General features: G+C 37.6%; 3 protein-coding genes, 2 non-coding genes and 1 pseudogene across 20 annotated transcripts; 3 read left to right on the top strand and 3 right to left on the bottom strand.

The window, feature by feature from the left end:
• Positions 1-4486: 4486 nt before the first annotated feature.
• On the top strand, positions 4487-27244 carry C2H1orf146 (chromosome 2 C1orf146 homolog). The gene is made up of 6 exons (XM_043460663.1): positions 4487-4590; positions 13815-13921; positions 23345-23438; positions 25158-25326; positions 25730-25808; positions 27048-27244. Exons 2-6 carry the CDS (start codon positions 13853-13855, stop codon positions 27180-27182), a joined length of 546 nt encoding a protein of 181 aa, XP_043316598.1. The 5' UTR covers positions 4487-4590; positions 13815-13852; the 3' UTR covers positions 27183-27244.
• Positions 27245-27852: 608 nt separating this feature from the next.
• Positions 27853-72438, bottom strand: GLMN (glomulin, FKBP associated protein). Its single transcript, XM_043460662.1, has 19 exons — positions 72311-72438; positions 71413-71475; positions 70873-70998; positions 66272-66388; positions 61824-61932; positions 60198-60438; positions 58559-58661; positions 50549-50736; positions 50091-50144; positions 48662-48692; positions 48467-48556; positions 46398-46439; positions 46225-46298; positions 44907-44991; positions 41621-41727; positions 40963-41026; positions 29304-29415; positions 28210-28292; positions 27853-28102 (listed from the first exon to the last, which is right to left on the bottom strand). Exons 2-19 carry the CDS (start codon positions 71449-71451, stop codon positions 27992-27994), a joined length of 1776 nt encoding a protein of 591 aa, XP_043316597.1. The 5' UTR covers positions 71452-71475; positions 72311-72438; the 3' UTR covers positions 27853-27991.
• Positions 72431-180866, top strand: RPAP2 (RNA polymerase II associated protein 2). Of its 16 annotated transcripts, none has more exons than XR_006268081.1 (13): positions 72433-72594; positions 73333-73378; positions 78424-78538; positions 83687-83785; positions 83990-84055; positions 86239-86327; positions 100314-100349; positions 102219-103149; positions 108774-108856; positions 111659-111739; positions 115513-115519; positions 122267-122335; positions 153378-153508. XR_006268081.1 is itself a non-coding variant. In XM_043460652.1 (13 exons), exons 1-12 carry the CDS (start codon positions 72522-72524, stop codon positions 153517-153519), a joined length of 1830 nt encoding a protein of 609 aa, XP_043316587.1. In that variant the 5' UTR covers positions 72435-72521; the 3' UTR covers positions 153520-153527; positions 178103-180857. The 16 variants fall into 16 exon arrangements, 14 of the variants coding, with proteins under 14 accessions (XP_043316581.1, XP_043316595.1, XP_043316592.1 ...); XR_006268082.1 differs by lacking the exon at positions 153378-153508 and adding an exon at positions 149692-150125; XM_043460652.1 differs by lacking the exon at positions 115513-115519 and adding an exon at positions 178103-180857 and having other exon boundaries at positions 72435-72594; positions 153378-153527.
• On the bottom strand, positions 112714-112820 carry LOC122437408. The gene has a single exon (XR_006268237.1). It is a non-coding gene; the product is annotated as a U6 spliceosomal RNA (small nuclear RNA).
• On the bottom strand, positions 152904-153010 carry LOC122437423. Its single transcript, XR_006268251.1, has one exon. It is a non-coding gene; the product is annotated as a U6 spliceosomal RNA (small nuclear RNA).
• LOC122436696 lies at positions 164290-165855 on the top strand (annotated as a pseudogene).
• Positions 180867-209072: the final 28206 nt, after the last annotated feature.

Raw genomic sequence — 209072 nt, 5'->3', positions numbered from 1 at the left:
ATAAAGAACCCACCTGCATTGCAGGAGACAAGGCCTTGATCCCTGGGTTGAGAAGATCCCCTGGAGAAGGGAATAGCTACCCAACACCAGTATTCTTGCCTGAAGAATTCCATGGACAGAGGAGCCTGGCAGGCTACAGTCCATGGGGTGCTAAAGAGTCAGACATGACTGACCAACTAACACTTTCAAAGTTAGCTAGAGGAAAGAAAATATTATTAAGAAAATCATAAAAGAAAATACATTTACAGTACAGTACTGTACAGTATTTATTGGTACCATAAGTTTACATCATTTATTTACAAGATGAATCATGTCAGTACCTGTATCAATACCGTCTTTTTTTTGTTGTCATTTCAGTGCCTGGGCTCTCTCTAGCTGCCCTGAAGCATGTGGGATCTTGCTTCCCCTATGAAAGGGAGTCACATCTGACTCTTCATGACATCATGGACGCCTCAGTCCTTGCCAGGCTCCTCTGTCCATGGTGATTCTTCAGGCAAGAATCCTGGAGTGGGATCCATGCCCTCCTCCAGGGGATCTTCCCAACCCAGGGAATGAACTCAGGTCTCCCTCGTTGCAGATGGATTCTTTACTATCTGAGCCACCAGGGAAGCACATTAGTTCCCCTATCAGGGATCAAACCCACATTCCCTCCATTGCAAGGCAGATTCTTAACCACTGGACCACCAGGAAAGTCCCAATATTGTCTTATATGATACAAAACACTGTAGATGTTATATGTGTTACTAACATTAGACATCAAAATTGAAAAGATAATGTGAAAATAAATTAATTTTTATTTACAGGTATAACAATTGATGCATTGATAACAAAGCAGCAATATGATTGCTCTATGGTAGCCTAATGTTTTTGACACAATTACTTCATGGTCGGCCATGGTTCCATGGTGTAATGATGAGCACTCTGGCATCTGAATCCAGCAATCCGAGTTCAAGTCTCAGTGGGACCTTTTCCTTTAGTCCACACTGATCGATTCTGGGGCTTCCCAGGTGGCTCAGTGGTAGAGAATCTGCCTGCCAATGTAGGAGCCACAGGAGACATGGGTTTGATCCCTGGGTCGGGAAAATTCCCTAGAGGAGGAAATGGCAACCCGCTCTAGTATTCTTGCCTGGGAAGTCCCATGGATAGAGGAGCCTAGCGGGCTACAGTCCATGGGGTCAGAAAAGAGTCGGGAACACTGAGCGACTGAGCATGCACTTCGTGGTAGCCTGGCCTATACACTAATGAATGAATCATTATAAACATTTTATGGCATTCTTATTACAGTCATCATAATACAATACTGGAAACACTGTTACTTACACACACACACACACACACACACACACACACACACACACACACACACACACACTTACCTGTGATGATAGGCGATACTGCAGTTTCTCCAACCACGAGAAAGAGGCATACTATATGGTAATGTAATTCTTTAAAAGCAAAGTTATGGAACAGTAAGAAAACTAACACTATTAATTTTACATTAACTATCACTCTTCTTGGATTTCCTTGGTGGTACAGTGGATAAGAAGCCGCCTGCCAATGCAGGGGACACGGGTTTGATCTTTGGTCTGGGAAGATTCCACATGCCTCGGGCAACTAAAGTCCGTGTGGCTCAACTGATGAGCCCATGTATTGCAACTATTGAAGCCCATATGCCTAGAGTCTGTGGTCTGCCACAAGAGAAGCCACACAACGAGAAGCCTGGGCACTGCAACAAAGAGTAACCCTTGCTTTTTGTAACTAGAGAAAACCTGCGTGCAGCAACAAAGACCCAGCACAACCAAAAATAAATAAAATATCACTTATGTCTGTGTAAACACAGACTAGTATTTACATATATTTTATGCATTCATGACATGTCTAAATTTTTTCTGTATTTCTAGCTTAATGATTTGTGAGTTTCTTCAAATTGTCACAATTCTCCCCAAAATTTTCCAATATTTTTATCAAAAAAAATTCATGTATAAATGGACCCATGCAATTCAAGAGTCAACTGTTTGGTGAGAGAAGAAACAGATGCAAGAATTGCACTTGGGGTGCTTCCAAGGGTTTGGATATTGAGGGAAAAACAACCAAGGATGTTGCAAAGTGGCCTGTGAGGTTAAAGGAAAACCTTGAGAACTTGGTGTGGGAAAGCCAAGGAAGAACATGTTTCCAAGAGAAGGAAGTGATCAACTGCAACAAATTAAAGCTGATTGACTAAGTAAAATAGTATTGAAAACTGCTGAATTTAGCAAGGATCTTGACAAGAGCAATTTCTGTGGCATGGAGGAAATTTTAAAAGCCTAACCAGCATGTTTAAGAAAGAATGGGAGAAGAGAGGTTAAGAACAGAAATTATAATCCTTTTGAGTTTTACTGTAAGGACAGCAGAGAAATAGGATGGTTAGTTGGAGCTGGAAATTGGATCAAGAGATTTGAAGATGGGCAAAATAACAGCATATTTATTTGCTATTGAGAATGGTCCAGTGTAGAGAAGAAAATTGTTATTGTGCAAGATACAAGATAGAATTACTGGAACTGTGTTCTTGAGTAAACAAGAGATGGGGTTTAGTGTCCACCTGGAGAACTGATCTTAAATAACAGCATGAACAGTTCATTTCATATAATTGGAGGGTAAGCAAAATTTGTGGGCACAGATGATGAAAGATGAATACATGTGTTTATGTGCCTCAGTGGAAGTTCATTTCTGGACAATCTTATTTATCTCATTTAATTAGTAAACAAGATCTACAGCTGAAAGTAAGGATGAAGAAGAGATCTGTAGAGAGGAAAAGGTATGAAACAGTTATCTACAAGAGTGGGAGAATGAATGGACTGGGCAAACAATACAATTGCCTGATATCATTAAGGGAACATTTAAACAATAATGAAAACAGCAGGTAGAGCTATTAAGTACTCATGTTTTAAGCACTTTTCTAAAAGACTGACATACATCAACCTATAAACTGGCAGAATTATTATCCTAATGTTAAGATATGAAAACTGAGAAGTCTCATGGCTCAGGAAACGCTGGAGGCATGATACGGAGCCAAGTTGTTTGACTCCACAGACTAGGCTCATTCTTTTATGAAATCAAATATTTGTTGATTGATCGAATGAAGGAAAAAAGGATAAATTAAAGACAGGGAGACTAATCAATGCTATCTCCATGGTATGTGACTATCTAAGTCATTTTTGCTACACATGCGACGTAAATGTTGTGTTCCAAATCTTCTAACTGGGTCCATATGGGCAGGAGAGGTAGAGGTAGGGATGTGGTCTATACATTTGAAAGACTTAGGCATGAACCCCAGCTCTTTTATCACTAGCTATATTTTCAAGGCCAGTAACTATTTCTCTAAGCTCCAGTTTTTTTAAATAACACATGTTTTACAGCCTTTATGGGGAAGATTAATATAATCATTTACGTAAGGCACCTGGTATAGTACCTGGTACAGAGCAGATTTTCAATATCATTAGTTTTCTTTTCCCTCCATATTCTGGTGTACGGCCCAAAAACTTCAGTACCCTCCCCAGCACAGACCCTTCTTTGCACTTGTCAGTTTCCCTATCACAATTGGAGTCTCTGCTCTCAACCCAGCTAAGACTCCTTGTAGCATCACAGTTAAAGAGGGAACTGCCATTCTGCACTCCGCCTGCTGAAACCCTCTTCTGTTTAATCTTGAATGTCTCCTCTACTCCTCTGCTATTAGCCTGCTCTGAAACGTGAGGACCTTCCAAGGAGAGGTCCTCCAAACCCTCCTGCCCACACCAGCTGCTGACTCAATTCCTTGAGTTCGCAAACCCAGGTGGTGTGGCTCCAGCAAGGTCTTGACTCCTCTGGTATGTCTTGTCATGTCTTAACTGTCCAAAAGAGGCAGCAAAAGTGTGCATCTAATTTTAATAACATTTATAGGAAACTCCACATTATACAAAATGGCTACTTTAGGGTATAATTAATCGTATCACAAGAGTTCCGCAGAGGATTTTTTCCTGGAGCACTTTCTCGCCATCTTTTATAAAGGAAGACATATAAATCATTTAGTACTCTAGCCATTAGGCTCTAGGCAAGTGGTGGTTTTCCTTTTTCCTTATTTTTGAATTTTTACAATTGTGAGCACCAGTGCCTAATAATTTGCTGAGCTTCATTTAGGTTTGAAACAACAGTCCCAAGAGGAAGTACACAGGTCTCTATACGTAACATTTACAGCTATTAATGAAACCGTATTTTTTCATAATTTGAATAAACTGGAGGTCACTTTGATTTTACGTTCACAGTAGTACTATACGAATTGAGCCTAAATTTAATAAATTGTGAAAAATCAGTTCCAGGCAGCTAAATCTAACGTGAAAAATCCCTTGCATTTTCTTACACACTTTCTGGTAGGAGCCAATTTTGCGCTCTGAACAGGGAGACACGTGGGGCGTGGTTGTTCGTCTGCGGCTGCGCAGAAGCCCTGAAAGCGGAGCGTGTGGAGGCGGCTGAGCGCAGAGAGCGCGCCTGGTCCTCCTGTGCCGCCAACAGGGCTTCTTCTGGAAAGTTCCTGAAGCTTCGGAGCAGCGGAGCTGTCACCGACAACGTGCACATTAGGTGTGTTTGCAAGTTTGGGAATGAGGCTGCTGATAACCTGGTTCTTCTGCCAGTGTGGTTTTTCCTCAGTCTTGAAAAACCTTGAGGTAAAGGTCAGCGAACAGATCTTTACCTCAGAGATTTGGCGGGTGAGAAAGGATCCTCCGCAGCCTTTTCTTCATTTGGGAGCTGTGTGGAAACGGGTTTTCTCGGGTTGTTCATATACGATTGGGGAACAGCTTTATTTTCCAAAGCTCTGACTTCCACCCCGTGATTTATATTCTCCTTCGGTGTAATTTCTAATTTCTTCACACCTCCCACTCCTGGGAGGTTGGGGAAGGGGAGGGGATGGGGTGGCGAAGATTCTTCTAGAAAGTAGGAAATCGAGGAGGCCGTGAAGATTTGTAGGCCAGTCCCTGTGACTTGACTCATGAGGAGACTGAGCGGTAAAGCCAGTTACAGTAAAGAGGTTATTGTGCAACGCTGAATTTATTTAAATTTGAAAACTTGGGAAAGACAAAACCATAACGACAAAAGCCCAGAATATTAGGGCTTTGGACCTGGCAGAAGAGGCCATTGGGTGCAACCTTTGATTTTCAGGTGAGGAAACAGGCCACCTGGATCAGAAACAAAGGATTTTTTGAAAATTGGTGGCAAAGCAGTAACCAAAATTTCAGGTTCTTGTTGGTTCCTCTGGCCCCCAAATCCCAGAGGGATCTGAGAATAACATAAGTAGACCTCAGTGAAGATACATTCAGTTCCTTGTGTTAACAGAAATAAACACTGAGTGGAAGAACGCTTATTAATTAATAGTGACAAGCCTGCTTGCCTGATTCCTCAGTGTTGCTTATTACATGTGAAAAATATTCTATACATATCCAGCAAAAACCTGCAGGAACACTAAAGGCCCCTTAAAACTTATCTACCCCATTAATCCCTAATTATTTTCCAAAATGTCTGTATCAGTTTACATTCTAACTACCTATGTGTAAGAATCCTTGTTGCTTTATATCCTTCAGTTTTTTTTTAACTTTTAATTTTTGTCACTCTTATTGCAGCTCTTCTCAGCAGTTCTATGGATAACTAAACCTGTAAAACATGATTTAAGAGATTATTTTCTCATGACTAGTACCATTCTAGATGTATAGAAGAAAAGCAAAATCATGATATATCGTGGATATCTTAGGGAGGGCTAGGCAAACTGTGGCCCTTGAGCCGAATCTGGCCCTCCACATTTGGAGCCAAGAATAGTTGTGGATCAAGTGATTGAGAAAAAAAAAATCAAAGAAAAGTAATACTTGTGACACATGAACGTTATATGAAATTCCTCTTAGTGTACTTAAAGTTTCAAGAAATACAGTCACATTCATTTGTTTCCTTATTACCTGTAGCTGCTTTCATGCTGCAGTGGCAGAGTTGAGTTGTTGCAACTGAAATTAAATGGCTCACAAAGCCTGAAATATTTACTCTCCAGCCTTATACAAAAAAGTTTCCTCACCTTTGTCTAATGGCATTAGAGTTTCATATCCCAGAACCCTAATTAAGAAGGCTCTCATGGGTCCAAAATGATACCTCCTTGTCATCTTAATCTGCATGTAATTTAACTTTTTGAGTGTGTTATAAGTGAGCTTTTAAAAAGTAGGTAGAATTTTGGCAGGCAGAAATCAGGGTGGTTGTTTTAGATAGAAGAAAATAGTATGGTATGGTAGTGAGGTGAGAAAGTATAGAGTTTCTCTGTTATAGAGGGAGGATTGACTATATAACTTACAGGCCCAGTGTGAAATGAAAACATAGAACCTCTTTGTTAAAAATTCACATTCTCAAGAAAGCAATAGGAGAATAATAGCAATAAACCAAGTATAGATAAATAAATAAATATACCATGAAATACAACTATACCATAATATAATATAAATATACCATATAAATATAAATAAATAAATCAACCAATCCTTTTAAGTGTGGGGCCCTATGAGACTACACAGATTGCATGTCAGTGAAGATGCCCCTGTTAGTGGGAAGTAATTCTGGAAAGGAAACATGGGGCCAGATTTTGGGAAGAGGAGTTTGAATGCTAGGCTAACAAATTTGGATTTAATTTCTTAAACCTTAGGAAACCATTGAAGTTTTCTGGACAGAAGAGTGATCTAGCTATAATTCAAGTTTTAGGAAAATTACTTGAGAAGAGTTTGTAGAATAGATTTGAAAGGAGGGTTAGGAGGTAGGAGGTAATTACAGTAGTTCAGGCATGAGGTAATAAACATGGTACTAATTGAAAAAGGAAAAGAGCTAGATCTAGATTTGGACTCATTCACTTTTTTTTTTTTCATTTATTATGGAAAGAATACTTAATATAGATCTACCCTCTTAATAAAACTGTTAAGTATATATTATAGTGTTGTGTACTCCTAGGTGGCACAATAGTAAAGAATCCGCCTGCCAATGCAGGAGACACAAGGGATGTCGGTTCAGTCCTTGGGTTGAGAAGATCCTCTGGAGTAGGAAATGGCAACCCACTCCAGTATTCTTGCCTGGAAAATTCCATGGACAGAAAAGCCTGGCAGGCTATGGTCCATGGGGTCGCAAAGAGTTGGACATGACTGACTGAGCACAAACACAGTGTTGTACAGATCTCTAGAGCTTATTCATCCATAGAAGAAAATTACCTGAGTGTAATAAAAGCCATAAGTGATGAGCTCACAGCTAGTAACATGCTCAAAGGTGAAAAAGTGAAAATTTTTCCTGTTAAGACCAGGAACAAGGCAGATATGTCCACCTTCACCATTTCCATTCTGCATAGTACTAGAAGTCCTGGCCAGATCAGTTAGGCAAGAAAAAAACTGTTAGAAATAATACATCAATTCAGTAAAGTTGCAGAGTACAAAATCCACATATAAAAATCAGTTGCATTTCTGTATACAAACAACAAACTACATGAAAAGGAAATTAGGAAAATAATCCCATTTATAAAAGCACAAAAAGAGTAAAATATTTAGGAATACACTTTACTAAGGAGGTGAAAGACTTGTATACTGAAAACTACAGAATATCAATGAAAGAAATGGAAGAAACAAGTAAATGGAATGATATCTTGCACCTGTGGATTGGAAGACTTAATAACTGTTAACATGTCCAGTCTACCAATAGTAAACCCATTCATACTCATTCTGTAGGTATATATGCCCTTTGACACCATCATCTCTCAGCCTGAATTTCCTAACATGTAAAATTATATAGTCTTTTCCTTTTCACATTTGTTGTTGAAGAACCAACCAAAACTGAAGTTCAGTGCTCAGTTTCTTGTATTCTCTTTTGAGCATTCCTCACGTTATAAAATATATATATTTAAATATGTGTATATACACATTCCATATCTAACTGATCTTTTGTTTTGTGATGGTTATGTCTCTATTCTGAGCAGCCTTTAATTTTATTATCAAGTTTGAATCACTTCCGCTTCCTCTCTCTCTTTTTTTCTCTCCAAACTGCCTGTTCTAGAAGGAAAAGCCTGGTTTGTGGATGCCAACTAAATCAAGTAACAAAGTGTTTATAAACTATCTACTGTGGTCTAGAATGGAGGAAGAACAAAAAATGAAATATCATTAGAAAAGGCTTCATGGAAATGCTGAGGCATAATCTAAACTACAGCATAACCATAAAATTTGAACCTTCTAAGGAGTGGAAATAACAGACATGAAATTCTGTTACTTATAAGACATGAGCCAGCTTTCCTTTAAGCACCCAAACTTTCTATTTAAAAAAATAAAAATTACATGTTTAGAAATAACAGTCTAATGTACATTGTGCTTTTTGTTTACCAGTATTTAGCATTTATTGAAGCTTACTATTTATTAATGCAGTACACATTTCAATAATAATTATCACTTATTATGTGCTCTGCTGTTTTACATGATTTATGTATAACACATTGATCTTCTTAATAGCCCTGTGGGGCAGGAAATATTATCCTCATTTTAAAGATGAGCAGACTGCGGCATTAAGAAGTTAAGTGATTTTCCCAAGGTCAGATCATTTACCAGTGATAGGTAGCAGAGCCAAGGATCCAAATCAGGCAGCCTCGCTCCAGAGGCCACACTTTTAACCAATATACTATCTTGCTACTTTATGATCTGATTTAATCCTCACAGGGATGTTGTAAAAGAGGGCGTATTCTCTGCATTTTAAATTGGAGACAGCTGAGGTTTAGACAAGTTAAGTAACTTGCCCACGTGCATGTCAGCTGGTAGGTGACAGAACCAGGATTTGAACCTAGGGTCTTCCCTGGTGGCTCAGTCTGCCTGCAATGCAGGAGACCCAGGTTCAATCCCTGGGTCGGGAAGATCCTATGGAGAAGGAAATGGCAACCCACTCCAGTATTCTTGCTTGGAGAATTCCATAGACAGAGAAGCCTGGTGGGCTACAGTCCATGGGGTCAGAAAGAGTTGGACACGACTCAGTGACTAACACTTTACTTTCACTCCAACCCCAGAATTGGTGCTCTTGACCATTATGTTATACTGCCCTGACGATGACTAAGACAGTCTTTTTAAGTAATTTTTAAAAAATAATTACTTATTTTTGGTTGTGCCGAGTCTTCGTTGCTGCCTGGGCTTTTCTCTAGTTTCAGCGAACAGGAACTGCTCTTCGTTGCACTGTATTGCGATGCATGGGCTTTTCATTGTGGTAACTTCTCTTGTCGCCTAGGCTCTAGGGCACATGGGCTTCAGTAGGTGCAGCTCCCAGACTCCAGAGCACAGGCTCAATAGTTGTGCTGCATGGGCTTAGTTGCTCCACAGCATGTAGGATCTTCTGAGATCAATGATCAAATCCTTGTCTCCTACCTTGGCAGGTGGATTCTTTACCTCTGAGTCACTAGGGAAGCCCTATCATAGTCTTTATAAAAATAAGCCTAAAACTGCATATTTTAGCCTTTAAAAAATCTAGATGCTCTTGATTCCATTTACTTTGTGTTTTGATTTTATGTTTGAGAATTCCCAGTATCTGTAGCTCCCAAAGCCATACTGGGTAGGTCTCCGTGCCAGGTAAACGTTGTGCTCTCTGAGTTTGCCTCAATTTCCAGTCCAGAAAGGTATACCTCTTTGGGGCCTTCTTTCCTCCTCTAAGAGCTCACCTTAGTCCTATCTTCTTACCCCCATGTACATAGAATTTATTATCGATATATCCTCTTCATGGTAATTTCTGTGTTTTAAGAACATGAAAAAAAAGCTGCTTCTAACAGAAATTTAGGAGATTCCTGTTTTGATAATTAGATATCTTCAGTTTCATACTATTGTAAAAGATCTTACCACTTGAAAAAAGATGCTGTAGAAGCAAAGATTGTTTCCTAGCCATATAAGCAGTACAGGTTATTTTGTCCAGACGTTCAGTGTGTTTTTCCTTTTGGAAAATAATCGGCATGTGGTAACTTTGGGGACCTTTTTCAATGACTGTCAAGGTGCTTCAAAAGGGTTATTTTTCACTTTTCAACGGAAGATTAGCTTTGCTTGCTTTGCTTGATTTCAGCTGCCTGGCATTAATTTTGGTTTTCATAGCAGCAAGAGTAAGCAACCGGTAATGAAGTAGATAGAATTACTGTAGATTTCAGAGTCCCACCACTGGAAACATTTTGAATAGCTCCAGTGTTGAACACCTGTGCTGCTTTTTTTGACACACATAATTTGCTAATTGAAAAATGATACACTCATTATTATATGTAGCTATATTGTGGTATAATTGATGTGTAATTAATTGTAGTGTATATGATTTTTTGATACATTTGTACACCTTTGAAATCATCACTACCAATCAGTATAATGAACGTAGCCATCATTCCCCAAAGTTTCCTCCTATTCTTTCTAATTCTTCCTTCTGTCATTACTCCTCCATCATTACCATTGTGTTTTCTGTCACTGTGAGTTAGTTTGCATTTTCCAGAGCTTTATACAAAGGGAATCACATAGTAATCCTTTATATATATATTTTGGCTTCTTTCACTCAGCATAATAATTTTTTGGATCCAGGTTGTTGTGTGAATCGGTAGTTTGTTCGTTTACATTGCTGGTGATACTAAAGTATAGGTATATCACAATATCCATTCTTCTGCTGAGGGATATTTGAGTTGTTTCTAGTTTTGGGGTATTATGAATAAAGCCTTTGTGTTTATCTCATTGTATAGACGCAGGCTTTCTTTTGCCTTTGTAACAATACCTAGGAATGAAATGACTAGATTATATGGTAGGTGTATGATTAACTTTTAAAGAAATTGCCAAGATATTTTCAAACTGATAGTACCACATATTTTATGAATCGCAGTGTATGAAAGAGTTCCAGTTTCTCCACATCCTTATCAACACTTGATATTGTTTTTGTTGTTTAGTCACTTAAGTCATGTCTGACTCTTTTGTGACCCCATGGACTGTAGTTTGCCAGGCTCCTCTGTCCTTGAGATTTTCTGGGCAAGAATACTGGAGAGCATTACCATTTCCTTCTTCAGGGGATCTTCCTGATCCAGGGATCAAACCCAAGTCTCCTGCTTGGTGGGTGGATTCTTTACCACTGAGTCACCTGGGAAGCCCTGCCAATTAAATATAAGTGAAAGTGAAGTTGCTCAGTCATTTCCACCTCTTCGTGACCCCATGAACTGTAGCCTGCCAGGCTCCTCTGTCCATGGGATTTTCCAGGCAAGAGTACTGGAGTGGGTTGCCATTTCCTCCTCCAGGAGATCTTCCCCAACCCAGGGATCGAACCCGGGTCTCCCTCATTGTAGGCAGACGCTTTACTGTCTGAACCACCAGGAAGTCTTTTTTAATATAGGGATTAATTATAGGGATAGGGTAAAGATTTCTTGGATATGCAGGGGGTCAAAGTATATCTCTATATCTATTGATAAATGTATGTGTCATGCATTCTTTTTTCCAAAAAACAACTAAAGAATGCTTCTGCAAAATGAACAAATAAATCAAGGGAAAGATAGCTCTAACATAAGAGAGAGGAGAAAGGAATTCCCAGGATGACAGCTAATGAATCAGCCCCAGATCTCCAGTTTATATTGAAGAGGGAAGGCTAGAGTTGAGTGAGAAGAGATCTGTAGGGGAGAAAAATGTAACTGAGGGAGTATTTATGTTGGAGCATTTTAAAAAAGTACTGAAAGTCCTGTAAAAGTGATTTATTATTTTGTTTTGGCTTGGTTAAAGGAGTTGACAGAAGTATATAATGATGGTAATAATACAATATGTCATATTTATGGTTTCCTATGTATTATGCCATTTGATTTTCTTAACTATTCTGAGAAAATAGAAAGCCCAGTGTTATTCTTCTTGTTTGTCATTATATTCCCATGAAAATATGCTCAAAGACATTGAATGATCACAGTAATAGATAACAAGACTAGATCCCTGGTCTAACTCCTGGCTACCAAAAAGTCTGAATGTATGTCTTATATTATTCTCCTAAACTAATTTAATCCATCTCTGCACCTCAGATTTCTTAACACATAAGAAAGGCACATGGCAAAAATCTCCCTCTTCATGGCAGTCAACCAGTAACCCCCTGACTTGTTCCCAGTTTGCTATGACCTTTATTTTGCTTCTTATATCTGGACTTACTGTTTGAACTTGCTAAAAGTGCTGGGCACTGTGCTCAGCATTGGGAATACAAAGATGAATAAAACATGGTCCCACTCCTTGAGGAGCTTCCAGTGAGAAGTCTTCTCATGGAGAATACAGCTATATAAACAAATATAACTATATTAATGATTGATATAATAAAGATATGTTTGGAGTACTATAGTTCTACGAAAGAGGAAGGTCCTAATTGCCTGTAGAGAATAGGAAAAGCACAAACTGTGTATTATTAAAATTACATAGGAATTGTCAAGGAGAGGAAGGGAGTTTTAGTTAAAAATATGTAAAGGGATGAGATGTGAAAAACATTTTGTTCAGGACTACAAGGTCTTCAGATTAGCTAGAGTACTGATAATATGTTGAGGAATGGCAGGACATGAGGCTGAATAGGTAAGAATTTGTATAACTTCAGTTTAGACTTTGTTCTGTAAGCCATGGTGAATTATTGAAGGATTTTAATTGGGGAGGAATATAATATTTATGAGTTGAATAGTTAAGAAAATCAAATGGCATAATACATAGGAAAACATAAATATGACATATTGTATTATTACCATCATTATATACTTCTGTCAACTCCTTTAACCAAGCCAAAACAAAATAATAAATCACTTTTACAGGACTTTCGGTACTTTCTCAAATGATTCCGTGTATTGCAAAGTCAGTTGTAATTGGAAAAATTTGAGACCAGATCAAATGCCCAATTTAAATCACCAGTGATAATACAGTGAAGTGAAGTTGCTCAGTCATGTCCACCTCTTTGCGACCCCGTGGACTGTAGCCCACCAGGCTCCTCCATCCATGGAATTTTCTAGGCAAGAGTACTGGAGTGGGTTGCCGTTTCCTTCTCCAGGGGATCTTCCTGGGTTCGAGCCCTGGGTCTCCTGCACTGTGGGCAGACACTTGACCGTCTGAGCCACCAGTCTTAGTAGTGATAATTGAAGGGTGGCAGAAATGCCACCCCAGAATATGCCTATTTGGCATAAGGATTATTTTGAGCTGATTATTTTTTAAAAAACAGACACAGAAGAAGCTCTGAAAACAGAGTAGAAGTTACCCTTTTGTGAAGGATATTTACATTTATGAAGGAAATCTTTTGTAGGTGTCTTCGTCTCTGTTTCTGGGAAAGAAGGATGATTCTAAATCACAGGAAACTCCTATCAGTGGAAATGGCACCAACTTAAATCTGCATAACAAAACTTACCCTTGGTACTGTGCCTTTCCTAATTGTTGTTCAGTTGATAATTCGTGTCTTGACTCGGTGAATCCATGGGTTGCAGCCCACCAGGCTCCTCTGTCCATGGAATTCTCCAAGCAGGAATACTGAAATGGGTAGCCATTCCCTTCTCCAGGGGATCTTCCCGACCCTGAGATCAAACCATGGTCTGCACCTGAAGGCAGATTCTTTACTGACTGAGCTATAGGGTCGCAAAGAGTCGGACACAACTGAAGTGACTTTAACAAAAACAATGTATAACAAGACAGATACTCTTTTAGTGTCAAATTTTGACTGTCAAATATTCTTTAGAATGTCTCCATTACCCTAATTTTATTTCTTTCTGAAACTTACTCATTCATCAAGCAAACATTTCTATGTGTTATTTTTGCTGTTATTTTTCTCAGATTGTTGGCACTACTAGAAGCTGATTTGATCCAAAGAGATGGCTGAAAGTGATGGAAAACAAAAAATAAAATGGACAACCACCATTATTATTAGCTCATCTCTTAAGGTAAAAGAGGCATTTGGGCCATTGATCTTGAATTAAAAATTAAGCAATAGAACAGTATTTTAAAATACCTTTAGCTTGATTATCCAAAGTTGTGTGAATCAGCAAGTATATAATCTAAAATGTATTTTAAAGATAAATTAGGAAGATCACTGCATCCATTTTCCTACTTCTCTAAATACCTGAAAGTTGGACATTTTCTTAAGTTTTTTTTTTTTTTTCTCGCTAAGCCTGTTCTAAGAGATGTTAAATGATTCCAGAAACAACGATTCATATGCACATACATTACTTAAGGTTCTTTGGAGAAGTGAACAACAGGAACTGACCTGTCTAGACTTAGTAGCATTGAGAGGAGGCTGTCTCCCTACAGCTTGAAGGGGGAAGGAATGGGAAGTTGACTGCCTGAGGGCAATTGATCAGTGCTTTAACTCTACAACTAGCAGGATTATCTAACCCTTTCCCTGATGTTTATCTTATGGATACCACCTAATGTCTAGAATGAGGGGGCTAGAGATGATTCTTCATGATAAAGAAGAGAGAGGTTAGAATAAGACTTTGCATACGATTTTTTAAAATCTACCCTGTTCTTTCATTGTTGCCTCAAGCTGCCCTCTGCTCTGTTGGCTTTAGCCATCTAGCTCCATACCTGTTTTAAGACAGCCTTAAGTTTCATTGGAATTCTTCATGCTTCTTTTTGTTAGATTTCTGCAATCCGTATTTTCCTCCTGTATTTCTCTTGTTTCTTTAGCTTTGCCAGAGTGATTTTAAGAGAGGAAGCCAGCAACCAATACTAATTTGCCAAGAAAACTGCTTTTTATTTATTTATTATGTTTTATCTATCTTATTTTATTTGTCTCACCTTTTCTGGGTTTTTTTTTTTTTTTTTTTTTTGCCTCTTTTTGTATTGATTGTTAATATTGTCTCATTTTTTTTTTTTCCTCAACTAGCTTTGGAAGTTATATGCTCTATTTCTGTTTTTTTAATAGTTACCCTAGAAAATTTGACATACATACTTAGCCCCACAAAGTCCAAAGTAAATAATAATTTTTTATTGTTGTTTTTGTTGTTCAGTCGCTCAGTTGTGTCTGACTCTCACAGCCTCATGGACTGTAGCATGCCAGGCTCCTCTGTTCTCTACTACCTCCCAAATTTTGCTTAAACTCTTGTCCATAGAGTGGGTGATGCTGTCTAACCATTTCATGCTCTGTTGCCCCTTCTCTTTCTGCCCTCAGTCTTTCCCAGCATCAGAGTCTTTTCCAATATGTTGGCTGTTTGCATCAGGTAGCCAAAGTATTGAAGCTTTAGCTTTAGCAACAGTCCTTCCAATGAATATACAGGGTTGATTTCCTTTAGGATTGACTAGTTTGATTTCATTGCAGTCCAAGGGACTCTCAAGAGCCTTCTCTAGTACCATAATTCAAAAGCATTAATACTTCAGTGCTCATCCTTCTTTATGTCCAACTCACATCCATACATGGCTACTGGAGAAACCATAGCTTTGACTAGATGGACCTTTGTTGGCAAAGTGATATTTTTGCTTTTTAATATGCTGTCTAGGCTTGTCAAAGCTTTCCTTCCAAGAAGCAAGTGTCTTTTAATTTCATGGCTATAGTCACTGCAGTGATTTTGGAGCCTAAGAAAATAAACTCTGTCTCTGCTTCCATTTTTTTTCCCTTCTGTTTGCCATGAAGTGATGGGACTGGATGCCATGATCTTGTTTTTTTAATGTTGAGTTTCAGGCCAGCTTTTTCAGTCTCATCAAGAGGCTCCTTAGTTCCTCTTCACTTTCTGCCATCAGAGTGGTATCATCTCCATATTTGAGGTTGTTGATATTTCTCCTGGCAATCTTGATTCCATCTTGTGCTTCACTCAGCCTGGCATTTTGCATGATGTACTGTGCATGTAGGTTAAATAGGATGACATTATATAGCCTTGTCATACTCCTTTCCCAATTAGGAACCAGTCCATTGTTCCTTGTCTGGTTTTAACTGTTGCTTCTTGACCCGCATACAGGTTTCTCGGGAGACAGATAAAGTGGTCTGGTACTCCCATCTCTAGTAATTTTCCACACTTGGTTGTGATCCAGACAGTCAGTCTGTATCATAGTCAGTGAAGCAGGAGTAGATGTTTTTCTGGAACTCCCTTGCTTTTGCCATGATTCAACGAACGTTGACAATTTGATCTCTGGTTCCTCTGCCTCTTTGAAATTCATCTTGTACTCTGACAGTTCTTGGATCACCTACTGCTGAAGCGTAGCTTGAAAGATTTTGAGCATTACCTTGCTAGCATGTGAAATAAGCACACTTGTACAGTAGTTTGAACATTCTTTGGCATTACCCTTCTTTGGGATTGGAATGAAAACTGATGACTTCCAGTCCTGTGGCCACTGATGAGTTTTCTAAATTTACTGACATATTGAGTGCAGCACTTTAACAGCATCATCTTTTAGGATTTTAAATAGTGCAGCTGGAATTCCATCACTTCCACTAGCTTTGTTTGTAGTAATGCTTTTTAAGGCCCATTTGACTTCACACAACTGGTGAAGAATCTGTCCGCAATGTGGGAGACCTGAGTTGGGAAGATCCCCTGGAGAAGGGAAAGGCTACCCACTCCAGTATTCTGGCTTGGAGAATTCCATGGACTGTATAGTCCATGGGGTTGCAAAGAGTCGGACACAAGTGAGCGACTTTCACTTTCACTGGCTTCACGCTCCAGGATGTCTGGCTTTAGGTGAGTCACCACACCATCGTGATTATCTGGGTTATTAAGACCTTTTTTGTATAGTTCAGTATGTTCTTGCCACCTCTTCTTAATCTCTTCTGCTGTTAGGTCCTTACCATTTCTGTCCTATATTGTGCCCATCTTTGCATGAAATGTTCTCTTGATATCCAGTTTTCTTGAAGAGATCTTTATTTAACCTTTTCCAATCTATTATTTTTCTCTCTTTCTTTGCATTGTTCATTTAAGAAGGCCTTCTTATTTCTCCTTGGTATTCTCTGGAACACCGCATTCTTTTGGGAATATTTTTCCCTTTCTCCCTTGCTTTTCACTTCTTTATTCAGCTATTTGTAAAGCCTCCTCAGACAACCACTTTGCCTTCTTACATTTCTTTTTCTTTGGAATGGTTTTGGTCACTGCTTCCTGTACAATGTTACGAACCTCTTTCCATAGTTCTTGAGGCACTGTCTACCAGATCTAAATCTTTGAACCTATTCATCACTTCCACTGTATAATCATAGGCATTTGATTCAGGTCATACGTGCATGGCGTCATGCTTTTCCCTACTTTCTTCAATTTAAGCCTAAATTTTGCAATAAGGAGTTTAAGATCTGAACCACAATCAGCTCCAAGTCTTGTTTTTTGCTGACTATATAGAGCTTCTCCATCGTTGGCTACAAAAAACAATCAGTTTGATTTTGGTGTTGACCATCTGGTGATGTCCATGTATAGACTCATCTCTTGGGTTGCTGGAAAAGGCTGTTTGCTACTTATCTTCCTCTTACATGACAAATATTAGAAAACTAATTCCAATCTTGAATGTGGAGTAGCTCCTTTCAGCCCTCCTGCACCTGTGCAGCAGCCGCTCCATGGCGGTGGGGTAGTTCCTCTAGGGTGGGGCCCCTGACCTCCAGGGTGGGGTAGTTCCTCTCGACCGCTGCCCCTGACCTCGGGCATGTGGTAGCTCTTCTTGGCCACCACCCCTTACCTCGGATGTGCTAAACTGAAGAAAGTAGGGAAAACCACTAGACCATTCAGGTATGACCGAAATCAAATCCCTTATGACTCTACAGTGGAAGTGAGAAATAGATTTAAGGGACTAGATCTGATAGACAGAGAGCCTGATGAACTATGGACAGAGGTTTGTGTCATTGTACAGGAGACAGGGATCTAGACCATCCCCATGGAAAAGAAATGCAAAAAGGCAAAATGGTTGTCTGAGGAGGCCTAACAAATAGCTGTGAAAGGAAGAGAAGTGAAAAGCAAAGAAGAAAAGGAAAGATATTCCCATTTGAATGCAGAGTTCCAAAGAATAGCCAGGAGAGATAAGAAAGCCTTCCTCAGCGATCAATGCAAAGAAATAGAGGAAAACAACAGAATGGAAAGACTAGAGATCTCTTCAAGAAAATTAGAGATACCAAGGGAACATTTCATGTAAAAATGGGCTCAATAAAGGACAGAAATGGTATGGACCTAACAGAAGCAGAGGATATTAAGAAGAGGTGGCAAGAATACACAGAAGAACTGTAAGAGAAGCTCTTCATGACCCAGATAATCACAATGGTGTGATCAGTCACCTAGAGGCAGACATCCTGGAATGTGAAGTCAAGTGGGCCTTAGAAAGCATCACTACGAACAAAGCTAGTGGATGTGATGGAATTCCAGTTGAGCTATTTCAAATCCTGAAAGATGATGCTGTGAAAGTGCTGCACTCAATATACCAACAAATTTGGAAAACTCAGCAGTGGCCACAGGACTAGAAAAGGTCAGTTTTCATTCCAGTCCCTAAGAAAAGCAATGCCAAAGAATGCTCAAACTACTGCACAATTGCAGTCATCTCACACGCTAGTAAGGTAATGCTCAAAATTCTCCAAGTCAGGCTTCAGCAATACGTGAACTGAGAACTTCCAGATGTTCAAGCTGGATTTAGAAAAGGCAGAGGAACCAGAGATCAAATTGCCAATATCCGCTGGATCATCGAAAAAGCAAGAGAGTTCCAGAAAAACATCTATTTCTGCTTTATTGACTACGTGAAAGCCTTCGACTGTGTGGATCACAATAAACTGTGGAAAATTTTGAAGGAGATGGGAATACCAGACCACCTGACCTGCCTCTTCAGAAACCTGTATGCAGGTCAAGAAGCAACAGTTAGAACTGGACATGGAACAACAGACTGGTTCCAAATAGGAAAAGGAGTATGTCAAGCCTGCATATTGTCACCCTGCTTACTTAACTTCTGTGCAGAGTACATCATGAGAAACGCTGGGCTGGAAGAAGCACAAGCTGGAATCAAGATTGCCGGGAGAAATATCAATAACTTCAGATATGCAGTTGACACCACCCTTATGGCAAAAAGTGAAGAGGAACTAAAAAGCCTCTTGATGAAAGTGAAAGAGGAGAGTGAAAAAGTTGGCTTAAAGCTCAACATTCAGAAAACTAATCATGGCATCTGGTCCCATCACCTCATGGGAAATAGATGGGGAGACAGTGGAAACAGTGTCAGACTTTATTTTTTTGGGCTCCAAAATCACTGCAGATGGTGACTGCAGCCATGAAATTAAAAGACACTTACTCCTTGGAAGGAAAGTTATGACCAACCTAGATAGCATATTAAAAAACAGACATTACTTTGCCAACAAAGGTCTGTCTGGTCAAGGCTATGGTTTTTACAGTGGTCATGTATGGATGTGAGAGTTGGACTGTGAAGAAAGCTGAGTGCCGAAAAATTGATGCTTTTGAACTATGGTGTTGGAGAAGACTCTTGAGAGTCCCTTGGACTGCAGGGAGATCCAACCAGTCCATCCTAAAGGAGATCAGTCCTGGGTGTTCATTGGAAGGACTGATGCTGAAGCTGAAGCTCCAATACTTTGGCCACCTCATGAAAGAGTTGACTTGTTGGAAAAGACCCTGATGCTGGGAGGGATTGGGGGCAGGAGGTGAAGGGGATGACAGAAGATGAGATGGCTGGATGGCATCACCGACTCGATGGGCATGAGTTTGAGTAAACTCCGGGAGTTGGTGATGGACAGGGAGGCCTGGCGTGCTGCGATTCATGGGGTCGCAAAGAGTCGGACACGACTGAGCGACTGAACTGAACTGAATTCCAATCACCCTCTTCTGTATTTGTTATCATATAGTTTAATTTCCTCAATTTTTTAACTCCACAAAGCATTATTATTACTTTCTAAAGTTAGTATTTGTTTAGATTTACTCATGTCTTTGTTACTTTTTTTGCTCTTCTTTTGGCTCAAACCTTCTGTTTTGGATCATTTTCCTTTTTATCTGAAGAATATAATTTAGAAATTAGTTCAATGAGGACCATCTCAGTCCTCCTCTCAAAATACAGTTGACCCTTGAACAAAGTGGGGGTTATAGGTGCTGATCCCTTCACAGTTGAAAATTCACCTTTAACTTTACATTTGGCCCATTGTATCAGCAACTCTGTGTGTGAGGATACAGTGAACCTCAGATTGTGTAATATATGTATTTATTGAAAAAAATTCACATATAAATGGACCTACACAGTTCAAATCCTTGTTGTACAAGAATCAACTATATTTTTGTTTCCCCCTTGATCTTGAAAGATGTTTTAAAAATCAATATAACTGAGGTGAGACTTATATACAATAAAATACACACATTTAAAGTGTAAGCTTAATGAATTTTGACAAATGTGTATACCTGTGTAACCATCACCCCAGTCAAAACATATAGAATGTTTTCATCGCTCCAGAAAATTGCTTCATGCCCTTTTACAATCAGACCTTTTCCAGTTCCCTGCCTCAAGCAACCATTGATCTGATTTATCTCAGATTTATAGTTAGTTTTGCCTGTTGTAGTTGTTCTGTTGCTCAGTCATGTCCAACTCTTTGCAACCCCATCAACTGCAGCATTCCAGGCTCCCTGTCCTTCACTATCTCCCGTAGTTTGCTCAGATTCATGTCCACTGAGTGGGTGATGCTGTCTAACCATCTCATCCTGTGCTGCCCCCTTCTTCTTTTACCTTCAGTCTTTCCCAGTGAAAGTCGCTCAGTCATATCCAACTCTTCGTAACCCCATGGACTGTATAGTCCAGGGAATTCTCCAGGCCAGAGTACTGGAGTAGGTTCCTTTCTCCAGGGGATCTTCCCAACCCAGGGATCGAACCCAGGTCTCCCTCACTACAAGCGGATTCTTTACCAGCTGAGCCACAAGGGAAGCCCAGTCGTTCCCAGCATCAGGGTCTTTTCTAGTGAGTCACCTCTTCGCATCAGGTGGCAAAAGTATTAGAGCTTGTTCCTCCATCAGTCCTTCCAGTGAATATTCAGGGTTGATTTCCTTTAGCATTGACTGGTTTGATCTGTTACATCCTTTTATATAATTTCTAATTCTTTGCCAAAATTCTCCATCTTGGCCTTTTCTCTCCTTGAATATGGTAAACAGCTATTTTAAGGTACATATGTAACTTTACTGTATGTATGTCCTGTTACTGTTTCTATTACCTGTTGTTTCTCATAGTTCTCTTTTCATGTAATTTTGTCTCTCTATATGTCTGATTATTTTTGATTGATTGTTGGAATTTGTATTTGAAAAAAAGTGTTTGTAGAAATTATTTGAAGCCTACAATAGTGTTACATTCCTCTAGAGAAACCTTAATTCTGAGAGAAAATTAAACCTTTAACTCTCTAAGCAGGGTTTCCAGATAAAATATAGGACACTCAGTGAAACTTAAAAGTTTCAGGTAAATAATGAATTTAGTTTAAGTTCATCCCAAATATTGCATGGGACATACTTATATTAATACTAAAATATGTTTATCTGAAATTGAAATTTAATTGGATGTTCTATATTTTTATTTGCTGATCTGGCAACCCAGCTTCTATTGTATGTAATAAAGGAGCTTATATCCTGTTCATTTCAATGATACTTGTTATGTTTGAATTGAGAAGATATTCAGATAATTTTCTTTGTTCTGTAGCTGAAATGAGGAGACCTAATTGAGAAAGGTTGCTCTAGGGAGTGCTTCTGCAAGGTGCCTGGGAGCACTAGTAATACAGTATCCCTTTAATCCAATTTTAGGGATTGCAATGGTTTGAAGCTAGGCTGCAGCCCCCATGAGAGCTGTTCCACTCTTGTCAAAAGCTCTCTCCAGCCTCCCATCTGTCTCTTCCTGAACTGACAGACGCCCTCAGGGGAGAAAATGCCCTAAATGCCTCTCTCTCATCTTTGAATTTCTGTATAGGTCTTGATCTTGTAATTTTTCACTATCCTGCTAGCTCTCTGATGCATTCAAGCAGATTTTTGAAAGTTTTCCAGCTTTCCTAGATGCCTTCAGCAGGAGAGTTGGCCTTATCTGCCATCACTGGAAGCAATGTATAATTTGAAAACAGCAGAAAACTCATGGGAAGAGTCTTAATTGAACTCTAAGTCAGGATCTGTTTGAGTAGCATAAAATACTCTATCTTTAGGAAGGAATCAAATATTTGGTACCTAATTCCAACCTGTATGCTTAAAATATACACAGGCAAATATAGAATAATAATGAGGCAAAATATAAAATGTGAGGGGTTTCTGTCTACTTGGAGACTAACAAGCCTGAGTTTCAACCCGTCAATAGATACTATGAACCACTTATATTTTAATGCTTTGCTCAGTCACTTCAGTGGTGTCCAACTCTTCGCAACCCCATGGACTGTATCCCACCAGGCTCCTCTGTCCATGGGATTTTCCCGGCAAGAGTACTGGAGTGGGTTGCCATGCCCCTCATCCAGGGGATCTTCCTCCTGTGTCTTCTGCATTGCAGGCAGATAATGAGTGCTGAGCCACTGGGGAAGTGCTTTAGGTAAAATCTAATTGTTAATAGCTTCTTTTATAGCTGTACCATATATAGCTTAAAGATTTGATCATTGAGACACTAAATGAGGTCTCTCTATGGAGAAAAAAACTTTAAAAAAAAAAAGTAAAAATATTTAGTTCTCCTGGAATACACTGTGGTTTTGGAAATGAGTTGTTATTACAGCTATTACTTAAGGAAGAAATTAAGGACAATATGAAAGAATTAAACTATAAGAGCAAACACAAACTTCTTTTTAAAAAATAACTTAAAGATGGATTCTGACATGCATTAATAAATAAATAGAAGGTGACGTTTTTCTTAGATGTGGTGTGTTAGATGATTGACAGAACTGTGAAGTGTCATTCAGAAAACTACACAGACACAATCAATTCTCCAGTTCGTCTGTTTACAGTTCCTTTTAGTAAACTTTTCAAATGTCTTAAGCACTTAGGTGAGTTAGAAAACATGTATGAAGACAATAGGACTTCTGGTTTAAATACTAAGCATCTAATTTCTAGGCCTCAAATATTTCTAATTTCCTATTTATCCACATAATTATGGGTATGTGAAGAATCCATCTTCAAGTTGCTTTTTAAAAAAGAAGCTTGTGTTTGCTCTTATAGTTTAATTCTTTAATATTGTCCTTAGTTTCTTCCCTAAGTAACATAACTAGTACACAACTCATTTCCAAACCCTTAGTGTATTTTAGGAGAACTAATTTTTTTTTTTCAAGTTTTTTTCCTCCATAGAGAGAGCACATTTAGTGTCTCAGTGATCAAATCTTTAAGTGTACAGTTATAAACAAAGCTATTAAACTTCATGTTTTTTCATTAGCTTTAATTAACTATTAAAAAGATGTCTTAAGTCTGTATTTATGAAATTTTTTTTTAAAGAGTTATGAAGTTGCAGCTGCCCTAGAAAATCGAAGCCACAAGGTTCGGTATTCAGATTCAGTGGAAAATGGATCAATTATATTTTCTCTTTCAGGTACAGTATATTTGCTGACTTCCTTGATTTAAATTTGTTAATAAATACGTGCATGTAAATTCTAATTATTCGGTAGTTCAGTAATGGAGTAATAAGCTTAAGGTGTTATTTTTGGGGAAAGGTGAATGTGTAATAAAACTTTGTTACTCCTACAAAAGCAGTACATATGGCCAGTTGCAAAATACATTCCTTGTTAGATTATAATTGTTGAACTAAAGTTAAATCACTGGAGTCTAGTAGAGAACGGTACAAACTACTTGCTTTGAAACTAACATGAAAGTACAACAAAGCCACCCTCCCTAACAATCAACATTTAAAATGTTACTCATATTAACAAAGAGGCTAGCATCATATTGATCAAAATCCATATACAAAAACAATACAGGATGTAAAGCAATCATCCTTCAATTAAAAAATTAGGTGGGAAAAAAATACAGGAGAATGTTTTTCATGATTTTGTACAAGAGTTTACTGAACATAATATAAACAAATACTAACTAAAAGAAGCAAATGGGGACAAATGTTCCTGAAATCATAAAACTATACAACTGTGAGTCATAGGCAAAGGAATTAGATTAGGATGTGAGAAAACTGGGGACATGGGAAGGGGGCAGCTCTACTTGTGCTTGGAAAATGATAGAAGTGATAAAAAGATGTGGAGGTAAAGGATTTTATTAGAATGGTTATGTATAGACCTGTACTCTAACAGAGATTTTGGAAGACAAGCACTTTCAAAAGCTCCTGGAAATAGACATCCAAGCTGAAAATGGTCCAACCTCAAATTCATCCTTCCTGGTTGGATAGAGAGCCCTCTAGAGAGAAGTAAAATATTTTTGGTAAATACCTACTCTATTGTATGCTTTGGTCACTTTATATATACATTCTCTTATTTAAGCCTTTTAACAAACCTATCAAAGAACTATTAATCCAACCTTACAGATGAGGTAATTTAGATTCAGAAAGGTTATATAAATTTTAGCGTTAAGTCCATTCAATTAGTATAATCACATAGTTATTTACTTCCTGAGATTGTGTCTTCCACTCATCTTTTAAAGAGCTAATCAGATTAAGCTTCTTTTCTGGACCATTCTTTTTTTTGGAGGTGGGGGAAGACTGCCACATGGCGTGCAGGATCTTAGTTCCCTGACCAGGGATCGAACCTGTGCCCTCTGCAGTGGAAGCACTGAGTCCTAACCAATGGACTACCAGGGAAGCCTTCTGGAGCATTCTTATACACTTGATACTGTTTCAGAGACCCTAGATATCTGCTCCTGAGTGTATTAACTTATATAATGGTTTATGTTATGATACAAAAGATTCTCTAAGAAATAATTAAAAGCTTGCTTAAAACTACTTTTCTTTAGTTGATTTCCAGCTTTTAAAAAGTATAACATGAAAAATTAACATGTAACTAAAATTAGGCCTTACTTTCATTGTGGATAGTGCCTTAAAGGAAAAAAAGGGCTACTGACCCAGAAAGGTTTTTCCCTTAAATATTTAGATTGTCATCCTTTTATTACAGAGCACTTCAAAGAACTACCTAATTATTTTTCTGTGTAAGACTTTTGTTATAGTGATTTCCATCTGTTATGGGTTTAGGGCCTGGACACCTACAGATATGTTTAATTTATAGTTATTTTTGTTGATTTTACTAAGTTTATAAAAAATTTTTATTACTATGACAAAAGTGACATTTTATATTACATTCACCTTTCCTAGGAGTTGCATTTTTATTGATGGATGCTAGAGAATGCTTTATGTCTGCTGAAGAAACATTTCTAGCCAAAATTGAGAAGTTTATTAACATTCATCAAAATAGTTTTTTGGTTCTGTCTGCTGCCCTGCATGGACCTGAAGAATGGAAACTGATGTTCAGGATTCAGCAGAGGTATGGACAGTAACACTACAGACCTGTTTTCCTTATTTTATGTACTTCAGTTCTGAACTGTTTCAGGCAAGTGAATTATGTTTTGCCAAAAGATAAACTTCATAATGTTAACCTTTCATTTTTAATACAATGCAAGCCAAAGAGCTATACTATGAATGAGAGTGACGTTTCAGAATGCATGCTGATTTATGGATTTCTTCAGCAAGACTAAATCAGAAGTGAACACTTTTTGGTCAATTAAGTTCTGGTTTTAAAGCCATATTAAATCCTCTGTGGAATAAGGCAGGCATGAATGAATCAACAAATGACAAACAATAAAGGATTTTTGTCTCTTCTTTCCACTTAGGATAACAAATGTAAGTCATATGATCTATTTAACTTAAACGATTTTCCCCCCCCCCAGATTCCTGGGTAGTAACTTACGGATACTTCCAGTACACAACACAGTAAATGCTATTAATCTTATGTGCACCATAGCTAAGGTAAGTCACCTGAGGAAAATCACATACATACATACACACTGATACACTTTGAGATTCTGTACTTCACAATGCATTCCCTATTCAATGGAACTGACAAATATTGTTTCCCTTAGAGAAGCTGCTATTTCCAAACACATGCAACTCTTTCCCAAGCCTGAACTTGGCCTCTGAAGTCTTCTCAATTCCAGCAGCAACTATCAGAATCACTCATTTAGGTCAAAAGAGCATTTGATCATATATACATTGTGTTGGCCCTATTGGTTACTTAAATCTTCTTTCAAATTCTCAAGTATAAATATTGGTAGTCATGAACTGTCAGAGTGCAGACATGGTGTTTTATAACTTGACTAGTTTCCACTTTTCTTTTCATGCTTGTTCTCCATAAAGTGTGCTCCCAACTCCTATAGGCAGAGTTAGGTGTTCCTCACTCTTTTACTTGGAACAGATCCCTGTTGAAGCAATTTTTTTTTTTTAGATTTTATTTTTTTCATTTATTTTTATTAGTTGGAGGCTAATTACTTTACAATATTGTAGTGGTTTTTGCCATACACTGACATGAATCAGCCATGGATTTACATGTGTTCCCCATCCCAATCCCTCCTCCCGCCTCCCTCCTTATCCCATCCATTTATGTCTTCCCAGTGCACCAGCCCTGAGCACTTGTCTCATGCATCCAACCTGGGTTGGTGGTCTGTTTCACCCTTGATAGTATACTTGTTTCAATGCTGTTCTCTCAGAACATCCCACCCTCGCCTTCTCCCACAGAGTCCAAAAGTCTATTCTGTACATCTGTGTCTCTTTTTCTGTTTTGCATATAGGGTTATCGTTACCATCTTTTAAAAATCCATATATATGCGTTAATATACTGTATTGGTCTTTATCTTTCTGGTTTACTTCACTTGTATAATAGGCTCCAGTTTCATCCATCTCATTAGAACTGATTCAAATGAATTCTTTTTAACGGCTGAGTAATATTCCATTGTGTATATGTACCATAGCTTCCTTATCCATTCGTCTGCTGATGGGCATCTAGGTTGTGAAGCAATTCTTAATAGTACTCTACTTTTCTGGTTTGCATGTTTGAAATTCCATAAAGACAAAGATCAGGTATTTTTCTGTTACTCTAATTCATACATAGTACTGATTAATACCTGTTGAATAAGTTAGGTATTTTATGATGTGACCCTGTAAAAATACCTTATTTCTTAAATAATGTTTCATGTTTATATCTTCTTCCAGATCACCTCCAAATCATACATAGATAGCATCTGCTACAGAATGATAACAACTAAAGCTTACATCATTGAGCGAAGTCCTGTGTGGAAAACACTTCAAAAGATAAAACTGAGTAGTGATACATTTAACCCAAATTAGATTACCAACTATAAATGTTCTTGGGAAGGATATTAAAATAAAATACATATAATTAAAAATGATTTTACTTTCAGAGTTCTGTTAATTCCTTTAATAATGTTCAAAAAATATTGGTACATGTATATAAAACTTAGAAGCTTTTTAATGATACAAATTAAGTTGGAAGAACAAATGTTTAATTGCAAATAAGTATACAGCATTTTCTAATTAGGCCCTTGGGTTAAAGAAAGTCATATATACCTTTTTATAATACAAGCCAGCCACTATTTCTAAAATTAATCTTCACAGATACTTTCACTGTAACTATTGCTGGAAAGCTGGTGATAGAGGACTCTGTCCTCTAAGACTCCTGAGGCGGGGGAAAAAAGGGAAATCAGGAGTAGTACACAGACTCAGAATTTTTCTCTAAGCTCTTACAGTGCTATGATAGCCAGTTTAACAGTAAGAGTTCTAAAATAGCATCTAACTGGAACATAAAGTGTATCAGAATTTTTAGAAACTCACAACTGTATGAATAAAGGTAATTCCAGTACATTTTATGAAATCATAATATAAAATTATTGATTCGTATTAGATTTTTCAACAGTAGTATTTAAAATACACATGGGCATTATTTACCATATAGATACCTTTTTAAAAGGAAACAATGCTACTGATCCATAATGTGTCATTGCTGAAACAGATAAGAGAAGCTACATTTATTTTCTATCAGTGTGTTTTACAGAAAAACTTCTATAAATGTATTAAATAAACCATAATGAAAAATATAGTGTATAACTAGTTTTTATTTAGGAGATGGAGCTTTCACTTTATCCCATATTTTCCTCAGAGGTAGACTTTGTTTTTGTTTCAATGAGTTCTTCTACTCGAGCCAGAACACTTTCAATCAAATCAAATGTGAAAAGAGCTGAATGTAGGACCTATAATGCCAAGAAAAATTAGTTACTAAGGCTGTGTTTAAAACAAAGCAAAGCAAAAAAGAGAAAAGAGTTCAGTTGGATGTAGCTTAGGAAAATTTCATATCTACCTTAAGCTGCATTTCAGGAGGCATATTTGGGATCTCCTCTCTACCTACATTTAGTGAACAATGATCTTTAGACTTCTGGACTTCTGTAAGAGAAGGAAAAAAACCGTGTCACACTTAACCATTAAAAATTCTCAGGTTTCAATAAATTTATAATTTGTTTACTAACTTAAAAAAAAAAGCCAGTTATTTGTGTAAATTAAGTCTTATGGTTTTAATAGCTAGTTGTGTTGTTGTTGTTTAGTTGCCAAGTCATGTCTGACTCTTGGACTGTAGCCTGCTTGCTAGGTCCTTTGTGGGATTTCCCAGGCAAGAATACTGGAGTGGGTTGCTATTTCCTTCTCCAGGGGATCTTTCTGACCTGGGATTGAACTCATGTCTCCTGCATTGATGCAGGCAGATTCTTTACCACTGAGCCACCAGGGAAGATTTAATAGCTCAGGGTATGCTAAAAACTGGCTGTGAACAAATAAAAATATCAAAATTCTGTAACATGTGAATTAATGTTTCTTCAGGTGAATAGCATTATTTTGGCATGTACAAGATGAATGAAACTTTTGTCAACATAAAATCAGAATTATAACCTGTTACACTAAGACAAAATTTTTATTAATAGTGATGTCTATAGAAATATCACCATAGTTATATGGAAAAGATTACAAGATTATTAGAATAGAACTGCTGACTTTAAAAAGTAATTCTGGACCTAAGATTCTTTTTTTGTAATTTGTACAAATTTAGTAGAGGTTGAGATTTTGTAAAGATATCATGGGGGATGGACCCTGCAATACTAAAAGAAGTACAGTGATATCCAAACAAATATTTGTGATACAATTAGATTCTAATCAGAACTTGAGGTTTTAAACCAGACTATGCTCCAGTTTGGTTTAAATATTTAACCCAATTTCAGTATTAATTGGAATATATATTCACAAAGAATCATTTTAATTATAAATAAAATGACTCAGTTGCATGGTTCCTTGTTGGCTATAAGTTAGACAAGTACAAGATAAAGTTCTTTATTTGGAATAAATAAGTTTGAGTTTAAAAAATCTAATTTTTAGGCTTAACTGGAAATGAAATTTCACATTACCAACCTTGGCTATTCTTAATTTCTGCTTCATAATGTGCTTTTGACATATTGAGTCCTGTATGGAGGGGCTTTAAGAAATTATTCTCAATCTTTTCAAGTTCTGTCCACAAACCGGTCTGTTTGGAAGAATTAATGAAACAATTAAGTTATTTCATTCAAGATTTATTGTCTACTAGTATTAAACAAGAGCTGAGTGTTGGAGAAACAGAAATGAGTAAGACATGATCCTTGCCTTTCAAAGTAGAGTTGACTGTTTATTAATACATTCATTACTACATCTAGTTATTGTATGTAAATACCAATCAAAACAAAAACACACTGGTTTAGCATATTCATTATTGTGCCATTTGGACAGCTTCTGGTTTTGAGATCTGTAACTTACAAGTTTTATCCATGAGAAAATTATCTGAAAATAATCCACATAGTCTGAGACATTTCTCTTTCCTTATAAACCATCTCCACAATGACTCTATGTTGTAAGTCCCTTCAACTCCTTATCTTTCAAATGATATCCTTGTCACAGATCTAGTGCCTTCTCTATTGATGGAAACTTCTAACACAAAGCTGACTTAAGACTTTCTTGGTGATCATTAAAGATGGAGATTTTACCTGCCTGGGACAGTTTAGGATTATTTTGTCATTTGTATTAGAGATTTTTGTTCTAAGAGCACTTCTTCCTATAGTACTAAAAGGGAATCATGAAGTCTTAGTTTTTTTTTTAAAAGAAGAAAAAGAAAATTCATTGGTATTGCTCAGTTTCCAGTTACTTATTACAAAGGAAAGTACCTTAGGCAAAAAATGAAAACTTAGGAATCCAATTATCCTTAACTAGAACTGGATGATATGGAAACCTATTTTGTAATTGAGCTTATTTTGATCCAAGTACTATATAACATTTAACATATATAGCCCTCAAAAATAAAATCTACACGTATCTGTGTTGAATAATTTATAATCTCACTGTCACATATATCCCTTTAATTTAAATCTGTCCTTTCTCATTATTCCTATATTATGAGGAAAAGTGGAGTTCTTGAGGAACTATCAAGAATCCACAATCTCAAAAATATGCATACTTTTCCACCCACCATCTATGAACTTAACCTGGGGAAGAATTAAAGATGTATGTTGTAATGATTTCACTGCAGATACATTTATAAAAATGTTTAAATAGTGAAAAATTGGAAATAATGACAGTTTTTCACATCAGGAGTGGGGTAACTTCCATATCCACACAATGGAACACTACACTGCTGTTAAAATAGTACTCTTCAGTACATATTGGTGAGTGGTAAAAAAGCGATAAAAAGGCTGCAGTATGACTCCTATAATATGATCTTTTAAAAAAAAGTATGTACAGATTTGCTGGTATAAAGCCTAAAACGGCATTCACTATAATATCAAAAATAAGTGGTGAGATTTTATTATTTTCTTTTTGCTTATTTATCCTGATTTTTAAACAATGAACCTGTTTCAATTGTATACTTTAAAAAACATTTTTAAACATCCATTAAAATCATAAGGTTTTTGTCCTTACATGAAAAACGTGGGTTATGCATTAGTACAGCAGAAACTTCAACGAGTGTAGTCACACAGGATATCAAGCATGTTACGCTACCATATGCACCCACTGCTTGCATTTCTCTTACGTTCCTCCCTCTCTCTCCAGCCTTTTCTTTTACCTTCTCTATCCCCACACCCACTTTTTAAAACCTTCTTTCCCTTTTCCTCTAAGCTTAAAAGTAGAACCCATTGCTGCTAACCAATAACACAGATGGCTTTCAAGGATGCAGGTACTAATGACCCTCTACAGATTAAAACACATTCAAACATAAAGAGTACAAAGAAAACACCTTTATACTCACACTAAGCTTTGTCAAATGCAAACATCTTGCCCTATCTACTTAAAAAGACAAATTAGATATGATTGAAGCCCTCTTTATTCAAGAGTAAGCCATTAACTATGCAAAATTTTCTAAAACTTGAGATTTAAGCAGTTAATATATTTATACATCCCAATTTTGCATGTTTAAAAATATATAAATGCTATCAAAGCATCCTACTTTAACTCCCTTTTGTTCAATCCTATGTTTCTGAGGGTTATTTATGTTATAGCACTAATCCTTTCACTTTAACTGATATACAGGCATCCCACTACACGACTTATCCTATTACTAGTTTTCTTAAATATTTCAAGCAATGCTCACTGAAACTGCTGCATATCTTTTCCTGTTCACATGGGATAAGTTTTTCTAGGGTAGCATTTTTCAAAATATTTTTACCATGGCCACAACTCAACACACATTTATATAGTTGAAACAAACGTTTCACAAAATGTTCTATTTATACTATCAAATATAATTCTATCAACATTTAAATATAATACAGGAAAACCCCAAAATAATTCCAAAATAAACATTAAGAACAATGGTGTGCTTGGAGTCACTGACATCTAGTCTGGTATTGAGCCTGGTCCTTTTCTTTCTACGTATTTTTTAAGGTCTGGTGTGTTGAGGTATCATTTACATACAGTGACTCTTCTTAGCTGTACAGTTCTGAGTTTTGACAAAGACATACAGCAGTCTAACCACCTCCACTATACAGACAGTTTCATGACCCCAGAAGTTCCCTTGTGTCCCTCTGTAGTCTGTTTTCTTCCCCTACCCCAAAGAGCTACTAGTATTTGGTCTACATCCTGTTCCTGGCAAAGAGCTCCTAAAACTCTTGAATTTCCTAAGTGAAGAGTGGTCAAAGTGTATTTTGTTATTCATAACAAGCTCTTTCAGCCAGGAATATAACTGTTGGAAAGCCCCTAATAAGAATGGGGGCTGGTTGTCAGAGGAACTGTGTGATTGGAGGCTTTTAACTGTCAACTGCTCTCACCACAAACTCCTGGTAGGTGAGAGGGGCTTGAGATTGAGCTGTCACCAGTGATTTAATCAACCATGCTTATGTAATGAAGCCTCCAAAAAACTCAAAAGAATGGGGTTCAGAGAGCTTCCTGGTTAATGAACAGGTAGAGGTGCTGGGAGAGTAGTTTCAAGGGAGGGCATGAAAACTTAGTGCTCCTTCCCTCACACCTTGCCTTATGCATCTCTTTTATCTGGCTGTTTTAAGTTACATCCTTTTACAATAAACCAGTGATCTAGTAAGTAAAATGTTCTGAGTTCTCTGAACAACTTTAGCAAATTAATTGAACCTGAGGAGGGGGTTGTGAGAACCTGTTTTAGCCAGTCTGTCAGAAGTCAGATCAGTATCTGGACTTGTAATTGGCATCTGAAGAGGGAAGGGAGCTAATGTTGTGGGACTGAGCCCTGAGCCTCTGTAATCTGATGCTATCTCCAGGTAGAATGTCAGAAGGGGACTGAATTGTAAGACATCTACTTGGTGTCAAAAAATTCCTTGATATAGGAAAATCTCTACACATTTGGTAACCAAAACTACAAAAAACGAGGTTAACATTGAGAGTAGAGCAGAAAAACAGGAATGTTGTTGCTCTAAGGTAGAAAGACAAAATTATCAAATGGAGAAGTGAAGGATCTAGAACAGCCAAAAATTTTTTTAAAGAACAAAGTTGGCATACTCACACGTAAGACTTACTATAAAGCTACAGTAATCAAAGTAAAAGAAGAGAGTTCAAGGGGACAGAATAGAATCCAGAAGTATACCTATATTTATATGATCTTTTGATCTTTGACGAAGGTGACAAGACAGTTTGATTATAGCCTTTTCAACAAACACTACTGGAGTCAAAACAAACTACCTTAACCCATACTTCACCATATAAAAGATTTACTTGAAGTCAATCATAAGTATAAACATAAAAATCTAAATAATAAAACTTCTATTAGAAAATCTGTGATCTCAGGTTAAAACAAAGATTTGTTAGAATCCAAAGAAACAAATGATTTGAAAGAATAGAATTGATATGCTGGACTTCCTCAAAATTTAACATTTCTGTTCTTTAAAAAATTCTATTAAGATAATGAAAATATAAGCCACACACTGAAAGAAAATATAAAAACCATACCTAATAAAAGACCTATGTCCAGAATATAGGAAAGTTTCCTTTAAAAAGTGTTGGTCTGAGTTGAAAAAATTTTCTTTCACTCTTAATTAGTAATAGAAGTTATCTGAAATCTTATTATCAAAATGATAAATTTAATGTCTTAATATTCATTCTTTGGTGTAAATGAAGAACTAAGCTTCCCTAATTAATTCTCTGAAGCCAACAGGTTTAACCTAACTACTGAGTCAGGATTTTAAAAAGGAAATGAATCTTTTATCAAATATTTTTCTTGAATGTTTTAAATTTCTCCTTTAGGAAGTAATGACTAAAAGTTTACAACAGAGAAATGAGATGTAACAATGTATCTAATTTTATATTCAGATTGAATTCATTAACAATATTCTATTCAATAATGTCTGAAATATACATCAGTTAGAACAACTTAAGGTTTCCTTCTATAACAGTAATGTCTTCTACAACTGACAGATAAGTTTAATATATGAAAAATATACTCATGTTTTCTTGTGGTTTCAATTTTTATGTCTTAGGCGTGTCAGAAAATTAGATACATATGCCAATTTTGCCAGTCAAAATTATCTTTGAAAATAACTGTCAAATAAGATTGCTTTTCAACTGGAAAACATGTACATTATCCTTGAGTTCTTATGTCCTACTTCAAACTTTCCAAAGGTACAATAAATGAACTCTGATATGATACATTGGTCATGCTTAGATCCAATCACTGAAAAAGTTTCAAGAGTTTGGTTTATCAGTGAACTGCTAAAATTAACAATTTTCACCGCTTTTACAATATAGTTATATCCAGAGGGATTTACTTGAATACTAAAATTTTCCAATTGACTTAAAAACAACTTGCTAGTGCTTCTGACAATATAAGAAGAGAATTGTTCACAGTTCTGCTCTGTCACTTATCATCGCTGTAAACTTTCTACTTTAAGTTTTAGTGACCCATGGTGTGTTTCCAGTTCAGTAAATATAGCTAATCTTTAGATGTATATACAGGTTAAGGTGAAACAATACAATCTCATATTGTTTTGCAAATACCAGATATCAATTTAAGTGCTACACAATTTATGTTTCATCAAGAAGCATCAGAACCTTTGCATCCATGTTTTGCAATATAGATTTTCTAAAACATCATGTTACCATTAAAACATACTTTTAAATAAATCAGTAGACACAATCCAACACTGTATATGCTGGAAAAATAAACAGCGATTTTTCTCATTTGCTAAAGAATATGTAATTATATATGCTGATAATGAGACTAGAACAATGTTAGTAACTTCATCTTTCAAACCATTACAGGGCCTCATTCACAAGTTCAGAATGTTGTTTCTAGATGTCTCTAATTTGGAAGGTTTTTAGCTTTCACTTGCAAAAAAAAGTATATTTTAGACCATCATTTTCATTGGGTATTTACTTTTGATGAAACCATCTTAAATAATCTTAGCTTTAAAGTTATATTCATTTTCTTCCTTTTTAGAATGTGGCTCAGATTAAGGCTAAGTCTACTAATTGTAGGGTTAGTATTTTTCTGAATATTGGCGCTATTTACAGTTTCAGATCAACAGTTGAAAGTGAATGTTTCTATATTTTTCACTTATTTTTCTTATTGTCATAAATTTGGAAAAAAAGTTTTCTCCCTCAGAGTTCATTCTGAAAATACACAGATTAAAATAATTTGTGAACTTTCACAATTTTACTGATAGGAGGTACAGTTTGCTTCCCACTTAACCACATACTATGTTACTATAAAATTAAACTGTACAGTATCATAGCCTTTCTGCTAACTGACCATTAAATACATCATAAGAGATATTGAGAAGCAACATACATCTTATTCCTAGCCAATCTGTCATATCCCTTCCATTTTCAAACCTTGTTCTTTGCAAGTGACCACAAAATTTGCTGCAATATCCATAACTCTTACTAAGAATCTGTGCAAACAACCTCAATTATATTCCATTTCATTTTGTAAAACTTGCCAGTCTAAATTACTAAATTGATTTAAGGACTCAATAAGATGCCTTAAGACAGAAGGTGCTGAGTTAAGCGTATTTATTCAATTTCACTGGATAATGCCAAATTGCCCAAAAATGATTATCCACTTTGTTTCATCACTGTTCTGTATCCTAACCTATGCTATCCACCTTTTTAACATTTGCCACTATGATGGCTGTGAAACAGTATCTCACTGCAGTTTTATGTTATACTTCCATAAACACGACTGATATTGGGAATACTGTCTTGTGGTTATTAGTCATTTGGGTTTCCTCTTCTGTAAGCTGCCTTACAATATCTGTATCCCTTACTTATTTTTCTGATTTGTGGTCTTGATTCTTGCTTTATAGTTATCTGATTTTTTGATACTAACTATTGGGTGGAGGAAGTATTTTGGTTTTTTTTTCTCTCTCTTTTTGTGGCTTTTTCAGTTTGTATGCATTTTCTTTCCTTGAACAGGTTTTAATTTCAATGTTACTAGTTTTATCAATCTATTCTTTTGTGGTTAGTGCTTCTTTACTTAAGAAACCTTTCTCTACCCTTGGGTTACACAGTATTTTAAAAATTTCTAAATTCCTTTTCAATGTTAAGTCTTTATTTGGAATTTTGTATATTATGTGACATAGGCATATAATTCCCCCCTTCCCATATGTATGACAAATTACCCATCATCATCATCTATTGAACAGTCCCATTCTTCCCCCTTTTTTCCCCCTCATATTACACATATTTTTACATGTTTTCCTAAGTATCTCATATTTTTTGTTGTAATTACAATAAAAATATTTTCTGGTGGACTAACATTTTTATCATGATTATATATTGAATATATTAAATGCTTTTTCTCTATAACTACTGGTATAATCAAGTACTTCCTCTACTTTAACCTATGAAATTATGTTACCTTACATTACCAGAATAAATCAACTGAGTTTGATGACTTAGAACAAATTTTTTTTTTGCTAGATCTGGTTTGGTAATATTAATATCTATATATCTGCTTCCCTGAGTAGCTAAGCTGGTAAAGAATCTGCCTGCAATGCAGGAGACTCCAGTTTGATTCCTGAGTCATGAAGATCTGCTGGAGAAGGGATGTACCCACTCCAGTATTCTTGGGCTTCCCCGGTGGCTCAGCTTGTTAAGAATCTGCCTGCAATGTGGGACAGCCTGTAATTTCAGTGACGCACACTATCCTAGACTGTTTGGGTATTAAGGTCATACCTTACTAAACATAACATTCAGACACAACTACACTTTTTCTAGTCTTTTGAATGTTTTGTATGAGACTTGAGTATATGTTTTTTGAAATTATGGTAAAAATTATCTGCCCTGTGATTTCTCTCAGTAGATTGCTGCAGTTTTGTTAGATTATATTTTCTAATAAATTCCATTTTATTGAAGTTGCAAAATTTATTGGAATATTTTCATGTAACTTTCCTTTTGTTCTTCAATCTGTGCTGTATTTATACTTCCTTTTTAATTAACATATTGTGTCTTCACCCATTTTTAATATCAATCTAAACAAGTACATATTAGGAATTTCTAAAAATTGAATTATGTAAACTATCCAGGTGATTATTTATTAGACCCATATGCTGAGAAACAATGATCTAGAATGATGCTGTCCAATGCCAAGGAGGAACTGAATTTTTAATTTAAAAAATTTAAAAATTAATTTAAAACTTTATAGTCATGTGTGGCTAATGTCTACTGGACAGTGTAACTCTAGGAGGTCTAATAGAGACCTCCTAAAATAAAAGACTTCAATAAAAGACTTTAGTTTCTCTTAATGGCAATAATTTAATACACAGTCCATAATCTAAAATTTACAATAAGGTAATAAAATGTGCCAAAATTAGGCTAAAGAAAATTTGTGCACATTCAGTTCTGCATAATTTCACAAATTTTTCATGTGATGAATAACAGTAGTATTTTTTTAGAAACACATAGGAGTGAAGAAGCTGTGGAAACAAGAATATTTTCTCTTTTACATTAAGATGGTGTGCGTGTGTACTGAGTCGCTCAGCTGCGTCTGACTCCTTGCGACCCCATGGACTGTAACCCACTAGCTTCTCTGTCTATGGAATTTTCCAGGCAAGACTACTTGAGTGGGTTCCCATGCTCTCCTCCAGGGGAACTTCCCGACTCAGGGCTTGAATCTGCGTCTCCTGCATTGCAGGGGGATTCTTTAAGATTATTAGATTTATTTTTAAAAAAAAATGAAGAAAATCATCTTTTCCTTCAATGTCTAGAAAAAAGTAACAAGATTTTTACAAATAGTTCTAAGGGTAAAAATTTGAAATGTTTACAAGTGCTTACTTTAAAATTTTATACCCAAGTAACACACTGGTAGAGTAGTTCTGAGACCATTTCAGTTTTAGAGCTTAACTATACATTTCAAATTTCACTGTAGCTTGCTGCACAAAATAGAAAGGCAGTTTTATACCACAGTGAAATTTATTGTGAGGACAGGGACCTTGCAAAGGACATAGTCAATCATGATATTGAAGAAATAAAAGGAAGGAAATGAATAAGACCCAGTTTTTCCCTTCTAATTTGTGTATCATGTCTTATTTATGAAACAATATTGTAGAACTTTATCACTCGTAATATTAAGGAAGGTTATAACCTTAAGTCATTTGGCTCTGCAAATAACACACAAGGTATGTTTTAATATTGGAGAAAGAAATTTAAATGAGAACCTAAAATGTGGATTATATAGAACTATATGTATGTGGACCTGGACCTATGCCAGGTATTTATTGTTCTATCCTAAATGAAAAGTATATATGTGTACATTACATAATTCAATTTTTTAAAGTTCCTGATACACACTTATGGCCTTTACAGTCTTATATTCTTTCTCTTGATCCTGCTTTCTACATATTACAATCACAGATTATTTAGAAAAAAAAAATAGGTAAGCAGGGATAGGTAAGGAAATGAATAGATAGAAGGTGAGGGATAAATTATTATAGGCTGTGTATTAGAATAAATTACTGTAATTAAACAATTAACACTTATATAAAGATACCTACTAAATAATAGGGAACACTAGTCTAAAAATTAAGTTGGTTTTACCAGTAGAGAGAGATGGAGGTTTAAGATCCAAGAAGTTATGTGAAACTGAAGTGTGGGGAAAGTGCTTTTAAATTATTATGCAAAGAGATGAAGAGATGAAATAGTAAGGTGAGGAAGGGAATGATTTATGAAGAAAATCAGATGACAGTAACCCAAACTAGCAGGAAAAGAAATGGATCATTATTCAATTATGAATCACCTTGTTTTATATTTTAATGATCCTGTTCTTAGTTTTCCTGCACACTTTTTTTTATTGCTTTTCAGCTTTTCATCTGACTAGTTACCACTACAGCATATTTAACTTAAAGACAGGTACTGGTAGGAGTCCTTTTGAATAAAACTACTCACAATTCAGCATCATTAGCATATCATTTTGCTTCTCCTTTAATCAAATATTTCTAAAAACTCAGAAGCTATTATTTTTTTGTTAACCACAGCAGATATGCCTCTCATTTATATTCATGACCTGCTTTGACTGCACTTGGGAGAAATGCTTCCATGATGAATAAGCTGCCTCAAAGATGTTAGGTTACCATCTTGGATTGATTTTTTGTTTTGTTTTGTTTGCCAGTTTCCTTGGTATGATAATTCTTTTTTTTTTTGGTATGATAATTCTTATGGTAACTTGTATGGCAATTCTATGGAATAGTTGACTCTTAAGAAAAAATTTTAAAACTTACATAAGAAGGCAGTCTTACAAGCTGGTTATATCCTTTTCTTTACTATATAACATTCGAGCCAAATAAATGTGAGGTATTATCCGTGGATGTCAGAGTAGACACTGCACGATGCTGAAACTGCTCTGCTGTCCCTCTCTCTGCTGCCCCTGCGGTACACTGTGCTCCGTACCAACTAATAATAAGCCTATCACTCCTAATCAAGAGGATGCTTTTTCCCCCTGTCGGACAAATCAGATCATTTCTAGATATGGCCTCTTCCTGACGAGAGTAAAAACTCATACCATACTTTAAGGACACAATCCTGAAGCCTCAAGGCTTCCACTGCTCCTGAATTTACTACCAAAAAAAAAAAAAAAAGAGGAAGTTCTAGTCACTGCATTTGGTCATGGCTATTTCTGCTTCTTGCTAATTATATGTCCTTGTGCAAGTTATAGATCCTTCCTGTGCTAACATTATCTATGAAAAATAAAAACTAAAGAGCACTAATAGCATAGTGAAGAATATATGATAGCACCTGGACAGGATAGAGTTGTCAGGGGCTAGGGATGGGTGTGAAATGATGACATCAGAATTAACTGGGAGGGAAAACGAGAGCTGCTTGTGATGTTAGTAATGTCCTATATTTGATAAGGATTTGGATAACAGATCTAAGCATTTGTTAAAACTCAGTTAATGTACAATTAAAATTTGGGCATTAAAAAAATTTGGGCATTAGATTTTATGTGAACTTTAACTCAAAGAAAAACTATACACAAATATTTAACTCTTTTGAATGAAATATGTGAAGTGTTTATGGGAAAGTATGATGATGTTTGTAGTTTACCCTGAACTGCATCAAAAAAGAGAAGAGACTGAAGGATGCGTCGAGGATAGAGAGATGGATAAATAATAGCAGAGTAAAACGTTAACAGTAGAATCTCTGTAGTGCATAAAACAGTGATCACTGTGAAATTCTTTCAACTTGGCTTTATGTTTGAAAAAATGTTAGGAAAAAAAGCATCCTTGTTTATAGAGTATCCATAGTCAGTGATAGCACATAACCATTTTTGGCTGAAGAGCAATGAATGGGAAGTCAAATCACTGAATCTAATAGATTCAGTCAAAAATCTACTGCTGCTTTTTCCATAAATGTTTGATCCCAAATCATGATTTACTTAAAAAAAAAAAAAAAAAAAGGCTCTGGCATTCTTATATAAAACTCAATTACTTTCATTTATTACTTTCTAAAAAGCTTAATCATGCATGTAATTCAGGTAGTCACAGTTGATAAGATGACACATATACAGAAAGCAACTATTAGAAAAAGTAGAAAGAGAAGATAAAAAGCAAATATAATTTTACTGTATGACAAATCTCTCTCAAATAGTTTTCTACTTATTAAATACCTCTTATGGTGCACTATTTTTAAAAATTTCAACTTCCTACACATTATTCAAAAGGTGTTGTTAACAGATTTAGTGCTGAAAATGCTTCAGTTTGTCAAGTCCGATGAGGGGGATATCAGATTATTTTATATAGCTCAGACATAAATCATGAGCTATATAGGTGAAGGTTAATGAACAAGATAAGCAAACATATGTTGAGTGTTGAAAGGTTAGTTAACTTAGGAGCTGCAACTTACCTACCTAACAGAGCTGAGTGATGCTCACAGCGAGAGCACAGAGGCACAAGAGGAAAGGAAAGGGCAGCTGGATGTGGGGTGGTAAGGACTCCTGGGAATTAACTTCAAGTTTAAAGAATAACTGTTGGCACTTACTGCAACGGGGTAAAATATTACTCACTGGCTTAAGTAGGTATTGATAAGAAAATAACAAACCATTCCTTATGCATTTGAATAATACAGTTACTTTTACAAAAAATTCACTTACTTGATTGTCTTTTTCATTATCTTTGATAACCAAATATCTCAATAAGTTCAACGAAGCCATTATCCTGTTAATAAAAAAAACTATATGATTTGTTACTTACAGTACAATTTTACATAATCAACAATTTCAGTGAATAAAGGTTAAGTTAAAACCTTGGGTATACTTCTGCAATTATGTCTGGGCATCCGAAACTTTTCCTTTAAAATATTTTACCACATATCTTCCTCCCTTAACATAATTTACTACTCTCATTCTCCAAGTTCACAAAATTTAATTGTGAAAATTACTATTCTTTTTCCCCGAGGGAAACTTGTTATCTTTAATGTTTGAGAGTACCATCTTTTGCTTCTTGAATTTTAAGATTCCTTTTATACACAAGTATTTCTCAACATTCATTCTAGTAATACTAAAAGTAAAATTACATGTTGTATATGAAAAAAAAAAGATGTACGACTTGGAAAACAAAACAATAAAATCCAAACATATAAGCAACTAAACAACAAAAATTACTTAAACATGTAAATATGTAATTTTATGAACTAACAATTAACTATAAAATCACAGGAAAATATGTTTTATTTTAGTTTAGGTTCCCAAAGCAGGGGTTTCACATTTTATTCTGAATTTACTATGTGAACCTTAGTAATGGTCACCTCACCTATCTGAGTTTTGCAGTAGATCTGTTTCAGCACCCTCTGGGAGAAAGAGTACCAAATCTAGAAGGGAAATCAGCTGTGGTCCTGTAAACCATTTGTTATGTGTTTTCTGAGAAGCAAAAGAAAACATGAAAAAGGCTTTAAATAACAGGTTGATAAATATATGTGTTTTCCTAGTACCTTGATACTACAAAAATAATCCATTACACATTTTAAATACATATTTTTTACTTTGATTTCCATTCTCTCATTCACTATTTCCAGGCACTTGGAAACAAACCCTGCTAGTTTGACAGCACTGGTATGCTCTTTCTCTGTTCTCTATATGGAATTACTGAGTATTTACAAACAGACTTCAGTTTCCATTAATATTTCACAAGTATGCAGCAAAACAAAAAGAACTCATATTATTAGAACCAATACAATTTAAATCTATAGTTAACAAATTTCAAAATCCAAGTTTTTAAAAAAGAGGAGAAATGGGGGGAAAATACGCAAGCATACCTCATTTCACTGCACTTCACTTTACTGCATTTTTTTACATATTGAAGGCTTATGGCAACTTTGTGTCAAGTAAGTCTATCAGCACCATGTTTCCAACAGCATTTATTCACTTCACATCTGTGTCACATTTTGATAATTCTCCAAAATTTCAAACTCATTATTATATATTTGTCAAGGTGATCTGTGATTAGTGATCTTTGATGTTATTATCATTAACTGTTTTGGGCCACCATGAACCATGCTCACAGAAGACAGTGAACTTAAAAAGTGTGTGTGTTTTGACTGCTCCAATGTCTGTCCATTCCTCTCTCTCTCTCCCTCTCCTTTGTCTTCCCTATTTCCTGAGACATGACAATACTGAAATTAGGCCAATTAATAACCCTACGATGTATTCAAGTAAAAGGAAGAGTCATATAAGTCTCATTTTAAATCGAAAGCTAGAAATGATTAAGCTTAGTGAGGAAGCATGTTGAAGGCCAAGCTAGGCCTCTTGTGCCAAAAACAATTAGCCAAATTAGCCTAAATGCAAAGGAAAAGTTCTTGAAGGAAATTTAAGAGCTACTTAACTGAACACACGAATGATAAGAAAGTGAAACAGCCTTATTGCTGATATAGAGACAGTTTTAGTGGTCTGGATAGAAGATCAAACCAACCACAACATTCTCTTAAGCTAAAATGTAATATAGAGCAAGGTCCTAACTTGTCCATTTTATGAAGGCTAAGAGAGGTGAGAAAGCTGCAGAAGGCAAGTTTGAAGCTAGTAGATGTTGGCTTATAAGCTTGAAGGAAAGCAACCAATTCCAGACCTAACAGTGCAAGGTGAACCAGCAAGTGCAGATGTAGAAGCTGCAGTAAGTGATTCAGAAAATCTAGGAAGGTAATTTTGGGTTTCTCTTGTGGCTCAGATGGTTAAAAAAATCTGCCTGCAATGCAGGAGACCTGGGTTCAATCCTTGGGTTGGGAAGATCCCCTAGAGGAGGGCATGGCAACCCATTCCAGTATTCTTGCCTGGAGAATCCCCATGGACAGAGGAGTCTGGCGGGCTACTGTCCATGGGGTTGCAAACAGTTGGACACAAATCAGTGACCATGCACAGCACAAGAAGGTAATTAATGAACGTAGCTACACTAACCAAAGGATTTTCAATGTAGATGAAAACAGACTTATACTGCAACAAGATGCCACCTAGGCTTTCACAGCAAGAGGAGAAAATGCCTGACTTCAAAGCTTCGAAAGACAGACTGACTCTCAAGAGTTAAAAAAGCTGGTGGCTTGAGGTTGAAACTAATGCTTATTTTTACTGTTCCAAAAATCATAGGGCCTGTAAGAATCATACCAAATCTACTCTGCCTATGCTGTATAAATGGAACAATAAAACCTTGACAGCATATTTGTTTACAACATGGTTTACTGAACATTTTAACCCTACTCTTGAGATCTACTGCTCAGAAGAAAGATTATTTTCAAAATATTACTACAGCTCACTGACAATGTACTTTGTCACTTAAAAGATCTAATGGAGATATAAAATGAGATTGTCTTCATGCCTGCGAACACAATCCATTCTGCAGCCCATGGAAAAAGGAGTAATTTCAACTTTAAAGTCTTACTCTTTAAGAAATATATTTCATAAAGCTATTGCTTCAGAGACAGTGATTCTTCTGATGTATCTGGGCAGAGCAAACTGAAAACCTTCTGGAATCATTCATGATTCATGAGAAAAGGTTAAAATATCAATATTCAGAGGAATTTGGAAGAAACTGATTCCAACCCTCACAAATGACTTAGAAGAGTTCAAGACTTCAGTGGAGGGACTTCCCTGGTGGTCCAGTGGTTAAGAATCCACCTTCCAATGCAGAGGACGTAGGTTCAATCCCTATTCAGAGAACTAAGATCCCACATGCAACAGGGCAACTAAGCCCACATGCCACAACGAAGACCCAGCACAGCCAAATTTTTTTTTAAAAAAGGAATTAACAATAACTGTGGTGGAAACAGCAAGAGAACTAAAATTAGAAGTGGAGCCTGAAGATGTAAATGAACTGCTGCAATTTCAATGATAAAATCTGAACAGATGAGGAGCTGTTTCTCCTGGGTTGGCAAAGAAAATTGTGTCTTGAAACTGAATGGACTCCTGATGAAGATGCTACTCAGACTGTTGACAATGACAATGATAACAAAGGATTTAGAATATTACATAAACTTAGTTGATAAAGCAGTGGCAGAGTTTGAGAGGATGGACTTCAATAATCAAAGAACTTCTATTGTGGGTAAAATGCTGTGAAACAGCTTTGCATGCTGCAGAGAAATCATCTGTGAAAGAAACAGTCAATCGATCTGGCAAACTTTACTGCTGTCTTACTTTAAGAAATAGCCATAGCACCTTGATCAGTAGCCATTAACATCGACCTTCCACTAGGAAAAAGATTACAACTACATGAAGGTTCAGATGATGGTTATCATTTATTTTAAAATTAAGGTATGTACATCTTTTTTTAGACATAATGCTACTGCACTTAACAGATAAAAATGTAGTCTAATTAACTTTGATATGCACTAGGAAACCAAAAATGTTGTGTGACTTGCTTTACTGAGATTTCTGCTTTATCATGGTGATCTGGAGCCAGACCCATACTATCTCTGAGGTGTGCCTGTACCCTAATATTAGAGATAGAAAAGGTCCATAGAGCAAGATTCCACATTAATGTATTTCCACAAATGAATAAATAAGTCCTACAAAATAAAAGAACAAATTGATAATTGACACCTTAGTTATGCTCTTACCTTTAATGACATGTCAATTTGATTTTTGATATTTTGAATAATAAAGGCCTCCACACCTGAGTGATTACTTGTATTCAGTAAGCACCTTTAAAGCAAAATTACAATACATTTGAAATTATACTGGACTGAATTATAATTAAATGATGATGAAAGTTTTACAAATTCATATGGGCCATGTGTTATTTGCAGAAATGGGAAAAAACCAGTGCCAACAATGACAAAGTCACCTGTTATGGCTACTGCCCTCATTAACTGGCAAATTCTATTTTAACTGGGTTTTTCCAAAAAGAAATTTCGATTAAACCAAATTTGAATCTTTTTATGCATGTAGTTGAAATGATCTAACATGGCAAGAACAGTCACTAGTATAATAGCTTAAAAACTCCCCAAATTATTCCCTGTTTGACTAGTCTGGTTAGATTAACTTAATTGCAAAGAAAGGAAACTCAATCTGATCAGCCTAAGAAAAGGGAGTTTTCTGGGTAGGAATACAGGTAGATCAGAATAGGAAAGCTGGTATAAGACCTAAGCATCAAATGGAGATTTCATAAACCTACTCTGATTCTTCTCAAATAGAAATGAATAAAAAAGGAATCAAGAGTGCTAATACTGGGCAGTCCCAAAGAACACTTCTTACTTAGCATGTTAATGCTGCCCCAATTTGGTTTTAACTCATTTTTATTACCCAGGTATCAACAAACTAAGGTCTGCAGGCCAAATCCAGCCTACTGCCTGTTTTGTTTTATTGGACTACACTGACCCTTACTACAAACACAAAGTTGAGCAGTTGCAACAGAGGCTGTGTGGCCCATAAAGACTATATTTACTTATGGCCCTTTAAGAAAATTTGCTGATTTTCAAATCAGAGCTTTGCTGATTGCTCTGAATTGCTAGAATCTTTTGCTCCTCAAATAGTACTATTAATAAGCTCCACTATTAAAGTGAATAGGCTGTCAAAGGTTATAACTCCATTAATTTTAAGAGCCATTAATTTCAACTGTGAATAATGGATATTATTGACATATATAAAGTTCTAGCAGAAGCCTTACCAATCTCAGTTTAATCTTTTAAGTCTATTTTAACTTTAGAGTATTTCAATTAATTGAAATGAAGTGTATATATGTTTATTTATTATGTAATATTCACATAATGTTTATATATGTATCCATAATTTTTGATTAATTCATCTCTACCTATTACAGAGAAGAGAGTGGAATTACGTGCAAAACATACCAAAATACAATAATCTTGAATAATTAATGGCATTAATTTGGCTTTTAATCAACCACACATTTCTCAATTAACCTTTGATACATACCTAAATAATGTATATTTGCCTTGTGGATCCAATTTGTTAATATACAGCTGAAGCACAGCTAAACCTTTTTTCCTCTAAAATGGAACAAATAATATTGTTACATAAATTAAAGATTAAATTATTAAAACTTTTCACTGCAACTCATTATTATTTAGTCCCAGATATTTACATACCAATGTCTCAATGGGGCAGAGGGTCATTACTTTGACTAAGCCCTGGAAATAAAAAAACAAATTTATTTCAAATACTAGATTATATTGACTACAAAGAAACAACTATATTACTAATGTATACTAAAAATTCAGAGAAATGAGGATAAGAGATTTAAAGCTGAAGTAATTTTTGCCTTAAGCCTTTCATTCTACTGTTATGCCCACAGGAAGCTAAGTACAATCCATTTTGTAACTGATATTGAGTGGGTGTTACCAAGTGTATAGTTAGAAGCACATAGTAATTTTCAATTATGTCTAGGGTGGCAAAAGAAATGAAATCAAACATGTAGAAATATAATCCATTAATTTAAAATAATCATAGATTTAGTATATACTAACAGAAGCCAAAAAAACATTTACTTTTGCTTTATTGACTATGCCAAAGCCTCTGACTGCAGATCACAACAAACTGTGTAAAATTCTTAAAGAGATGGGAATACCAGACTACTTGACCTGCCTCCTGAGAAACCTGTATGCAGGTCAGGAAGCAACAGTTAGAACTGGACATGGAACAACAGACTGGTTCCAAATAGGAAAAGGAGTACGTCAAGTCTGTATACTGTCACCCTGCTTATTTAACTTAAATGCAGAGTACATTATGCGAAATGCCGGGCTGGATGAAGCACAAGCTGGAATCAAGACTGCCGGGGAAATATCAATAAGCTCAGATACACAGATGACACCACCCTTATGGCAGAAAAGTGAAGAAGAACTAAAGAGCCTCTTGATGAAAATAAAAGAGGAGAGTGAAAAGGTTGGCTTAAAACTCAATATTCAGAAAACTTAAGATCATGGCATCCAGTGCCAACATTTCATGGCAAATAGATGGGGAAACAGTGGAAACAGTGACAGACTATTTTTTTTTTTTTTTGGCTCCAAACTCACTGCAGATAGTGACTGCAGCCATGAAATTAAAAGATGCTTGCTCCCTGGAAGAAAATCTATGACCAACCTAGACAGCATATTAAAAAGCAGAGACATTACTTTGCCAACAAAGGTCTGTCTAGTCGAAGCTGTGGTTTTTCCAGTAGTCATGTATGGATGTGAGAATTGGACTGTAAAGAAAGTTGAGCACCGAAGAATTGATGCTTTTGAACTGCAGTGTTGGAGAAGACTCTTGAGAGTTCCTTGGACTGCAAGGAGATCCAACCAGTCCATCCTAAAGGAAATCAGTCCTGAATATTCATTGAAAGGAGTGATGCTGAAGGTGAAACTCCCATACTTTGGCCATCTGATGGGAAGAACAGACTCACTGGAAAAGACCCTGATGCTGGGAAAGATTGAAGGGAGGAGGAGAACGGGACGACAGAGGATGAGATAGTTGGATGGCATCACCGACACAATGGTCATGAGTTTGAGTAGGCTCCAGGAGTAGGCGATGGACAGGGAAGTCTGGCGTGCTACAGTCCATGGGGTTGCAGAGTGGGACACGACTGAGCAACTGAACTGAAACTGATTTTTCTATTTAAGTAGTGGAAAAACAATTTGCTACATTGACATCTAAGACCTATTTGGCTATGATAACAAATAATTAACAAACAGGGGTAAAACAAGTCACAGGAGAGAAAAACAAAACGTTTTTGTAGTAATGAATTATATATGCCTTGATGGAGTCCTTCTGAGGTCCTCAGGACCTGAGTTATGATAAAAGTAAAGGAGCTTCATTTTGCAAGGTTCCTACAGAACCAAAGTGTTAAAGAAGAAAGCTGTATTTCCACTGGATGCTATACTGTCAAATATAGTAGCCACTAGCCACATATAGCTAGTTAAGGTTAAATTAAATAGAATTTAGAATTCAGTTCTTTATGTCACACCAGCCACGTTTCAAGTGTTCAATATGGCTAGTGGCTTTCATACTGTACAGCACAGAGAATAGGATACTTTTACCATCACAGAAAGTTCTACTGGACAGCGAGGTACCAGAGTTTTCAAAGGATATGGAGAAAAAAGCAGGAAAGGAGTCTGAGAAGAACTTTACTTTAGACTAGAAAAGCGGCATTTTTCAAGATCAGAATACATATTTTACTTACCTGAGGTACAGTAAGGAAACTCTTGATTTCTAAGTACTGGTGAAGTAGACTGCTATCCTCTATTCTCAGTAAACCATTCTCCAACAGATCCTACAGATTGAAATATATGCAGAGACACAAATATGATAATGTCAACAGCTGTATTTGTTAACATGACTGTGTATTTAAATTACAATGGTTGCAAACAAATCTTACCAATCCTTTGGAGAAAACAGACTCTTCTGTTCTGGAAGACAGTATTAAAATTTATCAACATGGTTTTCTAAATTGCTTTAGAATTATTCTTCACTTTAGGAAAAATAAAGCAAAAATTGAATTTTAAATACTTTAAAAAAAAGGAGAAATTCTGTTGAAGAACTTAGTCAAAATTCTTAATCCACCTTTGATCTGTCTTTTGATTTGGCTACTGATATCCAAATTTACCATAATCAGTCCACTCAGGGCTTATTTCCTGGTACCAGATCAGTAGAATTTCAACACCAAGTGCTAAGAAACAAATTATGCCTGATATAATGCCATGTATTCTAATTGAGTAATTGGTTAAATCTTTTGAATTCTTTATATATATATCTATATAAAGTAATGCTTTCCATTTATTTATTTTTTAAAGGTTTACAATCATTATTAATTAAATATTTAAGATCCCTGGCAAAACCTATGATCTTAGGCTCCAGGTTCTTGTTCTAACCATAGAAGGAATTAAAAGTGTTCTGTTTTTTGCCTCAATGAATAAACAGTTTGGAAATTTTAAGACTATAGAACTGAATATTAAAATCAATACACATTCTCATTTTATGTAGATAACAGAAACTATGTAAAATCATTAACACATACACAATACAGTAAATTTACAGAGCAACTACTTGTGCCAGGAGACCCTTGGAAATTCCTGCCTTGTAGGCTGAGGCTTTGGACATTTGCCATGTGACAAATTTTCCTTCACCTGGGAAGAGGTGGGATTAATAAACTGTCACTAGTATTCCTAGAGGATAGCACTGAAAGGCCCTGACTGATCTCAAGAGAGAGTTTCAACATGTTATAGAAAAAGAAAACAAAGCATAGAGTTGTGCAAGATTCTTAAATATCTATCTGGGAAAACTGCATACCTGTTACTTGGTAATTTTTTTTAAAAGAGAAAGTTTTTCTTCTTATTGGTGCCTCAAATGAGAGAAGTTATTGAATGATATCACTGTCAATAATCTAAGTTTAAAAAGGTAGAGTCAAGACTTCCCTTCTTTTGATGCAGTTCACAGATTGTATCCATGAAGCAAAACCATGGATTACTTTCTTTCTTGACCACCTCTCCTTAGATTGGAAGAGGCTGCAATGGGATAGAGGTATTTTAATTTACCACCTTCTGAAATAAGCAAAGAAACCCTAGAAGCAGATTACTGGAAATCTCCTTAAAAGACAATATTTTAATATTATCTTTAGTTTAAAGTAAGAAATTTTGTTGTAAACATCCCTTTGGTTCATTTCTGTCTCTTGTGAATACTTGCGTCACTATTTTATAAAATAATTAATTAACTAGGGTCTGGCAAAGACTAAGTAGTTTCCCTTGATCTTGACAAGGACTATTTTAACACTATTATTTAATTCTGAGATGTCACTTAAATAATCTTACCTTTGTAAAAGGACGTCAATATGCCCCATATTAAATTGCAAAAGATATGATGGGCTAAAATAGAAAAAATGTATATATAAACACACACACGTTACACACGCACTTTTAGAAGCACATATCCACTCAGGATCACATTAATAATCCAGTAAAAAGATGATGGCAATTTAGACCACCCTATTGGCAACTGGCCCAGCAGCTTCAAAACTAAGCTCAGTTTAACACTTTCTGACTCTTGTCCCAATCATTCCTTATGTCTATTTCAACACCTCCCCCACAACCCTTTTCACTACTGATGATTACTGGCTTTAAAAAGATTATAGGCAGTAATACTTAGAATAAAAATAGGTTTTGTTTAAACTTCACTGAAAATGTACTAATACATTAATAAATATATGTTGGACATTAGATAAATGAGTTTGATGCTATTCCTTTTAGAATACATAAACACTAACTCCTACCTTAAGACCATTGGAAGCTGATCAATACTGATGCCCTGCACAAATACTAGATATGCCAGAGAAGCCATAGAGTCTGATAACTGTTTGTCTTCTTCTTCCTCAAATTCAAGGTAATTCCAAATCTTCTTTTTCCTTCCATGATTAAAAATCATTTTGGGAAAAGGGTATCCAATTGCTGACAAAAATCCCTGTGAAATGGATAAAAAAGGAAGCTACAGCAGACACACTACTGTGCCCTCTCCCACCCCATATTCACGTCCTATATGATCCCCTCCTCTTGAGCGTAGGTAGGACCTGTGAGACTTGTTTCTACCCAGCAGACTATGGCAAGATGCCACCCCATGATCAGATTTTGTTCTACAGCAAAAGTGAAGCGACTTTTGCAGATATAATTAGAGCCCCAAATCAGCTGATCTGAGTTAAGAAGGGAGACTATCCTCTGTGGGCCTGACTTAAGAGGAAGAATGTTTTTAAAGAGGATCCAGGCCCTCTTTAAGAGTCAGAAACTCAACTCTGCTGGCTTTAAAGAACTAAGCCGCCAAGTTATGAGGGGGCCTATTTAGAGGGCTATCTGGCAGGGAACTACAGGCAGCTTCTAGAAACTCAAAGTGGTCCCTAGCCAGCAAGAAAATGGAGTGTGTGTGTGCTCAGTAGCTCAGTCATGTCTGACTCTTTGCAACTCCATAAACTGGCTCCTCTGTCCTTGGAATTTTCTAGGCAAGAAAACTGGAGTAGGTTGCCAAATGGAGACCTCAATCCTGTAACTTCAAGAAGATGAATTTCTGCCAACAATCTGAAGGAAGTGAGTAGGAAGATGAGACAGTTCTGGAGATAGATGGTGGTGATGGTTATGCAACAATGTGAATGTACTTAATGCCACTGAACTATACAGTTAATGGTTAAAATGGTAAATTTTATGTATGTGTATACTACTCAGTCATGTCCGACTTTTAGCACCCCATGGACTGTAGCCCGCCAGGCTCCTCTGTCCATGGAATTCTCCAGGCAAGAATACTGGAGTAGGCAACCATTCCCTTCTCCAGAGGAATCTTCCTGACCCAAGGATTGAACCCTGGTCTCCTGCATTGCAGGCAAATTCTTTACCGTCTTAGCCATCATGGAGTATTTTATCATAACTTAAAAAATGCTTCAGAAATACCTGAGAACCTAAACTTGTGAGACATACAAGTATCATGAAATGCCAGTAGACTAATCAAATGAAGAATACTCTAGTAACAATGCTCTACCGACCACTGTCTGCTGGATATGGACTGGCCGGTAGGCTCTTGTGTGGTAAGAGAAAGAGAAGCATCCCGACACATGTTAACTGACTACAGTTTCACGTTAGTTTTAAGAGGGGAAGGAAAGAGAAAAAGAGAGAGACTTAGGAAACACAAGACTGCTCCTGTGCCTTTATTTTATTTCCAGCGTGCCAGAAAGCATCTGCTCTTCAGCATCCAATGAAATTACCCTGAGTTTTGGCTCTACCACTTATTAGCTGTGAAATACTGGGTTAGTGCCTCACCTCTCCAAAGCCTTAGTTTCCTTATAAAGAAAATGACATAACACCTATGTCAATATTTATTGAGAAAGTTCCACCAAAAAAGTTCAAGAAAGTTAAAGGCCACAAGAAACTACGAAAATAGAAGTCAAAAGGGAATGACAGAAACAGCTAAATCAGAATGTTCCACTGATGTTCCACTGTACTGTTCCACTGTAATACTGATGTTCCACTGTACTGTTCCACTGTAACACTGATGTTCCACATAATCACTAATTTATTCAATAAATACTTGAGTGTCAGGCACTGGGCCTGATATTGTAGAGAATTAGAAAGTCAAATAAGACTTCTCCAGTCTTCAGGGAGTTAAAATCTGCCTATCCCAGATGGCTCCATTAGTCATTTCAAAACATAAAAATGAACCACGGAAACTCATCCTCAGTCACAAGAGACTGCCATTCAGCTACCAGATGCTAAATACATATTGATTTTCGAAGCTACACATTCTTGTTATAGCTATAAAACAAAAATTGACTATACTCAGATTCCAAATGTCCTCTTAATAATGAAGTTTCATTCTTTATCCAGCCAATACTAGATGTTGTTTATTTCCCCGCAGAGTAAGGTTAGTCTTTTAAAAAATCGTTGTATGTAACCAGATTCTACTGGTTAGAATATCTACTGTAGATATTCGGGGTCCACCTGTGTCCCAATTAGAGCCTTCACTGTCTATCCACGTATCACTCAGCTGACTTGCTCACACCCAACATACCTGACCCTCTACAATTTCTCATGGCAGTCTTTGCCCTCTCATGAAATGTTCCTATGCTGCAGCCCTTGGGGCATTCAAGCAGTACTCTACCAAAACAGCTTGTGCCAGAGGGATGGCTGAGATGTGCCACATTTACCTATCCTTCACCAGCACCTTCTCGCTTCATTTCGTGCCCCAATTTCATCTCTATTTCTTACCTGCTTTGTGCTTCTTCACTGCTGGCTCTACTTGTAATGCTCCTTCCACTGAGATCTTAGAACCTCTTCCTAACACCCTCAACCTCTTCATAGGATGTTTGTTGTATCTCAGTGCTCTAATTAAACCTGACTAGTTTCTGGTGGGAGCTGCTCACACTCACATCTCTTACATCACACAGCCAGTAAAGCAGCAGCAGGAAGGGGTGGTATGGGTAGAGGCTTAGTATTATCTTAGTTCTTCCTGCACTCTCAGGCAAAAGCACATTTCCCTTTGAAGCAGATGTCATACTGCCCTTTATCTGTCCTCATCTCTGTCATATGCTGACTTTCTGGTCACTTCCCCATGTTCACTGAAGGCTGGTATCTGCTCACATGCCTTTTCTCTATTCAGCTCCTGCTATGATCCTGGAGTTATGCAGATAACTCCTATAGCAGGTCAGCCTCATGGTGTTTCTGACCACCAAATTCTAATGACCTTAATTTCTAATCCATTTTGGCACCAAATTCCATCCTGGATCTCTATCAACATTTGGAGCTATTCCATATTATATACCTAAACTCCAGCATCTCATTTTCTGACCACAATTTCTTATCTTATCTCTCCTACCAACCTACTTATCTACCTCTGACTTCTCTAGTATTATTATGCCTTCATTTTTAACCTACCCATCTGTCCCTCCTTAATCCGCTTCTTTCCCTAACCAACCAATGCACTATTATTTGAACTATCCGCACCCTATATTTCCTTTAGCTACGTGTACCCAATAAAATGCCAGCCTTGGAAAGACAGCTACAATTCACTTTTCTACTTCAACACCCAGACAGCTGATTCTACTGGAGAAAAACCACACAAATACTTATTTCTACAGCTGTGGTCTCCAACAACAGACCTAAGTGCTCAGCACTACTGACTAATGCTTTCTTGGTCTTCTACCTCTCTTTTCTTTCCACTCAATATTCCAAACCTTTATCAGTTTTCTGAAGGCCCCTGTTCAATCCTCATTTCTACCTCCTCATTCTTAAGAGATATGAGACCAGTGGGTCTGATTCCCTTGATTATAACACTCCATTTCTGCTACAAATTTTTCTACATGCATATCCGTCCTACATGTTCTTCCTCTCGAGGTGTCCTCGATCCTTGCCCAGCAGTCTGCTCTCCTCCTGCCACATTACTTCAGTTATTCCATAACACTTTTCTTTTTCCCTCTGATGGTTTCCGCCCCTTTAGCCTATAAATATACTCAAGCGTCCCTATCTCTCCCAATTACCTTTATGTCTTCTCTACTGCCTTCTTCCTTACTCATCCAAACTCTTCTAAAGTATAGCTTATATTAGTTATCTCCTTTGTCTCATTTTTCATGCACTCCTTTATCTATTCAACTGGTTTTTGTCTCCCACACTCCACTCAAATTGCTCTTGCTAAGATTATCAATGCCATCTACTTCCTAAATCCAGTGGACGCTTTGCAACTCCAACTCTACAGACTACCTCTGCTGCGTTTAACAGTAGCAATCATTTTTTTCTTCCTGAACTCTACCGCCTCAGTTTCTGTGATATTTTCATCACCGCTTTGACTCTCCTTTCTTGGTCTCTCTGATGGGCTCATTTATGAGCTGGTACCCTACAGGGTAAAGCTGAAAGCTGAGCGTTGAAGAATTGATGATTCTGAACTGTGAAGCTGGAGAAGACTCTTGAGAGTCCCTTGGACTGCAAGGAAATCAAACCAGTCAATCCTAAAGGAAATCAGTCCTGAATATTCATTGGAAGGACTGGTGCTGAAGCTGAAACTCCAACACTCTGGTCAGCTGATATGAAGAACTGACTCATTGGAAAAGACCCTGATGCTGGGAAAGATTGAAGGCAGGAGGAGAAGGGGACGACAGAGGATGAGATGGTTAGATGGCATCACTGACTCTATGGACATACATTTGAGGAAGCTCCAGGGGTTGGTGATGGACAGGGAAGCCTGGCGTGCTGCAGTCCATGGGGTTGCAAAATGTTGGACATGACTGAACGACTGAATTTAACTGAACCCTACAAGGTTCAGCCCTGAACTCTCTCTTTTCTCACACCGATCCACCTCTTTAGGTGATCTCATCACTCTTATTCAAAATTTGCTCCTTAAAAACCTGCTCTCTGGGTATTAGATATACATACATATATATTTTAGAGATAATTGCTCATCTGGTTAGGTGTCATAATGGCATTGTGGTTGTTTTTGAAAAAGTCCTTACCAATTAGAGAAGCATACATAAAGACTCAGATGAAATGATATATCTAGGACTTGCTATAAAATACAACAGCAAAAAGCAGGGGAGGGACACATTGGGAGACTGAGCCTGACATATACACACTGCTATATATAAAATAGATAACTACTAAGAACCTTTATATAGCATAGGAACTCTACTCAATACTCTGTAATGACCTACAATGGAAAAAAAATCTAAAAAATAGTGCATATGTGAATAAGTGATTCATTTTGCTGTATTGTAAAAACTAACACAAAACTGTAAATCAACTATACTCCAATAAAAATTTAACAAAATTAAAAAAAAAATAAACTAACTTTACATTGCTTATCAATTAAAAAAAAAGGGGGGAGGGAGGCTAGATAAACCAAGATTGGCAAAAACATTAATTGTTAAAGTGAGGCAAGGGGTACATGAGACTATGTTACATTGGTCCCTCTACCTTTATGAATGTCTTTAAATTTCCACAATGAAAAAAAATTTAAAGCACAGAACCCCCTACTCCTTGCTTGTGTATTCTCTATCTCAATTATTGGAACCTTTACCTGTCCTGTTATTAACCAAAAAACCTTGTCCATAACTCAACTTTTTACTATTCTTCTAAATCCAGCCTATAACCAAACTTTGCAATTTTATCTACTTATAAAGTTCTCAAATCTGCCTTCTCTTCTTTCCATTCTCTTATCATTCTCTCTTAACTCTCATCATTCTCACTTAACTCCCAAAAGATACCTAACCGATCTCCCTACTTCCATTCTTATTGCAGTTAAGTTCATCCTCCATTAACGTGGTGAACTCAAAACAGTTTGATTACATCACTCCCAGCTTTAAGTTTCCAACTTTCATAGCCACCTTCTTAAAATGCAGTACATATATCACAAATGGTGAAGTCTGTACTGCTTCTAGAGGTTTATACTGTACTCTAACTTGCAACAATGAAGATGCCCCAGGTTCTTATATACTCCTGAGAAAACCCATTCCCTCTCTCTCTTCATCACTCATAACCTCTTCACTACTATTTAACTACATATCTGTTTATATCAGTTACCAATCATCTCTTCTCTAAAGTTCTCGCATCTCCTCTCCTAATTCCCCCATCCCTTCTCAAATTTCAAATTCTGAATACAGAGGGCAGACTATAAGGTATACATGAATTCTGACTAAGCAGAGGTGTGGTGCCCCTACCCCCTGAACATGTTCAAGAGTCAACTATGTGATAGGACCTTTAAAAAAAAATTAATTAATACATATATATATAAATAAAACTATTAAAGGAGAAAAACATCTGGAAGGTGTTGTGAGATAACAGAAAATATATATGGGTCTCTGCTACTGGTTATTGGCACAGTGTTCCTGTTGTTGTTCAGTCGCTAAGTCGTGTCCAAACTCTTTGCAACCCCACAGGCTGCAGCATGTCAAGATGCCCTCTCCTTCACTATGTCCCAGAGTTTGCTCAAATTCATGTCCATTGAGTCAGTGATGATTAACCATTGCATCCTCTCCCACCCTTTTCTTCTTTTGCCTTCAATCTTTCCCAGCATCAGGGTCTTTTCCAATGAGTCAGCTCTTCACATCAGGTGGCCAAAGTATTGGAGTTTCAGCTTCAGCATCAGTCCTTCCAGTGAATATTGAGGGTTTATTTCCTTTAGGATTGACTAGTTTGATCCCCTTGCTGTGGAAAGGACTCACTCTCAAGAGTCTTCTCCAGCACCACAATTCAAAAGCATCAATTCGGTGCTCAGCCTTCTTTATGGTCCAGTTCTCACATCCATACATGACTACTGGAAAAACCACAGCTTTGACTGTACAGACCTTTGTTGGCAAAGTGATGTCTTCGCTTTTTAATATGCTGTCTAGGTTTGTCATAGCTTTCCTTCCAAGGAGCAAGCGTCTTTTAATTTCATGGCTGCAGTCATTGTTAGCAGTGATTCTGGAGCCCAAGAAAATAAAATCTGTCACTGCTTCTACTTTTCCCCCTTCTATAGTGATGGGACTGGATGCCATGATCTCAGTTCTTTGAATGTTGAGTTTTAAACCAACTTTTTCACTCTCCTCTTTCACCCTCAAGAGGCTCTTTATTTTCTCTTTACTTTCTGCCATTACAGTAGTAGTATCTGCATATCTGGGGTTGTTGATACTTCTCCCAGCAGTCCTGATTCCAGGTTGTGATTCATCCAGCCCAGCATTTTGCATGATGTTTCAGGGTTCCTGAAACCCTTATGATTTTCTAAGTGATAAGAGCACTAGGAACATCTGTTCTAATACTTGTGTTTAACCCCGTCCCTGACAAAGTGCTCTAAAACCTCTGTAAATTTCTGTCATAAGACACTAGGAGCATCTTTTGTTTTCGTAAAGAGACTCTGAGTGGGCACTAAGATGGCTCCTGGGTAGGGGGTGGTAACCAGAAAGAGCAAGCCATGATTAGAAGCTTGGGATTTTGAGTCCCATCCCCCAGTTCTCTAGAGGAGGAGGGACTGGAAATGGAGTTAATGTCTTATCATGCCTAAACGAGGAAGCCTCAATAAAATCCCCAAAATATGAATTTCAGAGAGCTTCCAGGCTAGAGATCACAGTGTCCTGGGATCACGATGTAGTCCAACGTCATGAGACTAGAAGTCCTGTGCTTGGGACCCTTCGACACCTCGCCTGTGCATTTCTTCATGGGCTGTTCTTCTGCGTCCCTTATCATACCATTTAATAAACTAGTAAAATAAAGTAAAGGTTTCCTTTTAATTCTGTGAGCTGCTGTAGCAAATAATTGAACCCAACGAGCGGGAGGTCATGGAATCTCCCATTTGTAGCCAAGTCAGACAAAAGTTGCGGGTAAACTGGGAACTTAAGACTAGCAATTGGCATCTGAAATAGGGAGCAACCTCATGGGACTAAGCCCTTAACCTGTGGAATCTGATACTATCTCCAGGTAGTTAAGTGTCAGAATTTGAGTTAAACTGTAGGATGCCCAGTTGGTGCTTCAGGATTGTTTCATACAGGGGAAAAAAAACCCACACATTTTGTGACCAGAAATGTCAGAAGTGTTTTGAGTGAAAGTAAAGGAGAAAGACACAGGAAAACTGCAGAATTTTCCTGTACAGGTATTAATATTATTTATATCTGGTTATTGAGATTATTGCTATTTATTTTCCATCTTTTTAACTATGTTCTATAAAAAATACATACTGCTTTATTAATACATGTGTCAATTTACATGTCCATGTGCCGCAGATAAGAATATAGCAGGTAATATTTTATATTACAGATTTTATAACAAATTAAATTAGCTGTACTTACTATTATTTCGGATGCAAAACACTTTAAAGGATCATCTCCAGCTTCTTCAGACTGCTCAAGGAATTGTGCTGTCAGCAAAGGACATTTCAAGCTTTTCAAACAACTAAAATTTAAGAAATAGGTAACTATGAATACAACACTTCCTAAGTATAAAATAACTAGTTTTCACATGAAAAATAACATAAATAACATGAAAAATAACAATAAAAAATAAAATAACCAATAACTCAATGGTCTGTAAAACTGGTGATATAAGATTTTTCTTACTACTAATGGGGAGAGCATAAAAATACCTTGCTAGACTGTGCAGAAAGTCACTTTCATGTCTGGACTATACTGATGCATACTGAATATTTGTCTTAGGACAGTGCTAGTGTATATGTAGTTTTTATACATATAAGTATGTATATGTATACATACTTGAACTTATACATAAGTTCAAGGAAAGTCAGGACAACACAGTAATTTTTTCCACAGAGCTGTATTTGTTTTATTTAGAAAACCAAACTTTATTCTGTGATTAAGCCCTACCCATTTCTTTAGTTAAAATATATTTTCTTTCATGAACTAGTGAGTTTTATAAATGGTTAAAAAAAAAAAAAAGGTTTAATATCCTAGCCTGACAAGACAGAAAGCTGACAGCAGTTTTAGTCTCCAAAATTTTCAAACTAAAATTATTGGTACATGTAATTCAATATAATCCAGTCCGGCACTGTCTAACAGAGTCCTGTATATAATTAAAGCCCCACATGTAATTAAAAATTTGTTAGCAGTCACACTAAAAAAGTAGTAGGAGACAAGAGAAATTAATTTTAATAATTTATCTTATTAACCCATATATTAGAAACATCATTTCAATGTAATCAGTATAAAAATTATTAAGATATTTCAGTATTTCTTTTAATAACAGGTTGTTGAAACACAGGGAATATTTTACACTTACAGCACTAAATTTGGATTAACTATATGTCAAGTGCTTGACAACAATACACAGTACCCCTGGTGTGAATGTTACTGGGTTCTCTGCTACTGTTTTTGTTATCAAATTGGAATTTCAACTGTCTGGTGCTTCTTCCGCTGCTTTCAAAGGGAGAGTAAAACATAATTCCCCTGGAAAAAAAACATTCTCTGAGCTACAACTATCTATTCTCTCCACTGCTATTGTTCACTTACCATGATGAGTAAAGGCAATCTATAAAAGAATATAAGTAAACTAAAGAAATGGATATTGGTTTTAATTTTTTTGAAAAGTGAAAGTGACTCTGTTGTGTCCTGCTCTTTGTGACCCCATAGGTTGTGGCCTGCTAGGCTCCTCTGTCCATAGAATTCTCCAGACCAGAATACTGGAGTGGGTAGCTATTCCCTTTTCCAGGGGATCTTCCAACCCAGGGATCGAACTTAGGTCTGTTTCATTGCAGGTGGATTCTTTACCATCTGAGCCACATGTACATATGATACTTAATTTTTTTAAAGATCATTAAATGCCCATGTTATATCAACTGAACTCCATATTCTTCTGAAATTCAAATTTTGAAACTAGATTTACATTTCCATCACAAATAAAACAAAGAAACATTTTAAATAACTGAACTATCAAATACTTAAGTTCATTATGAACTGTTCTTAAAAATATACTTACAATTTCAGTATTTCATCTTTTAATTTCTCATTTTCCCTTGAGTTTCCCTTGTTATCAATGACATCCTCCACAAAAGGTTTAGTGAACTCTACTAAGGCCTTGCAGCACTGACAAAGGCCATAGTCATCTGCCTGTATTTGTTCTTCTGAGTATGGAACCGGAAGGAGAGCGAGCTGACTCCAAAGTGTAGACAATGCCAACCCAACTGAATATGCCTTGTTGTTACGAAGTTTCTGAATCACTGAAACAGAGACCAAGCTGTTACTTGAGGCTGCCTCATGAAGTATCCTAAACCAAACAAGGAAGAATAAGTCCAATAAATGCCAGATTACCACATACAGTTCCCCCTCCACATTTTGACAACTCTGCTATCAGGATGACATATCATAGTCTAATTGGCAGTATTTTTTTTTTCCTTCTTGCTGCTGCTGCTGCTGAGCCACTTCAGTCGTGTCCGACTCTGTGTGACCCCATAGACGGCAGCCCACCAGGCTCCCCATCCCTGGGATTCTCCAGGCAAGAACACTGGAGTGGGTTGCCATTTCCTTCTCCAATGCATGAAAGTGAAAAATGAAAGTGAAGTCGCTCAGTCGTGTCCGACTCTTAGCCACCCCATGGACTGTAGCCTACCAGGCACCTCCGTCCTTGGGATTTTCCAGGCAAGAGTACTGGAGTGGGGTGCCATTGCCTTCTCCGTTTCTCTTTCTTAGGGGTGCATAAAATAATAGAGCACCTTACAATCATGGCACTTTACAACAGATGCCATGAAATTTTGTTTAGGTATGTTCATACCAGGTTACATACTTAAAACTTAAAGAAGTACTTCTTTCCATATTTTTTGGATGTTATAAGCAAAAAATAAGAACAAGTATCCTGTAAACTATAAAGCACTGTAAAAATGAAAAGTAGTAGTATTAGATTTTTCTTTCTAGAAGACTTTAAATATTTCAATTGATACAAATCTGCTGGGAATTCACATTTAAAACAAATTTATTCTAGTTTCTGATCCCAGGTCCTTCTGATAGACTGTGTTACATGTTGGTTATAAAATGGTAGTCTCTTCCCATGCATAAATACTATCTGCCTTGGTTGCCAAAGTTGATTACTTACCAGTACTCTTTTTTTTACTCAGTCATGAAAACTTTTCTTTCCACTTGTTTCATACTTCAGTAATACCTTTATTATTCCCAATCCCAACCTCCAAAGGCAGAGGTTGAACAACCCCTGCCTGATACCATTCTTAATAAAGATACAAGTCTACCACAACAAAATCAGATTAAGCAGTGCAGAACAGCCAAAACATATCCTTTAAATAGGTTTATAGCAAAAATTCTAAATATAAGTTGCAGATAGGAAGGTTAAGCAAAAAGCTATAGGTCATAACAAAGCATGTGAAAAGGGACATAACATTCAACAAAATATTTACTGGGTACCCACACTGTGGCAGGTATTGCCGTCTTTCTATGAGCAGTAGGATTCAAGTTGGCATTGCTATTACTAGTTTAAGCACAGTACTCCATAATTAGGCATAAACTATACTTTGGTAGAGTGTTGACATCTTGGAGTAACGTCAAGGCACTTACACAAATAAAACAAGGAAGACTTAGATATCAATATACTCATTACCTGTTTGTAATGGCTGAAGTAAAAGAAGAATAATTTGGGATATCTGTTTTCCGGAGGGCTCTTCAATCAGTTCAAGCAAACCCAACAATAATTCCTTTGGATTACATAACTATAAAAATATTCACAATTGAACCTGTTTAATACAAGTTGTATTTAAAGCCACATTATTATTATTTTTTAAAGGAATATACTGAGATAATATAATTATTTTTGCTTAACAGTAAAACATCTCATAAAAGAGTTTTTAAAAAATACACTGGCAAAACCCAGAGTCTGTGACTCTATGAAAGCAAGCAGTCAAGGGTCTCCTAATGGACAGCTACATTTAAGAGACTTAAATTACTGATTAATGGAAAAGTTAGAGAAACAGGGGAAAGGACAGCCTGGTCACCAGAGCTGAGGTTTCTTTTGCGCTTCGATGGCTATTCTGAAGGCTGCCTTCATTTCCCAGAGCTTCCAGCAGGTGGGACCTTTCCATCCCACACTGCCAGGGTGGTTCAGATGAGTGCAGAGTCTCTTGTCTTTCCTGAACAAACGAAACTTCGCATTGCTTTCTGACTGGTCTTATCACCTCACTTCCCTTGTTCTTCCGAAAGCTCTCATAGTTAATAACTAAAACCTAGGGAGTTCCTTCTTTCCAAGTATATATTTGTGTTTATTTACAGTGATCTCTAAGTGGCTTCTTATAATGCACTTTTCCTTAGAATTTCTCTCTTAACTATCATTTTAGGTTTATAACTCTATGACCTTTTACTCGGAGCCTCTTTCTAAGGTGGTCAGTTACACCTATCTATTCCCTACTTCTACGTCTACTGTGATCACTGGCATTCTAGGTTTTATTTTTTTAGATTTTTTGTGTGTGGTATATTCTTTTAGGGAACATACCACAGAAAAAAGAGGACTGGGATCTGACTTTACTTTCAACATTGCCAAAAGATCAGTGTGGCCATGAACTACCTCTCCAAATTATCTAAAGCATGAATTTCACATCTATATAATAAGCTACTTAAAAAAAAAAAAAAGATCTTTTTAGGTCTCTCTTTGAAGATTCTGAATCAGTGGATCTAAGATAAGGTCAATCTGATCACACGGACCACAGTTTGTCTACCTCAATGAAACTAAGCCATGCCGTGTGGGGCCACCCAAGACGGACAGGTCATGGTAGAGGTCTGACAGGATGCGGTTCACTGGAGAAGGGAATGGCAAACCACTTCAGTATTCTTGTCTTGAGAACCCCATGAACAGTATGAAAAGGCAAAAAGACAGGACACTGAAAGATGAACTCCCCAGGTCGGTAGGTACCCAATATGCTATTGGAGATCAGTGGAAAAATAACTCCAGAAAGAATGAAGAGATGGAGCCAAAGCAAAAACAATACCCAGTTGTGGATGTGACTGGTGACAGAAGCAAGGTCCAATGCAGTAAAGAGCAATATTGCATAGGAACCTGGAATATCAGGTCCATGAATCAAGGCAAATTGGAAGTGGTCAAACAGGAGATGGCAAGAGTAAATGTCGACATTCTAGGAATCAGTGAACTAAGATGAACTGGAATGGGTGAATTTAACTCAGATGACCATTATATGTACTACTGTGGGCAGGAATCTCTTAGAAGAAATGGGAGTAGCCATCATAGTCAACAAAAGAGTCCGAAATGCAGTACTTGGATGCAATCTCAAAAACGACAGAATGATCTCTGTTTGTTTCCAAGGCAAACCATTCAATATTACGGTAATTCAAGCCTATGCCCCAAACAGTAACACTGAAGAAGCTGAAGTTGAACGGTTCTATGAAGACCTACAAGACCTTCTAGAACTAACACCCAAAAAAGATGTCCTTTTCATTACAGGTGACTGGAATGCAAAAGTAGGAAGTCAAGAAATACCTGGAGTAATAGGCAAATTTGGCCTTGGAGTACAGAATGAAACAGGGCAAAGGCTAATAGAGTTTTCCCAAGAGAACGCACTGGTCATAGCAAACACCCTCTTCCAACAACACAAGAGAAGGCTCTACACATGGACATCACCAGATGGTCAACACCGAAATCAGACTGATTATATTCTTTGCAGCCAAAGATGAAGAAGCTCTATATAGTCAGCAAAAACAAGACCGGGAGCTGACTGTGGCTCAGATCATGAATTCCTTATTGCCAAATTCAGACTTAAATTGAAGGAAGTGGGGAAAACCACTAGACCATTCGGGTATGACCTAAATCAAATCCCTTATGACTACACAGTGGAAGTGACAAATAGATTTAAGAGACTAGTTCTGATAGACAGAGTGCCTGATGAACTATGGACGGAAGTTTGGGACACTGTACAGGAGACAGGGATCAAGACCATCCCCATGGAAAAGAAATGCAAAAAACAAAAATGGCTGTCTGAGGAGGCCTTACAAATAGCTGTGAAAAGCAGAGACACGAAAAGCAAAGGAGAAAAGGAAAGATATACCCATTTGAATGCAGAGTTCCAAAGAATAGCAAGGAGAGATAAGAAAGCCTTCCTCAGCGATCAATACAAAGAAATAGAGGAAAACAACAGAATGGGAATGACTAGAGATCTCGTCATGAAAATTAGAGATACCAAGGGAACATTTCATGCAAAGATGGGCTCAATAAAGGACAGAAATGGTATGGACCTAGCAGAAGCAGAGGATATTAAGAAGAGGTGGCAAGAATACACAAAGGAACTATACAAAAAAGATCTTCATGACCCAGACAATCATGATGGTGTGATCACTCACCTAGAGCCAGACATTCTGGAATGTGAAGTCAAGTGGGCCTTAGGAAGCATCACTACGAACAAAGCTAGTGGAGGTGATGGAATTCCAGTTGAGGGATTTCAAATCCTAAAAGATGATGCTGTGAAAGTGCTGCACTCAATATGCCAGCAAATCTGGAAAACTCAGCAGTGGCCACAGGACTGGAAAAGGTCAGTTTTCATTCCAATCCCAAAGAAAGGCAATCCCAAAGAATGCTCAGACTACCGCACAATTGCACTCATCTCACACGCTAGTAAAGTAATGCTCAAAATTCTCCAAGCCAGGCTTCAGCAATAAGTGAACCGTGAACTTCCAGATGTTCAAGCTGGTTTTAGAAAAGGCAGAGGAAGCAGAGATCAAATTGCCAACATTTGCTGGATCATCGAAAAACCAAGAGAGTTCCAGAAAACATCTATTTCTGCTTTATTGACTATGCCAAAGCCTTTGACTATGTGGACCACAATAAACTGTGGAAAATTCTTCAAGAGATGGGAATACCAGACCACCTGACCTGCCTCTTGAGAAATCTGTACGCAGGTCAAGAAGCAACAGTTAGAACTGGACATGGAACAACAGACTGGTTCCAAATAGGAAAAGGAGTATGTCAAGGCTGTATATTGTCACCCTGCTTATTTAACTTATATGCAGAGTACATCATGAGAAATGCTGGGTTGGATGAAGCACAAGCTAGAATCAAGATTGCCGGGAGAAATATCAATAACTTCAGATATGCAGATGACACCACCCTTATGGCAGAAAGTGAAGAAGAACTAAAGAGCGTCGTGATGAAAGTGAAAGAGGAGAGTGAAAAAGTTGGCTTAAAGCTCAACATTCAGAAAACTAAGATCATGGCATCTGGTCCCATCACTTCATGGCAAATAGATGGGAAACAGTGGCTGACTATTTTTTTGGGCTCCAAAATCACTGCAGATGGTGATTGCAGCCATGAAGTTAAGATGCTTACTCCTTGGAAGGAAAGTTATGACCAACCTAGAGAGCATATTAAAAAGCAGAGACATTACTTTGTCAACAAAGTTTCATCTAGTCAAGGCTATGGTTTTTCCAGTGGTCATGTATGGATGTGAGAGTTGGACTATTAAGAAAGCTGAGCACCGAAGAATTGATGCTTTTGAACTGTGGTGTTGGAGAAGACTCTTGAGAGTCCCTTGGACTGCAAGGAGATCCAACCAGTCCATCCTAAAGGAGATCAGTCCTGGGTGTTCATTGGAAGGACTGATGTTAAAACTGAAACTCCAGTATTTTGGCCACCTGATGCAAAGAGCTGACTCATTTGAAAAGACCCTGATGTTGGGAAAGATTGAAGGCAGGAGGAGAAGGGGACGACAGAGGATGAGATGGCATCACTGACTCAATGGACGTGAGTTTGGGTAAACTCCAGGAGTTGGTGATAAGACAGGGAGGCCTAGCATGCTGCAGTTCATGGGGTCACAAAGAGTCAGACACAACTGAGTTACTGAACTGAAGATAAGGTTGGATAACTCTTATATACAGAAAATTTGGGAAAAATGAAATGGAATTGCCCATCCCATAAATAAGGATGAGACTCTTCTCCAAAGAGTTTCCTCCTATATTTTCATGTACTAAAAGCTTTCTCACCAAAAACATTAAAGGAAATTATAAAGTACTGCTGCATATTGCAACAAAGTGAATCTAGTTTTGTTAACTTACCTTTACCAATAAATCAAGCAGCAGGAAATGACACTTTCTTTTATCTTCCTTTTCATTCCTTAAAAGTGATCGAACAACAGGACCAACAAGATTCCAGCCCATATTCTTGACGATGACCTGCAAAAACGTTTTCAGAGTAAAGCAAATACTGCCATCTACAGGACTCTCACAGTGAGCTTTCTTAACCTGGTGAAGCTTATAATTTCCTCAAAAACAGAAAAGATGAGGCAAGTGTGTCCATGGACATCTCCCCATTGACTTCCTAGGACTGGCAGCTAAGAGATAACAAATTCTAAAATGGTTTTTAATACTTACACTGAGGAAAGGCAAATGAGTCTTTACTTTTAATCAGGTAAGTTAGTCTTTCCCAGGATTTAAATAGTTCATCTATTTCCAACTGTAGAGCTAATTTGCTTAATATGAGCAGTACTTAAAATTTTCATGGAGAATTTTGCTCCCAGTTCATAAAGAAATCCAGTCAACACTCATGAACCTTTTAAAGTTCATTGGAGAATCTCTAAGTATATTATAATCATGTCACTTCTGTAAACATAAAGGGGATAACAACTTCATCAACTTTCTCGTCTACAAACAGCTTTTATTTTCAAAGATATTTCAGAATGCTTATACAACTAAAAGTTTAACTTATAATTAGTGATTCATATTCATTATCAAAACCACTGATTCTCTTTTCTTTCTAAAGCAATTATTTAGTTAAAATGTATTATAGGCTACCAACTGTTTGGAGCAAAGGGAAAGAATTCATCCCAGCTTCTCAACATCTGGCCTCTGAATGACTTAAAAGATAAAAGGAGATACGAGAAGGTTTTATGACTGAGGAACAATTTCTAGAAATTTTCCATTAAGTAGAAAAACTTTTTCAGTCATTTGCTCCTCATCATTAGAACTTGGTGACATGTTTTACTGTAACTGTTCAGCTTATTGAAATCCAACACAAAATTGAAAATGTTGCAATGTAAAATAAAATGTCGGTGTCGTTTTCTTTTTTAAGGCAGTAAAGTCAGTTTTCTAGCCAATCTCTAGTTTCCCTTCAAGTGTATTAGTTTTTCACTTTCTCCTGGCCTATTTTTTAAAGTTTTCTTTCTTAATCTGGCTTTTTCAGACTCAACTTTAATAAACAGAAATTTCCTACTACCCATTCTAAACTTAGAAATCTAAAAGAACTTTTCAAAGAAAAAAATACAAGCCACCCTAGAGCAAAACCACTGATTTTCAAAACTATTAGCAATATACTCCACTTCTCTGACCTGCATTCTACTTCAACTCATTAGTATTTATCAAACATATTTGATAGGACCCTAGAATACTCTAGGTGCAGGAAGTAAAGCAAAAAACACATCAGATAAGCAATCTATCCTCAAAGAATTCATATTCTAGGTTCATTCAAAAGAAAATACATCGAGGAAGAACACAAATCAGTACAATACTCCCTGTATGAACTCAGTCTTATACAATAATAAAGGTAGAATATAAAGTATAGCAGAATAGTCACTTCTAACCAGGGAAAGCAAGAGAGGCTTCCCAGAACAGGGGATGGTTATGCTAAGACTTGTTAAAGAAACAGAAGTTTATCAGGCATGAAAGTGAATGTGTTAGTTGCTCAGTCATGTCCAACTCTTTCTGACCCTGTGGACTGTAGCTCGCCAGGCTCCTCTGTCCATGGGATTCTCTAGGCAAGAATACTGGAGTGGGGTAGCATTTCTTCTCCAGGGGATCTTCCCAACCCAGGGATTGAACCTGGGTCTCCTGCAAGGCAGGCAGATTCTTTTACCATCTGAGCCACCAGGGAAGCCCAGCTCTGAGTATAATTAAGAGAAATTCCAGATTTGAATAAAATTGTACATATCTGAGTTGAAAAAAGAATTGTGACAACATATCACACAATCATAATCTCAGTTCAAGTTCCCCAGTAACTATGTAAATAATGAATCGTTATGAGCAAGGAGAATACTAGCTATCCAGAAGCTACATCTTGTTTAGTTTAATACAAACAACTGTACCAGGTAATAATAATTATTCACAATTGACAGGTGAGAATGCCAAAGTTTAGAGATTACTGAGATGCCTAACGTCTACTCAAATGTGGCAGAATCAGGATTTGCCTATAAGGCTGTCCCACTCCAAAGCCCACAGTTTTCCCACTGCATTAGTGGTTTCAATGGGGGTGCTTTTGTTCCCAATCAGGGGTCTTTTGGTAATGCCTGGAGATATTTTGGTTGTCATTACTGGGGTGGCAACTGCTACAAAATATCAATAGTACCAATGTTGAAAATCCCTGCACTATAACATCTTAGGACAAACTACCATTCCTGTGACTTTAAAAAACACTTTTTGTTATTTTTTACACAAAGTAGATTAACAGTAAATCTTGATCAATCTTGACTGTCACCTTCCTTAGAAAAGAAATCTAAGGTGTACTTTTAAGCTCTGTCTTATCAATATCTGAACCTTTGAATTGAGAAAACCACACATGGGACTTCCCTGGTGGTCCAGTGGCTAAGGCTGTGCACTCCCAATGCAGGCTGGAGGGAGCCCAGGTTTGATCTCTGATCAGGGAACTAGATCCCACATGCCACGACTTTAAAAAAAAAGGTTCTACACACTGCAACCAAGACCCGGCTCAGCCAAAGAATAAACAACCAACCACACGTTACCAAGGTGATTCTCAAGCTATTAAGGTTAAGCCTCACTATGCTCAAGTCTATCACAATCACCTAATCTCTAACAGTCGACACAAATCTACATCTTAATCTCCTATTTCAATTACCTGTTGCATCTTAATCTCAACATTGCCAAACAATGCCAACTTCCTTGTCCTCCATCTAAGGAACATTCTCCCCTTCTTAAATTGCCTTTTTCTGTTCAGGATATATTATCTCCTCAGAGGCTAGAAACCCCATCATCTTTGTCACCTCTCTCAATCCCACAATTCTCTATTCTACTCTAAGACTTCCTGCAAGTGCTACACAGTGCTATGGAGGTTGACGAAAATAGTTAAGAGCTCTGAAACCAGGCTGTACAGATCTAAATGTCAGATGTCACATAAAAGCTAAGTAACTTGGGGCAAGTCACTAATTTTTCAGTGACACTTTCCTTATCTAGAAAATCCTATCAGGGGATTCAGGAGAGACTAAGTGAGTTAAAAGATGTAAAGCACCTAAGAGCATCTAGTATATAGCAGATACACAATAAATATTGTTAACTTTTATTAGTTATATTATGATTAGCCAAAAAATTGATGCTTTTGAACTGTGGTGTTGGAGAAGACTCTTGAGAGTCCCTTGGACTGCAAGGAGATCCAACCAGTCCATCCTAAAGGAGCTCAGTCCTGGGTGTTCATTGGAAGGAGTGATACTGAAGCTGAAACGCCAATACTTTGGCCACCTCATGCGAAGAGTTGACTCATTGGAAAAGACCCTGATGCTGGGAGGGATTGGGGGCAGGAGGAGAAGGGGATGACAGAGGATGAGATGGCTGGATGGCATCACCGACTTGATGGACATGAGTTTGAGTAAACTCCGGGAGTTGGTGATGGACAGGCAGGCCTGGCGTGCTGCGATTCATGGGGTCGCAAAGAGTCAGACATGACTGAGCGACTGAACTGAACTGAAAAGTAAGGTACTCTCAAAGGTTATCCTCTGAGAATGCAATTGGGAAAAACCAAGGAGTTAAAGAAAGCATTATTTTATTTGGGGCTACAGTGGTATTACAAATACATATCAAAAACAAATGTACTATATAAAACGTCCTAATATTTACTAAAAAAAATTATAAATAAAAAGAGATAAGCCCTTTGAGCTAGTAAGAGATTCTGTAACAACGTATGAATAAAAGGTTTTAGTAATCTAAACACAATCACAGTGCCCTGTATGTAATCCTAGGCCAGCATGACTAGAATGTTATGACAAAGAAAAAAATTTTTTTTGGTGGAGCCACATGGCATGCCAGATTTTTGTTCCCTGATCAGGGATGGAACCTGTACCCCCTGCAGAGGAAGCACCCAGTCTTAACCACGGGACTGCCAGGAAGTCCCTACAAAGAAAACTGTATAAAAAAATAGGACTATAAAGTATGTTCCTTGAAACAAGATGATCTCTAATATAGGGAGCGTGGGGCTGGGATGGGTCCAAAGACAAAATTAAGTGGTGTTATAAACATTGTGTCCCACCTGTTCCTGATCCCAAGAAGATCCTTTCCCATTGTGCAGAATGATTTCTGAGACAATTATAGCTGGATGATATTGGCCAATAAGGTCATCCAGCTCTCCCAAAATATTATTTGCATTTTACTTATATTTCAACTGTAACACTTACTCTGGAGAAGCTAAATGAGTTAACAGATATAAACCATCTGTTTATTCTGCCTCTTTATTGCTAGTTCTTTACATGTTTATATCTTCCACTAGACTGTAAGCACCTTAAAGTACATAATTGATCTTATTTCCTTTTTATTTTCCACAGTGGATATTTAAGTTGATTCTTAAATGTTTGCTGAAAAAAAGGAATGGATGAATGATAGTATCATGTGGCTATTCTCTTACTAGTAAAGACTGAAAAAGTACTTAGAAAGATTGTACTTACCTTATTCTTTTCATTCTGAATTATTTCTAACAGTTGATCTATGTGCCCTTCATCTATACATCTTTGGCCTGCTAACTGAAGCAGGCCAAAATCTTCCTCTTTAAAGTCTTGCTCTTCTAGGATTTGCTGGCAAAAACAAACAAAAAAACAAGTATGTTCAGGCAAATGGAAATTCAATAACTACTTGATTTTTCTCTAAAAAAAGAAATGTTTAAATTCTAAATAAGCTGCACATACGCATATGTATGAAAATTAGGATTAGGCTAAAAAATACTTTAATAAATCACCTTGAAATCCACTATGCCAAAGAAATCTATGATAAGGATCAGTATTAAAAGTGTAAAGATTATTTCCCCAAGTGACATATCCAATATGTCTTCCTGCCTTCATGCTATTTATTCAGAGGTCAAAAAAAGCAAGGATTAAAGAAGATTAACAATTTGAGTGACTGCAGATGTAATTAAAAATAATCTGTGCCCTTCCCATATTCTGAAAGGTTATTAAATGTCATTAAAAACAAAAACAGAAAAAATTACTTACACATCTCTGTATGATAGACTGTAGTTCCTCCACAGCCATTCCTTATTTTTTCCAGTTTTGATGCTGAAATTTATAATATAAATACACTGTTAACTATCAGTAATACTATACTGAATTATAAGTTACTTCATTCTGATGAATTATTGTATTTATATACAATATAAATATTGTATTTATATACAATAAAGAAAATGGAAAGTTTTTAAAGCTGAAACTTTTTTTACTGAAACGTTAGCCTAAGAAATTAAAACAAAAAACAAAAGAACAAAAACCTCTTGTTTCATCCTTCAAGTTTTTTTAGAGCATAATTTTGAAAGATAAACTGAACGGGAAAGAAATTCTTTAGTTCACTCCCAAGAGGTAGCACAAATTTACACTATAAGATCTTTGAAAAGACAGTCTTTTCCCCCCCGCCCCTCCCCCCCAAAGGTGGGCCTGAAATCAATTCTAATTATCAGGGAGCCTTTTTCTTTTCTTTTTTTTTTTAAAAAAAGTCTTACTTGGCAGAAATCGGAGTGTAACACCTGGAGGGGATGAAAGTTGAGATGTCTCCCACCCCAAGAGTAACAAGCATTACAGACCCAGGCATTTGTCTTAACAGATGTACCGCGCCCCCTCCCCGCCCCCCCATAATCAATCGTGATAGTGAAATCACTGTATCGCGCTAAGTCAGGCAATAGGCCCCCGTCAGGGCGACACCGCCCGGTTCCCAGCCCAGTAGTGGAGGCGGGGTTCCGCCGGATCCTCACAGCACCGGGCTGCAGAGCGAATAAAACCCCAGCGCGCGTGCAGGCGGTATCCAAGGGAAGCCATTTCTCTCGGTTCCTGCCTGCGTCGGCCATTGGGCCCCAGACCTCACGGAGGCCTCGGCCCGGACGCCGGGTCCTCCGCGGCTCACCTCTCACCGCGAGCCCCGGCTGCCAGGGACCCCGCGTGTATCCGCGTACCGCCAGGCCTCTCGCCCCTCTCGCGGCTCTCCGCCGCCGCCGCCGCCGCGCTGCTTTCCGGGTCCCTCCCCTCCCAGCCGGCCCCGCCCCGCGCTGCGCGACGGGAGGCGGAGTCTTGGGGGAAAGACGCCGGGGTCGGTTCCGACACTGACGGCGCACCCCATGGCCGACTGGGTTGGATCGTACTCTGCGGGCCGCAAAGCCCGGCGTCCCCGGGCCCCCCGAGACGTCGCAGGTAGGAGGAAGGGCCTGTTCCCAAGTTTGGAACTGAGAATTCGATCCCCACAGAATTCCAGACGGAGGCCTGTGGGCGCTCCCGAAAGGCTGCCCCAGGGGAGGTGATCCTCGAGGGCAAGAAGGCCGAGAGCTTTCTACTGCCGAACTCTCGCCTTCTGGGAGAGACCTTCGTCAGAATCCCCATCTCTGGACGCTAGCCTTCCAAGATTTCCCCCCGAATGGGCTGGCTGTGTTCCAGGCCCTAAGGGAAAGGGCAGGAGAGGTCCTGAGAGCCTACAATCGGGGTCGTCTGAGTGGGCAGGTGACCAGGAGGCCGTTGGAAGGCCGAGTGCAGCTGGCCTTCACCCTAGCACTGGTCCTCCTTGCAGGTAGACTGCCCTTATGGTGCCCTGGGTCTCCGAGGGGGGTCACACCCCTCTTTACCAGAGAGCGAACATTGAGGGGGACGGAGAGAGGTTGCCCCCTAGATCTCAGGCTTTCAGGAGTGCTTAATTATGCAACTAGGATAACGAGAAAATTCAGTCCTGAAAGAGCTACGTTTTAACCAAGAAAAATAATTAGCTTGCAAAACCAAATTGGATTCCCTTCTCATTTCTTTTGATTTTCACACTGAGTTGGAAGGGAAGTGTTAGAGAAGAAGAAAGGATGGTCTACAGTTTATTTGGGCAAGAATCTGTCCGGTAACCTGGTGTTTGTGTACACTTGACCTACTGATTTTTGTTTCTTTTAATTGTAGGTACCAAGCAGACAAGTGCCTTGAACCAAGAAGATGCTTCTCAAAGGTATGAGAACGACATAAACAGCTGCTTTCACTTACCTGTTAATCACATACTAATTGAACCGTTTGTAAAAAGTGTAATAGGTGCTGCCTCAGAGAAAATTATTTAGAGAGAAGGGGAAGATCTGGGAAGTACTGTAAACTCTCACGTAGACTGTTATTTCCCCTACTTTTCCATGCCTTAAGAAAACCAAGTTGACACTTTTAGATTGCTGGTGAATGTATGAATATCTGTAGAAAAATGTCAGTGGTAATAAACGTTCCTGAATTATAGGTACCTTTTTTTCCATCTCTTCAGATACTTTCCTTTTTGTTTTATATACCAGACTCCAAGAAACTTTTTGTTGTTTTTCTTTGTTTACATCATGTCCATATTTTCAGCAAAAAGTTATTCTATACTATTCAATGGGCATCTCCTAAAAAGGCAACCTTTATCTTCTGGCACAAAAGGTTCTTAGAATAGATGTCATCTTTGAGGATGATGTAACTGTATATAAGTTATGATTTTATGAAGTATTGGTTTTAGTTTACTCATTCTTTCAAGAATTATTTACTGAATGTAAGATATGCTAGATCTGTGTTAGTCTCTGTGGATAAGATTTTTTTAATTTTAATTGAACTCTAGTTGATTTACAATATTACATTAGTTTCAGATGTACAATATAGAGATTAAATATTTTTATAGATTATATTCTAAGTTATTACAAAATAATAACTAAGTTTTCCTGTGCTATATAATACTTCCTTGTTGCTTATTTATTGTATACATAGTTTGTATCTCTTAATCCCATACCCCACTCTTGCCCTTCCCCCTGCTGTTTCCCCTCTGGTAACCACTGATTTGTCCTCTATGTAAGTGATCTCAGAATATTTGTCTTTCTCTGAGTTACTTCACTAAGCATAATATTCTCTAGGTACATCCACGTTGTCGCAAATTGCAGAAGTTCATTCTTTTTTATAGCTGAGTAGTATTCTATGGCATGTGTAAACCACATCATCTTTATCCATTTGTCTGTTGATGGACACTTATATTGCTTCTGTATCTTGGCAATTATAAATTATGCTTCTATGAACATTGAGGTGCATGTGTCTTTTCAAACTAGTGTTGTAATTTTCTTCACGTATATACCCAGGAGTGAAGTTGCTGGATCATGTGATAGTTTTTAGTTTTCTAGGGAACCTCTATACTGTTTTCCGTAGTGGCTGTACCAGTTTATATTCCCACTAACAGTAGGAGGATTCCCTTTTCTCCACATCCTCCTCAAAGTTTGTTATTTGTAGACTTTTAAATGATAGTCTTTTTGACAGATGTGAGGTGATATCTCATTTTGTGGTTTCGATTTGCATTTCTCTGATAATTAGCTATGTTGAGCATTTTTTCATGCACCTGTTGGCCATCTATACATCCTTGGGAAAGTGTCCTGTTTCTTCTGCCCAGTTTTTAATTGGATTGTTTTTTTGATGTTGAGTTGTGTGAGCTGTTTATATATTTTGGATATTAAACTCTTAATTGGTCATATCATTTGCAAATGTTTTCTCCCCGTCAGTAGATTGTCTTTTCATTTTGTTGATGGTTTCCTTTTGTTTGCAAAAGTTTTTAAGTATAATCAGGTCCTTCCTGTTTGTTTATATTTGCTCGTTTCCTTCACCTTGGGAGACAAACTTTAAAAAATTGCTAAGATTTATGTCAAAGGCTGTTCTGCCTGTGTTCTCTTTTGGGAGTTTTTCAGTTTCAGAGGCTCTGAGGATATGATTTTGAACAATATAGACACAGTTCCTGTCTAGTAGAACAGAAATACCAATTAAATTATCACAAATAAATACATAATTGCAAATGAAAAGACTCTGATGGAGGAACTAAAGACAGGAGAGGTTGGCAGGAAGGGCGGTATGTTTTCAGGGAAAAGCTTCTCTGAGAAAGTAATAGTTAAACTGACTGGAAGGCTAGATAGGCATTTACCAGACAGAGTAGTGAGGAGAGACCTCCAGCCAGAAGCACCAATATATGTGACAAGAAGAAGCTTGGTCATTTAAAGAAAGGAGACATGCCCAAGGTCGTGTGAAGCATTCTGAGCAAAGGAAGAAAGGAGTGTAGGAATAAGTTAGAGGCAGGGTTGCATTCAAATAGTACCAGTAGACTGCGGTGAGAAATTCACATTTTCTAAGTGCAAACAAAACTTCAAGTAATAAAGTAATAGAATTTAAGTTTCAAAAGTGTTAAGGTGTTAGGGATAATGATCGTTTGGGAGTGGAGAAATCAGATGAATTTGAGGTCTGTTTTCCTGTGGAGCAGAATGACTATATTTAGCTTTAGAAAATAATACAACAGTAAAGTTTAGTTAATAATGATAATAGTAATTTGCAACTCTCTTCAACATGGATCTGACTGCACGCCCAAGGAGATTATCTTTTATTCTAAGTACTACAATATGAAGAATATAGATAAGTTGAAATGTATTTCAAGCAGATCACCCAGGATGATGAAACAATTAAAAATCCTTGAGGGTAACCGACTAGGTGTTGAGAGAAGTGATCCTTCATGGATTTATTCCAACTGAAAAAAACTTCTACGTTCAATCCAGCTGAATAGTATTAAGCCAGAAATTAAAGAGCTTTGTGAAAACATAAAACAATTCTATAATTCACACTGAAGTTTACATTTAAAAACATGTTAACGTGTAATGGATATATTACTATTAAATGAGTTCATGAGTGCTTGAAATTTTTCTCACCCTTAATCCCAGTATGGTAACTATCAACAGATACAATCTACATAAGCAAAAACTAAGATTATAAAGGACCACTGATGCCCAGAAGTTTGAGAACCACTGCTGTAGACCACCCCACGTGTCGTCATGTGGGGTAGAAGGGAGCTCTGAGACAGGGCTGTCCATGGGAGACAGTTGTAGGTGTTCATCAGTTCAGAGGAGTCTGCTGTTCCTGCAGGTTGAGGTAATTAACTCCTTAAGTCAGCAACTCCTAATGCACATTCTATTTTGATCTTAGTAAATGACATAGCTTTTATTGGTAAGCAGCAAAAGGAGAAAAATAATGTTTTTCATAGAGCTAAGTATATTCAGTACAAGGAACTTTTGTACTGCACAGAAAACTTTTTTCATTACAAAGAATATTTAATCTGTGCCATGTCCTTTTTACATTTTTGATGTAAGTATGGTCTTTATGAAATGATGGGAGAACAGGTGTTAATTGCAAGTTTCTTCTTTGTAGGGAAAGAGCAGATTAACCAAAGAGGTAGGGTCAGGCTCTCTCTCGGCCCAGGGCATCTCTCTCTGACCCCAGGTTTTGTAAATACATGGTCTTGTACCAGCTGAGATAACTTATAGCACCGCGCATGCGCGTCACAATGTACCCACTTGGCTACGGGCCGCTTTTGTTCTGTAAACATATATGAGCTCCACCTGAAGAGCTTTTTGGCTGCGTTAAGGCTGTGTCCACTGGGTTAGTCATGAGAGGAGAGAATACAGTGTATCTGCTGCTACAGCTGTTGTTGCAGTCAGGAGAGAATAAATGTGTCTTCACTTGCTATGACTCCTTGAGTTTTCTTCCAGCTTCCCTGCTAGTGCCTTGCCTACCCTGGGTTTAGCGAACAGTGTGAACAGTGAGACATTCTTGTTTTAATGTCCCTATTTGTCCCTAGCTGGCAGTCTTGTGTCAATTCTCCAAATTGTTTTTGTGAAACATATTGCTTCAGGCAAGAAATTAGGTGCTAAAGTCTTGGCAGTCAATAAAGGTAGGGAGAAAAGGTGAGTACGTTCTCAGTTCAGTTCAGTCACTTAATCATGTCCGACTCTTTGAGACCCCGTGGACTGCAGTGCGCTAGGCCTCCCTGTCCATCACCAACTCCCGGAGCTTGCTCAAACTCATGTCCATTGTGTCGGTGATGCCATCCAACCATCTCATCCTCTGACGTCCCCTTCTCCTGCCTTCAATCTTTCCCAGCATCAGGGTCTTTTCCAATGAGTCCATTCTTTGCATCATGTGGCCAAAGTATTGGAGCTTCAGCTTCAGTCCTTGCAATGAATATTCAGGACTGGGTACATTCTAAGTCCAGATGTGAGAGCACTCAAGATCCAGGATGGCAGCAGGGTTGTTCTGGTGGGTGAGGAGAAACTAGTATAGCAAACAAGTCACCAAGGTAGTTGGTATCTTTGTTCCCATGGGGCTGGTTCTCAACCCTGTTACACACTAGGTTTATCTGGAGCACTTTTAAGAAAACACCATTACTTAGGGCCCATCCTCAAAGATTCTTATTTAGTTAGCCTGCAGTGGGAACTGAACATGGTATCTTTTTTTAAAAAGGTCTCATCAGATGATCCTAAACTGCAGCTGGTATTGAGGACCACTGTCCTAGGACCATTTTTTGATCAGGTAGCCTCTGCTTTTATATTCATGATGTGTGGGGCCCACAGAGGCTGACAGATTTTCACTGGTGCCTCCTAGATTATTGTTTTCCTGAACCATACTGGTATAGTTATTTAATAAGACTTTACAACAAAGGTAAGTAAATACTTCTTTGCAAATATGACTCTGTCCTGTTAAACCAGGCTGGCCATTTAGTTAACATTTGAGAATTAGCACAAAGAAATTTGTGTATAAGAGAACAACCAACATCATATTTTTTCTCTCCATTCCCTTCTGATCTCTAATGATTTCAAGGGAAAAGCCTCCATTTTTAGGTAAAAGCTCAGAGGAATGATAGAGAATGATAGATTATCATTTCAATAATGATGGAGTCTTAACTGGCAAAAAAAGATTTTCTCCCATTTTCTTTTCTATAGGATATTCTAAATTCTTCCTTGTTCTCTGAGCCCTGGAAGTCAAATAATCCTGTTACGACAGTCATCAATAACAAGTAGCTTGTTTCCTTTTTGAAAAATACTGGATCTAAAGAAACAGCATTTACTAATGTACATTTAACCTTAATAGCAAAATAGTACATCATTAGTGTTTAATTTTAAAATGTAGAAAATTGGCTATGCTAAAACTTTAGAATAACTTAAATACCTTTTTTTTTTTTTTTAATTTTAGGAAAGCAGAACTAGAAGCAGCTATCAGAAAGAAGATTGAGTTTGAGAGAAAAGCTCTACATATTGTGGAACAGCTTTTAGAAGAGAATATTTCAGAAGAATTCCTAAGGGAGTGTGTATGTATTGATAAATTATTACTTCTATAGTATGTTGTTTTCTTCAGTGGCTAAGTCATGTTGGAGTCTTTGTAACCCCACGTACTACAGCACTCCAGGCTTCCCTATCCTTCACTATCTCCTGGAGTTTGCTCAAACTCATGTCCATTGAGTTGATGATACTGTCTAACCAGCTCATCCTCTGCCCTCCTCTTTTTGTTTTGCCTTCCATCTTTCATAGTGTCAGGGTATCTTATAATGAATCAGCCCTTCACTTTAGGTGGACAAAGTATTAGAGCTTTAGCATCAGTCCTTCCAGTGAATACTCAGGGTTGATTTCCTTTAGGATTGACTGATTTCATGCCCTTGCAGTCCAAGGGACTCTAGGAGTCTTCTCCAGCACCACAATTCGGAAGCATCAATTCTATGGCACTCAGCTTTCTTTATGGTCCAACTCTCACATCCATACATGACTACTGGAAAAAACCATAGCTTTGACTATATATTGACCTTTGTTGGCAATGTGGTGTCCCTGCTTTTTAATGATGATGTCTAGGTTCGTCATAGCTTTACTTCCAAGGAGCAAACATCTTAATTTCATGGCTGCAGTCACCATCTTCAGTGATTTTAGAACCCAAGTAAATAAAATCTGCCACTGTTGCCATTTTTTCCCTGTCTGTTTGCCATGAAGTGATGGGACTGGATGCCATTATCTTAGTTTTTTGAATGTTGAGTTTTAAACCAGCTTTTTCACTCTCCTCCCTCACCCTCATCAAGTGGCTCTTTAGTTCCTCTTTTCTGTCTGCCATTAGGGTGGTATCATCTGCATATCTGAGATTATTGACATTTCTCCCAGCAATCTTGATTCCAACTTGTGATTCATCCAGCCCAGCATTTTGCATGATGTGCTCTGCATATGTTAATTGAGCAGAGTGACAATATACAGCCTGAACTTCCCAGTTTTGAACCAGTCCATTGGTTCCATGTCTGGTTCCAACTATTGCTTCCTGACCTGCATACATGTTTCTCAGGAGGCAGGTAAGGTGGTGGTCTAGTATTCCCATCTCTTAAAGAATTTTCCACAGTTTGTTGTCAAAGGCTTTCTTGTAGTCAATGCAGCAGAAGTAGATGTTTTTCTGGAATTCTCTCACCTTTTTTATGATCCAATGAATGTTGGCAATTTGATCTCTGTTCCTCTGCCTTTTCTAAACCCAGCTTTTACATCTGGAAGTTATCAGTTCATGTACTGTTGAAGCCTAGCTTGAAAGATTTTGAGCATTACCTTGCAAGGATATGAAATAAGCACAATTGTATGTTAGTTTGAATATTCTTTGGCATTGCCCTTCTATGGGATTGGAATGAAAACTGACCTTTTCCAGTCCTGTGGCCACTGCTGAATTTTCCAAATTTGCTGACATTGAGTGCAGCACTTTAACAGCATCATCTTTTAGGATTTGAAATAGCTGGAATTCCATCACCTCCACAAGCATTGTTCTTAGTAATGCTTCCTAAGGCCCACTTGACTTCACACTCCAGGATGTCAGGCTCTAGGTGAGTGACCACACCATCGTGATTATCTGGATCATTAAGACCTTTTTTATATAGTTCTGTGTATTCTTGCCATCTCTTTTTAACCTTTTCCATTTCTGTTAGGTCTTTGCTGTGTCTGTCCTTTATTGTGCTCATCTTTGCATGAAATGTTCCCTTGGTATCTCCAGTTTTCCTGAAGAGATCTCTAATCTTTCCCATTCTATTGTTTTCCTCTATTTCTTTGCATTGTTCATTTAAGAAGGCTTTCTTATTTGCTATTCTTTGGAACTCTGCATTCAGTTGGGTGTGTCTTTCCCTTTCTCCTTTGCCTTTTGCTTTTCTTCTTTTCTCAGCTGTTTGTAAGGCCTCCTCAGACAACCGCTTTGCCTTCTTGGCATTTCTTTTTCTTTGGGATGGTTTTGATCACTATCTCCTTCCTGTACAGTGTTACAAACCTCTGTCCATAGTTCTTCAGACACCCTTATCAGATCTAATCTGTTGAATCTATTTGTCACTTCCACTGTATAATCATAAGGGATTTGATTTAGGTCATACCTGAATGGCTGAGTGGTTTTCCCTGTTTTCTTCAGTTTAAGTCTGAATTTTGCAATAAGGAGTTCGTGATGTGAGCCACAGTCAGCTCCCGGTCTTGTTTTTGCTGACTGTATAGAGGCTCTCCATCTTTGGCTGCAAAGAATATCGTCAGTCTGATTTCAGTATTAACTATGTGGTGATGTCCACGTGTAGAGCCATCTCTTGTGTTTTGGAAGAGGATATTTGCTGTGATCAGTGTGTTCTCTTGGCAGAACTCTTGTGAGCTTTTGCCCTGCTTCATTTTGTACTGCAGGGCCAAACTTCCTAGATATTTCAGGTATCTCTTGACTTCCTGCTTTTGCTTTCCAATCCGCTATGATGAAAAGGACATAGTTTTTTGGTGTCAGTTTTACAATGTCTTGCAGGTCTTCATAGAACATTCAGCTTCAGAGTCAGTGGTTGGGGCATAGACTTGGATTACTGTGTTGTTGAATGATTTGTCTTGGAAACAAACCGAGATCATCCTCTCATTTTTGAGATTGCACCAAAGTACTGCATTTCAGACTCTTTTGTGACTATGCGGGCTACTCCATTTCTTCTAAGGGATTGTTGCCCACCATAGTAGACATAATGGTCATCTGAATTAAATTCACCCATTCCTGTCCATCATCACCTGTCCATGATTCCTAAGATGTTGATGTTCACTCTTGCCATCTCCTGGTTGACCACACCTGATTTGCCTTGGTTCATGGACCTGACATTCCAGGTTCCTGTGCAGTATTGTTCTACACAGCCTCAGACTGGATACCACCAGACACAGCCACAACTAGGAGACGTCTCCACCTCGGTCCAGCCTCTTCATTCTTTCTGGAACCGTTTCTCCAGTAACATATTGGGCACCCACTGACTTTGGGGGCTCATCTTTCAGTGTCATACCTTTTTGCCTTTTCATACTGTTCATAGGGTTCTCAAGGCAAAAACACTGAAGTGGTTTGCCACCAGCTTCCCTGGTGGCTGAGATGGTGAAGAAACCGTGTACTATGCAGGAGACCTCAGTTTGATCTCTGGGTAGGGAAGATCCCCTGAAGAAGGAAATGACTACCCACTCCAGTATATTTTCCTGGAGAATCCCATGAACAGAAGAGCCTAGTGGGCTACAGTTCATTGGGTTGCAAAGAATCAGACATGACTGACTGACTAACACTTTTATAGTATAAAGTCTTTAAATCTGTGTAACATGAAACTTCCTTGCATTATTGAAATCTTTGAATTTGTTGTCAGTCACACACTATATAATTTGTGCATTTAAAGATAACCATTACTATTATGCATTCTTTGTTTTGTGACTTTAAAATGTGCTTGAGAGAGGTAACATGCATATTTTATTCCTTAATAGTAGTTCTTTTAACCAGTCTGCTAATCTCACTTGATTTTCATTGCTTTGCACTGCTGACCACCATGTCATTTTTCATAGGCTGTATGTTGTCCTGTTTTAGTAATAGAAAATCATCATTTCTGTTAATGTAATTTCATTAATTTTGATATTTTAAAACCATGAGATACAGATCCCCTATGGTTTAATCAACACATAACAAGAATTATCATTTGCATTAAAAATTTTTTTGTTTTCATTAATGGCTTTATTGCATTAAAAACTTGAAATGTGTGTTATATCCTCATAATCCTTATGAGAAAAAAGCAATGGAAAATTAAAGCTAGAGCTTTTATTGTAGAAGTAATTCTTAGTGTGGCTCAGAGATTTTCCTAAACAAGAGGAATATAAATATGACAATATTTAAATTGATACGGGTAACTGCATCAGAATCTCCACACTTGATGACTCTAAAGACAAACCAGAAATGCTAGTTTGTCTCAAGAACTGAGGTTGGTTTGTTGTTTGTTTTTTTATTGAAGTTCCATTAGTTTACAATGTAATGTTAGTTTCTGGTATACAGCAAAGCGTTCAGTTATGCTTGTGTGTGTGTGCGCACATGCATGCTTAGTCACTCAGTCGTGTCTGACTCTGCTATAGTTCCCTGTGCTATACAGTAGGGCCTTGTTGTTTGTATATTTTTTATATAGTATATATATCATTTATATCTGCAGTTAGCACCCTTTTTAACCACCCACTGACACTCTTGCCATCATTACTGCTTTTCCCAAGTCCATACCCCGTTCCTCTAAGCTCTTGCCTAATTCATGGAGAACACAGCAGACACCTGGATCTTTTTCTCTGCTGCGCTCCCTTGCTCACCCTGTCACTTAGCTTACTTAGCCTCACATTTACTCCTTCTCATCAGAAGAGGGGACATTCTTCTTTGCCTTGACCCATCCTTCCACCTATTGCCCAACTTCATCATCTTCCTCCTCTTCTGAGACCTTTCTTCATCACTCTCTCTCGTACATTTAAACATTCCCCTCTAGCCTTTAAACATTCCCCTCTAGCCTACTGACATAGCCAACCCATCATTCTGGGTGGTAGATCTGAGATGATTTGAACAAGAAAATGTCAAAAATATTTGGTGTTAGCTTATTAACTGTCACCTCACTGTTCTGTTTTTTCAGAAGGTGGAAGATTTTGCACAAAAATTTGTTCAGGAGTCACAATGACACCTTTAATATACTTTGTTTATAAGACTGTGCTTTCAGAAATAGGTAAAATTGTATATAATTCTATTTTGTTTATTTTTGAGTAACAGTTTTAAAAATAAAAAATATACTATTATTATTTTCCTTTGGTAAAGCAGTCAGAATAGCATCACCTCTTCCTCCTGCCTCAGAATTATTTCATGAATTGTATAATCCACAAAGATGCATAGTTTACTGTGGCAGAAATTTTGGGAGTTTTATGGGTTTGTGTTTTTTTAAATAATAACTTACATTTTCTAAGTACTTAGAATGTGTCTAGAAGCACTTTTCTAAGTGCTTTTCCTTTATTTTCTCCTCTGATTCTATCAAATCTATGAGATAGGTAAATCAAACCTATGAGATAGGTACTTTTATGATCCCTGTGTTTTCATATGAGATCAATGAGGCCTAAAGAGCTGATAAATAAACTTTTTGAATAATCTGGTAGAGTTAAGTGCCCCTCTCATTTCGTTGTAGGGGAAATTCATCACACCTGCTCACTATAGTGATGTCGTGGATGAGCGTTCTATTATCAAACTCTGTGGCTATCCTTTATGTCAGAACAAGCTAGGAATTGTAAGTAACTTTTTTTTTTAACCTGTAGACTTTTAACTTTCATATTTAGCAAATACCATGTAAAAAGAACAATAAATAAAACTGAGGTCATGAACTAATGATGTGGGTTAGCCAATGATATAATATATAGATGACTTAATGTTAACCATAAAGTTCATGTTTATTACTTGAATTCTATCGTATGCTATGCTTTCTTTTCTTTAGGTACCAAAACAGAAATATAAAATTTCTACCAAAGCTAATAAAGTCTATGATATTACTGAAAGAAAGGTAAGTTTAAAGATTATTATCAATGTGGGAGTTAATATTTAATATACTAAATGGAATTCTAAATATATCTGTTTAAAATCTTGCCTTTTAGAAAATGACTATGTTAAAAGTTTTTCATTTATAAGTATGTATAGTGTTAAAAATTTTTTTGCTTACACTTTAGTTAGTATGTGAACATTTAAAAATTGTATATTGGCATGAATTCAGGTGAGTGACTCATAGAATAGAGAGCCAGAAGCAGACTTATACTACTTGCATGGACACTGAACATAAGACATCAGGAGTATCTTAGATCAGTGGAGAAGGGATGGGTTTTTTAATAAATTATACACGTCCAATTATCCATACAGAAAAAATGAAAACTGATAGCTATTAGAGTGTGTATACAAAGATCAATTTTAGGTAGATTAAGAACCTAAATGTAAAAAAATATGTTTTAAGAACTTGGGTTGCAGAGAATTTATTAAATAAGATAGAAAATTATAGACCATAGAGGAAAAACTGATAAATTTTTCTACATTAAAATAGAAAACATTTGCTCATTAGAAGTTTCTAAAACAAGAGTGAAAAGATAAGCTAAAAATCAGGAGTTATATTTCTCACATATAACTAACCACAGATTCACAACCAGAATGCATCATCTATAAGAAAAAGACAAAATTTAGATAAAAAAATTTTACAGAAGGAACTTGAATGACTAATGAATATGTGAAAAGATGCTCAGCCTTATCATTAATCAGGAAAATAGCAAATTAGAACACACTGAGTTATTTACATTTTTATAGCTCCCAAATTAGTAAAAGTATAAAAATTTGACAACATTAGTGACTCTTTATACTTCTGGTCAAGTAAATATTGGTACAACCTTTCTGAGAAACTGTTTGGCAAAATCAAATTTGTTAAAGTCAAATTTATGCATTCTTTGTGACCATTCTATTTTTTGGTATAAACTCTTTCTTGTTTAACCTGTGTACACAAGTACATAGGTGTATGAATGTTCCTTGTGCTAAGTTGCTCAGACATGTCCAACTCTTTTGCAACCCCGCGGACTGTAGCCTGCTGCTTGGTTGCTGAGATGTGTTTGACTCTTTTGCGACCCCATGGACTGTATCTGCCAGGCTCTTCTGTCCGTGGGGTTTTCCAGGCAAGAATACTGGGGTGGGTGGCCATTAATCCTGACCCAGGGATGGAACCTGGGTCTCCTTCATTGCAGGCAGATTCTTTACCATCAGAACTACCAGGGAAGTCCATGAATGTTCCTAGTAGGATAAACAAAATACAGTGCATATTCAGTACATAGAATAGAACGTTATTTAGCCTTAAAAAGGAAGGAAATTCTGACACAGCTACAACTGAATGAATTTTGAAGACATTGTTCTAAGTGAGATAAGCCAGTACAAAAGGAAAAATAGTCTATGATTCTACTTATGTAACATAATTGAGAGTAGTCAAATTTATGGACACAGAAAGTAGAATGGTTTTTGTCACAGGAGATGGAAATGGGGAGTTATAGTTTAATCAGTGTGGAGTCCCAGTTTTGTAAGATGAAAAGAGTTCTGGAGATGGATGATGGTGATAGTTGCAAAATAGTAAGAAGGTACTTAAAGCCACTGAACTGAACACTTAAAAATGTGTAAGATGATGAATTTTATGTATCATACCACAATTTTTTTAATGTAAAAATTGTAATTAAAAAAAGGTTCATGTAACATGGTAATGGCAACAAAAAACAACAACTCATTGTCCTTAAACAGTAACTAAAAGGTAGTAATACATAGGCAATGGAATATAATACACAGTGTAAATGCATATGCTATAGCTACATAAATGACTCTGAAAAACATAATGTGGAACAGAATACAAGGATACATAATAATTCTCCATTTAAACAAAGTTTAAAAATAGGCAAAACCAAATGTCAGAAGCAAGACTGAAAGAAAGCAAAGGAATGAGTAACACAGAATTTATGATAGTGGTTATCTCTGGGGAATGTGGAGAGCCATGCGATTGGGGAGGGTCACAGAAAAGCCTTCAAAGGTACTAAATCTTATTTCTTGGGTGGTCGATTCTTGATTTTTTCTTTCTGTGAACTACATATTTATGTTTTATATTCTCTTCTGTACATAAATTGTATTTCACAATAAGAACAAAATAAGTTGCTGGTTTTAAAATGTTCTTTTCAGTGTTTTTGCAGCAATTTTTGTTATAAAGCATCTAAATTTTTTGAAGCACAAATTCCTAAAAGTCCAGTGTGGGTTCGCGAGGAAGAAAGGTAATTTAAATCATGATGTATATATTTGTTCATGTATTTCTTTATAGTTTTTGAGATATGTAAAGAGTAGGTTAGTTTTCTTTGGAATGCATTTATTATACACATTTTCATTGTGGAGAAATGATTATATTTCAAGCAGAGCTTTTAAGGATTTTACACTTAAAATCAGAAAGTACATACAGATGTTACTTGTTTTCTATTTTAGCTTTAAGAACAAAATGTACTTTGCTTCCTGCTCTGATAGTTATTTCTATTAATCCTAATAATACAATAATCCTGGGATGAGAATTTTAAATTTTTCCAGAAGGTACAGGATCTTAGATCCAACTGAACTTATACTTTGTTAGGAAACTGTATGTGCATGCCACGTGCTAAGTCGCTTCAGTTGTGTCAAACTCTTTGTAACCCCATTGACTTATCTAACATGCTCCTCCATCCATGGGATTTTCCAGGCAAGAATTTTGGAGTGGGTTGCCATGCCCTCCTCCAGGGGATCTCCCCAACTCAGGGATCAAACCCATGTCTCTGTCTCCTGCATTGGTAGAAGGGTTCTTTACCTCTCGTGCCTCCTAGGGAACTGTATCGTTGTTCTGTTACTAAGTCATGTCTTAGTCATGACTAAGACTCTTTGCATGTCAAGACTTTTTGCAGTGCCATGGACTGCTTCCCTGTCCTTCCCTCTCTTCCGGAGTTTGCTCAACATCCATTGAGTGGGTGTTGCTCTCCAACCATCTCGTCTTCTGCCACTCTCTTCTCCTTTTGTCTTCAGTCTTTCCCAGCTTCAGGGTCTTTTACAATGAGTTGGCTCTTCAGATCAGGTGGCCAAAGTATTGGAGCTTCAGCATCAGTCTTTCCAGTGAATTTTCAGGGTTGATTTCCTTTAGGATTGACCGGTTTAATCTCCTTGCTGTCCAAGGGACTCTTGAGTCTTCTCTAGCACCATAGTTCAAAAGTCCAATTCTTTGGCACTCAGCCTTCTTTATGGTCCAGCTTTCACATCTGTACATGACTACGGGAAAAACCGTAGCTTTGACTAGACAGACCTGTGTTGGCAAAGTGGTGTCTCTGCTTTTTATTATGCTGTCTAGGTTGGTCGCAGCTTTTCTTCCAAGGAACGAGCATCTTTTAATTTCATGGCTGCAGTCACCATCTGCAGTGATTTTGGAGCTCAAGAAAATAAAATCTGCCAGTGCTTCCTTCCACTTTTCCCCCATCTATTTGCCTTGAAGTGATGGGACTGGATGCCATGATCTTTGTTTTTAGTATGCTGAATTTTCAGCCAGCTTTTTCATTCTCCACTTTCATCCCCATCAAGAGGCTTTTTAGTTCCTCTACACTTTCTACCATTAGAGTGGTGTCATCTCCATATCTGAGGTTGTTGATATTTCTCCTGTCAGTCTTGATTCCAGTTTGTGATTCATCCATCCTGGCATTTCTCATGATGTACTCGGCATATAAATTAAATAAGCAGAGTGACAATATACAGCCTAATTGTACCCCTTTCCCAGTTTGGAACTAGTCAGTTGTTCCATGTGAGGTTCTAACCATTACTTCTTGACCCACATACAGGTTTCTCAAGTAAGGTGGTTTGGTATTTCCATCTCTTTAAGAATTTTCCAATTTGTTGTGATCCATACAGTCAAAGGCTTTAGCAAAGTCAATGAGTCAGAAGTAGATGTTTTTCTGGAATTGCCTTGCTTTCTCTGTCATCCAAAGTATCTTGGTAATTTGATCTCTGGTTCCTCTGCCTTTTCTAAATGCAGCATGTACATCTGAAAGTTTTCAGTTCACCACTGCTGAAGCCTAGCTTGAAGGATTTTGAGCATAACCTTGGTAGCATGCAAAATGAACACAATTGTACAGTATTTTGAACATTCTTTGGCATTACCCTTCTTTGGGATTGGAGTGAAAACTGACCTTTTCCAGTCATGTGGCCATTGCTGAGTTTTCCAAATTTGCTGACATACTGAGTGCAGCACTTTAACAGCATCATCTTTTAGTATTTAAAACAGCTTAGCTGGAATTCCATCACCTCCACTAGGCTTGTTTGTAATAATGCTTTCTAAGACCCACTTGACTTCAGACTCTAGGTGAGTGACCACTTCATCATGGTTTTGGGGTCATTAAGGTCTTTTTTGTGTAGTCTTTCTGTACATTCTTGCCACCTCTTCTTAATCTCTTTGCTTCTGTTAGGTCCTTAGCATTTCTGTCCTTTATCATGACCATCCTTACGTGAAATGTTCCCTTGGTATCTCTAATTTTCTTGAAGAGATCTCTAGTCTTTCCCATTCTGTTGTTTTCCTCTGCTTCTTTGCACTCTTCATTTAAGAAGGCTTTCTTATCTCCTTGCTGCTCTCTAGAACTCTGCATTCAGTTGGTTATTTCTTTCCCTTTCTCCTTTGCTTTTTGCTTCTCTCCTTTCCTCAGCTATGTGTAATGCCATTCAGACAGCCACTTTGCCTTCTTGTATTTCTTTTTCTTTGGGATGGTTTTGGTCACTGCCTCCTGTACAGTGTTATGAACCTCTGTACATAGTTCTTAATTCAGTACTAAAGTTAAAAAGTTCTAATTTATTTAATTAGAGCTAATTTATTTAGTTTAGTAATTTACTTATTTCTAATTTGTTTTCTAATTTATTTAATTTATTAAATAATTTATTATTTGTTTAATTTATTTAATCTTTATTAAAAGTCAGTATAACATTTTATAAATTTTAAAAAGCCAATTTAAAGAGTCATTTTTAGCAAAAAAAAAGTTTATAGACATTCATGGGTTGTTGCCTTTTGAGAAATGTTTGAATATTTATAACATTTTAGTAGTTGCTGAATTTGAAAGAGAATTCATCACTGAAGGGAAGTTGACATAATAATGTTAAAAAGGAAACAAAAATTATTGTTATGTATCTATACAAAGGCTTAAATTAATAAGATAATGTCTCAAGTAATTCATGTTTGATAGAGAATATTATAACACAAGGCAGTGTTATTTGAGGTAAAATAAGATATATGCTAAATAATCTTACTGGATACTCAAGTAAATCACTACTCTATGTTCAACTAGCATCAGTTGTACTGGTGACAGTAGCTTTGTTTGCAGACACCTTTGTTTGCTGATCCAAATCTATGTGGTTTAGAATATGCTCAATATACTACAGTGTGGCCTTTGTTAGTTGAATTAAAGATTATAGAGACTAAATTGCTCATCATTTCTCTGCCAGCCTGACTTTCTTATTTGGAGATAAAAGATTGTAGCATTGTCCAAACTTTCTGGAAACTTATGAGCACCTTTTTAACTATCATTTTTTCTCTTAATATTTTTTTCTAAATTTCTTTCACCAGAGCTGCCATTGCCTCCTCAGTTCTAATGAGAGCAACAATATTACATTTCCCAGTGTTCAAACTGATGTTTGCTTGAGTTCTTAGTTTTGCTTCCAGAGATTTTTTTTCTACTTCTTCAAGTTAGTGCGCTCATTTAGTCCATCCACATATATGCTTCAAAACCATTTATCAAAGCACCTTTCCTGTCATCTCTGTTTTCTTCAGATATAGTTATTGGTACTTCCTTTAACTAATTTTAAAAAGTTCCTTCCTCTAACTTTTTCCCAAAATCTTACCATCCTATCTTCAGAATGCCTACTTTTTTCCCAAAATATGAAGCTCTGTCACTTTATGTTTATGGTTCTTGAAATTCTACTTTATATACCCTTCACTACCTCACTAAAATGAAAGATGAAAATGCCCTTGGTTTTTTTTAAACTTACCAACTTAATTTACATTTAAAGTGTGTAGGGACTTTCCTGGTCCAGCCCTCTGTGCTTCCATCGCAGGGGGGTGCAGGTTCCATTCCTGCTCTGGGAACTAAGCTGCTGCACAGCTCAGCCAAAAAATAAAAACAAGTAGGTAGGTACAGTAGTGTACTCTTACTACCCAGCAGGATGCACATGTGTCTGCTTGTGCACACATGTGTGTGAAAGCCAACCTCTGTGGTTAAGTTTCAATCTCATTGGGATGGCAAAACAAATACCCCTGAGTGAAACAAATTTGACTCATTCTAATGGGCACCTGTAATGTAAGTTAGTGAGGTTAAAACACCGCATAATGAAAAACTTGAAGCAGAGATGAGAAAATAAACTCACAGGAGTAGGTTGGGTATCGAAAATAGTGAGAACATTAACTCATTTGAAATAAGGGATGTATTGGGGAAAAAATAGAAAATGATAGATATCAAGGGGCCAAGCTAAGTTTGGTATGTAGTCAAGAGCTGGGGAGCCACTGAACATTTTTTAATAGAATTTAGTCTGGCATTGGTATACAAGATGAATTAAAGGATCACAATGAGAGAACTGAAAGGGTCCTTAGAGATAATTTAATCCAACTTCATTATCACACAAGATCAGAAAGAGTTAGTGTATTCCTGAAGCTAGTGATAGATTCTGAACAAAGCTAGGATTCTTTCTTGATTGTAAGTAACCAGTGAGCAATTTATAAATATACAATTATCACATTTTACATAGTGTAACTGTAGCCCTTATTTATGTATAATAGTTGTCTGTATACCATGTCAATATTTTTCATAACTGGATGCATCAGTGTTACCTTAATTTCTAAATTCTTAGAGGCAAACATTATGTCAGTTTATTTAATCCACTAGAGGTCACTGTTTTTTCACAAAAAATGTTTGGTATTTTTATGTGTGCTAATGATCAGAACTCTGGAATTCAATATTTTCTTAAAAAGCTTGTCTAGATATTGTACGTATAAGCTTTACAGAAATGTATTTTAAAGAAAGTCTTTTCACATAGGTTATGAATGTTACACCCCATAGCATATCTTTTAAAGGCAAAAAATGGCTTTTTAAAAAAAAAAAGCTAACATTTAGTATTTAATACAGAGATATTTTTATTAGTTTTGAATGAGTTGTAATAAATAAGCTATGTCACCATAATTGCAAGTTATAATTTTATTAATATTGCTATTTTCATTATAATTTAAAAATAATAAATTTGAAAATCCATTCAAGAATTAGATATTTTATTGTAATGACTTCTTGATTGAAATATAGTTGACATATAGTGTTATATATTAGGCTCAGATGTACTCGTGGTGATTTGATAATTGCATACATTATGGAATGGTTACCATAATAAGTCCAGTAACCATCTGTTCCCATACAAAGTTACTACAGTATTATTGACCATATTCCTTATGCAGTACTTTACATCTCCATGGCTTATTTCTTTTTAACTGGAGGTTTGTACCTCTTAATCCCCTTCACCTATTTCATCGACACATACACCCCTCTCCCTTCTGGCAACCACTTGTTTCTTCTCTGTATTCATGAACGATTTCCAGAATTTTTGACCATTTTACCTTATCCAACACATACATAGAACTGAAGAAAAAGTTTTATGAAATCATTTTTATCCTCCCTACCTTGAAAGCCTGTTATTTTCTACTCTGTTGCTTTTTTTGAAATGCTGGTAGCAACCTCCTTAATTGGTTGGTCCTGATCTGCAGAGCACTGTTTTGTTGAATCCAGCTTAGGATTTTAGTATTGTTTTATTCTAGGAAAGTCTTATCAGCATTGAACCTCATTTTCCTCATTTGTAAAGTAGAAACTTGCATTTAACCTTAGATCCCTTTCATTTTAACGTTTTACAGTTCTAAGTCAGTCACTGCTGCTATAGTTGAAAGTTTTCTGGATAAGAATTGTCTCATTTATAAAAATGATGAAAATTAAAAATATCAGCTTAAGCCTAGGGAAATTTATACTACCTTTTAGGGAAGTCTGTCTCATTTAAGAGTTTAGAATAAAAGTTACTGACTTTAAATAGTTAAAATTCTTTAGTCTTGTAGAAGGCTGATAAAAGACTGAATTAAAGTTTTTATATTATGAATAAAAACCAAGAATATTTTATATTTTATAGTATGTCCCAAACAACTTGAAATTTACATATTCAGAGACACGATCTTACCATTTGTCAATAGAATGTTAAATTTGACTCAATTTGGTTTTTCTTACATTATTGTGAAAGCTAATGTTAATCTATCTACCAGATTCTTAAATACTAAAGCCTATATTATCTCCTAAAATTTATAAAATATTATTTTGTACCATAATAAACTCATTACCACCTTGGTAAAAATGTATAAAGCAGCTTAGGAAAAATTTAGACAAATTCATGAATTCTAGCTCCATATTTCTATTAAGGCTTTAGAGTCAGAAAGGGTCTTACAGGTTTTGTGTTCCCTCTTTTTCGTTATTTAAGGTAAAAATATCTGGAGTATGCCTTGAATGTCGTGGACAGCAGCAGTGCTTTACACAGAAAGGCTCCTGATGCCCTGTCAGAGACAAAACATTGACCTAGATGGCCTGGGTCATGACACAGTGTGAGGTTTCACATGTTGTGAGTTAGAAAATTTTCACACACTTGGTGGCCAGAACCAGACCACATACAGTTTTGTTCCTGAGACAGCATGCTCCTTTAGGTAGTAATATTACATAGTTTTATAAATATTATATATTTATAAACCTTGTGGTTAACTGGAGGCTCTGACAAGTCTTTGAAGGAGGGAAGCTTCTAAAATTGTAATTAAAAAATCAGGAGTTAAAGCTAAAGAGGAAAGACAAATGTTTAGAATCAAAGTTTGATTTAAAAGATGAAATTGGGGTAAATGGTTAATGCTGACAGAGCTGAAAGCGCCATCATGTGGCCCAGCGTAGGGGGTTTTCACACATGTTTCTTGGCAATAAACACGGTATAATCTCAGAGGTGCGGAAGCCTAAAACCTCTGCAGGACAACTTCTATAACCTCTTCCTGAACAGCCACCTCTGTTGCTTGGTAGACAGAATAAAAACTCTCTGAAACAGCTTTTAACATATTTGAAAAACTCCCACCACAGGAGGGAATTGCAGTCTGCACCTTCCGTTGGTTTATTTATAATAATTCTAAGTGATATATACACACACACATCAAGGTCTTTTGGTGTGCTTTTTCTAGTTTTAGACTTACTTTGGTAAAGTTACAGTTAATCATCTAATTTATAATTTAGTGAAAATAATATGTTTATGGAGAACCAGCTTGAAAGTATTCTTTAACATGGTTACTTATTTTTAAAATTGAAATTATCTCGGTTAAATGTCTCAGGACAACATAAACTTTGAAGGGAATGGAAGGTACCTAGATTGAAGAGAAATGGTATTTTTAACAAAAAGCTTTTGAATTTCATCTAAACATAAAAGAAAGAACAATGTGACTTGGTACCTTGTTTCTAAAACAGCTCATAGCAAAAACCAAAGTTTTATATGGAATCTTTTGTCCTCATTAAACTCAATTTTAGTTTATTTTAGTGTCAGGTACCACTTGCCCTTTTATAGATTGGAAATCAGAGTATTAAGTTCATTCCTAAAGCATCTAGAAACAATGTTCAATATAGTTTTCTTTACATGAAGTCAGAAAACTGAAACGAGAGAGGAAAATAATGAAGTATATTGAATTCATGTGGAAGGGGTTATGTAAAGACAGTTTCATCACAACTTTGGGGGTTCCTTTTTCTGGCTTTAATTAGAGGCAACATGTTAGAACTTAGGCTTTGAAAGACCTAAATTCAAATCTTAGATTTACTGCTTGAGACATGTAGTGATCTTGGGAACCCCCCTTAAGGATCACTTTACTCCTCAGAGCTTCAGTTTCCTCATCTATAAAAATAAAGTTGTGAGTTATGTGAGGATCAAATGATATAATATATGGAGCCACGTAGCAGAAAATGTGGGAGAATGAAAAGGTCCTGGAGATGGATGGTGATAGTTGTACAATAATGTAAATGTACTTGATACCACTGGACTATTGCTAAAACAGTTTAAATGGCCAGTTTTATATATATATATATATATTTTTTTTTTTAACCACAATTTTAAAAACATTTACCACATAAAAAGCACTCAGTATATGCTAATTTCCCCCATTCATTAGAGATTGCGTTTTCTTTTAATTCTTAGTGTTTTTCTCAAAAAATATCAAGTTGCATTGCTGGAGATGTCTCATAGGACTACTTAAATTATCTTCATGATTTAGAATAATGTACACGTTTGTATTACTCTTGATTCAGCCATACTTGGACCTTATTCTTATTTGGAACTATTCTGCCTCCAAGATCTTGAAATAAGAGCTTCCCGTCTCTGACCACAACCTCTATCTCATCTACAGCTGTCACTCCTGAGTGTGCTCTGTGACCTCATTTTGACCTTCTGTCTCTACCTTAGCTCTGTTCTTCTAGGGTGGGAGACCCTCATTAAATTTGTTTTCTTGAGCTCCATGGTAAGCAGTTGTAATATCATCCTCTCAAACAATCCCAGATTCTTTCTCCCTTAGTCTTCTACCGTGTCCACCTTCCCAAAATTCAGTCATCCTTTTTTTCCTGTTTCTCAAGATTATTAGGTAAAATTCTCAAATAAGACCATTAGCACTTTAGATACGCTGTCTCATTTATTTCAATCCTCACAACATACTCGGGAAGTATTGGTACCCATTTTATGGATGGTGAAACTGAGGCTTTAGCGACTCACTCAAGAACACTTAGCTCATGTATATAGATTTGGGATTTAAATCCAGATTTATCTGGCGCCAAAGCCTACACTCCTGTGGCCCTGTTCCAGTTGATTCTCTCTAGTCTCAACAGTGTGCTCACATGTTTCTTCTTTCTTAATGACTATGATATGTTCAGACCTTTTCTCCTCTCCTTAAGTGTTGAAGCCCCCCACCCCCAACTCCTAGTAGATACAACCTACTACTTAAGTGAAATGATTGAGGACATCCACCAGGATCTCCTTCATTATTTTCTTCATATACTCTCTCATTTCTCTGCCTCCTCATTGCTAATATAGTACCCTGTATGTTCCCGATTCTATTCTCCTCTCACCAAGGATTTGTGATTTATTCCTATTTTCTTCCTTTTGCAAACCCTTCCTTTAATTCTTCTTCCTCTACTTTAAAAAGGAAAAAAATCTGAAAATTATTCTTTAGATTCAGCAACACTGGTAATTTGTGGTCTTAGCAAGAGCCATTTTAGTAGAGTAATGCATACAGATATCAGGAGGCAGAGGGCTGAGGACTGAATAGGAGATAGTGGGATTGGAAGTGATGAGTGTAGCTTTCTTTAAAGAAGTCTGTCAGTGAAAGGGGAGAGGGTTATATGGCTCAAGGACAGAGTTGTTTTCTATGTGTGTGTATGTGTGTTTTTTATGTGTTTTTCTTTTTAAGAAATAGGCTAGATTTAACCTTGGTAACTTACCAAAAGGAAAGAGAAAAAAGGGAGAGGTTTGTGGAGGTTCAAAAGGGAGGGGATATATGTATACCTCTGGCTGATTCATGTTGAGGTTTGACAGAAAACAACAAAACTCTGTAAACCAATTATCCTTCAATTAAAAAAAAAAGAAATTAACAACCAGTCCAGAAATAAAAAGTGAAAAGAAAAAAAAAAAAAACCTCCCTGTAAAATTCATAGGATTCACCTCAAACGCCTTTACATATAAACTATATTGTTCTTTAGAGACACAGCTGAATCTGAAGCTTGTCATCATTGGCTCAGCAGGAAGTTTTTCTTCTCTTAATTTCCTGTAGCAACTCATCTCTCTCTCAGGGTACTTATTACATATTCTGTTGAATTATACGGTGCAAGAGTGCAGTTCTTGTGAGCCACGCTGGCTGGGTTGATACCTGGGCTTACCACTTAGCAGCTGTGTGACTTTCTGCACGCTACTCAGTCTTTCAGTACTCAGCCTTTTTATCTGTAACGTGGGATGACAGCAGTAGCCACATCATTCTCATGAGGATGGTTACTTGTAAATCTCTCAGAATGTGCATTTTCCTCCTACTAAATTGTAATGTCCTTAAAAATAGAAACTTATTCTTTATATTATTTAACATACCCAGTATAGTCCATGTGTATAATATTTCAGAATTTTATTTTTGGAGGAATTTGTTGAGTGATGGAATATACCCTGTATTTACAGGTTAGCCATTTAGTTAGTACAAGAATCTAGTTGAGAATCACTGTGTCTATACACATTTTTTTCCCCTACACTGATACTCATATCCCGGTGTAGAACCAAATGCCAGACAGCTGCATAGTACTGGACCTTGATAATTTTAGCCTAGGAGACTTGGGCAAGGATGTGGGATAGGAAGAGTGAGAAAACTACAAATGGAAGTGGGAGGAAGTAGTCAACAGGCAATAAAACACTCTGTTGTAGACGTTAGCATATTATTTAGTATGCTAAAAAAGCTCTTAATGGGAGTTATAAATATCCGCTGGAGTAGTCAAGACTTGTCACCATCCAAGCAGTGTCATTTGTTTTCTTTGAGTAACACCGAACCAAGGTAGCTCTTGTGACTAGAGTTTTCATGAGTGGGAAGAAGCAGGGTAAACAGGATCATTTGGATGATTGCAAAAGGACACACCTTGATTGACTGAAGGACTAAGGAAAGGAAAAAATAGATTAAATTTTTATTCTCAGGGAACTCTCTGATTATTGCCTTATTTTGTCTTTTTCTTCTGAATTTTTTATTATTGGTCTTGGGGGAATTTCTGAACTGTAGGGGAATCTCTCGAACAGGAATGTATGCTCATGGGTGGTTCTTAGATGTTTAATGGGAAAGAGTAACTTGATCAGCTAGCAGTGTCTCCCATAACTAAGGAGAGGACTGGCAATGAATCCATCCCCTACAGTGCCTTGTATGCTAAACAAAAGATGAATGGATTATCTAGGCAATATATGATTGATGCTATGATGTTTAATTATATAGAATAATACTTTCAACTCTGATGTTTTTGATTGGCAGCCTTTAAATGTCATAACTCAAATGACTTCTGATTCCATATATCTATTTAGTTTCACTTTTTAAAATAGAAATTCTTTGCACTATTACCTTCATTGCAGCCCTATTTTTCCTTTTAAATGGAGTTTATGTTCAGTGACTTAGTTTCTCTTTAGTGCACACCTATTTCCTTGTACTAACTCTTTTTTTTCCCTATTAACTGACTTTGTTTTCTAGAGCAATTTTAGGGTCACAACAAAATGGAGAGGAAGACACAGAGATTTTCCCATAAAGCCCCTGCCCACACACATGCCTAACGTGCTCTACTATCAGTATCCCCCATCAAAGTGAGCCTACATAGATGAGCCTACATTGACACATAATTATCACCCACACCCATGTTTACACTAGGGCTCACTCTTGGTGAACAGTTTGGGGTTTGGACAAATGTATAATGATTTGAAGATACCGTTACACTATCATACAGAGTAGTTTTATAGCCCTAACAATCCTTTGTGTTCTACCTATTCATCTCCTACTCTCAAACTTACATAACCGCTTATCTTATTACTGTCCCAATAGCTATACCTTTTCTAAATGTCATATAGTTGGAGTCCTATATAGTATGTAGTCCTATATAGTATGTAGTCCTATACAGTATGTAGCCTTTTCAAACTGGATTCTGTCACTTAACGCGTTTAATTTTTTCCCTGTTTTTTCATAATTTGGTGGCTCTTGTCTTCTTAGCACTGAATAAAATTTCATTGTCTGAATTTACTGTAGAATTTATCCATTTACCTACTGAAGGATGTCCTGGTTGCTTCCAAGTTTTGACATATATGAATAGAGCTGCTGTAAGCATAGCATACAGGTTTTTGTGTAGACATAAGTTTTCAACTTCTTTGGGTAAATACCGCAGTGTGTGATTTCTGTATTGTGTGGTAAAGAGTATGTTTAGTTTTTGTAAGATGTCTCCAAGATGTCTCCCAAAGTGATTGTACCATTTTGCATTCCCACCAGCAATGAATGAGAATTTCTTTTTCTTCACATCCTTACCAGCATTTGATAGTGTTAGTGTTCTGTCTGGATTTTGGCTATAATAGGTGTTCAGTAATATCTCATTATTTTATTTGCACTTCTGATGTCACATGAGGTGGAGCATCTTTTCATATGCTTGTGTGCCATCTGTATATCTGCTTTGGGGAGCTCTTGGGTGCATGTCTTAGTCTGTTCAGGCTGGTACTACAAAATGGCATGGACTGGGTAGCTTATAAGCAAGAAGAATTTCTTCTCACAGCTATAGAGATTTTAAATCTGAGATCAGGGTGCCAGTGTGATTGGGTGAGGACCTCTTCTGGGTTGAAGACTTCTGGTTTTGGCCTCACGTGGTAGGATGGGGAGGGATTTCTCTGGCCTCACTTATAAAGACACTAATCTCATTCAAGAAATATTTGCCCCTGTGACCTAATCACCTCCAAAGGGCTCACCTCCTAATACTGTCCCATTGAGCTAGGATTTAACATACGAATTTGGTGATGAGGGGACACAAACATTCAGACCTTTTGATCTTATTGGTGGTCTGGATTTTGGTTATTCCTAAAGATGTATAGTGATGTCTCTTTGTTTTGTTTGTTTTTCCATTATTTTTTAAATTTGCATTTCCCTGATGAACTGTGGTGTAGAGCATCTGTTCATATACTTATTTATCATCTGTTTATCTTCTTTGGTGAGGTATCTGTTAAGGTCTTGGGCCCATGTTTTAATTGAGTTTGTTTTCTTGTTGAGTTTTAAGTGGGCTTTGATATTTTGGATAACAGTCTTTTATTAAATATGTCTTTTGCAAATGTTTTCTCCTAGTCTGTGTCTTATATTTTTATTCTCTTGACAGTATTTTTCACAGAACAGAAACATTTAATAAAGTCTGACTCATCAATTCTTTTTTCATGGATCATGCCTGAGTATAAGGTCTCTGTCTAGAATAATTTTTTTGCACGTGGAACATCATTTTTTGAAACAACTGTATTTTCTCCATTGTGTTGCCTTTACTTCTTTGTCAAAAACCTATTGACTGTATCCATGTGGGATGCTTCTGGCCTCTCTGTTTTTTCCCACTGATCTTTCTTGTCTCTTTTTCACCAGTGCCACACTGCCCTGTCTTGATTACTGTAGTTTTATAGTAAGTCTTGGAGTCAGGAAGTGTCACTCTCTGACTTTGTTCTTCTTCAGTATTGTGTTAGCTATTCTGGGTCTTTGCCTCTCCATAAAAACTTTAGGATCAGTTTGTCGATATCCATAAAATAATATGCTGGGATTTTGATTGGAGTTGCATTGAATCTGTATATCGAGTTGAGAAGAACTGACTCCTTGACAAGACTGAATCTGTTGGTAAATACGTAGAATACTGATCCATTTATTTAGTTCTTTGTAGTTTTTAGAATGTACTTTTTCTGAGTACTTCTGTAGTACTTTACAGAGTTTTCATATTTTCTTGAACTCATTTGCTGTTGTATTGGTTCCTTTTGTACTTGGCTTTGTAAGAACTTTTTCCTCCTGTTTTTGATATCCTTGATGCCCAGCTAAATGTGATTTTGATATTACAAGGCAAAATTTTCCTAGAGTTAAATCACCTGACCTACATATCCCACAACAATGCTGCAGTACAACTGCTTTATCAATTAAGGCAAAAAGTCTTACTGACTATATAAACAAAATACAGGAGAGTTATAATAATCTCTGCCCTCAACAAGCTTGTAGTCTAGTTAAGAAACTAGACTTAAACATATGAAAAGTAAGACATTTAGATAAAATTTCTGTATTAGGTCATAGAAGAGTACATGATTAATGTGTATTAACTGTAAAGACAATGATGACTGAAATTTAGAGAAGGGAGAGATTTACTTTAGCAGGTTAGTGAGGGAAACTCTTTGGGCTTGTAGAACTTAGTCCAGAAATATGAGAAAATTTGGATAAAAAAGATTAATCCAGATTTCTTGTGGATGAGTTTTACAATATGTTGTCATTTATATATTTTTTTAAAAATTTTATATAAAAAAATTTAAACTGTTTCCTTTTTTGTTATGTTGTCTATGCAAAGTGGTTATAATGAACCACTTTCAAGTGTTTGACATATCAGGGCTTTCAATTTTTTATTCCTGTGTTCTTGTTACAGACATCCTGATTTTCAGCTGCTACAGGAAGGACAAAGGTATGGTTGAATCAGTATCATTTACCTTCTGTATATTCATGTTAATAGAAACATTAAGAGTAAACCAGGTGATATGAACTCTTGGACTTCCTGTGCTGGTGCATTATGTAAGTGCCCATTCTAGCCCACACAAAGAAATATTTGCCTTGTACAGCTTTTTTTCTTTTGTGATGGTAAGATGATGTGTTTGATCTGTATGATTTACTGTACAGCTGTTCCTACCAAGGAAGTCTAATTGAACCTGTTGAAATACGACACAAACACAGCTTCCATCTGAGATACTGTGCTTCTTTGTCAACCAAATTGTGCCAATTACATTTGTTGAAAGGTTTTTATGGCCTTATTTTGTAGAATTTCAAAACATTAATGTATCAGTTATTTAATTATTTGAAAGAGTGTTTAAAGCATTAATAGAAATTCCGAGTTTTTTCCCCTAAACTTTCCTAGTGACATTGCTTGTCCAGCCATGATCGTCTCTCAAAACGCACCGTTTTACCTTCCAGAGTAATTTTCCTGGTTATAACTTAATAACCTTAGTTACACGGAACTGAGCACAAGTGAGATGCTCTTTTAATTGATATAAATCTTCAATTTATGGGTTTGAAATAGTAAAGAAAAATATGATTAATTACCTTACAATTCCAAGAGAAAGTATACATGAAAATTTAGTTGTTCTAAGTTTTTTGAAATTGTACTTCAGTTACAGTAGACAGTTCATGACTGTCTAGGCTAAATTCTAGCTTAAAAACTATTACCTGATACTGAATAAACTTACTATCTTTTTTTCTCCATTTCCATCCAGAACCTTGTTTTCAACTCTGCTTTTATTCTTCTTTTATACTTTCCCCAAGCATGCTTTTTTGTTTATTGCTGAATTATTTTATCTCATTTTAAAAACCTTTTTAAAAATTGCAGTAGCCACTTTTGGAGAGCAGTTTTAAGTTTACAGAAAAATTGTGTGAAAAGTAGATGTCCTATATACCTTTTCATGACTCTTGCAGTACTTCTTGACCCAGAATCCTTCCCATCCTGACCTTTTAAAGTTCTGTTTTGTGCATTTGCTTAAGGTTAATTGATCTCCTCCCCTCATCTATCTCAAGTTTGTATAGACAACGCTTCTCTTTGCCTTTACTCTTTCATATTTTTAATCTTTTATAAACCTAATCTGAAAATTAAAGTAACATAAGCAAAGGGAAAACTGTTGTCTTTAATTATTATCCTTGTGTCTTAATTCTGGACTTTCAAGTATCTTTCATTGATTAATGTTGATTTGCCAACTTTTTCTTTTGAATGACTTTCTTATATTTTTCATTTAATGCAATTTTCTACATAACTATCAGCCAGAATTGGAAAATGTTTAAACATCTTTTTTTAAATATTCAAAATCTAAACAGAGTTCCTACAGTTTTTTGTGTGTTTTTTTGAGAAACCAGTAATGAGATTATCAAAAGAAACCTTAAAAAAAACTGGATTCATTACAGAAATGGAGTGAGAAAAAGTCAGAATAATTCAGTAGGATGGAATTATCGAGTGTTGGTTTGTGGGATTTTGTTTGTGTGGGTATGGTTTGATTTTTTGTTTTGTTTTTCTTCTTTTTGCTCAACTCTTACAACACTTTTAAAATGATTAAGGAGAAAAGATAAGGGAAGAAGATGGAAAGAGAACTATATCAAATATGTAGAGAAACTACAGAATTATAACTTTCTTCTGAAATGTGTGTGTATGTATATATAGGCCTAGATAAATATTGGCTTATAAATAAAGCCTTGCCTGGGGAATAAAATTTTTATCTTGAAAGTTACAAAGTATAAATTCTCTGGGACATTTTGTTATTGTGTTACAGTTGTTTTTATTTCTTTCTCTCAACAGTGGTCCTTCTGGAGAAGAAATACAGTTATGCAGCAAAGCCATTAAAACATCAGATATTGACAATCCTGGCCATTTTGAGAACCATTATGAATCTAGTTCTTCTAGCACTCATAGTGATAGTAGCAGTGATAATGAGCAAGACTTTGTTTCCTCCATTCTACCAGGAAACAGACCAAATGCAACGAGTATAAGGCCACAGCTGCACAAAAAAAGCATAATGAAAAAGAAAGCTGGTCAAAAAGTTAACTCTCAACATGAAAGCAAAGAGCAAACAGTAGTAGATGTCATTGAGCAGTTAGGCAATTGCAGATTAGATAATCGGGAGAAAGCTATGGCTTGTGAACTTCCTTTACAGAATGTAAATACACAGATTTCTTCAAATAGTTCTCTGCAAGAAAAATTAGAAGCTTCAGAAATTTCTGATATTAAATACAGTAGTTCAAAAGTAACTCTTGTAGGCATAAGTAAGAAAAGTGCTGAGCATTTTAAGAGGAAATTTGCCAAATCAAACCAAGTTTCTGGGTCAGCTTCCAGTTCATTGCAGGTGTGCCCTGAAATTGCAAAGGCAAACTTACTTAAAACCCTGAAAGAGACTTTGATTGAGTGGAAGACAGAAGAAACTTTGAGGTTTTTGTACGGCCAGAATTATGCATCTGTATGTCTAAAATCCTCCTCAACCCCTCTGGTTAAAGAAGAGCTTGATGAAGATGATACAAACTCTGACCCAGATGGTCATTCCCCTGCCTTGCAGGAGTTGAACAGCTTGGATGAGTCTTTACAATTTAGAGCCTCAGATACAGCCATTAAACCACTGCCAAGTTATGAGAACTTGAAAAAAGAAACTGAAACATTAAATTTAAGGATCAGGGAGTTTTATAGAGGACGATATGTTTTGAATGAAGAAACTACCAAATCACAAGACTCAGAAGAGGTATGTCTTAATGACAATTTTTTTTTTTAATATTGATTTATTTCGCTGCAGCAGGTCTTAGCTGCAGCATGTGGGATCTTCAGTCTTTGTTGTGGTGTGCAGGAATCTTTTTTTATTAGTTGGCGGCATGCAAACTCATAGTTGTAGCATGTGGGATCTAGGTCCCGACCAGAGATCAAACCCAGCCCCACTGAATTGGGAGGGTGGAGTCCTAGCCACTGGACCACAAGGGAAGTCCCTTAATGATGATGATTTTTCCATACTGCTAATATATGGAACAATCACCATAGTAAACCTTAGAGCAGGAAGAAAAGTACTGAAAGAATTTAAGAAAGAAGATTCCCTTAATCATTTGGTTTAAAATGCCATCTCCAGTATTCACATTGAAAGTTGAAAGTGAAAGTTGCTCAGTCGTGTCTGACTCTTTGTGACCCCATGGACTGTACAGTCCATGGAATTCTCCAGGCCAGAATACTGGAGTGGGTAGCCTTTCCCTTCTCCAGGGGATCTTCCCAACCCAGGGATCCGCATTGCAGGTGGATTCTTTACCAGCTGAGCCACAAGGGAAGCCCAGGAATACTGGAGTGGGTAGCCTATCCCTTCTCCAGCAGATCTTCCCAACCCAGAAATCGAACCGGGGTCTCCTGCATTGCAGGCGGATTCTTTACCAACTGAGCTATCAGGGAAGCCCAGTATTAGCATTATTATTTTCAAAATAAGTTTGTCCTAGAAAATTTTCATAGACATTTAACCTTTTTTCGCTAATGTAGAAATTTGTGGGACAAAGTTTTCTTTAAAACCTAGTTTTCATGGACTATCTAGACTCTGAAAAGACTTCTTTTTTCTTTGCTGATGTATATGCTTTCTGATTTCTACATAGGTTGTGTATCTTTGTGTTTTATTTCCAATGGGACTATGAACATTTATGGGAGTAAATTTGCTAATTGAATAGTGAAATATTTGGTTAATATTTGGAAAGCATGGTCACTTAAAATATGAATGAAATGACTTAGTAAAGGAGACATATTGGGAAAATAGAGGACATAGGAGAAAATGGAAGGAGCACATTTGGGTAAACCTAGATTTGAATATCTGCTCTCTCATTTACTAGCTGTATGAAAACTTAGTCTCTTGAGTCTAATTGCTTATCTGTAAATGGGATTGTAAATGGCTTCCCTTGCTCAAAAGTCATGAGTTTTAAAAGTAATGCATATAAAGGATTTATCACAGTACCTGACATATAATTGGTATTCAGTTATATGTAAATAGTCATATGTAGAAAGTGATGTATGCCACTGAGATTTAACAGGGGTCTTTCAATATTTCCATTATCCTATTTTGGTTGATGTGTAGTTTGGGAAATGAAGTAATTTGGCATGAAGACAAATAGGTGATAACCTTGTTTTTAGCACAGAAGTTTGTTACTAAAGATTTCTGAGTAAATATGGCTCTAAATTAAATGACACATTGGAGATTTTAAAAGATTTTACTATATTTAAAAATATAGTAAAAAATTCAGAAGTTTCTTATATTTCTATAGAATATTACCTACCCAAGCAGTATACTTGTATTATTAGACAGCATCCGTAAATTTTACATGAAGCTTGGAGAAACGTTGATCTCTGCCATTCAGCTGTACAGCCTTTTATGCCTATATCATTTTTATGCTTATAAGCCTTACAAAGGGAAAATTAATCCCTAAATTTGATTGCTTCGGTTTTTAAACCTCTTTCCTTGAAGTATAACACAAATTGTAAGTGTACAGCTCATTGCATTATCGTAAGTGAATATACCAGTGTAATCACTACCCAGGCTACAAAATTTGAATAAACCAGAAGGTCCAGTATGTCTCCTACAAATCATTACCTCTTTCCAGAGTTAATGACTATTAACAATAGCATAGTTTTCCCAATTTTGAACTATATGTAAATAGATTCACTATGTATATAATTTATTTCATGCAACATTGTGCTATATGTACTAAATCATTTCAGTCATGTCTGACTCTTTGCAGCCCCATGGACTGTAACCTGCCAGGCTCCTCTGTGCATGGGATTCTCTAGGCAAGAACAATGGATTGGTTTGCCATGCCCTTCTCTAGGGATCTTCCCGACCTAGGGATTGAACCTGGATCTCTTATGTCTCCTGCATTAGCAGGCGGGTTCTCTACCACTAGCGCCACCTGGGAAGTCCTTGGAAATTCCCTGGCAGTCCAGTGGTTGGGACTTGGCTTTCACTGCAAGGGCCAGCATTCGATCCCTGGTTGAGGAACTAAGATCCCACAAACCGCACAGTGTAGCCAAAAAACAACAAAAACCATTATGTATGTAGGTGTTGCATATAGTTGTAATTCATAGTTTTATTGCTGCATGGTATTCCATTCTATAAATATACCATAATTTATTAATGTTAATGAGTATTTAGGCTGTTTCCAGTTTAGGGCTATTAAGAACTATGCTGTTACGAAGTTTTCTTGTATATATCTCTCTTAATGTGTATGCATTTCTGTTGGGTTTGTATCTAGGACTAGAATTTCTGGGTCATGTACACATATATGCAACTATACTAACTATTGCCAAACAGTTTTCCAAAATGGTTCTGCATTGTATTTTCTGCTCTCACTCTGACAGATTCCATGATTCTGCATTCTCACCAATACTTGATATTGTTACTTCTTACCGTTCTGATGGTATTGCTGTTAGGTTATAGTACATTTCTCTGATGATTGAGTTGAGCACTGTTTCATTTGCTTATTGGCCATTTGGATAGTTTGTTTTGTCAAGTACCTATTGTAGTCTTTTTCCATTTATCTGTTGGTGCTGGGTGCTGGGGAGTTCCTGTTGATTTGTCAGAATTCTGTGTGCAGAATTCAAACCCATTTTTGTGTATTACAGATATCTTCCACTGAGATTTTCCTTTTCACTTTTATTAACAGTGTCTTGAACCCAGTTTATTAATTGTTCCCTTTAGTGACTTCTTTAAGAAATCTTTACTTTGCTTGGATTATTTCACCTTCTAGAAGCTTTGTGGTGTTTCCTTTAACATTTAGGTCTGTAATTTATCTGGAATTGATTTTTGTTTATGGTGGGGAGTATCAGTCAGATTTCTTATTTCTCTCTGGGGAAATGTGTGCACGTTACAGTTTGAGAAGCACTGTTGATTTTTCTTTTCTTTCTTGTTTGTTTGTTTGCTTATTCCATAAGTTACTGAGAAAGATGGGAAAGGTTGGTCAAGATTTATCACCATAATTATAAATTGATTATTTTTCCCTTTAGTTTTCTGAATTTTAATACTTTGAGACCATGTTCTTAGGTGTAAATGTGAGATTGTTATGTCTTCTTGGTAAATCAAACCTTTTAGCATATGGAGTAATTTTTCTCTACATTTATTTATTTATTTAATTTTGGTCTTAAAAGATCTACTTTGACACTAGCATTCTTTCATTAGTATTTTCAAGGACTGTCTTAAAAAAAAAAGCCTAGGCTGATAATCTATGTCCTTTGTGTGAAGAATTTTGTCTATTTACATTTAATGTCATAATTTATATATTTAGGTTTAAATCTGCCATCTCACTTGTTGCTTTCTGCATGTCCCATCTGTTCTGTGTTCTTTCTTTCCTTTCTTTCTTTGGATCCAGTATCAGTATTCCAATTTTTTGTCCTCTGTTAGCTTGTTTTTATACGTTCTTTTACTAATCATTAATTGGTTTCCCTAAAGATTAAAACTTGAATCTTTGTCTTACTAAAATTTAATATAAGTTAATACTTTGCTTCCTGGACAGTTAGTACCTTAGAAACTTACATTTACCCACTCGACTTAACATGCTCTTACTGTTGTGCACTTTTATTCTCTCTATATTTTTAAATCCTACAAGATTGTTTATAATCAGTGTTCAGTTGGATTTGCCCAATTAATTACTCTTTTACTGTTCTTCATGTCTTCTACATCTCTGTTCTTTGATCCGGGATCATTCACCATCGGCCTGAAGAATATCCTTTTTTTTAATTAGTGCCAGTTTGCTAATGGTGAATCTTCCCAGTTTTATTTATCAGGAAATTATTTTACTTTCACTTTTGAAAGATATTTCCCTGGACATTAAATTCTAAATTAGCAGTTATTTTCTTGCAGCCCACTAAAAATACATATTCATTGTCTTTTGGCCTCTATTTATTTCTCTTATTTGAAAATACTTTCTTCCTTTAGCTACTTTTAAGATTTTGTTTTTTTGTCCCCTTGGTTGCCATCAGTTTTTGATTGCTTTGCCTAGATGTGATTATATTTGTATTTATTATTTTGGCTGTTATATATACTTAAATCTGTGATGACTTCTTTCATTAGTTTTGGAATATTCTCAGGTATTACCTCTTCAGGTATTGTTTCTGTCCCATTTTCCTTTTCCTCTCTACCTGGTACTCCAGTTGCAGATATGTTAGTCTTTTTCACTGTATCTTCTGTCTTTATATTCTCCTGCACTTTGCATTACCCTTGGTGGGGAGAGGTGTGTGACTATGTTTCATTTTGGATATTTTCCAAATGAATATTCTCTCTTCAGTCCTTTCTACTATGTTACTAAATCTATCCATTGAGTTATTTTAAATATGATATTTTTCAGTTACTGGGAGTTTCGTTTCTTTCTTTAATATAGTTTCCCATTCTCTGCTAAAATTTTCCATCTTGTCGTTTTTTAAATATATTCAGCATAGTTATTCTAAATAAGGCTGATAGTTTCATTACATGGATTTCCTTAGGGGTTGATCTTATGAACTCGTGTTTCAGATTATGATCATATTGTCCTACTTTATGTGGCAAACATCGTATAATAAAAAATTACAGAGATAACTTGAAACCCAGGCTGATGTTATCTTCCTCTAGAACAGATTTGTGTTTGCTTCTGGCAGATTTGCAGCCATCCCAAATCACTTTAATCCAGTCAGTGATTAAGGTGATTTGAAGCTGGGCTTCAGTCCCTGTAGCAGCGAGTCTGTTTCCTATTCATTCTTATTGGTCTCAAGCTTGGGGAAGGTTGACAGTACCTCTTCCTTTTTGGCATGCCCCAAACTCTGATGCTTAGGTTCTCAGTATCTAAATTGCCTCTTCTAGAATTAGTCAGTGCCTTCTCTGGAATTACTTTCTCCAAAATCTCAGACATAATTCTTTACTGTCTTATTAGCTCTCTGATGCTTTCAAACAAATGTGGGTTTTTTCCCAGCTTTTTCAGTTCTCAGCAAGAAGAGTGGTTTGAATTGTCTTTGTCTGCCATTTCTAGAAGTGGAGTTTCCCAAATTATATTTATAGTATTCGATAATTTTAGTCCTTTAATCTCCTACATTTATGCGACATTTAGCATTTTATAAAGTCTTTTTCTATACATTTTCAGCATTTAATAAAGAAGGTGTTAGTATCCCTATTACACAGATGAGAAAAGACTCTCAAAAGAGGGCAGATGATTCAAGCAAGTTCACACCAGCCTGCTGACTAAGTGGATAGTCAAATTTAAATCTTCTGAAGTCTGATTTTTATTCTACCATATCATAGGTATAAACTTTTGTGTTTTAATGTGTTACTATCAAAGAAAGAATATAAATTTATTATTTTATTTTGCTTTGTTTAAAAATGTGATTCAGCATGATCCCACCTTTCCACTGATAGATTCAAGTTCTCAGAACCAGATCAGAAAACGCATCGTACTTGAAAAACTGAATAAAGTGTAAGTATGTAATTATCATTCCACTTTTATAATATCTAAAAATCAATTTGATATTTGTGGGTTTATAACTTACAGGTGTAATCCTTGATTTTTTAATTTTGAAAAATAATACGTAAAGTTTACATGGATTTCTTCACCTGAGAAACTTGTATTTTTAAGGTGTTCTACCAAAATGTGTTGAAATTGTTTTGTGCTGAAGACAGAGACATAATAAAGACGAAAGTTGAGATTATGGGAATAGAAAACCAAACTACCTCACTTCCATTCAATAATCCAGTGAAGTCAGGGAAAAAATATCAGAGCTGGACCTATTTAAATACTGATTTGTGGTAAATGTGTCATCAGTTTCACATGTGAATAAGATTTTATAAAGGTTTAACGGTTTATTGACTTACTCGGTGTATACGCATATTCAGAGAACCATTTCACACTCAGAAGCTTGAGTGTTGCACTTTAGTTTTGAGCTTCCCGTAGTGGAAATTGTTGTTCTTGTAATTAGCCCAGTCATAAATGACATTTGAAAATTGCAATCTTGGTTTCTCTTTCAAAAGGAGCTTGAAAATCTTTTTTCCAGAGATGTGACGGATGTCTTGAACTTTTCAACTTGCGTTTTTTTTCTTCAGCAGAAAAGACAGAACAGTTTTTTCACGCATTGCTGAAGGTGTTGTGCACATGGAGAAGTCTTAATTTTATAGTAGTTCAAAAATTAAAAAGCCTTTTCTAGAAGCCTTAGTATTTTGAATAGCTTACTTTTCTAAAGTTTACATTTTAAATAAGTGTTTAAATGTAATATTTATTGCATGCTTGTCATGTGTTAAGACTCTTCATATATAATAAATCTGTTTTGCCTTTTTTCTGTTCTTCATACTTGTTTCCATTAAAATTTAATTTATATAACAATATAAGTTACCAACTGTCTGACTTAGGATAAGAAGGTATCAGTCCTTCATTTTCGTTACATAGGTTTTGAAAGTTGGGATAGATTAACTATGCTAGCGTGTAATTAGTAGGTAGGGATTTATGTGAAAATAGTTTTCTAGACTTTTTAGCTGATGAAAGTACCCGCTTTTAAATTTAAGACCACACAGCCATGTCACTGAAGGAATTCTGTTCCTTGTGGGTTTTAGCTGCAACAGGAGATCCCAAAAGGAACCTTGCTAGAATACCAAGTTATTAATATTAGAGTGACAACTAAATCTGAGAAGAGGTAGAATAACTTAAAGAAGGAGAAGCACAAAGAATACTGGAAACAAAATGATAGTGACATAGGGATTTTTTTTGTTTCATTGTTTATGAAAGCAGTTAATTATTTTTCTTATTATGAAAGTTAACACTTTATTATAAAAATAAGACCCTTTCTGGTTTCTGATTGGAACACACCAATTATACAAAAAATTTATTTTAGAGAATCAAAGAAAGTGAACTATGCACGGGGTATTAGATGATATTAAGGAACCATTATTGGTTAAACGTGATGATTTTATTATGGTTTTATACAAAATGCACTTGTATTTAGAGATACATAAAGAGTAATTTAGGGGTCAAAGAAATGACATGGTTTACTTGAAGATGTCACAAAAAGAAAAAGGAAAAAGGAAGCAAATGGAACAAAATATTGGGAGGCTAAATCTGGAAATAGAAATGAGGGGTTATTATTGTTTCTCTATTTTGGAACATGTTTTAAACTTATGTAACTTTTTTTTAAGTAATACATGCTTATTCCAGAAGGGTTAGGCTGTGCAAAATGATATAATTAAAGAAGTGAAAATCACTGTAATCACAGTAATTACTATTAATATTTTGATGTTCATCCCTGACATATATGTGATGTGTGTATATTCATTCCCTTTGGTTCCATATTTATTATAGTCTAAACCTAGAGAAAATGACATGCTTGATATATACTGTGTGTGATATACAATTGCATTATAATATGTATGTTTTTATAAAAAATGGGACAACTTCATGTGCATTTTCTTGCCTGGAGAATCCCATGGATGGAGGGGCCTGGTGGGCTGTAGTCTATGGGGTTGCAAAGAGTCGGACACAACTAAGCAACTAACGCACACACACACACGTGCATTTTCCACTTAACGTTTATCATGAATATCTTTCCACATTAAAATATATAGATTTATATTTTAAAGATTTTATTATTTTGTGGTTACATCATAATTTATGTAACCATCTACTGACAGACATTTGTTGCCAGTTTTTCACTACCAAAATATTTCTCCAATAACCGTCTTTTTTTATGTTTGATTATTTCTTTAGGATAAATTTTGTATAGTATTGATTAAAACTGTTGGGTCAAACAGTGTCTGCATTAAAATGTTAGTATATATTGTCAAATTGCTCTCTAGAAATGTACCAGTTTTTACCTTACCTTAAGGATTTAATAAGAAATATTAAATCCACATTCCCATAATGCTCCATTTGGAGGGCAATTCCTCTAGCCTATGTTCTTTCCATTTATTTAATATTTGAAAGTGAAAAGGTAAGAAAGAGACAAGAATATAGATAGCAGCCAAAATATTTTTTCATTTCAGTGCTTCTTTCTGTAGCATAAACTACAAAATAGAGTGTGGAGTTACTTTGAAATATTTCTTTATGACTTCTCACCAGTTAAATCTGGCTTAGCTGTCTCTACCTCAGTGGCATGGTTACCTACCTATGAAATAACCAAACTTAGGCAAGAACCCCCCAAATATATGTATATAGTTATATTCTTTAAATGTATCTACATAATTATATTTTAATAGAAATTTATTTTTTTTAAAGAAATGTAATTTTTATTTTCAGGTTGCCTGGACTTTTGGGACCTCTTCAGATTACATTAGGAGATATTTACACACAACTTAAAAATCTTGTCCAAACTTTCAGGTTAGTATTACTACTACGATTTTCCTTCTCAGTTATTTTGACTTTATGTAATTGCCTTGCAGAATCCATAGTAGACCAAGGCATGAAGAAAGTAAATGATTTACCTTCATTGTCTTAAATCTTAATATACTGTTTTCTCTTCCACTAAACAACATTAATTATATCTTTGGGGGTTTTTGTTCGTTTTATTTTTAAATTTTTATTGGAATACAGTTGATTTACAATGTTGTGTTAGTTTCAGGTGTACAACAAAGTGAATCAGTTATACATATATCCATTCTTTTTTAGAGTCTTTTCCCATGTGAGCCATTATGGAGTACTGAGCAGAGCTCCCTGTGCTGTACACTAGGTCCTTACTGGTATCTTTTTTTTTTTTTTTCCAATTATTTTTATTAGTTGGAGGCTAATTACTTCACAACATTGCAGTGGGTTTTGTCATACATTGACATGAATCAGCCATGGAGTTACATGTATTCCCCATCCCGATCCCCCCGCCCACCTCCCTCTCCACCTGATCCCTCTGGGTCTTCCCAGTGCACCAGGTCCGAGCACTTGTCTCATGCATCCCACCTGGGCTGGTGATCTGTTTCACCCTAGATAATATACATGCTGTTCTCTCGAAACATCCCACCCTCGCCTTCTCCCACAGAGTCCAAAAGTCTGTTCTGTACTTCTGTGTCTCTTTTTGTTTTGCATATAGGGTTATCATTACCATCTTTCTAAATTCCATATATATGTGTTAGTATGCTGTAATGATCTTTATCTTTCTGGCTTATTTCACTCTGTATAATGGGCTCCAGTTTCATCCATCTCATTAGAACTGATTCAAATGAATTCTTTTTAACGCTGAGTAATATTCCATGGTGTATATGTACCACAGCTTCCTTATCCATTCGTCTGCTGATGGGCATCTAGGTTGCTTCCATGTCCTGGCTATTATAAACAGTGCTGCGATGAACATTGGGGTGCACGTGAAAAATATGGAACGCTTCACGAATTTGCGTGTCATCCTTGCGCAGGGGCCATGCTAATCTTCTCTGTATCGTTCCAATTTTAGTATATGTGCTGCCGAAGCGAGCACCCTTACTGGTATCTTAATGTTTATGTAATTCCCAGTCTCCCAGTTTGTCCCTCCCCCTTCCCCACACATATCTTTTGTTAAATGCAGCCCCTTATTTGCTTAAACTTTGATATGTTTAGCTTTGGATAGTTTATTTATGGAATAATCTAAAATTAAGGAGAATGATATATGAGACACAAAGGTAGCTAGTCAGTAATATCTTGGATTTTACTGAACTAGTAAATATATATTAAATGACCGGCACTTCTGTATTGTTCAGCACTATGGACAATATAGAAGAAGCCTAGTGCCCATCCTCGAGGAAGAACTCCTATGAGAAGACAAGGTGAGCACAGGGAACAGTGCAAAACAGTGGATACTTTAGTTTTGAAGAGTGTAGAACAGACTGAGTGATAAAGACAGGAAGAGGAGAACTAGAGAGTATCAGTTATGAAGTGGAGCAGTCGGGATTTTTCTACAACTATCAAGGTAAAAATACTCCACCAGGCTAAGACAAGATTCTCTACTAGGAAACAATAGAGATAAGCTGCTACATACATCATGAGTAGAGGTGTATACCAGATGTACATTTTGACCCAATGCCAATGACCAAAAATGCAATTAGTTTTTATCTAATTGCATCAAGATAGGATGAGCTTCTAGAGTAGAAGAATCATTTCATCCAAAAAATTAACTATTACTATAGTTTATTGCTAACAATAGTAGTATTGACATGTTCAGTTCAGTTCCGTCGCTCAGTCGTGTCCGACTCTTTGTGACCCCATGAACCGCAGCATGCCAGGCCTCTCTATCCATCACCAACTCCCAGAGTTTACCCAAACCCATGTCCATTGAATCGGTGATGCCATCCAACCATCTCATCCTCTGTCGTCCCCTTCTCCTGCCCTCAATCTTTCCCAGCATCAGGGTCTTTTCAAGTGAGTCAGCTCTTCGCATCAGGTGGCCAAACTGGTTGAAATGGAATAAAAATGTTCTTATATGCTCATTTTATCAGTCAGTAGAAGAGTAGAATGCTGTAGTAATTATGTTGCTTGTGAAATCTTAATTTTATATATAAAAAATTTGTAAAATCTTTCAGTTATTTAGCAAAATAGATTGACAGTTAATACAAACATTCAGAAAAATGTTTCCAATAAATTATTTAGTAGGAACTAGGATTCAAAGTTTAGGTGTGTCCCAAAAATTCATCTTCAGCTATTGAAAAGGATCATTTGTAACACTTTATGATTAAATCTTCAGCCTTCATAGAGTTAAGACAATTATAAGTTGTCTAAGACATTCTCATGGCGTCTACAATGTTTATATTTGAAAGTGAATATTCAGGGAATAACAAACCTGAATGATATGATTGTTTTAATTACTGAGATTGTTACACCCATGCAATCACAAGATCAGTGATCACACACAGGTTTATAAATGCCAGAAATGGTTGCTCTATTTGGGCTAGACCTTTGGAATACTAACTGCTTTGCTAAAAGGAAGATTTGGACCAAATACCAAGACCAAAGCCGAACTTCTCTGCATTCCTGTTTAATGAAAGTAAATGAAACTTCTCTGCATTCCTTTTTCGTTAAAAGAGAGAGTCTGTGTCGTATACCTACCACAAAACCATCCAAAAGAAGAAAAAAAAAAGTGTTTTCAACCGTCTATAGTGATGATAAAGTTTGAATTCACAGTGTGGTTGCACCGAAGTTTAGGATTTGTTCAGGATTTATTAAGGAAGTAAATATATTAAGATAGCTTAACTGAGGGAAGATGAAGACCAGGTGTTGCTCTGTTTCATTGATTTTTTTTAAAGGACTTGGCATTCAGTTTCTTGCAGACAGTATTTAATTACCATTCTGAGCAAACTGGTTAAGACTCATTAGAAAAGATATAAGAATAATACCTTTGACCTTGAACTACAGATAGGAACTTTGTACTTCATTTTTAACCCTACTCACTTAGAATAAATGAACAAGTGATTCAATTTATTGACTGTATTTTCTAGCACTATTTTTCTGTCTAATTGCATGTTTTCTTTTTTTAAAAAAACTATTCTGAGGGTCTCAGAACTTACTTGAAACCTGTTGAAAAGAAATGTATGACTACAACTCAAGATTGCCACATTATTACTTTTATATGCCCAAAGAATTTAGGTGTTTCAGGTTGGAAACTACTCACTGTCCAGGCTATTTGTTATTTCGGTGTTTTGAAGCAGCCCTGATAATAATATTTAGTTCATGTCAGTACATGGACACACTGTGGTAACTACTATGTGCTGGACTGTGCTTGGCACTTTACATGTTATCTAATTTCCAAAAAATAGTGGTATTATCCTCATTTTACAGGTGAGAGATGACAGATTAAGTAATTTCAAATTACACAACTAGTAGTTGGGTTTAGACCCCAAATCTAAGTCAAGAAGAGAGGTGTTAAGTGGTCTTACCACCAAAAAAAGAAAATGGTAACTGTATGTGATGGACATGTTAATTCGCTTGATTATGGTTGTCATTTCACAATGTATACATATATCAAAACATCAAGTTGTGTACCTTAAATATATATAATTATTATGTGTCAATTATACCTCAGGAAAGCTGGAAAAAAAGTTTAAAGAATTTACTGTTGGTTGTCTTGGTAATTATCAGTACTAAAGATTTATCAGTATTAAAGGTTTTTTTTAAAGTAATTTGATTTATTACCTCTCTAGATCCCAGGTAAGAACTCCACTTGAAATGGTTGTTACCTGTGAAACTAAACCTCTGTGACATCTAAGCTAGCCAAGACAAGAGGTACAGTGTTCCTTAGTCTAGTAAAAGGTAACCAACAGATTATAGAAATGAGGAAACTCACATGTCATTTTCCTTTTATATTTATAAACTGTTATCACCTTTTTCTGTCATTCTTACTATGTAAATCTTTTCAGGGTACTTTCTGCATTGTTTACACTAAATTAAAGCCTAGGTGAAACAATATGATGTGTGGGATTTGCTTCATAATTATCAAGGTTAGGGGATGTTGAATATGAGGTTGTATAGATGAAATATAATTGACCAGGATTTGATAATTCTCAGTTGTGATGACTATATGGGAGTTGATTTTATGTTCTATTTTTATATATGTTTGAAATAAATTTCAATTATAATTTTTAAAAAGTTTCAGGGAAATAAGCCAAAAAACTCTTGTTTTGATGGTGTGTGCTCAGTCGCTCAGTTGTCTCTGACTCTTTGCGACCCCATGGACTGTAGCCCGCCAGGCTCAATTCTGTCCGTGGGATTCTCCTGGCAAGAATACTGGAATGGGTTGCCATGCCCTCCTCAAGGGGAACTTCCCGGGGATCGAACCCTGGTCTCCTACATTGCACGTGGATTCTTTACCCTCTGAGCCACCAGGGAAGTCTGTTTTGGTGGAGGGGACGTTACAAAACCTTGTTGTTGGTTTTTCCAAATATTTACTCTTTATTTAGTACCTGCATGTCAAAATCTTTTGCTTAAATTGAGTTTGCTCTTTTCAGTAAAATGTCAGTTACTTATAATACAGAGAGACCTCTGGTAAGATAATGCATTTTGGGGGTCTTCAGATTCTGGCAGGACAGTTTTAACAGGTATGTGACTGTAGGCCAAGGCTTCTAGGTGAAGTCTCTGAGGAAACACCGTATAAATGACAGGGACTAGTGTCGGGAGATCTTTTCAGTCAATACTGGCGGTGGGAAAGAGTTGACATAAATAACCGTATCTTTCTCTTTGAAATGGCAATCAATAATTGGAACTTGTAGAACAATGATTCTTAAGCCAGTTGTGCAGCAGAATTACTTGGGGAGCTTTTAACGATGACAGATGCCTGGCTTCACCCCCTAGAGATTGAGTTTCATTTGGTTAGGGTTGGGCCCAGACATTAGTATTTTTCAAAAGCCCCCCAGGTGCTTCTAATGTGCAGCCAGAGTTGAGAGCATGTTAGAACTAAACATAAAGCAGCTTTTTCACCTTTTTGAAGAATCTTTCCCCAGTGAGTAGAGCTGTCCTTTCCACTGAACTGCTTCATAGGCATTTATCTGGAATGTTACGTTGATTTACCTCTCATAGTGGTTCCATCAGAAGTTACTTGGTAATGATCAGGTGTCGTCAGTGTTGAAGCAAGATATTTTCTAAATATAATTTGAATTAAAATTGTATTTTGACACGAGTCCTTTTTAAATTTCATCAGTGATGACTGAAGGTATTTTCTTCTAAATCTATATTGAATTTCCAATTATATTTTGAAACTATGGTTTTAAAATGTTTCCTTTCAAATATTACTGTTTTAATTTTTGTATTAGCACTCAAAATAGTGTTTGTTTAGCATTTGTGCTTGAAATTATTTTGGTTCTGCAAAAGGGAAAAATGTGATAGCAGGTAAAATTTTGCTGTTCTGCTGTATAAAGTGCTTTGAAGTAAAAGCAAAGACCTTGTTCCTCAGTGCCTGAAACAGTTTAGAGCAGGCATTCAGTAGATTTTTTTGTTGACCCAGTAAATAAATTAATGAAATCTAAAATTTGTCTTAGCTTTGAGAGATTTGAGTATTACAGAAAAGGAAATTCTGTTAACTGCTTTTGCTATTTTATTTTATCCTTCTTTGCTTATCCTTCTTTGGCCTTTTTTGGTTATGTGCTGGATTCTGTTTTAGTCGCTACAGGTAAAACACCTGAACAAAATAAAGAAAATTCCTTCTATCATGGAACTATTTTAATAGAGAGGATATGTAAAATTTTAAAGACAATATATGTGTTATTATTATGTGGTGATACACCCTTTTCCCAGTTCCATCACCTCCTTTTCTCCTCAGAAGCTGGGAAAGAGGGGAGGTACTAAGGAGGGAGGAAGTTGTGATTTTATATGGGCTGGTCAGGGAAGACCTCATTAAGAAGATCCTATTTGTATAAAGACCTCAAGGTTGTTAAGGGAACAAGCCATGTTGCTATTGGTGAAAATATATCAGACAGGGAACAACAGGTAAAAATGCCCTGAGGCAGAAGCAGGCCAGGTATATTCACAGAATGTTAAGGATGCTGGTGAGGCTGGAGAAATGAGCGAGGCAACAATACAAAGAGATATGGTTAGAGAAGTAAAGGGCAGGGATTGGCTGTAGTATAGTTATATAATCCTTGGAACCATGGTCGTTCTTTGACTTTTACTCCAAGTGATATGGAGAGCAGTTTGTGGATTCTGAATAGAAAACTGACATGATCTGACATATTTTGGCAGTATCACTCTGGCTTCTGACTTGAGAATTATAGTAGATGGTCAAAGGCAGGAAGACTATCTAGGATGCTCTTTCTGTAATCTAGGCAAGACATGATGTTAAGGTGAAAACAGGGAAGTAATAAGTGATCAGATTTAATTTTGAAAATAGAACCATTAGAATTTGATGACTGATTTTGACATGGGATATGAAGAGAGTCAAAGTTTTGGGCCTGAGCAACTGGATGGATTCTGAAGGACTGGGTAGCCATTTACTTAGGTGGAGATCCTTGCAAGAGAACCCAGTTTGGAGAGGAAATAAGGAGCTCAGTTTGGGCTCTACTAAAATTTTGAGATGCCTGTTAGACATTCAAGTGGAAATGAAGGTAGATCATTAGTCCAAGTCTGGAATTCAAGGAAGAGGTCTAGGCTAGAGATAATAAATTTGAGAGTTGTGAACAAGTAGTTATCTAATATTTAAAACTGAGAGATTGGATGACACCACCAAGGGAATGGGCATATATAGAGGTGAGGAGTGACCTAAGAGCAGAGACCCTGGGGTGATCCAAAATTAAAAGGTCTCTGAAGGCATGCCAGGGAGAGGAAGGGGAATTAGGCAAGCAGAAACCAGATGAAGAGTGTCTCCTAAGGAGAAAGGAGTGACCAGCCGTGTCAAATGCTTCTTGTAGACTAAGGTGAGAACTGAGAAATGTCCATTGGATTTGGCAACATGGATGTCTTTTGTACATTTAATCCTCACAAGAACCCTATGAGGTAGATAGTACTATTGTCCCCAATTTACTAAATTAAAAAAAAAGTTTACAGTCACTGACTATGTCCAAGGTAAAACAGATCTGACTATGGAAACCATCTCTGTCAGACGCTTCAACTGCTATTCTTGCTTTTTTTCCCTTTTAACGTTTACTTTGCAGTGTGCGGATTTGTTTTTTTCTTCGGTTGCAGCATGTGGAATCTTTAATTGCATCATGTGGGGTCTAGTCCCCTGACCAGGGGTCGAATCTAGCACCTTCATTGGGAGTGTGGAGTCCCTGTATTTGCTTTTTATATCAAGTAGACTTTTTGTAGACATTTTAATTATGGAAAAAAATTGACTTAATATAACAAAGATATGCTTATTCACTCAAAATTAATAGATTTTAATATTTTATAAACTTTGATTGGCATACATTTTTAATAAAATAAATATAGGTTAATTCATTCAAAAAATTAATTGAACCTCTTCTGTCAGGGACTTGTTCTGGGCATTTGGAGTAAATATATGAAGAACACAAATATTCCTGCCCTCAGTCAAGGTAAAACAGATAACAAACAATAATTATATGTTAGAAGGTGAGAAGTGGTACGAGGATAAAGTAAAATATATAACAGAAAGGGAAGCTAGGAGTGTGGGGCTGGGAGGTGGAGAGAGTTACACTTGCTAATGGTGTGGCCCAAGTAGACCCTGCTGCAAAAGTGATGTAAGAAAACTTTTCAGACGGATGGAATCACCAGTTCCAAAGACCTAAGACATGAAGTCCTCTTTGTCTCTTCCCCAGTCCATTCTCCTTTGCTCCCCAGAAGCAGTCTTCATTTTTATACTTTTACTACATACATTTATGTCCATAAATATGAGTATCTGTCCTTGATTTGTATAATGTCATCCCGTACTTGCTGTTTCATTCAAATCATCGTGAGCAAAATGTGTAAGTTTAGTTCCTTCATTTTAACAGCTACTTAATATTCTATAAAAATGCCACAATTTATTATGCTTCTCTTATAAGCAGTGTCACATCAAATATCTTCATGTACATTTCCATATGCGTAGCAAGAGTTTAAGGTTTATATTTGGAAGTTATTCATTTTCAGTTTTATTGGGTATTGCTAAATTGACTACTCACATCAACAGCATATTTAAAAGTAAAATTTCTTCGTGTCCTCAAAAACCCTTAGTATTGTTAATCTTTTATTTTCACCAAAGTAATGGAGTGAATTACTGTTTTTATATTAATTTCTCAGCTTAATGATGAGATTGAGCTCCTTTTCAAATGTTTACTGGCCATTCAGCTTTCCTCCTCTCTAAATTGCCTGCTCAAGTTAGTTTATTTATTGGCTGTTTTTTTTCCCCCTCCAAAGACTTTATTTAAGATCAGTTTTAGGTTCATAGCAAAATTGAGAGAAGGGTGCATTTACTTACGTCCTCTGGCCCCATATGTGTGGCCTTCCCCATTGAAACCATCTGCCACCAGAGTCATACATTTGCTACAATTGATGTACCTATATTAATGACATCATTATCAGTCAGAGTCCATGGTTCATTCTTGGTATTGTACATTCTATGGGTTTGGAAAAATATTGAATGACATCTATCCACTATTATAGTATCATAAGGTATTTTCACTGACCTAAACATCCTCTGTGTTCTACCTATTCACTTATCCTCCCTTGCCTCACAGTTCCTGGCACCACTCCCTTTTTACTAATATCTCCATTATTTTACTTTTTCTAGAATGTCATATACTTGGAATCATACAGTTTGTAGCCTTTTCAGACTGGCTTTTTTCACTTAAATAATATGCATTTGAAATATCTCCATGTCTTCATGGCTTGATAGGTCATTTCTTTTTCGGGCTGAATAATATTCTAGGGTCTGGATGTACCACAGTTTATTTATCCATTACCTACTGAAAGATATCTTGGTTGCTTCCCAGTTTTCACAGGGTATAGATAGAGCTGCTGTAGACATCTGTGTGCAGACTTTTGTGTTGACATTAAGTTTTCAACTCCTTTCAGTAAAGAGATACCAAGGAGTGTGATTGTTGGATTGTGTGGTGGGAGTATGTTTAGTTTTCAAGAAATACCAGATTGTCATCCAAAGTTGCTGTGCTATTTTTTTTTTCACCAGCAATAAATGAGAGTTCTTACTTGACATCCTCGCCAGCATTTGATTTTATTGATTATCGGGATTTTGGCAATTCTAAAACTGTAGGGTATTTCATTGTTTTAATTTCCACCTCCCTGATGACATATGATGTAAAGCATCTTTTCATATGCTTATTTGCCATCTTTTTTTTTAATTTATTTTTAATTAGAGGGTAATTGCTTTACAATGTTGTGTTGGTTTCTGCCGGATAACAACATGAATCAGCCATAAGTAAACTATTTCCCCTCCCTCTTGAGCTTCCCTCCCACCCCCAAACCCCTATGTATCTTCTTTATATATATATATATAAAATTTTATTTAGTTAGCTATTCTTGGCTGTGCTGGGTCTCATCATGGAGGGAGCACAGGCTCTAGTCACACGGGCTTCAGTAGTTGCAGCACAGGGACTCAGTCGTTGTGGCTCTCGGGTTTGGAGCACAGGCTTAGTAGTTGGGGCCCAGGGGCTTAGTTGCCCCGTGGCATATGGAATCTTCTCGGACCAGGGATCAAGCCCGTGTCCCCTGCACTGGCAGGCGGATTCTCCTTTCATTGCGCCACCAGGGAAGTCCCTCTACAGGCTTGTTAATGAAGTGTCTCTTGAGGTCTTGGACCGATTTTTTAATTGGGCATTTTGTTTTCTCATTGTTAAGTTTTAAGATTTCTTTGATATTTTGAATAACAATCCTTTATCAGATATTTTTGGCTGCTTTTTATCAGCTTATATCTTTTTTTTTATTTAGAGTGATCCTTCTAAATGTTTTCTGAGAAATAAGATGACGACAATGTATTTTATTGTCATCAACTGCTAAGTGATAGATTTTACTTCTAATTTTTTAAAACTTTTCTTGAATAAAGATACCTAGTCTTAAAATTTATCAAGTCAACTCTGACTTCTGAAAATTCTAGATTATGACATTCCTTAATTGCCTGCTGCCAACCTAGCAAAAGCTGAATTAAAATCAGAAATTATTTACCTTGTCAGTTTTAATAAAACATTTGATTAGGGAAAAACAAAAGATATGGTTACAGGGAGGCATGGTATGTGTTCGTGTGTTTTAATAAACCATTCAGTTTACTTCCTCATATTGTTCCTATATCCCCATCTTGTTTAACAGTGGTATTGTTATAAATATATAAATGTGAGGCTAGAACACTTCCTTCTGAATATCAAGCCACAGTATTATACTATTGATTCTTTTCCATCAAATATAGCAAGGATTAAAAAAGTGTCCTTTAACACATGATATCATAAAACTGAGTTTATCTGAAAATAGAAAGTTTATGTATTTAACTGTAAAATCTTTTGGTAAATTTTACATGTCTTTCAGATTAACAAATAGAAATATTATACATAAACCTGCAGAGTGGACCTTAATTGCTTTGGTGTTGCTGTCAATGTAAGTACTCGGAAGATTTTTAATTCTAAATACTAAATATGAAGAATTTGATTAGGGAAAAACAGAGTTAATTCAGTAGTTTTCTAAACTTCTTTGGAGAATATACCTTTATTTTGCACCAATTTTCCTAATGAAAAAATAACTTTAATGTAAAGTGATATGCTGTATTTTGATAAGCTATTGTCATTCTCTTTATATGTTTTACTATCTTTTCTTCTCAGGGCATTTTTTTTCTCAAATGTTATTTGTAATCACTTGAAAGAAAAAAACACCTCCATGTGGGATATAACACAGGCTAGTCTGTTAATTTTATTTTTAACAGTGCATTTATTTTATTAATGTTAAATGGCCTCATTATTTTGCATCTATATTTTTACCAATATAGCTAATGCTGTTTCATTTTTCATCAGCATTCTTTTTAATATCAGAAAAATTTTGTTTTCAAAATTAATGTAAAATCAAACAGATTTAAAGGAACTAAAGTAGATACTACACAAGCATATATAAAACATTTAATACTCATTCACCTTTTAAGAAATCACTAGTGGTTTCTAAGGCTGTCTTTCAATAGAGTTAAAACCATCTAGTAAGTGTAGTGTTTTTCAGCTTGAATTGCAAAAGTCTTTCTCTTGAAGACCATTCATTACTGCATTACTGTTATTACTTGGTGCTTGTTAGGTCATTGAAGCCCATAGGACATTGAATACTTACTGGACACTCACAGGTCAAGAAGTGTTATGAGTCAACCTCATAGCATCTCCAGCCCTACTTTTGTTTCTTTGATATTACTTCAGTCTGACACATTATTCTGGCCTCACTGTCCCAGGGAAGGCTGTGCTGGGAGGCATTAGAGTAGGCTTCACTGAGCCAGCATCTGTGTTGCCCAACGAGATACAACTCACATGATTCATTAAATCAGAACACAGAAAATAACTTTACTTGAATGCCCTGACATAAATTTTTTATCAACCATAAGAACAAATCTTTTGTCATTTTTACTATTCAATGTTCCAGTTGAATTGGTAATTTATGAAACAGATCTTATTAATTTTTTAGAAAGTTCTTTCCATTTTATGAAATTTGTAAATATTTTGCTCACTGGCAAAAAAAAAAATCAGTATCTCTGCTCACCCACCATATCCTATGCCTGCTAATAAACCCTCATAGATAACTGTTTAACTGTACTTCTGCAATTCATTACACTAAAGGGGAAGTAACTTTTTTGGTTGACAAGTCAGAGGCCCAAGGCTTAGAAGTAATCTCAGAATCTTGCTTTCTAAGCCGATGACTGGAAGTATTATCTTAATGAGCAGCTGCTTACTGAGGATGCACGTTAGGTCCTACTTCTTTTTGTATCAAACTCTTGCCACATCTTCTCCAAAATGTATAACAAGGAACAAAAAATAGTATGGAAAATGAAATTTTAAAGCTACTATCGAAACTTCATATGATTATTTCATATAAAAGTAATTTTATTTTAATAGAAGCACCCATGTGGCCCAAAACACTAAAAGCTTTGCTAGTTCTTTTATGTATTAATACTATTTGTCTTCTCTCACTTTGGATTTAGTGTAGGGATTTCAAGGGTCAGTGACCCATGAAAACAGTAATTTAATTGAAGAAACAAAACTGTGCACATTTTAGGTGTATTGCATATTTCACATTATGTAATCTAGCTTAAGGTTGTAGCAGTAAACACTGTTTCCTTTTGTCATTCACCTTGAATTCTTTTTCATTATTCCCCAAGCTCTACAGTTAGTTAGATCTACCCATCTTTCTCTAGTCTTTGGTACTTTTGAGCCCTTGACAACTAAAAACCTTTCCAGTTAGGGCCCTTTTGACTTCTTTTAAAATCTTTAGTCACTTGTAGACATGAAGTTAGCTGGTACTTCTTTGTTTTTGCCTTTCAAATCTTGTTTTCTGATAATTTTCTCATAACTTTTGCTATAGGCCCTCTTGAACATTCTTTATCTTCCCTAACTGAATCTCCTTTCTCCTTATTTTTCATCATTTGTTCTCTTAAGACTTCTGTCCCCATACTATTTTATTTCTTACTTCCTCATTTCTCAGCAAATTCCCTTTAGCTTTTCATCTTTCTCCCCCCTAGGGAATCTATGGCTCAGTTGATAGCCCTTTTCCTTCTTAGCCTGTCATCATCATTTTACAGTAAATATTACCATATGAGATGGGAGTGAAATGAAAATACACATCCATCATATTAAAACTCATCCCACTGGCTTCTGTAAAGTGTAACTATACTTTATATTTGCACTCTTCTTTCCTCCCACTTCCAGTTCACACTTTTTTTATACATACAATTTTATTTATTATTGGCTGTGCTGGGTATTTTTTGCAGCAGGCTTTTCTCTAGTTGTGGCAAACGGGCTACTCTCTAGTTGCAGTATGTAGACTTTTCATTGCAATGGCTTCTCTTGTTGCCAAGTACAGGCTTAGTAGTTGGGACACTCGGGCTTAGTTGCTCTGTGGCATATGGGATCTTCTGGATCAGGAATTGAACCCACGTCTCCTGCATTGGCAGGTGGATTGCTTACCACTGAGTCACCAGGGAAGCCCCACAGTTACTTTTTTGGGAAGACATTATTGTCATTGGGGAAAGAAAAAGCAGGTGTGAAGGCTAGTATTAGATAAACAACCTTAAATCCAGGTAAAATATGGAGACTTCACACATTCCAAGAGGCATGTACATATAAAAAGAAAGAAGGTAAACACATATTTGTAGAATAGTAACTCATCATTCAGTCTTTTAATTTATTGCCACTAAGATTGAGCATAGGCATACATGGGATTTACCCTTTTTTCATTTAATTATCCTATGATTCAGAAAATCTTTGCATCTACTCTCAAATTGCCAATGGAATTTTTAAAGTCATTGTAGACATTTCTGAAATTCATATTAAGAAGTGAACTTCCTTTAAGACTTAATAGCTAGGAAGGAGGTTCTGAATGGTAGTTGTAGACACTGAAGATGAATATAGTAAGGTAATATGTTTAGTATTATTATAACAATGGTACTATTCTTTGTGAATATTGCAGATTTTTACTATTTTTAGCATTAGTTTAATGCATGAAAGCTGTTTTCAAAATTCCTTATGAGAAGCACTTAGAAGAGGATACCTATACACATGTAATTAGGAAAGTAAATGGCTCAAATCTAACTCATGTTAGAAGGGAAAAATCAACGTTTTAAGCAAAACATGATAGTCCAGACAAGAAAGCTGGGTCCTGAATTTTCACATCTGTTTTCTTAAGAATAAATAAGGCGTGTCTGTAGCAAACCATCTTTTCCTGGCAACTTCCCTTGAACTTTCACAGACATTAACACTTTAAAAATATGAATCACAGTGTGTACTTTATCAGTGTGCACTGATGGAATTTTATACCCATATAATCTCAAAGAAATTGATGAAATCAAAGTGATATTCTTGATCAGTTGATACTGTTCATTTAGATTTCTCACTAATTCCATAGTGAGGAGTGGAATGGCCAGTGTGACTGCAGCATTTATTGATATGTATACTCTGTATTCAAACCTAAGCCATTACCTAAAGCACACTTAAAACCTTTTAAAGCTTGAGCAGTGTACCTTTATTTAACAGTGAAGGAATTAATCTTCCTTTGCTACTCACGTTTTTATTTAGTAAATGTTATAATTAACAAAGATAAGTTCTCAAGAGCTCCTTACATGTAGAAGAACTCACAGTGGTGATTAACAGTAATTTTTTTTTTTTAATAACTGACTAGAAATGCAATAAAGTAACCTGGTAGTTGGTGTTATTGCTTAAGCTCTTAGCTATAGCAACTTTGTCTTTGTTGAACTTTATTAGTACTTTATGATTACAGATTATATGTTGAATAATATGAAGTTGAATCTGATTTTCTCACATCAGTATGCTCTAGTAAAGATATTAGGCTCTTTCCACAGTCCTGATGCATGATTTTCATTAAAATGTATGTAACTGTATAGTCTCCTGTAAATGTTTTAGTACCTAAATGTGCTGTTGTGTAAAACTTGTTAATGTATTTGTATATTTCAGTGTTGTTCATACATCAGATTAGAAAGCACAATAAGTGAAGTCGCTCAGTCATGTCAGACTCTCTGAGACCCCGTGGACTGACTGTAGCCTGCCAGGCTCCTCCATCCATGGGATTTTCCAGGCAAGAATACTGGAGTGGGTTGCCATTTCCTTCTCCAGGGGATCTTCCCAACCCAGGGATCAAACCTGGGTCTCCCTCACTGCAGGCAGACTCTTTACTATCTGAGCCAGCCCAATAAATTACACTAAAGTATGTTTGTTTTCAGATGCCTTCTCATAGTGTATCATATATTGGTTTTTATATTCCTCATAATTCTCATCTGTCCTCAGTATAGGGAAACAGAAACTGAAGAATCACTGTTTATCATGGTCATGGTTTTCACAGTAGTTTTTTTGAGAAGATTTTGACTGGTATTTTGAGATTTTGTAGCTGTAGGACACACACACCCCACCCCACCCCACCCCCCCCCAGCTCAATCCTTTTCCTCCTTCCTTTCTTCCCTTTGGTCTTAGTCTTCCCAGTCTTCTTTGACCTCTGTCATTATACTTGAGCCTGTAACATGCAAATGTTAGGAAAGCTGAGAAATCTAGGGAAGAGTCCAGACCAAGTCTGGCAGCCAAAATGAAACAATTATAGGAGGCTATGAAGAAACAAATTGATTGGCTTGAGTTCCTTTATGTGCAGCACTTGTGCCAGAAGTGGGAATCAGTTTCTCCAGTAACTTCTTGTATCTAAAATGTAATTTTTTCACCAGAGTTTAATGTGGAACCTTTGTAGAAAGACCACTGCTTATGTAAAGTGATGATCTATAGCTAACTGTAACATAGGAGTCAAACATCTCTTAGTGGATAGCTAGAGAGAGGTGTTATTGTGTTCCATGGGAATGATTTGGTTATCTAATGAAGGAAGAAGTAAGTAAATACTTAGTTACCTTGTACTACTTAGAAAGAATGGAGGGTAGAAAGTGACTTGTGGTAGTCTAACATGGATATATGCTATTCCTAGTTTTATGCCCTTGATGTTCTCTAATGGAAAGCTTTCAAGATCATCTCCAAAAATGTCTGCTTTCATTTTATTTATCTGAACTGTCTGTTTCCAGTGAACTGTGGCCCACTTCCTAGACACAGACCACGCAATAGTTTATTCCCCCTAAAAGCTTTGAGTATTCCCGTCGTTCTGGGAGTAGCATGTAAGTCCTGGGAAATGGTATTTAAATAAGCTCAACTTGACCATGATCACTAAACAAAAGCCTTCACTGGACGTGGGCAGCCACTTTAGGTAACCATCATACAGATAGACACTCAGGAGAGTCACTTCCCTAGGGTACGAGGCATGAACAGAAAGATGTGACTACAGCTTTTTGCTTCAGCAGATTGTTTTTTATAGTGCGCCCATCACTAATTTCCTTAGAGAAATTTGTGAGCACACCATGAAAAATGAAGATATGGTTCCTTAGAAATTTATTGGTTCTCAGAAGTATTCCAAAGCCTTTCTCTTAATATTCCCAATTTAGTTCTCAGTATTTGAGACCATAATAGCAGATCACTGAAATAATTTTGTTTCCTTATAATTACAGATTTTATATTTAATTGAATTTTATTGAGATATAATTCATATAACAAAATGCATTATTTTAAAATGTACAGTTCACTGGTTTTTAGTACACTCACAGTTTTGTGAGTGTGAGTATACAGCAACTGTCACTACTGTCTCATTCCAGAACACTTCATCATCCCCAAAATTATCTTCATATCCATTACCTTAGTCCCAGTTTTCCCTTCCTCCATCCCCTGGCAATCACTCATCTACTTTCTGTCTCTATGGATTTACCTATTCTGAACATGTCATATGAATGGAATCATATAATATGTGACTTTTGTGTCTGGCTTCTCTCACTTAATGTATTCTAGGTTCATTTCATGTTGTAGCATGTAGCAGTACTCCATCCCTTTTTATGGCCGAGTAATACTCCATTGTATGGATATACCACATTTTATTTATCCGTTTATCAATTAATGGACATCTGGGTTCTTTCCATTCTTTGGTTCTTATGAACATTTGTGTGTAAGTTTTTGTGAGAACATAAGTTTTCGATTCTCTTAGTGGAATTAGTGGATCTGTGATAACTCTGTGTTTATCTGAGGAACTACTAAAGTGTCTTTCACAATAAATGCACTGTTTTAAATTTCCTTGGGCACTTTGTGAAGACTCCATAGATTGAATTGCCTCATACCCAGCAGCCCCACCAGGCTTTTGCTTGTAGTTTTCCAAACTTTAAATATGCTGTTCTGATTAAATTTAGACCTTCATGGACCTGTAACATCAATTTTTTATGTTCTAGGAATTTCTACTACATATGCAAAATAAGCCCCCTCACTAACATCCTTGTGAAGTTTAAGTAAAGTACCTATTTACTGAGTATTAAATAATAATTAGATTATTCCTAAGTCCCCTATACTTATGGCTGGCTGACTTATAAGAAAAATATAATGTTTTTTAATTGAAGTAACTTTATCCTCAGCCACCAAGCTGTATGGGAACCCAGATATTTTCTAAAGGAAAAATAGTACTTCTTAAAAATTTTAACCAAGCCTACTTTCTTCACTGATTTTTTTTTCCCTCAAAATTTCTCAAATTTTTGGCAATTTTATATTGGTTTTTTTAATCCATAAGTAGCTAAGAGTCCCAAACCTTGGGCCAGAATCCATATTAAAGTCACCAAGTGTCTTCAGCAAAAAGATGAAGCAGCCTCCCCTTCGCAAGCAGCACAGTAACAGCAGTGGGGACAGCTGGTAGCAGGCAGCACTTGTCCCTTACCAGTCACACCTCGATGTGAGAAGTCAGTCTCCCTCCCTACCTGCTCTTGACATCGTCACAGCCTGACTGAGCGCACTGAGAGCATGGCCAGGAGGCCAGGAAGCATGAGGCTTGACTAAGGGCACTGTTACCCCCTGGCCTCGGGTTCTGTACCGTAAGAGTGTGGTAATCATTGTGGACACTGCTGGTTGGTTCCATTTCTGTCTTAGAGCACTGAAAAAGTTGTAGCCACTATGCTGAGAGAATTGTTTCATAGCAATAATTACTAAGAAAGGTTTTTCTAACACATCTCCAAAGCTGCTCTATAGAGCTGTCACAAACAGGATTTAGATATAAAGTTTAAACTCACGATAGCCCAGCCCTTTAAGCAAACCAGTGTGTAATATATCACTACTAAGTGAGCTACAAAGAACTTGTTTCTTTTGAATTAGAAATATCAATGGAAAGCATCCCTGCTTCCTTATTAATAGGTAATCCCAAAGCATTAAATGCAAACATTATCAGGACATAAACCATCTGTTAGGAAAAAAAACATTTTATTTTATTTGGCTATCATGGTCTTTTATAACAAAGTTTTTATCTCAGTTTTCTAGATAATAGTTCTGAAATAGAAAGTTCATAATAATATACTTCTTCATGGTATGTTCTTCTTTCAGAAATCCTTAACAGTAATAGCCTCACATGCCTCTTGGTTTTTCAAATTTTGAGACTTTAGATTTGTGCCTTTGATAAAATTAAATTTATGTAAATTATCATTAAGTATTATATTTTTGTAAATGTAATTCCCTTACCCCAAAGACCACCTTAACTATGCAAGGGTTCTTAAAAACCCTAAATTCAGTTCTCATTCTGGATTATATCTTATTTTTTCCTTTGGATTAGCAGTTCAGCCTTGCACAAGTTTCTTAACTTCATTGTGCATTTTTTTGGTCCTGTTAGTAATAAGAGGGGGACTAAATCCTGGTTAAATTAACTTGGCAGTGTGAATTCAACTATGACATCTTGTAAGTAAGAAACTGTTTTAATGCAGTATGTCAAAGGCTACTGAAGGAGACAGTGAAGATGATTATTTTAGCATAGGAACCAGTGTAACTGTGCTGACAGCCATGGTGACACTGTCCAAGTGTTGCTGCTTTGTTTGGTATTTAGTCCTTAAGCTTGGCAAGAAATACATTAATACTGCTAGCCATTCCTTCTGTGGAAAGATTACAGAGTGCTCATTTAAGTAAATGGGATGAACACCCCCAAGATTCCTTTAGTCTCTTTCTACTGTAGACCTTGCTGACATTATATTGCTCTCCACATCAAAGATGAGGAAGCTGCTCTGGAAGCCAAAGGGAACAGTGAAGTGACTTAGTACCTCAGCATTATACTAAAGGTGGTGAAGAGCAAAGTAGAAAGTGTAAGTTGATTTTTTAAATTTCAAATTGTTTCCGATTGTTTGTTCAGATCACATTTACGGATGTTTTTTAAAGTAATTCTAGAATAATGCCTTTTTTTTTTTTCCTTTCATTGATGAAAAGATCCCAACCATTCATTGATAGAACTTCTTTGAACTAGGTATGGTAGAGTAATCTGTGTTTCAACTCAGATAGTACCATCTGATTGTTAGCTAAAGGATTGATAAGCTACCTTGCCTGTTGCCCTGATTTTTAATCTAAAGAGTTTGTTAGGACCTTTTTTTTTTTTCATGTTTTTAATATCATGCCATAAAAACCAGCATAAGAAGAGCCCACATTATACCAGGAATGATGAGACTCACACTTTGCTACTGCATCAGAACTGTGCAGTATGTAGAGGCTGGCATCTACACAATAATGGAAATGTTTTCAAATATTAGAAATATGACTGTAAAATGTTTATTGAGCAGCTGCTATCAGTAAGATTGTGGGGAATACTGAGATTAAACAAAGACAAAGACCCTGCCCTCCAAGACTACTGAGGAAAGGGGAACACTGTATGTTCACAGGTAACTACAAGCAAGAAAGAAACACAGACTGTCGTGGGACTTCAAAGAAGCAAAATAGCTCTATTAGGAAGATCAAAAAAGATTTCACAGAAGTGGGATTTGTGATGGGCCCCAAAAAGAGAAAGGGTTTAAAGAAATAGAAATGAAAGGTTGAGAGCATTCTAGGAAGTACCTGTATAATGAAAAAAGCAAAGAGACGAGATGTAGTGATGAGTAAAGATAACTGGAACTGGAAAGAGTGGTTGGAAAGTTAGGTGTATTGTAGAGTTAGAGCCTTTAACGGCAAGGAAACTTATTTTAGTGGACAGTGAAAGTCACTGAAGTTTTGAGCAGAGAGTACTATCCTGAAGCCAGTGCTTTAGGAAGATCAGTCTTAACTGGAGTCACATCTGATCCTATCTTCCACTTTACACCAGTCCTTCCAAGGCTTCCACTTGCTCTTATTGTGGCCCTGTGTGGTTCAGCCTTAGCTTACACCACCCTGCCTTGTTCTCATTCCTACCACTCCAGCCCTTCTCATCATCTTTTTCTCTCACCATAGGACCCAGATTGTTCCCTTTATCCAGAATGTTCTTCCCACTCCTATTCCTTTGGTTAATTCCCCCTCATCTCTCAGAACCTGAGGAAGTGTTCCTTTCTCAAAAAACATTTCCTGGACTTCCCTGACTAGATCAAAACATTTTATAATAGGCCATAACACCATGTACTTATCTTTCCTAGCACTTACCCTGTTTTCAGTTTTATATTGAATTGTATGATTACTTGATTAATATCTGTCTCACTCAACTTGAAGATATTAGGACTTCCCTGGCAGTCCAGTATTAAGACTCCCCACTTCCAATGCAGGGGATGTGTGAGTTAGATCCCTGGTCAGGGAACTGAGATCCTACATGCTGCATGCACAGCCAAAAAAAAACATGAAGATTTTAGGGGCAGGTTCTATGTCTGATTTTATGCAGCATTATATACCCTGCACTTTAGCATCACAGATTTAAAATAAATAGCTAACAGTGAACGAAAGAATGAATTATTAGGAAGCAATCATTTCTGACTTTTGGTTGACTCTTTCCTTCCTGCCTCCCAAGTGCTTCCCTTCTGCCTACAACTGCTTATTCATTTTTTAAAGTTTAAAAAACAGAAAGGAAAAAATACCTATCCTTTCTCCATAACCTTGCTGAGCTTCCCAGACTATCATCCTTTCACTTGCCGAACTTCTTGAAGGAGCTAGTCTGCTGTCAGTGATTGCAGTGCTTTTCATTGATCCCTTGCATTCTGGTTCTTGCCCACAGCATTTATGAAATTGATTTTCTCAAGTCCTCCACTATTAACAGCCTAGTTAACCAAAGAACACTGAGTGAGTGAAATAAAATGATTACGATGAAAATGAAATGAGACACACAGATGATGAGAGACATTACAGCTCCAGATACAAAGTTTAGCAATGGAGATAAGGGGGGGACAAACATGATTTCACAAAATTAAGACAGATAACTGGGAAAATGCTGATTCTTCTAGAGAAGAGAGTATGAGGAACTAATTGAAGGAGTTACTAGATTTGATTTAACCTGTTCTCCAAGCACTGAGACTGTTCCTATTCAGGCATATTTAAGGTGGTAGTTATTGTCCAGTTGTTAAGTCATGTCCGACTCCTTGTGACCCCATGGACTGCAGCATGGCAGGTTTCCCTGTCCTTCACTATCTCTTGGAGTTTTCTCAAACTCATGTCCATTGAGTTGGTGATACCATCCAAACATCCCATCCTCTGTTGCTCCCTTCTTCTCCTGCCTTTAATCTTCCCCCACATCAGGGTCTTTTCCAGTGAGTCGGCTTTCCACATCAGGTGGCCAAAGTATTGGAGCCTCAGCATCAGTCCTTCCAGTGAATATTCAGGGTTGATTTCCTTCAGGATTGACTGGTTTGATCTTCTTGCAGTCCAAGGGACTCTTGAAAGGCTTCTCCAGCACCAGAATGTGAAAGCATCAATTCTTTGGCACTCAGCCTTCTTTATGGCCCAACTCTCACGTCCATACATGACTACTGGAAAAACCATAGCTTTGACTATACAGACCTTTGTTGACAAAATGATATCTCTGCTTTTTAATATACTGTCTAGGTTTGTAAAAAATGAAGCAGGGCAAAGACTAACAGTTATGCCAAGAGAACACACTGGTCATAGCAAACACCCTCTTCCAGCAACACAAGAGATGACTATGTAAAGCAATTATCCTTCAATTAAAAAATAAATTTAAAATTAAAAAAAAAAAATGACTCTACTCATGGACATCACCAGACAGTCAATACCAAAATCAGACTGATTATGTACTTTGCAGCCAAAGATAGAGAAGCTCTATACAGTCTGCTGACTGTGGCTCAGATCATGAGTTCCTTATTGCAAAATTCAGGCTTAAACTGAGGAAAGTAGGGAAAATCACTAGACCATTCAGGTGTGACCTAAATCAAATCCCTTACAATTGATTATACAGTGGAGGTGACAAGTAGATTCAAGGGACTAGATCTGGTAGACAGAGTGCCTGAAGAACTGTGAACAGAGGTTCATAACACTGTGCAGGAGACAGTGACCAAAGCCGTCCCCAAGAAAAAGAAATGCAAAAAGGCGAAATGGTTGTCTGAGGAGGCCTTACAAATAGCTGTGAAAAGAAGAGAAGCTAGAGGCAAAGGAGAAAGGGAAAGATACACCTCCCAACTGAATGCAGAGTTCCGGAGAATAGCAAGGAGAGATAAGAAAGTCTTCTTAAGTGAACAGTGCAAAGAAATAGAGGGAAAACACTAGAATGGGAAAGACTAGAGATCTGTTTGAGAAAATTGGAGATACCAAGGGAACATATCATGAAAGATGGGCATAATAAAGGACAGAACTGGCAAGGACCTGACAGAAGCAGAAAAGATTAAAAAGAGGTGGCAAGAATACACAGGAGAACTGTACAAAAAAGGTCTTAATGATCTGGGTAACTATGATGGTAATGGTCATTCACCTAGAGCCAGACATCCTAGAGTGTGAAGTCAAGTGGGCCTTAGGAAGCATTACTACAAACAAAGCTAGTGAAGGTGATAGAATTCCAAGCTGAGCTGTTTCAAATCCTAAAAGATGATGCTGTTAACAGTGATGTGTTCAATATGCCAGCAAATTTGGAAAACTCAGCAGTGGCCACAGGATTGGAAAAGGTCAGTTTTCATTCCAATCCCAAAGAAAGGCAATGCCAAAGAATGTTCAAACTACCGCACAGTTACACCCATTTCACATGCCAGCAAGGTTATGCTTGAAATCCTTCAAACTAGGCTTCAGCAGTGAACTGAGAACTTCGATCTTCAAGCTGGATTTAGAAAGATCAAAGGAACCAGAGACCAAATTGCCAACATCTGTTGGATCACAGAAAAAGCAAGGGAATTCCAGAAAAAAATCTACTTCGGCTTTGTTGACTACACTAAATAAAGTCTTTGACTGTGTAGATCACAACAAACTGGAAAATTAAAGAGACAGGAATACCAGACCACCTTATCTGCTTCCTGATAAATGTGTATGCAAGTAAGAAGCAACAGTTAGAACCGGACATAGAACAACGGACTGGTTCAAAACTGGGGAAGGAGTACGTAAAGGCTGTATGCTGTCACCCTGCTTACCAACTTCTATGCAGAGAACATCATGCAAAATGCCAGGCCGAATGAATCACAAGCTGGAATCAAGATTGCCGGGAGAAATGTGAACAACCTCAGATACGCAAATGATACCATTCCAATGGCAGAAAGTGAAGAGGAACTAAAGAGCCTCTTGATGAGGGCCAAAGAGGAGAGTGAAAAAGCTGGCTTAAAACTCAACATTCGAAAAACAAAGATCCTGGCATCTGGTCCCATCACTTCATGGCAAATAGATGGTGGGGAATGAAAACAGTGACACTTTATCTTCTTGGGCTCCAAAATCACTGCAGACGGTGACTGCAGCTGCAAAAATAAAAAGGCACTTGCTCCTTGGAAGAAAAGCCATGACAAACCTAGACAATGTATTAAAAAGATTTAGGGTTAAGGCAATTGAAAAGGTGGAATAGAAGCTACCAAGTGGCAAGAAAAATCATAGTCATTATTGAGATGAGTGAGAGTATTAAATGCAGTGAAACAGAGCTGCCTCTATGCCAAGGCTGCCTGAGCAATACAGAAGAAAGCAGAAAGGGGGAAGAACAAATAATTTTTTGAACACCATCTGTGTGTAATTATGCTAGATTCTTTACATTATTTCATTTGATCCTCACAACTCAGTGAGGTCAGTGGTGGTGTCCCACTTCCAGAGAAAAGAAAGAGACTAGGAAGACAAGCACTTTGTCCAAGGTCACATCTGGGACTTTGATTTCAAAATGTGTGCACTTTCCACTGCCCAGTGTTCCTTAGGAAGAGAACATGGACAAGGAATCCAAAGCGGGTTTGATGTTCAAGAAAGAGGTGGTAACTACCTTCCTGAAAAATCAAGCAGTTATCCTTTGCTGAACAAAGACAAGGACTGAATAAACACTATGTTTTGGTCAGTTGTGATTGTGGGTGACCTTCCAGGAAGCAGTTTACATAGAATGATGATTGAGACCCGGATTGCAAGGGCTGCACTAGTAGACAGTTGTAAAGATACTAGACACAGCAGACGTTGACTACTTCATATGGTTGGCATAAGAGAAAAGGAGAGAGGGATTATAATCCAGTTCAGTTACTCAGTCATGTCCGACTCTTTGCAACCCCATGAATTGCAGCTCGCCAGGCCTCCCTGTCCATCACCAACTCCCAGAGTTTACTCAAACTCATGTCCATCGAGTCGGTGATGCCAACCAGCCATCTCATCCTCTGTCGTCCCCTTCTCCTCCTGCCCTCAATCCCTCCCAGCATCAGGGTCTTTTCCAGTGAGTCAACTCTTCGCATGAGGTAGCCAAAGTATTGCAGTTTCAGCTTCAGCATCAGTCCTTCCATTGAACACCCAGAACTGATCTCCTTTAGGATGGACTGGTTGGATCTCCTTGCAGTCCAAGGGACTCCCAAGAGTCTTCTCCAACACCACAGTTCAAAAGCATCAATTCTTCGGTGCTCAGCTTTCTTCGCATTCCAACTCTCACATCCATACATGACCACTGGAAAAACCACAGCCTTGACTAGACCGACCTTTGTTGGCAAAGTAATGTCTCTGCTTTTTAATATGCTATCTAAGTTGGTCACAACTTTCCTTCCAAGGAGTAAGCGTCTTAATTTCATGGCTGCAGTCACCATCTGCAGTGATTTTGGAGCCCAGAAAAATAAAGTCTGACACTGTTTCTACTGTTTCCCCATCTATTTCCCATGAAGTGATGGGACCAGATGCCATGATCTTAGTTTTCTGAATGTTGAACTTTAAGCCAAGTTTTTCACTCTCCTCTTTCACTTTCATCAAGAGGCTTTTTTAGTTCTTCTTCGCTTTCTGCCATAAGGGTGGTGTCGTCTTCATATCCAGTAGAATATGGTAAATCTTCAGAACACTTTTCAGAATAATGGAGGCTTGAGCATTTGGCAACAAAGGAGGAGATGTCAGACAGGCAGGATTTGGAGTATTGAAAAAACAGTGTAACTGATGAAGAATTATTACACTGATGAAGTAATAGGCAAATATTACTTTACCTAGAAAAAGTAATAGGCAAATATGCCTTTGATGACATTCCCAGTTTTTTCATCTTTCCCGCTTTTCTCCACATGTTTCTCCTTGCCTTGAATGTCAGTGTTGTTTGGTAACATTTTGACTCTTGTACTTAATTTCATAAGTGAATGAATCAAATCTTGTATATTGCCTCTTCCAAAAACCCATCTTATTATCATTTCATTACTTGTTCTAGTTTATTCTTATCCCCCTCCACTACAGGTTAGTGATATGCTTTAGGAAAATTAACTTAGGGCAGCATTTCTAAGTTTGATCTATACAGCCACTGTGATTAATCTGGTGTCTGACTTTCTTTTTTCTTTCATATTTTGTGCTTTTTACCTTCTCTGCCTTCTTGTCTTTTATAATCCACAAGTCAGTCTTAGGAACATACACACATACTTCACCAAAAAATACACACATACACAGTTTCTACATAGGAGTAAGAGACTTTCCCGTCATCCAGAAGTTGTGTTTGGACAACGTATAAACAACACTAAACCAGTAAAGATGACTACAGTAAGTGAGGCAGATTTGAAACTGTTTTCTTACCAAAACAATCTCCATGCAACCAAGCACATTATCTGGATTACTTTTGTCTCCCTAGGGCCAAGCACTCAGTCTAGCACTTAGTAAACACTGAGTTAGTATTTGTGGAATAAATCAGATGAATGAATGGACAGGGAAAACTTGATTAAATTGTTGATATTATGAACTTCAAAACAGAATGGGTAGCACTGGTAATATTGCACAGGAAAAAATGAAAATAGTTGCTTACTGTCATGAGTTAAAAGAAAGACTGTAACCTTTGTCTTGGTAATGATTCATATCTTCCAGGATGAATATTGTCTGATAAGGATGTAAATAGCCTAAAAACAGTTGCTACTTTTAACCAAACCTAGCATAGCTTTTTTGCAAATAGATATTTATAAAACCTTTTAAAAATTAATGAAAAACAAAACTAGACATCTGACTCGGAGATTATCTTTTAACTCATACTAACTTATAAAGTTAGCATTTTAATTTTTAATGTCTTTGATTTAAATACTTTATACTTCAAATATTGCTTTTCTCTGATTTTGATGGACTTATTCTTTCATGTTCTGTGGACTGATAAATAGAAGAATTGGTTATAGAGCAATTAATCACCAAGTATGTAGATACAACACTAAATCTTTTATTTCTCTGATGCCTCACAGACACATTTCTGGAGACTTCTTCAAATGTTTTACATGTTGGTATTTGTTCGTTGAATTGGAAGCATTTATCAAATATTAATGGATCTTAATGGAAAAATTCACTCTAGAGGCAGACTCTTCTTTAACTAGTCTTACTGAATATGTTTTTATTAACTAGTCTTGCAAACTTGCATGAAAATTAGAAGGGGAAAAAATTTCATTCCCAGGTATATTGAGTGCTTCTTAAATTCAAGAAACCTAATTGCCTGGGGTGTTTTTTCTCTGTTGTCTTTAAACACTTCCGTTTAGATTGTGTATTATAGAGACTTAACACCTTTTTAATATTCTTCCTGCCTCTGACTTTTCTCATTCTGATAGTTCTAGTTAACAGTAGCAGTAAAGTCATATGATTCTTGCAGGGAAAATTAAAATGCTTCTGATTTATTTCTAGTTTAAATATTGATATTTTTGCAGAGTTTTAGAACAGATTATAAAGGCCAGAAGGTAAGAGGCGGATTACTATTTTCTAGTTCTCACTATTGCTCTTTGTGTAGTCCCATTTTCAGGGAGCAGTGTGAGTTTCTCTCTGTCATGCTGGTACAGCTCGGGTATCAGTTCAGTTCACTCTCTCAGCTGTGTCTGACTCTTTGCGACCCCATGGACTGTAGCATGCCAGGCTTCCCTGTTCATCAGCAACTCCTGGAGCTTGCTGAAATTCATGTCCATCAAGTCAGTAATGCCATCCAACCATCTCATCCTCTGTCGTCCCCTTCTCCTCCTGCCTTCGGTCTTTTCCAGAGTCATTTCTTCACATCAGGTAGCCAAAGTATTTGAGCTTCAGCATCAGTCCTTCCAGTGACTCAGTACTGATTTCCTTTAGGATTGACTGGTTTGATCTCCCTGCAGTCCAAGAGACTCTCAACAGTATTATCGAGCACCACAGTTCAAAAGCATCAATTCTTCGGCGCTCAGCTTTCTTTATGGTCCAACTCTCACATCCACACATGACTACTGGAAAAACCACAGCTTTCGAGATCAGACGAGATCGGGTGCGTTCAGGGTGGTATGGACATAGACGAAAAACCATAGCTTTGACTAGACAGACCTTTGTTGGCAAAGTAATGTCTTTTTTTTAAGCTCAAGTATATTCTGCGTTAAGAGGCAAGACATATCAAAATACATAAAGCTTAATACTGAAAATTACATTGGAGCAAAAGTACTCAGGAAACCACTACAAACTGCTTGAACACCCATAATTTCTGTGGAGGTGAAATCATGTTATAGTAACGGAATTGTACAATTTTATTTACTGATTTTCTTTCTAATGAGTTTTTCAGTTCTCCATGTTATGATGCTGTTTGCCACATGGAGGTTTTCCATTACAATGCATGACAAATCAACTACACTGCAAAAATGTTTCATAAGAATAAAGCAGCTGCCACATATTCCTGTGGTTTCAGTGCAGAGAAGTATGTTGCTCATCCAAAACACTAGCTCATACAACTTTCACATACTCCGAAATTCCTCAAACTGCCTAAAACTAAATGCCACTAACCCTCTACAGCTCACATTATTGATTGAGAGATACATTAAAACATTGAAAGTAGAAATAAAGTTATGTATTCTTTCCCCAAAGGGAAAGAAATACACATTTGAAAAGAAAAAAACTGTAATTTTGAAGAATCTTATGAAACTCGGTATCCCAGGTTAACAAGAGGAAGTCGAGTTAGCAAATGTACATTTCTCTTTTAAGAAAATTGATAAGAGTAGGAAAGAAATTGAAAAGTTACAGTCTGTTTTGCATAAAATACTTAAGTATGTTTGTAGGGTACAGAGAAGAATTTTAATAAGAATTTGAAGCTGAGGGCAGAGTTGGGGGGTAGACATAATGGTGGAACCAGGGTCCCAGAAGAGACACAAAGAAGTGAAAGTGTTAGTTGCTCAGTTGTGTCTGACTTTTTGTGACCCCATGAATTGTAGCCCACCAGGCTGCTCTGTCCATGGAATTCTGCAGACAAGAATACTGGAGTGGTAGCCTTTCCTTTCTCCAGGGGATCTTCCCGACTCAGGGATTGAACCCGGGTCTTCTGCATTGCAGGCAGATTCTTTACCGTCTGAGCCACCAAGGAAGCTCATACAATAGAGTGCACTGTCCCTTCAGTTGTGTCCAAGTCTTTGCAACCCTATGGACTGTAGTCCACCAGGCTTCTCTGTCCATGGGATTCTCCAGGCAGGAATACTGGAGTGGGTTGCTATGCCCTCCTCCAGGGAATCTTCCTGACCCAGGAAACGAACCCATGTCTCTCATGTCTCCTGCATTGGCAGGTGCTGGGAAGCCCATAATCAAAGAAGTGGGATCATGGTCAAATAGAGAGACACATTATCTTCTGAGGCCGGAAGAAAATAAGTGAAGAATAAATCCTGTGGACAGAGGAGCCTGGTGGGCTGCAGTCCATGGGGTCACAAAAGAGTTGGACAGGACTTAGTGACTAAATAAGTGTGGCTATAGGTAAGTTTGTAAGTAGAAGGGAGATTTTAAAATCATGCCTGACAATTTCATTTTCCAATAAAGTTGATGTTTTCAATGAATATGATATTGGGTTCTGAAACTAAAGAGATGATGGTTGAGTAGTGTGTGAAAGAAAGTGGTTACAGTCATTGAGAGTATCCAGAAAAGAACCTAACCAAGTGCCAGAGAAAACTGACAAGTAACCCAGATGAGGCCAGAGATCATGGATTTGTAATGGTATCAATTTTTGAAGTTCCCTTCTTCCTCCCACACTCCTACCCTCCAGTACTTTTCAGCCATCCTGTTGTAGGTGTGGAGAAAGCAAGTATGTAGCACTGATCTCAGATTGTAGTTTTGATGAATAGGAAAGTTAAGACAAGGATGCAAGAGATTCTGAAGTGTGCTGGTGAAAGGTTAGTTCAAGAAATCAGGAAAATATAATTGGTAGCCAGTAAAGGAGACATCTTAGGAATATAATTGGTTGTCCTAATGAAATGTTTCTTTTGTCCTTCCCTGAAAGTTGTATCTTCAGTTCTGACATCTCTTCTAGGTTGCAAACCAAAATTTTATTTGGGGGAAGGGAGATCTCCATTTGGATGTCACTAAAGCAATTCACTCTCTCAAATCTGAGATTTAGGTGATCTCTTCCTAATTACTCAGAATTGAAGTCTGAAGTTGGCTTTGATGCTTCTCTTGCCCTTACCTCCCATATCTAATCAATTGCTAAATACTTCATTTGTAATTTCTCTTACCCAGTTGTTTTTCTCCCTTCCCATTGCTACCAACCCACATCAGGCTTTCATTACTTGCCTAGACTGCTGCAATCATAACCTTCTTAAACAGGTCTCTGGCCAAGTGTCTCTTCCCTCAAACTAGCCCATCCTTTCTCCAGCTACAAAAGTAATCTCACTAAAGCTTAATTCTGATCAGAGTAGGCCTTTGTTCAGAAACCTAGTGACACCCCCGTTTCCTATCATGTGATTTTGCTTGAAATTCAAAGCCCTCCTAATAGAGCCCCAACCTGCTTACCCAACTTATTTCTCTTTTGTGTCCTTGTGTTCTCTGTTCGCTTGTATCATTGTGGACTGTGCTTAAAATGCCTTTCCTTTTCATGTTTGCCTGTCCTAGCCTTCAAGACCCACTTCTAATGTCACTGCCTCCTTAGAAGTCTTTCTTAACCCCCCAGAGGTACAAATAATATCTTCCTTTTACAAATTCCTATAGGTGAGACCCTTCTTTTGGACTGTATTATCTTCTACTTTGGTAGAGGTATCTATATAAAAATCTCATTTTCTTTGCTATTCGGTTTCTTCCAGCAGTGTGGATAACAAGTATAACAAATGATCAGAACTGCACAGATTATGTCAATTCTGAAATTCAACATTGGTTCTAAACAATGGTTGTCCATTAGAATCACATAGAAAGTGTTTAAAAATTACTAATATTGGGGAATTCCCTAACGGTAAAGTGGCTAGGACCCCACACTTTCGCTACTGTGGGTGTAGGTTTAATCCCTGCTTGGGGAACTAATGTCCTGCAAGCCTCATGGCATAGCCAAAAAAATTAAAATTACTTTGTGTATATATATACATACACACACACACACACATCTGTATATGTATAGAAAGAAAGAAGTCGCTCAGTCGTGTCTGACTCTTTGCTACCCCGTGGACTGTAGCCTGCCAGGCTCCTTCATCCATGGGATTCTCCAGGCAAGAGTACTGGAGTGGGTTGCCATTTCCTCCTCCAGTGGATCATCCCGACCCAGGGATCAAACCCGGGTCTCCCACATTGCAGGCAGACTCTACCATCTGAGCCACCAGGGAATCCGTGTGTGTGTGTGTGTGTGTGTGTGTGTGTGTGTGTGTGTATAAAATGTATAATACCTGATTCAAAGATTTTAACTGAATGGTCTAAGATGGAGCCTGGACATATATTTTTAAGTTCCCCAAGTGGTTGTAATATGTGCAGACCAAATTGACAACCACTGTCCTTGATTCTAGTGCAGTTATTAGTGTGCTAGATAAAGATACGCTAAATCAGTTAATTTAGCTGTATCTGCCAGGATTTGGTTGCTTAGAGGCATTTCCTAGGTTTCTTCTAAAGTCTGCAGTAGTTAATGATGTTGGAAGATGCTTTTTGGCTATTACAGAAAGGATGAATTAATTAGAAAAAATAGAATTGTTTTCATTAGCATGTTTTACTTTGTAATGGCAGATTTCAAAAATTATTTGAAGAGCATTGACAAGTGGGCCTTTGAAATCATAAAGTCTACTCAGTTCTTAAAATGAATCAGACATGTGAGCTTGTGTGCTATGGTGGTTAGAAGTGTAGACCTGTGGGTACTTCTGGGGCTTATTTGCTCATCTCTTAATAACTACATGACCTTAAGAAAGTCACTTGAGCCTCACTTTGGAGTTAACACTTGGTGTAACTTCACAGAAAGGTGGAAAATCAACAAGTTAGTTTCATAAAGAAAAGTTTCTTTTTACAAACTTGGAAATCACTGTAGCTGCTTATGTTTGACTCTGGCTGAGATCCTGCCACAAAAGGAATGGCTGGGAAGAAATTGGCATTCTTCAAGGCAAACTAATTCACTTGCTCTAATTTACAAAGCCACCCATTTTAAAGTATCTGAATTTTAAACTGAGCTCTGGCCTCTTGTCATTTGTTTCCTTGTCAAACAAGAGTAAAACCATGTCTGAAAGTGAAAGAAAGTGAAGTCGCTTAATTGTGTCTGACTCTTCGCAACTCCATGGACTGTAGCCCACCAGGCTTCTCCATCCATGGGGTTTTCCAGGCAAGAATACTGGAGTGGGTTGCCATTTTCTTCTCCCGGGGATCTTCCCCACCCAGGGCTTCAACCCAGGTCTCCGGTATTGCAGGCGGATAGATGCTTTACCCTCTGAGCCATCAGGGAAGCTCTGGATGTTGTTTTTAAGTAAACAGTAAACATGGTTTACTTAAAAACAACATAGCAGCTACTTAAAAACAACGTCCAGAGCAACTTAGGGAAGTGCCATGAAGGAGTTAATACCTCTGCACATGGCCCACTACATGTTATTTTATGGAAAAAGAAAAGCTCTTCCAAAGGCTGACTTTTTTTGTTCTTTCCCTGTGCCCCTGGGGCCACTGTGTTACTTCAAGGAGGAGGCTAGGAGTCACAGATTAGATAAATGTTTTTAGAGAAATCACTGACATATATAGTTGAATAATCATCTACCTTCTCCCCAGTAAGAAACACTCAGGGTAGAAAAAGAGTTATGTTAAATATGAGCCCTGAACATACAGATGATATCCTTTTTGAAAGTTTATACTAAAAAAATTTTCTTTAATATCTGAGAGGGATGTTTTGTAAAATGCCTTGGGTTTGTGTGAGGCCTCAAATTTCTGAAAATAGATGACATTTTGACCCATTGGGTTACTTACTGGTCACAGCTCTGCTTTGTTTCAGTTTTGAGTGTGTGTTTTCACAGAGGTCATCCTTTTATCATTTAGCACTTGTTCATGTAGAGAAGGAGGGAGAATCCCAACTCATTTTCTTAAAGAAGACATAGTAAGGGTAAAGCGACAACGGTTGCTGCAGTGCAGGAAGGAGTATCCAGACTTGGTAGATAAGCAAAATACCTCTGTGACAAAAGGCGTCCACTTTCAGCACTGTTCTTAACCAGTGTGACCCTGGATGAATCCCTTACCCTGCCCACCTCACTTGTCAAAAGGAAGCTAGCTGGATAGGTCACATTTGAAGAAACTAAGTGGAATAGCCTCTCCAAAGAAGACTGTGCAGTTAGACCTCATGTTTCGGATTTCTCACTTACTCAGGCCAGTATTAATAAAGATGCCTCATCTGTCCCAAAAGACGTTTGGCTTTGTTTGATTCTAAGCCCCTGAAATGTCAGGAACTGTAGTGTCTATTCTGTTTTCATTGGTAAAGTAAGAGGCATAGTGCTTGTGCGTGTAAATATTGAAGGTACTTCCTTTTAACAGAAGTATTCCTCTTACCTTCTCCTTCCCAGCCCTAACTTCTGAAGGATGAGAGGGTGTCAAAAAATTTCTTTTAAGCCCAGCATTATCTTTTGGCAGTCCCTGCATATTCATCACCTTTATGTGTGGTAATCAGCATAACAGGTTTCCCTACTGCAACAGAACTCTTTATGAACCTAGTAATTTCTCAAATCTGATAATACAGAAAAGTGTGGCTTTTCACTTCCTGTCCCTTCCTCCAACCCCAAACCATAGAGAAGCACGCTTTCTGGTGACATTTATTCACATAGACATTCTCACAGCATTTTTTTCACTTAAGATTATACTGAATATGAAGAGTGTTGTTCAGTGTCATTTTACAGCAGCCTACCAGCTTGATTCTGCAAGTTTAGGAAACTCTTAAGAGTTAGTTACTGCTTCTTAGTGTTGATGGTCAGGTTAAGGGATGTCTGTGCTGTTTCACTGAAGATAAGTGCCTGATGTGATCTTCACACATATCACCCAGATTATTCAGGAAAGGATCAATCAGACCAGGCTGCGATTTCTGGTGTTGCAAGAGCTGCATTGTATGCTCCCCAGTGGAAATGTGCAATAAGCAAAGCAATACAGCCACATTGGGAAAGCCATTTAAAATTCCAAGTTAATTACTGGTTTTTAATGCACTACAGGAGATGGATAACCTTGAGTCCCATCAGTTGTTTACCTCCACTTGTTCAGTAAACTACAACTTTAATTCTTCATATAGCTTTTTCTGTTGATACGAAACAAACCAGTGACTCACAGTCATAGATAACTTTCTTCTGAGGCTTAATCAAGAGTTTGTATAGCTCTAAATCCGTGGATATAAGGATTTATAAAAAGGCCACTTTTAATTAAGAATCTCTTGTTTCAGCTGTCAAACTTTGAAACTCTTCCCAATTCTGTGTACAATAATTCCTGTTAACCAGATGTTGTTTGATAGCTCAGTAATAACAAATAGAGGGTACCTGTCCTAGCCTGACTTCAGACGCTCCTTTTGATGCATAGCATATGTGGAGCAGTCAGCTAAATAAAGGTCTTATCAATAAGATGCAGTTTGACACTTCGGTTTTTTTTCTGTTGTCATGCCGTTGACCATATGGTAAAGAACTAGTTATAGAAGGCTGCCTTTCTTTTCAGGATAGAGATTTGAATCAGTGGAGTTCTCATGAGGCTTGTTTGTGATTTATACATTTGCAGATTACATCGTTTTTGTTAAATTATATTCTCCAACATAAAGACTATTTGTGGTAAACTGTCCTTTTTGTGTCACCTTTAGAGGTTTTTATTCATCTTTAAAAATACACAAAGGAAATAAATGGAAACATAAAAATCTTTTGTTTTTACTCACTGCCAGTCACATTTTCTATTGATTAAAGGCATTTCCTACATAAAGCACACTGTTAAATACCAACTATGCTTATATTACTATTTTATTTAAGTAGAGTAGTTATTTGGGCCCAGTTATTGTTTCCTTTGATATTCACTATTAGAAGTTGTTGGACTGGAACAGAGGTTTGAGTCCCTTTAAATATATAATAGGGTGGGAGTTCTTTAATTAAAAGGTTAAACAGGTGATTAGCATATACATCTGTATATGCATTTAAAGTACTGAAAGGAACCTGGGGACTCAATTTAACAAAAAAGGGAGAGGATTGATAAGATTCTGAGGTTTTACTTCAAAGATAACTTAGATGTGAAAGATTTTACATCATGATATCTTTCTCTGAAGATGTTTTTTTGTTGTGAAGTAATGAATTTGAACAGTATATTCTGGGGCACTGAATTTTAGGAAAATGAGAAGCTAGAATTATGGATATAGGGAAGAACACCAGTCTGAATAAGGAGCAGTTAGATGGCGTCTATTAGGAAATAATAAAGAGACTTGGAATTAATTGAGAACCATTTTCAAGAATATGAAGGAATAACTCTTTAAGTGCTGCCTCTCCCTCGCACACACACACACACCCTACCACCTCCATATTCTTCAAGGGCCATTTACATTATATATAAGAAACAATGTCCAGGATTTAAAGCCTATTAACCATTGCAACATGCTACACACATAGAGGAAAAGAATCTCCCTCCTTCAAGGTCATGGAGGTAGTTTATTAACTATCTTGTGTAAAGGGTCCAAATCACTACCTTAAGAAATGATCTTGAGTCTGTTTTCTTAGATCTTTTACCTTAATGGGAGGAGACTGAGAGGGAGTACAGCTTTGCAGCTACACTCCGTTACTTTGACTGACCTAAAAAGAGTAAGAACACACCCCATTCAAGAACAGTAGTAACCAACCAGAAATACACAGAAATAATGACCTATATTAGTTGGACTGTAGAAATTCTAAAGTGCTCTTCCTTTTGGCCAAGTGTCATTTTCATATTTAACCTGTGAAGCTAAAGTACTTTTGCTCCAGAGGAAGGCACCAGGCAACCACTTGAGGAACAGCCCCTTGCTCCACAGTTTCCTCTGCAGGACTGGAGCGAATTAAAGCTACAGACCAAGCCTGCTCAGTGGCTCTCAGTCCTACTCACCCTTGGCCAACACTGAGTTTCAGGACAAATGGAAGTGAGGAGGAGAAATGGAGAAACAAGTGGTAGATCTTGATTTAATGCTTGGCCTACCTAATGAATTTGAAGCTCATCTCACCTCACTGATAGATTTTCTGAAATATTCTAGCAAGAAGATGATACTATGTGGAGGCAGGAGGAGGCATCAAGAAAATGTTTCCTCCCTTCCTTCTTCTAAAACTGAAAGGAGAAAAATACTTTGAAGAAAAAAAAATATTTCAGTAAACACAACAAATTCGTGACCTCTTAAGCCATTTCTTCTCGTTAAACAAGTAATCAGTGATCACCTACAGTGTGCCAGACACAAAGTGAATGCAGTAAATACACAAGTCACTACCCTCGTGACATTCACCTTCTTTTGGATGAGAGAGAGACAGTAAACAAGTAAACAACAGAACTAGAAAATAGTAAGGACTGTGAAGACAAAGTAAGTAGGTAGAGAAGGTAAAAGAGACGATGGGTTTCATATAGAAAAGGTGACATTTAAACAAAACTGCATTACATGAAGGAGTCCACTGTGTAGATATTTGAGGAAAGAGCACCCCCTAGAAAGAACACAGCCAGCTCTTAAGTGAGGACAAACCAAACCTTGGCGTAATTGAGGCAATTTTGCTCAGCTTGGCTCGAGTGAAGTAAATCAGGGAAAGTTCTCTCTCCAGCTGGTAGATTTTTATGAGATATTTTTGGTTTTGTTAAGCATCTTCCATACTTCACTGGTCCAGGGTGCAGAAGATCTTTCACAGACCAGATCTTAAATATCCTACAGCCAAATGATTGCTTTGGATTTCTCATCTTGTGTTAGTTGCTCCCATCATCAGACTTATAGCATATAAAGCACTGTATTAGTGACTGAGTTATTCACTTTAAATTAAAATTGGTGCATATTAATCTTCTAGTCTAAGAGTGTGCAAACTTTCTGTGACGGGTCAGATTATATCTTCATCTTTGCTGGCCCTACAGTCCCAGCTACTCAGCTCTGCTGTTGGAACACAAAAGCAGCTACAGAATACATAAATAAATGGGCATGACTGTTTTTCAGTTTTATTTACAAAAGTAACAAGCAGCAGGCCAGATTTGGCCCACAGACCATCGTTTGTCCAGGACCGCGTGGCTCACTGGTAAAAGAACCCACCTGCCAAAGCAGGAGTTGCAGGAGACCCTGGTTAGATCCGGAAGATTCCCTGGAGAAGGGAATGGCAATCCACTCCAGTGTTCTTGCCTGGAGAGCCCCATGGACAAAGAGCTTGGCAGCCTATAGTGCACAGGGTCACAAAGAGTCACTCACAACTAAGCACGCACACATACCCATGCATCTTGTAGTACCCTGACAAGTGCTAGTATGGCATAGCAGCAGTTTCAGTTCTGTAATCATCCACCAAATTATGTATTACTATTAAGGGAACAAGCCTGTGGGGAATACAAAGATGGATGAATAAATATCCAAGTTTTCCACCTTTCTGCTTGATGAGAAAAAAATATACAACTAACTATATATTTTCATATTATTTGAAATATTTATAAGAATATCCATGTGATAGAAATGAAAAATAAAAGGTCCAAAGAAATTTGGTTTCTCCTATGAGTACTTATCAAAGAGAGTGACTTAATCAGATCCATGAAAGAGGATTGTGGCGGCAGTGTGGAGACGAATGGAGTGGGAGACCACTTAGGAGGCTGCGGTGGGAGTCCCAGGAGGAGATGATTCATCTGAATTAGACAGTGAGAATGGGGGAAATGAAATGGATTCAAGAAGCACATCAGAGGAGAATCGGGAGGCCTTGGTAATTGATTGAACAAAGAACATTAAGGGTTAAGAGTTAAAAGATGACTGAGATTTCTAATACCAGAAGGTTTTGATGAAAATGAGAAGTCAGAATTTCAGGTTTGAACAGAATGTATTTGAGGTACCTTTTAGACATCCAAAGTGTAAAAAAATCCCAAGAGAGAAGATAAGAGATTTGAATCACTGGTAATCAGAGCCACGAGATAGGATTTAATGCAGAAGAGGGTCAATGTGAAACCTTAGGTAAGACCTGTCATTATTAATGGGCTGGTTAAAAAAAAAATGCCAGCAAGAGAGGTCATAAAAGTTCAGGAGTAGGAGGAGAACTGAGATAAGAGTGCCTGAAAAGTCAAAGAAGGAGAATTCTAGAAAAGGAGGAAGTGAATGAGGACATCAAATACTGCAGTCAACTGGAAAAAGAACTAAGGAGAGGCTGTCAGATGTGGCAATGAAGAGACCATGTAAAGAATAGTTCCAGTAATAAGTCTTTGTTCATTTGTCCTTGGACCTGGTTCTAAGCACACATAGACTGTGTTGCTTAGTGCTCTGTGCTTTCCAAAGCCGCCTTCCATGGTCACTGCTAACAAAAGCAGATTCTGCACAGAACCCTGTCTCCAAGCTCAATGCAGTGCTCCTCTACATCAGACAGGTCCACCCACCCATTCAGCCAATAGTACCTATCATTAAGGTGATGTGTACCCTAAAAATAATCCTTGCTTTGTCAGTGGCAAAAGCATCATTGTCAATGGCAACAGCCAACTCTTATCATTGACCAAAACCATAAAGTCTGATAAAAGGTTATGATCTTGTCTCAGATTCATCTCTGCAAACAGGCACAGAGGCCTCTCACTGCAGCGATGACATGGACATGGAAATCCAGCAGATATCCAGTGAGCAGTCAGTCTGGAGGAGTGCCAGTTGCTTGCTATTAAGTAATAAAACATACTAAAGTAGACAAGTCAAGGAATCTGGAAAACAAAGGTTATATATAGCTCTTATTCAACTTTAAATGTAAATAACTTTGGAGATAGAAGCAAATCATAATTCTTTTGAATGAATTATTAATAAAATTACTAGTCTTCAGGGTTTAGCATCTTCCCTGACATATTATTATGACTTTATAGCGTGTCAAAACCATTCGTTGTTGTTTTTTTTTTTTGTATTTGTGAGCCTGGTTTTTATGGAAAGAAAAACAATTTTTACATGACTCCCCAAAAGTAATCCACTGGGTTACTAATGTTTAGAGGTACATAGGCACTATTAGAGTATTTATTTCTTTATACTTCAGCTTATTCCAAAAAGGATTTAAGTCAAAAATTTTAGAAAGGTAATATATATTTCTTACTACATTCTGTGTTAGGGACTTGGGGGTAGGGAAGAAATCTTTTCAGATAAAGATTAAAAGGACAAGGGAATAAATAAAGGAAATCTCATTGGCTCACTTTCCAGGAGTAAAATTATGCAACAACACTTAAGGCTCAAGTGTTAAGAGAAGTCAGGAAATCCTGGCTCTAGATGCCTAAGGATTGCTATCTGTTTGATGACTTGCTGCAGAAATCCCCAGACCCCAAAACTGCTATTACTGTCTCCTAACAGACACCAGACCTTGTTTGATTTCTCCATTAGCATTTCCTTCTGCTGCTAGCTACTTTATTGTCCTTCTAGTTCTCTAAAGCAGTTAAAACATTCTGTTTCTTCTGCATGTTCACTGAGGGCACAGTAGTGAAGGGCATAAGTGAAGATTAAATTTATATAGTATTCTGTAGCCTACAAAGAATGAAAGCTTGCGTATTAGCCAGGAGTATGGGCATTTTGAGATACAGTGCCTGGGTTTCAAAGCCGTGACATGACACTTTCTACCTTTGTGACTTTGGGGAAGGTGCTTACATTTTTTTGTGCCTTTATTTCCTTACTCATAAAGTGGGAACAGTATATATTCTTCAGCGTCATTGTGCAGTTTAAAAGAGATAATTCATACTTAGAACAAGTACACACTAAATCTCCTAGGTAGCACATGATAAATGTTATTATCATTATCATAATTGATTTTTTAACAACCTATTTATAGTATCCTTTTGCAATAATAACTTTTAAGGAAGTTAAGTACTATTAGCCCCATTTTATAGATACACCCTAGGGCTTTGATACTCATCTTGTGAGAAAACATAACAGATTGCTGCTCAGAGCCATGTTTTTGAGGAGTCTCAAAACAGATCCACACATTTAAGAAAAGAATGACTGGTTGCTTAGCTGTATGTGGCATGGGCTCAGGAGCAAGATTGCATTGTTGGAAAAGTTTCTCAATAACCCTGGTTTTTCTTTATGAACAAAACTTTTAGGTAAATTTGAATATATCAGAGAAGGGAATGGCAACCCACTGTAGTATTCTTGCCTGGAGAATCCCATGAACGGAGGAGCCTGATGGGCTGCAGTCCATGGGGTCGGAATGAGTTGGACATGACTGAAGCAACTTAGCATGCATGCACGGACATATCTTATAATTATTTATATAATAATGTTAACCTTATAAGTTTGTTAGAGAAGTGTTACTGTTCCCAAAATATTTTCTAACTAGGGTGATTGATAGAACAGTTCTCTTACAAACTCTTTCTCTATAACACTTATTGTTTTCTGCTTTCATATGGGCACACAGGTTGAAAAATCTAGTAGTCAACCTTTATTTCTAATTTGAGGAAGTTTTAAAACATATTAATGGCACTTTGAGAAGTAATTGAGGAAACTTTGTTTTCATATATGAACCAAACTATATGTTTTCATATAGTCTTGAAAATCAGAGACATTGTTTTGGATATGTCATTACCATTTTTGAAACACACAAAAGCTAGGTTTCTGTGAAGCTGACTTCTGATCTGACTGCCCTGACTTCTTGTTTTTAGCCAATGTTATCCCATCCCCAGCACCTTTGGTCTTACTGTGGAGAAGCAGCACCTTGATATTTTAAATATTGGCATCACCTAAGTATGAGAAAAGCCAAAAGAGTTGACTTCTAGGTTCTACTTTCTCCACAGGAAAAGCTGGCCACAACTGCCTATAAGTTCACCCAAGTGCCCAGCTTGAACTTGGCATTAGAATGCTTGGATAGAGGGATTTCTAAGTATGAACTGCCTTTGGGGAATACCTGCAGACAAGGCTCATGAAATATGAGAACCTAGTACTCCATCCACTAGCTATAAATAAATAGAGGAGAGATGGGTAAGGAAATCAGTGGTTTTCTTGGGTAGCCCTCTGGATTTAACTGGACAGAGTCACCCCATCTCCAGTTCTTGCTAAAATACCTTCAGGAATATAGAGAATCTACTCAGAGTCTAGGGCATCTTTGGACAATTCTGACAATTTTTTCCTTTTGTTTCTGCTTGAAATACTAAGCAAGGAAGAAATCTGACTCAGAAAATAACATTTCTCATTCCCACACTCACTACTGTGGAACTCCTCTGCTCTGATTTCTTGAGCTATATTGATTGAAATCAGAGTTATTTTATTTATATTTGATGTGCCCACTGGCAATGGCCAAGGTTAAGTAAGCATCTGTAAGAGCGTTGTGTGAGAAGTGTAGACTGGGTGAAAAATAATTTTTTTTCAAAAAGCTTTCTAGAATGTACTTGGAAAAAGGCTCTGTGAAGCATGCTCATGCTCTCTGGAGAAAAAAATTTATGAAAAGGAATGGTTTATAGTCTTTGTGATTAGATATTCTTCATTTTTTAAAAAATCATGTTTGCTAATCACATTCATGAAAATTACTTCTCTGACTGTTATATATGTAATCGGTATTTAGGGATAGTTACTGGAAATGGTTAAAGAAAGCTTTGTTTTCCTTCTGAAGTTTTGTACTAAGTACCTTGTAAGATGCAATTCATCTGTTCAGTATTACAAAAATAAAAATGTTTAAATAAATAAAAATGTTAAGGTTTCATCCAAAGGCAGTCTTTTTTGTTTATTGTCTGTTTTTCAAGTGATATAACCTAAACAGTTGATACAAATTATGTTTTGGTTTTTTTTTTTCTTTTAAAAAAATATGGAACGCTTCACGAATTTGCGTGTCATCCTTGCGCAGGGGCCATGCTAATCTTCTCTGTATCGTTCCAATCTTAGTATATGTGCTGCCGAAGCGAGCACACAAATTATGTTTTTTAAAGCAATTCTCAGCTCTAAGCTTCTCTACGCAACCTCCTTTTCTCATGTGGAAAGACTTCATTAATGTTCTTTTCTGAGCAGAATTTTGGTAGCTTTTGCTGACATAATGACTGACATGTTTTAGATTAAGACTTTTAAGCTTCTTTCCTTATGTAACAGTAGGTTTGGTCTTTCAGTTTTTTTCATGAGATTTCTCTTCAGCTTTAGTAGAAGATCCTCTCTCTGTGGATTTTACTAAATCAGAGAGACTTCATTATTCTCAGAAAAATCCCTTCTGCCATGTTAAAGACTGGAGCCCCTTAGTCCTTCCAATTTCATGGATATGCATTTAATATTTTTGGTGTTTCAGACTGACCTCAACTCTTGGCATTCAGAAGCTTTCTCAGGAAAATGTGATGTTTACACAGTTCATGACCACCCTGCTTGAAGAACTGAATTTAAAAAATGAAGACCTTGAAAGTTTAACCATCATATTTAGAACCAGCTGTTAACCAGAATGGTCAGTTGACTTTTTTACTTTAGTTTTTTGTTTGTTTTTTTATTTGTTGCCCGTTTGGATTCTGTATTCATATTGGAAATTTTAAAAACCAACTAGAGACCTCCATACATCTTCAGCTTGTCCAGCTTCAGGCAGCTTACGTCCCAGCTGCCCCAGTCATTTCCTGTTCACTTTTGTCACTCCATGTCCCATCTTTTTTGTTATTTTTCCTTTATAGGATACCACAGTTGGTTCTGTTTCTTACAATCCAGGAAACTCCCCACTATGAGCTTCATACTCAAATCTAGACCATCCCACCCTGCATGTCCCATCTGATTAGTTTCTGCCCAGGAAATAGCAGTTTACTTCAACCAAATACTGCAGTGATCTTTGAGAATATCCTCACCCTACTTCCCTCTTCAGCCCAGCCAATACCTTAGTCATCTCATGTACAGATAAGCAGGTGAGCTTACAAGTCTGGCTTTGTTGATTCCTGACCCTGCTCCCAGATACATAGCCCTCTTCTACTGTCCCACGTTTTTGTCTCTTTAAGAACTGCCCATACGAATGTCCCCTCCCTTATCCACAACTTTCCATCTCTTCCCTTTACTTTCTATTTCGCATACTCTCAAGTGCTCAGATAGGTATTAAGTTAATGTTTTGATTAAAAGAAATTCATTCTAAACCATGAATGAGATCCCCTTATGGAGCATTTCCTTTTTTTTAAGTTTTCAACTGTTTTTTAAATTATAAAAGCAATACAGCCTTGTCAAAATTAAACAATACAGAACTACATGTATAATTTTAAAAAGCAAAATTCCCCCATCCCTTCTATCTCGAATCTTGTCTCCTCCCAGAAGCACACTACTGATTGATAGCATTTTACATTTTGATATTTGAATTTTTGGGGAAAAAAACCACCACTTTGAAGCAAATCTTTAAATATATGACAAGGATATTTGAGAGGTGTATTTTGGCAGACAAGAAAGAATGCCATTATCCTTTCATTGAACTTCCTAGAAAATAGAACATAAGGACTTAGCACTGTTACTGACTCCAGACTTACACCTAGTGACCATTTCATGCAACCCTGCTCCCCTGAGAACCCTCTAAAGCAAAGACTTGTATTTAGGCAGTGAACTCAGCTTGGCTGGTGGAAGCACCACTTCAAGCCCCTTTCTAAGAATATAGTAAGTTTTGAGTTGTGGGTTTTTTTTTGTTTTATTGAGCTTCAGGTACAGAATATTGAATTAATCATACCCCTCAATTCATGACACCCTGTGTCCATTGGTTGAAAGGTTGCTTTTCGAGATAGACTAAGAACAAAGTGTGCCTAATCAGATGTCCTTGCAGATCTGCTTTAATGACTATGTATCAATTAAGAGCCCTCGTAAATTAGCATATTTAGTGCTTGTAGATAAACAAATGGTGTTAAAGTTTCTTAAGGATCCAATCCAGGCCCTGGCAGTGAAAGTGCTGAGTCCTAACCACTGGACTGACAGAGAATTCCCTAAACAGTAGATGTTTTAAGTGGACTTAATAGTTGCCCTGTGATCATTGTTGTTGTTGTTGTTTTACATTGTTTATTTGTGTAATAATTAAAGGTGAATCTTTGCCCAGACTTTGTCAATATTATAAGGGATACTGAAGAATGAGGCCTTATTACATAATTTTCCATATGAGAAATGAAGATGGTTGTGAATGGGTAGGTGGGGGGTTTTTTGTTTGTATATTTGTAAACCTTAAGTTCACAAAATTATTTGTGTACAATGTCTTATAGCCTTTTCAAGATTAGATTACTACTAGCTAGTATATGTTAATGTGCTTTCAGTTACAAATAACAGGAAAAAAACTGCTCAAACTAACTTTTCTTATGATAGTATCTTTTGCTGCTTAACAAATTATTATAAAATTAAGTGGCTTAAAACAACAAACTTTTTTTTTTAATGTTTCTGTGAGTCAGGAATCTGGCACAATTTAGCTTAGGGCCTCTGCCTCAGAGTCTCTCATGAGGTTGTATTAAAGCTCTCTGGCAGGGCTGCAAGGTCATCTGAAGGCTCAAGTGGAGAAAGAGGTCCTTCTAAGCTCACTCATGTGGTTATTGGCAGGATTTAGTTCTTCTCGGGCTGAATTTAGGGCCTCAGTTTCTCACTCTTTGTTGTCCAGACACCTCTCCCAGTTCCTTGCCATATGGACCACTCCATAGTGGCCCACAGCTTGACATGTGGCTTCCCTGAGAGTGAGCAAGTCAGAGGAAATGCAGGATGAAAGCCACAGTCCTTTTGCAACTAGTCTCAGAAGTAACATTCATCACTTTTTCTGCATCCTGTGACTAGTTAGAAACTAATCACTAGGTCCGGCCCACGTTGAAGGTGAGTGGATTGTATAAGGGAATGAATACCAGAAGGCAGAGGTCACTGGGGGCCATTTTAGAATCTACTAGAGGTGGCAGAATCATTCAGTAGTTCCCAGCTTTATAGCATATCACACTGTCCTAGTGAGAGGCTTCAACTTTTCACACTAATTCAGGGCACTTCTGAACTAATCCACATGGCTATGAAATGCTATGAGCCTAACCCAGTCATTCTAGCAAGGAATAGGAGAGAAAGATTTTCTTATTGACCTAGATCAGGGTCTGCTCGAGCCGAGTATGAATTACCCAAACCATTATTGCTACATAATGGGGGGCAGTGGAGTGTATACTGGGGAGACAACACAGTGTTCCCCAAAACTGGTAAAAATACTTTAGGTGTTTTATTCAAGTGTCATTTTTCCTTCCCAGGTATATTCCGTGAAGACCGAATAGATGAGCTTCCATTCACCATTTCTTGAATTCTAGCCACAATAATTGTATAGCTAGAGCTACTTATTAGTTATCACCAGACAGAGTGACTTGCAGAGATAAGAGAACCATTATCCCAACAAGGATAACCAAGTCCTTGCATCCTAGGTATAAGATAGTATTTTTATTTATATGAAAATAAAAGTTGATATAAACTGAAACTTGAATATTTGAGAAAATATAACAAGCTATAATTTTTCTGGATGATACCAGTTGTCTTATCAGTTGACTAGAAAATTGAGAAAAGTCCCATTTTAGCCTCATGGTTGATCTCTAGATACTAAAGAACACAGTAAAGACTGAGGTCAGTAAATACAATTTAAGATAAGGCTTTTTGGTAGTCTAGTCTTTATTCTTTTAAAGAAGCTTGCTATTCTACAAAGTGGTCCTGAGCAATGTACACCTGAAACAACTTACATAACACTGCATTGGCCATAAAGTTCGTTCAGCTTTTTTGTAAGATGTTATGGTAAACCCCAAACTTTTTGGCCAACCCAATAGGGGAAAAAAGTGAATTGACAAACCAGACTGGGTAAATATTTCCAAATCATATTTGATAAACAACTTATATCCAGATTACATATTCTTAAAACTCAAAAGTAAGACAACTGCATTTTTAAGTGGGCAAAAATTTTGAATAGACATTTCAGCAAAGAAGGTATCCAGTGCCTTAGCATATGAAAAGCTGCTCAGCATCACTAGTCATTAGAGAAATGCAAATTAAAACCAAAAGCACACACCTCTTCATAGCCACTAGCATGGCTATGATAAGGACAAAGATAGTGTTGGTGAGAATATGGAGAAACTGGAGCCTTAATACACTGCTGGTAGAAATGTAAAAGGACACAGCCACTATGGAAAATGGTCTTGACAGTTTCTTAAAAAGTTGAGCAGTTTACCATACGATCCAGCAAATTCCATTCAATGTTTCATCCTAAGAGAAGTAAAAACTGTTCACAGAAACTGTAGGTGAATGCTTATAACATTATTTATACTAGTGAAAAAGTAGAAACAATCTAAATGATCATTAACTGGTAAATGGTAAATAAAAAATTCATAAAATAGAACACTGATGTTATGCTGCTACATGGATGAACCTCAGAAACATCATGCTAAGTAGAAGAATTCTGACACATAAACCATATAATGTGTGATTCTATTTATAATGACAGAAGAAAATATCTAAAACAGATACTACATTAGTGGTTACACAGGAGTGGGAAGGACTTCCCAGATGGTAAAGAATCTGCCTGCAATGTGAGAGACCTGGGTTTGATCCCTTTTGCACAGTTTTATAAACTTCAAAAATAGTTGTGCACCTAAAACAGCTGAATGTAATATATGTAAATTACACCTTAATAAAGCTGTTAGAAATAATATATGACATCCATACTATCAAAGCAATCTACAAATTCAGTGCAATCCATATCAAAATTCCAATGTCATTTTTTCATAGAACTGATAATCTGAAACTCTGTATGGAACTACAAAAGATCATGAATAGCCAAATCAATCTTGAAAAAGAACAAAGCCAGAGACATTATATGTCCTGTTTTCAAACTACATTATAAAGCTATAGTAATCAAAACTGTGTGGTACTGCCTCAGATACATAGATCAATGGAACAGAGTAGATATAAACCCATGCATGTATAGTCAGACATACATGCATGACACATGAGCGAAGAATATACAATGGGGAAAGGACTCTCTTCAGTAAATGGTTTTGGGAAAACTGGACCACCATCTCACACCTTCAGTTCAGTTCAGTTGCTCAATCGTGTCCAACTTTTTGCGACCCCATGGACTGCAGCAATGCCAGGCCTCTCTGTCCATCACCAACTCCCGGAGCTTGCTCAGACTCATGTCCACTGAATCAGTGATGCCATCCAACAGTCTCATCCTGTGTCACGCCCTTCTCCTCCTGCCTTCAGTCTCACACCCTGCACAAAGATTAATTCAAAATGGATTAAAGACTTGGACATAAGACATGAAACATAAATCTCCTAGAAGAAAACATAGGCACTGAGCCTCTAAATCAGTCTTGACAATATTCTGGATTTGACCAATCAAAAACAAGTGGGATTACATCAAACTAAAAAGCTTCTGTGCCCCAAAGGAAACCATCAACTAAATGAAAAGGCAGCCTACTGAATGGGAGAAAATATTTGCAAATCATATATCTGATAAGGTGTTAATATCAAAATATATAAAGCCATACAACTCAGTAGCAAAAAAAAATCATTTTAAAATGGGCAGAGGATCTATGGAGACTTTTTTTTTTTAACCAAGAAGGCATACAGATGGCCAACAGGCAGTTGAAAAGATATTCATCACTAATCAGGACAAGGCAAATCAAAATAAAAAATCACCTCACACCTGTTAGAATGGCTGTTACTAAAAAGTAACAAGTGCAGGTAAGAATGTGGAGAAAAGGGAGCCTCTGTGCATTGTTGGTAGGAATATAAATTGATACAGCCACTATGAAAACAGTATCAAGGTTCCTCAAAAAACTTAGAATTACCATATGATCCAGCAAATCTACTTCTGGCTATTTAGCCTCAAAAATGAAAACACTAAATTCAAAAAGATACAGACACCTCTGTGTTCACTGTAGTAGTATTTATAATAGCCAAGATATGCAGACAACCTAAGTGACCAGAGATGAATGAATGGGTAAAGAAGATGTAGTGTGTATTTATACAGTGGAATATTATTGAGCCTTAAAAAAGAAGAAAATCTTGCCATTTGTGACAATATGGATGGAATGTGTGAGCATTATGCTAAGTGAAATAAGTCAAAGACAAATACTATATGATGTCACAGTGGAATTTTATTTTTTTTTTAAGACTCATAGATGGAATCTATTTTTAAAAACAAAAACTCAGGTACAGAGAATAGACTTTAGTGGTTGCCAGAGGCAGAGTGTCAGGGATAGCCAAAATGGGTGAAAGGGTCAAAAGGTACAAACTTCCAGTTATAAAATTTATAAGTCATGGAGATGCAATGTACAGCATGGTGACTGTAGTCAATAATACTGTATTACATATTTGAAAGTTGCTAAAATATCTTGAAATCTCTCATTACAAACATTTATATGGCAATGGATGTAACTATACTTACATGATTATAATTTTGTAACATATCAAACCATGTTATACATCTGAAACTAATGTGATTTTTTAACATTATTTATTTATGGTTGCACTGGATTTTCGTTGCTGTGCAAGGCCTTTCTCTCGTTGCAGTGAGTGGGGGCTCCTCTGGTTGTGCTCAGCCTTCTCACTGTTACGGCTGTTGTTGAAGAGCTCAGTCTCTGGAGCGCGGGCTCAGTTGTGGCACCCAGGCTTAGTTGCTCCTAGGCATGTGGAATCTTCCTGGACCAGGAATCAAACCTGTGTCCCCTGCATTGGCAGGTGGGTTCTTTTCCACTGCGCCTCCAAGGAAGTCCCACTAGTGTGATTTTAAATGTCAGTTATACCTCACATGGGCTTCCCAGGTGGCTCAGTAGTAAGGAATCCACCTGCCAAGCAGGAGACACAGGTTCAGTCTCTGGGTCGGGAGTATCCACTGGAGAAGGAAATGGCAACCCACTCCAGTATTCTTGCCTGGAAAATCCCATGGACAGAGGATCCTGGTGGGCTACAGTCCATGGGGTCTCAGAGTCAGACACAACTTAGCAACTGAGCATGCATGCACGCGTACCTCACATACTATAATTATGTCCCAACAAATTGGACAAAGCAGAACAAGTGGACAAATTTTGAGAAACATATAGCCTTCCTAAACTGAATAATGAAACAGCAATATGAACAGAACCATCACTCGTAGTGAAACTGAATTTGTAGCAACAACAAAAAACTTGCAGCAAACTAAAATCCAGGGCCAGACAACTTCACAGGGAAATTCTACCAAACATATGAGGAAAAGCTAATACCTATCCTCAGACCATTCCAAAAACTTGAAGGAGAGGGAACACTCCCAATTCCATTCTATAAGGCCACAATTACCCTGATACCAAAACCAGGCAAAGAAACTAAACAAAAGGAAAATTACAGGTCAGTATCTCTGATGAATATAGATCCAAAAATCTTCAACAAAATATTAGCAAACTGAATCCAACAATAATATCAAAAGGATCATACTCCATGATCAAGTGGGATTTACCCCAGAGATGCAAGGATGGTTCAATAGCCACAATCAGTGTGATATACCACATTAACAAAAAGAAGAATAAAAATCATATGATCATCTCAAATGATGCAGGGAAACATTTGACAAAGTACAACATCCATTCATGATAAAAACTCTCATCAAAGCTGTTACAGTGTGGGATGGGGAGGGATGTAGGAGGGATGCTTAGGTGGGAGGTGACATAGGTAAACCTATGGCTGACTTATGTTGATATTTGTAGAAACCAATGCAGTACTGTAAAGCAATTATCTTTCAATTAAGAATTTTTTTAAAACTGTTACAGAGAGAACACATCTCAACATAATAAAGGCCATTTGTGACAAACCCACAGCTAATAGCATACTCAACAGTGAAAAGCTAAAAGCTTTTCTTCTTAAATCAAGAATAAGACAAGAATACCTGCACTCACCACTTCTATTTAATGTAGTATTGGAAGCCCTAGCCACAGCAGATAAGAAAAAGAAATAAAAAGTATCCAAATTGTAAGGGTAGAAGTAATATCGTCACTGTTTATAGATGACATGATACTACGTTCAGCAAACCCTAAAGTATCCATCAAAAAAGCTATTAGAAATGAATTCAGTAAAGTTGCAGGATACAAGATTAACAAACAGAAATAATTTATGATTGCATCAAAAAGAATAAAATACCTAGAAATGACTTAAACAAAGAGGTGAGCAAACTATACTCTGAAAATCGTAAGATACTGATGAAGGAAATGGGAGACAAGAAGAACTAATAGTTAAAATGTCCATACTACCCATACTACCCAAATCTACAAATTTAATGCAATTCCTATCAAAATACCCATGACATTTTCCACAGAACTAGAACAAATAATCCTAAAATATATATGGAACCACAGAAGACCCCAAATAGCCAAAGTAATTTTGAGAAAAAAGAACAGGAAGTATGCTCCCTGACTTCAGACTATACTACAAAGCCACAGTAGTCAGAACAGTATAGTATTGGCACAAAAACAGACATCGATCAGTGGAACAGCATAGAGAGCCCAGGAATAAATCTTGCACCTACAGTCAGTTAATCTACAACAAAAAAGGCAAGAGCATACAGGTATTGGGAAAACTGAGCAGTTACATTGTAAAAGAGTGAAATCAGAACATTTTATCACATTAAGAAAAAAAAGCTCAACATGAATTAAAGTCCTAAATGTAAGACTAGAAACCATAAAGCTCCTTGAAGAAATCACAGGTAGATACTTTTTGACATAAATTGTAACTATTTTGGGGGGATCTGTCTCATAAGGCAAAGGAAACAAAAGCAAAAGTAAAAAATGGGATCTAATTAAATTTAAAAGCTTTGGCACAGCAAAGGAAACCAACAACAAAATGAAAAGACAATAGGGGGAAATACTTGCAAATCATATAACTGATATGCAGTTAATATTCAAAATAACATAGTCATCATACAACTCAATGGCAAAAAAAAAATTTTTTTTTAATGAGATGATCTAATCTGAAGAGACATTTTTACAAAAGAAACAAAGATGGCCAACAGGCACATGAAAAGATGTTCAACATCACTAATCACCACAGAAATGCAAACCAAAACACAATAAGATATCGCCTCGCATCTGTCAGAATGGCTATCATCAAAAAGTTTGCAAATGATAAATGTTGGTGAGGATGTTGAGAAAAGGGAGCCCTTGTACATTGTTGGTAGGAATGTAAATAGATGCAACCGTTAATGGAAAACGGAGATTCCCCAAAATACTGAAAATAGAAATGCCATGTGATCCAACAATTCCACTCCTGAGAATATATATGAACAGAATGAAAACACTAATTTGGTATATAGATACATGCACCTCAATGTTCATTTCATAGCTGCATTATTTACAATAGCCAGGAGACCTAAGTGTCCATCAACAGATGAATAGATTAAAAAAGGTATGATGTGTATGTATGTGCACGTGTGCTGTTATGTCAGACTCTTTGTGACTCCATGAACTGTAGGCCGCTAGACTCCTCTGTCCGTGGAAATTTCCAGGCAAGAATACGGGAGTGGGTTGCCATTTCCTACTCCAGGGGATCTTCTGGATCCAGGAATTGAACCCGTGTCTCTTGTGTCTCCTGAATTGGTAGGCAGATTCTTTACCACTGCACTACCTGGGAAGCCCATGTATACACACAAACACACACACACACACTATGGAATATTACTCATCCATAAAACAGAATGAAATTCTTCAATTTGCAACAAAGCAGATGGACCTAATAAGAGTATTATGCTTGGTGAAATCGGAAAGACATTTATCACTTATATGAAGGATCTAAAAAATAAATGTATATAACTAGAGAAACAGATTCATGGATGCAGAGACAAACGAGTGGGAAGAGGGAAGACAGGAGGGGCAAGGTAAGGATAGGGGATAAAGAGGTACAGACTACTATGTATAAAATAAGGTACAGGGACATATTGTATAGTAAAATATAGCCATTCTTTTATTAACTTTAAATATAGTATAATTAATCTATAACAATACTGAATCACTCTGATGTATACCTCAGACCAATATTGTAAATAAACTATAATTAAAAATAAAGTAACATTTCATATTACTAAATAATTTAATTTGCTCTATACTCTTGAGAGTCTCTTGGACTTCAAGGAGATCAAACCAGTCAATCCTAAAGGAAATTAACCATGAATATTCACTGAATACTGTTGAAGCTGAAGCTCCAATACTTTGGTCACCTGATGCAAAAAGCCAACTCATTGGAAAAGACCCTGATACTGGGAAAGGTTGAAGGCAGAGGAGAAGGGGGCAACAGGATGAGATGGTTGGATGGCACCACTGACTTAATGGACATGAATTTGACCAAACTCTGGGAGAAAGGGGAGGACAGAGGAGCCTGGCATGCTGCAGTTGCAAAGAGTTGGACATGACTTGGTGACTGAACAACAACATACATTATTTACGAGAACTTACTCTATACTCAGCAAAATAATCAATTATGACTCCACTGAAATACTGCAGTTTATGAACACATATTCTATGCATTTAAACACACACACAATATTATTTTTATAAATGTTAATTCAGATAAATCTAAAATTGCAAAATGTCACTTACACCACAGTTTTTAAAAATTAAATTTTGAGAAATCATACATGACAGGGCCCCTCCTCTAACCTATTAGTGGCAGCTCTCCAGGATAAAGAGAAGAAGCAGCTGCTGTATCCCACTGCTTCCCTCCCTGGGCCCAGAAACACCTCTTTAGTTATCTCCCACACCGTGCAGGTCTAGGGCCTCAGGTGAAGGGCCAGTGGCTCACGAGGAACAGAAACCAAATGGACTGATGCCCAAATGGACCACTGCTGCTTCTGCCACAAGGTCACTGTGGGGCCAGCAGCTTTTCCAGGTGCTGCATCTGCCTCCCTCACCCTTCTGCCATGTTTATGTTAACTCGGGAACACCTGAGCAGAATTCAGTTTAGCTCAGAGAGCTATGCTAGATCTTAGTTTCAAAATGTCGTTAAAGGAGCCAAATGTCATAAAAGGAAGATGTTTGGGAAAATAGCTAGTTCTAGGACTAGGGCAGAGAAAATACAAGACAAGTCTGGAGCACTTTATAATACCATAAGGCGAGGTGTTAGTCGCTTCAGTCATGTCTGACTCTCTGCGGCCCCATAAAATGTAGCCCACCAGGCTCCTCTGTCCATGGGATTTCCCAGGCAAGAATACTGGAGTGGGTTGCCATTTCCTTCTCCAGGGGGTCTTCCTGACCCAGGGATCAAATCCAGATCTCCTGCATCTTAGGCAGATTCTTTAAGGTAAGCAAGTGCTCAAAAACCAAAAGAAAGTATGTCAAAAGGACACAGGAACCAACCTGAAAGCTCCCAATGGCCAATGCCATTCCAACAATGAAAATAAATAACAATATAGTACTGAATCGTGACCCGAAGTATAAAAGAAATATACACACTGATATGTGACTGAAAAATAAATGAGGTAGAAGAGACAAATCTTCCTTACAGAAGAACTCCAAGTAATATATGTAGAGTCCTTCTGTACTACCCAGAGAGGGATCTATATGGCATTGTCCTCTATCCCCATAACTTAAAGGGAAATTTTCATGATGTCTACAATTCTCGGTGTCCTGTATATGAAAGAGGAGGATGTCCCCAAATTACTAGCAGCAGGAACACACTTAAGTGGTACAAACCTTGACTTCCAAGTGGAACATTGCATGTACAAAAGGAAGAGTGATGGCATCTATATCATAAATCTAGAGGACTTGGGAGAGGCTTCCATTGACAGTTCATGCCATTGTTGCCATTGAAAAACTGGTTGATGCCACTGTCATCTTTCAGGGATACTGGCCGGCAGACTTCATTGAAGTTTGCTGCTCCCGCCACTGGAGCCACTCCCCAGGTGCTTCACTCCTGGAATCTACACTAGTCAGATCCAGACAGCTTCCGGGGGCCTCATTTTTCTGGTGATTATTACCCCAGGGCTTACCACCAGCCTTTTATGCTAACCTGCCTACCATCACTCTGTGTAACACATTCTTCATTTTGCTACGTGGACACTCATCCCCTGCAATGACAAGGGAGCTCACTCAGTAGGCCTGATGTAGTGGATACTGGTCTGGGAAGTGTTCTGCACAGTCTCCAAGTGATCAGACAGGTCATGTCTGATCTCTACTTAGAGATCCTGAGAAGACTGAAAAAGAAGAGCGAGGCATGCTCAAAAGGCTGTGACTGTGGAGGCATTTCCAAGCGAATGAACTGCTCTAGCTCCTGAGTTTACTGCTGCTCAACCTGAGGTTACAGGCTAGCCTGAAGGCAGGCTGGGGTCCTCTGTGCCTATTCAGCTGTTGGCTGCAGAACACTGGAGTGCCCAGCCTGCCACTGAAGGCTGGTCTGAAGCTCCCACTTGTCAGGCCACTGAATGGATGGGAACAATCACTGGGTGGTCTTAAGCTGTTCTTCCACAGGCTCTTAAACAGAAAACAGAGATAAGGTGGTCAGAATCAGTTTGGAAACAAATAAATAAAACTCTGTGTATGCACTTCCCTGGTGGTTCAGTGGTTAAGAATCTACTTTCTAGGGGCTTTCCTGTTGGCTCGGTGGTAAAGAATCTGCCTGCCAATGCAGGAGAAACAGGTTCAATCCCTAATCCGGGAAGATACCACATGCCACTGAACAGCTAACTCTGTGCGCTACAGCTACTGAGCCTGTGCTTTACAGCCTGGGAGCCACAACTACTGAAGCCCATGCTCCACAATAAGAGAAGCCACAACAGTGAGAAGCCTACACACCACAGCTGGAGAGTAGCCACAACTAGAAAAAAGCCTGAGCGGCAACAAAGACTCAGCACTGCCAAAAATAAATGTAAATGTTTTAACTTTTTTTTTTTTTAAATCTACCTTCTAATGCAGGGAGCGCAGATTCCATCTCTGCCCGGGGAATGAACATCCCACGTGCCACAGGGTAGCTAAGTCCACTTGCCACAACCAGAGAAGCCTGCACACCACAATGAAGACCCAAAACAGCCAGGAAAAAGAAAAAAAAAAATGTAGATACTATCCCTTCCAGGAGGTAGTTAGAGACTCTTAAACTCAGCGACTTGCTCCCAATGAACAGCACAGGGACAGGAAGAACACCTTTCCCGAATGATGAAAGCCCACATCCCCAGTGACGCCATGTGCATGTGTCGCCCTGACATATATGACAAAAAGGGCACTTCACCTCTGTGCTGGTCTTACCCTAAAAACAACCTCAGTCTAACCATGAGAAAAAACAAACCAAGCTGAGGGGACATTTCTGCAGGAAATTTTGTGAATACCTCGAGACAGTCATGAAAAACAAGGAAAGAATAAAATGTCACATTCTAGAGGAGCCATGTAAACCAAATGCAGTGTAGTGTCATGGTCTGAACCGGAACAGGAAGAAGACATTAATGAAAAAACTGGTGAAATTCAAATACAGTCTGAAGTTTAATTAATAGCAACAAACCAAGGCAGTTTCTTAATTTTAACAAATGTATCATGGAAATATAAAATGTAAACAATGGGGGAAATTGGGTGAGGGGTAAGCAGGAACTCTGTACTATCTTTGCCACTTTCTAGAAATCTAAAATTATTTCAAAATAAAAAGTTTATTTTTTAAAAGATACTAACTGGATATGAGAAGGGATGCAAACATGAGACAGTCACTGCCCTCAGAATCTTCAGCCTGCCTATGGGAAAGGCAAGACTACAGTAAATGACCTGAAGAGGAACATCCATCCTAGCATGCCTGGGATAGTCCCGAGTATATAAATGTAAGCTCAGCATCATTTTTAATTACAAGTACCCTCTTTTACTTCCAAAAGTATTCTGATTTAGACATTAAATTATATGATATTACCACCTAAAAGGCACAGGGTATGCTGTGGTGGTAGGAGGGGACATTTGTGATGGCATGGAAGAATGGATGGGAGTTATGAAGTGGAGAGAAGTCAGAGAGCTAGGAAGGGATGGAGGGTATGGTCCAGGCAGGGGCAGCTTCAAGAAGAAATTCCCAGAGGTAGGTAAGACCCAGGGTGTGTTCTTTTCAAGACAAAGGCATCTGAAATGAGAGAAAACTCTGAGGAAATTGGCAAACATGATTAAAAAGAAAGGATCAACTACAGTTTTGTTTCAGTTCAGTTCAGTCACTCAATCGTGTCCGACTCTTTGCAACCCCATGGACTATAGCACGCCAGGCTTCCCTGTCCATCACCAAATCCCACAGCCTACTCAAACTCATGTCCATTGCATTGGTGATGCCATCCAACCATCTCATCCTCTGTTGTCCCCTTCTGCTCCTGCCTTCGATCTTTCCCAGCATCAGGGTCTTTACCAGTGAGTCGGTTCTTTGCATCAAGTGGCCAAAATATTGGAGTTTCAACTTCAGCATCAGTCATTCCAATGAATATTTAGGACTGCTTTCTTTCCTTTAGGACAGACTGGTTGGATCCCCTTGCTGTCCAAGGGACTCTCAAGAGTCTTCTCCAACACCACAGTTCAAAAGCATCAATTCTTCGGTGCTCAGCTTTCTTTATAGTCCAACTCTCACATCCATACATGACTACTGGAAAAACCATAGCTTGGACTAGACGAACCTTTGTTGGTAAGGTAATGTCTCTGCTTGGTCATAGCTTTTCTTCCAAGGAGCAAGCGTCTTTTAATTTCATGGCTGCAGTCACCATCTGCAGTGATTTTGGAGCCCAAGAAAATAAAGTCAGCCACTGTTTCCACTGTTTCCCCATCTATTTGCCATGAAGTGATGGGACTGGATGCCATGATCCTAGCTTTCTGAATATTGAGTTTTTTTGGGTTTTTTTTGAATATTGAGTTTTAAGCCAACTTTTTCCCTCTCCTCTTTCACTTTCATTAAAAGACTCTTTAGTTCTTCTTCACTTTCTGCCATAAGGGTGGAGTCATCTGCATATCTGAGGTTATTGATATTTCTCCTGGCAATCTTGATTCCAGCTTGTGCTTCATCCAGCCTGGCATTTCGCATGATGTTCAGTTCAGTTCAGTCGCTCAGTCATGTCATGTACTCTGCATATAAGTTAAGTAAGCAGGCTGACAAAATACAGCCTTGACGTACTCCTTTCCCGATTTGGAACCAGTCTGTCGTTTCATGTCCAGTTCTAACTGTTGCTGCTTGACCTACATACAGATTTCTCAGGAAGCAGGTCAGGTGGTCTGGTATCCCCATCTCTTGAAGAATTTTCCACAGTTTGTTGTGATCCACACAGTCAAAGGCTTTGGCATAGTCAATAAAGCAGATGTTTTTCTGGAACTCTCTTGCTTTTTTGATGATCCAGCGGATGTTGACAATTTGATCTCTGCTTCCTCTGCCTCTTCTAAAACCAGCTTGAACATCTGGAAGTTCATGGTTCACGTACTGTTGAAGGCTGGCTTGGAGACTTTTGAGCATTACTTTGCTAGCGTGTGAGATGAGTGCAATTGTGCGGTAGTCTGAGCATTCTTTGGCATTGCCTTCCTTTGGGATTGGAATGAAAACGGACCTTTTCCAGTCCTGTGGCCACTGCTGGGTTTTCCAGATTTGCTGGCATATTGAGTGCAGCACTTTCACAGCATCATCTTTTAGGATTTGAAATAGCTCAACTGGAATTCCATCACCTCCACAAGCACTGTTCATAGTGATGCTTCCTAAGGCCCACTTGACTTCACATTCCAGGATGTCTGCCTCTAGGTGAGTGATCATACTGTTGTGGTTATCTGGGTCGTGAAGATCTTTTTTGTATAGTTCTTCTGTGTATTCTTGCCACCTCTTCTTAATATCCTCTGCTTCTGTTAGGTCCATACCATTTCTGTCCTTTATTGAGCCCATGTTTGCATGAAATATTCCCCTGGTATCTCTAATTTTCTTGAGGACATCTCTAGTCTTTCCCATTCTATTGTTTTCCTCTATTTCTTTGCATTGATCACTGAGGAAGGCTTTCTTATCTCTCTTTGCTATTCGTTGGAAATCTGCATTTAAATGGGTATATCTTTCCTCTTCTCCTTTGCCTTTAGCGTCTCTTCTTTTCTCAGCTATTTCTAAGGCCTCCTCAGACAACCGTTTTGCCTTTTTGCTTTCTTTTTCTTGGGGATGGTCTTGATCACTGCCTCCTGTACAATGTCATGAACCTCTATCCATAGTTCTTTAGGCACTCTGTCAGATATAATCCCTTGACTCTATTTGTCACTTCCACTGTATAATCGTAAGGGATTTGATTTAGGTCATACCTGAATGGCCTAGTGGTTTCCCCTATTTTCTTCAATTTAAGTCTGAATTTGGCAATAAGCAGTTCATGATCTGAGCCACAGTCAGCTCCCGGTCTTGTTTTTGCTGACTGTATAGAGCCTCTCCATCTTTGGCTGCAAAGAATATAATCAGTCTGATTTCGGTATTGGCCATCTGGTAATGTCCATGTGTAGAGTCTTCTCTTGTGTTGTTGGAAGAAGGTGTTTGCTATGACAAATGTGTTCTCTTGGCAGAACTCTATCAGCCTTTGACCTGCTTTGTTTTGTACTCCAAGGCCAAATTTGCCTGTTTCTCCAGGTAGCTCAACTTCCTACTTTTGCATTCCAGTTCCCTGTAATGAAGAGGACATATTTTGGGGTTGTTAGTTCTAGAAGGTCTTGTAGGTCTTCATAGAACCATTCAACTTCAGCTTCTTCAGCATTACTGGTCAGGGCATAGACTTGGATTACCATGATATTGAATGGTTTGCCTTGGAAACGAAGAGAAATCATTCTGTCGTTTTTGAGATTGCATCCAGGTACTGCATTTTGGACTCTTTTGTTGACTATGATGGCTATTCCATTTCTTCTAAGGGATTCTTGCCCACAGTAGTAGGTATATAATGGTCATCTGAGTTAAATTCACCCATTCCAGTTCATCTTAGTTCACTGATTCCTAAAATGTCGATGTTCACTCTTGCCATCTCCTATTTGACCTCTTCTAATTTGTCTTGATTCATGGACCTAACATTCCAGGTTCCTATGCAATATTGCTCTTTACAGCATCAGACTTTACTTCCATCCCTTGTCACATCTACAACTGGGTGGTGTTTTTGCTTCTGCTCTGTCTCTTCATTCTTTCTGGAGTTATTTCTCTACTCTTCTCCAATAGCTACTGGGCATCTACCGACCTGGGGAGTTCATCTTTCAGTGTCATACCTTTTTGCTTTTTCATACTGTTCATGGGGTTCTCAAGGCAAGAATACTGAAGTGGTTTGCCATTCCCTTCTCCAGTGGACCAACTGTCCACCATGACCCATCCAGGCTAAATGAACTAGCATTGTTGGGGCAGTAATTTATTTTCAAGCACAGAGGAAGGAAAGTGAGCAAACCACCCTACAAATGAAAAACTTACAAAATTAATTTTCTTAAGAAAGATCCTTTTTTTTGCCCTTGTATATCTATTCTTTGCCTAACTTTTCCTGTACTCTCTCTAGGCCCTTTGACATACACTGAGTTGCAGCTCACCTAAGCTAACTCTAAAATGTATTGTGAGACCCCTCTAAACACTGGTATTGCCATTTACTAGGCTCTCAACCAACACAAGATTGAGCAGCTGCTTCCCTAGGCCTTGGGTGTCTGACCCAATCTGTGTTTCAGTCATGTGCTCTGCTGACTCAGAGCACACCCTGGTCTTCTCTCCAGAACACAACTCCTTGACCCCATCTGGCATTCTTCATTATTGAAGTGTTACTTCAATAAGGCATAACCCCCAGGTTTTCATATGAACTCTGAATTTCAAAGAACAGAAAGGAGTATTTTACAAAATCCCTGTTACTCTTTCAGGGAAAATTTGAATTCTCAATAGCTTTTACTCTGAAAAGTAAACAGTATGATTCAGTTTCACTTTCTATTAAAGTACTTCAGCAACTAGCCCATATGCTGTTATAGTCAGAGAATGGTGACTTTTTAAAAAATCTTTCCCTTTGAATAATTCCATTCCCTTCATACACTCAAACACTTAAAATCCTCACTAGGCTTAATATATTTAGTGGAATCTCTATAAGGTATTATTTAGCATCTTCTCCTTACGGTCACGTCCAAAAACTAGGTAATTTTCCTACTCATTAGGGAACAGGATCCATTCTCTATAAAGATTTACCTAAACTCAAGGAAAGTGATACCATTGTGAAGTTTTAAAATCTTTAAGAGTTTCACATTATAAGCCCTGGTAGAAAAAGAGGAGGTAGGATGTCTAGAAGGCCACCTCTGCTGGGCTGAAGGTGGAATGAGGAGCAGGGGTGACTTTCATCTGAAATGTGCCTAGAAAGGGCTGAGTGAGGTTGAAACAGGTTCCTGGGGGCCTCTGATGTCCAGGTTCTCTTCTTAATGCAGTACCACCTGGAGCTAAGAGATATGGAACAGTGACTGTATAGGGACCACAGTGTGAATGTTAATGAAATGTGTTCTTCAATAAAGCTTGTTTTCTGTGGGAATTCCACAGAATTCTGTGGGAATTGTATCCTTTTCCAAATTAAAATAGCAAAACAGGAACTTCTGTAAAACCTCAGCCATCCAGCCCTCTGCTCTCCAAATTTTCAAGCCTTTGCATCTCCTACCTTCAGCAAAAACACTTGTGTTTCAGAAAACTGATTGCTAGTGAAGCAGCAAGGAGGTGGAACTGGATCACAGTACCTTTAGCTGAAAGCAGTGGCACCAAGCTCTTCCCTCCAAAGGAGCCTGCCTCGCCTCTGGTGGACCCATGGAGAAAAGCCTGCTTCAAGGTGCTAGTTTTCAGTTTGCTTCCCAGCACCTCTGCAGTCATAACTAAAGCAAAGGAGAATATTGCATGACTTCAGAAGAAAGTCAGCCACCTTGCAACATCTTCAGGAAATTCTGCACTCCCCTAGGGCTTGCAAAACTCCCTATGTCTTGCAGACCAAAGGCAAGATCTCAGTCGCCTAGCTCTAGTTTGCATAAGTAAAGAAAGTGGAAGCTGGTTATTTTCTGGGTGACCCTTGACTCAACCAAGCTTATAGAGCCTATCACAAAAATAAGACAGCATAAACTGAAGTGTTGTAGCAGTGAAAACTTTTATTATTTAGATGGGCAGGAAAAGCCAGGTCCCTGGATGGATACCCATCTGAGCCCTGACCTGCTAGGGTCATGCAGCCAAGACAGTGTTCACTTAACTATAATGTTATTCTTTTGAGTTGGCATACAAACAACAATAAAATTTCATATAATAATTTGCAAGACATTTCAGAGAAACAGAGTACTAATATCTTCTACTATACCATCTATCTCCATTTTTCATATGCAAAGCATAGCCAATGATTTGTTAACTCACTCCCTCCCACATTCTTACCTCTTTATTTTCTTCCTCCCATTATCCTATTAACGTATTATCCATCTTTGGGGGAAAAAATTAAAACCAAATTTTAAAACTGCATTCGATATGGCCACATGGTAGGGGAGAGAGTCCACCTTCAGAAGTCAAGCGGCTCTACCTCTTTTCCGTAGCAGGCATCCAGATAGATTTCCTTTGCCAGAGTCTTGCAACTTGGGGAAAGGATATGAAAAGCCCTGCTGCTGCTGCTAAGTCACTTCAGTCATGTCCGACTCTGTGCGACCCCATAGTTGGCAGCCGACCAGGCTCCTCTGTCCCTGGGATTCTCCAGGCAAGAATACTGGAGTGAGTTGAAAAGCGCTGGGCTGGTCTAAGTCCCTGACTATAAGAAAGCACAGACTAAGACCCAGAGTTGACACAAGTTCAAGCCACGTTTAGCAGAGATTGCTAGAAACCAGGTTTCAAACTCATAGTCTATGGCAACAAAAAAGCTCAATGAGCTTTGAAGAGAGAGACAGGAGCACAAAACAGGACTCTTTGAATCAAAACCCACCTGGGATCAGGGCAGCCACCCTGTCTGGGTGAGCTAAACTGAGATTCCTCCACCTCCACCCCCACTTCCGTTTTAGAACAAGGGTCACTGCCACAGAGAGAGCTGAACTTGTAGACAGGGTTTGGATTTGAGTCAGAACAATTTGGTTTTAAGGCTCAGATATTTCTGTTTGAAGCATCCAGGCTTGGTTAGAGGTTAAAAGATCATGGGGCTACCCAGCAGCCCTTGGTTTTCTAGAGTTTGGGAAAACAGCTCAGTTTCATTAGAAATTTCTCGGGGAAAACCTCTAGGACAGAGAAGGAATGTTTACTAAGTGGAAGAAGAAGCATTTGCTGATGACCTTTCTAACCCATTTCTGAGAGTTTCAACTCAATAAACCAGCAAACACATGTATCACAACTTTGTTCTTTCTGTGATTAAAGCCTTAAGTTTTTTTGTGAAAAATGAAACGCTAAGAAAGTGAGCTCGCTCATGTTGGTGAGAGAAGTAAGGTTCTGGGACATCTGGGTGGGGGGAGTGGGAGAAATCAGTTAGCATTACTATGAGGACCCCAAATTAAAATTCTGGGTTAATTTATTTTTTAGGAGTATATGGAATTAACTGGCTGGATAAATGTCACACTCAGCCTTCAGCTTGTTCAGCTTCATGCCCTGAGATGGGGGTGGTCAGGCCTGACAGAGCAGTGCGGAGCTTTAGAGTCTCCCCTGAAGCTGTTTCCTCACCGCCACCCCCACCGCCCCCGCAACAGCCTGCATTCCCGAGGAGCACTTTATTTTTTTTTAATTAATTTATTTTAATTGGAGGCTAATTACAATATTGTAGTGGGTTTTGCCATACATTGATATGAATCAGCCATGGGTGTACATGTGTCCCCCATCCTGAACCCCCCTCCCACCTCCCTCCCCATCCCATCTCTCAGGGTCATCCCAGTGCACCAGCCTTGAGTGCCCTGTCTCATGCATCGAACCTGGACTGGTGATCGTTTCACATATGATAATTCACATGTTTCAATGCTATTCTCTCAAATCATCCCATTCTCGCCTTCTCCCACAGAGTCCAAAAGTCTGTTCTTTATATCTGCATCTCTTTTTTGCTGTCTCGCATATAAGGTCATCTGAGGAGCACTTTAAAATCTGCCCAGAAGATGAAAACCTGTGCATGTAAGCACTTCTACTTAACACATCACTCTGTTTGACCCCCCCCATATTCAAATTCTATGTAATTATTTTATATTGTTAAGTTAATCATGTTCCCATTATGGCTTGCAATTGTAATTATCTTTTACTTTTTGTCTGGCTATTGATTGTGAAAACTGATAAACATCTTTTACTATTACTATTGTGATTATGTAACTATTACTCACTTAATACCACTGGTCAAAAGAAAAATAATAGAATTCTGTATCACCAAAACTAGGATTTAACAGAAAAACCTGTAATCACTTTTTAAGACCCATATGCATATCAGAATTATCTTGAAATTTTCTGAAAAATGCAAATGCCCAGGTATTGGCTTTTTTTTTTCCTCCAGAGCGCCAGCTATGTTTCTGATGAGTAGTCATGTTCAAAAACAACTGGACTATATGATGATCTTTTACTTTTATCTAGTTTGTTTCACTTTTTCTATTTCATATTCAGTTCTTCCAATTCATTTAGTTTATGTTTTCCAATTTCTCCATCTTTTTTTCTTGGTGTTCTTTATCAAGCATAGTAGAAAAACCTTTATATATATATATATATATATAAGTAATATGTATAATATATATATTTTGGAAAATTTATACATTTTTGCCTAACTAAAAACTTTATGACATTTTGATTTCACTTGTTTGACTTAATATGAATAGAATGCTAGATTTCTAATTAAAAAATAGCTATGTGACATATGCTATGTATAGCACTGGGAACTATAGTCAGTATCTTATAATAGCCTATAATGGAAAATAATTTCAAAAATAATATATGTGTGTATGTATAACTGAATCACCTTCTGTGCACCTGAAACACTGTAAGTCAACTCTACTTCAATGGAATATATATATTAAGAAAAAAGAAATCTACCCAGGGCTTCAGAATCCCACACACACATGCATTCATTTAACATATATTAATGAGCACTCACCTGGGCCAGGCCTCCCCATCTGTGATTACTCACTGAGTGTGTTCCATGATGCCCTGTGCAGTTTCTCTGTGAGGTATGTGGGACTGTACCCTGTTCACTCCCTCACTCCCCCACAAAAACTTGTGGCCTACCTTGGCTTGTGAAACACTCAGTAAACTGTGAGCCCGGGAGGCAAGTAGGAAAATGCTGGGATTTGTGGCCAGGTTGGCTCAGTTGAAATCCTAACACTGGGGCTATTGGCAATAACTAGCTGGTTGATCTTGGGTAGGTGGTTAACTTCTCTGAGCCTCAGCTTATTTGAAAATGGAGAATAATAAAAATACATTCCTTACAGGGTTATTTATTTAATAGGACTTAAAGATACAGAGATCACCAATATTAGGTAAATACATAGGGGCCACAACATCAGGTAAAAGCTCTGAAGATTCAGCACTATTTTTGTTTTTATTTTCATTTTAATACTTTTCAAAGTAAAGGCTGTATAAAATTATAACAGAAACACTTACACAGCACTTACTTTGTACCAGACACTATCCCAAGTATTTTGCATAGATTAAATTAGTTCACTCTAAAAACAAACTTCCTGAGGAAAGCACAATTATTACACTAATTTTCAACGAAAGATATAACTGAGGCACAGAGAGGTTAAGTGATCAAAGTCACATGATTTGAAGCCTCATATTGCCACTTACTAATTATGTTCATATGCATAGTTCAAGAAACTCAAAATATTCTACAAGACATTATGAAAAACCGCCACCTTCTGCACTCCCTTCCCTACCTTTCCCACTCTATATATTCAACTAACTTGCTTATAGAAGATGAGGACATAAGTCTTTTACTACTACTAGAAACCACCACATACCTGATGCTCCACATTTTCCCTCTTCCATCCTTTCAATATCATTTCTAAATAGATTAATATTCAGTGTTTACATTTTTATCATCTGTAATGCTATTACAGGCAGGCCATGCAGTATGGTTTCTCATTCCTCCTTTTACAACTAGTAACTAGAATTAATACTTGTCTTAGTTTTCTTAGTTTCTATTCATCTTTCACTAATCCATTACCAAACTCTCCACCCTGTTAATCTCCACTCCTTCTATTTAAACACATCAGAAGTCTATCAGTCCCTTGAACACAGCTTTCCCAGAGCCTTTCTGTTCCAGTATGCACAGGATGCCTCCAGTTCTGCTGCACAGTGATCTGAGGCATTCCTTTCATCACCTCTGTAAGTACATTTGCTTCTTACTTGGGCTAGTTTACCTGGGCTCTTTAAATTTTGATACATTCTTTAAATTTTCATTTGTGGTTTTTGTATGCTACTGAAGAAATACTTGCCTATTCCAGAGTTGCGAAATTTTTTTCTCTTGTTTTCTTCTAGATAAAAGCTTTATAATTTAAGCTTTTATGTTTAGGTCTGGGATCCATTTCTGTTACTTTTTGTGCATGGTGGAAGGTTAGGGATAAGGTTGTTTCCATATAGCTATCCAGTTGATATGGCATCATTTCTTGAAAAGATTTTCCTTTTCCCCACTGAAATACCTCCGACACTGACTACAGAACTTCCCTGGTGGTACAGTGGATGAGAAACTACCTGCCAATGCAGACGACACAGGTTCAATCCCTGGTCTGGGAAGATTCCACATGCCACAGAGCAACTAAACCCAGGCACCACAACTGCTGAGCCCGAGTGCAGCAACAACTCAAGCCCGCACACCCAGAGCCTGTACTCCACAACAAGAGAAGCCCACGTACCTAGAGCCAGTACTCTGCAACTAGTTGCTCCAGTGAGAAGCCCGCAACCACAAAGAGTAGCCCCTGCTCCCAGCAACTAAAGAAAGCCCATGTGCAGGAACGAAGTCCTAGCGCAGCCATAAATAAATAAATAATCTTTTTAAAAAAAGAAAAGAAAGGAAAAAAGAACCATCTTTTTTAAAAAATCAATTTACAGTACATGTTTGGATCTGTAACAAATCTCTTATTATCTTCTGTTGACCCATATATCTATCTTTATGCCAATACCAAGAATGTCTTGATAACTGTAACTTTATAGTAAGTCTTCAAATTAAGTAGTGTAAGACTTCCTTCTTTGTTCTTTTCAAAATTGTTTTGGCCATTCTAGCTCTTTTGCATTACACTGTAAATTTTAGAATCAGCTTGATTATGATTACATTGAATTTACAAGCCAGTTTGGAGAAACAGATGTCTCAGAAATATTGTCTTCCAATTCATGAAGATGCCATACCTCTCCATTTATTTAGGTCTCCTTTACTTTATCTTAGCAGTGTTTTGTAGTTTTTAGTATACAAGTCTCAACTTAAATCTTGGAAAATATGTCCCTGAATATTTCATGTGTTTTTTTGAAATAATAAACTTTAGTTTTTAAAGCAGTTTTAGATCCATGGCAAAATGCAAGTACAGCAGGTTCCCATATACCCCACCCCCACATGCACACAACCACCCCCACCAGAGTATTCACCCCTACCTGAGTATTTTTTATGTTACTGTCATGTTAGTCACTCACCTGTGTCTGACTCTTTGTGACCCCACAGACTGTAGCTTGGCAGGCTTCTCTGTACATGCGATTTCCCATGCAAGAATCCAGGAGTGGGTTGCCATTCCCTTCTCCAGGGGATCTTCCCAACCCAGGTCTCTCACAAGTGGATTCTTTACCACCTGAGCCACCAGGGAAGCCCTATGTTATGATAAGTGGTATTTAAAATTTTTCATCTCCAATTATTCATTGCTGGTATAAAGAAAAATAATTTTATATATTGACCTTGTATCCTGTGAACTTTACATTAGTTCTAGCAGCTTTTCTGGAAGAAGGCAATGGCAACCCACTCCAGTGTTCTTGCCTGGAGAATCCCAGGGATGGGGGAGCCTGGTGGGCTGCCGTCTATGGGGTCGCACAGAGTCTGGACATGACTGAAGCAACTTAGCAGCAGCAGCAGCTTTTCTATAGAATCAGAATTTTCTACATAGTTAACCATGTCATCTGCAAATAATATTATTTCATTTCTTCTTTGCCAATCTCTATGTCTTACCTTATCACCCTGGATAGGATCTTCACAACAATATTAAAAAATAAGTGGTGAAAAAAAGAGCAGTGGTGGACTTCCCAGGCAGTACAGTAGATAAGAATTCGCCCGCCAATGCAAGGGACACAGGTTCAATCCCTGGTCTGGGAAGATTTCATATGCCATGGAGCAACTAAGCCCGAGAACCACAACTACTGAGCCTGCATGCTGCAACTACTGAAGCCGGTATCCTGGGGCCTGCGCTTTACAGCAAGAGAAGCCACCACAATGAGAAGCCCGTACACCACAATAAAGAGTGGCCCTTGCTCGCCACAACTAGCGAAAGCCCATGTGTAGCAATGAAGACCCAGCTCAACCAAAAACAAATAACTAAACTATTAAAAAAGGAAGAACAGTGGTGAAAGCATTCATCCTTAGATCTTGGAAAACAGTCTTTCACCATTAAGAATAAAATGTAGGTTTTCATGGAAAACCTTTATCAAGTTGAAGAAGTTCCTTATATTCAGTTTACTATAAGATTTTCATAATGGGTGTTGAATTTTGATAAAAGGCTTTCATGCATATCTATAAAGATATTTTTTCTTTATTTCTGCTAATGTAAGTTATACTTATTGATACTTAAATGTTAAATTAACCTTGCATCCCTCAGATAAGTCCTGAATCATGACATATTTACCTTTTATTAATAGTATATTGCTGTTTCATAGTTTGTTAAGGATTTTTGCCTCTTCCTAAGAGACATTGTTTTATAATTTTTTTCTTATAATGTCTTTGTCTGGTTTAATATCAGTCTCATAAAATGAACTGGAAAGTATACTATCCAATTCTATTTTCTGAAAGTTCTTCAGGGCTAAAGTATTGGTATTATCTCTTAAATTTTTGGCAGAATTCACCAATAATACCATCTGGGCCTAGGAGTTTTCTTTGTGAAAACATTTCTTAATATGAATTTAATCACTTTCATTGATATATGGATATTCAGAAATGTTTCTTCTTGAGTCAGTACTGGAAAACTGTCTTCCAAGGAATTTTTCCATTTCATCTAAGCTGTCAAACATATTTGCACAGTTATTCATAATATCTTTTTATTATCCCCTTAATTAACACAGGGTTTTAATATTGTTTTCTATTTTTCTGAAAGATACTGAAAATTTGTCTTTTTTATTGATCATTCTATGTAATGTTGCAACTTTATTGATTTAAAAAACCTAAATTTTTTATTTCATTAATTTTTTCTTTTCTGTTTTCTTTTATTATTTCCATCCTTCCACTTCCTTTGGACTCAAATTGCTTCTCTTCTCCTAATTTCTTAAGGTGAAAGCCTCAGTCATTGATTGGAGAACTTTCTTCTTTTCTAAGCTATACATATCTACTAAGCTGTATTCCATGAATTCTGAAAAGTTTCTTCATCTTTATTCAAAATATTTTAAAGTTTCTTTTGTTATTTCTAATTTGATCCTTACCTTATTTAAAGATGTGCTATTTTTACCAAATATCTTTGTTAATAGTTTTAAATTCCATTCTTATTAGAAAACATACTCTGTATGATTTTAATGTTTTACATTTATTGAGACTTGTTTTATAATTCATAACATGGCCTAATGCTGTTGTTGAGTAGAGTGTTCTGTAAATGTCAGTTGAGTCATGTTGGTTGATAGTATTATTAATATCATCCAAATCCCTACTGATATTGTCAGTTTATCCCATTATTTACTAAAGGAAGAATGTTGAAACCTCTAACAGTGGGTTTGTTAATTTGTGTGTGTGTGTGTGGTTTTTGCCATACATTGACATGAATCAGCCATGGATTTACATGTGTTCCCCTTCCCGATCCCTGCTCCCGCCTCCCTCTCCATCCCATCCCTCTGGGTCTTCCCAGTGCACCAGCCCTGTTAATTTCTTTATCAGTTTTTGTTGCATGTATTTTGAAGCTTTGTTATTGGATGTACACACATTTAGAATTGTTATGTCCTCCCGATGGACTGTACTCTCAACTACTGTGAAATGACCTTCTTTATCCCATATGAAATTTCTTGTTCTAAGATACCCTTTGCTATTAATATAGTCATGCTAGCTTTTTTCTGGTTGGTATTTGCGTAGTATAACTTCCATCCTTTTACTTTTAATCTACCTGTGTATTTAAGGTAGATTCCCCCTAGACAGAGAATAGTCGGGTTTTGTTTTTTTATCCTAACTGGATAAAAGTCTATCTCTGCCTTATAATTGGGGTGTTTAGACGCTTTATATTTGATAACAATAATATGGTTTGGTTTAAGTCTATCATTTTCATATTAGTTTTTTATTTTGTCCTGTTTTCCCTTTTTACCTAATTTTATATTAAGTATTTTTAGCACTCCAATTTATCTCCAGTACTGATTTATCAGCTATAGTTCTCTGTTTTTCCTTTTTGGTTTGGAGTTTTGTTTTTGCTTTTTTTTTTTTTTAGTGAGTGCTCTAGGGTTTAAAAATGCATATTTTATCTATCACATTGCACCTTCAAATAATATCACTTGAAATATAATATAAAAACCTAATAATAAACTTTATAACTATCATCTCATTCCTTCCATCTGTGCTACTATTGTCATACATGTCACTTTTATATATGATCTAAACCCTGGCATGCATATAATTTTTGCTTTAAATAGTCAATTGTATTTTAAATAAAAATTTTAATGAGAAGGAAGATAGTCTTTTATATTTACTCACATTTATGCCATTTCAAGTACTCTTCATTCCTTTGTGTAGATCCGCATTTCCACCTGATTTTTTTCTCTCTGCCTGAATAATTTAATATTTCTCACAGAGCAGTATATTTATAAATTCTTTCAACTTTGTTGGAAAAAAAACTATTGTTTTGCCTTCACTTTTGTTTTTATTGTTGTTGGTTTTGGGTTTTTATTGGCCACACCATGTGGTTTGTAGGATCTTAGTTGCCCAACCAAGAATTGAACTTGGGCCCTGGCACCAAAAACAATGAGTCATAACCACTGGACCACCAGGGAATTCCCTTGCCTGCACTTTTGAAGAATGCTTTCACTTATTTCCAAGCTATCATTTTCTTCTAGCAAATTAAAGATGCCATTCTATTGTCTCTGGCTTGCATAGCTTTAGACAATAAGTCTACAGTGATCCTTTAGTTTTCTGTACATACCGTCTTTTCTTCCCTCTAGCTGCTTTTAAATTTCTCTCTTTATCATTGGTTTTCAGCAACTTGATTATGATGGGATTTGGTGTGAGTTTCAGGGTTTGCAGGTTTATCCTGCTTGGGGTTCACCAAGCTTCTTAGATCACTGTCTTAGCATTTTTATCAAATTTAGAAAGGTTTTCACCATTGTTTCTTAGTAGTATTTCTTGGTATTCAGAAAAGATTTAACATTTCTGGAGCTCTTTTTCTGCATAACTGTCTCTTGCATGGAATTCTTCCTCACAACTTTTAGCTGCTTCAACCTCCCTGACGTCCAGTCTCTCCCCTCCAGTCAATGAGAACATTGTGCTTTACTTGCGAATCCCCAGACCCTGCTCCATGATCCAGAATGTACCTCTAGGTAAAAGCTTAGGTGATGACGGAGCTCACTTCATTTGTCTCTCTTCCCTCAGGGATCACAATCCTGTACTACTTCTAGTCCAACATCAGAAAACAGGTGTTTCATACATTTTGTACAGTTTCTGATTGTTTACAGTGGCAGGGTAAATGTGATCCCTATTACTCCATGACAGATTAAAGCAGAAGTACACTTATCCTTTTTTAAAAATCCATTTACTAACAATTTTGAGGAAGTAGTGGAAAGTAAACATGAGTTCAATCTACCACAGTTAGCTGGAAATTCACTTCAATTTTTAAAATTATAAACAAGACATAATAGTTTTTAAATTAATAATTATCCCAAAACAGTGAGAAGGATAAAAACTGTTTTTAACTTTTCACTGGATAGTCAAAGTGTCTATACAGTCTAAATGAGTCATAAGTCATTTTCTTTACTAACTTTTGAAGGATCTCCTGATAAAAAGAATTGTGCCCAAAGCTTATTCTGCTTTCTCTCCAAACATAACACTTAACCATTACTTAAGCTTAAGCTAGTTATTCAAGTGTCTTCATGGCAATATAACTTGTATGATTTTGCTCTAAGAAGTACAATTTTGAACAATATTTTTGTAGTTCTGGTCTCCTCTCTACCTTTACTGACAAAATTAATCAGTTTCCTACACTTATTCTGGAAAATATAATTTGATTTAACAGAAAGGTAGCCATACTTTGTTTTAAAATTGTGGGGAGTTCCCTGGTACCTAGTTGTTAAGATTCTGGACTTTCACTGCCATTGCCCAGGATCAGTCCCTGGGTGGGTAACTGAGATGCCACAAGCCAAGTGAACTGCCAAAAAAAGAGAAAAAAAAGTGTCAAAGTTTTATGGCTTTGTGCCACCATAGGACAGAGTATCACAAGAAACAATACCCTTAGGGATCATTACAATAAAATCCAATAAAGTCCACTTTTCAAACATTCAGCACTATATTTCTTATTTGAACTTCTCATTTTCAGCTATGATGCCAAGTCAACAGTCCTATAAATTATTTTGTCCCCTAGCTCATAAAAGATTCATGGTGTATATTCAAACTGTAGCCCTATTCAACATTTACACTTACAGAGTTATTTTGTATTGCACTATTTCATCATTAATTTTACTCTTCAATGAACTACTTTTGAATCATGACAAATTTAATGCAACACAATAGTAACAGTAAAAATACAGGTTTTTACAATTAAGAATTTTAACACTATCCTGACACAAAACACATTATCCCAAATAATCTATAGCTGATAACTGAAATTATCAACCAATGCGGTCCCTGCAGTGAATAAAAAGAAACAATTATTAAGAAGGTAACATGGCAACCCACTCCAGTACTCTTGCCTGGAGAATCCCTTGGACAGAGGAGCCTGGCCGGCTACAGTCCATGGGGTCACAGAGTCAAACACCACGGAGCAACTGACACACACACAAAATTGAGGAGATACTTGATGACGCAAGCGTACATTGTATCTACTCTCCCACCTCCTGCAGGAAGCAGGATGGGGCAGGCACCACCCGGGAGGCAGGATGGCTAACCCCCACCCCTCCATCCCTTCTGGACGTCTTGGGGCCTCAGTACCTACAACAGCTGGCCTTGGGCAAATACAAGACTAAGTTGTTTACTGGCAAAAAAAAAAAAAAAAAAAAAGAAGAAGAAGAAGGTAACAGAACTTCCTGCTCACTTCACATTCTAAATAAGGTTATGCTCAAAATCCTTCAAGCTAGGCTTCAACAACAGTACATGAACCAAGAACTTCCAGATGTTCAAGCTGGGTTTAGAAAAGGCAGAGGAACCAGAGATCAAATTGCCAATATTTATTGGATCATGGAGAAAGCATGGGAGTTCCCGAAAAACATCTACTTCTGCTTCATTGACTATGCTAAAGCTTTTGACTTGTGTAGATCACAACAAACTGTGGAAAATTCAAGAGATGGGAATACTCGACCACCTTACCTGTCTCCTGAGAAACTTGTATGTGGGTCAAAGAAGCAACAGTTAGAACTGGATATGGCAAAACTGACTGGTACAAAATTTGGAAAGAAGTACAACAAGGCTGTATGTTGTCACCCTGCTTAACTTCTATGCAGTGTACGTCATGCCAAGTGCTGGTCTGGATGAATCACAAGCTGGAATCAAGATTTCTGGGAGAAATATCAATAACCTCAGATATGCAGATTACCTCTCTAATGGCAGAAAGCAAGGAGGAACTAAAGAGCCTCCTGATGACAGTGAAAGAGGAAAGTGAAAAGGCTGGTTTAAAGTCAACATTCAAAAGACTAGACCTTAAAAAACTAAATATAAAGATCAGTTCCCATCACTTCACAGCAAATAGAAGGGGAAAAAGTGGAAGCCATGATAGATTTTATTCTCTTGGGCTCCCCAATCACTGCAGCCAGTGACTGCAGCCATGAATTAAAGATGCCTGCTTCTTGGAAGGAAAGCTATGACAAATCTAGACAGCACATTAAAAGAAGAGACATCACTTTGCTGATAAAGGTCTGTATAGTCAAAGCTATGGATTTTCCAGTAGTCAAGTACAGATGTGAAAATTGGACCAAAAACAAGGTGAAGCACTGAAGAATTGATGCTCTTGAATTGTGATACTGGAGAAGACGCCTGAGAGTCCCTTCGACAGTAAGGAGATCAAACCAGTCAATCCTAAAGGAAATCAACCCTGAATATTCATTGGAAGGACTGACGCTGAAGCTCCAATACTTTGGCCACCTGAGGCAAACAGCCAACTCATTGGAAAAAACTCTGTTGCTGGGACAGATTGAGGGTAGAAGTGGGTGGCAGAGGATGAGATGGTTAGATAGTATCACTGACCCAACGGACATGAATTTGAGCAAACTCAGGGAGACAGTGGAGAACAGAGGAGCCTGGCATGCTGCAGTTCATGGAGTAACAAAATATTGGACATGACTTAGTGACTGAACAAGAGCAACAAATAAAAATTCTATGGAAATTTTAACTAATCTTACATTTTAAATTAGTTAAGTGTATGTGAACAGAATTGGCCCATCAGTTTTTCCTCAAACCATCAAATCACTTGCAAACTCCTTGACAGAGCACCAGAGTTTGTGGACTACCTTTGAGAAACTCTGTTTTAAAAATAGGCATTCATATCTCTAATCAGAAGTACTTACTGATTATCAGTGCTTCACACAAAGAAGATATTTAATACCCATATAATAAATTTTTAAACAATATTTTTTAGTTTTGTACATGTTAAGCTATTCTAGACTCTGAGGTTACAGTGGTGAAAAAGATGGGTATTGTCTTTCTCTCTACTGGAAAGAAGCAGACAATATAAAGAAAACAGGTAGTTCATAAAATGTTAATGACATAAAAGAAATAGTGTAATGAGATAAAGTGTGACTTGAGGAGAGCAGGAACTAATTTAGATAGAGTGTTCCGGGAAGATCACACTAAGAAGGCCACAGCTGAAAACAATGCTGAAATGAGAAGGAAGCAGGCACTGAGGAACTGAAAACATACGAGGCAGAAGACCCAGACAGAGAAAAGAACCTGAGGCAGTGGCAGTGGTTTGGCCTTTTGGGGGGAACAGAGAGAAGGTTGAGGGGCGTAAAGCAGAATGAGCAAGAGAAATGAGAGGTTGAGAAGAGGCTGGGAAAACACTCAAGTGCCAGATTAGCAGAGCCTCCTGGGCTGTGGTGAGTTTGGGAAGCTACTAGAAGACTGCAAACAAAAGAATGACAGGGGCTAACAAAGTTTGCTGGATGCTCCACAGAGTATGAAAAAGTTGGAGAGATGCAGAGCAAAAGAAAACTCTTGAGAGTTCCTTGGAATGAAAGGGAATCAAACCAATTAATCCTAAAGGAAATCAACCCTGACTATTCATTGGAAGGACTGATGCTAAAGCTGAAGCTCCAATATTTTGGCCACCTGATGTGAAGACTGACTTATTGGAAAAGACCCTGATGCTAGGGAAGATTGAGGGCAGGAGGAGAAGGGGACAACAGAGGATGAAATGGTTGGATGGCATCATCGATTCAATGAACAAGAGTTTGAGCAAACTCCAGGAGATAGTAAAGAACAGGGAAGCCTGGCATGCTGCAGTCCACGGGGTTGCAAGGAGTCGGACAATTGAGTGACTGAACAACAACAAAGAGCAAGAGCAAGGAGACCAGTTACAAGGATATTTAATAATTCAAGCAAGAGGTGACTAGGGTGGAAGCAGTAGAGATGGACAGAACTAAATGAATTTAGGAAGTACTTTTTGTGTATAGAATGGGTAAGACTTGCCAATGCATTGAATGAAGTAATGAATGACATAATTAATGAATAATCACTAAAATAGGAGATCCACAAGGAGAAAGGTCAGCATGCACTGTAGAAGTTAAGGAAAGCTTTCTGGAGGAGGCAGATGAGAGCCGGCCTTGAGAGATGATCTAGCTATGGCTAAGAAGTAAAGACGTAGGGATCCAAACTGCAGACAAACCAATGAAGTAGGACTGAGTTTCTATGTGTTTGGAGACTCATGAGTTGCCAGTTTTGTGGAGGCGTTGACTGTCGAGGAACAAGCAAGATAGAGTGTACAATGGGATGGGAAGGAGTTGAATCATGGAGTATTTGGAAAGCCCAGAAGGACGAACTCTTATGTCTACACCTGACACAATCCCCAGGACAGCTGTACCTTAGGCTTCCTACCAAGCAGACTGCCAATGAGCCCTTTATCAAGTTCCATGCCTGGACCCAGGCACCCTTCTCACCGCCTCCCGGGAAAGGCCCAGAGCCCTCACTGGTGACATCAGGGTGACCTGTGAGTCAGCGGGCTGGGAGCTGGAACAGGTCCTGTTCCAGGAACCTGTCCCTGGCAGGTATGGCACACCTAACACTCTATAAATGCCTCAGATAACAGGTAAGTTATCCCATATATTCTAAGCTAGAGGGGACACAAAAACAACTCACTGCCTAAATAGCTCTCGTGGAGGTCTGCTCACTCCCTCCAAGGAAACCACAACTGCCTTTTACTCAATTGTGTACAGAGTACAGCATAAGGCGCCGGGCACATTTCCCACATTAGCTCATTTAATAGTCACAACGTCCACCCTCTAGTGAGCTCGTATCTGTATTTTACTGATGAGGAAACTGAAGGGCAGACAACTTAAGGTCACACTGTTAGCAAGACTCAGAGCCAGGACTCCTACCCAGAGCTGACTGACCCCAAAGCCCTCATCCTTTCAGATCACGGTCCTAAAGCAATTTCATGGGCCAAAGCAACTGGAGTGTCAAACCTACCACTCTGGAGGGCAATTCAGCAGCTCTTTAGCTCGCCTTCCCACCTTAGCAGGAAGCCGTTTATCAGATTAACAACCCACCTGCTCCCACAGCAAAGAGCAGGGTCCTGAGGAAACAGAACTCGGATTGGCTGGAACTTCTGTAATGACAAAAGATACAAGGATACTTCAGGCCTCGGAGCAGGGAAGCAACTTTGAGCTTTTCCCCTCCCCAGGGGGAGACTGGGATGTGTCCTGTGACTTAAGTGTCAGCATTAAGTAATAAAAAGAAAACAGGATTTGGAGCCAGAGAGATGTGAGTTTGAGTTACAACACATCTGTGACCTTGGACAAACAACTTAGCCTCTCCATGTCTCAGTTGCTTCAGCTGAAGAATGGTTTAATGCCACCTCCCTCATGGGACTGTCTTGGGCATTAAATGAGATGGCATATTTAAGATCCTTTCTCCACAACTCAAGCAAGAGCTGCTCTTTTCTCTCTCTCTCAACTGGGTAGGGCAGCCATTAATGGTCCCAGTTGTCATATGAACAAACTGAGACTCCAAAGATTGAGAAGCCTACTTAGAAGTAGAGGTCATCTCCTAACTCACAAAATGAGGCTCTTTCCACTGCTTCTTTTTTTTTTCTCTTCTGGTTCCTCAAAAGCAGAAACAGCAAGCCCCCTAAAACTTGTAGTTTTGCCTTGAGTATATAGCTGTCTGGAGCCTCCTCTTATTCTTGCTCCCCTTTCCTGAATTCTTATCTCACCAGTCTCTTTGCACACAAATCAGACTGATCATCATAAAGCAATAGAGAGGTTCACGGGCAGAATAGGAGGTAAACACAATTCTCTCCACAAGCAAGACAAACCCTCTCTGTTGGTGCAAAATCATGACTCACTCAAGACCTTTTATGAGGGCCAGATGCTGAGCACGTCTAAATTGCTACAAATTGCTTCTATGGTGTGTGTTGGTGGAGGGGAGGGGACCAACCAACATCTATATATATTTATACATCTACCAGGAAACGTGTTTATATTGTTTTCCAATCAGGATTTACCACAAGCCAGGAGTTCCACACCTAATGAACAGGCAAAACCCAGCCCATTGTCAACAGAGAAAAATCTATCTCAAACACAAAAGATTTTAAATCAAAATGGATGTTAGATGAGCAGGATTCCCAGTATTGCTGGGCAGCCAGGGCTGTCTCCAGCAGCTGACAGGGTGAGTGATAGCTGTTTCTGAGCTCAGACTTCATCCTGGAATCCTTAGAATCTTGATTTGGATAAGTCTTTTTAATCTTTAGAATTTTCCTCTTGAATAAAAATATTCCCCAACATTTCTTGGAGGCAGACGACCACATATAACTTAGTTACAGCCAACAGGATAAGCAGAATTGTTTGGCAGCTTCTGGGAAATTTCTTTAAGATACACCCTAGATGTGCCCTTTGTCTCTCCCTCCCCATCCCTCATCCTCCTGCTTGGAACATGGATGAGATGCCTTGAGTTCATCTAGGACCATAATGATGAGGGCCACATCTGAAGGACAGCAGAATGTAAAGCTAGAAGCAGTCTGAATTCCTGAGTACTATAGAGCCTGAACTGCCTACAATAGACTTTTTTTTTATATAAGACAGAAATAAATGTTATTCTGTTTAATCCACTGTTTTTCAGGTCTCTGCTACTCAGCACTGCTCACAGTAGAACTAAACATAACACAGTGCGCTAAATACACAATCAGTTCTTCTTCTTGTCCTTGGTCTGCTTTCTTTCCTGACACCCTGAGGCTCCAGGCCAAGCTAGCCCTGTGCTTCATAGCCCCCAACACGTTTAATCCCCACATCTTCCCCAATCTCACTAAGTAATCTTACATTCTTTGGTAGTGGGATGGGTATAAAATAAACATTAAAATTTATTAATGTAATAATTTTAACAATAAAATAATTTTATTATATTGGAAAACAGTAGAAAAGGAAATAAGGAAAACATTACATTAAACAATCAAAATAATGCCAGTGTGTCCACATCTGCCCCTTTGCCCAGCCCTCCCTATTTCTGTATTTAACGTTTCTGAGGCCCAATAAAATAGTACATGTTGTCTGCAAAAAAAAAAAAAAAAAATATATATATATATATATAAAACACAGAGATCTATATAGTAAGAAAGATACAGGACTTAAATGAAGTAAATGTATTCAGTTCAGTTCAGTTCAGTCGCTCAGTCATGTCTGACTCTTTGTGACCCCATGAATCGCAGCACGCCAGGCCTCCCTGTCCATCACCAACTCCCGGAGTTTACTCAAATTCATGCCCATCGAGTCGGTGATGCCATCCAGCCATCTCATCCTCTGTTAGAATATATAAAACAAGATCTAGACAATGGAAAATTATACTGTGTTCTTGGAGCAGAAGACCTACTAGTTTAAAAGGCCAGTTTCCTCAAATTATTAATATATATGTCAAATTAGTTCCAATCAGAATACAAACAACATATTCAATGGAATTTTATAAAATCATCTTCAAATTTATGTGAAGAATGACTGAAAATAGCCAAGAAAACTGTAAAAAAGAAGAACAGTTAAAGAGTCTTGCCTTACCAGAACATATTATAGAGTCAAACAGAAATAGAAAAACAGTTGTTAAAAAAAAAAAAGAAAAGAAAATCCACAATCAATAGCAATATTTATGAAAAGTTAACATTGTAATTCCCTGGTACTCCAGTGGTTAGGACTCTGTGCTTTCATTGCTGAGGGCCACGAATCAATTCTTGGTCAGGGAACTAAGATCCCACAGGCTATGTGGCAAGGCCAAAAAAATAAAAAGTTAACACATGATAATATATGGAAATTCAGTTTGGTAGGAAGAGAATGGACTATTTAATAAATGATGCTAGTACAAGTGGTTTTCCATATGGGAGAAAGTAAAAAGGGACTCTAATCTTATACATTATTAAAAAGAAAAAATTCCACACAGATTTAAAAAATACAGAAGTCAAGAGCAGTTAAAGAGTGAAAAAAATACATTGCAAGAAAACTTTGGAGACTACATTAAAAACTGAAGATGGGGGGACATTTCTAACAAAGACTGGAAACCTGGAGACTCTAAAAAAGATGAAAGATTATTTTACCTGTATAAATGTTTACAACTTTCATGCCATAAACAAAAGCCATAGAGAAATAAGATATCTGGGAAATATTTGTAAGACAGATTTAAAAGTTAATTTGGATTTTTTTAAGAAAATATGATGCAAAATTATGATACATTAAAATGACTCCAAGATCATTTGTATATATGTGTTTGTATGAATGTCTGCAAAGATTATACTGGGGCTCCAAGAAGTCCTCTATGAATAGCACCCCTTTTTCTTGCTCAAGGTTCTGAAAAAGTTAAAAGTAAACAAATAGTATATATGGGGACCAAAATGTCCTATTTTTAATAATAGAGGTAGAGTCCCCTTTACTGTATTCCACCCAGACCCTTAAGCCCCTTCACTATTAAACTCTAGGTTGCTCATAGCCAGGCTGAATACCTATATATTTCCTCATTCAGTTACCTAGAAAAGATGACTCTTCTGGTAACTCTCAAAATTTCTAGTTTCTCGTTGATTCTTTGTTTCGGAGTACACTGTAACCCCATTCCTGAGTTGATCACAGTATCAGAATGAGATCTACTGATTGAATTAAATAGTCAAGGCTGTATATTGTCACCCATGCAAAGTACAACACGTGAAATTCCGGGCTGGATGAAGCACAAGCTGGAATCAAGATAGCTGGGAGAAATATCAGTAACCTCAGAAAGGCAGATGACACCGCCCTAATCACAGAAAGTGAAGAGGAACTATAGAGCCTCTTGATGAAGGTAAAAGAGTAGAGTGAAAAAGCTGGCTTCAAACTCAACATTGAAAAAACAAAGATCATAGGCTCTGGTCCCATCACTTCATGGCAAATAGATGGGGAAAAATGGAAACTGACAGACTTTTATTTCCTTGGGCTCCCCAATCATTGTGGACAGTGACTGCAGTCATGAAATTAAAAGACACTTGTTCCTTGGAAGAAAAGCTATGACCAACCTAGACAGCATATTAAAAAGCAGAGATATAACTTTGCCAACAAAGGTCCATCTAGTCAAAGCTATGATTTTTCCAGTAGTAAGATACAGATGTGAGAGTTGGACCATAAAGAAGGCTGATCGCAGAAGAATTGATGCTTTCAAACTGTGCTGCTGGATAAGACTCTTGAGAGTAGACTGCACAGAGATCAAACCAATCAATCCTAAAGGAAATCAACCCTGAATATTCATTGTAAATGTCCTTGCAATGAATTGAATGCTGCAATGAATTCCTGATGCTGAAGCTGAAGTTTCAATACTTTGGCCACCTGATGTGAAGAGTTGACTTACTGGAAAAGACCCTGATGCTGGGAAGGACTGAGGGCAGGAGGAGAAGGGGGTGGCAGAGGAAGAGATGGTTGGATAGCATCATCAACTCAATGGACGTGAGTTTGAGCAAAATCCAGTAGACAGCAAAGGACACAGAAGCTTGGCATGCTGCAGTCCATGGGGTTGCAAAGAGACAGACACAAATGAGTGACTGAACAACAAATCAAACCCATGCCTGGAGCTGGAGGCATGTCAGGTGGGATGTCAGTCATATTAACTGGGAGACTAACTATGGGGGGGCAGTGGATTTCCCAAACAAGAAGTCCAAGAACGTCCTGTAAGAGATGAGGGGAAATAAAGCTCCCTACCCAGCAGCAGTGTGAACTCCCCAGCCTTGGACAGCCAGGTGACAGGCAAGTTGAGACCTGAAGAATGAAAAGGAGTTAGCATCGGAAAGGAGGGGTCGAAGGCATTCAAGGCAGAGCAAACAGCATGTATTAAGCATGCAGAAACTGCTAGTATTTCCATATGTCTGGAGCACAGAGTGAGATGGGCATTGACAAGAGATGATGTTGAACTGGTGTGGGCAGAGAGCAGACAGGACTGTGAGCTTCGTGATGATTGTTGTTTTTCAGTCGCTAAGTCATGTCCAATTCCTTGGGACCTCATGAACTGCAGCACGCCAGGGTCCTCTGCCCTCCACTATCTCCTGGAATTTGCTCAAATTCATGTCTATTGAGTCAGTGAAGCTATCTAACCATCTCTTCCTCTGCCGCTGCTTTCTCCTGCCTTCAATCTTTCCCAGCATCAGGGTCTTTTCCAGTGAGTCGCCTCTTCACATCAGGTGGCCCAAGTATTGGTGATGAGGACAAAATTTATATTTCTAGGCAGTTTACCACTGGCTTGAGATACACAGATGTGGGATTGGGTTCAATCTCAATTCTCTCTCAATGGTTATGGGCAACTTCTCTGAGCTTCAGGGTTTTTTTTTCCTTTTTTTAAACTATCTAATCCATAAAATGCAACTACTACCAGCTCTCTCACAGAGTTACTGGAGGATTAAATGACAGTGTATGTGTGGCCTCTGACACATACATGGTCTGGATAAAACACAGCTGTTATTACTGCTATCAGTGCCTCTCTCAGGCCGAGCATTCCTGCCCTCAAAGACCAAACAACAGGTAGGATCAGTAAACACTGTAGACTGACGCATGAGCATCCGCTGTGAATCCGCTCTGCCCCTGAACACAGCTCCTTACTCCAGCAGCCCCTTAGCACCCTTGACCCTGTTCCCTGGTACCCTCCTAAATCTCAAGGTATTTCTAAAACTCAGCTGTCAAAGGGCTGGGGCCCCAGACTCCTGAGCCTCCAGAGGTGACTCTGCCCCATAGATGTGCTCTGACTGGCAGTGAAATGACAAAGCAACCAGGGCTAATCTGGACTGGGGAGGAGCCAAGAGGGAACTAAGGAGAGTCACAGCTGCCTGAGGGAGATCTGAGGAAAGCTGGGCTGGGTGAAACTTCTCAGAGCCTTTGCTGGCCTTTTCTGGAAGATTAACTCTCTGCAGCAGGAACTGGAGTTTTAGCACCCCTTTCAAAGCCTATGCAAGTGAAAAGGCTTACCATGTCTGAAAGTTTGGACTTTAGGTCTGTACCTCATATCTCCCCAGAGGCTGAAGGCCTTTCAGTGTCTCTATTCAGAGGTTGCTAGACACAGACTTTTTCCAGGCACTCCTGAAAGGTATAGGGTAGTGGCAGATGTTGACTTTACTGTATTTACTTGATCACCAATATGCACTCTGTAAAAGCTTCAACTTTGAAGTCACACAAAACTGGGTCTGAAACTCAGCTATGCTCCTCACTCACTGTAAAACTTTGGGAAAAGTACTCTACCCCCTGATCCTCAATTTTCTCATCTGTAAAATGGGAACAGTATTGTTAAGAAGATTAAATAACATATGAGAGGTGCTAGATATGATCCTTCATAAATAGCAGTTCTTTTCCTTCCTTTGATGCTACCAAGCTCCTTTTCCCACTCTTGGATCCTTTCTCTTACTCTTTAGCCCCTATCTTGTTTCCTATTCTTGCTGTGAACTGACCATCAGAAAGCTTCACAGTCCACTGGGAACAATTCCCTCTCCAACCCAAGGCACTTGCACTCAGGCAATAATAAAAGCCACAATCACTCCATCATGTAAATTAAGTACTATGCCAGATCTTATGCCAGTACTTATGCCAAGTACTATCCCTCTTATGCCACGAGGGATACTGTGAAGAATAATGCACAATCTCTTCCTTAAGAATCTCTTCCCCAGTGGGAGAAAGCAGCAGAAAAGAGCTCACAATAATACAGTGAGAGTGATAAAGGGGAAGCTACCCAGAGAGTCAGGGGGCATTTAAGGAGATGATACATGCAGTAACTCGCCAAGGATGAGCAGGTATTCGCTGGAAGAAAGACACTGAGGGAAGAGCAAAGGAAAGACATGAGCAAAATCAAGGAGGGGACCTAGATCTTGGCTTGTGCAAAGAAATGGGCAGTTCTGGATTCCTGGACAATAAAGTAGCATATAGCAGATGCCCAGTTAATATATGTTTTGGAAAAGCACAGAAAAGAGTGTGATAGGAAATACACCAAACTGTTCACCTGCATTGAGGCTGGAGATATGGAGGCAGTCTTTCAGTTGTTACTTTATATTCTACTATATTATTTTGTTACAAGTACATATCAATTTTATAATTTAAAAATACACTTTTTAATGCAGAAAAAAGTTAATTTGGACTACAGTGCACAGAACAAGTTGGAGTGGGGTAAGTCCGAAGCAGGGAGACCAGTTGCAAGGCTATTGCAGGGGACAATGTGCTAAACCACAGAAGTAGCTGTGGGGATGGGGAAAAAGAGAAGTCAGGAGTACCAACACTGTAGAGCTGTGTGGGTGGTGGTACCTGTACCGAAAAAGGGACCATGAGTGAAAATCAACCTCAGTAAGGAGGGCAGGAGAGGTAGAGAGACAAGGAGAGCAATTTTGTCCTTGTGGACACCAAGGTACCATACCCATCAGATATCCAAGTGGAGCTGCCCAGCTGGTGGCCTGAATATACAGGCCTGATGTTTAGGGAAAGACAGAAAGGAAGGAGGTACGATGGTGAGAAATAGCAGCATGTAAATCATTAAAGCCATGGGGACAGATGACATCTATCTATCCACAGCGAGGGTACAACACAGGTGAAAAAGAGAGGGTCCAGGGTGGACACCAGCCTTAAAATCAGGGAGAAAAAGAACTCATGAAGGTGTCAGAGAAGGAACAGCTAGAGGATTAAGAAGAAAATCAAGAGGTCACGATGCCTTAGAGGAAAAACAGTTTGGAAGAGGGGATGAATAATAGTGTCAAACAGTTCTGAGAGGTCAAGGAAGATGAAGACTCAAAAGTGACCTTGACATGCCCACCAAGATCTCTGGGTTTCCAGGGAGGTACCACTCAGAATGATCCTAGATAGGAAGGGCAGGCTATGGAGCCTCCATCCTGCTTATGGCTGTATCTGAGCTGACGTTCACCCTTTGCTTTCTAGCCCCAGTAGTGCAGGACCCAAACCTTGTCACTACATTGGCTCTAATCCTGGCCTGTTACATTCTGAGTTTTATAAAATCTCAAATGGAATGGACTGCAAACCATGAGGAGAGCACACAGAACACACCTAGGCATCCTGGGAAAGGCACCAGTCCTGGTGCATCTGTAATTCTTTCTTAGATCCTGAGCAAGCCATAGTTCCTTAATGAGCCTCCGTTTTCCCATCAGTAACTTAAGAGGATCAGAAGGGATCATCTTTAAGGTGTCCTTCCAACCCTCATATTCATTCCATGATCCAATAAGCCACATGAAGAGACAGGCTCTTGCTTTGCTTTTCCTGAGCAGAGACCATTTGAAAGTCTGACTTTCTGAAGTAAAAAGTTTGTTCAGAAATCACAGGCTGTGTGTTAATTAGCCATGGGTAAGAAAGTAGACGCCCGCCAGAATGACTCCCTTACCCTGCATCCAAGTGTAGGACCTACAGTCATGTAGATTTCAAACACAATGAAGAAAGGAGATCACACTGAATTGATGTCTGACTTCAGAGAAAGCCCTGCTCTTTAAGCCCTTCCTTTTTGTCAGTGTCCAATGAGAGAAAGCATAAGAGGGGTGACTATGCCCAGCTTCAAATCCCTACTTATGAGTTGTGTTGCCTCAGGCAAATTATCTAGCCTTTCTGTATATTGCCTTTCTCAGCTGTAAAATAAGGATAATAAGTACTTCGTAAGATTGATATGATGATTAAATGAGTTAATATTTATAAAGCATGTAGAACAGCACCTGGTACTGTGTTAAGAAACATAACACACATGATTGTTAAATAATAATAACACATACATGCATGCATGCATAAACTAATTAACTCTCTCTGTTCTGTAATCCAGCTTCACCCTCTAAACACAGTCAAGCAGTTCTAACCCACCCTGTCATACTAGCAAAATGGTTAAGAAACTCTACCTTGAATCTTTACACTATAACATGTAGGGGAAGAGAAACACATCTTCTAACAGCTATTACAGAACAAAAATAAAGCTTTTATTTATTTTAAAGTGTGCTTATAACTTGGGGACTGTGGTCAATAAGGACCTACCCCTTCAGCAGGGATTAGGTCAGTCCCACTCAAACCTACAGCTCAGGATTAAAGCAGTGGAGAGGTTCCCAGAGGAAGATCAGATGATTTTGATTTGATTTGATATGATTTTATTAAGGGATGGAAGATGTTTTGTACAAGTCTCTACTAGATGACAAGTATCATGCTATACTATGGGAATATAATCCTCGAAGTTACAATTCCTGCCCTCCAGGAATTCACAGCTTATAGGAGGAGACAGACAGTTATAACACAGCACAAGAAAAGAAACACAAACCTGAGAGTATAGAGAAGGGCGACCTTAGTCAGCCAGGCAAGAGACAAAGACACATTAAAGAGAGCAGGGTAGGTGACTGTCAAGGAGCTTCCTAAAAGAGGTGAATTTTGAAGGATAAGCAGAACTTCATCAAGTGAAGAAGGGGAGAAGGAATTTCTAAGCACAGAGAACAGCATGATCAAAGGCATAGTAAAAACAATTAGTTCAGAATGACTGGTACATAAAGCATATGTATGGATGGGGAGAGCAAGCTGTTGGGGAAGAGTGGTGAAATGTGAGGATGGAGAGGCCAGCAGACCCCACATCAGGTCAGATTTATGCTGAGAGCTATGTGGCAGTGGCAGGAACTCAATAGTTGAAAATCTAGAGTGAGGGTAAAGTAAAAGATGAGGCAGAAGAAAAGGAACCAGGAAAATGTGTTACCAAAGAAGTTAAAGGACTCAGGTAAAATAGAAGAGAAAAACATTTTTAAAAGAAAATGACAGAAAGTGGTAGTTGCTGCAAAGAGATTAGGCTGGATAAAGTTTGGGAAGACTTGTGATGAGTAATTGATGTTGACCTTAACCTCTGACAGAGCAGCTTCAGTGATGGTAGAAGGACCAGGATTGCCTGGAAGTTAGTGAATGGGAGTTAAAAGTTGAAAGAATGACAGTACACTACTCTTTCAACAATGTTTATATTTTGCAGTAAATACACACTCAGGAACTTCCCTTCAGAAATTTATACTAAAGAAAAAAATGGGAATATGTGAAAAGACTTATTTGCAAAGGTTGTACTGTAATGTTAATTATAGCAAATAATGGAAAATAACCCTATGATTATGGTTTAAAAGGGCTAAATTACAATGCATCCATACAATGAAAATTTCATACAGTAATTAAAAAATAACATAGAATACTCATTGACAGAAGTGTCAACTTACAAAATAGAATACCCAGAATGCTTTCAATGTTGACATAAATGACTATTATAAGTGCATAGAAATAATACTGGGAGGATACAAACCCAAATGTTAACACTGGTGATTACTTTCCAGAAGTGTGATTATGGATGTTTGAAATATGTTCCATTATTTGTACTTCCCAATTTTTCTACTACTTTATTACTTTTATAATGAAAAAAAAAAAAAGCTTGCCCATAGTGAAAGGAGAAATAAATTAACTTCAAAGCAAATATGCTTAGGCTTCTCTAGGTTGGAGAATATTTGAGCTCATTTACAGCTGAAAGAAAAAGAAGAGGCAAGACTGAAGCTAGGGGAGACGGAGAAGGAGACAGACCCTGAAAGATAAGGGGGTACACAGGGACAAGGGCCCAAGGGACATGAGGTGAGGAGGACAGGACCCAAAGGCGATGGAAAAGAGAAGTGATCACGGAGGCACAATCACCTGCCACTCGGTGTGAGGAGAGCAGGGAGAAGATTAAGGGGACGGAGGGGAGGGGAAGAGGTTTGCTTACAACAGCTGCTGTGCGGAATTAGGAAATCAATTAACAATAAGTGAAGGGATTGTAAAGAGGCTCCAAGGGAGGGCCCAGCTGCCACAGAGGAGCAGGAATTGACCCCACTGTCAGTTAATTTATTAGCTACAGCTAAAGAGAAATATTGTGGCCTGGATCTATCCAATGCATGTCCAAATGATATCCAGAAGACCTGACCCAGACTAAGTACACCCACTAAGGACTAATGCATTGGCTAATATAAGCCCCATCTCTTCTAGTTTGGTCTCATGCAGTCGTACATATTCACTATAATCATTATCAAAAAATAAAACAAAATAAAGGAAATGAGTAAAGCTAGTAAAATGAAAAAGTTTAAGGAAAAGACACTTTATCAGCCAAAATGATGAAATGTTAAAAGATCACTAACACATTGAGCCAAAAAACACAGCCAGCTGTTTCCAGGACTGCTGGTGCTTGTTCAGTTTCTCAGTGAGTGACTGCAAAACTTGTCCTAGTGTCTGATTATTTATAGTCTCCGGCAGGTAGATGATTACAAGATATCCCTGTCTCATATGGTATCAGACTTTCCTATCTGACTAGTATAATCATTACTATTCACCTTGAAGGGGAAGTATCAGCAAATTCAAGATTGTTAGAAACCAAGCAGAATCCTCATATTATATAGCTTGTGTTTTTTGGACTCACTCCTTGAACTGAAGGAAAGGATTTACTTAACATGTTAAGCATCTGCTGTGTATATTCTTCATTAGGCTCTTTACGTTTACTATTCTCATTTAACCCTCAAAACAGCTCTGCAAGGTAGATACAATTTTCTTCAATTTCTAGATCATAAAAGAAGCTCAGGGATGGTTAAAGTGGTAAAAATGATAGCCCCTACCTCATAAGATTGTTTTGAGTATTAAGTAAGATACCACATGTAAAACATTTAACACAGAGCAGTACTCTTGCCTGGAGAATCCCATGGACAGAGGAGCCTGGTAGGCTACAGTCCATGGTGTCGCTAAGAGTCGGACATGACTGAGCGACTTCACTTTCATTTTTCACTTTCATGCATTGGAGGAGAAAATGGCAACCCACTCCAGTGTCCTTGCCTGGAGAATCCCAAGGAAGGGGGAGACTGGTGGGCTGCCGTCTATGGGGTCGCACAAAGCTGGACACGACTGACGTGACTTAGCAGCAGCAGCACTTAGTACTCTCTTCATAAACATTAACCACAATAATGACTGTTAGCCATAATAATATTCCAGCATTTGTGCTATTGTTTGGTAAAACAAGGTAGGTCTTCTTCTCATCATCCTCGTTTCACAACAAATGAAACTGGTTTAACTGAGGTTCCAGCAAGCTCTCTATAGTCAATAATCGAACTATCACTTTCACAAGACTCTGCTGAGACACCATGCTTCAGTACTAAATAAGTTCATCATGTCTTCCTTTTGTTCCCAGTTAAATAACTTTACAATCCCTTGAGCACACACCTGTGAGGGTGAGGAAACCCCAAGAAGCAGTCTGGGCTTCAGCCAGAAAAAGTCTGGCATCAGAAAAGCACTACACATGAGGAAAAGAAAGTCTTTTCAACAAAAAGTGCCCAAACTGGATATGAACGTACAAAAGATTGAAGTTGGACTCTTACATCACACACACAAAAATTAACTCAAAATGGGTTAAAGACTTAAAAGCGAGACCTTAAAAAAAACCCATAAAACTCATAGAAGAAAACATAGGGAAAAGTTTCATGACATTGGATTTGCCAATGGCTTCTTGGATATGACACCAAAAGCACAGACAACAACAACAACAAAAACATAAATTGGATTTCTTCAAAATTAAAAAAATAGTGCAAAGAACACTATCAATAGAAAGAAAAAGCAATTACAGAATGGGCCAAAACACTTGCAAATCATGTATCTGATAAGGGACTGATATTAAGAATATATAAAAACTCATACAATGCAAAAACAAATATAACCCAATTAAAAAGTGTACAAAGGACATGAATAGACATTTCTCCAAAGAACATACACTAATAGCCAACAGACACATGAAAAGGTGCTCAATACCACTAGAGAAATACAAATCAAAACCACAGTGAGATTCCAGTTCACACCCATTAGGATGGAGATTATTATTATTTTTTTAAAAGGTAAAAAAACAAGTGTTGACAAATTTGGAACCCTTATGCACTGCTAGTGGGAATGTAAAATGATGTAGCTGCTGTCAAAAACAGTGTGTGGTCCATAAGAAATTAACCATAGAATTAGCATATGATTGAGCAACACTCTTTTTGGATATATATCCAAGGAACTGAAATCAGGAATTCGAACAGATATTTCTAAACCAATGTTCATAACAATATTATTCACAATAGCCAAAAGATGGAAATAACTCGAATGTCCTTTGATGAATGAATAAACAAAACGCACATATTTACCAAGGGTTTTTGTTTAGCCTTAAAATAATGAAATTCTGATACATAATACAACATGGATGAATCTTAAAAACATAGCCAGAAATAAATAAGCCAGAAACAAAAAGACAAATATTCCATGATTTCACTTGTATGAGATAACTGTGTTCAGTCACTCAGTCATGACCCCATGAGTTATAGCCCACCAGGCTTCTCCCTCCATGGGATTCTCCAGGCAAGGATATTGGAGTGGGTTGCCATTTCCTTCTCCAATGAGGTAACTAAAGTAGTTAAATTCACAGAGACAGAAAGTAGTCTAGTGGCTATTTGTATCTGGGGGAGAGAAGAATGGGGGGTTATTACTGAATAGATACAGAGTTTCAGTTTGGGATGATGAAAAAGTTCTGATATTGGAAAGTCAGATGGATGCACAATAATGTGAATGTACTTAACACTGCTGAAATGTATACTTAAAAATGGTTAAATGGTATATTTTATGTTATATATATTTTATCACAATAGAAGAGTCTATTTAAAAAGGCTGAACATACAAAAAAAGATGGGAAAGCACAGTTAAATGTTCACAGTGGTTACCTTTAGGGCTTGGTTTACAGGTTCTTTTTTTTCTTTACACTATTATTTTCCACATTATTAACTTCTGAAATGAGAAAAAAAGTGGCTTTTTTTAAACTGCTGTACCTCCTGATGAAAAATATTTTCATCAAGCACCAATTTTTAAAATGTCAATGATGATTTTTTTCCAGAGCAAATATGGAGTTTACTTAAGCATTATGCAAAAATAGTTAAAAGTAGTCTGAATAGCAGAGAAGCAATTTTGATATTTTTTTGGTGGAGTCTAAAGTGGAATATCTTTTTTCTTTCAGATGATTATTTACTGTGTCAGCAATAAACTTTAAATTATCAATATATACTGAAGATAAGATCCAGCTTCTTAATCAATTCAACAAACATTAGTTGAAGACTTAGGATGTATTGGACCTGAGCCAAGCTGCTCAAAAAGCACTTGCCCTTTGAGTCTAAATTATAAGGGGTGATCTTGATTGAAAGTTTTTTCACCCTTTGCTATCACCACTTCTATCCCTGGGGGTAACCATGGTTAATAATTTGGAGTATATGCCTAAAAACCTTTTTCAGTGCACACCATATATTCTTTTTAACAAATATAGTTTTAAAAATTACTTTCTAAATTCCACACTAGCATCTTTCTATGTTAGTACAGGAAGAACTACCTTTTGTTTGAAGTTACAAAATTGTTTGAAGTTACAAACTAGTTCAAAGTAAAGGTACTCCATTATTTATTTATTTAGCCATTTTCTCACTGATGTATATTTAAACTGCCTACCATGTTTTTTTGCACAACTACAAAAATGACACAACAAAAACCCTTGAATATTTATCCTTGTAAGCTCCTGCAACTATTTCTGAAGCATGAATACCTAAAAGTGAAATTACTAGATCATGTCATACACTTTGAATTTATGCTACTTAACTGTATTTTATAATCCATGTGTGCTACCTTAAATCTTTCCTGGAACAATGTGTTTATGTGTTTATACACAGAGTGGGGATTTTACTTTCAAAAGACACAAAACTGAAAGAGGGAACTTTGTCTTTTTAGGAAGCCCACAGAACTGGAAGTGGGTCAGGAATGTTTGGTGGAGGCAGGGTAGACTGAGGGATTTTATTCTTTGTGTTGCTTAACTCTTTTTAACCTTTTTTCTTATTTAGACAATAGAAAACGATTTTGGACAACTGCCTACAGCTTGTACCAACAAATAAAAAGACATTCTTACTGGTGAAGCTGCCCACCAACAAAATGGAGATCCCCTAGAAGCTTCCCATTATAGGAACTGTCCAAGCTGAGGTGAAATAGCCCATACGAGAGGCCACACATTGTGCTGGTTAAAAACACAGACCTGGGAGTCAGGATGTCTAGATTTGAGTCCTGGTTCTGATACTTAGCTGAAAGACATTGGGCACATTACTTAATCCTTTTATGCCCCAGTTTCTTCATCAGTAAAACAGGAATAATAACAGTACCCTCCTGATAGAGTTGTTATGCATCATTTGTTTTCTTTTTTTTTTTCTTTAATTTTTTTTATTAGTTGGAGGCTAATTACTTCACAACATTTCAGTGGGTTTTGTTATACATTGATATGAATCAGCCATAGATTTACACGTATTCCCCATCCCGATCCCCCCTCCCACCTCCCTCTCCACCCGATTCCTCTGGGTCTTCCCAGTGCACCAGGCCCGAGCACTTGTCTCATGCATCCCACCTGGGCTGGTGATCTGTTTCACCATAGATAGTATACATGCTGTTCTCTCGAAACATCCCACCCTCGCCTTCTCCCACAGAGTTCAAAAGTCTGTTCTGTATTTCTGTGTCTCTTTTTCTGTTTTGCATATAGGGTTATCGTTACCATCTTTCTAAATTCCATATATATGTGTTAGTATACTGTATTGGTCTTTATCTTTCTGGCTTACTTCACTCTGTATAATGGGCTCAGTTTCATCCATCTCATTAGAACTGATTCAAATGAATTCTTTTTAATGGCTGAGTAATATTCCATGGTGTATACGTACCACAGCTTCCTTATCCATTCGTCTGCTGATGGGCATCTAGGTTGCTTCCATGTCCTGGCTATTATAAACAGTGCTGCGATGAACATTGGGGTGCACGTGTCTCTTTCAGATCTGGTTTCCTCGATGTGTATGCCCAGAAGTGGGATTGCTGGATCATATAGCAGTTCTATTTCCAGTTTTTTAAGAAATCTCCACACTGTTTTCCATAGCGGCTGTACTAGTTTGCATTCCCACCAACAGTGTAAGAGGGTTCCCTTTTCTCCACACCCTCTCCAGCATTTATTGCTTGTAGACTTTTGGATAGCAGCCATCCTGACTGGTGTGTAATGGTACCTCATTGTGGTTTTGATTTGCATTTCTCTAATAATGAGTGATGTTGAGCATCTTTTCATGTGTTTGTTAGCCATCTGTATGTCCATGTTTAAAAATATCTTTCAAAAGAAAGGAGGAGGAAATTCACTTCCTAAGATTATATACCTTGTATCGGTTTTTTAAAAATCCCCATAGAAGTTAAATCACCCAAGATGGGGTTGGGAGAGAAAAGGTCTTGAGGGTAAGGCACTGATGAAGAATTCTGGCTCCCAATCGCTCAGAAGTGGGTGAATTCCAGAGTTGTTTGGGGAGCAACATCATAACAAGGAAACCAGCAAAACACAGGACTTGGAGAGACCATCGTGAGAGAATATTCAAAGTAATTTTAGGAAATTCTCTGGAGGGAAACAGCAAGTTAAGCATCATATCTCATCACGGTGAAGTGGAAAGAAAACCGGATGGCAGTCAGAGAATGGGGTTTTGGTTCTAAATCTAACACTTGTGCCACCTTGGTCAACTGACTTCACCTGTCTGAGCCTCATTTTCTTAAAACAAAATTACTCTGTACCTTACTCTCTTCTGCTGTCAAAATCTTTGATTCTGGCAATCATTAACCAAATTTAGGAGACATTTGATAGTCACGGCCCTCACACTAAGGTAAATGAAATGCTGTAGTATATAATCCTTTCATTAAGGAGGTCAGACAAGGAAATCCTGGAAGGCTGAGATGTGGAATTGGGTGCTCACTGAGGGATGTTCTCTAGGGAATAATATGGCTTAGTTGCCTCTTTCAAAGTCACAGAACCACAGACTGCCAAAACTGGAATGTATCCAGTCTCATCTTCTCATTCTGCAGATAACAGGAGGCTCAGAAAAGTTCAGTGACCTGGCCAAGGTCATTTAGCAATATGGAAGAGCCAAGACGAGACCTCAACCCTCTTAACAGGTCAGAGTTTTTCCCACTATCCCTGCTGTCTGCAAATGTGAGGCCACAAGAGCCTAGCACATAGTAAGTATTCACTTAGATATGATTTTTAATTGAACAGTATGTTGCACATAAGCAGGGCTGGGGCTAAGGTAAGGCAAAGGAGGTACTACTGCCAGGTGCCAATTTAAAGGGGAACACAAAAAACTCAGCATTCAAAACATAATATTTTAATGCACTATCTAAAAAATTAAAAATCCATTAACAAAACACACAATATCAAAATTCTAAAGAAAGACAGAATTGGACTCTGCACTTGTGCAAACCTGCCTCACCCATCTCATCCAACTGGAACTCTGGTTACAATAAAATTTTGTTTACAAAAGAAGGTGACTAGCCACAGCTATAGTTTGCACATTTGTTTATAATACTGCATTAAAACATTATCTTGATTTCTGATCTTTTTGATGTCCCCTTAAATTTTGCACTTATGGGGAATGTCTTACTCTTTACATCCTAGTGTTGCCCCTGGGCAAGACAAGGAATATCCCTATCCTCAGGTCCAGGGCATACTATACCTAAAAACCCCAGGTTTCCTGGCCTGGGGTGGAAGGCTCCCGCAAGGGAATCTGGGAGAGGGATGGGTTTTGAGAATACACGAATTTCCTCAGATTATAGTCAAGATGTTGTGTTCACAAACCTTTCCCTGGGGAAAAGATTTTTTTTCCATTTAATTGGTTTATTTGTTGTTAATAAATTGGCAACACGTGAAGAAGTGAGGGTGTGCTCCCAGGCAGGCTCCTGTGTGCAGCGAGTCTCAGGCCAGAGACACTGCCTTGAGGCGGGGGCAGGACACAACCTGGCACCGCCAACCTGTGCCACAGGGATGGAAGGAAAAGCCCCCCACACACACACACTTCTGGGGGAACCTCCTTGGGATGAACACAGTAGAAACACAGCAAACAGGCCTTAGTTTTCATAGTCTTCATAGTCATAAAAGGACCCCCAAAAGATTAAGAAACCCTGCCACAGAACGGGGGAGGAAGTCTGCTTCTAATATACTTCCACCCTACTCTCCTCATTTTCCTGACTCCTCATTTCTCCTTCATTATTCCTCCTGCATTAAATGCAGCCCTTTGAGAAAAAAAGACTTTCTCACCGAAGTGCAAATGACTTGGTAAGACACAAATCCCTGTTTATTCATTTCACTCAAAAGCCGAATAGCACTGAAACATGTATATTATCATATGTGAAATAGATCGCCAGTCCAGGTTCGATGCATGAGACAGGGCACTCAGGGCTGGTGCACCGGGATGACCCTGAGGGATGGGATGGGGAGGGAGATGGGAGGGGGGTTCAGGATGGGGAACACATGTACACCCATGGCTGATTCATGTCACTGTATGGCAAAAACCACTACAGTATTGTAAAGTAATTAGCCTCCAATTTAAAAAAAAAGACCGTCGGCCAATGTTAAGAGTCTCTTAAGGTAGCAATTTAAATAATAGGAACAAGCGTTTGGCGGCTTCTCCCTGGCCTTCCACCTCAAATCCCTTCCATTATCACACGTCCTCAGAGGCTTCCTAACCCTTCCCTGGTGTGTCTCAACACTTCCAAATAGCCACAACCAACACCATCTCACAAGGTGACAAGTCGTGGAGAGTAAGTAAAAGACAACACCTGACTGAAAAAGAAACATTCTCGCAGAAGGAGGCAAGTTAGCACACCAGTTACCTTTCTTCCCTGGGCTTTGCCTTCACAGGCCTTAGAACCGCTCAGACCCCAAGCACGCAGGACCGGAAACGCAGGGGCGGGGCCCGTGCAGGGGCTCACGGGAATGGGCGGGGCCTCGACACCCCTACAGCTGCCGTGACCCTGATTGAAAGTTGATTAATGGTTCCTTGCTTCTGGCTACCAATGTTACTGCAATCGAACTGGCAAATATTTACCTTGGAATCCGAGTGACTGAAAATATTTGGTTGGAGCCAGATGCGTCGCGTGTCTGTCCCAGAACTATTAGCTAAAGGAGTGATTTAGGAAAATAAAATGGTGGGTGGGGTGCCTGCCTGACGGAGATGTTTACTTTCCTCTGGCTCCTGCAGATCAAGTGGAGCTTCTGAAAATCCCAGAGGGAATCTGAACAGCTGTGAAGCAGGCCAGACTGGGAGAGAGAGAGCGTCAGTTTTGGTTTGGGGCGGATAGTTTTACAAAAATCAAAGATGTGGAAATTGCATCTTCGTTAGTCGCTCAGTCGCGTCCGACTCTTCGCGACCGCATGGACTATAGCCCACCAGGCTCCTCTCTCAGTAATGCTCTCAAAACAATTGACCCTGGAGGAATAAATTGTGAAGTGGTTTTGTTATATTTTTACGTCTAGAGCTCACCTAAAGTAAGAGCACGGTACTAGGGCTTGGGAACCAACAACTCCTATTAGAAATGCTGTTTTCTGAGCGGCTTGTCTGTCCTGAGGTGTGCGTGAGACAATGTATACTCAACTTTGAACAAGATGCTGACAACATGCCTGGCACTGTAGTCAACTCCACTGGCCCATTGTTTAGCAATTCTCACAACCAGTACACACCTGGGGTGAGTTATTACTAGTTAGCTGTATTTCGTAGACGAGAATAAGCTACAGAAACACTGAATGACTTCCCCAAGATTTCAAGACTCATGAGGGGCAGAACTGGGATTGAAACTTAGTCTGACTAGGTTCTTTGCCTCCCCTTGAGAGCGTCAGTGATTTCGAGGTGCATTTACTGGCCTGTAATTCTACAGTTGAAGGGAATGAGACTCCTGCTGCTAATTAGGAGGCTTTGTGTCTGTAGCCAAAGATAACTTCTTTCACTGATCCCTATTGCTATCATATGTGGCGCTGGAAGATGCTGCTTGTGAGGAAAGTAAAACTTAAATGTAACTAAAATAAGCCTCTAGTAAAGAATTCAAAAAAAGGAGTCAATGTTTGATTTCTTTTTCAAATGTAAAGAGAATAAAGGGTATGTGGGGGTTTGGACTCAAGTAACAGTCTTCACTTCTCAAGGTAAGAAACAAAGCCTCAACGGAGGCAAATTGAATACCTGGGATCGATTACATATTGGACCCACTTTCTCCAACCACCCTTAACATAATCTTAAACTAGAATCTGTGTCTAAAAACATGACTTTTTAAAAGAGTTTATATTCAATCAAATAGTTACTTTGAGGAGAACTGATTTTTAGATCAACTAACTGTTTTAAATTGAACTAATTATTTTTCTAGATCTGATTCTGTTAACAGAAACTATGTGATATCAAATTAAAGTTATCAAAATATAATTTCTGGATTCCCAGTCTCTTAGCCAAAAAACCTTCAAATTTGGCTCCCCTAGTGTCTTGGCTGGAGAATTCCAGGGATGGGGGAGCCTGGTGGGCTGCCCTTTATGGGGTCGCACAGAGTCGGACACAACTGAAGCAACTTAGCAGCAGCAGCAGTGTCTTGCCTGGAGAATACCAGGGACGGGGGAGCCTGGTGGGCTGCCCTCTATGGGGTCTCATGGAGTCGGACATGACTGAAGCGACTTAGCAGCAGCAGCAGCTCAGCAGTAAGGAATCTGCCCGCCACTGCAAGAGACATGGGTTCGCTCCCTATCCAGGAAGATCCCACATGCTCCAGGGCAACTAAGCCCGTGAGCCACAACTACCGTGCCTGTGCTCTAAAGCCCGGGAGCCGCCATCACTGAGCCTCATATGCCGCAGCTACTGAAGCCCACATGCCCTGGAGCCTGTGCTCCCCAGCAAAAGAAGCTGCCATAGTGAGAAGCCTGTGCACCCCAAGGAAGAGCAGCACCCGCTTGCCTCAACCAGGGAAAAGCCTGGGCAGCAACGAAGACCAAGCACAGCCAAATAAATATAAAATCATTAAAAACAAAAAACTTCAAATCATCTTAGCGCCTATCTCACCTTACTCAGCTACTCACATATGCCTCAAAACTTGCAGTGACTCTCCTCTGTGTTGAGATGACCACCCAGCTCTAGCCTACCATTCTAGGCACTCTTTAATCTGTCCCAGGCTAACTGGATGCTCAAGTATGAGAACCAGGATTTATTATTCAGTCTAGCAACTGCATCATCTAATCAGCTACTAGCTCACCCTCCTTGGGAGCACAGAGCCATATTTGGATCATCTATTAGTATACACTTTCAGGGTCTTGGTAACATCTTTCTATCCTCTCCAATGCCACACACAAAAAGAAGGCATTAAAGAGCAGCAGGTAATAAATGGGAATTAAATGTTAGCTTGTGTTAACTGCCAGCAAGTAGTACATACCTATTAGACGTAAGCTATTTTTTTAAATGTAAGCTATGTTTTAATGATGTAATAATATGTAATATGTATGTATGTAATATGTAATAATAATAGATGTCTATTGAATGAGTGGATGAATGAAATAAATTGCAAACAAAAAAATCTATGCAAATATGCCAAGTTTTGTTAGGCTAAGTCTGGAGACATAAAGTAAAAGAACATATATACTACCTGGAAATATCCAGTAAACTGAGGCAATATTTGGGGTCAAAATTTCCAGTTGTGCATGTATAGACATGTTTAAGATATAAAAAGCCATAGGAACCTTAAAGTTTTCAATGGATGGATAGTCTACATCAGATTTTAATCTCAGCACCTGGAAGTTCTCCATTCTTTCTGTTGCAATAAATATCCTCACAAATTGAGTAGTTTTTTAAAAAAGTAAACTCTAAAATAGAGTTTTACTTTCAGGAAAAAAAAAAAAAAGACTTTATCAGTTTAACCAAAGGTGATATATAAATGAATTTCAAACTCCTCAGTGGTCAAATACCACAGTGAGCTACCTCAAGTATTTTAATATATAAATGCCTACTGGTACAACAGGTCCTGTTGAGGACAGAGCCATTACAAATGAGTGAAGGCAATAAGCTGCTGCTGCATGTTGGGGAATAAAACCTCAACTACGGAAACAGACTGCCTCTCTCCAGGAAAAAAGCTTTGCATGCAAGCACCTCAGCCCTAATCCTCACCTTGGCTAATGAGAGGGTACAACATCAAGACCAGGGATCCAGGGAATGAAGAAATGTTTCTAATACTATTTTTCTTTCCTTCCTTCCTTCCTTCCTTCTTTTGATCCAAAAGGAAAACAAAGTTATATAAAATTGAA

This window comes from Cervus canadensis, chromosome 2 (assembly GCF_019320065.1).
Source record: "Cervus canadensis isolate Bull #8, Minnesota chromosome 2, ASM1932006v1, whole genome shotgun sequence".
Classification (NCBI taxonomy): Eukaryota; Metazoa; Chordata; class Mammalia; order Artiodactyla; family Cervidae; genus Cervus; species Cervus canadensis.
This window is presented reverse-complemented; position numbering and strand designations above follow the sequence as displayed.

Excerpts from the sequence above, each read along its gene's own strand:
- C2H1orf146 (XM_043460663.1), top strand. The coding sequence starts at position 13,853 with ATGGCTGAAAGTGATGGAAAACAAAAAATAAAATGGACAACCACCATT. Across the intron at positions 25,327-25,729 it reads ATGTTCAGGATTCAGCAGAG|ATTCCTGGGTAGTAACTTAC; the intron begins GTATGGACAGTA and ends CCCCCCCCCCAG. Across the intron at positions 25,809-27,047 it reads TTATGTGCACCATAGCTAAG|ATCACCTCCAAATCATACAT; the intron begins GTAAGTCACCTG and ends ATCTTCTTCCAG.
- GLMN (XM_043460662.1), bottom strand. The coding sequence starts at position 71,451 with ATGGCTGTGGAGGAACTACAGTCTATCATACAGAGATGT. Across the intron at positions 48,693-50,090 it reads ATTGACGTCCTTTTACAAAG|AACAGAAGAGTCTGTTTTCT; the intron begins GTAAGATTATTT and ends ACTGTCTTCCAG. Across the intron at positions 29,416-40,962 it reads ATAATGAAAAAGACAATCAA|ACCGGTTTGTGGACAGAACT; the intron begins GTAAGTGAATTT and ends TCTTCCAAACAG.
- RPAP2 (XM_043460646.1), top strand. The coding sequence starts at position 72,522 with ATGGCCGACTGGGTTGGATCGTACTCTGCGGGCCGCAAAGCCCGGCGT. Across the intron at positions 73,379-78,423 it reads CAAGAAGATGCTTCTCAAAG|GAAAGCAGAACTAGAAGCAG; the intron begins GTATGAGAACGA and ends TTTTAATTTTAG. Across the intron at positions 108,857-111,658 it reads CTTGAAAAACTGAATAAAGT|GTTGCCTGGACTTTTGGGAC; the intron begins GTAAGTATGTAA and ends TTTTATTTTCAG.